The sequence below is a fragment of the Pleurodeles waltl genome, chromosome 8, assembly GCF_031143425.1.
Source record: "Pleurodeles waltl isolate 20211129_DDA chromosome 8, aPleWal1.hap1.20221129, whole genome shotgun sequence".
Classification (NCBI taxonomy): domain Eukaryota; kingdom Metazoa; phylum Chordata; class Amphibia; order Caudata; family Salamandridae; genus Pleurodeles; species Pleurodeles waltl.
The window spans coordinates 102,069,904-102,358,261 of NC_090447.1; the positions used below are offsets into that span (position 1 = coordinate 102,069,904).

Consider the following 288,358-nt stretch of genomic DNA (forward strand, 5'->3'; position numbering starts at 1 on the left):
ACTGAACCCGAAGTTGAGTCACGAGCCAGCAGCACGACCTAAGACCAAACCGCAAGCCCAACCAAAGACTAAAGGATTTTGTGTGCATGACTGTGATCAGCCACCACAGTGACTGAACCGATGAAGAAGACTAAAGTTGGGGGAGATATAGTGAGCCATCTGGCCCCAAGCAGAGAATTCTCACCCCTGCAGGACACCGCACCCAACCCTCACAGCCACGCATGGCCCGGAAGTATAAATAAAGAGGCGCAAGACCGCTCAAGGGCTTCACCAGTAATCACAAGTGAAGTGTGTGTCCCTTTATTGATTACCTCTCAATAGGCTCTACAAGGCCTGCACAACAGCACTGACCAATGACTGCAAATTACTCCACTGGGGCTGTTCAGATTTACTTTAGTTCTGAAGACAGTTTGTGCTCCTTTACCTGTCCAAGTCACATTTGTTGTCAAGGAGGTGCTGAAAGAAAGAGCTGAGTTTCTGCATAACTTATGTTTTTACACTATCCATTAAAAGCAATGCAGATTTAGTTGACTTTAATTGTATTAGAAACATACATGAACATGCTAGGCACTTGGAATATAGAGGGACAAAATATCAAAAGGTAAGTACATATATAGAAGTACAGATTTACGATTGCTAACTCCACATCTAGTAACTTCAAGATATACATATATGGCCAAGATGCATATACGTGGAGTTAGGTATAGACAATCTGTACTTAATTGTTGATATTTCAGTTTTGCTATTTGGTTCTCGATATTCTGAGCCATTGATATTCTGCATTCGGTACTCAGGGTGCACATCATGAACATGATAGCTCGGGGAAACATAGATAATAGCCTTTAGATTAAAAATAAATTGACAGAGAAATAGAAAGAAATGCAGGGAATGCATATGTCCAAATGAGTGAAAGGAACAAAACAATGAATGTTTGGTGACCAGAATTAATACACCTGGCTGCCCCTGTGAGGCATATACCCAAAAGCAAGTTCAAACTCCTGGCAATCAAAGATGGCGCCCCTCAGATCCTAGGACGAGAAAACACAAGATTGGACAATTGGAATGGGCAACATAGCAAATGGACAAGAAGCTTCAAAAGAGAAGTAATGGCAGGACGTCTTCCTTTCAGCTGAAACAGCAAGCAATCACACTAATGCAATCTGAATTTATATAAAAAGCAATGCAAGATGAAAGGGCAGGTTTACTATGGCCAATGAGGACAAAACAGATCCCTTTCCAAAACCACTAAAAGTGATATTCCTGGTGCTGACACACTAAGATGGCTCTGTAATAAATGCCAAGCTATATTAGAATATACAAGGCAGAACTGACCTGAGCTCCACATAAATCTTAATGTAAATAAAGACTTTATTCTATTGCAAAAACTCAGGCCCAGATTTAGAAACACTTTGGTCCAGATTTATACTATTTTTATGCCACATTTGCATCACTTTTTGACGCAAAAGCCGCGCAAACTTACAAAATACAATTGTATTTTGTAAGTTTGCGCAACGTTTACGTAAAAAACGATGCAAATGTGGCGCAACAAAAGTATAAATACGGGACTTTGTGCGGTATTCCCATTTCTTGTGTAACACAACCCCAGAGCAGTGTTGTGGTGGTATTTAGTTTCCAATGCAAATCAGGATTTGTGTTGGAAAGTTGACCAAAGAAACTCAAAGTATCCTTAAGTAATACTTTGCACTACTCTGCATCAAATTGACATTCCATTTGTGGTACATGGGCCTTCCCACGCAAACACAAATCCCTATTTACTAACATTGGTAGGCTGGGATTTGTGGCAAAAACGTACATATCCGCAAAGCAGGCGCAACTGTGGAGCAAGTTTTAACACTGCACATTTTTCCATCTTTGCATGCGTACTGCACTTTACACATACAAACAGGGTAAAAGTTTTAAAGCGTAGTTTTTGTACTGAAAGGAGTGCCCTCCAGTACAGAACCCCTCCCTTATAGAATGCGCACTCTTGCAGTATAGTGTGCTTTGGCACCTGGCAGCCTAAAGTATTCCAACGCAGGGAGAAAGTAAAAAGTGCCATCTTAGGAGATAATGCACTGTCCTGCTACCTTTTCACTCAACCGGAGCAGCAACATTGGTTCCTGCGCAAAAAGTTAGTAAAACTACACCTCAGTCCAGACCTTAAGTATTAGAGCGTGTCTATTACCTATGCCAATAAGAGAGCTGAAAAAACATAGCTTTTAGCACAAAGTACTTGGTTTAAAAGCAAGGGACACATTTATATTTCGGTTGATGGCCCCTTGTTCCATCCCCCTGGTGGAGGAACTACCCACTAAGTTTATGAATGACCAGCGAGTTGGTAATCATTTATAAAGCATTGGAAGGAACTGCAGTCACAGGGTTTCCTGTCAGTGCATAACACAACCCTCGATCAAACAGGTTTAATTATTTATTTTTGAAGAGACACTCCCAAAATGTGATTTTCTTTTTTTAAATAAAAAAAAAAATAAAGCTCCCCTCGCCATCAGAATCATCACCCATAGCGGGGGAGCATTATTTACATTTTGCTGTCCCTCTCCTCCAGGGTTTGCCTGGCGATGACAGACAGTAAAAAAACATGGATGCATGTGCGTCCATCTAAATCAGGAGAGGGGAGGACATGTTGCCATTTTTCGGATAGCCCTTACTCCACGGGATATGATGGAATGTGTCCATCCTACATCCCCGTCAACATAATAATGTGTCTGCCCTGCCCATCCTATGTAGGAGTGTCTGTGAATAATATGCCCTATGTCAGTGGTTCCCAACCTTTTGATTTCTGTGGACCCCCACTTTAACATTAATGGAACCCAGGGACCCCCACTGAATCATCATTGGAATCCGGGGACCCCCGCCTGAGCCATTACTGGAAGCTGGGGACCTAATTTATCCATATTTGTTAATATTTTTTTATTTTCTAGGCTCTCGTGGACCCCCTGAGAAGGCATCGCGGACCCCCAGGGGTCCTCGGACCACAGGTTGGGAACCACTGTCCTATGTAATAGCTTGAGCTGCACCAGACGAAATCACACCTGATCGCAATTTTACCGGGGGCTTCGTAGGGCTTCCTCCCAGTCTTCATTCTCGAGGTCACTGAGATCCCCTTCCCGGGCTGCCCATAAGGGCCCAAGAGATCAGGGGGGTTGTTAATGAGCTTTCTGTAAATCATGAATATACCTTTATTAGGTAACTCTTCTGTCAGAGCTCGGTCCTCCAAGAGGGAGGAGTCAGGCAGCGCCTCTCCCTCACGCATATGCCATTTAAGGGCATGTCCGAACTGTAAGTAGTGGACGCCCTTCGACTCCGCCATATTGTATTCTAGGTGAAGATCTTCAAATCAGACAAAAGCCTGGTTCTTCGAGGCAGCTCCCAAATATTCCAGGACTATTAATGCCCACCGTGAAAACCCAGCAAGTCCTTTTGGTTCTGCAAGCAAAGCTCTGAGTTTTCTATTTCTTGACTGCTCCTACATGTATGGTTCCCATTTATCTCCATGAACCAGTTATCATGGCCTACATATGTCTGCTCTTTGTGCCATTGCATGATAGGCATCTCAATATTGAGCCTCTCTCAGCCATCTGGGGTACCAGTATACACCTCTGGAGCCACATTGTGTACTCCATATATGAATATATAGGTGACTAACTTATTTGCATCACGCAGTTGCTCCAACTATGAGCCATTTATAAGTGCCCCATTTAGATCCGGTATTAGGTGCCCTCCTTTTACTGGCTTAACATATGTGATAATGTTTTTTCTTACTAACATGAATTAAATCACAATTATTTCGACCTACAGACATGTAGGCGATATACCTCAATGCCCGCAGCCAAACATGGGCAGAATATACGCAGTTCTTTAACATGACCCTTCAAATGAATACATCCTGTTCTTGCCCTGCCTCATGGTGGTAATGGGTTGTTTTTCCTTACACTACCTCCCCAAGATGGTGGCCACAATTGGTCCAGTATCCCTAGGGATGGGTGCCACACCCACCCCCTGTGACGTCTGTGCCTCGCATTGATCCCGGCCAATCCCTTTGCTGATCTTCTAGGTTTAGATACCTCTGGATCCCACTTTGATCAGCCCAAAGATGTTGGCGCAATTGACATGACTTTGATGCTGGGTTACCATCCAGCGTATCGCGGGTGATTAAACACGCATGTACAGTGTAGCTACACCTGCAAGTTATAATCACCATTTTGTCCTGTATTTAAACCGTCTCCTGTGCCCCCTCATTACCTCCTGGGTGGCAGAGAGGGGTGGGTCGTGCTTTCCTAGCATGCTAGGCGTTGCGGTTATCTTGGAGAAACCCTTATTTTGCTTACTTGGTTCTACCTTTCTATTGCTGATTGATTCCTTTTTCATTAATTTTACTCCGCAACTAGCGTGGTCTCTGTCATCATCTAAGGGACCATTTACGTACTCAAAAATGTACCCCTTTTGCGGTTTCCTAATGCATTTTTACCTTTACCTGCTAAAATAGCGGTTGCCCACACTCATCTATGTGTGTATGATGGGGCCTGTGTTTGTAAACGTCACATCCGTATCACCTACCTGTTTGTTTTTTATTTTTGTTTCGCACATTCACTGACAGGCGTGCTTCCACCAACAGCATGGATTTCTTTACAATTACCTAATGCATTTTCATTTTACTGTTGGGCATGACTGCTAAGTACCCACCCCTATATTACCTTTCATCCTCTGTGTTTCTCTTTCTCCCTGCAGGTCGGAGTTTAGATATTTTAAGGTATACCCTCCAGTTTAAGGGTGACTTTTTGTGATTGGATCATTTGTTACTCATCACCCCTACAACCCCAGTCATTTGTAGACTAGGGTCAAACAATCCTGATGAATTGCCCAGATCCACAGTGAGTACCTACGGGAAGAAACATGTTGACCCACTTTTTCACTGCTCTGTGATCTGTACTGGATCGTTGTTTCCAATGCAGCCACCCTTTGTTTTCACTTATAACAAGAAGATCCAGGCATTAAAACCCACTAGGGTCTTTCTTAGTTATTTTATACCACACTTACATCAATCTACACACATTGTACCTCCACTCACACTTCTTATTTTCAAAAGATCTCTGACAAAGAGCCCCGTGGGTGAGCCAGCTGGGCATTGCAGTGCCAGCCCAACGAGAAGCTGCTCAATGATGAAGCATGACATCCATCTGGGTGCGTGAGGGCACTTGATCCCCCTGATCTGCTTGCTCAGTCCTCTTCCGAATCACTCCTTTCCCCCTTCTTTTCCTTGTGACTTAGAGGAACTGCATACTCTCAGTGAATACATCCTTAATGCTTACTGTCATGACCCCGAAGCCTCTAAAATAATAAAGGCAACAGTTGAACTCCCTCAACAACATCTGGCACTCAGATTAGGAGCAAAGAAAACAATGCATTTAACTAATAATCTCACTGATGAATTTGTAAAATAATAAATGCCGCTGCCAAAGGTTTAAAGGTTTTTCTCAGATTCTGACTAACTGATGCTGACAAATGTCAGAGTTTCCGAGTACCAATGCTGCAGTCTAGGTTGCTCGTCACACCTCTTTCTTCCACCTCCCTACTCCCTCTGGCCCTTTGCCTCACTCTTGCAGGTTCTTTTTCATCCCTGCTGTCCCCTTTGCTGTCTCCCTTTGTCACTGTCTGTCCATCTTTCTCTTCCTCTTCTTGTGTTTGTCTCTCTCTTGCTCTGGATCTACGTCTGTTGAGTAAAAAGAACAGCTGTTCCCCAGAAATGAGTGCCGGTGAGCCCCACCTGCAAACACCGGCTCAAATTAAGTACTGATTAATATTAGCATTTGCTAGTTCAGAAAGTAAACAAACATTAAGAAAGACAATAGTTGTTGTCTTATTAAGCTCTTCCCTCAGCCATTGATTTTACTGATACTGCGTAGCTTCGCGAAAAGTAAAAAAAAGATTAAAACAGCATGCTGATAGGGGTGCGTCTAACCACGCATGCACTCCTGATAAAACGGTGGTCATTTTATTTATATTTTTATTTACTGGTCCAAGGTGGCAGACGTTATGTGGCTCAGTAAATAAAAAAAAAATCCAGTGTCACTAAGGCGCTTTTCTCTAAGCACTGTGACACATCAGCAAAGGGGAGTTGCGGGGCGCTCCGCATAAAGTTTTAAAAAAATTACGTTTATGAAGGATCGCAAGGCGTAGAAGAGCAACATAGGAGTGAGTGGGGTGATGCAATAGGGAGTGGGTGGGTGGACAAGGGGAAAAGCAGAACACAAGTAAAGGAGAAACACAGGCGGCGAAACAAGTGAAAGAACAGTATGGGGTGAGGTGGGGAAATGCAACAGAAAGCACAGGGAAGAAGCAAAGGGGAGAGCAAGAGCAATTTGGCGAGTGGTAAAAGCATGCAAGGGAAGCTACATGCGGGCTCATGGAATGCAAAATTAATAAGAAAAAAGTAGTTTCCTTAGCGTGAGCAGTGAAAGGATGGAAGCCAGCCAATCAGAGAAATGGTAACCAGGCGATATTGAAAGGCTGAGATATGGAATACTATTGAATAAAAGCAAACAATATAAACTAACAATAAAGCCAACCAATGGTAAACCAGTTCTTGGTAAGCCCAGAATAGGCCTTTTGCAACCAGACAGATTTTTGCTGTCTGCTAGGCTCCACCTACTGAGTCATCCCTGCTTAGACCAGTCATTCTTCCAATAATTATACATGATAATACTGCCATACCTCAAGTAACCCAATTATAACTGCTGCTCTTTAAAAATGAGGAACATGGGGCTGGTAGGGGTGCAGTATGCAAGAAATGTGCATTTTGTTATGAACGAGCTGCTCCATTCTACATCATTTGTGATGCTTCAATATTTAACAATGGAGCAAACACACTTTGCTCCTGATGTTGTTGAAGGACTGTCACATGACGTTTTAGCAAAGTTAAAAGGTATTGTTTTCTGAGACAATAATTTGAGTGATGCATATGCAATAGCAAATGGAGCAAAGAGATTTTGCTCCACTTTTCAAATTTGAAAGACCAGACCTTGGCCCAGATTTATTAATTTTTCATTCAATTGCTCAGAAACCAAATTTGCTGTGCTAGGTTCTGCAATGGGGAACCAGCACAGTGCCAAATCTACTAAGATTGGCCTACTGATGCTGTCATCCTCTGCACACGTGCTCTAATAAGGCTGCTTTGGGCACCACAAAGGCTTGCACCGTGGCGCAGAAGTGAGCATGCGCTGTCTAGCAAAGGATTTGTGCTAGAAACATACCCTTCCAGTACAAATTCCTATGCCTAGACAAACTCAGAAGGATCCCGCACAATTGGATGTGTGCTATGACAACCACTCGAAGACCAATATTGGCCGACAGGCAGCTGCACAGGTGTTAGTGCTTAGAGTGTAAGGCTATAGCACTGTATAATCCAACGTCCAGCTGCCAGAACGCATATACCCAATACTAAATCCATACATAAAAAGGGAGTGCTAAGGTAGTCCAAATAAATTTCCTTGAGTGTTCTTCTTCTATAGCACGTCATATAGCCAGTGTCACTCGGGGAGGCTCTGCAGAGATGAGATATCACGTCCTTCTTTGCAACACAGATCTCACTGCGGAAAAGGAAACATGAACGTTGTTTGACATGTGCTATAGAAGAATAATCATCGGAGAAATAGTAAAAAAGCTAATAAAGAACCCTGATTAAGTCCCGTCTAGGGGATGAAATGCATTGGCTGGGCTGATGCTGAATTATCATTAAAGGAGTAAAGAAACAATTTTGAATACAAACAAAATATCATGGCTCCCTCTTCATTGGATTTTTAAGAAAGACTATATTTTTATACCATACGACTTATAAGAAAAGTTCTAGTATAACTGGATTTTTTTAACAATCAGGGAAATGTCTTTGAACTACCTTAGCACTCTCTTTTTAAGTCGAGCATAGCAGAGTGCAAGCGCTGCTTTCCCGACCGGTTGATATCTATGTGGGCTTTTAACTACGCCCACGGCACGCCCATCACTATCACTCGTTCTTGGGCTTGCCTTTTAAAAATCCTTTCTTATCATTGATAAATGTTATACATTTGTCCTTCCTTGGGACAGTTTTGTTATTCGCCTTGGACATCGATGTCCAAAATGGATAATTGCACGCTTGCCGATCTGTTTGACTGCGAGCGAACTTCTTGTTTTTTGTGTCTCTCCTTTGCGCTCACGCTCATGGCAGCCATGGCGATTTGAATCGACTCACTTATGTCAACTGTTTTACTTTTCATTTTCAATTAATGTTGCAAGAAAGATCCAGTTAGGAATTTACAACGCTAATAGCTCTAACTCAAGCAAACGCGAGAACCATTGCATTGCAAATGCTTGTTACGTATATATTTTGGATGTGTGCTATGTAATGCAGCACAAAAGCACTGCATTGTTGTTTGTTTAAATTAATACATTTCCCCTTGTTTACGACTCCTTCAAGTAAATGTGAGTGTTTGATGCAAGACTCAGTCTGGCTATCCTACTAGTTCAGACTTTGCATCGAAACCTATAGGTGTTTCCACTGATAAGCCCCAATAACACCTACATGATCTAAAGTGATTCAAAGCAGTACATAGTGGTTTTTACACTGAGAAAAAGCCACCTTTCCACTGGAAAATGCCTTTGCAAAGTACCTGTGTAGTAAATACCATGTACCACTTTGCTGCGCATTTTAATGACACAAAGCTATATATAAATCTAGAACTAAGTGCCAGATGTTAAATGCATTTTTGTGGTCACAAATGGCTCAATTGGGCCGTTTGCAACCGCAAAAATGCATTTTGGTATGTATGAATTTCAATTTGCGATTCGGTAACTTGTTACTGAATCGCAAATAGAAATTGTGACTACATACCGATTCGGTATTAGGAAGGGGCGTGTCAAGGGCGTCCCTTCCTAATACCAAATTGCAGCGGTACGCAAGAATGTTTTGTGACTGAAATGCGGTCGCAAAACTTTCGCATTTTACCACTTACTTCAAGTAGGTGGTAACCCATTCGCAAACATGCGAAAACATTTTTTAAGAGCAGGCAGTGGTCCCACGAACCACCTACTCTTAAAAAATTAAAATAAAACTTTTCACTTTTCTTTTTTAAACGCATCCCGTTTTCCTTTAAGGGCTGCATTTAAAAAAAAAGAAATTGCTTTATTTAAACAATCACAGACATGGTGGCCTACTGAGCCCAGCAGGCCACCATCCCTGTGATTTTAGCTTTTCCTAATGGGTCGCAAATTGCGACCAACCTCATGCATATTAATGAGGTACGTTGCTAAGGGCCAGATGTAGGTAGTTATGATTTTGCGACTCGCAATTTGCGACTCGCAAAATCATATGCAGAATGGTGTCCATGACACCATCTGCGAATCGCAAGGGGGGTCGCAAAGACCCAACTCATTAATATTAATGAGGTGGGCCACAATTTGCGACCCTCTTGCGATTCCCTGCACTCACAGGGATGGTGGCCTGCTGGAGACAGCAGACCTCCATGTCTGTGACTGCTTTTTTAATAAAGGAAAACGAGTTGCAATACAAAAGAAACAAATGAAACCATTTGGTTTAATTTTTTCAGAGTAGGCAGTGGTCCATTGGACCACTGCCTGCTCTGAAAAAATAGTTTTGGCGACATTCACAAAGGGGAAGGTGTCCCATGGGGACCCCTTCCCTTTTGCGAATGAGTTAGTACCCACTTGACATTGGTGCTAACTGCGAATTGCTTTGCGGTCGCAAAGCACTTCTGCATCGTGGTGTGAATCGCAAATAGGAAGGGGACACCCCTTCCTATTTGCGAGTCGCATTCCCATTTTGCGAGTCGGTACCGACTCGCAAAATGGGAATGTGCATCGTGATGCCCATTTTGCATGACGCAAACTGCGAATTTCGCAGTTTGCGCCATGCAAAACGGTTGCTACATCTGGCCCTTAGTGACCTATTAGGAAACGCAAAATGAAACTCCATGAGTTTCATACATTAGAATAGTGATTACCTAATAGCGATTCACAGGAAATCGCAATTTAATAAAATGCTACATCTGATCCTTAGTTTCAGGATAAAAACCAAAAAACAAAACCATCTTGCTCCTTTTCCTTCCTGTTAGGTAAGCAGCAATCACAGCAGAACACCATGTTCCCCGTTTGTGGCTCATCTTTAGGTAATGTGGCCATCAGCGAAATCTGATGTTTGCTCCATTCAATATAACGCATGTTGCAAAAATGGTGTCAGAAAGACGTGCTCGAGTTTGCGCAGAGCTAATTATGCTGTGTAAGGCCACTAGTCCCCATGCCCTGGACCACACCAAGCAACACAAAACCAAGAGAAGAGGAATTTTAGAAGAGCAGAGAGTACTTACGATTGTGGAAATTCTGCTAGTGGCCAGTGAACACAATGTACGGCACACTCAGAAACTCATAAGTTTGTTGGGAATCACAATTGTTTCCACCCTGTAAACAATAGTAAAGTTGCTTCCAACAAGACTGGAATAACTGCTTCTAGGGTAGGTATGACTCTCTGATTTCCTAAAGGGTGAAGGGAGGAAAAAAGTGGTACTCTTAGAAGCTACAAGTACCATAGATACTTGACTTTTTTGAGCAGAGGTTTGTGAACAAGGCCTTTAAAGAGTAAAAAAATACCTGAATTCCAACACTCCGCCTAAGACCCTGCCAACAGGCCTCTACATTTGAAGAGGTCATACTCGCTGCAGAGCTACACTATATATATGTACGTGCTGTTTTTTATTTGACACAAAGATTGATGGCGAGAAACAGAGCACTCTTCATCAGTGGAGGTTTGTTAGATTAATCTAATTCATCAAGTGGGCATTTGCATGTGTGCATTACACATTTTGCATCATACATGTGTGTGTAATGTAGGATACAGGGGTTTGCTCAAAATCACATGATCGCTGGTCTAGTGATGAAACAGGAATCAGAACACAGGCCTGTAGGTTTCCAAGCTCAACAACTTAACTACTAAGTCACTTCTCTGGTGAGGACCTTGGAAGAACTCTTTCCATATGCTATGTAGGGCGCTTCTTGCTGGATTCCAAGATCACAGGCTTAAGTGGGGACTATTGTCCCCTAAGGGATGCTTCATCTATCTTACAGAAGCTTTTCTTCCATGTTGGCTCTCTTGTGCCAGGCTGTTCTTTCACCTATGTGTTACATATAGATGTTCCAAAAGATGGGTTAGGAGCATTCTATACCAGGCTATAATATTCTTCTGGATGTGACATTGTACTACAAAGGACATAGGTGGTTATTACAACTTTGGAGGAGGTGTTAATCCGTCCCAAAAGTGACGGTAAAGTGACGGATATACCACCAGCCGTATTACGAGTTCCATAGGATATAATGGACTCGTAATACGGCTGGTGGTATATCCGTCACTTTACCGTCACTTTTGGGACAGATTAACACCTCCTCCAAAGTTGTAATAACCCCCATAGTCTCCTGCGATTGAGAACAAACAGTGTGATGGAGATGCTCGACTGATGCTTGTAAATCGCTGAGGATATCGCAGGAACTGCACATTCCATCATTTCGTCGCTAGTGTGTGCCACCACAGAATGGTGCCAGCCATAGGCAGATCAGTCCCAACTTGAATCACTATCCCTCCTTCTTCCAGTACCAGACAACAAACAACCCAGATCTATTTCAGCCTCATTGGGCCTCGTCAGCAAAGTCATCTTACTTCTCTAACTTCAGCGAGCAGGCGATCCACATCTGGACATGCGCGCTCCATTGAAGGATATTAGAGAGATAACCAAAATGTGATCAAAATGCTTGGGTTACAACTTCTAAATCACTGGAAATACTTCAGTATGTTTATTGGTGCTTGTCTTGTATTTCCTATTACTGAAGAGGACTGACATGATGCCAATGAGACCAACACTGACCTGATTGGAGCACTCTGGATCAAACATGGGGACTAAGGCCCATATTTACACTTTTTTAGCGCTGCATTTGCGCCACTTTCTGACGCAAAAATGGCGCAAACTTACAAAATACAATTTTTTTTTGCAAGTTTGCATCGCTTTTGCGTAAAAAAATTACGCAAATGCGGCGCTAAAAAAGTATAAATATGGGCACAATTGTATTTTGTAAGTTTGCACTGCTTTTGCGTAAAAAAATGATGCAAAAGCGGTGCTAAAAATGTATAAATATGGGCCTAAATCTTCTTTTTCGAGACAAAATATGAGTGTAGTGCCCATTGTGTATCAGCTTTAATCCACAAACGCCAAGAGGGTTAAACTCAGCTCTAATGCCACTCGGCCTGTTTCCATGTTTGTGGACCACCCATGGATGCATTCAACCCTCCATGGTTTATCGTTGGCCAATCATGGTTGACCAAGGCTTGGCCGTATTTTTAACCGGATATTTGCTTGACATGCACCTGAATTGTTACTCTTCTGTTTCAGTGACACCTGGTAGTCTTTCATCCACATCCTTCACGGTGGAGAGAATATCCTCCGTCTTAAAGTTCAGCTTCACCTTACACACCTTTCAACCCCCCTTAGGTTTCAGTGTCCCATCACCTCCCTCCATGGACTGCCCATGCTGCACTAGGCTTGTTATTCTCATTAACAGCGCACTCTAAGCACTTGGCAGAAATCTCCGGGGGAAATTAGAGCTTGTTATCCTCGCAACTGCAAACTCTGATTTCCCTTATCTTTGTGTTCCGCCTCAGGGGAGATTTATTTGCTTTTCTCTGAAATTGTATGTCATTTTAATAGGATGCTCAGTCTGCCTGGACTCCAGGTGAGCTCCAAGGTGCGTAGCTATATTTTTAATTTCCTCTCAGTTGTTGGCCAGCATTGGATGGCGGGAGCCATTTCATCGGGGAGAGGATGTGGCGTAACGGCCAGAGCTGCCGACTATAGAGCCGGGGAATCAGACTCGGGTCTTGGTGTCGACTCAACATCCTTTGATTCTGGGCAGATCACATCACCTCCCCATGCTTACAAAAAACGAATGTGTCCTTGTGTAAGGTAACTGGCGCTCATGTAAAGTGCTACAATACTTTAGGGTGGAGTGTGCTTATATAAAACTGCAAGAAAGTCTTTGGGGCTTATTCCAACTTTGGAGGAGGTGGTAATCCGTCCCAAATGTGACGGATTTACCACCAGCCGTATTACGAGTTCCATAGGATATAATGGACTCGTAATACGGCTGGTGGTATATCCGTCACTTTACCGTCACTTTTTGGACAGATTACCACTTCCTCCAAAGTTGGAATAACCCCCTATGTCTGGAGTAGAGACATTGGCAGGTTATGGAGGCGACCAAACACTCTCGGAGGATCAGAGAGTGTCTCATGGTGGATCATTGCGATGGGATTCACTGGCTGTGCCACCCAACCTCGCCCGCCTTCTCTCCTGCCCTTGTGGCACCCCTGGAGGCGGGCAACTCTTCGCCTTTAAGTTGAATTGAATGTATTGTAAATTAAAGGTTATATTTGTGTTTTGTATTCTCGATTCAGAATGAGAGCCCCCTAATCACCCAGAGTAGGACGTTTGTGCAGCTTAATCACAGTATGCAGGACTTTGCTTGCCCCCCACCCCCCCCCCCCCGTCCCCCAGACCCATCTGTTCCATGCAAAGCCCCAACGAGGCATTGAGTATCTATTTATGCAGTATGTAGTATTTTATGGTTAATACTCTGTGCATATATTGCAGTTTCTTTATTTGTACGTCACGGGCCTCAGTAGCAGCGTCCTAGGTTTTCCTCAGGGTGTCACTCCTTCCTGGGAGTTCCAGACACCCGGGGTAGAGGTTCTCAAACCTATTGATATCAGGGGTGTCAGTAGTGAGCAGGAGAGTTCCAAGGGGTTTTGAGGGGTACTCTGATGGAATGTTAAAAAATGAGGACTTACTAGGGAATCAGTAACGCAGCACTCAATTGCCTCTGTAATTCCTCATTTTCGCACAGTTTCACCTGGGGGTTTTGCCTGCCTGGAGCAGCCGCAGAGCTCGCAGATGGAATATGCTGGTTCTGGCAGATCTGAGGCTCTCATAATCTGGATGGTGCTCGTAAATGCTCTCACTGTCCCATCTGATCACAGGCCACCAGCAAAGAGGCCAACACAGCAGAGGGGAGAATATCTCCTTCACCTCATTGGCAGGAAGGAGAGATGTAATGGGAGAAACATATTTCCCTTGATGAATGATTTAATATAGGAGGATGTTCTATCTTATCCCCTATGAGGTTTCTCTCTTCTAATATTTGGGAAATACCCTGAGTCCAGATACGAGAGAGTATCTGTGCATGTTCTTTGATTGGATTTTTTTTTTTTTTTTGATGCGCCTCAAAATACACCACTATGTGAGGCACACAGGGATTGCTATGCAGTGCTGATGGGAGCCTCTTGCCCTTTATTGCCACATAGGAAGTCTGAAACTTGCGGACTTATCGAAGGATGGTGGAATACTAAGGGGCATATTTACAAGACAGTGGCACATCAGTCCGGATGCGCCACTTTCCTTTCGTTGCCCCTTCCCCACCTAACGACACTATGGTCGCACCGTATTCACAATACGGCGCACTATGGCAGTCATTAGGACAATAGCGTAATTTTTTTTATGCTATTATGGCGCTTTGCTGCACTAGCGTCAAATATTTTGCACCAAAGCACAGGGAGGCCCATTGATTAACCACTTCGCTGCCAGGCCTTTTCCCCCTCCTGTGCCAGGCCTTTTTTTGCCTATTTGGGGCAGTTCGCGCTTAGGCCCTCATAACTTTTTGTCCACATAAGCTAACCAAGCCAAATTTGCGTCCTTTTTTTCCAACATCCTAGCGATTCTAAAGGTACCCAGACTTTGTGGGTTCCCCTGAAGGAGGCCAAGAAATTGGCCAAAATACAGTGAAAATTTCGTTTTTTTCAAAAAAATTGGAAAAAGGGGCTGCAGAAGAAGGCTTGTGGTTTTTCCCCTGAAAATGGCATCAACAAAGGGTTTGTGGTGCTAAACTCAGCAGCTTCCCAGCTTTCAGGAACAGGCAGACTTGAATCCGAAAACCCAATTTTTCAACACAATTTTGGCATTTTACTGGGGCATACCCCATTTGTGCAATTTTTTGTGCTTTCAGCCTCCTTCCAGTCAGTGACCGGAATGGTCATGAAACCAATGCTGGATCCCAGAAACCTAAACATTTCTGAAAAGTAGACAAAATTCTGAATTCAGCAAGGGGTCATTTGTGTAGATCCTACAAGGGTTTCCTACAGAAAATAACAGCTGAAAAAGAAAAATATTGAAATTGAGGTGAAAAAAACATCAATTTTTCTCTACTTTTTACTCTGTAACTTTTCCCTGCAATGTCAGATTATCGAAAGCAATATACCGTTACGTCTGCTGGACTCCTCTGGTTGCGGGGATATATATGGTTTGTAGGTTCATCAAGAACCCGAGGAACCCAGAGCCAATAAATGAGCTGCACCCTGCAGTGCGTTTTCATTCTATACCGGGTATACAGTAATTCATTTGCTGAAATATAAGGAGTAAAAAATAGCTATCAAGAAAACCTTTGCATTTCCAAAAAGGGCACAAGATAAGGTGTTGAGGAGCAGTGGTTATTTGCACATCTCTGAATTCCGGGGTGACCATAGTAGCACGTGAATTACATGGAATTTCTCAAATAGATGTCTTTTTTACACACACCCCTATATTTGGAAGGAATAAATGTAGAGAAAGACAAGGGGCAATAACACTTGTTTTGCTATTCTATGTTCCCCCAAGTCTCCCGATAAAAATGATACCTCACTTGTTTGGGTAGGCCTAGCGCCCGCGACAGGATATGCCCCAAAACACAACGTGGACACATCACAGAAAACAGAGCTGTTTTTAGCAAAGTGACTACCTGTAGATTTTGGCCTCTAGCTCAGCCGGCACCTAGGGAAACCTACCAAACCTGTGCATTTCTGAAAACTAGAGACCTAGGGGAATCCAAGGAGGGGTGACTTGTGTGGCTCGGACCAGGTTCTGTTACCCAGAATCCTTTGCAAACCTCAAAATTTGGCTAAAAAAACACATGTTCCTCACATTTCTGTGGCAGAAAGTTCTGGAATCTGAGAGGAGCGACAAATTTCCTTCCACCCAGCATTCCCCCACGTCTCCCGATAAAAATGATACCTCACTTGTGTGGGTAGGCCTAGCGCCCGCGACAGGATATGCCCCAAAACACAACCTGGACACATCACAGAAAACAGAGCTGTTTTTAGCATAGTGACTACCTGTAGATTTTGGCCTCTAGCTCAGCCGCCACCTAGGGAAACCTACCAAACCTGTGCATTTCTGAAAACTAGAGACCTAGGGGAATCCAAGGAGGGGTGACTTGTGTGGCTCGGACCAGGTTCGGTTACCCAGAATCCTTTGCAAACCTCAAAATTTGGCTAAAAAAACACATGTTCCTCACATTTCTGTGGCAGAAAGTTCTGGAATCTGACAGGAGCCACAAATTTCCTTCCACCTAGCATTCCCCCACGTATCCCGATAAAAATGATACCTCACTTGTGTGGGTAGGCCTAGCGCCCGCGACAGGATATGCCCCAAAACACAACGTGGACATATCACAGAAAACAGAGCTGTTTTTAGCAAAGTGACTACCTGTAGATTTTGGCCTCTAGCTCAGCCGCCACCTAGGGAAACCTACCAAACCTGTGCATTTCTGAAAACTAGAGACCTAGGGGGATCCAAGGAGGGGTGACTTGCGGGGCTCGGACCAGGTTCTGTTACCCAGAATCCTTTGCAAACCTCAAAATTTGGCTAAAAAAACACATGTTCCTCACATTTCTGTGGCAGAAAGTTCTGGAATCTGAGAGGAGCCACAAATTTCCTTCCACCCAGCGTTCCCCCACGTCTCCCGATAAAAATGATACCTCACTTGTGTGGGTAGGCCTAGCGCCCGCGACAGGATATGCCCCAAAACACAACGTGGACATATCACAGAAAACAGAGCTGTTTTTAGCAAAGTGACTACCTGTAGATTTTGGCCTCTAGCTCAGCCGCCACCTAGGGAAACCTACCAAACCTATGCATTTCTGAAAACTAGAGACCTAGGGGAATCCAAGGAGGGGTGACTTGTGTGGCTCGGACGAGGTTCTGTTACCCAGAATCCTTTGCAAACCTCAAAATTTGGCTAAAAAAACACATGTTCCTCACATTTCTGTGGCAGAAAGTTCTGGAATCTGAGAGGAGCTACAAATTTCCTTCCACCCAGTGTTCCCCCAAGTCTCCCGATAAAAATGATACCTCACTTGCGTGGGTAGGCCTAGCGCCGGCGACAGGAAACACCCCAAAGCGCAACGTGGACACATCCTAAATTTTGGAAAAAAACAGAGGTGTTTTTTGCGAAGTGCCTACCTGTAGATTTTGGCCTCTAGCTCAGCCGGCACCTAGGGAAACCTACCAAACCTGTGCATTTCTGAAAACTAGAGACCTAGGGGAATCCAAGGAGGGGTGACTTGCGGGGCTCGGACCAGGTTCTGTTACCCAGAATCCTTTGCAAACCTCAAAATTTGGCTAAAAAAACACATGTTCCTCACATTTCTGTGGCAGAAAGTTCTGGAATCTGAGAGGAGCTACAAATTTCCTTCCACCCAGCGTTCCCCCACGTCTCCCGATAAAAATGATACCTCACTTGTGTGGGTAGGCCTAGCGCCCGCGACAGGATATGCCCCAAAACACAACGTGGACATATCACAGAAAACAGAGCTGTTTTTAGCAAAGTGACTACCTGTAGATTTTGGCCTCTAGCTCAGCCGCCACCTAGGGAAACCTACCAAACCTGTGCATTTCTGAAAACTAGAGACCTAGGGGGATCCAAGGAGGGGTGACTTGCGGGGCTCGGACCAGGTTCTGTTACCCAGAATCCTTTGCAAACCTCAAAATTTGGCTAAAAAAACACATGTTCCTCACATTTCTGTGGCAGAAAGTTCTGGAATCTGAGAGGAGCCACAAATTTCCTTCCACCCAGCGTTCCCCCACGTCTCCCGATAAAAATGATACCTCACTTGTGTGGGTAGGCCTAGCGCCCGCGACAGGATATGCCCCAAAACACAACGTGGACATATCACAGAAAACAGAGCTGTTTTTAGCAAAGTGACTACCTGTAGATTTTGGCCTCTAGCTCAGCCGCCACCTAGGGAAACCTACCAAACCTGTGCATTTCTGAAAACTAGAGACCTAGGGGGATCCAAGGAGGGGTGACTTGCGGGGCTCGGACCAGGTTCTGTTACCCAGAATCCTTTGCAAACCTCAAAATTTGGCTAAAAAAACACATGTTCCTCACATTTCTGTGGCAGAAAGTTCTGGAATCTGAGAGGAGCCACAAATTTCCTTCCACCCAGCGTTCCCCCACGTCTCCCGATAAAAATGATACCTCACTTGTGTGGGTAGGCCTAGCGCCCGCGACAGGATATGCCCCAAAACACAACGTGGACATATCACAGAAAACAGAGCTGTTTTTAGCAAAGTGACTACCTGTAGATTTTGGCCTCTAGCTCAGCCGCCACCTAGGGAAACCTACCAAACCTGTGCATTTCTGAAAACTAGAGACCTAGGGGGATCCAAGGAGGGGTGACTTGCGGGGCTCGGACCAGGTTCTGTTACCCAGAATCCTTTGCAAACCTCAAAATTTGGCTAAAAAAACACATGTTCCTCACATTTCTGTGGCAGAAAGTTCTGGAATCTGAGAGGAGCTACAAATTTCCTTCCACCCAGCGTTCCCCCACGTCTCCCGATAAAAATGATACCTCACTTGTGTGGGTAGGCCTAGCGCCCGCAACAGGATATGCCCCAAAACACAACGTGGACATATCACAGAAAACAGAGCTGTTTTTAGCAAAGTGACTACCTGTAGATTTTGGCCTCTAGCTCAGCCGCCACCTAGGGAAACCTACCAAACCTGTGCATTTCTGAAAACTAGAGACCTAGGGGGATCCAAGGAGGGGTGACTTGCGGGGCTCGGACCAGGTTCTGTTACCCAGAATCCTTTGCAAACCTCAAAATTTGGCTAAAAAAACACATGTTCCTCACATTTCTGTGGCAGAAAGTTCTGGAATCTGAGAGGAGCCACAAATTTCCTTCCACCCAGCGTTCCCCCACGTCTCCCGATAAAAATGATACCTCACTTGTGTGGGTAGGCCTAGCGCCCGCGACAGGATATGCCCCAAAACACAACGTGGACATATCACAGAAAACAGAGCTGTTTTTAGCAAAGTGACTACCTGTAGATTTTGGCCTCTAGCTCAGCCGCCACCTAGGGAAACCTACCAAACCTGTGCATTTCTGAAAACTAGAGACCTAGGGGGATCCAAGGAGGGGTGACTTGCGGGGCTCGGACCAGGTTCTGTTACCCAGAATCCTTTGCAAACCTCAAAATTTGGCTAAAAAAACACATGTTCCTCACATTTCTGTGGCAGAAAGTTCTGGAATCTGAGAGGAGCCACAAATTTCCTTCCACCCAGCGTTCCCCCACGTCTCCCGATAAAAATGATACCTCACTTGTGTGGGTAGGCCTAGCGCCCGCGACAGGATATGCCCCAAAACACAACGTGGACATATCACAGAAAACAGAGCTGTTTTTAGCAAAGTGACTACCTGTAGATTTTGGCCTCTAGCTCAGCCGCCACCTAGGGAAACCTACCAAACCTATGCATTTCTGAAAACTAGAGACCTAGGGGAATCCAAGGAGGGGTGACTTGTGTGGCTCGGACGAGGTTCTGTTACCCAGAATCCTTTGCAAACCTCAAAATTTGGCTAAAAAAACACATGTTCCTCACATTTCTGTGGCAGAAAGTTCTGGAATCTGAGAGGAGCTACAAATTTCCTTCCACCCAGTGTTCCCCCAAGTCTCCTGATAAAAATGATACCTCACTTGCGTGGGTAGGCCTAGCGCCGGCGACAGGAAACACCCCAAAGCGCAACGTGGACACATCCTAAATTTTGGAAAAAAACAGAGGTGTTTTTTGCGAAGTGCCTACCTGTAGATTTTGGCCTCTAGCTCAGCCGGCACCTAGGGAAACCTACCAAACCTGTGCATTTCTGAAAACTAGAGACCTAGGGGAATCCAAGGAGGGGTGACTTGCGGGGCTCGGACCAGGTTCTGTTACCCAGAATCCTTTGCAAACCTCAAAATTTGGCTAAAAAAACACATGTTCCTCACATTTCTGTGGCAGAAAGTTCTGGAATCTGAGAGGAGCTACAAATTTCCTTCCACCCAGCGTTCCCCCACGTCTCCCGATAAAAATGATACCTCACTTGTGTGGGTAGGCCTAGCGCCCGCGACAGGATATGCCCCAAAACACAACGTGGACATATCACAGAAAACAGAGCTGTTTTTAGCAAAGTGACTACCTGTAGATTTTGGCCTCTAGCTCAGCCGCCACCTAGGGAAACCTACCAAACCTGTGCATTTCTGAAAACTAGAGACCTAGGGGGATCCAAGGAGGGGTGACTTGCGGGGCTCGGACCAGGTTCTGTTACCCAGAATCCTTTGCAAACCTCAAAATTTGGCTAAAAAAACACATGTTCCTCACATTTCTGTGGCAGAAAGTTCTGGAATCTGAGAGGAGCCACAAATTTCCTTCCACCCAGCGTTCCCCCACGTCTCCCGATAAAAATGATACCTCACTTGTGTGGGTAGGCCTAGCGCCCGCGACAGGATATGCCCCAAAACACAACGTGGACATATCACAGAAAACAGAGCTGTTTTTAGCAAAGTGACTACCTGTAGATTTTGGCCTCTAGCTCAGCCGCCACCTAGGGAAACCTACCAAACCTGTGCATTTCTGAAAACTAGAGACCTAGGGGGATCCAAGGAGGGGTGACTTGCGGGGCTCGGACCAGGTTCTGTTACCCAGAATCCTTTGCAAACCTCAAAATTTGGCTAAAAAAACACATGTTCCTCACATTTCTGTGGCAGAAAGTTCTGGAATCTGAGAGGAGCCACAAATTTCCTTCCACCCAGCGTTCCCCCACGTCTCCCGATAAAAATGATACCTCACTTGTGTGGGTAGGCCTAGCGCCCGCGACAGGATATGCCCCAAAACACAACGTGGACATATCACAGAAAACAGAGCTGTTTTTAGCAAAGTGACTACCTGTAGATTTTGGCCTCTAGCTCAGCCGCCACCTAGGGAAACCTACCAAACCTGTGCATTTCTGAAAACTAGAGACCTAGGGGGATCCAAGGAGGGGTGACTTGCGGGGCTCGGACCAGGTTCTGTTACCCAGAATCCTTTGCAAACCTCAAAATTTGGCTAAAAAAACACATGTTCCTCACATTTCTGTGGCAGAAAGTTCTGGAATCTGAGAGGAGCTACAAATTTCCTTCCACCCAGCGTTCCCCCACGTCTCCCGATAAAAATGATACCTCACTTGTGTGGGTAGGCCTAGCGCCCGCAACAGGATATGCCCCAAAACACAACGTGGACATATCACAGAAAACAGAGCTGTTTTTAGCAAAGTGACTACCTGTAGATTTTGGCCTCTAGCTCAGCCGCCACCTAGGGAAACCTACCAAACCTGTGCATTTCTGAAAACTAGAGACCTAGGGGGATCCAAGGAGGGGTGACTTGCGGGGCTCGGACCAGGTTCTGTTACCCAGAATCCTTTGCAAACCTCAAAATTTGGCTAAAAAAACACATGTTCCTCACATTTCTGTGGCAGAAAGTTCTGGAATCTGAGAGGAGCCACAAATTTCCTTCCACCCAGCGTTCCCCCACGTCTCCCGATAAAAATGATACCTCACTTGTGTGGGTAGGCCTAGCGCCCGCGACAGGATATGCCCCAAAACACAACGTGGACATATCACAGAAAACAGAGCTGTTTTTAGCAAAGTGACTACCTGTAGATTTTGGCCTCTAGCTCAGCCGCCACCTAGGGAAACCTACCAAACCTGTGCATTTCTGAAAACTAGAGACCTAGGGGGATCCAAGGAGGGGTGACTTGCGGGGCTCGGACCAGGTTCTGTTACCCAGAATCCTTTGCAAACCTCAAAATTTGGCTAAAAAAACACATGTCCCTCACATTTCTGTGGCAGAAAGTTCTGGAATCTGAGAGGAGCTACAAATTTCCTTCCACCCAGCGTTCCCCCACGTCTCCCGATAAAAATGATACCTCACTTGTGTGGGTAGGCCTAGCGCCGGCGACAGGAAACACCCCAAAGCGCAACGTGGACACATCCTAAATTTTGGAAAAAAACAGAGGTGTTTTTTGCGAAGTGCCTACCTGTAGATTTTGGCCTCTAGCTCACCCGGCGCCTAGGGAAACCTACCAAACCAGTGCATTTCTGAAAACTAGAGACCTAGGGGAATCCAAGGAGGGGTGACTTGCGGGGCTCGGACCAGGTTCTGTTATCCAGAATCCTTTGCAAACCTCAAAATTTGGCTAAAAAAACACATGTTCCTCACATTTCTGTGGCAGAAAGTTCTGGAATCTGATAGGAGCCACAAATTTCCTTCCACCCAGCGTTCCCCCAAGTCTCCCGATAAAAATGATACCTCACTTGTGTGGGTGGCCCAGGTGCCTGCAACATAATAAGGCCCAAAACCTGAAGGGATAGAAGGGATAGCACAGCAAGTTTATAAGGGCATATTCTTTTATACATCTTTAGACGGACTCTGCTTTGGGGACCCACATAAGTGAGGTGTCATTTTACTTGGGAGACTGAGGGGAAAACTGGGGAGTAGGAATTTTGTGCTGGAGCGGTGATCCTACTAAGAAAAATCAGGAAAATATGCTTTTTTATGCAAATTGTGAGGTTTACAGAGGAGTCTGGGTAAGAAAATGTTGGGGGAGCCACACAAGCCACACCTCCCTAGACTCCTTGGGGTGCCTAGTTTTAAAAAGTTTCTGGGTTTTGTAGGTTTCCCTACATGACGGCCGCACCCAGGACCAAAAACATAGGTGGGCCCTCCCCCCCAAACACAGGTATTTTTGGAATATATCACTTTGATGTGTGCACATACGTCCGTGATGTGCCAAACACTAAAATTGTGAAAAGAAACACACTTAGGTTATGTGAAGAAGACCCCTCACCCACCAACCAAGGTGGTGGCATGCTTCATCATCGGGGTCCCACCTGAGGCACCTAGCGTGTCTCAAGTGTGCTGCGACGCCTGATTACAGCGGAGCAGGTTTTGTCATTTGTACCACACATACTGGTTGGATTTGGCACGAGGGTGAGTGATGGTTCAGTAGATCAAATTTTATTAACAAGAGATTTCACAAAAGTGAAATGCACTGGTAATAACTGAAAGGCCAAAAAACTGAACCAATGACTCACAGCTCGTGAGCTGTAAAGCCACGACAAGGCACCAACCGCTTTACAGTCCATTCACACACCTTTCATACATGACATGCACTAGACCATTCACGCCGCCAGCCACGGGCCCAGCACATTACAAGACTCGCATCCACAGACAGCGCCAGTCAAGGGCCCATCACTTTCATACGCCCACATGCCTGATACAGCAATCACACCAGCTGATGAGTGTGTGGACTGGCATTTGGCCGGCACTGCCAGCCAAGCGCCACCCCACCCACACCACCAGCCAAGCGCCACCCCACACACACCGCCAGCCCAGCGCCACCCCACACACACCGCCAGCCAAGCGCCACCCCACACACACCGCCAGCCAAGCGCCACCCCACACACACCGCCAGCCAAGCGCCACCACACCCACGCCGCCAGCCAAGCGCCACTCTACACATGCCATCCCCTTTTTTTTGTTTTTAAACAACAAAGAAACCACTAATCATAAATTAGTACAAAACTACAAACACAAAAGCTCTAACTGAATACATGACTAATGCCAACCGTGAAACCGAACATATAAAAATATAAAACACCAGTTTACGCTCACGGAATTTCCCAATAATTCTTCTGTGTGTGGTAGCTCCTGAAACAGCCACCCACACACAGCCCAGGCTTTGAAGCACAATCAGGGCAGTACATCCTAGTCTCCTTCCTGTTACCTCTTCGAGCACAGACTCTACATCTCTTAGCAGGAAAGTTTTTTTTGGCCGTGGGAGGAATGTGCTCAGCAAAGTGACGATCTTTCAATCTAGCCACATCCTCCACCACTGCTTCTCTAGGAACTCTTGCCTGTTCCAGCACAACAAGGCTAGCTATGATAGACTCCTGAAATTTCACAAATGTCATCCTTGACTCTGGAGAACTATCCTTAAACACAACAAAAGCATTAAAAGTTGCCAAGTGGAACAAGTGAAGCGCTAATTTCTTATACCACACATAAGACTTACGAGCAGCAGTGTAAGGTTCTAACCTCTGATCTACTCTATCAACACCACCCATGTGCTTATTATAGTCTAAGATGCACACAGGTTTGCGCACTTCGGCAACCTGACCCCAAACAGCCACAGGTGAAGTACTCTCATCATGGATGGTGCTTAGCATGTATACATCCCTCTTGTCTACAAATTTCAGAGCTAGCAGCTCATCATTCCGCAAGGCACTGCACTGTCCCTTCTCAAGTTTTTTACAGACAAGCTCTTTTGGATAGCCTTTCCGATTAGAGCGGATTGTGCCACAAGCAACAGTGTCCACTCTGAACAACTCCTTGAACAACCGAACTCCAGTGTAGAAGTTATCTACATATAAATGGTGACCTTTGTTAAACAGTCGTCTACCAAGTTCCCACACAATTTTCTCACTAACTCCAAAAGTGGGAGGACAACCAGGGGGGTCAATATTGGAATCCCTACCAGTGTAGACCCGGAAATTATAAACATATCCTGTACTACTTTCTGACAGCATATACAATTTAATTCCATACCGTGCCCTCTTGCTAGGAATGTACTGCCTAAAAACCAAACGACCCTTGAACAGGACCAAAGACTCATCTACAGATATTTCTTTCCCTGGAACATAGATCTCTGAAAACCGATCTACCAAATGATCAAGGACAGGTCTAATCTTAAAAAGACGGTCAGAATCAGGATGATCTCGTGGCAAGGCTAAAGCATTATCTACAAAATGCAACATCCGAAGAAGAAGCTCATACCGGTTACGACTCATGATGGCAGGAAATATAGCAGTTGCCATCAAGGGACTAGTAGACCAATATGAAGACAGCGACGGCTTCCTTATCAGCCCCATCAAAAAAGTTAAACCCAAGAACTTTTTCAACTCTTCCAGATTTGTGGGAATCCACCGGCTAGCTCTAGAGTGTGGCCTAAGTCTGGCAGCGTTGTCCCTCAAAAACTGCTCTGCATACAAATTAGTCTGCTCAACAATCTCTTCCAAAAATATATCGTCCATAAACAACTCAAAAAAGTTGACGGGCAAAAAGTTTTCCGTATTAACTCGACACCCTGGAAAACCAGTAAACGCAGGCAACTGTGGCTGCTCCATGTTTGGTGCAACCCATGCGTCAGGTCTTCCAATGGGAAGCCTTTCAGCCGCTGGCTCCTGCACCATTGGCACATCACTGTCCTCCTCTAAAACAGGCCCTTCATCAGCACTGAGAGTGGCTTCATCATCAGATGATTCATCTCTGACAGAAAATTCACTTCCAGAATCCTGCACTTCCTCCTCTGCCTCAGATGCAGAGTCAGTCTCATATTCATGGTCAGAAGATGACTCAAAAAGCACACTAACAACCTGCTGAGCGGTCATCCTACGGCTGGCCATGATCCTTCCTACTAAAATTAACTGGACAAATACACCACCAACAACCAGCACTGTGTAAGATAAGTAACAAAGTATAGGTTTATCACTAAGAATTATAAACTCAAAAACTATACTGCTCACTTGCCTGAAAAAGCTTGACTCACCAGCAACTACTCTGCACAGCCACAGCAATCACCAACGATATCCCACTAAAAAGAGAAAAAAAAAAAAAAATTAGACATAAGACAACACAATAATCATTGTGCATAACTCTAAGGACAATTTCACACACAATCCTGCATTCAGTACACCACCTACAAACATGTCATTCATGCCTTGCAACAATACTCACTTGGAGTAAATTTATTTACTTACCTAAAACATGCAACTACGCAAACCGCAGGACAACTACTGCCAAAACTGCAACAAGCCACAGCAAAGTCAGCAAAAGCTTTGAACTAAAACAAAAAGGAGAAAAACTGTTATTATCATAAAAGTAAATACTTCGCCAGTTGACAAACACTCCGCCACTAACCATTTTTTCATTTTCCCGTGTCTAGTCTTCTCTGCTTGGGGGAAGATGGGCCTAAAAAAAAAATAGGCCAATCTACCCCCAAGGGGAGGGGGCAGAAATCACCCAGATTACATTGCACCCTTTGGGGGGGGGCGACCCTTGCCCAAGGTGCATCACCCCCACACAAAGCACACACACACATACATAGTATCCCTGGCGCTATGGGGATTCTGCCCCCCTTGGGGACAGAAAGGCCTAAAAAATAGGCATATCTGCCCACTAGGGGGGCAGAACTGCCCAAAAATACATGTGGGCCCCTGGGGGCGACCCTTGCCCAAGGGGCCACCCCCCAACACAAAAAATAAAAATCAACAATAAAATCCCTGGTGTCTAGTGGCTTTCTGCCCCCCTTGGGGGCAGATCGGCCTAAAAATAGGGCCAATCTGCCCCCAAGGGGGGCAGAAACGACAATAAATACATTGCGCCCCTGGGGGGAGCGACCCTTGCCCAAGGGGCCACCCCCCAACACAAAGCACACATACATACATACTATTTCTGGCGCTATTTGGATTCTGCCCCCCTTGGGGGCAGAAAGGCCTAAAAAAAATAGGCCTCTCTGCCCCCAAGGGGGGCAGAACTGCCCAAAAATACATGAGGGCCCCTGGGGGCGACCCTTGCCCAAGGGGCCGCCCCCCAACACAAAAAATACACATCAACAATAAAATCCCTGGTGTCTAGTGGCTTTCTGCCCCCCTTGGGGGCAGATCGGCCTAAAAATAGGGCCAATCTGCCCCCAGGGGGGGCAGAAACGACGTAAAATACATTTGCCCCCAAAGGGGAGCGACCCTTGCCCAAGGGGCCGCCCCCCAACACAAAAAATACAAATCAACAATAAAATCCCTGGTGTCTAGTGGCTTTCTGCCCCCCTTGGGGGCAGATCGGCCTAAAAATAGGGCCAATCTGCCCCCAGGGGGGGCAGAAACGACGTAAAATACATGTGCCCCCAAAGGGGAGCGACCCTTGCCCAAGGGGCCGCCCCCCAACACAAAAAATACACAGCAACAATAAAATCCCTGGTGTCTAGTGGCTTTCTGCCCCCCTTGGGGGCAGATCGGCCTAAAAATAGGGCCAATCTGCCCCCAGGGGGGGCAGAAACGACGTAAAATGCATGTGCCCCCAAAGGGGAGCGACCCTTGCCCAAGGGGTCGCTCCCCTACACTAATATTCACTCACACACACACACATACAGAAATCCCTGGTGTCTAGTGGGCATTCCTGCTGCCCGATCGCATCGCGATCGGGCAGCAGGAATGCTCAAAGAGACATCGAGGGAAAGGAAAACCCTTTCCTTTCCCTCGATGCCTCTCTGAGAGCACCCCCACCCCGCAGGAAGGTGAAATACTCACCTTCTCCCTTGACGCGCTGGAAGCAAATGGCTTCCAGCGCGTCATTCCCCCTTTCCATGAAATCAGCGCGCGATCGCGCGCTGACGTCATGGGGGGGGGGGGGGGCGTGAAAGGGAAGGGATTCCCCTTTCAGCCCTGGCCTGGGGGTGTTGGGGGGCGGCCCTCGGGGGAAGCGCTAGCGCTTCCCCCGACTGCCAGTCCCTGGACGTAATGGTTACGTCCATGGCGCCACACGGGCGCTGCCATGGACGTAACCATTACGTCCGTGGCGGGGAAGGGGTTAAAATAGGTGCTTCATTTTAACGCCTGCTCGGAGCAGGTGTTAAAAATGACGAAAACAAATGGCGCAATAAAATGTTGTAAATTTCACTGCGCCATTTTTTTTTGGCCTCTCTGCATTGGAACACCCCCCCGGCATACATTAGGCCTGGCGCCAGCATAATGTGGCGCAAGGGTTTATAGAGTGACGCAATGCCTGCATTGTGCTGCTTTGTAGATACGGCGCAGGAGAAAGGCCTCTTAACGCCGCCTTAGCGTAAAAAAATATAATGCTGAAGCGCCGCAAGGTGACGCTAGGGCAGAGGTCTTCAGACTGTGGGTCGCGACCCCCAGGGGGGTCGTGGAGTCATCGGAAGGGGGAGCGCACATTCCTCAGCCACTTCTGCCTCGAATCCAAAACGTCCTCGTTTAGGAAAAGGACACTCGTCCTGGGACGGTTAATTTAGATAGTTTAGAAAGCTTCCGCTGAATTTTCATTCAGTGAGTCTCCTGTTAAGTGAATCCGAGGGAGGGGCAGACTTCTAAAGAAGCGTTCTTACCAGGGTGTCTGCTCGCCTGAAAGAAATGCAAATATCCGCTACCAGTTAATCTGCAAACGTAAACTGTAATCTGCAAATGTAAGGGATGCTTGGGAGCAGATACTGATCGAATCACTGGAAGTTTTGTGATGACAAAGATTTGTTCTTTTTGACTGGTAGTGCAAAGAGTTAACAACTGAACTGTGAAGTGCATGCTTTTAATTGTAATTGTATTTACATGGGGTTGAAGGGATAGTTATGTAAAAAAAATTGTATTACATAAGATCTGTATTTGACAAAAATCTATATTTTGGAAGCACTATTTTATGGTAAAACCTTTTGCACATTTTGTTGTAGCCTATTTTATACTGTGTGTATTGCAAATATGAAATAATGACTTACATAGTCACAGTGTTTTCTGTCCTCTTTACACACAGACCTCTGCAGTGCATTAACTAATAGAGGTTTCTTAATGTACTACAGTGTATTTCCCACTGAGTAACAACTTTCTTTTATTTATTTTTCATTTAAGCTGGCTGTTAATTTATTTGTAGCTACCTGACGGTGAAATACCTAAAAAAACTTACAGAATATTTTGAAGCTTATTTATGAGAGGCTTACGTCAGCGAAGCATTACTTTTTTTGACGCTCCGGCAACACAAGCCTGTCAATCATACTAATGAGGCATCGCAGAGCCACCTTACGTGGCTTTGCATGCCCTCACAGATATGGAGTAAGGCAAAGCAACGCAAGCCACTGCGTTGCCTTACTCCGCGCCAACGAGGCGTCCCAGGGGCGTTGCAGTGGCTGTTCCCACGCAACACCCAGGGATTTTGACACTGCCTGAGATTTTCAAAATCACGTAAACAGGAGCAGTGCCAAAACCTTACGCCTCCCCAGAGCAGACGTAATGAGGAGAAATGCTTTCATTTCTCCTCGTTTTTCCTCTTTCCATGTGTGTTGCATTCTGCAGCACACACAGAAAGAGGAAGACCCTCTCAGGATTATTTTTGTGCAGGAAGGTGCCCCTACCTACCTACAATGGCGCTAGGCAGCTGTTTGTTAGCCAGCGCAGGGAGAAAGGACAGGAATGCACTGTATTTCATAAATACGGTCCATTCCTGCCCTTTTAAATTGGCGTAGGGTCGTGTAGCAAGAAGACGTCTGGCACTGCTCTGCGCCAATTCCTCATAAATGAGGACCTTTGTTTTTAGCCACACCTTTGGCCACCCCCCCACACTCACTGACCTTTGGTTTGCTAAACACTGTTTAATATTATTTCTTTACCGTTGAAATGATTTTCCTTGGGAATTGGGGCCATTTATGATTGTCGATGATGAGTACCAGGTTCTAGGAGGTTTTTCGGGACAGGGTCCTTACACCTAAAAATGTTTGAGAGGGGATCCCGGCATCAAAAAGTTTGGAGACCTCTGCGCTAGTGGGCTTGTAAATACACCACTAATTTCCTCATTCCATCCACTTATCATGCTTAAATCTATGAAACACCTACTGATAGTTGTTTCAAGACATGTCTGATCTACTCTTGTGTAGGAACATCTACTACATGGATAGCTTCACCTCCAGCACAGCACAGACCAAAGGCGAGGCAACTTGATACAATGGTAAAGACAAGAGATAAGCGCAGCCAAGACAATAAGGTGCAGGCAGGTTGACAGTATCATTTCAGCATCACACACTTATCAGAGTCATTTCAAACAATACGTTACAAAGGTGTTAGTTATGCGGGTCTATGAGGGGATGGTCCACTCGAGACCCAGCAGTCGCAGGAGGCTGCAATAAAAAATAGGTGCTCAGTGGTTCCCAAATATCCTGTGGACATGACTGGATTGGTTGCCGCATGATGTTCAGCACGCTTATAAGCAAGAGTGGCGTCCACCATCCAATCTCCAGTCTTAGATGTAGGGCACCTCATTCAACAGCTGGCTTGGCGTTTTTTTGCCATTAGGAGTAATACGCCAGTCAACCTTCTAGCCGACTGTGGGAAATGTTTAGTGTATCCTAATAGTGCAAGTAACCGAGTACCCTCCACAGGGGTTTTGACTATCTCCTCGATGGGGCATAGGACCTCCCCCCAGTATGTTCTGACAGCCAGGCATTCCCATGCTAGGCAGAAGAAACCTGAAGGGTCACATCAGCATCTGGCACATGTCACAGTTTTCCCTGGACCTAGTCTGTGTAAATAATGCGGGGAGCAATACAGTCTATGAAGGAATTTGAAATGGAGCAGTTTGTGACTATAATTGATGAAGATCAATTTAATCTGACCACAGCAATATTTCCATATATTCAGGGTGATTTCAATGTTCATATCTAGACACCATTTGTCTAGGGCTCTGTGGTCCATGTATGGTGATATCTCCGTGTATAATTTGTATATCCTAGAGATCCAGCCCCGCTGTGTCAGTTTTTGGATCAGTTGGGTAAGTGGGGGAAACTCTTAGGGTTGTCAGGGTATTCTAGCCAGGTCGACTGGGCCGTGTGGCATAAGCGCATGTAGTCAAATGTATCTACGGGTGTAAGAGTCCGTCATTCCCCGAAACAGTCAAGGGTGAAAAACTTTCTGTCTACAAACAACTGACCCACCTTTGTCAGACTGGCATTTTTGCAGTCTAAGGATCACACTCTTATCCAAGTTAGGGGGTATTGGGAGTACAGGAAGAAGGGTGAGTATGGTTGTATGAGGCCTGCACAATTAGTCCCTCACCATAGCGTTCAGAGCAAGCGTACTTTTTGTATTCTGTGTACCGGTTTTGAGGGTTTAGTGGTTACGGCAGTGCAGAGTTCCCCTGTCAGTACTTATGGGCACATTTATACTATGTTTGCGCTGAATTTGCGTCATTTTTTTTAACCAAATTCAGCGCAAACTTAACTCCATATTTATATTTTGACTCTAGACACGTCTAGCGTCAAAATATTGGAGTTAGCACTATGTTTTGGATGCGTGCACCTACCTTGCGGCAATGAGATGCAAGGTAGGCGTTCCCATCTAAAAAATAGTGCTAACCCCATAGCCCCATATTTATCCCCCATGCTCAAATAACGCACGGGTGGGAGGAGGGGCTCAATAATGGTGAAAGCTTGCTTTGCACCATTATTTAACGCCTGGGTCAGACCAGGCGTTAGGTGACCTGTGGACCCATTTCCATGGTGAAACACCATGGAATGGGCCCACAGGTGCTCACCCCAAGCCCCAGGAACACCCTCAACCACATCTGAGGGACACCAGAGGATGGGGACCCCATCCCAGGTAAGTATAGGTAAGTATTAAAAAAAAAATGTTTAAGTGCCATTGGGGTCCCTGACATGGACACCCCTGCATGGCACTGGGTTCAATGGCCATGCCCAGGGAACCCTGGTCCCATGTGCTCGTTATTGGTGTGGTGGGCATGACTCCTGTCTTTTCTAAGACAGGAGTCATGTGGAATGGATAGTTTTGTGTCAAGAAATTACACTAGGCTGGTTAGAGGCATTTTTGTTTGCCTCTAACCAGCCTAGCGTAATTTTTTTAGGCAAACCCCCCTTTGCCCATACCGCTACACCCACCTGGCTAATGTAATTTTTTCTGACACCTGCCCACCCTGAGTGCTGGCTTGCAGGATTCCATAAATTTGGTGTCCGGCTGACGCTTTGTAATGACACAAGCCAGCACTATACTTTTTGCTGCAAAACTGCATTTGTGCAGTGTTGCGGCAAAACATATAAATATGCCCCCTAGTCTTTTTCTATAGGAACATGTGGTGCAACGCCAATGGGAGGCATACCAAAAGGCAATGTATCTCTACTGTGCAGCGTGAAACTTTAGTTCCTTTTTAGGGGCCACTAAGCCTCCCCAATCAAAGGTTAATATTTGTGTCTCCCATTTTATGCTTGGGTTGTACCCTGACCAGATTAGTCTAATTAGTGGGGATTTGAGGTGGCAAAAAAGTCTGGGTTGGAAGAATTGGAATATTATGAAAAAAGTATAAGAATTTGGGCATGACTATAATTCTTATTAGGGCGATAAGACCCACCATTCTTGATCAGGGGTGTAACTTGGTCAGTAAGATTGGGGAGGGGGTGAGCTTCAGATTTCCCGACACTCAAGCTTGCATATAATGTTAAAATAAAGTATATGACCCTTCCTGCACAAAACAATCTCCCCAGCAACGCGCCATCCTTGTACCATGGCACAAGGGTGGCTGCGTTGGTGCTCGGCACCACATGTAGGGCAGGCGCAGGGGGAAACACGGGTGAACCGTATTCTTGTTAATATAGCGCATCCCCGCATTTCTAGAGTGACGCAGCTCAGCACTGCCAATTTTGGCGCAGAGCTGCGCTACCTTATTGTAAATCTGGACCTTACTCTAAAAATGGAGAGATGAGCATCTGGGTCTTTAACGTACAGCGTGATATCATCAACATAGTGTGACTGCGGTACTCCCTTATTGGTGATCCCGGAGTCGGGTTGTCACAGGCTATACGGCCAATGCAAACAAAATGGGAGAGCGGGGTCATCTCTGCCGCGTTCCCCTACCTATGTGGATTGGTTCAGATAAGCACCGTTGATGTGGGTTCGGGCAGTCAAGCTAGTATATCAGAAATTAATAAGGTTCATTAATTGGAAAGGGAGGCCAATGTTATGGAGAACGTCAAACAAGAACGGCTATTCACAAGAATCGAATGCCTTCTTGGCACCTAGAACGATTGCTACAGCATTTAGTTCAGTCTAATTTGTGGCATAATCGCAAAGAATGTGTGAAGATTGTATGACATATGTATCTCCGTCAACAAACAGTTACATAACAAATACATCTCCAAAACTCCCTCCCTGCACCCACACTGAACTCCCCAACTATCAGTGTTATACCACCTTATAGCAAACCGTTCCATAAACAAAACGACAGGCTTGTTGCTAAGGGCGGTCCCAGTGCCGACCATTCCCCGCTCCTTATCTGTTACAGTATACCCCGAGATAATGAATTGCAATGAAAGCATTGCTGGGGTTGCCAAATATTTGGGAGGCGGAGGAAGCCACTCCTAGAAGATGACATTGGGCGCAGTTTGGACAATACGAGGGCAGCCCATGGTATTCGCAATGAAGGAGCTTTGCCAAAATGCAGCATTAACAAGCATTTGCAATGAAATGGGTCCCACGTTTGCTCGAGTTAGAGCTATTAGTGTTGTAAATTTCCAACTGAACTTTCCTTGCCACATAAATGGAAAATGAAAAGTAAAGCAGTTGACATAAGCGAGCTGATTCAAAGCGCCACGGCTGCCATGAGCATAAGTGCGAAGAAGAGACACAAAAGGAAAAAGAAGTTCACTCGCAGTCACACATATTGGCAAAAGTGCAATTATCCATGCAACAGGGTCGATCCTCAAGCAGGTAACCAAAACACCCCCAGTAGGGACAAACATAAAGCATTTACCAATGATAACAAAGGATTTTCGAAAGGTAAGCCCACGAACAAGTGAAAGTGATGGGCGTGAGGTGGGCGTGGTTAAAAGCCCACATAGATATCAACACATCGGAAAAGTAGCAGTTGTGTGCTGCTATGCTTGACTTAAAAAGGATGTAGTTGGGATCAAATGGTCCAATCAAGTTAAGTCATCTGAAGTGGGATTGTGGCTGGGACTCCATCTTGCATTACCAAGGTAATCTTGATCCATCCTCCAGGGATCTCCTGTGTCATTTGGTTGAAAGTTGGCAGCCTTTCTGATGAACTTAAGCGCATCTTTGGAAATGGTGCAAGGGGACAAGCTGGGTATAGCATATTTTATACTTTTGGCTCTAAGGAGGTTGTTTGTGTCCGCAAATGCTCTTTGAGCCTCTTGCACTGTTGACATGACGTCCTGGTAAATGGAAATATTAGAGTCGGGGGCCTTTCTCCTATGCCAATCGCAGCACAGCTTCGCAGTCGCAGTCATTCAACAACCTGGCAATGATTGGCCTGGTGTGGCACCCACTGAAGGGTGGGGTCCCAGAGACCTGTGCCCCCTTTTCACAATCAAGAGTTCAAACAGTTCAAAAAAACTTTCTCTGCCCAGGAGCAAAGCTAGTAAAGATTTGATAAAAGGCTCAGGCTTTCCCATGGCAGTGGTTTCCAGAAGGCCTACGATGTGTACGTTGTTTCTGTGTGATCTGGATTCCAGATCTACTCTTTTTGCCATGACCTTCATGAGGCCTCGCTCAAATCGCTGCACCATATCTTTAATGATGGGGTTCTCATCCTCTAGAGTCAAGATCCAAGATTCAGCCACTCCCCCTGCTTATCCAGCCTGTATTTCATGAGGTCCATCCTTGCACTGAGTTGGTCTATTTTAGTATCAATTCCCTTAAGGTTGGATTTTGTCTCTAAAAGGTTTGCCTTTATATCTCCATCTCTGCTGTCGCAAGCGTCAGGTAGCACAGCAGAGGCCTTGACTGGACCATGCCTAAGCCTGTCGTCTCTGCTTAAAAGGCAGCTTATTCTATTTGAGGTCCAACTTTCCCGAACCAGTGGTGAGGCGGAGTGCTACATGTGTAGTGAGTGGCAGGGGCGTATTGATATTGACCCCCGGATGTACTCGCCAGATGAGGACTCGAGCTCCGTCCGGATGAGGCGGAACCAAAAGGTGGGCATCCAGTACACTGCCCAGCACTCCCAGGATCTGAGGATTTGGTCCAGCGTCTCCCCAAGCGGCTCACTGATGCTATGGCTCCGCTATCAGGTCCCTGCATCGCAGCATTGCATCTCTCTGTTATCACAGGCCAGACCAGAGTGTCCTGCTGCGAGCACCAGCATAGGGAGCAAGCAGCTAGAATCTAAGCAGCAGAGGCTCAGATATGAACCTCCTGTCGTCGCCTCCTCGTGGCAAAGAGCTCAGTTGCGTTTGGTATGTTTTGGGCTATGCCTGTGCTCACAATTTCAGATGGTTCACCTGTCCCTTAAAATTCTGCATGAAATGTAAGTATGCCGGGCCAGGGGGTGTTGCTAAGAGCCCCGGCATAGACAGCCAGCTCCCTGCAGCTAGAACATGGGCAGCAGGCAGCACAGCACAGGCTGTGGCACGAGCCCCTCACCTCCCCGTCCTCTTTTGGTAGGTTTTGGGCTATGCCTCTGCCAACGATCTCAGATGATGTCTGTGGCCTTCAAGATTCTGCACAGAGTTTGGGTGGCCATGGGAGGAGCCCTTCACTTCGTCCGCCATCCTCAACGGTAGCATGGCCCTGTTATCAACGTCATGGCCTCAGTTGGATGACCAGTAGGCCAGCAGAATAGCTGTAGACCAAGCTCATTTATGCAACACAGCCGGATTTTAGCAGATGTAGAGGTTAATGGCAAACTTTGGACCACACAGTAATCGGTTCAATGAGGGGTGCCCTGATCGGGGTCACCCCAAGAGAGTGTCTTGGGCACTGTATGCAGGGTTTTATTGCATTTTATTTGAGCGGGTTAGCAAGAGCTTCACTCTATGCAGCCATCTTGGCCAGCACCCAGCCTAACCCCCCCCGGATTGTGTTTGAGAAGTGTATTCAACGTACATCCTTTGTGATGGTTTAAGACAGATAGCTATTGTGCTCTATCAAGTGTAAACCTAAGCCATGTTCTGAAGTTATTTGACTGGTGGGAGATTTTGATGATCTCTCTACACAACTGACCATAAAGTTGTTTCTTGCGTTCTGTTTCATGTTTTCACAGTGGGCTCAAAAGGGGAGTAAGAGAGAATGATTTACCAGTGCCAGTAGTTGTCTTGATGGTGACTCTCTTACATGAATCAAAACACCAAAATACGTGTCGATCCAATGCTATCTTCAGACTATCTTTTTAGACGTTCATGTGAAATCAGGGTAACTCTTGTTTCCCTTTTCAACAATGTGGTCTAGGCTGGGTTCACCCTGCAGCACACAGAGAAAGAGGAGTATGCCTCCCAGGATTGTTTTTGTGCAGTAAGGTGCACCTTCCTGCACAAAAGCAATCCTGCATGCTGTACAGGCACCCTTGCACAATGGTGCAAGGGTGTCTGCGTTGGCACTAAGCTGCCAAAACGGTGCCAGCACATGGGAAATTACAGGACTGCACCGTATTCTTTTCAATACGGCGCATTCCTGCCCTTTCTCTGTCACGCAGCGCTGCAAGGTGACGCTGCACTACGTGACTTGGCCATAAATATGGCCGTATGTGTATGCCTGGTGCACGCACCTCAACCAGTTCTGCAGGAATTAAGTGAACCTGTAAGAGTTCAGAGTTGCACTCAAGCAGGGAACATTCAGTCCTTCCCTGGATTGGACATCAGCCAAAAGGAAAAAGAATGCCCTATTTATGATTTTAAGCCTAAGGTGAGGTTTTGCAAGATGCCTTCTTCAGTGTGTTTCAGCGATTTCATAAACCCTTCTTTCTTTCCAATGTCAGCACCGGTTGTTTTGATAAATACATGAAGAACATTAAACTGCTGTAGGGTCTGTGTGGACAGGTGCACCACCTCTGCTGTAGGGGCTGTGAGAGTAGGTGTATCACTTCTGTCATAGGTGCTGTGTGGGCAGATGTACCACCTATGCTGTATGTGCTGTGTGGGCAGGTGTACCACCTCTGTCGTGGAGATTTGTGGACAAGTGTACCACCTCTGCGTGTATGTGTTGTGTGGACAGGTGTACCACCTCTGCTGTATGTGCTGTGTGGACAAGTGTACCACCTCTGCTATAGGGGATGTGCAGGTGGATGTGTCACTTCTGTCATAGGCGCTGTGTGGACAGGTGTACCACCTCTGCCGCAGGGGATGTGTACCACCTCTGTATGTATGTGCTGTGTGGGCAGGTGTAACAGCTTTGCTGGTGGGGATGTATGAGCATATGTACAACTTCTGCTGTAGGGGATATGTGGGCACATGGACCACCTTTACTGTAAGGACTGTATAAGCAAACGTACCTCTTGTGTACTATGTGCTGTGTGGACACCTTTGTCATAGATGATGTGTGGACAAGTGTAGCACCTCCGTTGTAGGGGATGTGTGGACAAGTGTCCAACCTCTACTGTAAGGTGTGGACAAGTATACCACCTCTGCTGTAGGGGATGTGTTGACAGGTGTACCACCTCTGCTGTATGTGCTGTGTGGGCAGGTGTACCACCTCTGCAGTACGGGTTTTCTGGACAGGTGTACCACCTCTGCTGTATGTGCTGTGTGGGCAGGTGTGCCAGCTCTGCCGCAGGGGATGTGTGGACAGGTGTACCACCTCTACTGTATGTGCTGTGTGGCCAGGTGTACCACTTGTGCCAGAGGGGATGTGTGAACAGGTGAACCACCTCTGCTGTATGTGCTTTGTGGGCAGATGAACTAGCTCTGCTGCAAGGGATGTGTGGACAGGTGTACCACCTATGCTGTATGTGGTGTGTGGGTAGGTGTACCAGCTCTGCCGACAGACAGATCAACAGGTGTACAACGTCTGCTGTAGGGGTTGTGTGGGCAGATGAGCCAGCTTTTCTGTAAGGACTGTATAAGCAAATGTACCACCTATGTAGTAGGTGCTGTGTGGACATCTCTGTCACAGATAATGTGTGGACAAGTGTAGAACCTCCGCTCTAGTGGGTGTGTGGACGAAGGGTACCATCTCCACTGTAGGGGCTGTGTGGACAGGTGCACCACCTCTGCTGTGGGGGCTGTGTGAGTGGGTGTGTCACTTCTGTTGAAGGTGCTGTGTGGACAGGTGTACCAGCTCTGCTGTATGTGCTGTGTTGGCATGTGTATCAGCTCTGCCGCAGGGGATGTGTGGGCAGGAGCACCACCTCTGCTGTTTGTGCTGTGTGGACAGGTGAACCACCTAAGCAGCAGGGGATGTGTGGACAGGTGTACCACCTCTGCTGTATGTGCTGTGTGGGCAGGTGTGCCAGCTCTGCTGCAGGGGGATGTGTGGACAGGTGTACCACCTTTGCTCTATGGGCTGTGTGGGCAGGTGTACCACCTCTGCCGCAGGGGATGTATGGACAGGTGAACGTGAACGTGACTAGGTTAAACAGAAATGTCAGCATATTTTTCAGATGCAGTTTTCTTTAACATTTTGTCTGGTATATATCTCCAATCTTCCTCTCTTTTCAGTTGTTCTTGAAAAGAAAGGCAAAATTATTTATTTGAAATAATCTGACTGTGGAACTAAGGCCCATATTTATACTTTTTTGCGCCGCATTTGCGTCATTTTTTGACGCAAAAGCGGCGAAAACTTACAAAATATAATTGTTTTTTATAAGTTTGCGCTACTTTCGCGTCTAAAAATTACGCATATGCGGCGGAAAAAAGTATAAATATGGGCCTAAAAGCAGACAACTCGTAGACTCATTAACTCTGGCCCACTTTTATCAATGTTTGACACAGCACAACGCAGCAAGACAACTTGCTGTTCTGCAATGCATCAAATGCAAAGGGCAGCAATGCACCATATTTACAAACATATGGAGCATTTCTGCTTTCTCTCTGCACTGGCTCAATTTGTGGTGACTGGCACCAACTCGATGCCCATGCGCCATAGTGTAAGGGTGCCTTAGTTGCAGGCAGGATCGTTTTCAAGCAGGAAGTGACACTTTCCTGCACAAAAACAGTCCTTAGTGGCGCTTCCCTCTTTCTAAGGGTGCTTTAGAACTCAGCACCCTTAGAAAGAGGATAAAAAATGGAGGAAATCAAGATATTGCTCCTCTTATGACTCTTTCAGGAAGGCATACAATTTTGATGCATTCCCACGTTTACTTGTCTTGGTAAATCTGGGAATGCGGCAAAATACATGGGTGGATGTGTGGGTACACCCATGCTCCACCCATGTAATGCCTTCCTGGTGCAGAGTAACGCAAGGCGGAGACTTGCGCTGCTTTGTATTACTCCAGATCTACCAAGCCATGTAGGGCGAAGCAATGTGGCTTGCATGGCTTGGTAAATCTGACTTAAGGACTGCATTGCCCGAGTCACCTCGTGTGACACAAGGGCAATATAATCCTTTGATCGGTCTCTCTGTTGTTTAGTTCATAGAATTAATGTTGCATGTGATGTTATTTCTCAATTAGTGAAACAAACAGTAGTGTTATTGTCCACAAATGATTCCCTAACTGTAACTTTGCTGCTTGTGCTCTTCTGAAAGTGGTGTTTGGATGGTGTACCAGAGGGGTGCATTCATGGTCCCTCTATTTGCTTTGAGAATTCTGAAGAGGCTGGGTCTTTCACGGTAGAGCCTGAGTTTCTTTTACCAGGCAGGGAAATTATAAGAAATACATTTCTTTTGCCCTCCTCCCCTTCTAAGGTCAGAAGCACAGGCTGTATCACCACATTTTCTGTCCATTTATTATTGTGATATTTAGGGGCATATTTATACTCTGTTTGCACCGGATATGCGTCATTTTTTTTTACGCAAATCCGACACAAAGCTAACTCCATATTTATACTTTGACGCTAGACCCGTCTAGCGTAAAAAACCATGGAGTTTGCGTCATTTTATAGCGTGGACACCTACCTTGTGTTAATGAGATGCAGGGTAGGCGTTTCCACGCATAAAATTACTCTAAGGCATTTGCGCCTTATTTAAACTCCCGTGCAAAAATGACGCACGGGAGGGGGCGGACCTGAAAAAATGACACGCAGCCGCATTTGCATCATTGTTTAACGCCTGGTCAGGGCAGGCGTTAAGGGTTCTGTGGTCTCGGAAGGAGCCCAGAGGTGCCCTCCCCTGCCCCCAGGGACACCCCCTGCCACCATCGCCCACCCCTGGAGGACACTGATGGATGGGGGGACCTATCCCAGGTAAGTACAGGTAAGTAGAGGTAAGTATTTTTTATAATATTTTAGGTGGCATAGGGGGGCCTAACTTCGGCCCCCCTACATGCCACTGTACCCAATGGCCATGCCCAGGGGACAGAAGTCCACTGGGCATGGCCATTGGGCAGTGGGGCATGACTCCTGTCTTTGCTAAGACAGGAGTCATTTCCATGGTGGTTGTGTGTCCTAAAATGACGCGAGTCAGGTTAGCGTCAATATTTTGACTCTAACCTGACTTGCACCATTTTTTGACGCACAACCCCCATTATTCCCTACGCCAGCGCTGCCCGGTTCGCGTCATTTTTTTTACGCTAACCAGGCAGCAGCACTGGCTAGCGTCATTCCATAAATATGACGCAAGGCTGGCGCGTTGGAATGGGGTTAGCCCGCATTAAATTTTTTTACGCAAAACTGCGTTAGTGCAGTTTTGCATCAAAAAGTATAAATATGGCCCTTACTGTTGCAATCAGTGCCATAGACCGAGTGGAGAAGTTGCAGGCACCGTCGAAGGATGAATCATGCATGATCATCCATAAATGTCTAACTGCTGTCACATCCACCTCAATTATTCTTTTCATAGGCTTCTTTTGCCTTTGACATTAACCAAACCATTGGACCCCTAGTGTTCTTTTCTGTACAATTATAAGAAGTCTGAGGCTATCCTGCCAACATAAGTATGTCCCTGGGTTTGGTGGAAGAATGCTTAAGGTCATCCGGAGCAGTGCGTGTGTCAGAAATTATTTTTCATATATGGGAGCTCTGATGGTAGTAGTAGTGGGCACACATTTCCTGGCTTAAAAACATGAACACAGTTACTCATAAACACTTGGGTTGTGAGGGGTTGGGGTTCCATCTCTCTCCTTCAGGGCAGTGGAAACCCTGGTGGAGAATGGGGACCTGATGCAGAGCACATAGGGTGGGCAGCATGCCTGCTCTTCATGATAAACGTTGACATGGTAGCCTCACTTCGGATCTGGGGGAGACCTGGAGCACAGTGGCGTAGCAAAACGTGAGGGCCCCCGTGCAAAGTACATGGAGGTTCCCCCTCCAGATTCACTCCGGAGCTCTCAGGCCAGGGGGCTGTGCTGAGGGGTCCCCTGGAGCTCGGGGGCCCCCTCGCACCACAGGGCCTGCGGGGGCCTTTGTTACGCCACTGCTGGAGAACAGTGACTGCCCCAAGCCATTCTCAAAGCCTCTGGTTAGTGCTTGGAAAGCCACGGGGAGGACTGCAAGGCCGGAGCTGCTGCAACATACTGATATGACTCAACGACTATGTAAACATGGCGGGCACCATTTAATGAAGTAGATCAAAGAAGATGGCCCTGAACTCAGAGGAGGGGCTGGTCAATTTGGAAGGCAGCGATGGGGTATGCCCCTCCTCCATCATTAACACTTATCCCTAATAATTTTTTCTTAGGAGCCTGCCTGCTGTGCTGCTAAATGCTGTGGATGCCAAATCCCAAGACTTACCAGTCTAATGACTCTACTACACCAACAGGCCTCTTTATCTCACCGCTGCAGATTGTTTTTCATCCATGCTTTGTCTCCTTGTCACTGTTTTCCTCTGTGTAAAACATTGCTCTGGTGTTGGTCATTTAAATGAACACCATGCTACTGACAAAAGTGCTCTTGGCTCGAGGTTAAAAACAGAAGGCAGCCCGCCTCCTTTCTTTCCTTGTTGGCTGTGTCTGATGGGTTGATGTACAGATGGGAAAACTTTATCAAGCTTTGGAGCCCTATCTTTACCCTCACGGGGTTCTGTGATGGATAGCATGTCTGGTTCTGTATTTCTCAGTAGATCAAAGATGTTGTGTTCATTTTTGCTCACTGAGTGTTGCTCATCAGCAGACAATTTAAATGGAGTAACTTTCTTTTGTGGAGCTTGGGCTTTGGTTCTGAGTTACTTTTGGTGCTTAGCTGTGGACCATATAAACTCAGTTAACCCTGCTAGACGAGGCACTGTCAGAAATGCTTACCTCAAGGCTCCCAATAAACAAGCCACCCCTCACTAGGTGAGGTTGTTGCCCACAAGTGGGTAAGCAATATTATGTGGTTGGTAGGACTCTGTATGTCGTAGGTTGCTCTCCCTTGGGACCTGTTACACCCATTCCATACCAGGCCTTCCAAACCACACAAACCGCTGTCGGTGACAGACCAAACACCCCTCCTCATTTTGCAAAGTGAGCTCTCCCCGGGGCCTTTTCAACAAATGACTACCCGACAACACAGGCAATGGGTAGCTACTGCATTGACTGACCCGTTGAAAGAAGAGAAGATAGGAGGGTTAAAGAGGCAGCACGGCTCCCCAATACCTGGCTATCAGGCCACGTGTCTGAGGTAGGACTTACATAGTCTGGACTCCCACTTACCAACTCTCCTAAAAGCCTCTTCTTTGGCCCAAACACGCACACAAAGAGCAACTGGAAATCCCAATAATATTGGAGAAAGTCTAAGAAGCTATTAAATAACTAAATATGAGCAAGCCTCATGGCCAGATGTTCTACCAGAGGTGTGGTTTCAGGCCTATAATGACAAACCAGCTGGAAAATTACTACAAGTATATCAGGAGGCCATGGAGAAAGGTGCACTACCACGCTCTAATGGAGAAGCAGTGCTGAAAATCATGTAAAATCCAGGAAAAGACCCAGCAGATTATAGCTTACCAAATAACTTTCATTATTAAACACTGAATAATTGATAAGATACTAGCACTAAGATTTAAAAAGGTGGTGCAACACTTAACGCATGAAGACCAATGTGACTTTTGTGGGAACTGGGCAAACTTTTTTTCATTTGTCTAAACCTCAGGGCCATATTTATGAAAAGGTTGCGTAGCTTTTCACCACGCAAAGGCCCATATTTATACTTTTTTAGTGGCACATTTGTGTCATTTTTTTACGCAAAGTCGGCGCAAACTTACAAAATACAATTATATTTTGTTCGTTTGCGCCGCTTTTGCCTAAAAAAATGACGCAAATGTGGCGCTAAAAAAGTATAAATATGGGCCAAAGTGTGCAAAAGCAACACAACCCTCAAAATACTATTTATCAAGCCACACAAGGCCAGCTTGCGAGGTTCTAAGGGTCATATTTATAATTGTTTTGCGTTTTGCGTCATTTTTTTAATGCAAATTCACTCCATATTTATACTTTGGCGCTAGACCTGTCTAGCACCAAATTTATGGAGTTAAAGTCATTTTTTGGACGTGGAAACCTATTTTGCGTCAATGACTCTATAGCCTTAGCACCATATTTATCCCCTCATGCTAAAATCTCACACAGGACGGAGGAGGGGTCAAATAATGGTGTAAAGCTTGCTTTGCACCATTATTTAACACCTGGGTCAGGGCAGACGTTAGGGGATCTGTGGGCCTATTTCCATGGTGGAACACCAGGGAATAAGCCCACAGGTGCCCTCCCCTATCCCCAGGGACACCCCCACCCACAGCAGAGGGAGAGCGGAGGATAGGGGACCTTATCCCAGGTAAGTATAGGTAAGTACAGGTAAGTATATATATATATATATTTTTTTTAAGTGCCATTAGGGGCCCTGAAGTGGGCCCCCCTACATGGCACTGGGTGCCATGGCCATGCCCAGGGCACCCTGGTCCCCTGTGCTGGCCATTGGGTTGGTTGGCATGACTCCTGTCTTTCCTAAGACAGGAGTCATGTGGTATGTATGGTTTTGCGCCAGAAAATTACGCTATGCTGGTTAGAGTCACTTTTTTTTACTCTAACCTGCATAACGTCATTTTTTGGTGCAAAACCCCCTTCTACCATACTTCCAGCCCCACCCAGCTAACGTCATTTTTTTTTACGCTAGCCCAACCTGAGTGCCGGCTTGCGGGGTTCCATAAATTTGGCGCCTGGCTGGCGCTTTGGAATGACGGAAGCTGGTGCTATTTTTTTTGCAGAAAACTGCGTTTGCGCAGTTTTGTGGCAAAAAGTATAAATATGGCCCCTACTGCGCTGCCTTGTGCCACGACGTCTTGTAAATAAGCCCTCGGGTTTCTCTGTGCATGAGGAGCTATCCCCTGTGACCAGATTTCAATCCAGGCAGCTATGTAGATGGCCTTAGGTGGGCTGGGGCTGCAGCGGCAGAATTTTGGATCACAACTTTCTTTATCTAGGCAGCACCCACAGCGTTGGAAGAAGACATATTTAAACATATTATTGAGTTTTACATTGCAACTTGTAAAACATCATCACCACATACAGACTTGTGGTATAGATCAATTAGCTGGGAATGCCTACCTTGCATCTCATTGACGCAAGGTAGATGCACGCATCCAAAAAGTGGTGCTAACTCCGATATTTTGACGTTAAATATAAAATATAAATATGGAGTTAAGTTTGTGCCGAATTTGCATTAAAAAAATGATGCAAATGCAGCACAAACATACTCTAAATATGCACCCAAGTGTCTTGCTGCGCCGCCCTACGCCACCGGAAAAGGGCAGAATTAATGGCGCGTTTCTGTCCTCTTCCCCTGCGCTGGCACACAAATTGCTGCCTAGCGCCAACACAGGCACCCTTGCGTCATAGTGCAAGGGTTCCTGCATTGCAGAGAATGATTGTTTATGTGCAGTAAGGTGTCCCTTCCTAAATATAAACAATCAATAATGGTGATTTGTTACTTCTGTGTGTACTGCATAATGCAGCACACAGAGAAGTAACAAATCATCATTATTTAATGATTGTTTGTGTGCAGGAATGGACACCTTCCTGCACATAAACAATCATTAATAGCGTTTTGCTCTTTCAACAGGGCATATTTACAAGCCCCTTGCGCCGCCCTAGTGTCATTTTTTTTTTTACGCTAAGGAGGCTCCCACTGTGCGCCATATTTACAAAGTTGTGCAATGCATGCATTATGCCGCTTTGTAACCCCTTGCGCCACATTATACCTGAGCCACGATTCATGTATGCAAGGGGGCGTTCCCACACAGAGAGGCCCAAAAAAATGGTGCAATGAAATTTACAAGATTTCACCATGCCATTTTTTCTGTCATGTCTAACGCCTGCTCAGGGCAGGCGTTAAAGTGTCGCTCCCATAATAACCTATGGGCCTCCCTGTGCTTTGCTGGACTAGCACCACAATAGCATTGTAAATTATGACACAATTATGCTAACGTGCACCACGGTGCACTGTGTAGTAAAGACAGCGCTACCTTCGTGACAAATGCAGCACACATAGAAAAAGCAAAAACAAGGATAAATAAAGGTTTTTCTCCGTGTTGTGCCACTCTAAGGCCACCCCAGAGGGTGGAGTTAGTTTTTGGCACGTTCTCAGGTATACAATTTCTCGTAAATCTGAGGCAGTATCAAAAGCAATGCATGTTGCGTGGAAACGCCCACAGCAACACCCATTGTACGCCCCTCTGCCGCAAAAAAGTTCATCAGGGGGCCCTTATTTGCAAGACGGCAATAAGCCTTGCAAAGTGGCTTAGTGCTGCCTTGTAAATGTGGAAAAGGGCACAGCGCCACCCGAGCGTTGCTGAAAGTGACATTCCGGTGGTGCTAGGGGCTTGTAATTAAGCCCCCCACCAAGTTTAGAATCACTATATTGCAACACCTGCAGACTACATGTGTGTTGAGTTGTTAAGTAGAGTGAACAGCAGTATTTTTAAAGGCCAACCCACCTTGTGTCAATGAGATGCAAGGTAGGCGTTCCCTTCCTAAAAGTTACGCTAGCCCCCCAGCGCCATATTTAACACCCAATGCCGAAACAAAGCGCAACTAGGAGGCGTGCCTAAATAATGGCACTGAGCCCGATTAGCGTCATTATTTAACACCTGGTCAGACAAGCGTTAATGTGCAGGTAGGCCTATTTCCATGGGAAAACACCATCGAATGGGCACATAGATGCCCACCCCAACCCCCAGCATCACCACAGTGAGACTACAGGAGGAGTGAAGCCCATCCTAGGTAAGTGTCAGGTAAGTGTACAGGGGTAAGTGTGGTGTGCCACTGGGGGCCCCTAACATGGGCCCACCTAGCTGGCACTGAATATGTTGGGCTTGTCCTGGGGACACTGGTCCCCTGTGGTGGGCACTGAGGTAGTGGTAATGACTCCAGTCTATGCATAGACAGGAGTTATTTTTTGGCTGCTTGTGCATCAAAAAATGACGCTAGGCTGACTAGCGGCATATTTTTTGCCGCTAATCAGCCTACTGTCATTTTTGACCCACTAGCGTAATTTCCCCTAACGCCATCTGTCATCCGCTAGCGTCTTTTTTTGAGATGCTAGCCATTCCTTAGTGCCATTGTGTGTCATTCCTTAAATATGGTGCACAGATGTCGCTAGGGAATGGCGTTAACTTGCGTTAAAAAGAAAGACGCACAACTTCGCTAGTGCAGTTGTGCGCCATTTTTCATAAATATGGGCCTAAGTGTCAGCTCGCTGAATACTAAAGCTGTGTAGTCTGCAATATACCTCATGCCTCTTTAATCCACAACCAGACACTCCCTTATCTCACTCTTCCAGGTTCCTGCTTTCTCCCTTTGTGATCTTTTTTCTGTCTTTCCCTTGCTCTGTCTTTAAGGGCCTCATTTACAAGGCCTTTGCACCCCTGTTGCGTCATTTTTTTTTTTTTTTTTTTACGCAACGGTGGCGCAAGCAGTGTTCTACACTGCTACACATTTACAAACTGATGCATTGGGCCCGATGCATCAGTTTGTAAAGCCTTGCGTCACATTATACCTGCACCAGGTGCAATATATGCAAGGTAGGTGTTCCCACGGGTAAAGCCACGCAGAACTGACGCAATGAAATTTACAACATTTCACTGTGTCATTCTGTGACTCTGTGTCAGAATTTTACCGCCTGCTTAGGGCAATGGGGGCCTCCTGGCATTGCTGGAGTTCTTTTGACACTAGTCCAGCAATGCATGAGTTTATCGCCACAGATGCCTCAGAATTTATGACTCATCAATTGTGAAAACGAACGCAATGGAGCTCTGTTTTGTAAATACAGCCATCCATGGCGTCTTTAGGGGGTCATAAGGCAGTGCAAGAAATCTGACGCATCGGAGCCGATGCGTCAGATTCTTGTAAATGAGGCCCTAAGTGTTTTTGCCTATCTTGCTATAGGTAAATATGTCATGTGGAAAAATAAGTGCTAATCCAAAAAACATAAGTGCCGGTGGCCGCTACCGACTCAAATTAAGAAGTGTGTTGAGCATATGTGGAGTTAGGTATACAAAATCTAGAATTATTTATCTGTTGATATCTTATTTTTGATAGTCTGTCCTTGATATTCTATCCTGTTGATATAATTGATCTGATATTGAGTGGACACACCGTTTGACAGTAGTATTTACCTGCTAGCTCGAGTAGAGCTATCGGCAATATTGTAAACAATGGTTTACGTTTTCTCAGAAGCAGATAAAATAAAACATGTTTTTATTGCTAGACTGCATAAATGGCTGCCTTTTCCATTACACAACTGCATGTTCTTTCTTTTTGTAAAAAGCAGTATTTGAGGTGCGATCAAATCTGATGCTGTCTCTTGAAAGGCTGCAGTGACAGCACAATGTGACCAGGTGCTAAGCACAATCCAACTGGGGCAGATTTGTCAACGTTTCACACAACAACAGCCAGCAAGCCACCTTTGCAGGAATGTGCCGTATTTAACATTATACAGCACATTCCTGTTCTTTCCTAGCACTGGCATACTTTTGGCTGCCTACCGTCAATGCAGGCACCCTTGCATCATGTTGCATGGGGGCCTGCTTTGTAGGCAGGATTATTTTTGTGCAGGAAGGGACACCTTCCTGCACAGAGCAACCCAGAGAGGCATTTTCCTCTTTCTATGTGTGCTGCAGAAAGAAAAGTAAACAGGGGAAACAAAGATATTTCTCCTTGTTATGCCTCACCTGGGAGGCTTAGCATTTTGACGCATTTCCAGGTCTACCACTAATGGTAAATCTGGGAATGCGTCAAAATCCACGGGTGGATGCGTGGGAACACCCACATTCCACCCATGGAGCACCTCCCTGCCGCAGAGTAATGCAAGGCAGCGATTTGCCCTTCCTTGCGTTACTCTAGATTTACAAGCCATGCACGGACTTAGGTATTGTGTCTTACTTGCATCCTCTTGCGTGGTGCAAGGGTGAGGCAAAACATAGATAAATCTAGGCACCAGTAGTGGCAGCTTTGTTTTCTTGCTGTGCTACAGGCAGCTTCCCTTGGAAGGTGATGGTTTCTTATTTTATTGGCACATTTCCTAATTCTGGAGTACCTTTGACGTATAATACAAATAACAAAAACCCATATGTGCCCTTTTGTTGTGTTTACTCAATAATAAAGATAGCGCTATACTGAAAGTTGGCGCTGTTTTTAAAAGGTGTATGATCGCATCTTGTAAGAGGCCATTTTGAATATCCTGATTAAAGTTTTTAATGCCTATTGAACCTAGTCCAACATCAGCAGCATGTTTGTGCCTTCTTTTACTGATAATAAATCTAGCGCAATACTAAAAGCTGATGCTTTTTTTTAAAGGCTCATTGTGCATAATATTTTCTTCATAATAAAAGTGATTTTTGTGCTATCTTAATAGAGCACTTATTTACAGACATGAACAAGGGATCATCAATTAAAGTACTATTGTATTTGTGCTGCCTGTCTAATCAACACTGCGCACTCCCGCTTAGAAAAGTAAACGTGCTGTTTGTTTTTGCCTTTATTGCATATATAATTATCAAGCATATAACATTCATGCCACAGCACGTGCATGTACTCCTATAAATATTAGTGTGTGCACATATTATAAACCCACACATGATCAGGATATTCAATAAAAAAATGAAAAAAAGAGATTGTATTCGTTCACACTTTCCGAATATGAGAAAAGCAATGTAATCACACCACCTGCTTGTTTTTAGTAAATAATGAAAGCAACGTTCTTTTGCGGTCTGTTGCTAAAGATTTTCCTTGTTATAAATACACACACATATATGTGCGTGTGTGTGTATATATATATATATATATTAGGTCATCTGTTCCATAGGATAAGCTTTTTTGGGGTTGGTAATAACTTTGGCACCGTTTGACGAATCTCCATGAAACTTTCCAAAAAAAGGTGATACTTCTTGAGTAGTTTGTGCATGGAATGTTTCAGGGTGATTCATCAAAGGAGGGCAAAGAAAAAAGGGGGGTCCTAAAATGCAAAATCCGCACACATTTTCCACAGACTTCTTTAGACAAGGATGCAGCAAAACCTGCAGAATAGAAATACACCAAATTTGTCAAGAAGCTAGTTCTTGGTATAAATCCATTCACCAGTTTTTGAGAAACTAAGGGACAAAGATAACTGTATATTTGGACAGTTGGATAGCAGGAGCACAAATTTAAAAACAGAGCATTCTCATTGGCCGAGGGAGCTCTATTTCCCTTGGGCCATCTCGCTCCCACTGGAGTCAGACTCCTGCAGGAGCAAGTGCTCTGACTGTCTACCAGCAACATGAGAAAAATGTTTCTAGCAGCCATTATAGGACTCGGGGACTTTGTCCCCTGTCCTGAAGGTAAAATATAATATAAACGGGCAGGGTAGGGATACCCTGAGCCCCTAGGCCCCCTGGGGAGGCGGGGGACCCAGAGGCCGTATTCATAAAGGGGACAGGGCTGCGTAGCCCCGCTCCCTGAGGCTTCAGAAGCCTCAGAAAACCCACACCCAGGGCAAAAATTTGTTTATATAGGGAGAGGAGCCACACGCCCCCCTCCCCATGCCTCCAGAGGACCCACGGAGCCCACCCCTGGGGACGAAATTAGTTTATATGGGTAAGACGGACCACATGGCTCCCCTCCCCGAGCCTCCAAGGGCTCCGGGAAGCCAACCCCTGGGGCCAGAATTTAACAAAATGGGGACGGGGCCACGCAATCCTCCCCCGAGTCATGAAAGGCCCTGTGGACCGCACCCCCCACGGCTGGCTCAGCAGCTATGTCACGGGAAGCTCACCCCTGGGACATAGTGGCTTCCCTTGCCACAGCGGAGCAGGCAGGGAAACCTGTGTTTGCCCTGGCTTGGCTGGAGCATTTTTGAATTTCCCACCAAGCGGGAACAAACACTATGTCCACTTGTAGCAGATGAGAGCTTTGAAAATGGTTCCACCCGCTGGAAGTGGACTTTTGATCTGTTTCCCTTCTCGCACTGATGGCAGGTAAACGGATCAAAATATTGCTCCCGCTGCCCCCAGTGGGAGTATGGTGAGTGCTCTGGGTGGGCACTTGGGCACCCAACCTTTTACAAATGTGGGCCCTGGGGAATGGGGTTTCCCCTTTTAAGATAAGCCCTTAAGATGAGGTCACGAGAACCTAAAGAGGCTCGGAAAGAGGGGCCGCGCGGACCCCTCCCCTTTATTTTAAGGAATGGCCCAGTGGGATGGGGACCTCAGGGTCTAACAAGACTCTGGGAAAGGGGCCATGCGACCCCACTCGCTTTATTAAAAATAACCAGCCCTGGGGTATGGGGTGCCCAGGGCCTAATAAGGCTGGGGGAAGCACTGTTGGCCCCCCTTCAATGAAAATAAACGGCCCTGGTGGGTGAGGTCTAAAACGCTTCAAGGAGGGAGCCACGGGCCTCTAATAAGGCTCAGGGAGGGGTTCCACGGAGCTCCCCTCCCCCTTAATAAAAAAGTTCCTGGAAGCCCAGGGCCTAATAAGGCTTTGGGGGATGAGGACCCCAAGGTTAAATGAGGCTTGTGGAGGGGGGGCATGCTGCACGCTCCCCTTTAAAAAAAAAAGGCCCTGTGGATGGGGTCCTTAGGGCCCAGCCCTTTTGCCAAACCCCGCCTGTAAGACCGAGGGCCCTGCGCAGTTGGCTGCCTTTAGGGTGGTTTGATGCATGCAGGGGGTTGGGCACAGGGCCTTTGGTCGTGTGCTGCTGGGGGTTGGATTTACGTATGGTAAATAAATATTAATTTATGTTTTAAAAAAACTAGAAATTCACTAAAAACCAAAGGTTAAAATAACATAATAGTTAGGTGTGATAAAAATATCTGTTTTTGTTTTAAAAAGTACCTTAGAAATTTACTCAAAAAACAAAGGTTAAAGTAACGTTAAAGTTAGGTGAAATTATCAGTAACAACATTAACGTTTTGAACTAAAACAAACACAGAAATTCACCAGTTATAGTTAGCTAAACTAAATATAACTTGAACCCCCGCCATGCGCTGCTTATGACCTCATATGTTACATCATTCATGACATGTTCTATGACATCATTTATAACATCGCTGATGGCATCTCAAATGATATTATTGGTGACATCACTGATAAATCTGGAGTTACAAAGGCAGCGCAAATTGCTGCCTTGTGCTACTCTGCCCCAGGGAGGCGGTCCATGGATGGAGCCTGGGTGGTCCCATGCATCCACCCAGGGAGTTTGGCAAATTCCCAGATTTACCTACACTGGTAGACCTGGGAATGTGTCAAATGCTACGCCTTCGCGGAGGAGGCGTAGCAAGGAGAAATATCTTATTTTCTCCTCATTGTTTCCTCTTTGCATTCTGCAGTACACTTAGAAAGAGAAAAATACCTCTGAGGATTGTTTTTGTGCAGGCAGGCGTGCCTGCTTTGGCGCAAGGCAGCACATTGTATGCTGGCTCAAGGGAAGGACAGGAATGCGTCGTATCTTGTTAAATATGACGCATTCCTGCCCTTTCACGCAGCAAGGTGGCTTGCTGCATTGCGTGAAATAACGATAAATCTGACCCTCGTTGAATGTTTCATATTATTTGGACACATCTGGATAGCAATAACATGGAAGATGCTCGATCCTTTCTTAGAATGGTTTAGTGCTTATGAACTTTAGAAGTGATGACTACTCTGATTTGCTGAATAATATTTTAACTGTAGCCCCGTGATTTTGGGGATGAGCCAGAGCTTTTCCTGAACTTCTTTCAGCTAGGGATACTGTCTGATTTATTTATATTTTTCTGCTTATGTCGGACTTAAAATATTTCTGATTCTCGACTACTCTGTATATATATAACTTTGTATTTGAGCCTTCATGGCATTTATTCTTGTACCGCTGGATTGTGAAATTTTTGTAATAAAACCCTTTAACTATTCCTCCCATCTGGAACTCAGTTACTGAGTGGTCACAGTACTTATGATTATTACTCTGCTAAATTGATGTCAGGGAGGGTGCCTTTTTAGGCAAACTTGGGCAGAACTAACTGCGGTACATTTTGGGGTGATTTTGCACTTGGGGCTGTTGTGAATATTTGGGTATGGGCTTTTGCTCTCACATTGAAACCATCTATTTTCTACCCTGAACACTAAAGCTCTGAAAGTGTAAAATCTCTCCCTCTACCATCCCTAAAATCTGTCTGGGCGCCCTTTCGTACGCATCTGGGAAAGCCATCAATCGAACCAGGGGACCGATCGTCTGATATCAGCCTTTTTTTTGTGTGATTAGTGAGTTTGCACAATGTTAAGTTTCGAAATGCTTTGTGTGACTTTGGTGGAATAGTAAAATATGTTCACTCTCGGTGGATCTTTGTGGTGCCTTGTGTGTATAGGTAGGTACGTCAAAGCACTGGTCGTTCTTCTCTCGATTGAGAAGTGGTCCATTCCTTAGGCAGTATATTGAGCTTTCTTACAAGCATCACAACCCAGGTCGGAATCATATGACACAATGTTGGGCAGATAAGGATGTCTTATGTTTATCCTAGTGTTAACTGTGTCTGTTAGAGTGTATGTTACTGTGATATATGGCAAGGCAGTTGTTTTGGTATCACTGCATCATATGACTGTGAGGTTGTTGTACATGTGATGGTGCAGACGATCACTGTTCCATGTGCTGTTTGAGTGCGCCCAACTGTGGGTGAGAATGGAAGGATGTGTGGAGTTTCTGTTGGGTGTGGAGTATTGTTGCGTGTAATAATACATGTGCACAGTCTTATTAAGTTTCACCTGTTAACACAAATCAATCCGTGTTCCATGAACACTGATGATTTGATTAGGCTTGTAATTTGTGTGTTTCTGTGTGTGTTCACTCACCCAAGCATCTACCACGGTGACCAGGCTAAGAAAGGTCCCTCCACTATTAAAGCTTGGCCTTTATAGAGAACAACCTCATATGCAGTGTCTATTGAGGATGAAATATTCAGTGCTCTTTTTATAAAACACATGTTATTGACATCTGGAGGCTGAGCATCTGAGCCAGACCGTCTGGGGGGGACACATGGGGGTATATTTACTAAAAGTTCATGCAACGCAGGGCAGCAAGCAAAGTTGCTCACACACACAGATCCGCACACAAGGCACTCAACCCGCCCCCTTCAAGAGCACCCCCATCCACAACAGAGAGCATCAGCCGGCATACTCCGCTTTCTTCCACTTGAGGGGAAATAAATGAGAAATAACTTGCCAAACAGTCATTTGAATACCTTTATTTCTCAAGTTGTAGAAACAATTCGGTCTACAACTGCTACAATAAATAAAACCAACCAACAGCTCCAACTCATAAAAAGTTTTGTCTAAAAGCAGTTCGTTCCCTTGTGATTCAAACGTATAAATAACAGAAATCCGGTTGTTAAATATTATAAACAATGGTTGACGGCGGGCAGCAGAACAAGTCAAGTGTAAACGTACGGCAGCCTCAGTGAAGCCACTCGAAGGGTATATTTGGCGCCGTACAAGTCTCAATAACATAACGTAACAAAACGTACTGTAAACATGGATTTACAAAATCAATAATTTAAGTAGCATTTTCTTTAAAAAAAAAAAAAGAAAGCAGTTTGGTGACCACTGTAGGAGATGAGGCAATTAATCTCTCTTAATTGTGAATATTTTGTGGTGCCTATTTCATGGTGTATCCATCGAAAGCAGGAAAAGATGTTGTTGAACATTGTTTAACTACTAGTGGAATTACAACAAGGCACAGGACAGGCGTTGCGACCAGGAAAATATGATATTGGGGCTTCACTTCCTGGCGAATCGAACTTCAGCCCGCCAGTCTGCGACTTCCTGGTCTTCAAAAAAAGAAAATGGCCGCCACAGAGGCTGGTGTCACCAGACCACGTGCTCCTGAGTGTCTTATGTGCAGTGACACACAGAACAGATGGGAAGTTCATAGGCACAAGCAAACCAAGATAGGGGAAAGCAATGAGCGGCGGAAAGGTGACCGTCCTCGTCTTGAAGCAGAGGTAGGTAGTGGCAGTAGTAACATGCTTTCTAAACACCAACCAACACTAAACATGTGTGCGAGGCAGCTTTAAAAACACAAATGTACTAAATTAATGAAGCAAGCACAATGTCACTTTCATCCCCTCTCCCTTTGTAGCTTCTGCTATCAACATGCAACATGTTTTTCCTGAACCAACCAGCAAATGGTGGAATAATGTGCAGCATGTGAATCTAGAATAGGTCCATGTTGCAAAAAAATACACTGGAGGGATATTTCTCCCAGGATACACCTGGCTACGCACAGATGTAGCTTAAGGGTCTGCAATACATCTGTGGAAGGGTAACTCAGTTCTTAAATTAGCAGAACAGGGTTGCCCTCGTCCTCCGTAGGTACTGCCCCATTCAGAACCTGGTTACATCCAAAATTGAAGTACTATGCTTGAGAGACCCGCTTAGGAACCTCTTCATTGGTTCACAGATGAAATTCCAACAGAGCACCCAGTGAGAAACCCTCAGCAGACTGAACAACCAGATCAGTGGTTCCCAACCTTTTGGTATCTGTGGACCCCCACTTTAACATTAATGGAACCCAGGGACCCCCACTGAATCATCATGGGAATCCAGGGACCCCCGCCTGCGTCATTACTGGAAGCTGGGGACCTAATTTGTCAATATTTGTTAATATTTTGTCATTTTCTAGGCTCTCGCGGACCCCTTGAGAAGGCTTCGCGGACCCCCAGGGGTCCCCGGACCACAGTTTGGGAACCACTGAACCAGATTACAGTGGAGAAATGCCTCCAGGATGAGGAAGGCCTAAGCATCATCACACTGAGCCTAATGACCGCCATCTTGTATGCAGTTAAAATCACATTCACTGGACGTGCAGTTGGATGAATAATTTTGAGAGAAGTTCAGCTTGGGATAATGTCTCTTCTGGCTACTTTATAAATTTAATGTTGTTGAACACATATCGACATTTATGTATGATATGTAGGCAAATGAGGATAACTTACTACAGGTTAAAAAAAAATCAGCATAAAGGTCTTTGATCATGTTGCTGCCCTCTCTGATACCACTGTCATATCTCAGGCAGCACCCATACTATAGAACACTTTCCAAAAAGAGACATTAGTATAATTTGGGGCACAGCTTTGTAAAATGTGTTTGTATTATAGGATATTATCCCCTAAGACTTACTCAGGAATCGATGCTCCTAAAATTAACTTTTCTAATAACATAATCTCAGTCGGTTCATCGTCCATCCGAATTATTCTCAAAATGCACAATATAGAAATTGGCCCTATATTGCAATGGCAGCATGAACAATGAACCAAGGGCCTGATTTATGAAAATTAGCGCTGCCGTGTAAACTTACAAAATATAATATTTTTGTAGGTTTGCACCCCTTTTGCGTCAAAAAATGACGCAAAGGTGGCAGTAACTTTTCATAAATCAGGCCCTAATTGCTTTAGTGTACTCAATCTTGCAGGAAGGTGAGAAGAGCCTGCATAGTGATATCCACCAATATAATCAATATTTCACAAACTGCGATACGCAAACTGCCAGGTAGTTTGTGAGTGGGCGCGGCCCCGCGGCAAATTCTATCTGTAAAATGTATTCGGCAGCCAACATGGTGCTGCTTTCAATAAATAAGGAAAATATTCTTCTCTTCAAACGTTGTCCATTCAACTCCTGAACGTTGAGGAAATCCTTTGCAGTGGATTACGTAAATTTCCTAAAAATGAATTTGTTATATTTTTGGAGTTCAATGGGCACGTAAACCAGTGCCATTTATACTGACTAATTACAATTTTTACCAAGATCGAATCATACCTCATTATTTTTGACAGCATTTATGCTGCCATGCTCAATTTCCTGGTTCAAAGTCAAAAAAAACTTTTACAAAATATATCTCTTAAAACATATACCTTAATATGCAAATCTATATGTAGTTGCTTTTCTGAGTAGGTTGGAATTAACATCTTGTTTGCAATGTATTATTCTTTGGCTTTATACATTCAGTAGATCTTAAATTTGCATTTACTGTTCGAACGTTTGCTGAAAGTGTTAAGGTGGTTGGTGCTTGCATCTGGGGGGCTTGTAGATTTTACTTGTTTCAAAGGACAGTGTTACCTGGTTGCCTTTCACTCTGGCTGTCAGCAGAGTGCCCAAACCTCCCCTGTGCCAAGCTTCCACTGGATGTGAATGTCACCTTGATGGACTCTGGCGTAATATGTCCTGTTTGGCCACTGTACACCTTTGGAAATGAGAGGCACAAGGGAAACTCTCCATCGTAGGGGGTTTACCTGCATGGGATACTTGTTAACACTTACAGCATTAATTTATGCTGCTCTTGGGACAACTGCACTCCCAGTACAAGAATATCATTTTGCAAGTACTAGTTTTAAGCTTCTCGTTGGAGTCATGACAACGTCACGATGCTGTATCGAGTTGATGGTAGCGTGGCCAGCATCTGTTGTACTTAATCGCTAGTGCGCAGCACCTCATGTGCAAACTCGGACCAGCTTTCAACCTATACCCGCCCACCCCAAACTGACCCAATCCAAAAATACTTTTCTTGTCTCTCCCAAGAACACTGTCTTTGTGGAAAAAAAAAAATACTTGGGTCATTGCCATAGAAGCTATTGGCATGTAGTGGTTTTTACGCGTGGTAACTAACTAGAAATATACATCCCCTCCTGAGTCTTCATAAAAATAAGCTACGAAATGGAAGGCGCGTTCTTGGAGAATTTGTCCCTGGAACCACAAAACGTCGCAGTTTCTGCCATCCAGATCTCCTCAAGGAATGTGCCTCGTTTTCAACTTCTGGAGTCACCCAGTTGTCTTGTGCATTCTCAAGAGAACTCTTGGCCCAGAAGCTTCGAAGGGACACCTTTTGTCAGGTCTTGTGGTGGGTGAGGGAGTCAATCGACATCCTGGAGAAGACATAGGAGGAGAGCAGAAGAGTTGCGTAAGGCAAAAGTGCACTTTTTAAACAAGGTAACAATAACACAACAATCTGGTCCTCCATGACAGTGAGATGCCAAATCTAGGCAGTAAGTTTGACAAAAAATAATTGGAAAACTTTAAGTGAAAACCATTAAATGTGGAAATATATACTTTTTGTACAAAATGCAAACAGTTTGAAAACATTTAGAGGCAGATTTACCACATATTGCGCTGGTGCAAAGAAAGAAAAGTGGTGCAAACTTCTGCAAAGTGTTGGTTTGTTATTTACTTTCCATCGCACACATTTTTTTGTCATGGAAAGTTACAAAAAGTAACTCAAAGTAGTCCGCTGCGCTGCTTTGCACTATGTTTTGTCAAGGGGTGGTCCATGGGTGGTACATGGGCGTTCCTACACTACCACCCATGGCCCGCGCTACACCCATGGTTTTCAACACAAAGCCCTGTATACTAACATTTGTAAACATGATTTTGCACCAAAACAATATGCCTCCTCAAGGCAAGTGTTAACTTGGAGAAATGCTTCTATTCCTCCAAACTTTGAATGTATACTGCACTGTACAGCACACATATGTTTTCAAAGTTTTAAAATATTTCTGTGGATAGTGCTTGCTACTGGAATGGTCCTTCCAGTATAAAACCTATGCTAAATCTCACACACACACAACAATGTGCAAAGGTGTATTTGTGGCGCGGAACAGCCTGTTTGAGGGCCCCCGCGTGCGGTGACAACAGCAGCAGCTCATTATCTTTGTGCCTTTGGCTCTCCGCTGTATATTCCCCTTTGGCAACAGAGTGCAGCAACTTTGGGTGCTGTGCAACTTTTTAATAAATCTGCCCTTTAGTGAGATATTCTTCCACATTTAAACAAGCCTAGGTTTCTGATCCATACAATGCAAGGCCTACCTTTTAATTCTAGATGGCTTTCCCTTAGAGCTAAACCTGGCCCTTACCTGTGCCACCCTAGACGTACGCCTACAGGTGGCACGCACAGCACCCGCAGCATGTGCTGCACTTTTACAACACCACTGTGAAGAGCCCTGCTTTAACGAGCGCCACGTAAATCCCGCCACGTTCTAGACCTAGGATGTGTTCATTCCTTTTCCTTTCTGAGTTCTGGTAAATGCACCTTTTGCAGGTTTTCTAGTGAGTGTTAATGTTAGCAGTTCATTAGCAGTGAAATGTTTGCAACTGCATCTGAAAGGCAACCTCTGCCCTATCACTCACTGGGCTGTTTACCAGATGATTCTCTACAAGTAAAAGGGACGAAAGCCAGGAGCTATATTTCAGTTTGCAGTTCACAATGCTGTTCTCTGGCACTATGACATAGGATACCATCATCTATTTTTTTCTTTTTTTTCAAGCAGTGGCAAGTCGTATTGGGGGACTCGGAGATTTGCATTTACAAGTTTCACCATTGAATGGGTGACAAACATGGAACTGAATAAACTAATGTTTACTGCAATGTGTCTATATTAATTGCCTTGTTATATTTTTAAGTTGGTGGGGTGTTTACATAGCAATTTTACAATAAATATTGTTTATGGAGCATATAATTTGCACAAACTCTAACAATACTTTAAATTATAGAATTAAATATGGTGTTGTGGGTATAAAAAAAAGAGGTTCTTTGTTACAGTGTGTTTCCTTTTTTACTGTGAGAAATATCTTTGAAACTGTTTCTTTCAAGAGGTTTACATCCACAATTTGCACGCAACAATTCTCAACCTGTTATGACCCTTAAAATCCTGCATGAAAAAATGGCCTTCCATCGCTTATGTTTTCTAAAATCACCCTCTGCTTCTTTCTGCCTTCTGTCTCCCTCTTCTGTATACAAGTGACTCTAAAAATCTGTCTGACTGCCTTAGAGCTCTTTGGAAACTATAACAATATCTATTAACTCCAGCTGGGACTTGTGTCTGACCTAGCCCCCCTCTATTGATCACATCTATGTCGACAATTACCACAAAGAAACTGGCATGAATGCATGGAATGAGCATGCAAAACTAACCCCAATAACCAGTTGACTGACCACTAATTAGGCTACCACTCATCAGGGGTAGTAAGTGCTATCCAAGTGCTATATTGGTTAAAATGCCAGATTCAGTTCTACAATTTTCCAAAGTCATCTTATCAGCTATGTTTTAAAATGTTGACTACTCTATTTAAAAAAAATGCTTGTTTCACGCGTAAATCCAAAAATGAACTCAGTTCATATATTTTTTAGTGCATGTTCACTCTTCACTCACATCATACAATAAAACAAGCATTGGCAATGTTAATCATTTTTCTTATGTACAGTGAAATGATTTACACCGAGCTTCACAACACAATAAAGGTACAGCATGGATAGCTTCAGCACAACCTTCCCAAGCAGAAGGAACATATCACGATTCTCTGACAAGTGCAAGACAGGTCCAAACCGGTAGCTAACACACTAAAGAGTGAGTGGGAGGTGCTAAAAGACTGTTGTATCATTTCTAGAAACATATAAGAGGTAGGAATGTCCTGGAAGAAGCAGGCAAACTTCTTATGGATGTAACATACATTTATTTACTCATATGGACGCTCACCTGCCTAGTGTGGCAGGCGTCACCAGTGGGTTCAGTATCTTGCACTGGGAGGCATTCAAGGGTAGTAATGTTCACTGGTTGTACATTCTCCTAGTTGTGGGTACTCTGGTTTGGGTGCAGTTATTACACTTATGTCAACATGTCTGTTCTCCTTCTGTTAACCTGTCGGGCCTATATTAAAATTATATGTGGGTGAGCTAAAAACGTTGTTTACTGGTGTCTCTTTGCCGCAACTTTAAAAAAAAACAGGAGGGCTGAGCAATGGACCCCACTTCTCTTTTCAATCGGCAACTTCTGATGCTTGAATATTGCCCTTGGGGTCAAGCGCCTTCCCCTACAGTATAGGTATTTCAAATCAAATATTATCAAACAGTCCCTGCTTCCTAGTGAATGTTGAGCATCCTCAGAAGGGAGGCGAGGGGACAATGGGCCAAATTTCCTCAGACTCCACTCCTTGAAGAGGCCTTGCAATTGCTACTGGCGAGGCATCCGCACGTGCACCGTGTTTCAGAAGGCGAGTCACTGTACTTGCAGCCTGTCCTATGAAACAAGCCATGTTCATACGCCAAGTCAATCTCGCAGCTGACTTGGTGTGGGAAACGGGAGTGCGTAGGCCTCGAGACTGTGAACCACACACACAATACCAAAGCATGTTCTGTTTTGCTACCAGTGCCAATAGGTCAGTGGTAGTAAGCTGGTGACTGCCAGGTCCCATAATTCACCACAGCCTTATCTGTATTGCATCCTGCCTGGAAATGCAACATTGTGGACACTGAGGAGAACAGAACTTAGCTCATCCTGGACTTCACGCCCTGCTGCAAGTGTTGCTAACCTCCACTTTACTTAAAGCAGAGGTACACACGTTTACTCAAAAAGGTGTGGTTTGGATTGTTTTACATTAGCACCTTGGATTATATCACTGCACTGAGTTGCCTTTAATAGAATTGGTAAATCTCACCCCTTTTGCTGTGACGGTTTTGTTAATGACTCAAGAGGGAAGTTAGTTGTCTTATTTCTCCTACATAAGCCTTTATTTTTTATAGATAGAACAATGTTGTGGTCTTCTAACCTATACACAAGAGACTGAACAAAAGTGAGTTATTTGAAGGTGCTCGGAGATGTGATGATCATGAAAAAGAAGACACAGCGAAGAAAATGGATAGCCCAGGGTCAGACTGTTTGGTCAATCTTGGAAGCCAGGATTGAAACTAAAGGGCATATTTACAAGCTCCTAGCACCACAGGAGCGTCACTTTTTGTGATGCTCTGGTGGTGCTCTGCACTGCGCTATATTTACAAAGCAGCACAGAGCCACTTTTTGTGGCTTAACGGCGCCTTATAAATATGGGCCCCCTCGACGCAGTTTTCTGCGGCAGAGGGACGTGCAATGGGTGTTGCTGTGGGCGTACCCACGCAACATCCATTGCTTCTGACGCTGCCCCAGATTTACAAGGAAACGTAAATCAGAGGCAGCTCCAAAAACGAACGCCACTCCAGGGGTGGTGCGTCGCATTAGCATGGCGCAATGAGGAGAAATACTTTTATTTGTCCTCGTTTGTGCTTTTTCTATGTGTGCTGCATTTTGCAGCACACATAGATAGAGCAAAAAGCAATTATTGATTGCCTATGTGCAGAAATGTGTCCCTTCCTGCACATAAACAATCATTAAATAATGATGATTTGCTACTTCTATGTGTATTGCATTCTTCAGCAAACATAGGCGTAACAATTCGCCATTATTGGTTGTTTATGTGCAGGAAGGGACATCTTCCTGCACATAGACACTTATCCCTGCAATGCAGGCACACTTGCACTATGGTGAAAGGGTGCATTGCGCAGCTAAATATACCTCTAGGTTTCCTGATTAGACATTGTACAATTCGGTTTCTGGATGGGTATCAACTTATTTCCCGCTTCTGCCCTGATGACCATTTTTAATGACCCAAGAGGTAGGTCAGTTGTCTTGTGTCACCCATACAAGGCCTTTTATGTTGATATAGATGAAGCAACATTGTGGTCTAGTAAACCATATAAGGGAGAGGTTTATGTACAGTGCACTTCCTGAACTGAAGTATTTCAAGGAGTTCTCAAATATAATGATCACAGAAAAGGAAGGAAGAAATGTGTCTGCCCAAAGTCACACTGTTTGGTAAACCTGTGAAGCTGGCACTGAAACCAGGATCTCTGGGCCAGGAACCCACAACTAAGTTTTGCTCTGAGGCCAACAAAAGCTTCTGACTGGCCTGGGCATGTCAGGCAAGTACATCCAAAATATCCTTTGTATTTTTATAAGCTGGGCAACAGTACGGGAAGCACCCATCTTTATAGAACAGGCATGCCTTGACCAGAATCAGTGCAAGCTTCCTAAAATCAGACGACAGGTACAGCTAGGGGAGCATTAGTACAATCATATCCAATCACAGAATCGTATTGAATTGGGCAGCAGCCGGGCAAACTTTACTTCCTCACAGAAAAGAGACTGCATGGCAGTAGCAAAGCAAGCTTCCCTCTCTCACAGATGGCACTATGTGCAAGCTTCCCTCTCTCACAGAAGGCAATACATGCAAGCTTCCCTCTCTCACAGAAGGCACTATGTGCAAGCTTCCCTCTCTCACAGAAGGCAAAACATGCAAGCATCCCTCTCTCACAGAAGGCAATATATGCAAGATTCTCTCACAGAAGGCAATACACGCAAGCTTCCTTCTCTCACAGAAGGCACTATGTGCAAGCTTCCCTCTCTCACAGAAGGCAAAATGTGCAAGCATCCCTCTCTCACAGAAGGCAATACACGCAAGCTTCCTTCTCTCACAGAAGGCAATATGTGCAGGCTCCCCTCTCTCACAGACGGCAGTACATGCAAGCTTCCATTTCTAACAGAAAAGAGATGTCCTCTCACAAAACAGGTACAGTTAAGGCATGAGTTACAAAAAGGTTACAGACAGATCTCTGGAGTGGGTACTTAAGTCATTGAGATGAATGTATAGATGGATGAGTGTGTGATTCTTTGAGTTTGACAACATTCTTGCTTAGATGATATTCCAGTGAAACATCCTGAATGTCCCGGTACTGTCAGGTGGAGACCTGCAGTTTGCGTTGATTATTTGTTTTTCCATGTATTGGGAAGTAGATGTAATTCGTCACTGGAGCAGCTGCACAACACAACAGACATGTGCCAACCTGTTTCAGAAGGATTTGAATGCATTAAGCCCTGTGCAATCCCGGGCTCAGTGCTGCACCTGGTCAAAAAGTGGAGGGCCCCAGTGCGTACCCCTATCAGTAACCCTAACTCCCAAGCCTTACCACATTGTATATTTGGCATGTTAACTCCCTCCTCGCCCTCTAAGTGCAACTTGTAACCCTCATACTAGCTCCATCAGTAACTCATTACTGCAGCCCTATTAGAAACTGTAAATCATATGCCTTTCTTTACCTGCACACTCTCTGTGTCCAGCCGTAACCGTTCCCACGCCCTATGAAATATCCCTTACCATATCCCCTTGTAAAGGCGTTCTTTAGCCTCATCTCTCACCCACTGCATTTACTTGTTTTTTCAGCTTTTTTCAACTTTTTTCCGAACTAAATGATTGACTTTTAGTTTTTCAAATCTTTAGTTTACAATTTTTTCTTTCTCTCTATATTATAGAATTGTATATAAATAGAATATTATAGAATTACGCGACTGTGCAACTGCGGCAATTTTCACATAATTATACATTTGCCCCACAATCCATCGTCTGCTGCATAATCTGCAGATTTTAACAAAAAAATTAGCTTTTAGCTCAAAAGGTTCAAAAGTTACTGAAAACGCAGCGACACTTGTTGCTGCGCAGTGGAATTCCCCTTTCAAAACTGGACTGATCACCCTTCTGTTGCTTACTGCTATAGTTGGGTGTTAAACTGGCACTAATGAGATGCAACCAATACCCATACACTGTTCCCAACTAAAGACATCATGAAATAATTAAATTATGCCGCATAATTTGCCTTTTCTTGCAGCATATTGTACTCAACCATGCTGCATAATTAGGCCCTCTCCAGACGCATAATTCCAGAGGCCTGACTATATTTTTCGACCGTCTGACCTAAAAGGGAGTGGTCGGGTGAGCCAGGCCTGGATTTTCACGATCAACATGTTTCAGGGCTCAGACATGGGTTAGCAGCTCTCCAGCGAATGGACATCTTTTCTGATCACACATAATCATTTACTAATCCCTGATCAGCTTTTGTTTTGGACATCTGGCTGCTCGTGATCGAGCCCTTATTCAGGGATATGATGTCAACATTCTGGCATTCCATGGATGGCTATGACTAAGGTGCCCATGGCAACCAGACAGGCACTTCCTCTTCCCGGCTGTCTCGAGCTCACCTGCTGCATGCTGAATGTGTCACCTGAACCAAGGTTTCCGCTCACCTGAGCCTGATAACGGTGCTTAATTTGTAAAATAGTAAGTGCCAGTGCTCTCATCAGGGGGCCATGCTGCTTGCACCACACACATTGCCCCTGCCATGCTATTAACTATCACACTCCTAAAATGTGACAATTCGGACTATTCCAGGCCCCCAAAGCTTTAAGAATGGCTCGGGCGGCAGGTACTAGTCATTTTTAACGCATACTGAATTAATAATTAAATGTTGTTGTGGTCATCTCTAAATTAGCCAGACACCTCCACCCTATGGCAGACTGTCACATGCGCTGCTGTTGACAATTAAGTGCTGGTGCCGAGCACCGGAAACTACCGGCTCAAATTAAGCACTGCCTGTTAATCCAACTGGTTGGGTGCAGTCGGTGATGGAACAACCAGAGCACAAAAGTATGAATGTGGATCCCCGGAATTTAAAGTGAGTGTATTTCAGAAGCCTGGCTGGGGAGGAATCTTAGGGTCTGATATATTCTCAGACGATTTGGCATTTTAGCCTTGGCCTCTGCAGCTGCCTTTCAGACTGCGGCTAAAAGTTAGTTAAGGGCCATTTGGTGAATGACGTCACAATAGGTCTCAAAACCCAAGCAGAAGTCATCAAACAAATGAATGTTCCGGAATGCCTGTTGTTGATGGTTTATTAGGGCTGGGTAATGAGAACTGCTTTTTCTCTAGACTGAATGCCCCTTTCACATTAACATAAAGAGCACATTGGGCCTGCCAACGTGCAGCGTGCAAACACATAGCAAATAAATAATTTATGAAAACACAGAAACAAAAATTATAAAAACTTTTGATCTTTCTTGAATAGCTCATTAAAAATGTAGGACCTGAAAAAAATCCCACAACCAAGCACTAGTCTTCACGTATGGAGGCTCTGACGTTAGACTAGCAAGTTAACCCAGTCCTGGCGTATGTGCAAGGGAGCTTGGCTGTACATGGGCTATAGGCTGAACATTCTGGGCAAAGATTGGGGCAGTGCGTGTTTATACGTTCCACCAAGCCATCAATGCATTATACTCCAGGACATCTCTTTAGAGAGACAGTACAGTACAGGGGTGCTACTACCAAAACAGATCATGCCCACATTAAAAACAAGTATTTGCAATGCAATGGGTCTCGCGTTTGCTCGAGTTAGAGTTATTAGCATTGTAAATTCCTAACTGGACTTTTCTTGCCATATAAATTGAAAATGAAAAGTAAAACAGTTGACATAAGCGAGCTGATTCAAAGCACCATGGCCGCCATGAGCATGAGCGCGACGGAGAGACACAAAAGGAAAAAGAAGTGCGCTTACAGTCAAACATATCAGACATCGTACAATTATCCATGTAACAGGGTCGATGGCCAAGGCGGTAACAAAACTGCCCCTAACAGGGTTGAACGTGAAGCATTTACCAATAACAAAGGATTTTTGAAAGGCAAGCCCACGAACGAGTGATAGTGATGGTCGTGCGGTGGGCGTGCTTAAAGCCCACAGCTCGATTACAACAAGTCAGAGCGCTAGGGCGCTTGACCTAACAAGTGACATTGTGGTTATGGAGAACTCTGTGCTGCCTGTGATCTGCGACAACCACCTTGCCCCAGATATCAGAGGACTGGAGTTAGAATAGCAATGTTTCTGTTCGTGTCTGGCTAGAATCCAAAACATTTTCTAAACACCTTAAAAAAAATGCATCATTTGCGCAGGAAAACTCCCATTTCTAAATCAGGAATGGAGGGGAAGTGCTCTAAAACTGGATTTACTCCCACTGAAATTCTCCCAGTATGGTGGTATTTATCTGTGAATAAATCCACTATTACTGGCACGTTTAGCAGTGTTTCAGGATGGGTCCATCTGTAAAAGGTGGTGAACACTCAAAATCTTACAAGTTTCTGAGAATTTACCAATAATTTGCGTGTTGTTTTCCCACACAAAAAGCTTGTACATTACACTTATTCACAGGAGTAAGTGCATGTTCATGGTAGCAACTGGAAGGAAACCCCCCAAAATGGATTGTGATGCAAGGGTGGGGGGGAGGGGGGGTTCTCGACACGAAAAGTATTTCCCCTTCAGTTAGCCTGGACCTCTCACTCAAGAGGACTCAAGTGCAAGGGGGTTCCTGGCCCTGCCTGTAGATATCCCAGGATACTTTGCGCTCGTCCACTACTTATGTTGGCGCTACAGTTAGCGCTTACATCAATTCTCCCCAAGGTATTGTAAGTCTTACTGCAAGGAAAAAGCATTGGCATGCACAAGGATGCTGCATATTTAACTTGAATAGTGCACAAGAATTGGAGCTATTTAAGTTTCTCAAAAGTTGTTGTCTCTGCCATACCCCCTCCTCTAACTCTCTCTCGAAGCCCCTCTGTTTCTGCTGCAGTGAACCTCGGGTACCTGTGAAAAGTGACAGAGGTACCAGGGGCGGCCCTGGGCTTTCAAACCCGGCCTCCAAGGGGTCCAGCCCACTGGGGAAATGCCCGGTGGAGTAAAAGGGCCCTCCAGGACACATCACCAGGCAACACGAGGCCTACAATTCAATACTTTTAAAAAAGCCAGACCTCCTTGGGCTCCAATAATCTGACGCAAAAAGAACAAGTGATGGATGGAATGCTGAACAATGTCAAACATTCACCCCCAGTACAGAGATCTGGGCCTAAATCCATCGTTTTGTTGCCACCCATGCCAGTCCAGTTTGGACCCAGCCATATGCAAATCAGTCTTGACCCTGTTCCTCATGGGAACAGTCCAGCCCGAACTGCCAAGCCAGGTCCTCCCTGGACCGGAAACAAGCATCCTGGGACCGGTTTCGGGGTCTGACTCCAGACTCTTGTCAGGTGTGATGGGCAGTTGTTACCTTCCCTGACCACTGAGCCTACGACCTCCCCGACTCCGCCAAGAGACCGGTCACACCGTCACTTACCCCTGTTCTACCAACAACTCTGATTTTCTATTAAAAGATTCTCCTTCCCAGAAATGCAGGAGTAAAACAAACCTTGGCAAGGAATAAGATACAGCTGCTCCTAGAAAACAATGTCCAAGTGAGAGGCAGCGAGAGCGGCGAGGTCAGGGCCGGAAGAAATGCTTCTCATTAAAAAGAATTCAGATGCTGCTAACCCGGCCTGGCTTATTACCTCCGACTTTATAAAAACCCACGGTATCCAACAGGAGCTGTCCATTCCTGTAGCTCACCCCAAAAATATATAAGTGCTTTGGGATGATTTCTACTATTTTACCAACGTAATTAGTATTCATTTGATCCACTTCAGAAGCACCGGTCTGTCCTCAAATCTGCTTCTGCGTCTTAAAGGCAGATCTGTGCAGCAGGCGCGCTGCACACCGAGCTACCTTCCAACATGAGGAGGATCGTATGTTGCTACACAAAATAGTTGCTGAATAGCAGACGGGGGCTGCTGAGCCCCCTAGCAGGTCTGGAGCTCTATCATGCTTTTCCAGGGTGACCCTCAGCCCCCCTTCGAGTGGTCCTCCTCCCCCCGCCGACACTGCGCCTCTAGGAAGCCGGTTCCCAAGCGTTTCGTGGCACAGCAGTGAACCTGACCACAAGTGTGTGAAGCGAGGGGGGTGGTTGGAGGACTCACCCCCTGAATGTCACATGCATAGTATGAGTATTCCAATCACGGGCGCGCTCTGTCCATCCGCCCCCTCCCACCCCATCGGTCGGTCAGGAGGTCGCCCGCTGGCCCCCAGCTTGGGATGCTGACGGCAGGCGTGAGTCAGCCCGGCTCAGAATAGCCCAAGGCGCTATTCCTGTCCCGTGCGGTGAGAGCGTCGATTAGGGCCTTCGGGAAATATAGGACAACGTACATATACAGTGAGCCCGTGACTTGGGAAGGTGCCCTCGCTGACGTACCCTAGAGGTGCCGTAAGAGGGGGGCCTGCTGCAGGGAGGCACCTCTGCTGAGCTGCAGTCCATGAGGACCTCTGCTCCTCAGGCCCCGCGGGTGTAAGGGTGCATGCTGTGGGACTGCTGCAGGGAGGCGCCTCTGCAGAGCTGCTGTCCATGAGAGCCTCTGCAGAGCTGCTGTCCATGAGAGCCTCTGCAGAGCTGCTGTCCATGAGAGCCTCTGCAGAGCTGCAGTCCATGAGGGCCTCTACAGAGCTGCAGTCCATGAGAGCCTCTGCAGAGCTGCAGTCCATGAGAGCCTCTGCAGAGCTGCTGTCCATGAGAGCCTCTGCAGAGCTGCTGTCCATGAGAGCCTCTGCCTCTGCAGAGCTGCAGTCCATGAGGACCTCTGCTCCTCAGGCCCCGCGGGTGTAAGGGTGCATGCTGTGGGACTGCTGCAGGGAGGCGCCTCTGCTGAGCTGCAGTCCATGAGGGCCTCGGCTCCTCAGGCCCCGCAGGTGTAAGGATGCATGCTGTGGGACTGCTGCAGGGAGGCGTCCCTGCAGAGCTGCAGCCATGAGAGCCTCAGTACAGCTGCAGCCATGAGACCCTCTGCAGAGCTGCAGCCACGAGAGCCTCAGTACAGCTGCAGTCCATGAGGGCCTCGGCTCCTCAGGCCCCGCAGGTGTAAGGGTGCATGCTGTGGGACTGCTGCAGGGAGGCGCCTCTGCTGAGCTGCAGTCCATGAGGACCTCTGCTCCTCAGGCCCCGCGGGTGTAAGGGTGCATGCTGTGGGACTGCTGCAGGGAGGCACCTCTACAGAGCTGCAGTCCATGAGGGCCTCGGCTCCTCAGGCCCCGCGGGTGTAAGGGTGCATGCTGTGGGGCTGCTGCAGGGAGGCGCCTCTGCAGAGCTGCAGTCCATGAGGGCCTCAGTACAGCTGCAGTCCATGAGAGCCTCTGCTCCTCAGGCCCCGCGGGTGTAAGGGTGCATGCTGTGGGGCTGCTGCAGGGAGGCGCCCCTGCAGAGCTGCAGCCATGAGAGCCTCAGTACAGCTGCAGCCATGAGGGCCTCTGCAGAGCTGCAGTCCATGAGAGCCTCTGCAGAGCTGCAGTCCACGAGAGCCTCTGCAGAGCTGCAGCCATGAGAGCCTCTGCAGAGCTGCAGTCCACGAGGGCCTCTGCAGAGCTGCAGTCCATGAGAGCCTCTGCAGAGCTGCAGTCCATGAGAGCCTCTGCAGAGCTGCAGTCCATGAGAGCCTCTGCAGAGCTGCTGTCCATGAGAGCCTCTGCAGAGCTGCAGTCCATGAGGGCCTCTGCAGAGCTGCAGTCCACGAGAGCCTCTGCAGAGCTGCAGTCCACGAGAGCCTCTGCAGAGCTGCAGCCATGAGAGCCTCTGCAGAGCTGCAGTCCACGAGGGCCTCTGCAGAGCTGCAGTCAAAGAGAGCCTCTGCAGAGCTGCAGTCCATGAGAGCCTCTGCAGAGCTGCAGTCCATGAGAGCCTCTGCAGAGCTGCTGTCCATGAGAGCCCCTGCAGAGCTGCAGTCCATGAGAGCCTCTGCAGAGCTGCAGCCATGAAAACCATCGGCTCCTCAGGCCCCGCGGGTGTAAGGGTGCATGCTGTGGGGCTGCTGCAGGGAGGCGCCCCTGTGGAGCTGCAGCCATGAGAGCCTCTGCAGAGCTGCAGTCCATGAGAGCCTCTGCAGAGCTGCAGTCCATGAGAGCCTCTGCAGAGCTGCAGTCCATGAGAGCCTCTGCAGAGCTGCAGTCCATGAGAGCCTCTGCAGAGCTGCTGTCCATGAGAGCCTCTGCAGAGCTGCAGCCACGAGGGCCTCTGCAGAGCTGCAGTTAAAGAGAGCCTCTGCAGAGCTGCAGTCCATGAGAGCCTCTGCAGAGCTGCTGTCCATGAGAGCCTCTGCAGAGCTGCAGTCCATGAGAGCCTCTGCAGAGCTGCAGTCCATGAGAGCCTCTGCAGAGCTGCAGCCATGAGAGCCTCTGCAGAGCTGCAGCCATGAGAGCCTCTGCAGAGCTGCTGTCCATGAGAGCCCCTGCAGAGCTGCAGTCCACGAGAGCCTCGGCTCCTCCCCCTCCCCCTGCAGAGACTTCGTTGCTCCCCCACCCTCCCGTTCTGGCGCACCGCTGGAAACCCTTTGATCATCCCGTTCACCAGCAGACACGACAGCGTGACAGTGAAATATGGCGCAGGGTTCAGGGCGGGCAGCTGGAGCGTGCACGAGGGAAGCTCTGGGGCTGGGCCGCCTCCTGGCTCTAGTGCCTTGGCAGAGGCGCTCTCCTCCCATTGATATGCCCCACCCCCTTACACCCAATCAGTCTCTTCTCTGGTATTCCCCCACCCATGACACCCAGCCCCTTCCAGGGCAGTGACCTATTTTTATCAAACCGAGTAATTCTCCTTCCATTTCAAAGTAATCACCTTTCATGTTAGTCTCCTCCCACTGCAGTGCCTTGTCTCCATCACATGCAGTCAGTCTCCTTCGACTGCAGTGCCTTGTCCCCATGACATGCAGTCTATCTCTTTCCATGGCAGCGCCATGTCTCCAACACATGGAGTCAGTCTCCTTCCATGGCAGTGCCTTGTCTACATCACTTGCAGTCAGTCTCCTTCCACTGCAGTGCCTTGTCTCCATCACATGCAGTCAGTCTCCTTCCACTGCAGTGCCTTGTCCCCATGACATGGTGTCTATCTCTTTCCATGGCAGTGCCTTGTTTCCATCACTTGTAGTCAGTCTCTTTCCATGGCAGTGCCTTGTTTCCATCACTTGTAGTCAGTCTCCTTCCACTGCAGTGCCTTGTCTCCAACACATGGAGTCAGTCTCCTTCCATGGCTGTGCCTTGTCTCCAACACATGGAGTCAGTCTCCTTCCACTGCAGTGCCTTGTCTCCAACACATGCAGTCAGTCTCCTTCCACTGCAGTGCCTTGTCCCCATGACATGGTGTCTATCTCTTTCCATGGCAGCGCCTTGTCTCCATCACATGCAGTCTATCTCTTTTCATGGCAGCGCCTTGTCTCCATCACTTGGAGTCAGTCTCTTTCCAATACTTTGCTTTGTCTCCATCACATGGAGTCCGACTCCTCCTATGGCAGTGCTGTGTCTCCATCACACAGAGTCAGTCTTCTTCCATGACTGCGCCTTGTCCTCATCACATTTAGTAAGCCTCATATGGCAATGCCTTGTCTCCGTCACACCGAGTCAGTCTCTTTCCATGGAAGTGCCCTGGCCCCGCCACGCTCAGTCACACCTCTTCCGTTGCAATGTGCTGTCTCAACAACAGCAAGTCAGACTCTTTCCTTGTCATTCCCTTCCTCCAGTACACATTTTCTTTCTATGGCTCTGACGTCTCGATCACACCCAGTCAGTCTCCTTTCCTAGTAATTCCTGGCATCCATCACACAACCCCTTTAAATGGCTGTGCCCTGCCTCTTCCATAGCCAAGTCAGTCTCCTCCTCTGGAAAAGTCCCCGCTTTCAGCACCTCAAGCCATTCTCCTTCCATGGCAGTGCCCTCTCATGGCAGTGCTCCACCTCCATCACCCAAGCCAGTCTCCTTCTCTGGCAGCCCCATTACACTGAGTCAGTTTCCTTCAATGGCAGTGCCCTGTCTCCATCACACCAAATCACTCTCCTTCTGGATAATCTCCTGGTAACATAACGTAGAGTCTGTCTCTTTCCAGGTAAATCCCATGACTGTCACACTGAGCCAGTCCCCTTCATCGGTAAACCTCCTAAGCCCCTTCGCCCTCGAACTCTATCAGAATAAGTCAGTCTCCTTCCCTAGTAATCCCACACCCCATCACAAGAAAGTCACTCTCCTCTCAAGGCGGCGCCAGTCCCCATCACCAAGACAGTCTCGGCCCATGGTAGTGTCCTATCTCCGTACAAACAAGTCAGTCTCCTCCCCTAGCAGCAAGCTACTTCCATCATACCCAACCAGGCTGTTTCCAAGGCAAGCCCATGTCTCCATTACACCGAGTCAGTCTCCTTTCCATGGTAGGTCCCCCATCTCCATCACACCGAGTAGATAATAGAGTAGATTACCACCAAAAAGAATTCACCAGCAGCCTCCACCCTTACCAGCAGAGTAAACAATAAACCCACCCGTCCACCCACGATAAAGTGTGGTGACTTGTTAGGCAGTGAGGCAGGGATGCTGAAAACACACAGGCTCTCTTTCCCTCTACCGGGGCACTGAGAAAAGACAACTCTGGCAGGACTTCCGCCTGCCTCTGTTCTCATCTGGGTCAGGCGGAAGTGACATCACTTCCTGCTGAAATGTTTAGGCGTGGAGTTAACTGTGCAATAGGTTATGGTGGCTGCACCCACCGATCTGAAGTGGCAGACCTGCTGCCACATCTGGCAGAGTTAACCATGGGACAAATTGCCATGGGAATGTTATTAGACTTTCCCGGAAAGGTAATTCTGGTGGTCCTAACATGCGGGGGACACCCATAAGGCGTTTTAGGGAGACTAAGCGTCATATTTACAAGCCCCGTGGTGCAGAGCAACAACTGACCTAGCCGCGCTGCCCTCCGCCACAGAAAAAGCAGAAATGCACCGTATTTACAAGATATGGTCCTTTCCCCCTGCGCTGGTACACAAATTGCTGCCTAGCACCAATGCACGCCACGGTGCAAGGGTGTCTAGATTGTCAGCAGGAGTGTTTTTGTGCAGGAAGGGACACCTTCAGTCATTTTCCTCTTCCTAAGTGAGCTTCAGAATGCCGCACACATGGAAAAAGGAAACGATAAGTAGATATTACACCAAACACCAGAAGAGAAATGCAGTTTCAACATCAACCACATTAAGAGACACTAAGCATTTCCAACAGTTTTGTTCATTGTTTACGTTATCAGAAAGGCCCTTTGAAAGATATCAGTGTTTTAATGCACACAGGGGCAGGACTGTCGACAGGCGAGTCAGGTGACAGTGCCGTGTTATGTAAGATCTTTCAATCCCTCAACGACTGCACCTGCTGTCCCCTGCTGAAGAAAGGTGACCCAATGTCAGCTCTGGACCGCACCAACGAGGAGGACAAAGGGGGAGTCCTGTGCAGTCATCTTGTTTTCTGTCAAGATTTTGAGGCCTTCAGGAGTTGAGGGATTGTACGCATTGTCTTACTCGAGCGACCATCAAAGGCACTCTCGCGTTAATGCTTTGGTGCCAAAACAGTGGGTGTTTGACTGACAGCACAGAAGCAGCAGCACGAGGCAGGGCTAGGTTTCTCAGAATAGATCAGTCCTGCCCACAGCCCCGTACCCTTACTCAGGATGGTGACAAGGGGTGGTAGGAGTGGGGGAGGGGTGGGTGATAAGCACGCCCCACAGACGCAAGAGCACCAGATAACTCTCAAAACACAATGACTGAAGAGATGGCCTTCAACACAAACTGCTGATGTGAAGTTTCAATGTCTACTGTCAGCTTTTGAAAAAGTCCATCAAGCTCGGGATGGTCGGAGTATAACTGAGTTCAGGGGTCATAACTGTGCTTCTGATGTCACTACAAGGAGTAACAAATCCTCCTCTGTCAGCCATCTCCTGATTGGCTACTCAAGCATCAGTCAGTCCTCTGTGCAATTATGGGCCTCACAAATGACAATGCTCACTTCTGACCAAATGGCTGTGTTAATGGCGCAAGAGTGTTGCCTGTTGGCAAATGGCACGAGAGTGAGTTCTAGGGAACTGACCAATGGCATAAGTACAGGGTTCTATGACATCTGACAGTGGCACAAGAGTGTAGTCTTTTAGCAAATGAAATGAGAGTAGGATCAATGGAACTGGCCAATGGTTTGAGAGTGAGTGTCTATGACATGGGTCAAAGGGTACTATGTTGGCCAGTGGCACAAAAGTAAGTCTTTGGGATTGACGGATCGCAGAAGAGCGTGCTCTATGGCATTGGACAATGGCAGGACGGAATAGCCTGTGGCATCTAAGCTGCTCTGGAGATGATCACTGAAAGTGCATCTGAGAGTGATTAGGATGAAAGGGGAGAAGAAAGGGGTGGTTGCGCTATGCCTGTAACGGACCCCAAATTTATGTGCAACTGAGGCAAAGCAAACCACAAGTCCTGGGACCTCAGTGAGCAGCTCGCAGGAGGGACATCTGTGGGCCAAAGCTCAAACTATGGTCAGCAGAAGAGCCGGAGATCGGGGTTCAGGCGTCTGCCCAACATCTTGTGATTCTGGACAGATCACTCAATCTCCCTCTGGCCATGGACAGTGCCTTGAGACCCTCACGGGTGAAAAGCCGTGCTATATAACTATTCATTTCATTTGCCCAGTTATCCATTTAATTACAGTAAGTGGTATATACTTCAAACGAAAGCACCTTGGAAGCAGGTCTCACAACAAAACACAGTGACACAACTGTGAGGCTGGTCTCTTTCACTGGTTCTCTTTTACCATTCCACCTTTTGCGCCCTCACCGTTCTTATTCACAGATCTCTATCCTTCTTATTCTTTTACCCACTGTTCTCTCTCTTCGCCATCCCTATTATTTTTCTTTACTCACTTATCCTTCCTGCTTAAGTCCCCCCACGCTCTCCTCTCTATTGAGGCAGTTTCCAAATAATCGCCTTTTAATCACGGTTCACCCTCAGGTCTTTCTTGCCCCTGCATGTCACTTTGCCTATGTCTCCCTCTTGTATCTCTGAACTACATGGCTTCCACTCTCACATCTCTTCCTATAAGGGTCTCTTCCCTCATCACTCTGCTATGATCACCTTCACACGTTTCTGCATAATGTGTTTTTCACATATCTCATGGACCCCTTGCAGTGTCTCTTTTATCTAAACATGGCTTTTCTTATTTATATTTCTTCCTCTACTGTCTCTCACCAATGCCTCTGCCCTCTCCTTCTGGCTCCTCTGTGTTCCACATGTCTCTTCCCACTCATATTTCTTCCCCACCTGGTGCTTCTTGAGATTCTTGACGCTTCCTCAAGTCAGTTGCCTCTTCCTGTTTCTCTTCTAGCCTTTTCCCCTTTTGCAGTGCTTAATTTGTAAATAAAAAGGTGCCGGTGCTCAAAGCCCTCCTGTTAAACACGCGGCTGCTGCAATTAAATGTGTGAACACGGAATAATGAGGCAGTGTAATCCTGAAGCCATCTCGGGCCTCTTCAATCCATTTACAGCCACTCCCTGCCCCTTCAGCTCACTCTTGCAGCTTTCTGTTTTCTCCCATTGTGACGCTTTTTCGTTTTTCCCTTCCTCTATCTTTCAAATATGTGTCTTTTGCTTGTAGCAAATGCTTGAGGCAGAAGAATAAGCGCCGGCCCTAAAAAATAAGTGCCGGTGCTCAGCACTGGAAACAACAAGCACAAATTAAGCACTGCCCTTTTGTCTCCTTCATTTTCCAATGTCTGTTCCTCATCTCACGTGTTCCTCCTCTCTCCTCTGTTGTTCTCATTTCAGTTTCCCACACTCCTCATGCCTCGAATCTGCTTTGTCCCAATGAATTGCCATTACGTCTGCCATTTCCAGCCTGTTACTTACCGACTTCAGCATCCCCTCTCTGCAGGATCCCAGCTCCACCAACTTTCAGGTTCCTGCCTTCCTTTTCTGTAGGTCCCTGCATCGCAGCCTGTGTGATTTCCTTCTGTATAGACTTCTGCCTTAACCCCTGCAGGTTCACCTTCATGTGCAGTAGGATCCCACCTCCATTCTCTGATGGACTTCCATGTGGGTTCCTGCATCAGCCACCTGTATTTTCTTACCTCCACTCATTGCAGGTTCCTGTTTGAATCCCTTATCTACATTTCATGTGGGTTACTGCTTCAACCCTCTTCAAATTTCGTCTGCTGACCTGACAGGTCCCTGGTTGTCTTCAATTTGGGTTCCAGATAGGTTTTTGCCTCATCCCCCTTGGAGGACCTACTTTTCCTTGTTGAAGTTCCCTGCCTTTATGCCCTTCCTGTTTTCTGTAAAGGTACCATACAAGTTCATGCTTCTTGCAAGACTTTTTCTTTATTCCCTTCATGCTTTCCTTGCAGATGTCTGCCTCAACCTCCACAGGTTCCCACCCCTTGGAGTAGTCTGTATTACTTGCCTATTTAGTATAAATATTTATTCTCTGTGGACCAAGCCCAAGTGGGCAACAAACCACATGGACCACAAGGACGAGGAGGCTTACTGCACCACAGTCAGCAAATGAGGGTGGTTATTCACACGAGGGATACAGGGAAAGACAAACTCCCTAGAAATAAACAAGGATCTGTAATGGAACCAAGTAGAAGATTACCTAAAAAGTTGACCATGAGTGGCTGGAGAATGTACAAACATGGTAGGTAGTCAGTGTAATGTGTAGGCGGCTCTAGAAATACTGCATAGCCATTAGAAACTTTGAGGCATATTTATGAAAGTTTCACGCAGTGCAGCGAGCCACCTTGCTGCGTTTCTTGAAAGGGAGAGGGCAGGAATGCTCCATATTTAGCATTATGTGGAGCATTCCTGAGTTTTCCTTGCACTGGTGCACAATGTGCTGTCTTGCACCAACCGTGGTGCAAGGGTACCTGCGTTGCAGACATGATTGTTTTTGTGAAGGACCTTTTAGCACAAAAAACATCCTCTGAGGCATTTTCCTCTCTCTGTGTGTGCTGCAGGACGCAGCACACATGAAAGAAGAAAAAGTGAGAAGAAATAAAGACATATCTCCTCGCTACGCCTCACCTGGGGAGGCGTAGCTTTCTGACGCATTCCCAGGTCAACCAGTATTTGTAGATCTGTAAATCAGGGACTGCACCAAAATCCATGGGTGGATGCATGGGAACACCCATGCTCCACCAAGGGAACGCCTCCTCTGGGCAGTTAACGTAATGCAATGATTTGCTTGCCTTATGTTACTCTAGATTTATCAAGCTACGGGGTGGGGGGTTCATGCAAGGTAGCCTTGTGTGGCTTGATAAATCTGACTTAGTAGTTATGTCTCCCTGGTGCCCCCTTGCGTGGCACAAGGGCAATGCAACTCGTTCATAAATCTGCCCCTCAGTGTGCAGCCATCTCTGTGACTTTGTCTCTGGTGGGCCACAACTTTCAAGATATATGGAGTTTCTCTACAAGTGCATTTATTGGACAGAAAGGGGCCTATTTACGAGATGATTTGCATCGCTCTTGCACCACACAAACGTGGTGCAGGAGCGTCACAAACCTTAAGTGAGATTTGTGAAGTCATGCAAGGCCACTGTGCGTATCCCTAAATGGCTCTATAAACCTGGAGTAAGGTAACGTAGTGCCAGTCACTGCATTACTTTACTCTATGCAAGGGAGGCGTTCCATGGACGTTACATATGTGTTCCCACGCAACTCCCATGGTTTTTGACGCACTTCCAGATTTACCAAACCTGGTAAACATGGGAACATGCCAAAAAGATACGCCTCCGGAGGTAATAACTTTCTCTTTCTATGTGTGCTGCGTTCTGCAGCAAAGGTAGTAAAAGGAATATGCCTCTCACAATTGTTTTTGTGCAAGAAGGTGTCTCAGGGTTGTTGTGTGCATTTTATGTCCCTTCCTGCACAAAACAATCCTGCATGTAACGGCGGCACCCTTGCGCCATGGTGCAAGGGTGCTTGTGTTGGCGCTAGGCTGTCAAAAGGACATCAGCACACGGGAAAAGGCAACGGTATTGTCTTAAATACGGCACATTCCTGTCCGTTCTCTGTCACGCAGCGCAACGCAGCAAGGTGAAATGCTGCGCTGCAGGTCTTTTTGGTAAATAGGCTCCAAATAGTTTAGTTCCAAAGATTTACAGCTACGAAGAGAGCAAGGACACAATGTGAGCCATAATTTGGAAAGAAACAGGTAGAAAAGGCCGGAGCTATTGAAGAAGTCAGCTGTGGCCTACAAAGACACTTTAACCTCTGACACAATAAAGTGGGCACCAACCTATTTGCGTCCAACCAATGTCCTAGAAGAGAAACTTTGGCACAGAAATTGGACAACTTTAGGGAAGAGTGCAGATAGAAGGCCGCCAAGTCTGTGGTGCTAGAATCTGTAGCACGGTGAATGTTTGGCTCTCAAAAGGCTTTTAAGCTTGTGGCAAATAAGCTGTAGGTTTTGGGGAGACATTAAAACTGAGAAATCTCAGAAGAGATGTTAATGCCGGAGATGTCCCATTAATGGACTCCAACGGACACCTTCCAAAGCTTTCAGTCAATCCCCCGTCTTTGAAGGGTCAGGTTTAAGTCAATGAGATGCTAGTTATACCTTCATCATTCTTATTCAGAACTCTGGGTCTTGCATTTTTAGAACACAAGGTATGTTTATACAGCTGGATGCTTTCCATGTTATGGAATACAATAGTGTTGACTGTTCACGATATCAGCCTCAGTCATTCCTTCCAGAGATTGAACAGCATGTGGGGTTAGATCAGTCTCTCAGAACCTCAGGAGGAGGATGAGGCGGGCAGGCTTACCTGTCTCCATCTCACACAAAGGGGCATATTTACGAGATTGTCACGCAGTGCAGGGCTACAAGTCACCTTGCCAATAAAGCCCATTCCTGCCTAGCTCCTGCGCTGGTACCCTTTTGCCAGCCTAGCTCCAATGCAGGTACCCTTGCACCATTGGTTTTGTGCAGGAGGTGGCACCTTCCTGCACAAAAACAATCCTGAGAGGAGTTTTAAGAAGAAGAAATGAGTGGAAATAAAGATAATTCTCCTCGTTATACCTCACCTGGGAAGAAACTGTTTTTAGCTCATTCCCAGGTCTACCACTTCTGGCAAATCTGGGAATGCGTCAAAATCCATGGGTGTTGTGTGGGAACCCCCAGGCAACAACCATGGAAATGCCTCCATGGCACAGAGTCATTCAAACCAGAGATTTGCGCTTTGTTGCATTACTAGAGATTTAGGGTGTCCTTGCGTGGCTTCATAAATCTCATTTTTCAGTTGTGTTGCTCGAGTGACGCAAGTGGGCTTGTAAATATGCTCCCTACTTTGAGATTCACAGAGAAGTATAGGCCCATATTTATTTATTCTTTTTTAGCACCACATTTGCGTCATTTTTTGACGCAAAAGTGGCGCAAATTTACAAAATGCAATTGTATGTTGTAATTTTGCGCCACTTTTGCGTTAAAAAATGAGGCAAATGCAGCGATAAAAAAGTATAAATATGGGACATATTTTTTTTAGCTCCTTTTTCAGGTACTCTGCCCTTTCACTGCATTGTTACAGGGAGTGCAGAATTATTAGGCAAGTTGTATTTTTGAGGATTAATTTTATTATTGAACAACAACCATGTTCTCAATGAACCCAAAAAACTCATTAATATCAAAACTGAATATTTTTGGAAGTAGTTTTTAGTTTGTTTTTAGTTTTAGCTATGTTAGGGGGATATCTGTGTGTGCAGGTGACTATCACTGTGCATAATTATTAGGCAACTTAACAAAAAAATATATATACCCATTTCAATTATTTATCATTACCAGTGAAACCAATATAACATCTCAACATTCACAAATATACATTTCTGACATTCAAAAACAAAACAAAAACAAATCAGTGACCAATATAGCCACCTTTCTTTGCAAGGACACTCAAAAGCCTGCCATCCATGGATTCTGTCAGTGTTTTGATCTGTTCACCATCAACATTGCGTGCAGCAGCAACCACAGCCTCCCAGACACTGTTCAGAGAGGTGTACTGTTTTCCCTCCTTGTAAATCTCACATTTGATGATGGACCACAGGTTCTCAATGGGGTTCAGATCAGGTGAACAAGGAGGCCATGTCATTAGATTTCCTTCTTTTATACCCTTTCTTGCCAGCCACGCTGTGGAGTACTTGGACGTGTGTGATGGAGCATTGTCCTGCATGAAAATCATGTTTTTCTTGAAGGATGCAGACTTCTTCCTGTACCACTGCTTGAAGAAGGTGTCTTCCAGGAACTGGCAGTAGGACTGGGAGTTGAGCTTGACTCCATCCTCAACCCGAAAAGGCCCCACAAGCTCATCTTTGATGATACCAGCCCAAACCAGTACTCCACCTCCACCTTGCTGGCGTCTGAGTCGGACTGGAGCTCTCTGCCCTTTACCAATCCAGCCACGGGCCCATCCATCTGGCCCATCAAGACTCACTCTCATTTCATCAGTCCATAAAACCTTAGAAAAATCAGTCTTGAGATATTTCTTGGCCCAGTCTTGACGTTTCAGCTTGTGTGTCTTGTTCAGTGGTGGTCGTCTTTCAGCCTTTCTTACCTTGGCCATGTCTCTGAGTATTGCACACCTTGTGCTTTTGGGCACTCCAGTGATGTTGCAGCTCTGAAATATGGCCAAACTGGTGGCAAGTGGCATCGTGGCAGCTGCACGCTTGACTTTTCTCAGTTCATGGGCAGTTATTTTGCGCCTTGGTTTTTCCACACGCTTCTTGCGACCCTGTTGACTATTTTGAATGAAACGCTTGATTGTTCGATGATCACGCTTCAGAAGCTTTGCAATTTTAAGAGTGCTGCATCCCTCTGCAAGATATCTCACTATTTTTGACTTTTCGGAGCCTGTCAAGTCCTTCTTTTGACCCATTTTGCCAAAGGAAAGGAAGTTGCCTAATAATTATGCACACCTGATATAGGGTGTTGATGTCATTAGACCACACCCCTTCTCATTACAGAGATGCACATCACCTAATATGCTTAATTGGTAGTAGGCTTTCGAGCCTATACAGCTTGGAGTAAGACAACATGCATAAAGAGGATGATGTGTCTGCACTCCCTGTATATTGCTTTTGTCTGAAACATAGGGTGATCAACGCATGAATGCGAGTCCCTTTCAGTATCTCTTGTAGCTCTGAAAGCTAGTTTGCGATTGATAAGAATGTTTTTGCAGGATTCTGGAACTGCTGCGTTGCTTCTCCTCCTAGGACTGAGGAAAAATAGGGTGAAAGAGGAGTGAGAGTTGGTAAAGCACTTGCTGTCAGCAGTGGGTCCCTCTAGGGTTGGAATACCAGTAGAATGTTCATGGGCCCGAGGGATGATGCTCAGTTGGTGAGACAAATTTAGCAACTGAAATTCCAGGGAAGGAGTCGAAGAACTTCATAATACTTCAAGTCAACTTTGGGTTTTCAGACCAGCTGAGACTGTCATCCTGATTGCAACCACTTCGACCCCACGCGCATCAAAAGGATAGATGTTGGAAAGATGTAAGAGAGCAGGTGCTCTGGTGCCTTGTAAGAATTTTCCTTATTTTGATTTTTAAATAATCCAGTATAATCTATAGTTCATGTTCGAGAGTACTTTTCCTTTTAGCGCCATGACAGTTTGAAAACAATCTCTCATATGAATTCTATGCTTTGTCCACACCAATGCTGGTTCAATCGATTGGAGTTCCAACTCCCGCAAGGCCTTTTCAGATCTCGCGAGCTCTAAATCGTGTCCTCTGTATACATCTATATTCTTATTTTAATTATATAGGGGCCTCCTTTCTGAGTGATCTTGGATTGTTCGGCATGGGTTGGATAGGGGAAGCGGGTCTAGGTGGGACTGGTACAGTGGTTTGGAGATACGTTATTCTCACTTCTGGGGTATGGATATTAGTTCTTGATTTGAGGATTTAATACAAACACAGGCCATGAGCGGAACTTGTTTGAAGCCTTCGGACAGAGATTCAGTCCTTCCTCTGATACCTAACAACAGTGGAAGTGGATGAGGAAGGCTGGCAAGTCAGAAGCAGATCCTTTGACTCAGTATCACGTAAAAACACATGGTAAGACAACAGGAATCACACAGTAAAACATAAAGTACTAATGTGAATATTTCAGGAAGCAAATGCAGTCAAAAATAAAAGTGGTTGTTAAGGTGGCTGCTAAGTCAAAAGTCACTCTGGGCCTGATTACGATCTTGGCGGATGGAATACTGCATTACAAACGTGATGGATATTCCGTCGCCGTATTACGATTTTCATAGGATACAATGGAATTGCAAGATGGAGGACGGGATATCTGTCATGTTTATAATGGAGTACCCCCGCCCGCCAAGATCATAATCAAGCCGTTTGTCATGAGACAAAGAAAAAGTGAGGCAAGTGGCCAGGAAAGCTGTGGCGGTCACAGGCAGAAAAAATGGTAACTGAAAAGAGAGAGTGCGTTTCACCGACCAATAGCACTACCCATGGCGTTCGGCAGCCAGTAAGCAGAAGCAGAGACTGAGGTTTAGTGAGTTGAGTAGCAGAGCACAGTTCCCCACAAGCGTTAGAAACCTGAGAAGGTGGCCATTTCTAACACTCTGCAGCCAAAGAGCTGAAGCAACTCTGCGACAGCGAGCAGCATCGAGGCTACTATTACCTTCAGAGGACCAGATCTTTCTCTCCTCGGCTAATGAGACGCATACTCTCCTGAAAGGAAGAATCGTTAGATTTAGAAGAATGCATCTTCAGACAGGATCCAAGCATCACACTGCTCCGCTGGTAGACATGTCCATTTGCTTCAAGGGGGACATATGACTTCATGATACCTCTCTACAGCTTCATCCAACTCATGCAGAGGTTAGTTTTCTCTTCTTCCACTGAGCCTCTTATAAAATGACTCACACATTTACACCAAACAAGACCTAGCAACCATAAGTGCAGAAGGAGTAGGGTGCTTATGAGGAGGCAACAGGCCCAGTGTCTTGCCTGTAGCATGAATTGCATTCTAACCCTTGCCACAGTTCTGCTGGGTGGAAGATTTTGCGAGTCACAGGGGCCACCAGATTGAGTTTCTCTAACTGAAGTGTGCAGATCTATAGGGCGCTGCATTAGAACGGTTTTCTCTGCTGATAAAGCCCTTGCAAAGTATATTGTATAGAACTAGGACACACACAGGAACTGTGACTGCCTCATGAACATATTGTTTGTTCCAAGGGTCAGGTCTCTTATCTGTTGATTTTCAAGCAGCAAAATCCCTTGCAACCACTCTCTCTATCCCCGTGAAAAATTAGATTTTTTAGGTTTAAGGATGGTCTGTTTGTGCACAAGGGACAGAGCAGTGCCACCAACATATAGCACTACAAGGAAACATTATCAGATGGCAAAACCCAAATTAAAACAAAGCACATAAAAAAAACTGTTCGCCCCCCCCGAATCCCCGTTCTATCCTGTACTCTGTCCTGAAGGTGCAGCCCACGTTCTCGTTGTTCCATTGAGGGGCTGTGAACAGAGCCGGGTTATTGCACACTGCTCTGTGACGGATGGTTTGCCCTGGTCTTCCAGTCTAAAATGTCTCTTGCCTGGACTACCTACCATCAGGAGGTTGGAAGCAGCAAGCGTCAAACCACCCCATTCTACCAGCTCTACGGAGCAGCGCACTGAGGAACACCCCTCCGGAGACGGAGAGTGCAGATACCCATCAATGTATGCTGGCACGGAATAATAGCGAAGCAGCGATTAAGTGACTTGACCAAGGTTACGCTGTGCATCAAGCAACTGAGCTTGTCTTAAACTCACATAATCCTAAACCAAAGGATGTCATGAACATTTGTTCATATGCAGGGGTTGTGCACGAGATGCATGGTATACCAGGGAATGGGTGGTGTATTTAAACAAAGACTTGTGTGTGGGCACACACCTGTCTGGGCATTATCAATTCCAGGTGTAATAAAACGGGAAGAGATCAGTGGCTTGTCTAGAAGCACACACAGTGTCCAGGAGGACCTGCAATGGCACAACTGTACTTCTGATGCCTCCCTTCCCTAGACCACATCTATGGCGCCAGTGTCTGGCAGGACTTATACGGCACGCTAAATAACTTTAGCGTCATCATTAACTATGCCAATATAAAAAGCCATAAGTACACTTGGTCACATGGCTCTGACAAGCTCCCAAGCCATCCCAGGTGAACACCCAGGTAAGAGTGATCTGCCCACTGGCCACAGGTAGGCACCTGCTCCGCGTTGCCAGCTTCCTGTCCCGGTCCAATCCTTGTAACTACTGATTTTACTCCTCTGTTGATGTTACCTTGGGGAACAGGGCCTGGGAACCTCAAGATAGGCGAACAATATGTGATGTGCACAGGTGCCACCATGTCACACTGGGACATGCTCCCAGGCTGTCTTCTAGGCATCCTGTTTTTTTTGTTGTGGTCGTAAGCCACAGATGTCAGAGGAAGAGGACGTCAGCTAAGGCAGAATAATAGTCGGATATCACGCAAACCCTGCGAAGAGAGTGGAGCTTGCATGATTATAGATAGATTATGGTCAAACCTCTGAGCCAGGTGGACCTGCCTCGAGGATACAGGAGGATAATGCAGTGTTAACTAAAATGACTTCCAGGGTATCTCTACCCTGGCTTCACAGCAAATATAACATTCTTTCTAGAAGTATCAATGCATCAAGATTAATGTGTCTGACTCCTCTCGAAATTTCATGTCACACAGAATTTCCCAGATTTTGCCATTATGCCACATGGCATAGTTTCAAATCAGTTCAGGTAAAATTCCTATTGCGAGTGCAGGAAACAACATGGATGGACAGAACGTGGGCAGCCATTGTTTGCAGCACTTGTGTTTTGTGTGCTATATTGAAGCACTAGATTTGCATTTCGTATAATTTAGCATGAGCTTCCTAAATTTGGCATAATTACACAAGAGGAAATTCTGCAATTTTTGCACACCCTTGTAATAATTCATAGGCATTAGAAATGGTGTGCCGGCAAAGCAGAGAGGAAAGGGAAACAATTTATACTGTTCTTTACAAGCTTGCTATCAATCAATCAATGAGCTGCCATTGAATAGCTGATGAGCATCAACTACAGTTCTTGGTGATCAATCACTTAGTGGCAGTTCATTGATTGACAGCAAGCTTGTCCATGGGTTTCCATTCTCCTCTAGGCAGTGCTTAATTTGTAAAGCAATGAGTGCAGGAGCCCAGAGAACCTTCTGGCTGGTGCTATTAATTGTTGGCACACTGAATGGGTAGTCTTGAATCCACCTCATGACTCTTTAATCCACTACCAGGCACACCCTGTCCCTTTATCTCACTCTTGCAGATTCCCGCTTTCTACCTTTGTTACATTTTTTTCCGTCTTTCGCCTCCTCCTCCTTCCCCATGTGTGTTTTCCCTCTCTTTTTCACTCACTCCCTGATGAGGAAAAACAAGTGCTGGTTCCCAAAAATGAAAGCAAGAGGGCCCTTCCGGCAAACACCGGCTCAAATTGAGCACTGACACTAGGGTGACAATTGTGGAACACTCAAACAAAAACAGGTCGTTTTTCACTAGCAGTCCTGGATCTAGCGAAATAAGATACCAAGCACAGAGAAAGGGTCTCTACCTTAAAGATCACAATATTGGGTAGAGAATTTTTTGGGTAAAAAAAAAATAAGTCACAGTTCTCATAAGAGAAACAAGAGGCTCTGGGGGCTGAGGAAACCCTGCCCTGGACTCAGCTTCCTCACCTCTTGTTTGTTTTCTGCTGGCTTCAGCCATTTTGTCTTCGCACCAGTTCCGAGTAGCGTCTTCTGTTCCACGGGGTGGCTGGGCGCCGCATCTGCGGTGTCGTGGCTGCTGGACTCAGAAATGGTTTTCAGTTCTGTGGGGTTCAAGCTTTGTCTCTGCTCCGGTATGCGAGCCACTCGGAACCTGGAACAAAAGTATTATGATGAAGAAGCTAGAGTACAAGTGTATCTACACCAAGAGAGAGTCAGTCATATGTTCTTTCTTAGCAAGAGCAGATCACATTTCATCACTTACGAACCTACTGGTTCGTCCTAGTTCCCCTACAGGACTTTAAATGTTGTATGGAGCACTACAGAGGACCCACATGCTAAGATAAGGTCCACCTTTTCTCTTACTCAGTTCTTGTCATCATGCTTTCAGTAGCCTTGCGCAGGCCTTGGCCCGCCACCCTACCAGGGATGAAGAGATGGCGTCTGGATGAACAATCTGCATCCTCACAATGACTTCTGCTTTGCCTTTGAACAGAATCCCCCCATCATCAACCAAAATGAGCTCAGCGTGGTCCTCTCTTGTGTGGACATTCTACGCCTATGGCTCCCTCCTCTCTTATGATCGCTCAGAGAACAGACAATTTGGCCCATATTTATACTTTTTTAGCACCGCATTTGCGTCATTTTTTTACGCAAAAACGGCGCAAACTTGCAAAATACAATTGGCCCATATTTATACTTTTTTTAGCGCCGCATTTGTGTAGTTTTTTGACGCAAAATCGGCACAAACTTGCAAAATACGATTGTATTTTGGATGTTTGCGCTGCTTTTGGGTAAAAAAATGACGCAAATGCGGCGCTAAAGAAGTATAAATATGGACCAATTGTATTTTGTAAGTTTGCACCGTTTTTGCATCAAAAAGCGGTGCAAATGCGGCGCTAAAAAGGTATAAATATGGGCCTTTGTCTTTATGGTGGTGAAGACGTTCAGTGAAGCTCCAACCTCTATGGAGAGCGTCTCCTGTGATCGTCACTTACATGGTCGCCACCAGCGCCAGACAAGTGACGCATGAGCAGTGTTGTTTAATAGCAGGACACAACAATACCACGAAACCACATGGCTGGATTGACCTTCTTCACGTGCAATCATGTATTACAGATTTGGGTGGGAGAGAAGTGTTTCTAAGTGATCCTGATAAGGCCAAGAGTAGGCTATAAGTCTATCGGCTATTTAAGACAAAATGTCTAGAAATGTTGCCTACAAAAACATCCTGAGTTCCAAATGCCTAAAGTGTATTGAAGAGACGGAGAAATTGTTCAAGGACACAAGGGGGGTTATTACAACTTTGGAGGAGGTGTTAATCCGTCCAAAAAGTGACAGTTATACCACCAGCCGTATAGGATATAATGGACTCGTAATACGTCTGGTGGTATATCCGTCACTTTACTGTCACTTTTGGGACGGATTAACACCTTCTCCAAAGTTGTAATAACCCCCAAGGTGTCTATTACTAAACTGCACATGCTTTCTGCTGAATGTGCGCTGACGTACCTGCCCACAGAGAGGATGGTGATTTCTCCTGGTCGGCCGGCCTTGGCTGCTGGCTTCGGGGGCTTCGCCGGCACGGTGGCCATGGCCGCGGCCGTCTCCGGAGACAGGAGCACCTCTGGCCATTTCTTCTGACTGCAGCGGGAGCAGCAGGAGCCGGAGTGGGAGGCCAGGCCCTGCACCGTGTGGAGGTGGTGCTGGTGCTTGCAGATATGGGGTATCTGGGGCAAGAACTGCAACCTACAGAGAGAGAAGGAGGAGGGTGGTGGTGAGAAGAGCAGACACACACTGGGTGCCAGGAAGTCAGTTACAGAGAGAAACCTTCCCCATTCTGTGAATGGATCACCCCAGAGACCGTTCTCACAAGTTCACGCTACGGAAGCTAATTGTACTAATAAAAGTATATAGCTTGTCGGGTCTAAACCTGCCTCCTACTCGCCGTCTAGTAATCCTGTCGCCGACCCAAACCTTCATACAGTGATCCAAGGCATTGTAATTCAGTTTATGCTTAATAAATCTTAAAACATACATATATAAAACGTATACCCATGCACAGCTGTATTTCTATTAGAAGCAGGTCAGTTTGTTTCACTAAAACAAATAGTAATCGTCCTGTCTAAATGCATTGCTATGTGAAGTTATGCTTCTTGTACTACTTTGTGTTATGTTTCCTAACACTTCTTTTTGTTTTCATGCTCCCCTTCTTTCTCCTCTGTCCCATGCCTGTCCAGTGTTTTGTACCATGCCACGATGGAGTACCCCTCTATAGTGCCAGTGCTATTCCAGGGTGCTTTCGTTGGTGCCATCTGTTGTATAAGCACTAAAGCCTGCCCCCTCTCTTGCTTTAAACCTTTCCAAAATGCAGCTTTTTATGAGGCATCACAGCATGTGCCTTAATTACATCTCTGAGTCCCTACAACTCTGTTTCCTTACCTTGGCCCACTTATGTCATACCAGAACTGACTCTTCGTAGAGGAAGGCTGGCCGTACATAGACTATGATACCTGAGGAGACAGCCTGCTTCAGTGGGCCTCAAATCCCCATTTGTTAACCCACTGGGATGGTTTTGCTATTGGTTTTCATGACCTACAGCTGTTTGGGATGATGGACCACTGGGCACCCTCCTGCTGCAGTGGGTACACCCTGGTGGCATCTCAGAGCTATGAATTGGTAAATTCAGAGAAACAGTTGAGCGGGTTAATGCCCAGTGAGCAGAGGCGCCACAGATCACAGCTGGCAAGTTATCTCCAGCCTCAATGGAAGTTGTTTAATTGACCCCAGAAAGATGAAGGGCAAGCAGGACCTAACAATAGTCAAACCTATTTTCTGTTATCCTTAAATGTGCTTCTGTCTGTATCCTTGTTTACTCCTTTATCCTCTTTTGAAGTTTTACACCTTCCTCTTACATTCCAGTACTATTATAGGCCAGAGAGGCGGTGCACCTGCTACACAGATATGTGTGCAACAAGCAGGTCACAGGTTTGAATACTGCAGGGACGACTCAACCTTTTATCCTTCTGAAGCAAAACACAAGTTATACAACTGTGTTGAGTATTAGCAACAACTCTCATTTACACTGAAGACCTGGCCCTTTTGTTGGTGTATTTTTCTAGTCTGTGCCTTCGTTGTGCCCTAGTGGTTCCCAGCGCCATGACACTGCTAGGTTAAAACAACGCTATACAATTATGTAAATACCTAACTACATCAGATGCAGCCCGTCATTTAGGGCAGAGGGGCCACCCCCCCCCCCTTTTGCACCTCATGAAGAGTGTCTGTCAGGCTGAACAAAGGTCAGCCTGACAGACACTCTTCATGTTTAGGTCAGGCAGCCAGGAGCAGACATGCCCGATTTGCGCAGGCTCCTGGCTGCCTGAGCTGAACTTTGCTGGGCTGAGGAGGTCACAGCTCCTGTGGGAGGGACCTCCTCGGCTCAGCAAAGGTGCCTCGAGGCCCTCCCATGGGTGACGAGAAAAGCGTCACCCATTGACTTCGACCTGGACGCTTCAGGTTTAAGCTCTGAAGCGCCCAGGGCGAGTGTCAATCAGTGACACTTCGTCACAGAGTGGGGTGGGGTCAGCAGTCTCACTGACCCCATCCCACTCTGTGACGAGGCTGGGACTGTTGCCTTCCCTCATTGGCTGTGAGGGAAGGCAGCAGCCCCAACCCCCCTGGGACCTCCGAGGCTGAAGGTATGTGTGTGTGTGTGTGATCTTTTAAAATCAATGTTTGGTGCGTGCATGCATGTTTGAATGTTATGAGTGTTGTTAATGGATGTGCGTGCGTGTGTGAAAGAATGAGTGTGTGTGTACTTCCCGCCTGCCCCCCTCCCTCCTAAAGCTGCCAGCCGCCACTGAACTACATTTACATTGCTATGAATATACAACACTACAGCCACACTTTATTAAAAGAAAATGGTATTCTACCTTGAACTAGCTACTTTGTACCCTTCTCCACTCTTGATTCTTCATATTCGCAGTCTTCCGCCTCAGATGCTTCTGTCTTTCTTGGACCTGCTCCTTCTTAGCCCTTCTCATCTGCCCCTATGTACGCCGTCTGTCTGCTGTCTCTCCTGCCCACCTCCATCCCCGTACCTCACTAGTGCCCGCTATAGGGGTAGACATGGACCCTCCTCAAGTGATGATGCCACGTCAAGGGGATAAAACGACTAGACAGAGTCTTGGCTGTAGGAAACAAACATTTGCAGAAAGGGAGTGGGGCGAATACAAATCCCTCCTGTTGCTGTTCCCTTTCATGAGAGCCACTTAGGGGATGAGTTGTTAAGGTGTCAATGCAGGAGGCCAGATCATAGAAGCACATCCCTCTCCTTCACTCTCTGTAACTCCCCCGACTTAAGGCGAGAAAACCAAGCAAACACAAATGATGGATGGAATGCGGAACCAATCAAACATTCACCCCCAGTCACAGATCTGGGTTTAATCCATCAATTCTTTTGCTCACCATGCCACCCCAATTTGGACCCAGCCATATGCAGATCAGTCTTGACCCTGACTTAATCCACCATCCTGTGTGCACCCTCCAGGTATTCAGTCACTCCTTTACAAATGGGGCGGGCTACTCTACTGCTGGGCATCTCTCTGTCCCGCGCTAACTTACACGTTGCGATCCCTCAGACCTTCACCAGGCACACAAAATCTTGTTTTGGATTCTGAAAACCAATCCGTGCAACACAGCGATAACGCGCACACCTGCAGCACGCACTTATCTGCTGCCACTCACTTGCTCGGAGGCTTGCTGCTGGTGGTCACAATCTGCTTGCTCTGATAATCCTTCAGAAGCTCTTCCAGGGCAACTGCGTTCTCTGAGGGGGAGCAAAGAGAGGGAGAGCTCAACAACAGCGATGCTGCAAGCTTTGCTTACTAGGAAGTTGTTGCAATTGGTACATGAATGATGGAGGCTTTTCAGTGGGATGAAGGTATAGAACGAAATTCTATGGCCCGGGGAACGAAGTTTAAGATGTCTAAAAAAAGGACCATTATAAGCCAAGATGGCCAGATGACACTTAAAAGGCACCAGAGAAACATTCATATTGTGTGATTTGTTTTTTAAATAGCAAAAGGATTATTTTGAGAATCTCGAAGACGGACACCTCTCCTAATACTGGAGACTGGATTTTGCTATATGTTCTAAAGCAGCAATGGAAAGCTTTCTTTACACAAGAAAATGATATATATATATATATATATATATATATATATATATATATATATATATATATATAATGTGGATTAATCTCCCCTCTCGTCCTTAACTCCTTCAGATCTTCTACTTCCCTTTCTGTAGACTATATACCTGCATTAATCACTGTACTGGGCGCATTTGCTTTTGAAAAATAAAAACAGTAGCACCAAAAATATATAAAGAAAAATAGGTTTAGCCAGTGTGACTTTGGCTTCGTAGCTTTTTAAACTGTGGGTAAAACATGCAGCATGCAAGTATGGTAATGAGGCAGAAATAAGTCTCAGAGATCACAAAAATATTAAAGGTAAGGGGCATATTTAGCAATCTTTCACGCAGTGCGTCACCTTGCTGCGCTGCGGGAAAGGACAGGAATACGCCGTATTTAGCATCATACAATGCATTCCTGTCGTTTCCTAGTGATGGCGCACTTTTGGCTGCCTAGAGACAATGCAGCCACCCTTGCGTCATGTTGCAATTATCCTTGTGTTGTAGGCAAAATAGTTTTTGAGCAGGAAGGAGAACCTTCCTGCATAAAAACAACCCTTAGAGGCATTTTCCTCTTTCTATGTGTGCTGTGGAATACATTTGTGCGAGCCTTGATGTGTGTTTCTCATGCATGTTATTAGGAGAGTATCACTGCTGGAGACAGGCACATGCTGGGACGCAGGGCACATAAGGCTCAACAGAATAAAACACCCAACAAAGTTTCAGAACTGAATTAAAAATACTAATCACACACAAAATGTAAACGTGAGGATAATATATGATGTTGTGCCAGCATATGAGCCACATAAGTTTGTTTCTGAGAAACTATTCAACTAGCTTAAAACTAAAATGTATATGTTAAAGCTCTATAAATGCGTGAGCTCAAGTGTGGTCCATCCTACGAGAATCCAGGGCGTTCGCTATCACTGGGCCTTTCCACATCAAAATGAGTGGCATCGAAGTGGCAGTAAGTGCTGGATCAATGCACCACTTGCTTTTCAGAAGCCGCCATGGTTACCACTCCAGCAGGCATGAAATTGTTGGAGAGGGCTGCTGTGACAATCCATCCCTAAATGTCATGCACGGGAAACCAGCAGCACTTCTGTGACAAAGAGCAAATTATCCATAAGTGCTCTCGCCGAGATGTGCTCAGTGCATTCTGCAGTAAAGACACCGGCAGACAACAAGCCCGGCTCCTGCCGCTCCATGCATTAAGAATCGAGGTTCAGAGACAAGGGGGCAAGTGGCCAGAAGCAGGACATGGTCGCCTCCAGGAGCTCTCATTCAACTCGGCCACCTCACTGATGTCACCTGTGTAGGATCACCCTATGACGGAAGCTTTTTGTCTCAACATGGCATCTTCTTGTGTAATGTAGTTGTGAGCTCGGGTGATGGACCACGAAGTCGCTCGGTTGAGGTGTCGCTCTGCACCCTTGACGGCCCTGTCCGACACTCACCTTTCTTTTCTGTGATGAGTCGCACCAAGACTCCGATAGTGTCCTCATTGGCGTCTTCCACACCGAACATAGGGTTGTTCGCTAGAAAGAAATAAACACCTGTTAATAAATGATGCTCAGGTCTCAGAGATCCTTCAGTGATGCCCCAAATCTTCAGCAGACCCACTAGTACAAGTACACAACAAATGAAAAATAAAACATTGTCTATCTTCTGTACCATTGGCTTCACGCCCCTCTTAAGGCCCCCACACCTCAGCATGCCCACCACTGCTTGCACTCAAAAGATGCAAGAAAAACATTTTCTATCTTGGGTACCAGTAATTTTCCACCCCTCTTGATGCCCCCACACTTCAACATGCCCACCAGTGCTTGGTTAGTAGAAACAACAAATGAAAGAAACAACATTGTCCATGTTGGGTACCAGTCGCTCCCTCTCACTTTAGGGTCACAAGTGCTTGAGTAATTTCTGCAACTGTTGAAATAAAACAAATGCCTGAAGATTCGCCGCACGGCCAATCATATGTTTTCATCACTAGCCAGCCAAACAGCAGTATCCTCTCGTTAGTGACGGGCATAAGCAGTTGGCTTGACTTTTCTTGAAACCAAATGCAAAAGAACTCTGCAAACGTTGTTCAGAAATCTTTTGGGGGTAGTTGTGATCAAATTCCCCAAGAATTAAGGGTTCACACCACAAGTCTCAACTAAAACCTGTCCTTTTTTTCAGGTTTCCCCAACTTCTCAAAGTGCGTGAACCTTTTCAGGAAAGAATCATGACTTCAAAATGGCTCCGCCCATTAAGGGTAAAGTGTTGGGGGGACAGCCAGGTCAAACCAGGGACTTGGGAAGTCCTGTGATAACTAACGCAAGGTGCAGACCATCAGCCTCTTTTTTTTGCCTTGACGATATACCCATTTCTGTAATGCTTACAGCCCAAGAGGGAACCCAACTCCCTGTGGAAAAAAGAGTGCAGAAAAACAAAGCCAACGGACGTGGGGACAGATAAAGGTGGGAAATAAAAAAACACAAAAAGAAAGAGGCGAAGATTTTAAAACTATCCACAATGCCAAAGCAGAAACGAAATTGAAGATATTGTACAACAAGCATTGGCAAAACTATTAGGCCGGCGTTGATTACTAGGGTTTGCCTTTGCCAATGCTTGGTATATTTAAAAAAAAAAAAAAAAGTTATTGTTGTGGGAGCTCCGGGGCATTTGATCGTACAAGAAAAACCATGTTGACTTAAAGTAAAATTATTTTTAGTTTCAAAAACCACATTGCCATAGTAGTCTTTGACACTGGATGAAACTCCTTTATGTGCTCCTTGTGAAAGGACAGGAAGCTGTCACTTACATTCAAGTTAGCCAATGACCGAAGTGGGCTGACCCACTTGCCCATGCTGAAGTGAGCAGAATTAAAATGTGAGTGATACAACAATAACAGACTAAAGGATGAAGAGGGCTGGCGGAAAGTCCCTATATTTAAGTACATTATGTATATAATTTTAATCAAATCAAAAGGTCTTAGCTAAAGCCAGACCTAAAAATAAACATCTGTGGGAAAAACATATACTAACATTGGCATACAAGATGGGTACCAACAAATCCACTTTTTCTAAATCTAGTACACATTCCAAAATAACTCAAGGGCTCAATGGTTCAGATACTAGTATAGTTCTGATTGTGGGAAGTATTTGTTGAATTTCATAAGTTGTTCTGCCATTTATGTAATACACAACAAAAAGGTTTTTTTTCTTTTTCCATTTAAAGAACGGGAGGTCTTTGCTAATCTACGGAATTGTACTCATTCCAGGAGGATGAAAGGACAGGGGCTCAAATCTGTCACTTGCAGCTCAAAAATATAGCAGGCACTCAGCCTACAGAGCTATCGTGTCAGCTACAAAGGCTGAAAAAATGTGTGGTACCCTTTCACGTCTGCAGTTTGGGAGGACGTTACACACCTGTGGCGCGACAACAAAAACAGTGTGAAATCACCCGTTGCGGCCCAGACAAGAAGGGGCTGACTGGCCAGCGAGCCACTTGAAAACAACAGGCGACAAAAACACAGCACACTCATCAGGCGGATTTGGAAGAGGCGAGGACATGTAAACAACCACAAAATGCGTGCCACCCAAAATGGCTGTCACAAATAGCACACTTTATTGTTCTAGGCTGTCATTTCATTTGTGTTTACAGCTAACTTGTCAGGTGAGATGACTCACAAATACCTTATTGAGTGTGAAAAGGGCTGCTTTAATGGGTCAGGGTGGTCTAACTGATACCACATCTCACAGAATACAACAAACAGCCTCAGAAATACATATCTACAAACTAACACCAACCTTAAAAACCTCCCTTTCGAAGAGTAACCACCTAATAAACCATTTCACATAGCTGCCAAGTTTCCCAGGTCCATAGACGTGGAGCCGCTCCAGTCCAGGTTTGTTTTTCTTTGAATTCTGGGACTTGTAGTCCTGGGTTTAAAATGGCGTAAACAAGACTACAAGTCCTTGCATTCAAAGAAAAAAAAACCTGGCCTGGAGCAGCTAATCACGCAGTATCTGGGACTTGGCAGCTGTGTTTGCCTTCTACCGCCCCCCCCCCCCCCCCCCCCCGGACAGCTCTATTTGCCTTCTACCCCTCCCCCACCCAAAAACTACGGTCCGACTCACCCTTTTCAAGCTTCTTCACCCCTTAAATGGGCCTCAATTCCCTATCTAATCTATCATTTTAGGGGCTTCCTCTTTGAGCATCTCACTAGCCCACGAACAGTCACAAAACCTCTTATCTGTCACAACAACTGCAAGGCAATACAGCGATAAACAAACCTTACACAACTCGGCTTACACCCTCCACCATACCTCCCCAGCCCCCTCCAGCAGCCCTCACCTCCTCCCTCATACTCTGGACTGTGAGTGAGCCTCACAACAGAAGCTTCTGGTGCGCTTTGAAGGGCAGAGGACATTTTGTTTGCAGTTTTATATAGCGCGAACCCGACCCCAAGGTATTGGAGCGCTTCACATGAGCACCCCTTACATTACACAAGGACACATTCATGTTTTGTAGGCAAGGTGACATTAAGGCCCTTATTTATACTTTTTTCTGCCCGCGTTTGCGCCGCTTTTTGACGCAAAAACGGAGCAAACTTGCAAAATACATTTGTGTTTTGCAAGTTTGCGCCGCTTTTGCGTCAAAAATTGACGCAAATGCGGCGCTAAAAAAGTATAAATACGGGCCTAAGGGCCATATGTACGAACACATTTTCCCATAGACACAGAATGGGTAAAACCCTTTGCTACATCTGGCCCTAAGTGATTTGCCTAGAATCACACGATGCTGAGCTGAAGCCGAGACTTGAACCTGGTTCCCCAGAATGTTTGCTATATTTTTGTATTTCTTTTGCTTATCAATTTAATGGCAACCTATAGCATAAAAATACTTTTTGGATTTGCAAGGGCAACACACATTCTGTTATTGTAAAGAATGCAGACATATATCAGCAGTGTTTTAAAGTCACTGTTGGCCACACACTGCTGGTCTTTCTGATGTAACTAATGCAATCCGCACCTTTTGCCTGCAAACAGTTTGTCAGCTAAAACCTGATGACATTTTGCCATGCAAACATCGCACCCTCTGAGGTGAGCGGGACTGTCTCAGATGTATCCTTCAAAAGTCCCTCGTTGAGGTTTACAACACAGGCCCATATTTATACTTGTGTTGCGCTGAATTAGCTCCATTATTTTAAGCTAAATCAGCTCAAACCTAACTCCGTATTTATACTTTGGCGCTAGACACGTCTAGGTCTAAGGAGACCTGTAGGCAGATTTCCATGGTCAGAGACCATGGAAATTGCTCACAGATGACCCTTCCTTGTCCCCAGGGGCACCCCCACCCACCCCTACCCATACCAGGAGGTCACCTAAGGATGGGTGACCCATCCAAGGTAAGTCCAGGTGAGTATTTTTATTTTTTATGCAAACACCGCTCTGGAGCCCTGACTTGGGGCCCCCTGCACAGCACTCGCCCCAATGGCCATGCCCAGGACATTTGTCCCCTGGGCATGGCCATTGGGGGAGTGGGCAAGGCTCCTGTCTTTAATAAGACAGGAGCCATGTCCATGGGGCTTGTGCGCCAGAAAATGGCGCTACTCTGCCTAGAGGCAATTTTTTTGCCTCTGAACAGTGTAGCGCCATAATTTGGTGCACAAGCCCCGTTCCCCCTACGCCTCCCTGGCCCTGTTAGCGCCCTTTACAAGGACGCTAACAGGGCCTTAATGCTGGCTAGCCCCATTCCATAAGTATGGCACCAAGCCGTCGTCATGGAATGGTGCTAGCCGGCGCTATACTTTTTGACGCCAACCTGCGCTAACACAGGTTTGCGTCAAAAAGTATAAGTTTGCCCCATAGTCTTCTCTCTTCCGCTGTAAAGGTAAGGCAGGAATTTTTCACCAGCTGGATGCATCTAACAGTAACTTCCTACAACCCACGGCTAGCAAGTAAAATCTTACCAAGACCACCTCTCAGCGTGATTTCTCATCATGAGCGGTCGCAGATGGTTGCGACCGCTCCTGTGGAGAAATCTTCAGTTCATGGTGAGGTAGCTGCTGCTCGAGTAGAAAATCAACTTGAGCGGCAGAAAAGAAGCAGCGCTCTCTTGTGCTGTGCAGGCAGCTGGTCGCACTGCTTTTCAGCGCGGCACAAACACCTGGGGCTAAAAAGCAGCGCGAATGGCGTGACCTAACGCACTCTGCCGCTTACGGAACTCTGCGTGGCACAGCAGAGTTTTTTGGGCACTTCAGGGAGCGCCGCCTAGGCCTAGTTACGTTCACTCTGTGTTAGACATGTTCACCAGTTTTCTCTTCCCATCTCCTCCATCTACCTCATCTCGTTCCTTTTCAGCACTGTGAGAAATTGGGTTGTTGGTTGGCTGGGGTGTTAACCCTGGTGAAGCAACGGCCACAATCCCTGGCAGGGTGAACCACAAAAAGTTGCTAAATTAACCTATGCTTAACCCTGGGTAGCTAGGCTCAATAAACAGCAACACAGTGAAAACACAACGCAATAAAAATCCTGAACCAATTTAGAAAATAGAGAAAAATGTAATAGATTATTTGACACCAAAACCATGAAAATCTAATTAGTAGAACCAGAGTCCTCAAATTAAAAAATTTAATGTTCATATAGCAAGTGCTCTGTTTTAAAAATGACCACCTGGGCACCTTTAGCACCACAACCAATGGTCCAGGAGTGGAGGAAGACCTCTTGGGGGTGCAAGAGTCACTTAGGCTGTGTCCAGGTGCAGGTTTAGGATGGTGGGAGCCTGTAGGTGCCTGTGGCTCAAAACAAGAGACCAGCTGAACTAGCCATTGGAGCCGCTCCTGGAGTCCGGGGTGTAGGTGGTGATGGAGGGCTCTGCAGCAGGGCTGGTCTCTGAAGGTCCCAAGCAGGCTCCAGGCAGCAAATCAGTCCTTCCAGGTACAGCAGCAGTCGGGCAGAGTGCACAGCAGGTCCCAGCAGCAGGCAGTCCTCTGAGAGTCCTTCCACAAGACCAGTAGTGAACTGAGGAGCAGGTGTGCGAGTGCTCCTTTTATACCCTGGTGCCCTGCTCCTAGAAGTTGGGAGAAGTTTCCAGGAGGGATCGGTCAAGTTCCAGGAATTTCCTGCCTCCCCTTCCCTGGCTTCTATCTGACTGCACTGACAATACAGGGTTGTTAAGCCTATTGTGTGGTGGCAGAGCCCAGCCTTTTCCGCAGCCGGTGGGGCTGTGCTTAGCTCCGCTCCCCCATCAAGTCAGTTGATGGCCCCTTTAGGCACTGCTAATACCCCTATTGTGTGACTGTCAGGGGTGAATTAACAAAGTCCCAACTGTCAGATACACAAAGTCATGACTCCTAAGGCTGGTTACTGGCACAGAGGGCTAAGGGCAGGAAAATGCCCAACTTCTTAATAGTGGCATTTTCAAACTTTTGATGATAAATCTGACTTAACCATTAAAGAGGGTTTACCATTACAAGTTCATAGGTACCAAACATGACATATCTACCCCCTCTGATTTAGGAATTACAACATATTAATTTTAATAAGGAATCCCCAACGTTACCCTATGGGAGGGGTAGGCCTTTCAGTAGTGAGGCAAATAATCTGGGAGTTTTTCACTAATAGGACATGTAAAACTGAAAAGTACATGTCCAATCTTTTAATTACACAGCGCCCTGCTCTATGGGCTACTTAGGACCTACCTTAGGGGTGACTTATATGTAATAAAAGGGGTGTATAAGGCTTGGCAAAGGGTTTTAAAAGCAAAGTCAACATAACGGTTGGACATTGCCTTGAACCTGCAATGGCAGGCCTGGGACAAGTTTTAAGGTGCCACTTAAGAGGGTGGCACAATAAGTGCTGCAGGCCCACTGGTAGCATTAAATGTACATGCCCTAGATATATGGTATACCACTGTACAAGGGGCTTATATGTAAATTAAATATGCCAATCAAACTATGTTTACGGAGGGTTGAGCACATGCACCTTAGCACTGGTTAACAGTGGTAAGGTGCAAAAAGTCCTAATGCCAACAGAGCAAAAATCCAGACAAAATGGAGTCAAGCAGGCAAAACGTTTGAGCAAAGACCACCCTAAGGATGACAGGTCTAACAAGCACTTTCTTTCATTCTCTCCTGAATGCACTTGTCCCCATCTCATCCACTTCACTGCCCCCAGACACACAATGCACAAGCACTACTTTCACCTTGTCAATATTTTGACATGTGTGTACCTCCTTCACATTTCACTTAATCACAATTGGAAATGGAATATGTGACCAGACTCGATGGCCATGTATTCAGAACACTTTTTTGCCCCACTGACGAACACTGTGAAAAACTTCAGCATCAACTCCAGAGCTCAGTCGTAAACACCTGGAGGAGGCTCAGTTTCAAGTATCCACCGTACACGAGTAGTCTGCTGCACGAAACAAACACAATACAGAAACACGACATTGTGGAAACAGCGTACACTCTTAGGGAATGCAATCGTGAAATATAAGGAGCGAATAAATCACTAACACGAATTACCTTAATGTTTTTTTACATTCAGTCTTCAGAAATCTCCCAGTGCTTTTCCAATAAAGCTGGGGAATGCAGGACCGTTTTAAGCTCTGTTTTTAATTACTACCAAGTCTAAGACCGGGGGGGACCCGGCCCACTTAAAGCCCCGATGCTCCAGGCCACTGATTTATTCACACAACTGGATCTCGTGATAAAACCCAGGGGATGCAAAAATATTGTGGCAATGACAACGGGAGAACAAAATTGCATTGTGAAAATGAGGAAAAATAGAAGCAAAGGTAAATGGTGTAATCAAGGTTAGGAACAGTACAAAATAAACTAGTCAAAGATAAAAGGGAAAAGTTTATGTTAGGGGAAGGAGCTTAGGGGGAAAACGGGGGGCTATGGATATATAAGTAAAAAAGAAAGAAAATCAAATTATTCTCCAGTTTCTGGAAAAGAAGACCAGAGATTATTTTAGGGATATTAAAAATGCATGGAAAGCCAGAGGTTAATCTCAAAGTGATTGATTATTCCAGGAAACAAACGACATAGAATAAGGTTTCATGGTTACTGCTTCAAATATAATCAAAGAACAGTTCTTATGATCTCTGCTCCACTGACCACATACAAGTCACGCCCTTGTTGGCCTGTTCGTTTGTGCCCTTAGGAGGATCCTGGTCGCCCTTGTTAGCCACAGGCCAGCCCAGCTGCCAGGATAAAAAACCCAAACAGCCTCAGAAGTTGTCACTGGTTGACTTCTTTACAGAAAATGCAGCCATCATCATAGTCAACTTTGAAACAAAAACAAGAAGCATTCACCATTGACTTTAACAAACCGAAGATTAAACAGAGATTTCGGCAACTCAAGCCAAATTAAGACAAGTCTTTTCCTTTTTAATGAATGGCACTGTGTCCCCCCATGCCCGTGACAGTTCAGGGAGTGTATGTATTTGTAAATTGAGTATGGTGACCTCTGAGTATATATTTGTAAATTAAGTATGGTGACCTCTGAGTATATATTTGTAAATTGAGTATGGTGACCTCTGAGTATATATTTGTAAATTGAGTATGGTGACCTCTGAGTATATATTTGTAAATTGAGTATGGTGACCTTAGCAGGTGTGCTGTACCTGTTTGACCAGTGCCAACTTTGGAAATTTCCAGCAAACGTCTGCTAGTCACACGTCTCCACTGCTTGTAACCACATCTATATCTGGACTGATGCACCCTGGCATGCCCTGAATGCTTCCGCTGCTAGCTCAGTTTCATTAAGTCAAGTCGTGTCCTCCAGGACCCAGCGTGTAAGGCTGAGGCCTTCCACACAGAGCCCGGCCCTGAGAGCTAGAGCCTCAGTGTCTCCTAACCTTCAAGAAAGAACCTGTGGAATAAGGTGTCCAACATATCTGTTGCAGGAAACCAGAAACCAGGGTTAGGGCCTGCTGAAGCCCCAGCGCCTGTGCATCTGTTAATGAATGAAACGTGTAACCTCTCCGCGGGCGCCTCCTGAATAGAGCCCACACGCTCTACTATAAATAGAAGCCGCTCGTACGCCACACCACAACCTCAAGGAAAAGGTAGATCTGTTGAGTAACCGCTCTATTGATATAAACAGAGGTCTGTATCCGTCAGCCTGTTTGGCTACGTATGGCTTGTACAGCGCGGTGAACCAATGTATCTCACTCTCGATCTCTGCACCGAACCAACAGGGGAAGAGTTGGCAGCCAATGGCAGCCGCAGTTCAACAAGGATCGGAAATAGTCAAACCAGTTCTAAATCCTGAAGTCACCTTTGATTGAATCCACTAGTTTGGATTCTGTGCAGATGGCGGTCTCACTTCTATTGCACAAGGGTCAGTTGCTTTATAGATGTGTTTGTCATATATTAATATCCATATACATATATGTGCATATATGTTCTGCACCAGAGCTTTAGATGCAGCACTATACCCTATCTGTGCAGAAAGAAAGGGGTTCACTGTAGGTGGCTCTTATCCCAAGAAGAATCCTGGAGATTGAAATAGTGGCAAAGCCGGAAGTTGGTTCAGAGCAGATAAGCAAGGATTGTTCCTAAAGTGTAACATCGACTACATGTTGTCGAAGAGTCGACACAGGCTCACGCTAGGAGGCTGATTAAATGTAAACTTTTGTGGAAATGAATAGAGTTGTTTACGGCTAGATGTAAGAAATACCATCTAGCCAGGCCTTGGAGGTCTGCGAATGGAAACGAGCAACCCATTGCTACAGTGGAGGGATCTAAGGCTCTTTGACTCAGGTGAGGCCTTCTCGAAGGACTCCTCCGAGAAGACCTCACCTCAGTCAAGTGTGCATCCATGGGGACCCTTTACCCACCTATCAAGTGAAGATTCCGGGTGGATGTCCCATGCCATCACTGAAACTCCTGCCCAGAAAGTGCTTAGGGAGCATTTAGCGTTGTTATAAAATGTTAAACACCACATAACCGGACAGCAGTCTTGAAGTATACACTACTCTTTGTGTTTGCTTCTGCTGAAATGCTGTCTTCCAATGGCCTGACCAACCACTTCAATTCATCAAACCACACTATTGGACAATCAGACTGTGCCCATGCTCGCGGCCTGGCAGGATGGGCATCTAAACTGTGTTTGCGTTTGCCTCTAGGCTGGTTATAGTAAGTATGATCTTCAGATAAACAGGTATTAAAATCATTTGAAAGTGTTTCATTGAGCTGCTTGTGTTTTCTTGTAGTTTTTTAATTTCTCAAGTACTCTGAGAAATACCGCATGGAGCTTCACTGGTAAAGAGAGTGCACATGCATCCTTCTGTGTGTGTCAAGAGCATCATGATTTTCTAAAATCTGCAACTTTGGCACCACCACTCACAATGGGGTGCACTTGGCTTGCAGTGATAATGAGCAGGAGGAAGGGACTGGCACAGAGGCATCTTACATTCTCCAGAAAATGTTGGTTCAGTGGGACAAGTCTTGATTCACTAAAGAGCTGCTAAACAATAATGAACTATTTGTGCAGACCAGAGATGGAAGTACCTTCCAGGATCCACCCTCCACTGGTAGATTGCATTGATTGTACTAAAGAGAGAGTACTGATGGTGGATGGTTCCCCGGCTAAAGGCATCACCTGTGATGGCATCACCTGTGAACAAAGATATCCACCGGGCCTGGGACCTAGGGCCATCTGCCTTTAGGTGTGTTGTGTAGACAGGAAACATATGCAGTGACTACCATTCCCAACCTTCACTTGACTGTGGAATGCGAATGCCCCCAGTTAATTTCACATCCTTCAATTGTATAATTTAGACAAATAAAGCCCACAAAGGCAGAGGTGCCACAAGAGTCCCGGACTGCGACATACCATGTATTCTGCACGAGGGTCACGTACGGAGGTCGCTGCCACAAGCAATGCACCATATGCTGGGCAAAACAACTTCAAATCAGTATAGATGGGTGAGGCCAGAGGCTGTGGTGCACCAGTACGCACAAGTACATTCTCACATACGTCAGGCTTAGGAGGCTCCGCCCCTGCAACGACCACCATTGACCACAGGGGGCAGGAATGCATCAAGAGCGCCACACTCAAAGTGCTTTTCCAGAGAAACAGCTCCCCAGTGTCACATGAAATGTCTCGCCACCGACCAGCCCTGTGGAGGCTCGTCACACGTAGGTACTGTGCCTCTCTAGTGACATGGTGACACTGTCTCCTAATTTGTGTAAACATTGCTTGCTTAACTGATGCCAATTAGCGAGTAAAGCTTGCAGGTACCTGTGGTCCCCGGAGAGAACACTGTTTGTTCTGGCATCTTACATCGCTTGCTCACATCCCTTGGCTCCCAATTACTAGGCTAGAGCAGAGCCTTAGCGGAAGCTCCGTGCCTCTGTGTTGTGGAGGTGAGGGGCAGGTATACGGCACACGCTCTCCATGCAGCACCAGCCCCTACAGACACCGGCTCAAGGTGGAGGACCACGGGTCACGTGGGAGTAATGGAGTCCACTATAGGGCAAGAGGCAGAGTTATTATGGCAACTGACCCCAAGGCTGCTCTCAAAACATTTCATAAGCCCAAAGGCGATATCCTGCACCCTCATCCCTCGCCTGATGGACAAGGAGCATCACTGGGAGCAAGTACTCTGTGTCTGTGATAGAGCATGAGTCAGGGAGATGCTCTCCAAACACTGTAAATATAAGATGTTCTGCTACCCACTCTGAGGAAGCTCACTCTGTCCACCTCAGAAATAGAAGAGGGACAAGTTGGCCTTTCTAGGACTCACCTGTGGCCTGCAGGTCACACCAGATGCACGCAGTGACTACTTCAACTCACTGAGCCAGCTTACCATAACCGCTAGCCTGATGTGAAGGACACTGCAGCATGTCTTGATGGGTTCAGTGAAAACACTATCACCGTTACACATATTACAATCCTACTGGCCTATACCGGGTTATCATAGTGTCATTGACCTCGGGGCCTCCAAGCACTTTACAGGAAGTACCTAGTGAACAGTTGGCAGTCAGCTGTTTAACACAGCAAGGATAACAGGCTCAAAACTTCATGGGCATGAACATTTGCGATCTGCGCTACACCAAGCGCACAAGGGGGCCTTCACAAGCAGGTAACCAAGCTGAACTCAGAGGTAAAACTTCCAGACTTTGACTTTAAAGTCACAGTAACTTATTCATCTTCATATTTTCAATCTTGGTGATGATGAATGACCGACAAAGGAACACATCACGGTGTAGCAAAAACCCTTCGTTAACCAGGACCGAAAAAATGTTGTCAGGTGAGGTTGTCCTCAAATTATCCTCAAATACCTTGATGTTACACTGCCCTCTTGCGTGCCTCTGTCCTCGCTACGCCACAGTCTTCCATCCTTTTCAACTCCCCCAAGGTACTTTCTCCAAAGTCCAGTAAAAAGAACGCATTTTGGGCCAGATGTAGCAAAGGTTTTTACCCATTCTGTGTCTATGGGAAAAAGTGTTCGTACATATGGCCCTTTGTATGGTCAGATTCACCCCACTATTTACATTTGGGCAATAGTGCTTCCAAACACATGCAAACTGTAAACACAGCAGTGTTTGTGTTTTGTACTTAATGCATAAAGGCACGCCAGTCGTAAACTCCGCACTATTTGAGCAAGTGCTTGGCGTAGTTATACAGATAGACAGGAAGAAGTGCTCTAATGGAACTTACAATCATGTAACACTGTGCCCTGACTCTGAGGTTCCCTTTTATTACCTGACCTATAGACTGCATGAAAGAAAAACTGCTCCTACTAGCCAGATCCAAAATGGCACCTCAGCCTTTTCTTTTATGCGCACGCAGCATCAGACTAGGGGCCTGGCCTAAAGTTGGGTGGTAATGTAAAGCGAGGTGCCCCCCTTTGTGTTTAGATACCACTGAGGGCCACTCGCTGTCAGCTTCACCGCTTCTCATTAACCTGCTGCGTAAAGTCACTAAAACTGACTATGTGATTCGATTCTTGAAACAACTATGGTGAGTGCGTTTCCAGTGCTGTGGGCGCGCCTCTCCCATATGTCTGCCGAAGGGACTGCTCCCCATTTTTAATGATCACTGCTTTTTAATAAATACTTTTTGCGATTCAACCCAAATAGAGGGCCCTGAAGTTTTCTTGCCAAATCTAGCATTGGAACGATCACAAGCACTGGCACAGACAAAAAGGTCTTAATTGAATTTTGTTTCCTTGCTAAAATGTTTTTAAAAAGCCTGCTCTGGTGAAAAAATAAAACAAAAAAGACTGCGTTCTGTATACAATGCATCTATGAGATAAAGAATCTAGTGTGTGATGATTCAGAGTACTTTTGAGATAAAAAATAGTTCCAAGCACTCCACATGAGGAGGAGTAATACACCACACTTCCTACAGCATGAGGTGAGAGGGTAACACTGCTCTCAGTGGAATCACATCCCTTCTATAAGTATGCTAAAGCACTGGTAACAACAGGTTTCACAGGTAGACGTGCGGTAAAGCCAGATCAAATAAAAGGATGTGGAAACGAATATTGTACCAACATTTGGTAAATGATTCTCACTTAATAAATATATATTGCAAATCGTGCCCATTGAAATGCGGCATTTAATTGTGTCTGCACGTGCAGCACGACTGCTGACTCTGCTCACTGTAGCATCTCATCCTCTTCCACCCTCAGGCCTCCAGTTCTGCTTCTACGAGTTCTAGGTAAAAAGGTGGGTGTCCTCAATATGTGCCTTCATGCAGAAGAATCCCTGGGTAAAGACCTGCTGCAGGGCGTTTTGAGGGTGCTTAATCATTATAACTGTACATTTTAATCTTGGACCTGGTTCAGTAGATGGTGCAACCTATATATGGGATCTAGTCGAAGGGCCTTATAATGGGGACGACAATGTATAAATGCCTGGATATCAGTCAGCCTCATCATACTAAGGGGCATATTTACAAGAATTGGTGCAACATAGATGATGCGTGATTTTTCTTGTGCCTCCCCCCACGGCACCTAACAACACCATGGTTGCACCATATTTACAATAGGGCGCACAATGGCGGTCGTTAGCACAATAGCGCCAACATTTTTTATGCTATTGCAGCGCTTTGCTGCACTAGCGTCAAAAATGTTGACGCTAGTGCGGCATAGCACAGTGAGGCCCATTGAATATAATGGGGCGTCTTTTTAACGCCTTTTCTAAGCAGGCGTTAAAAATGATTGAAAAAATGGTGCACTGAAATGTAAATTTCACTGCACTGTTTTTTCATGCCTCCCAGCGCCAGAACGCCCTCCCTTGCACACATTATGCCTGACGCAGGCATAATGTGGCGCAAGGCGTTTACAAAGTGGCGCTATGCAAGCATTGTGCCACTTTGTAAATATGGTGCGGCAGAAAAGCCACCTGAGCGTCAAAAACATGAAGCTATGGCAGCGCTAAGATGGCACAAGGGGCGTGTAAATATTCCCCTAACATCAAGGGGTATGGTGGGACAGACATGCCTGGAACTGCTCCTGAAAGCCTGGCCTAGAGCCGCCCACGCAGACACCATCACATCAGAACATGTATGTTTCCAAAGCTGACCACACGCTTGCGTCTGCCTGTCGCTGCCTCTTGACTGTATGATGCGTCAAGTGGGCAAGTGTGACTCCAACAGCACGGTAATTGTGGGAAGACTCAATCCATGAGTAAAGGACTATTCCATGTTACTTTATTTACAGACAAGACATCTTTTGGGGGGAGACACAAGGTCTTTGCAGTGCTGGGGTGCACAGAGCTTTCTAAACCAGAAAAATCAGACATAAAAACATGACAAGACCATTACAAAAATGTAATTTCTTACAAACATGCATTATTAAAAGGCAAAATGCAGTTTAGTTCAACTGTCTGCTATACAAATTAGACAAAGTTTGATTTTTTTTTTGCATTTCAAACATTATCCAGTCCAGGCTTCTTTGAAAGCAGAGTCTGTCCATAACCCTTTCAACAAAGAACCTCACTACAAGTAAAAGGCTAATTCCACTTTGAGTGCAAATTCCTGCTGATACCTGAAATGGGATTCCAAGTTGGATGGTGTTTGGCCGTGTGCTAATTACACGTGTGTGAAAAGTGGGGGCTTCATTTACAGTTTGGCGGACGAATTACTCTTTCACAAGTGATACGGATATCCCGTCTGTCGTGTTACGATCTCCATAGGGTATAATGGGATCATAATGTGGCAGACAGGATATCCGTCACGTTTGAGACCCCCTACGACAAACTGTAAATCAGGCCGTGAGTGTCAACAAGTTTTCAGAAGGTACAACCTGTGGCGAACCTTATGAGCAAATGGTTCAAAATTCTGGCACATTCTGTAATGCATCTCAGGTGCGCAAATCAGAATTTCATGCAATTTGCCAACAAAATCTTCTTTTGTGACTTTAAACTCGTAGGCCTATAATAGGGATAAACAATTCGCACAATAACATGTGCAAGTAGCGTATGGGCACCGGAAACAGAGTTAGCCAGGCCGAGAAATGCTTCGGCCTTAGTTTAAAGTGTGTTGAGATAATCTGCCTCCTTAACAGGACAAGAGAGCTGTTACCTCCAGTACAACACGTCAGAGACTGCCCACAAACACCTTCTTCCACACTGCACCCACCCTTCCCCTGGACCTACTCCCTCGTGTACACATGCGTCTTCAAGGCGTTTGGCGAAGCATTACTGTGGCTGTGTGATTCTGTTTCCATTGATTTCTCGGAATGATGCTCCCAGCTGCAGCTGGAGAGCGGCAGAAATGCAGATCTATCCAGAGGGAACTGCTGGACCACGGAGGTAACAATGTTTGAAGAATGACATTAGCCGCAGATGCCCCCTCTCCCCTCACTCCCATCTAGTTACAGATCCCACACCGTGGGCCTGGTGTCTGGCGAATGACGCCATCTTAGCATCACTTGAACAGAGCAAATGGCTGCTTAGGAGTGTGTCTCCTCTCAGACCACGGACACAAAGTGGTGAAGACTGGAGACAAAGATGGACCACTTGTGTTCCCAATCCTACAAAGTCCCCAACCCCAGGAGCGAGAAAGGGCTTTGAAGCTTCAATGCTCCATGAGTAAGTAGCTCATCCAGTGCAGGTATTTTACTTTGCATTCTGGGATTTTTAGTCCTGCTAATTACACTATAAAATCAAAGACTACAAGCCCCAGGATGCAGTGCAAAAATCTGGTAGGGATGATCTCATGTATGGGCTTGGGATACATGAAAGCCTTGCAGACATAGGTGCTATTACTAGGGATTCAAGAGGGTGCTGCCGCACCCCCAATATAACCATGCTTGAGTTCAGAAGGAGAATGAACAATAAAGATGCTTTTAAGTGTTATTTGTATTTGATATTCACCGTGACCACAAAAGAGGGGCATTCACACTTTCTGCTGATGAAGTGTAGCTAAGACAATCTTAGTGTCCTTCAGTTCACAGGCCACATCTAGCCATTTCCTTGAAACCAGAAGCCACCTATAGCCACCGTGTTCTTCCCTTATTCTGGCCATCCTTGCTTGGGATCGTGGTGGCTTGCTGCTCACCCCCTCTGAGTCTGACTACATATAATTTAAATATATAGTTTAAATATAAATTCCACCATGCATAGATGCTTGCCACCTTTTCTACCTTCTCACCTGATAGAGAGAATTCCACACCCAGGTTCAAGTGAGTCAATAGGTACGGCCTCTTCTAACTCCTACCCTACGTCACTGTGTACAGATGCGTGCTGGCTACCCCGCCTTCTCGCCAAACAGAGAGGCCGCCCGCCCACATTCAGGCCAGTCAACCAGGAGACCCACTTCCAACCACTATGCTTCTGGACGCAGATGTGTGCCACATAACCCACCTTCTTGCCATATAGCCCTCCTCTCCCAGGTTGAACCCAGTCAACAGGTACACACTCTTCTAACCTATATGCCCTGTGAGCAGACAAGTGCCAGTTTACCCATCTTCTCACTATATACAATTCCTCACCCAGTTCTGGTGGCCCAGCAGGTACACCTTCTACTAGTCCTTAAGCCACTGCGTGCAGGTGTGTGCCGGCTTACCTGCCTTCTCGACAGATAGAGAGGCTTCCTCGCCCACATTCAGGCCACTCAACAGGTAGACCCTCTTCTAACCGCTAGCTACTGGACGCAGTTGTGTGGTACCTTACCCGCCTTCTTGCCAGATAACCCTCCTCGCCCAGGTTGAACCCAGTCAACAGCTAGACCCTCTTCTTCCCTGGGTGTCACTGTGAGCAGACGAGTGCCGGCTTACCCACCTTCTCGCCATATACAACTCCTCACTTAGCTTTAGGTGGCCCAGAAACCCTCAAGCCACTGTGTGCCGACGAGTGCCGACTTACCCACCTTCTTGCCATATACAACTCCTCACTTAGCTTTAGGTGGCCCAGAAACCCTCAAGCCACTGTGTGCCGACGAGTGCCGACTTACCCACCTTCTTGCCATATACAATTCCTCACTTTAGGTGGCCCAGAAACCCTCAAGCCACTGTGTGCCGACGAGTGCCGACTTACCCGCTTTCTCGTCAGATAGAGAGGCCTCCTCGTCCAGCTGCTTCTCAGCCGTGCAGTGGTAGCCCTTCTTCTTCAGCAGGTTGCAGAGCAGGATGCCCAACAGGCCCATCAGGCAGAACACTGGCACAATGGCGAGCACAGCGTACTCGGTCCCGGACTCCTCCAGGCCACCAGTCTGCGTGCCGTTGATGGCCACTTTAGTCTCTCGCTTCACCAGGGAGTTTGCTGCCTTTTGAGGTCGATCCGGAGAAGCTCTAAAGCCTAAAACAGAAGAAATAAACCGGGGCATGGGATTAGCATGAAGCGGAAAGAGGGAAAACTTTATAAAAGTGCCTTAAGGCAATCTAAATCACCCTCAAGGCAAAGAAGAAACACGGGCTTCAGATTAAAAGGCTGCAAGTCAATAGAGAATGGGATCTTCCAAAATGGAATCGTGATGGCCAGAACACAGGTTTGGGCTCATAATCTCTTTTTTTCTCCTATTTGTTTGTTCCTCACTTGCATCCTTCTTCCACCAGTTATATCTTGGTTTTCCTTTACTCCCACATTTTTTGATCTTCCTGCACCTTTACCCTTCCATTCCACAGACTTCCCTTCTAATGCACCTCTTACACTCTTTTTTTCCTCTCGCTCGATTTCTGTTCTTTCTTATTCTTTTCTGAATCCTATATTCAATCCTTGTATCTTTCCCTGCGGTATTTCCTTGCATGTCTTCTTTTTATCTTCAACCTTTTTCTCCTCGCTCCCTTTTTCCAGGTTCCATTGTCCTTCCTCACATTTCCTTCGCTCTCAAAGTTCTCTATCCAGTTTTCCTTCACTCTTGGACCCTTAATCCCTTTACCCATTCACCTTTTCTCTACCCTACTCTACCTCGCCGACCTACTCTATTCTTTTCTTTCTATCCTGTATTTCGTTCTACATTTTACTGTTTGTATCTATCCTCATTTCTTTTTCCCTAAATCCCTGCTCATCCTTAAACTGTTGATTCTTTCAGTCCCTCTTTTCATATGTGTGTAATACTCTCTTCCCTTTTCTTTTTGCATCAGTAGGTTCGTCCTCTAAGGGACATATTTACATCTTCTCACAAAGTTACTCCTTCTTCTGCATCCTCTTCCTCCTTTCTGCCCTAATCTTGGATTGTAAAATACATCTTATTTTCTGCAGATGGAAGATTTGCCTACCTTATTTACAGTAAATAGAGGCTGTTCTACATGCTGGATTCAGGTTACAAAACAGAAGAATAAATGCCCTGTACTTTTCATAATGCTCAGAATTTGCCGAAGGCTTGTTTCTGAAGTCACCCAATCCTTGTGTGTAGGAAAACTAGGCGCGGGGAGGTACAGAAATGCGCCACCGTGTGGTTGAAGGGAGAGCCAGGATTCCAAACACGGACGAGGCACAGAGGCACAAATCATGCCACTGGCTGCAGCCCATTTACCCATCCTAACCTGTTGCCAAAATAAACATTGTTCAATATGACTGGACTATGTGTGACTGGCTGCATTCTTGGCCACAACCCCAGAAACCCATAGGTAACCGTGATTGGCCATTAGCAAGCGGTCCCACTCTTTGGACTAAGAAGAATAAGGAGATACAAATTTGTATAAACTGACCATACGAGTCTGCTCTTGGCCAACACCAGTTATGGTTTGGCTCCAAGGGTTGGCCAACCCAAGGTGCCTTCTGATCATTTAATACCATGTTGTACCACCAAGGTACATTCTTTTCAAAACATCAATCTTTATTACCAGGATATGTGTCTTTCTGATCCTGACTACCAAGGTCTCATTAAGGCATTTGTCTGAGAAAGGCTGGCCAATGAGAGCACCCCCTGGCTACAGCTCTCACAGTGACCAGTCTTTAAGGAGCCATCAGTGTGCAGGGAGATTGAATGCCATTAGATTGATTCCACTTGTTGCACTTTGTGCGAATAACAGGAAAGATGTGACTCAAGGTCGTTTTAATTGGGTCGATGATCCTAACGATAGCCTAAGGAGGCAAATTTTACCTACAGGTCAATCGGTACTCAAGACACACGCCCACGGCCACGGGAATTATGCAGCAGGACAGGGACAAATTATGCGAACAAGTTGAATAAATTATGCATCAAGAAAAGGCTAATGATGTGGCGTGATGTAGCTCATTTTTTAATAGTATTAATTTATTGGTTTGTACTTTTTAAACTTGTTATCACTGTCTGGGGATTGGATCCACCTCATTAGTACCAGTATTAATAACCAAATAAAGCACTAAGCAACGGAAAGGTGAACAGCCAACCTTTGCAAAAGGCCTTTCACTGCTCTCCAACATGTGTTGCTGCGTTTTTAGTAACTTTTGAACAGTTTGACCTAAACCTTTATTTTAATCTGTAGATTATGCAACAGATGGTGGATTATGCAGGGACAAATCTGTAATTATTTGAAAATTGTCACAGCCGCATAATCGCATAATTCCAGTGGCCCCACAGATGCCCAATAAATAAGACCTACAGCAATGGCAGCCTCCATTTGACAGGTTTCCTGGCTGTGGATAAATGTCCTTTCTATTTTCTGAAAATAGCTAATTAGCTCTGACTAGGACTGAACGTCTGGGCAGTGACATCTTGTGACAATTCATCTGCGAAATTTCTCCAAAATGCCTTTCCAATAACGAACCGTGGAACGAAAACTTGGACACAGAGGTAGTAATCACAGTGTCTGTGCCAATAAGAAGCTGGGGACTGAATAGGGCAATGGTTCTCAACCTGTGGTGCGGGGACCTCTGGGGGTCTGTGAAACCTCCTCAGGGGGTCCGCAACTGCTTAGAAAATTAAATAGTATTAACAGATTAGGTCCCCAGCTTTTATTAATGAGTCAGTGGGGGGTCCCCGGATTCCAATTATGATTCAGAGGGGGTCCCCAGGATGCAGAAATTATAAAGTGGGGGTCCACAGAGGTGAAAAGGTTGGGAACCACTGAAATAGGGTTTACAGTGTTGTATCGGGGGAGATTTGGAGAACAGGCAGGCATGGAGGTTTTTAGAAGATGCCTTCATCTCTGTATTTACCATCTTATGTTCAGGGTTGTGCTTGAGTAATAATCACATGCAGAGGTTTGGGGAGAACAAAAGAACCACCGCAGAATACAAAGACAGATTTTGCTCTTCCCTTTCCTCAGAGTCCAATGATCAATAAAAATGTTACAAGTTGGAAATTGGTGGCCAAACCCCCATTTCATACAACAAGATTTTCTCTGAAATGGAAAAGAATGGAAAGGATGGAAAGAAGAAAAATACAAGAAATTGAACAAAAAAGAAAAAGAAAAGGAGAAAAAGAGTGGCAAAAGAAGAGACGCTGTCCGACTCACAAGCGATGTCTTCTGTGTCACACAGACTCTGACAGCGACTGCACATAAAGGGTCTCCAGTGTGGTGCTTGTGATTATGAATCACTTGTCGTGTCATCAGGACTCGAGTGGATCGGTTTAGAGAGCTCCTATTGTTAGCAGCTGCAGGACAGAGTCCTCTCTTACCAAGGAGAGAAAGAATATCTGTGTGTCTCTTGCCAGAGCTGACAGCATGTCCAGGGTGTAAAATGAATAAATGGAGTGCACCCAGAGGAACTGCAAGTGGGAAAGATTAACTCAACATTCCATCCATCACATGTTGCTATTCCCAGTGAGTCGCCCCGAGTGCCAGGGATGAGCCCAGATGTGGGTCCCCAAACTGACTTAACTACAGGGAGTCAAGCCGCACCTCCCCAATGAGGCCCAATAAGGATGAAACACATCTGCCTTGGTTTTCCCATCCAGAAGGGATATGGGCTGGCAATTTATGAACTTTTGGGACGGGGCTAAGACTGATTTGTATATGAATGGCAGATGAATATACTGGCACCGTGAGCAAACCAATACAGGGAGAGAGGGTGCCCAGAGGTAGGACCAATTCCCTGGGCACGGAGATGCAATGGGTTGTGCTAATGTATGAGTATTAAGCGTGACTGTCACTAGCAGCATTGCCTCACTTCTTCTGAGGAATTTATTATTGGTTGCATTGCCCTTGCTGTAGAGGTGCTTGTCTCCGGCAGAGCTGCATGCTGCCAGCTAAGGGAACTGTCACTGAATACCCTTCACTGATTGTGGAAGTTGTCATTGTTAGCACCGCCTCATTCCTGCTAAAGGCGTTGTTATAGGCAACACCTCCCTCTTGCTACTGAAGGCGTTGTCAAGGGATGGACAGCCCTCCTGCTGCTGAAGGTGTTGCCACTGGTAGCGATGCCCCCTTTCTGCCAACTGAAGGGCAGCCCTCTTCCTGCTGGGGGCGCGGTCACTGGTAAGACTGCCATCTTCCTGCTCAAGGCGTGGTCATTGGAAGGACTGCCTCTTCCTGCTCAAGGCGTGGCCATTGGTAGGACTGCCCTCTTCCTGCTCAAGGCGTGGCCATTGGTAGGACTGCCCTTTTCCTGCTCAAGGCGTGGCCATTGGTAGGACTGCCCTCTTCTGCTGAGGGCGTGGTCACTGGTAAGACTTCCCTCTTCCTGTTGAGGGCGTGGTCACTGGAAGGACTGCCCTCTTCCTGCTCAAGGCGTGGTCATGAGTGGGACTCACCTCTTACTGCTCAAGACATGGTCATTGGCAGTACTGCCTTTTCCCTGCTGAAGCAGCTGTCAAGATTTTCACAGCCATCCTCCTGCTGACGCCATCGCCAGAGTGGGCAATGCTCTCCTCCTGCTGAAGGGGTCTTGGCTGCACTGCCTCCGTCTTGTTGAGTGTGACTACAGAGCTGTGATCTGCTCTTGATACACTGATACATGACAGTGAACGACCCTCACCGAACACAGCCTCCCTGCTGCCCAGGTGAAACTCTGCTCCGGCACATGCCGCAGACTTGGTGCAGAGGATGGGATGGAACAACCCTTTTGTTTCCCCCTCTTTTTTGGAAATGCCTCTTCTCAATCAGTGCCCAACTAGAAGTGCAGAAAATTGAATTAAGAAAGGTGAACTCCCAAACAAAAAGGAAATAAATATACTTTCTTCCCCACCCCTGGAGGTTCTTTCGGGGTGTGTAGGTCAGGCAGTGTAGATACCTCAGGGTACGCCATAACATGTTGATTTTAGAGCTGGAAGAGCTGCTTTGCTCAGGGAATCCCTGGCACGCGTACTGGTGGCCACAACCTTCAGTGGGCACAAAGATACTTAAGGTAGGTGAAGTGAGAGCCTGGCACTTGTGGTCACAGGTCAGTCAGTGACATAGACCAACATTCCAGCATGGCGGCTTCTTGGCGCTGTTCAGCAGTAACTTCTTAGATATTTATCTCATCCTTGGAACCGAATAATCCGGAGCAAATGCCCCGGTAGGAGTAGAAGGGCCTTTTTTGATGGGAAACCTTCTTTCTGAATAAAAGCTGAATTTAAGGGTCACATTCTACAAATGACTCTGGGTCAATGAACAGCCTTGGGGAGGATGTCACCAAGAAAAGGAAGCGTGAAGGCTTCCCATCTCATATGAGGTCTAAACCTGAGGGCAGCAACAACAGACGCCCCACTCGGCTCTTGATGCAGATTTACGTAATCGGGATATCATTTTAAAAACAGATGGATCTTCACTTGTCAGACAGCATCTGAGATACCTTGTAGCCTGAAGCACAGAACATTCTCATCACCTACGTAAGAGCGGGAATTGATAGTATGAAAGCCCAGAGTAATTGAGATATTTATAGCAATTACTAGAAAAGCCTATACTGGAGGAGGCCTCTTTTCTTGGGTGAATAAAACATTCAATCTTACAATGAAGAATGGCAGCCAACATGTCAGCTCTCATCAAATGAGCCCTCCAGTGAATGATGTCACAACAGTTCTTAAACCCCCACCAGATGTCAAACAAAGGGACCTTCTGGAATCCCTAGCACGGGTGATTGTTGGCCATGCATGGTTGGCTAAACAGAACAGGATATTTTTCTTTTCATTGGATGAGCCATCCAGCGAATGATGTCACAATAGATCTCCAAACCCAAGCAGACATCATCAAACAGAGCAACAATCTAGAATGTCTTTTGTTTTTCATTGCTAGTGATGCAGTACTGGGTAAAAATAATTATTTTTCTCTACTCTGGATGGCGTTTTAAGAGTGACGAGTCCTGAACATATTGGGACAGTTGAAGAGAGAATAGGGCATAAATATACCACTGGAATACTGGGATGGCCAATGCAGGTCCAGCAGAAATAGATCCATGCCAGATTTTCAAGATATCCACATAAAACTACTGATCATGCAAATCAACTAAATGGCATTCAGTTATTCAGAGAGTGATTATCCTGATAAAATATCCTAGGTCCAAACCCTACTTAATCTACTTTGAACATCCCAGGACGAAAGTACTTTAGTGCACTTCGTTTTCAACTAACCTTCACATCCAGAGGTGTCCGGCAAAGCCGCGGAGCACGGAAGGCATGCAGCAAGATGGCTGGCCTCTCCAGCCGGTGAGTAGAACCTGCAAGACGAGTAGATGTTCAGTGTGAACCTAGCAGCTCCGCCGATGGCGGATTCTCAGCTTATAGGATGCTTAAGTTCCTCCATACTATGAACAGAATCATCAAAACACAGACAAGCCCATGTATAAGAACACAGAGACCTATGCACCTGACACAACATGCCAGTTTCTGGCAGTAGAAGAAGTAGTAGGCCCCACTGCCAAACCACAACAAGACAAGCTGTGAACACAACAGCCTGTATCTTAGCAACTTTTCCTTTGAGTTCACAATTCCTTTTTCTTGCATTCTCCACAAAAAACACTCACAATCTCTCCATCTGCCCTTCTGTCTGCTCTGCTCATTTGCAACATGGAGGAGCAGACCAGAGAGAGTCAACGTACCCAGGAAAACAGCCTCCACACTGGCTGTTGGTGGTGGTTGTACCAGGATGCACCAGCACCCTCTTCGCCGCCTCGCACTGGGTGTGTGGCTGGCATGGTTCTGTTCCATAGATGTCCGAGAAGGTGCCAGGGGGGCAGGCACGACAGCTCATCCCAAGGCCTGCCCCAAAACCACATGTCTGTAAGAAACCATCACAACCACATTTTGTTAAAAAGTATATTTGATCACAGTATACCTGCTGTTGTGCAGATTGATCGTAGATATACCAAACAATGGAAATATAGGATTATAAAAAAGGAATAAACGAAGAGACGGAAGGGATGAAATTGTTGATAAGGTCTATCACCCAGCTACCAGGTATAACAATTACGCACAAAGGTGTAACAAAAGTGTGGCCTACCCAAAGTGAACCTGCTGGCTTTTATCTAGGGCTAAGTTGCACAATGCATGGCGGGCTGATAAGTTTATCGACCGGTGCCTTATTTTTGCATATCAGGTGCTCTCCGAACAAAGGTAATTTTGGATGACTGGATGAGCTATGCATGGCTGGCATGGGACACCTTGTGTACTCTGAGTACTCTGAGTACTCTGTGTATTCTGAGTATTGAAGAGCTACATTTATAGTTTAGCACAGCAGTGTTCAATTTTTCCACGTGCAGATAAAATAGGCTGTTCCATTAAATTGCCCCGATGTGGATATGTTTGTATCTAGCATCATCTCATCACCTCTTGTTTTCTATCTGTTGAGTTTTGAGAAGTAATCCATGTAGATTCAACAGGTTTATCCCACATATAAATAGCATCTATCAGGTCCACAAGAGCATTTGGACTTGGCAGCAAAGGGGAAGATTCCTGCGTCACGTGTGCTTGCTTGCCCGACACGGAATGTACGGCACTGTGACAATATGTTTTGGGCACAACAAGGAAACCCATACAACTAGTGCCAGTGAACAACAATAGGCCAACACAGAAGACCTGTGTCATCTGAGCCAAAGAAAATATCCCAAAGACTGTGCCAGGTAGTCATGTGGAAGCCCTTAATCTGATGGAGTGGAGGCCAGATCCATCCAGAACCCCTATCACTCACTCACTCATCACTCAAAGACCCTTTTTCTGTCTCAGTGAGGTAAATGCTTGGCTACTTGTTGATATAAATACATACAGCGACTCTGCTGCTAACGCACTGTGTTAACCCCGGAGTTGGCATACAATATACATTATGTTATGTCATGTTACTATTACCTGTATTCAGCACTTTGGCCTTATACATTCGCCGGTAGTGCTGTTGAGACCTGACGCGTCCTTCCAGACGACTGGAGTCATGCTAGGTGTCGTCACTGTATTTAGTCGGTGACAACCTATCTGCCCAATGAAGTGTTTGGGTAGGTTTCTTTTGGGCTGAATAAATCGAGTTACGATCCGCCACAGAGGTTTCTACTGAACCACTGTTTGCACAGTAGGACTTTGGTGTTTACTTCCATCCATGGGGTAATGGTTTTCCATTAGCTGCTTTTCAGTGTTGTGGCTGTTGGTGCAATACCCTTTGCCAACTATGTGGTATTGGTGTCTCGTGCGAGTGTGACCTGCCTGGTTAATTCATGTTATATTTGGTTAGTAGCGATGAGTGTTCTGTTGTTCTGTGAGCTATGTTTGTGTGAGATATAGGGTGTGTTGAGATCCTGCCAATGTGTACTTGGGGGACAACAGCAGGGGTCCAGAGTTTATCCCCACCAGCAAGTACTAGGGGCCAGATGTACGAAATACTTATTTTGCATTTCCTAAATAGCAACTCCTTAGAAATCATTATTTAGGAAATGCACAATGGTATGTACAAAAATAGGGATTCTCTAATAGCGATTCCTACTGTGTAGGAATCGCTATTAGGACATCATTATTTAGGTTATACCAAACTAGTAGTTCCTATGAGCCTAAAAGCCCATAGGAACAAATGGTTTAGCATTTCCTAATTTGAAATTCCTAATAGGAACTTGCAAATTAGGAAATGCTAAAGCAAGGGTGACGTTCAGCTTAAGGCCCCCCCCGCTGCACCCTGAAAAAAAGTGGTGCACATGTAATGCGCACACATGCCCTAGGGGCATTGTGAACTTTATTGCACTTTAAAAAAAGCTTTTTCGGGTGCTTTTTTTAAATTGCACATGGTTACCATCGACTTCAAGTCGATGGTAACTGCATTTCCTAAATGCTCATTTTACATTTAGGAAATGCTTTGTACATGTGCCAAGAAATTGCAAATAGGAAAGCCCTATTTGCGATTTCCTATTAAGGGAACCTCAAAATGTGATTTCTACAGGGTAGAAATCGCATTTTGCAATTCCTTAAAGGCCTCTGTCATAGAAAAATGCTGTTTTGCAAAAAAGGCCGAAATTGCAATTCGGCTTGTTAGGTAATGCAAAAGGCCTTTGTACATCTGGTCCTAGGTGCTGCAGACTTTGCACTACTCGTTATTCCAACGCCTGCGGAAACCTAATTCGCTCAGGGATCTCAGTTATCAGACCCACTTGTAATCAGGGACACTTTCTGGCTAATAAGAGAATCAAAGATCTCAAATGTGAGCAGTTCAGGCCGTCCTGAATACACCTGTACATTGTAGTCCATGTGGTACAGCATTCTTAATGGAAATACAAGACTGCACACCACCAAAATCCCACAGAAAAAAAACTGAACAAACTGAGATTTCTCTATTTCAGTCCCTTTAGTAGGAACCAGAATGAGGCATAACTGTGGCAGGCACTTTGAGCCTCCTCAGTCTGGCTTACCCTATCAGCTTCTTGCCCCGGTGGGCACTCCGTACAGGGTACACACTGCCCATCTTCCGCCTGGTACTCACGTTCACCACACTCCAGCAGGAACACCCCATGCCAGTTCAGAACCTAAAAAAAAACATAAATACATCAAGGGATAGACTAGTCATATAATAATAGGAAAAAGTACCACCGCTGTGAGCAACGTATGATCAGTGCGCTGAGTTATTTATTTATTTATTTTTTACAATATCTATCCTCTAAAAACATTGCCAACAAAATAAAATGGGATGGTCAAAGGGTTCTTGCTCATTTAACTAGTGGCACAAAAAACGACTGCATTTTAATCTAGCTTGGGGGAGGGAGGGTAAATTGCCTGCTGCAGAGATCTAGGTGTTTCTATAAGGGTCAAGGTATAATATTTTAAAGATAACTCTGGATGTTAACAGGTTTGCCAGAGGGATCTGTGTGCAGCTTCTAGCCTCATGTTGAAATCACAACAAAATAGCTCAGTGGGTTAATGTGCCTGCTGAAAAGCACTGAATGCTCCTGTCTGAACCACAATACTTAGGGCCATATTTATTAAAGACTTGCATCGCTCTTGTGCTCCACTGCGTGGCGCAAGGGCGACGCAACTGTTTAATAAATATGCATGAAGGGGAGTCTTCCTGCACAAAAACAATCCTGCAAGGTTTTTTCCTCTTTCTATGTGTGATGTAGAATGCAGAAATATAGATAATTCTCCTTGTTGCACCTCCCCTGGGAGGCGTAAGGTTTTGACGCATCCCCAGATTTACATGGCCTTGTACTGTAAATCCAGGGTTGCGTCAAAATCCATGGGAGTTGTGTGGAATGCTCAGTGAATCTAGCCTTTTGCAGTGGGATGCTGCTGCCTATAACCAAAACTGAAAAGCTAAAAAAAAGAATGCAAAACTTTCTCTTCTAGAATGCCCGTGCCCTGTAAGGTCATCATTACTACACTTTAGCAGTTAGTACATTTGAAAAATATAATGAAACATATTGTAAAGTACACCATTTTCGGCACCTCGCTTACATTGGTCAGGCTCGATGCTGTGCTCTCTCAGTAGGTGCAGAATCAGGGCTGATCTGATAAAATTTGATAGGGCTGTTTTTGGTTCTCAGTCCATGATTGACATTCTATGTAACAAAATCTCTCTTTGCAGGCTTTAATACAGAGTAATAGCATCCATCTTGAAATGCATATTGAATTCAACCTGTGTTTCACAATAAGTGTCATGCCTACTGCCTTTATCATAACTTTTCATAATAAACAGATCAGGCTTAACGTATTGGTCATTGGCTTGCCACTATAACCAACTGAGTTCAGCTGTACTAAGCATAAGATTATCCACAATACAAAAAGTGCAAACCCAGCACTCTTTTTCAGTGGAAGCAGACTCTTTCCATTCAAATGTTGTACTCAAGGCAACCAATAACCGGGCAGACCCTAAGCTCCTCCCACAGAACTACTTCTAAAAGCTCTTTTTCTGTTGATCACATAAGGTAGCACCAGCTGTGCTGTCAAGCCAGACCAAAGAAGGTGCAGCTGTTGTAAGTAGGCCTTGGTGCTGTGGTTGATTTGAGGTACAGAACTGGCTGTATTAGCATTATTGCATTAGTAGAGGTTTACGACATGTACTAACGTAATAATGAAAAATAGTACCCAATTATTTGCCCAGTTTCACAGCACCTCTTAGCCTTGAACACACAAATGCATATGTAACGTTGCTCGGCCGAAGCACAGCCTTCTGTTTCCATAGCAATTAATGGAACAAGGATATTGCTTTTTTGGCTGACACCTTGTGCAGAAGGACCCATCACACCAGCTGGCGATGCGCAGTCTCCATTATTGATGAGGGCGTTGGAGCGGATGGTGGGGACGGTCACGCTAGCGCGTAAATGGTGAACACATCTGTCTTTGCTCCGCGTCACATGTCCTTGGGGGATTCCGAGCCAAACCAGGCAGCACCTGTCCCAGGAACACTCTGAACGTCTGTAGCGCGGGGAATACGTGGGATTGGCTAGGATATCGGGCCTGAGGTGGCAGCTAATCCAAGTGGGGCAGGAGCAGAGAACCAGTCTCCAAAAATGTCCCACATCTTACAGGATTGATGGAAAGACTGCTGCTAAACTAGACATGTAACACATCTTACTAACCATACAAAACTAAGCAATCATCCATAACCGATCGAGGAAATTCCTAAAACATTACAAAAATGGCATCCAGAATGAGAAAGCACTAGGATGCCTTACTAATGCTAGAAGGTAATATACACGTGCTGATAACATAACATGTTCCCTCACCAAGTTCTCCTGTCAATGGCAAGAGACTGCCTTTAGGGGCATCCTGGGCCCCCAGCTGCCACCTCAGAGACGTTCTCCCATTGCCTTTCGGTAGAACCAGCCCTGGAATCCTCACACAAAAGGAACTCTGTAAAGGTGTATTCTAGCATGTAAGCCATCTCTAGTGCCCAAATCAACACCGTCACCAAGACATAATGCCACCTAATGCACCTTTGTAAAATGGCTCTCTCCACTAGCCCTAAAGCGGATAGGGCTGCTGTGTTCAGAGTTGTCATAACTGCAGACATGGTCGCGTCAACTCACTTTATGGTTATTCGGTCAGTGAGGGATCAACCACACATCACAAGGGTTAGCTAGTGGCAGAAAATTGTACTACTCATGGTTAGGGTCGCATCAGCAAAACCAAAACTGGACGTCGCTCGTTCACCGACATCGCACCCAAGACATGGAATGACCTCCCCCAACATATCAGACCGTCCTCTTCACTTTTTCAGTACAGCAAGAAGCTGAAGTACAGCAAGAAGCTGAAGAACTGGCTCTTCGTATAAGAACTTTTGGGACCACACACCTACACACCACCCCAAGTGCCTTTATGCCTTCGAGTGATTAGTCCGCTATACAAATCAAAATAACATAACATAGCTATGTTGCTGTATGTGCAGTCCCTGCAGACTGCTTTCTTAAACCTATGACCAGGGCCACTGGAAATATGCGATTTTGTGGACCTCAGGGTTTTCCGCATAGTTACCAATTTGCTATATTTGCCACATATTCCATCATCTGTTGCATAATTTGCAGACTGTAACAAAAACAATGTGTTTGTAACTCAAACAGGTCAAATGTTGCTAACATTTATGCAACTTGACTGGTCACCTTTCATTTGTTTATTGCCAGGGGCAGCTCCTCCACTATGGCAGGGGAGCGTCGTCCCCTGCCTGCAGCAGCAGCTGCAAAACTTGTAAAAAGGGCAGGGCCATGGGCTGTGACAAGCACCGAGGGGGAGTGCAGAGCACTCCCCCTCAGTGCGCATGTATGTCTGGCCAGCCGTCTTGGGCCGTCCAAACACACATACACATGCGCACTAGGCTCTCTCCAACCCAGCAACTCAGGCACTGCGTTGCCAGGTTGGAGACAGCAGACAGAGACTTTCACTCTGCCTCAGAGCACCCTGGCTGGGCGCTCCATCGACTCCTAATGCTGTGATGCTATGACTTACCGAAGCTGACAACCAATCCTGTAAAAGTAACCAGGCCTACAGTGCTTGCTCGCTTTTGTTTTTAATCCACCTACTTTCAGTTCGGTAGAGGGTCACACAGAGCTGGTTCTGCAGCAAAACCGTATTCGGGAGCCCCGCCTGGTGCTCCCGGCATGTTGCAGCAGATCGAGTCTTTGCAATGGAAGGGGTTGGCAAAATCCCCCTTTCCCAGTCCAAGGGCTTGTGCTCCCCTCTAGGCCCAGGGCAAGCAGTGTTACTAACCTAGGTAGATGGCATCAAAATATCACCAGCCTCAAGTGTCAAGAGTCCTTCAGCTGGCTTTGGCATCACCCACATGTGATTTCAGACTGAATGGTTCCTTGGAAAACCCTACGGCACTTAGTGACTCTCACAACCTTGTCCCACAGTGTCCGTCTACCCCATCACCTTCTCCGCCATCTTGAAAAACTTCTGCACTTGAAATAGTGCAAAAAACAGGAACGTTCACCAATGATGGAGGTTCGTGCCAGGACAGGCAGCGCTTCCTGCACGAAGCTGTGCCGCCTGACACCATCTGTCCCTGACACTTCCCATACTCGCTGGATCTGCACAGTCAGGCTGTGAGAGGGACATTTCTGTTACTTGTTCATTATCTGCAAAGCTCTGAGCTTTTCTGGAAGAAGATGCTGAACAGAGCATTAGTAGGTCGATACATAGCACATCTAGCAGTCTGAGTGGCTACCTAGGGAAGGGGCTGGGCTAATGAAGGATGCTGATGATGACGAAGACATAAGTTACCTAAGTGTATGAAGGTATTGTCTGCATATATAAGGAAGTAGCTATCCACCCTCCCACGCACCAAAGACAAATTTACAGCTTAGTTTCCTAAACAGTGGTGGTATTTCCTTATAGAACATTGACGTCACCCGGCTTGATTACCGTCTTCATGCTATGTAATGCGTAGCTTTTGTAGTGCGTGGACACAACCTGCAGGTTTTCTTGGCACTGCAAGATTTTGGTTTGCAAGCAAGAAAAACCTTACTGTAGCTGAGCTACACTTTTATCACTGAATGAATGGATGAATTATCAGATGTAAAACTGCTGGGAGAAACATCACTGCTTTTGAAAATGGCACTTTTCGGTGACTCCTGGAGGAACACGTGATTCTCTATATTCTGGGCTTTCCAGGTCTCGTTTTTAGCAGTCAACTAGACCAAATATGTTTTTTCATTGCACGATGTGACATTGCTCAGTATCACATTCTTCCTGACCTGTCCCCAAAGCTATCTCATGTTGACCCTTCCGATGATTAGTGAAGAGCGCTGCAAACTCATGAAGTAGCCAGGCCTGTGGATGGTGACAACTTGACCATAGGGAGGGCGCCGCCCAATAAAAACTGCAGGCCAATCAAATGGCCCTTACCACTGGGGTGTCTCCTCTGATAGGCTGGAATCACTGCTTGGCAAAGAGTCTCTTAAGGAACAAGGCACTTTCAGGAAGTACTGAATTCTGCATCCTCAACTCGAAGCATGACACTCACTGGTCAGAGTGTACAGACGTTGCTGTTGGATGAAGTAATGATTGAGCGATGTTGTCAATAATGCGCCATTTTGGAGTGGCGGTTACTGGCAGGCCAGGAGAACTTTTCATCCCAACTCAAATCATTCATCTTCACTTCCTCCGGGAGTTCAGAGGCCCGATGGGTTATTAGAGGTCTCGAACTACACTACGCAATGTCATGTACAGAAACTTTAGGCAGGAAAACATTTGCACTCGAAGGTTGATCAATGCTATTGTTCACATTGCAAGAGAGTCTACAAAAACCTTAGTAAATCTGGACCCAGATATGTGCACATATTTTATTGAGCTCCGCGATGACTGCAAAGTAGGGAGCTTTACGCTACTGCAAACTACGAGTTGTTGAGTTATAGCCTGTCATACGTGGGTTTTACTATTAGAAATCCCACCCCGTAGCTTGGTTGATATATACTGCTCGAAGGGTGTTGTCACAAGGCACAGCAGATCATTACCATAGGATACAGTGTCCCGCTGGGAATTTAGATTCCAGGGATTCTGCAAGCGCTGCAGAGGTTTAAATTTAAATATAGCAAGATTTGCAGAACTTTTATTTCAACCTTGCAGATGCTTTATTATGCATACTGCACCCTTTGCATACATGTTTGTGCACTATATGGTTTTACCAGTAAAATGTGTATGTCTATGCAAATTTAGTGGTCATTTCAATGGAAAATGTGCTGATTGCATATGAAGTGCATTACACCACCAGTGCTCCAAAATGGACAACCGGCTACATACTGCACCCTTGCGTATAGGAGGATGACATATAGACTTCAATATTAGGTATTGCCCTCAGTGGAGGACTGTCCTCAGTAAGTAGGACATGCTGCAGAGGAGCCGTTCTTAAGCTTTTGACATCTGGGACTCACAACTATTCATTACTGGAATCCGGTGACCTCCCACTGAATTATTATTGGAATCCGGGGACCTCCGCTGAGACATAACTGGATGCCGGGGTCTCCGGCCCCAGCAACTGCAATGATTTGCACCTCAAAACAGTACAAAAAAATGCAGAGACAAGCATTCATCAAACAATATACAATTCATTAAATACTTTAGTTAATTCATAAACAAATATAAAAAAAATTGCAATGGTAAAACTATTTTATTATTTCGCAAACAAATATTAAAAATATACATTTAATGGTAAGGGTGGAGTTTTTCTAAATTCGATTGAAGCCACTCCTCGGCGATGCTACATTCTGTTTGATGCACTTGCCCTGCTCCACAAAACAATCTGAGGAGGCCAAATTAATTTTTGGCATTCAGTCTTGCGTTCTTTATACAGAACGTTTTCAAATTTTCAAATATACATGTTGCTTCTTCATTTATGAAATATGTTATTAATCTATTAATATTATTTGATCTTCTAAGCAGTCGCTGACCCCTTCAGTAGCTGTCACAGACCCCTAGGGGTGCACGCACTACAGGTTAAGAACCACTGCTCTAGAAGAATGCAGTTGTTGGCACCGCTTAGCGTGCTGGAGTTTTAATATAACACGCAGCAGGCTAAGCATTGATATTTGTGTGTGGGCCAATGATATACTGGATTGCATGCAGGGGGTTTAATATCAGATCCTCCGTCAGCATAGGGCATTCCTCACTGGTACGGCACGCTGGTGAAGAATGTTGTCATTGGCAGCTTCAAGAGCGAAGGCATTCCATCACTGGCTACCACAGGCCGTTGATGGCTTTTGTTATATTACAGACTGACCTAGAGGTGTGTAGTGACTGCGCGCAACTCTGATGATCGTCCTAATGCATACGCTTGGGGGCATATTCACGGGTATTTGGTGTAGGGCAGTGCCCCACGCCAAAGTGAAAGGGCAGGACTGCAGTGTATTTATGCAATACAGCGCATTCTTGTCCTTACCTCTGCGCTGGTGCGTTTGCGGCAGCCTAGCGCCAATGTAGGCACCCTTGAACCGTGGTGCAACGGTGCCTCTGCTGCATGCAGGATTGTTTTTGTGCAGGGAGGGGCACCTTCCTGCACAAAAACAATCCAGAGAGGTGTTTTCCTCTTTCTGTGTGTGAGGCAAAAACAAGGAGAAATCTAAATATTTCTCTTCTATGCCTCACCTCAGAAGGCATAAGGTTTCGGCGCTTCCTCGGGTTTATGTACTTTTGTAAATCTGGGGCTGCGTAAAGATCCATGGGTGTTGCCTGGAAAAACCCACTGCAGCGCCCATAGAACGCCTCCCTAGTGCAGAGTAAGGCAACGCGGCGACTCGCGCTGCCTTGCCTTACTCCAGATCTATGAGGCCATTCAAAACCACGCTAAGTGGCTTTCCGTGGCCTCATAGACATGGGTGAGAGATTTGTGCCGCCGCTGCGTCACAAAACGTGACGCAATGGCAGTGTAAGCCGCTCACAAATATGCCCATAGGTCTTCACAGTTCTGGTTATTGTACATCACTTGCTTATACAGCCACGTTGCTCAGGGTATGCAAGTCATCTTGCAACTTGCATGAGGTCCATGATATGTTGGAAAAGAAAAATGCCAATAAAAAACATTTTAAAAAATTGCAAGCAAGTAGTGTTAACCGCGGGTTATTCAAGAAGAAAAAAAATGCCACCTAGTTATTTTTACTCCACATTCACACTATAGAGTCTGCAGTGAGAGCAATTAACGCAGTCGTATTTTGGCTACTGTGTTTTAATTGCAGGCAGAGGATGAATATTTTGGGGCACTGGAGGCTTTGTTCCGATGGGTATCAGCTAGGATGATGCTTGGAGTTGGGAGAGGCAGGACCACTGGAATTATGCGACAGGGAAGGACCAAATTATGCAGCTGGGTTGACTAAATTATGCAGCAAGAAAAGATAAATTATGAGGTTTAGCGTGGCATATTTTGTGACGGTCTTAGTTCATTATTTTGACTTTTCTACACAAATCAACAGTGTTTGAGCAAAGAATCCCTCTCATTAGTAAGAACCGAACTTTCAAATACAGTGATGAAAAATGAAAGATGGCCCGTCAACTTTTGTCAACGACCTTGCACAGCCTGGCAAGGTGCGTGGACTAATGTTTAGTAACTTTTGATCCGTTTGGGCTAGAAACAATGTATTTTTGTGAAATCTGCCAATTATGCGGCAGATGATTGATTATGTGGCAAACGCTGCAAATCCATAACGATGCGGAAAGCGTCAGGGCTGCAGATACAGATGACTGAAGTGGGCCTGGTGGGTCATTAATCCGTAATGAAAGAAAGTCGTGCCACATGATCAATGGTGCTGGAGTTTTTTGGGGTGGAGGGTTGAAGTGTAGTGTCTGGAAACCGGTTTGTACTTGTTTTTCAGATTTTGAAAACCTGGACAAAAGCAAAAGGCGCAGGAGTTTTGAAGTCAGGAAAGCCCAGAAGCAAATCTCAGGTCACCCCTTTGCTACACTGTCAATCTGCTAATGTGTAAAAATAAAGTTATTTCACCAGGCTGGAGAACTGTTTTCACCCAGGTTCTATGCATGATATGTTATAAAAGTGCTCTGGTAACTGGAATATAGCTGGGCTTCAACTAACAACAGAATCTCACAAAGAAAAAACATTTGCCAGAGGTCCAGTCTGTGACTGGGCACTTCCTAGAAGGAATTATATCTGGTTAAGGTGAGCTATGGAAACAGCATCACCACTGACCAGTCTGCGACGACTGGATCTATCGATATCTGTACAAATTCACAAAAAGTGTTCACTCCTTTCGTCGCGAGTCAGTGTTGCTCTGAAATAGGCACAAGTCATTGGACAGGGGACCTTCTCATCTTTGAATTTGCAAAGCAGTGAAATGACCAGCACTCTACAAGGGAGTATGAACATAGCATATTAGTTGTTGTGGTAGCTCGCGCAGGCAGAAGGTTGTTTGTCGGTCCTAGTTGAGCACACACTATCAACGGGGTGTGACATGAGACCTTATTGGAGAGCACCATGAGGGAATGGGTAAATATCTAGACCCAGATTTATTAAAAAGTCACTCAACACAATGCAGCAAGGTCAACTTGCCGTGCTCCATGACAGGGAGACAGCAGGAATGTGCCATATCTACTGAGATATGACGTATTTCTGCTCTCTCCCTGCGCTGACGCACAATGTGCTGCCTAGAACCAACGCAGGCACCCTGGCACCATGCTGCAAAGGTGCCTGTGTTACATGCAGGTTTGTTTTTGTGAAGGCAGGGGTACCTTCCTGCACAAAAACAATCCTCAGAAGCATTTTCCTATTTCTATGTGTGCTGCAGAATGCAGCACATGTAGAAAGAGGAAGTAATGAGGAGAAATCTAGATATTTCTCTTTGTTACGCCTCTTTTGGGATGGCGTACCGTTTTGATGCATGCCCAGTACTAGTCTTAGTAAATCTGGGAATCCACTGAAATCCATGGTAGAACCTGGGAACTTACACTCTACCCATGGAAAGCCTTCTCAACGCAGAGAAACGCAAGGCAGCGACTTGATCTGCTTTGCAATACTCCTGATTTACTAAGCCGCGCAGGACCATGCAAGGTGGATTGGCGTGCCTTAATAAATCTGACTTAAGGGCTTGCATTGTCTTGCGTCGCCTCCCGTGACACAACGGCGATGCAAGCCCTAAGTAAATCTGGGCCCTAATATCTCATCCTGGGAAGAAAATTAGAGATGGGGCTTGAAGTCCTGGAAGGAAAGGGGGAGAGAAACCGGAGTCTTTCTACTTCACTGTTACCACAGTCCAAATACACTGGCCTATCTGATGCTGACAGACTAGCACCGTGCAACGAATGTGCACGAGGCGTGAAATACGAGTGCAATGAGACAACAAGCGTCTAGCTGCTAGGAGTGAGTCACCACCGGTGGAGAGCTCTGAAGAACTGTCATCTTCACAAATAAATACTGGACGGTCCCATGGATGCAGGCAAGCACTTGTCCCCATCAGGACTGAGCAAACTAGGGGATTCCCAGGCAGCTGGATACTGAAAGAAGCCCAGAGGGAACCCAATATTCTTCTAGGCACATAACGTGAGTGTTTGCTGCAGACACAAAAAGCCCCTGAGTAGACTCAACTGCGAGAATACTCCATAAATTCCTCTATAAACTGCATACAAAATATATCACTTTTAGACAATATATTTGGTTAATGGTGTACTAAAATCACTTATTTGGACCCATTTTTTTTGCAAATGTTCATGTGGAGAATGTTCTCAAACACATTTTTAGGGGCGAGCGCAAAATGCTCCGTCCCCTGCAGAAATCTCCCTTTGGGCTTGCAACCACGCCCATGGCACGTCAGTCACTTTCATTGGTTCTTGGGCTTTCCTTTTAAAATCCGCTTGCTTTCATTTGTGAAAGGCATACATACGTCATGTCTTTTCCGGTGTTTAGCCCACCTACACAGCACCGGTAAACTACTACAAACATATGAGGCTCGATGTTTTCAGCATGGTGTCAGGACTACTTTATCTGTTTATTTTCCACGCAGCACGATAGCGCTGGGGTTTGCATAGAATGATCGTGCTCAGTTTTCCCGTTTTCCATTTCACCACGATCGATCGCGCTGCATTTTACATAGTGCGATCGCACTATGTATTTTTTTTTTTTATTTGTGTGGCAAGAAACGTCCGGTTAGGAGTTTACAACACTAAAAGCTCTAACTCGAGCAAATGCGAGACCCGTTGCATTGAAAATGCTTGTTTATGCCCGCTTGCAGGATGCAAAATTATCCGGGGCCTTGCAGGACTGATCGGCTCCCAGCCTAGACTAAATGAAACCCATTGCAGCGTTAAGGGAACCTCTGTGAGGCCCCTGTCCTGGGACAGAAACTGTGGGCGTGGGACAGAAACCCTCAAAGCCAGAAACCGGACAAAACATTGTCCAGCAGCTTCCACCTGAACAAGAGCCGTCCTGCTTGGCCGGTTTATTCTCAGGTCTCCGGAGCTGCAGGCCCGGCCCTTTTCCCACGTCTTTTGCAGAGTACGGCATCAGGTGTCCACAAAAGAAAGTCTCACCCAACCCTGTGTCTGGAAGGTCAAAGCGGTTGGGTTTCTTCCCAAGTCAGCAGACAACAAAGACCTGGTGCACCAGATGCCAAAATCACTTCGGGTATAAAAAGAAACATGACCTTTCCTTTCAGGGATCCAGTGGTGAAATCAGGGACACTGGGGGCCCTTTGGCACAGGAGGCAGGGGCTGGTAGAGAGGGGAAGTGCGCCTTCAAACCGACTGAGGCGCTATGTCCCAGGTGATCACCACATAGGTTGACTAGATTTTTAAATTAAAAAAAAAACGGGACATTTCACAAAAATAGAAAAGGGACTTCAACTTTACATCAACCGAAGGGCACATTGACAGCGCTCACCAACACAGAAACACCCACAACGAGGCGCTAAGCAAATACATAAAAAACAGCTTTTACAGCCAGTATCATATCTATTTAAGTTGCTTTCTGTTAACAGCTGGTAGGTGGTACTACCTTAGAACACATAATTATATACATCGATTGATCTTAGTCGATTCGCTCTAAAAACAGGGACGTGAGCCCAATTTGCAGACATCTGCCGGACGAGTTGGTGAATAACTGGGAATGTCCCTGCAAATACGGGGCGCCTGGTCACTCTACCACCACACCTCTTCCTGTGGGAGAGCGTTGCCACAGCTACCGACTTTGGAGCTGGAGAACCAGGTTCGAGTCTCTGCGTTTGCTCACCATCCTGTGATTCTGTGCAAATCCCTTAATCTCCCTGCACCTACCAAAAATAAATGCGTCCTTGTACAATGTAACTGGTGTCCATGTAAAGCGCTCCAATACTTTCAGGTCGAGTTTGCGCTATATAAAACCACCCAAAAAAAAATAGGGATGGCGTACACTCCTTTCAACAGCAGGAAGGGCCGCTTTGTGCAATCTTTGCCTGTGGTCCTGGAAATGTCTGGGTGTGTCTTTACACTCATGTTGATGATTACACAGGGGAGGAGGAAATGTTCCCGTGAATTTCGAAACATGCAACATTTCCCTGTTCCTTTCACAGTCTAAAAGAAAGCCCGGCATAGTTGCTTTTACGAGCATCGTAGGTAGGCCTGTGTGAAATCCTGTAATTTCCTCTGTGAAAATCATGCAAGATTCCTGAAAAATTATGTGAAAAGTTGATTTAGTGTTTTGCGCTATTTTTTAGCGTGAATTCATTTCACACATAAAAATGGTGCAAAATTGCACGTGAAGGTAACAGCAGCTGCGCGTGTTATGTTCGTTCACGTTGTTCCCGTTCTCCTAAAATAGGATTTTCAACCGAACAACAGCGTAATTAAGCGACTGCCTTTATGGCTTAATCTTGAGCATTTTGTGTAACAAGCATAACACAAAATTATGCAAGATAATACTGGTGTAAAATACATTTTTCCATGGTCTAATTGTTCGGAGCCCGGCAATGTATTTACCGTAATGGTAGTAGCATTACATTACACAAACACCTGACGGTGTTTCTGAAAGCGACCTTCCCGGCAGGAAAGCCTGGTTACAGCAACTGCCTATAGGGTCCTCCTGGTCAGCGCCTGTTTAAGCGTTGGTTGCGCCCGGTGCGACAATCTTTTTTGGCGTCATCCACCCCAATGACCTCCTCCTTGGATTACTGCACTCCTATGTGGCAAAAGTGCCCCTCATCTCTCCATAGCCCCTATGTGACTTACATTTCATTTGTTTTAAAGCGCTAGTAAAGGCTGACTTTACTAATCCACTCAGCTATCCACCTAAAACATTGTTCTTTTCTTTGCAGCGGGCACATTGACCCTCTGCGCTATATAGTCAAAACTGCCACTAGACAAAACTCCAATCTGTTTCTCTAGCAGGAACAGGCACAAGGAACTTTTCAGCAGGTGCTTTTAAATGGCAAGTTTCCTAAATTATTGCAAAACACAGCACCCATCTGAGGTCAGCGCCCCTCTTTCCAGGTCGGCACCCAGTGCGGCCGCACTGGTCCAACCGCCCTAAAGCTGGCCCTGCTCCTGGTGCTCTAAGAGGCGGGTTCTAAGCACAGGCCTCCCTGCTGGGAAGCTTGCTTTGCTGTACTGTTAGAAGCACCACAATGTAATTACCTTAATGCAAATACCACTAAGGTAATTACGTTGTCTGGCCCTCTGACAATGCTCAACAGTTGCACAAAATTTCCTTGAATTAGGAATTCTTGTGCTGCAGGTATCGTCTGTCTACGAAGGGTATGCAGTTCCTTATGGGTACAGAAAGGAGAATGTGTGGTAGGTCAGCAACCAGGGAATCGGGCGGGGTCGGTTTCCGTAGAAACAGGAGCCCTAACACACGCCGATGGATGTCTTGCTTCATCATAGGGCATGCTCCTCGTCGGGCCGGCGCCCAAGGATTGGACAATCCTGGATATGACCCCAGATTCCAACCACTGCGTAGATTCGAGTTTATTGGTCCTGGTGAGCTGCCAACTGATCATCAAGTAACAAACCTCAAACGGTTCAAAGCTAACATAGCAATGCTGGATTTTAACTCTATGGCAGCAGGCTCTGCATATATCTCTGCAACAGTTGCTCAACCCACTGAACTATTCTACCAGGGTTCACTCAGAGCCTAGCCTTTGAAAGCAACAACTCATACTCACAGTGACAAGCAGAGCCAGTGCCATCCGCAGGCCAGAGTCGGGATTCATCGTCATTCCGGAAAGCCTTTTCACACCAGGCAGGTTTCTGGAAAGTTGAATCTGTGAAGAAGACAAAGGATGAAAAGCCTGAGTCAACACTAAGTTTGATGCAGCGACAGCTATTTGTTCAAATAAGAGACAATGGACTACGCCAAAGGAAAACTGATTTTCAAAAACCTAAGGTGCCATCAGGACCACTGGAATTATGCGGTTCTGTGGCCACGGCTTCTTTTGCTTGATTATGGATTTGCCACATTTGTCACATAATTTATCATCTGCCACATAATCCGCAGATTTTAACAAAACATGTACTTCTAGCTCAGTAAGATCAAAAGTTACTAAAACGTGGCAATGTAGGTTCACACACAGTGGACGGCCCTTTGTAAAGGTTAACTTGGCATTGTTTGGTTGCTTTATTTCTTTATTGGGTCATAAAACTAGCACTAATGAGGTGAAATATTTCCCAGACAGTATTACCATGTGTAAAAATTACAAAATAAAGAAGTGATAGTGTCCAAAAATATGCTGATTTAAGCCGCATAATCTGCCTTTTCTTACTGCATAATTTAGTCAACTGCTGCATAAGGTGGTTCTCCCCTGCCGCATAAATCCAGTGGCTCTGAATACAGTATTAGTGAGCAGCAGCCCTTCAATTCTTCGTGTAAACATCCTGTGGGACAACCAGGACCATCCCATAGCTCTAGAAAACTCTTTCTGAGCAAGAATGGAATCACCATACAAGACAGTCGTCTGTCTGCATGGCGGTTCAGACAGCACCCTGGCCAACAAGTGCCAAATCGGAAAAGCAACAAACCACAAGTCTAGCCTACGTCAGTGGGACCACCAACAAGGCACCGCACCAAACCCAAGCACAGGCACAAAGTAGATATGGATCCTAACACAAGCATGCACAGGGGCTGCATCAAGACACAGCCACACGTCTGCCACCCCTCACAAGTCCTCAAGCAGGACACCAACAGTTCCCATAGAGGGCACACTACAGACCTGCTCTCCACCAACCACCCACACAAGCTGCAGCGTATACTCAACTCTGACAAGGCAACCACACTTGCAGACTCCCGCTTGTAGTAATGCATGCAATGCATCCATGCACACAAACTCTGACTTCCACTGTGCCTGTTGAAGCAACCACCCAGGTTAGCTCTGGCTTGCACTATACTGGACAGTGCCACCCCTCACCACAGCTCTAGTGTCCACCACAGCCGGTTGGTGCCTAGGAAGAGCTACCGAGCCACACTGCTAGCAGCAAAGTGCAATACAGATCCCAAAAGCAAAACCTAGGTCTTCAGTCCTAAGAAGGTTTTGCTTCTACTGGTCACATCTAACTGAGCCTCCAGTTTCAAGGCTAATTGAAATTATACACTCACCAGCTGGCAATGCCCACAACATACCATTGTTGCCACCACAAAACTTCAGCTGGCCCAAACAGTAGATCATGAGCATGAATGTACATGTTTATTTGTTGCTTGATTGAGCAGATGGGGCAGTCAACAAGCTGAAAATAAAAAAAAGATCCAGGGAGGACAATTTGGATATGTATCTAAACAGGGCGTGGTCAAATTACTTAACGGACTTGTGATGCAATGCCTGATGCCTTGCAAATCAGGCAGGCGGACTGCTGGAGAGGCTGCAGGAGTGGACAGACCAGGAGAGTGCCTGCTGGTCTGGTCCAGACCAGGGAGTCAGGTGAGAGAGGCAGGAATCAGTCAGACAGAGCCTGGGTACGGCAGGGTGTTGAGGGGGGGCTCGGACTCGTAGTAGCGAAACACAGGCCGGATGCAGATATGCACTGAATGGTTCCAGCTTCCGCAACAGCACATGTGTACAGGAGCACTATCGCAACAAGTGACCTGGTGTGCAACCAGAGGGGAAAGTGCATTAAAAAAGTATTGGAACTGTGATGCTGCATGCAGTGGGGGCGGGGTCAGTGAGCGTGGGGACAGGTCAAAAGTGTGGCTAAAAAAAAACAAATATTCTGTAAATTGTTTTGATCTTTCACCGTCAGGTAGCTACATATAAAATAATGCACAACTTAAATGAAAAATAAATTGTAAAAGTTGTTATTCAGCAGGAAATGCACTGTAGCACATTATGAAACCTCTCTTAGTCAATGCACTGCTGAGCTCTGTGTGTAGCCAGAGAGCCACTGAACTAATCTTGGTCGGTGCAGTGGAGAGTAGTGACTTGTGTATTTTTAGTGCTACGAAGTCACAACCTGTGACAGAAAGCACTGTGAATACGTCACTATTTCAGTTTTGCATTACACACAGTATAATATAGAGTGCTACAAAATGCACAAAAAGGTTAAGCTAAAATGGTGCTTCCAAAATATAGATTTTAGTAAGACTCAGACTGTATGTAATGGTTTTTTTTTTTACATTACTGCCCCTTCAACATTTCAAGGGGTAGCAAGCACTATATAAATACATTGACAATTAAAAGCACGAGCTCCACAGCTCAGTTGTTAACTCGCTGTGACCACTACACGTCCCCTGTCTCCGCACACGGTGGGCACTGCAGACCTGGGCAGGTGACCTGGTTCCGCACACGGTGGGCACTGCAGACCTGGGCAGGCTTCCTGGCCCCGGACAAGGTGCGCACAGCAGACCTAGACAGGCCCCCTAGCCCGCACACGGTGCGCACCGAAGCCCTGGCCAGGTGACCTGGCCGTGCAGACAGTGCGCCCCGCAGACCTGGGTAGGCGCCCTGGTCCCGCACACGGTGGGCTCTGCAGACCTGGGCAGGCTTCCTGGCCCCGGACAAGGTGCGCACCGCAGAACTAGACAGGCCACCTGGCCGGCACACGGTGCGCACCGAAGACCTGGTCAGGTGACCTGGTTCCGCACAGGGTGGGCACCAAAGACCTGGTCAGGTGACCTAGCCTGGCAGATAGTGTGCCCCGCAGACCTGGGTAGGCGCCCTAGTCACGCACACGGTGCGCACAGAAGTCATGGGCAGGCGCCCTGGTCCCGCACACGGTGCGCACCGCAGACCTGGACAGGCCCCCTGTCTTGCACACGGTGCGCACCGAAGACCTGGGGAGGCGCCCTGGCCCTACACACGGTGCGCACCGCAGACCTGGACAGGCCCCCTGTCCCGCACACGGTGCGCATCGAAGACCTGGGCAGGCCCCTGGTCTAGCACACGGTGCGCATCGCAGACCTGGACAGGCCCCCTGGCCCGCACACTGTAGGATGCTGCAGCCCATTCTGCGGCTGCTGTGGTCCCCTGTGTCCTCAGACCCTCTTGCAGCCTCGTTCAGAGCGCTGAGTATCGACCCCCGGCCCGGTGGCCGCTCCAGAAGTAGGCCATCCTCCGCAACGCGTCTATCCGGGAGGCTCGCTTGACCCCAGGCCGGCTGAGGCGCCACCGAGCGCGGTTATTGCCGGAGGGACGAGGTGGCAAAGCCTGCGTCCTGCTCTCAGGCAGAATCTAATTACGAGATGCAGGCGGGTACACGGTGTGCTGCACGGGCTGTGCGCTGGGACGTGGCAGCACAGAACATGTCTGCGCTGTGTCTTTCCTGACCCGAGAGGCAGTGCATGGTGATGGTGCAGGGGCCTGAGATCAGCAGACAGCAGGGTTTGCTCGCTGGGACCTGAGATCAGCAGAGGAGCAAGGTTTGCACTCTGGGGCCTGAGATCAGCAGACAGCAGGGTTTTCTCGCTGGGGCCTGAGATCAGCAGAGGTGCAGGGTTTGCACTCTGGGGCCTGAGATCAGCAGAGGAGCAAGGTTTGCACTCTGGGGCCTGAGATCAGCAGACAGCAGGGTTTGCCCGCTGGGACCTGAGATCAGCAGAGGAGCAGGGTTTGCCCGCTGGGGCCTGAGGGTTTGCTCTCCGCACTTTCCCAGGAGGTGATGCTACAGAGAGACCTTAGCACTGAAGCACGGTACAGCCGTGTCTCAGTACAATGTACCTGGCAGTATTTCAGATGCCCCCGCCCACTGATACCAGAATCCTCTGACAGCAACAGTCAGGGGGGTTACAGACCCCCTCTGTTGGATTACAGGCCAGCACACCAGAGCAACTCCGGCTTGAGACCTGTCAAAAGGATCAAGGGCTGTGCAAAGCCTTTCTGCAACCTCTATATAATTATTCGGTAAATTCTGCAACTTCAGGAAGAGTGCAAGTTTTACACTTTTCCACATCTGCATTAAAATCGTGACTTTTGTGACTATATTGGTAGGAAATCTCCTTACTGAGCTCCAAGGAAGAGGCTTCGCATGAAGTTTAGTTAGCAGATTTCAGTCAGGTCATAGGTACATGTTTCCTGTTATTTTGGCAGGGGAAGTCCATACCCAGTGGATACAAATACTGCCAGGTGCAGCATTACCTCACAATTCCGAGTTCTGCACCACATAATGGGTGTTACCCTGGAAAAGCAGGTCCACTGGAATTATGCGGCGAGGGAGGACCAAATTACGTGGCAGTGCTGAGTAAATTGTGTGTCAAGAAATGACAATCGATATGGCATAATGCGTCACATTTTTTGATAATGTTACCTCATTATTTTGGCATTTTTACATGTTAACCCTATGTTCACCTCTTAAGTACCTATTTGACACCCAAATACAACAATAAGGAACAGAAAGGTTACCAGTCAGCCTTTAACTGCGGGGCAACACTTTTTGCTGCTATGACGAAAGAGTAGTCAGGGAGCAAACAAACAAAACACCCCTCCTGTCTATTTATAGCCCTTACTATCATCTTACGTGGTGGAATTAAGTGTTACTACCAGCGAAAAGGGCAGTGTTCATTTTATCTGCCTTGGAAGGATGAGGCCACCATGCTGCGATTAGAGACTATGATCTGCAGGTAACGCACATATATCTCCGAAAAAAGCATTTCACTGCCTGTAAATGGCTCAAAAAGGTTTACACTATTCAAAGAACCCACTCTCTGACTCATCCCAAATCTCATTCTACTACTGTGATCTCCAAAATAACCATTTCTAGACTCTTCCCTCCCTCCTTGGCTCATCCCAAACCTCATTTTACTACTATGATCTCCCAAATAACCCTTTCTAGACTCTTCACGATTTCTAGACTGTTCATCCTTTATCCTATTCAATCCAACTAACAGACTTGCATGTCCACCACTCAAATTAGCAACTCATATTGCCCTATTCTAATCCACCACTAATCCTTTTTGGGTCCCAGAGTAGCGTGCTGCTGGCCAAAAGGCACTTTTGACACCTCGCCAAGGGTAGTAAGCGCTATATAAATAGAATTAAAATGATGCTCACTAGCCCCGAAGCCATCACGCACTGTCGCAAAGTGATGACATCACTGCGCGTTCTCTAGCGTTGGTTTTAATGTTGAAATAAAGGGCAGGCAATTACACCATCAGCACCGAGATGGAATATGAGCGAACCGAGCAAATGACTCAATATGCAAATGGTTTTCACCTTCGTAGATGAAGAGACAGTTAGTTCCCTCATTAACTCATTATAGGGCTGCATAGCCTCACGGCCATCACACCACAAAGCATTGACGTCACCTCACAATCAAGAATTGATGGGATATGGAAACTTGCAACCGAAGTCCAGATTCCCTTAAATAAATAAAAAATGTATGTGTATTTGAAGTATGCAAGATCTGGTGGAATAACTGGTTACCAGAATACATGAAAATCAAGACTACCGGGTCCAAATCCCACCTTCAAATTCTTGTTTATATTGTGTGATCTTGTGCAAATTATTTCTTCACTTTGAGGCTCACCGCCGCTTCATGCAGAGTGCCTACAGCAGGGTCATTTTCAGTGCAACTCACTACGTAGTTATATGGACATCACTGGACAAATTCACATCTACATTATATAAAATCTACACCTTTAGTGTCTCCAGACCGCACACACACACCTCCCATCATCTCCCGTGTAGAGCTAACTGCAACCAACACTGTATCAACCGGTACGAAGCGCTATACAAATCCTACAATAATACAATAAATAGTGCCTTGTTGCTCCTCCCGTCTCAATTCATTTCGAAAAGACTCTTGAGTAAGGGGGAACCAAGTTCTGCATTTCAGCTTCAACAGAGATTACAGCTGATCATACAATATAACACCCAGAGCAGACCAGGCGCTTCATTCCTTCTAACACACTATGCAAGCGCTACAGTGCGAGGCAAAGACTCGTAACATAAGACAATTTAGCAGTACATAACTGTTCAAAGCGCTATGTTTCATTGATTCACAGCAGGCTCGCGACCTCGTCCTATTCTACTCTGAGTGAGTAGTCAAGATTTCCTGAGCTTTGTTGACAGTCAGTACTTAGAAATGGGGGCTGTAATTGCACAGAAGGTACAGACCATGGGTGGGCAGCTGGGCTCTGCTCCACCCCGCTCCGTGGCTCCTTCCAGTACTTTCAGGAGGGGAGGAACAGATATTCATCTACCTCGAAGAAATCTGCCTCAGGTACCACGTATTTGTTCATCTCACCTTTGTCAGCAACACAATATTTTTCTCCTTCAGGCTTGGTGGACGTGCGCTCCCCTCCAACTCTTTAAAGTGGCCCAAGAAGTCCAAGATCACACACTGTCGTCCTGATCGTCGGGACTTCCTGACGTTAAGGGCACACAAGCGGCAGGTGAAGGTTACCTGTGCCTCCCGTTACCTGGGGGTACCTCTCCGCGGCTGTCTCTGGTCTCCCCTGTCCCTGCGGTACCTCTCCACGGCTGTCTCTGGTCTCCCCCGCCCCAGCCACTGGCAGTCGGCGGTCTAGCTGGCTCTAAGAGCAGATCACCGACCCGGCGCGGACCGACAGCTACAATTAGATCCCGTCAGCCAGCTTCCTGCAGGCGCATCACCGGGGGAAAGCGAGTCCTGGCAGCGCACTCTCATTGGTGAGTCACCCGTCACCTGGAGCAGGAGAACTCACTCTACCTGTCTCTGCTGTCTGAGGCGACCTGACAGGTGTGCGGTGCAGTCCCAGGAAACAGGGCAACTTAATCCTGTCGGGGAGGGGGCGGAGCCACCAGGGCCATCCTCTCTCATCCCCACCTCGCTGGAGCATCTCCAAGCTGGAGCCTGGGGCCTTTCCCATCTCTCCGGAAGCAGTTATCTTTAATTTATGTTCAACTTTTAGAAACCACTGCCTGTCCCCTTTTGGCTACTTCAGAGCGAGGAATGATTCTGCAGAAATACTCTACTAAGAAAACCTTTGACCCTATCCAATGCATTACTCGGGCCCTCATTACGACTTCGGTGGTCTTTTGAAAAGACCACTGAAGCCACGGGCGCCAACATACCGCCAGTGCTGGCGGTATGTTTGGCGCCCTATTATGACATTTCCGCTGGCCCAGCGGAAAAGCCTCCACAACATTGAAGCTTGCTCGTAATCGAGCCGGCAGCAATGTTGAGGTGCGATGGGTGCAGCAGCACCCGTCGCGCATTCCACTGACAGTAATTCGGGCAGTGGAATGCGTGACGGGGCTGTGCATGGGGGCCCCTGCAGTGCCCATGCCAAGTGCATGGGCACTGCAAGGGCCCCAGAGTCTCCCATACCGCCAGGGGACTCGTAATCCCAGGGCAGCGCAGCCCTGGCGGATTACAACCACCGGGGCCGCCAGGCTGCAGGCTGGCGGCAGCCTGGCGCTATCGGTGGCATTACCATTGCGGGTCAGCCACGGTCATAATGTGGCGGTAAGTACCGCCAGCCTGTTGGCGGTACTACTGCCACATTATCACCACCCGACGGGGTCATAATGACCCCCTCTATGTCTGACCCTACACCTCTCCCAATATACCCTCTGCCTCCTCCCTCTGACTCATCCCAAACCTCATTCTACTACTATATTCTCCCAAACAGCCCTTTCTAAATTCTTCTCTCATGCATCCCTCCTCTGAGTCATCCCAAAACTAATTTGACTAGTATAATCTCCATAAACAATTTCTATAATCTCTTGCCTCCCCTATCTCTCCTTTGACTCTTCCCAAACCTCATCTTACTACTATGACCCCCAAATAACACTTTCTAGACTCCTCCCTCTTCTATGCCTCCAATATCCTATTCAATCCAACTAACAAACACCACTCAAATTAACTCATATCTCCCTATACTAATCCTTTTTTTTGGGCTCCACAGTTGTGTGCTACTCACCAAAAAGCGCTTCAATGCCTCGCCAGAGGTAGTAAGCACTATTTCCAATTACAACTACTTTGAGCAAGTCTGAACTGGTGAGGTTGGTGGCCCGTCCAAATTTCTTCAGTCATGAATAAACTTCACGCCCAGATATACACAGGTGTCACGCAACGCATTACAGACACCAAAGTTGCTGCGTTGCATGAGAGGGAAAGAGCAGGAAAGTGCTGTCTCCCTGTACTGGACACAATCCAGCTTCCTAGCACCATGCACACACTCGGGGTGTCCAACACAGGTTTTGTTCTGGAAGGACACCCTTCCAGTACAGAATGTCAAACTGACACCAACTTTAAAGCGTCCCCACTTTGGATCTGTGCTGTACAGAGCGAAAAGTTAGGAGAAATAAAAGCATTTCTCCTTATTAACGCCTGCTTCAAAGAGGCATTATTTTGGGGTGCAAAACCCTGTCTACCAATATTAGCAGATATGTTTTTTGCATTTAAAAACATGGGTGGTTGAATGGGAACACCCATGTGCCACCCATGGAATGCCCCCTTGACGCAGAGAAACGCAAAGCTGCACAAAGTGTGGCTTTGCCATACTTTAAAGCAACTTGTCCTGGAAAGTAAAATCCCCCCAAAAACATTTTGAGCAGGTTTGCGGGGCGCAAAATGTTTCTAAAGCTGGTCGGTGTTAAGTTCAATGACAGGGTTTGATGTGAATCCTGAAGAGTTTAATTAGGCATTACTAATCTTAGAAGAGAGGACATTACTCCCTTTATAGGGCAAAAGAGAAAATAATCCACTCCTACACTCTATATTTATTTCTCCAAAAATATCTTTCTACTGTGTCTCGTCTTCTACTTCCCTTCGTCCTTTGGCCACCCAGGATGAAGGGAAAACTCCGGGAGACTGGAGGGCTGGGGCCTGGTTGCTTTTACGGCTGGTTGGACCGAGGGATCGTCAGCAAAATCCAGATCTGAAAGTGAGCCTAAGGGAAGGATAACCTTTTCTAATGCTCACATAGAGGTAACCCTCCTACGTACTTTGAAAGACCCCGGCTTCTTGGAATATTTCAAGTATTCCTCTTCAGAACAGTAATAAAGTCTTGGGCTTTTTAAAAAATGCATTTGGAAAATCGAGCTATTAAGTGCCCCATCTGGACTAGTTTTTCCTGAAACAACCTCCAACTTCCCAGAAGAATGTTAGACAACGCCATTCGCGCCAAGTGGGGCTGGTATCACTCTTTTAGGGTGCCAGCCCAGCCCTCATTGGCTCTATGTAGGCCATGCCTTGTGTTAGGGGTTGCATCCGGGTCAGATGTTATGGTGGCTTATGAGGGACTAATGTGGTGGAACAGAACAATTCTGGCTGTGGAATTAGACATCTGTAACTGGGGTGCCTTGCCTGCGTATTACAGGCAATGCTATCAGATGTGGCCTGTGGGTAGGCAGAGATCTCTTGTTTTCCGGGTATACCTGAAGCTGTACCAGCTGAGTGCCAAGGGGTCTGCTCAGCCTCCTGGATGGAGACCACCCCTAGCTTTGAGCAGGTGTCCAGCAGCAAAGGCTTTGAGAAGTGCAAAAATAAAGTTAGTTAAGTTGGTGGTGAAACAGTCCAGCGAGTTACAGATTTGCTGCCGAGAAGTTTCTAAATGCAAGTCATAGAAAACCGCAGGGCCGAAAAAGTGTTTCATCCTTCCGAGGTTGAATGAATACGGACGAGTGTGTTGTTCAATTTATTGTTTGGTTTACTTAAGATCATTGCAGTAAAACAGAATCAAATACAGCAGGTGAAGGATTAATGTCAGTGTATTGGCCTTAGAACAGAGTGTGGCCACAAGTCCTTCTTAATTTATATAAAATGGACACCGATTGTTTCCAACTGATAGTAAGTGATATATTAAAAAATATATATTATTATTAGTTTTCATGTGGGCCAATCCCAGTGGGAACATTCTGAGGACCTGACGGTGGAGAAGAGACTAGGGCATTACTCTTCAGAGCATCTTGCCTTTTCTATTTTCTGTGTAGTGCGGCTGGCCCGCCAGGCACCTTTATCTCTTGCTGATAAGCAGGGTCACTGGAATTATACCATTTTACAACTGCAACATTTCTGCATAACCATGGGTTTGCCACACGTGCCACATAGTCCATCATCTGCTGCATTATCTGCAGATTTTAACAAAAAAAGTTTGCTCAAATGGATCAAAAGTCACTAAAATCACGGCAACCTGTTTTGCTGTGCAGTGGAAGGGCAAAGATTGACTAGTCATCTCTCAGTTGCTTATTACTGTATTTGAATGTTAAACTGGTACTAAGGATGGGAACTTTTCCCTGTGTTAAATGTAAAAAAATTACAATTAAAATGTTATTTCACAAAATGTGCTGTAATCAGAGCTTAATTTGAGCCGGTGCTTTCTGGTGCTTGCCACTGGCACTTAATTGTCAACATCTACACTTATGACAGTCTGCCACATGGTGGCGATGTCCATCTAATTTAGAAATGAGCACAAGAACTCTTTAATAATTCAATATACATTAAAAAGGACTAATATCTGCTGTCCAAGCCATCCTTATAGTGTTGGGGGCCTGGAATTGTCACTTGTCAGAGTGTGATGGTCAGCAGTTGTGTTGGTACTGTCATTGACAGTGCTGACAGGGGCAATGGGAGGTGCAAGTTGCAGTGACCTTCTGACCAATCAATCAAGGCATTTGTAAAGCACACTACTCACCCGTGAGGGCCTCAAGGCACTGATGGGGGGGGGGGGGCTGCTACTGATCGAACAACCAAGTCTTGAGGTGTCTCATGAAGGTAAGTAGGTCGTGTGTCTGTCATAGGAGGGTGGGAAGAGTGTTCCACTTCTTGGCGGCGAGGTGGGAGAACAATCTGCTGCCGGCGGTCGTTCTGTGGCTGTGTGGGACGGTGGCGAGGGCAAGGTCAGCGGAGCGAAGCTGTCGGGTGGGTGGGTATAAGGAGAGCCGTCTGTTGAGGAATTCTGGTCCGGTGTTGTGCAGTGCCTTGTGAGCGTGGGTGAGGACTTTGAACGTGATTCTCTTGTTGATGGGGAGCCAGCGCAGGTCTCTCAGGTGGGCTGTGATGTGGTGGGGGATGTCCAGGATGAGGCGTGCTGAGGCGTTCTGTATGTGTTGCAGTCTTTTCTGGAGCTTTGTCGTGGTTCCTGCGTAGAGGGTGTTGCCGTAGTCCAGTCTGCTGCTTACGAGGGCTTGGGTTACCGTCCTTCTGGTTTCAGTGGGGATCCATTTGTAGATCTTCCGAAGCACGCGGAGGATGTTAAAGCAGGAGGAAGAAACAGCATTGACTTGCTGGGCCATTGATAGGAATGAGTCCAGGATGAATCCCAGGTTGCGTACGTGGTCGGTGGGTGTTAGTGCGGTTCCCAGTGACCTGGCTTTTATTTTTTTACAAATTAAGCACTGGCTGTATTAGGTTGTATAATTTCTCTTTTCTTGCTGCATATTGTAGTCAACCCTGCCACATAGTTTGGTCCTCTCTGCACATAATTCCAGTGGCCCTGCTAATAATTTCAGTCATTTATGCAGCATACACGATAAACTGAACTATCTCTCTGTGCTGCCCTTAAATCAGTCATCTTAGTCAAGAGCTCATTTCAACAAGTTGAGAAAAATCAAGAACTGCTGAGGCAACCATACAAGGATTTAAACCAATCATGCAAATGTTACTCTGAAATATCTGCTGTAAGTGCATTAGCCCGCTTAGTATATTAACGACTTAGACCTCAGTTACACCAATGTTGCTGATAAAAAGTTGCACCATCTAAACAAGACACACCATTAACTGAACTATCTCCACTTAACCTGATATGGTCATCTCAGCAACTTGAGAAAACACAGACCAGCCGAGTCGACCATGCTGGAATTTAATCCAGTGATGCAAAGCTTACTCTCAAACCTCTGCTACGAGTGTATTAACCCACATAACTATATTATTGTCTTATACCTCTACTACACCCATGTTCTAAATCAGTGGTTCCCAACCTTTTGACTTCTGTGGACCCCAACCTTTAGACTTCTGTGGACCCCAACTTTATCAATACGGAAATCTGGGGACCAGCACTGAATCATTATTGGAATTCGGGGAACCCCCACTAAGTCTTTACTGGAAGCCGGGCAACTTGGCCTAAACATTGTCAATGATTTGACACGCAAAACAGTACACAAAAAACACAGCGTCAAGCATTCATCCAACACATATGCAAATTATATCATATTTTATTTAATTTGCACACAAATATCAATAAAAAAATAATTATAATAGGAAGGTTGGAGCTTTTTTAAATTGAAGCTACGCATGGTCCTTCATTTATTCTGTTTGACGCACCTGCACTACTCCCAATAATCAATCTGAGGGTACTAATCTAATTTTTAGCCTCCACTTTCAAATTCCTTGACGTTTACAGTATGTTTTATAGTCTTCAATTGAAACCTTACCCACTTTATTAAACTGTTAATATTATTTAATTATCTAAGCAGCCTCGGACCCTCTGAGAAGGCTTCGCAGACCCCCACAGGGTCTCCGGACCACAGGTTGGAAACCACTTTTGTAAATAATAAACTAGACCCCATAAATAGCACACATTCCACAATTACCTATCTTTCACTGCTGTCCTTGCCCAACTTAATGTGCTTTATTTAGTGCCCTGAGAAAGCTGAGTCACCCCATCTATGATTCAGACCACTCACCTGCACGTTACTCACTAATCTCTGCAGCAAGTGTATTAACTCACTGAGCTATCCGGCCACTTATACCTCCGCCGAGCCTCTAATGCCTGCTGCCTGAAATAATACGCGCAGGCTACCCATCGGGGGATACTGTGTGCGTGTAACAGAAACCACAAAACCCTGTAAATCCCGGGCCCTCCGGCGTGATTAGGAAACACTCCTGCCAGCGGAATCAGGTTAGCCTGGATCACCAGCCCTATTCCTGGCACCCGGAAATCCACTTGAGATAGCAGCCTGACTTCCGGACAGGCCCGCTCCATCCATGTGAACCCGGCGGGGGTGGCATGGACCAATGCACCTCCGCCGCACAATGGAACAACCCGTGCAACGTGCAGCGTTGGTGTAAACGGGAAGCACTGGGTTAGGTAACGACTCGTGCTAATTACAAACGCCGCTCACTTGATTTCTCTTTGATGGTAATAATAATTATAATAATGTGGAGTGGTGTACTGCATTAAAACGATCATCATAGCAATTAATGTTATCTAACTCGGTTGTGTTTTATCAATCGTGGGAGAATGACGGGGTGGGTGAATCCACGTGCAACTGATGCTGTAATTATGGGCTGAGCAGAGGGCGCATGAGATTCTGATCTTATTGAGAGCAATTGTCTGCAAATCGAAGGTGACAGTTTGCAGTGCCTGGCAGGCAGGGCACTGCTCGGCCCCAGTGACACAACAAGGGATGTGCATCTGCAGGTCAAGCACGTGCAAATGTCAAATTATTAAATGGCACTCAATTTGCATGTATCACAGCACAAGACTGCACATTATTTCTTGATCCGTGTAGCTGTTTATTTCACACATTCTTATTAGGTCTGGAGTCATGATTTTGCAATTGTATGTATGTTACGTGGATACTGAAAATTCAGCCAACCCTCTTCAGTCTCTGGTCTATTATTTGGTCACTCACAATTTTCTTCCATCCAATCACACCTAACAGCATGGGACACTAGGTCAGCCCACTTCAGTCATTGGCCAACTTCACTGTCAGTGATGGCATTCTGCCCATTGACAAGGAGCACATCCACAAACAAGGTGAGTCCCTTCAGTGCCACGTTCTACTATGGCGATGTGTGCTTTTTGAAAACAAAAATATTTTTGCTTTTACACAACGGCTCTATTTTAAAATGATGAGGGTCCAGTAGCTTGCACAACAGTATACTATGACAAAACAAGCATTGACAAAGCCAAAAGCCTGGTAACCAAGGCCACACCTATTGGCTTTGCAAATGCTTGCTATTAAGTACTTTAACTTCAGTGCCCAGGGTTCTGACATCTAGGTGGGCCTCTTTTGTACTCTAAAACACAGAAGAGGAGAAGGGATATCTTAAGTCCCTGTGCAGGAGAGGGATATTTCATGTTCCTGGGAGTAGGAGAGGGGCATATCCAAAGTTCCCAATTGGCAGAGAGAGATGGAAAATGTTCCTAAACAAGAGGGGGAGCTGATGTTACTGAGCTGGAGAGGAAGGCAGCTAATGGTCCTTAAAAGAAGCAGAATTTATTTTGTTCTTGAGTAGGATAATTGTCATCAAATGTTCCAGAATTGGGAAGTGGAATATCTAATGTTCATGGGTGGAAGAGGGGAGATATCTAATGTTCCTGAGCAAGAGGGAAATATCGGAGTAAAACAGGGGACAACAAAGGTTCCAGAGCATGAGAGTGGAATTTTACATTTTCCTGAGTAGAAGAGGCTATATAATGTTTCTGGATAGGAAAGTTAATATTCAGTGTTCCTTAGAGGGAAAGGAAGCTATTTAACGTTCCTCAGCAGGAGAGGGAGATATATAATGTTGTTGATCAACAGGAGAATACTTAATATTGTTTATAGCTTGCTGCTGAGGGATATATTGGTTGTTAAAGGCCCTGAACCATAGTTATAGGCCTGAGCCGCAAGCGAGGACCTATAACGAGGGAGAGGGCCTTTAACAACCGGTATAGCCTGAGGCAGAAGGGCTACAAGGCTATTAGAAGATTCCACCCACTAAGAGTAGAATGTTCACAATTAAAATGGGAGAAACAAGAAGACAAACAGGTGATTGTTGCAGCTGCGGGCTTACACCAGCTATTATAATCTCGAAGCATTGTCTTCAACGGAGCTCTCAACATTCCAATGTTCTAACATTCCTGGATGGAAGAAAATATATTTTCATTTTTTCAGTGGAAGTGGTGGATAGACAATATTCTAAAGCAGGAGAGGGGGGATATCTACTGTTCCTGAGTAAGAGGGGGCTATCTACTATTCCTGAGTGGAGGAGATGATATATTATGTTCCTGATCAGGAGAGGGATAACAGATGGTCCTGAGTGGTAGGGGTATATGAATTTATTCTCAGTGTGAAAGGGAATATTTAATGTTCCTGAGTGGGAAAGTGGGATATCTAATACTTCACAGTAGGATTGGGAGATGTCTACTGTTCTTAAGCAGGAGAGTAGAGTATCAGATGTTCCTGGGTGTAAATTTATTGAGTGGAAGTAGAGTATAGCCAATATTCTACACCTGCCGGGTGTGTGTGTAATGTTCTTGAGTGGGAGAGAGGTTGCTTAATATATTTTAATGGATAAGGGGGATATCCAATGTTCTAAACCTGGAAGGGGGGGTGTATAATGTTTCTGAGTGGAATAGTGGATATTGAGAGTTCTTGAGCGAGAGAAGATACGTAATATTTCTAGGGTTAATAAGGATGCTGTTTATCAGATGACATGTTTCGTTGGAACCAGGCATCAAATATCCTATCCACGGCTTGCCCATCACCAATATCTCCTCTGCCATTTAAGTCACCCCCCCCAAAGGCTTCATTTTACAGGTGGTGAATTCTAGTTCAGAATTTCCTTCTTTGTGAGTTAGTCATCCCTGTGAGGGAATGGAAGACATTCCTCTATTACTGGGTGTCCTACACCCGTGTCAGCGGAAAGCTGCTAAACATGAATGTAATTGCGCGAAAACTAGGACTTGAGTCAACGTCACCAAAAGAGGAGTTTTCAAGGTGTTGCAAGAGAGTTCACGAGCACTGGATCGCACAGGCGTTGCACAATGACTGGCAGAGCAGGCTCAGAGCCACATCACGACTGTTCTGAGTTTTCACTCATCCTATCCTAACAAGGCCATTTCCGACATAGCACTTTCCATGTGAAACCATGATGCACTCGTGATAAATCCCGATTGGTGGTAAATCCCGACTGATAACAGGGTAAAGCATGGTCCTACCAGAATATGAAATCATACAGAATTTTGTCATGATTTATTTTTAAATAAATTATTCATAGAATGTCATGATTTATTTTTAAATAAATTATTCATAGAATTATTCATAGTCCCAGGCCTAGAGTGGGAACATTCCAGAACATTCTGTAGGAAACCCAGACAACCTTGGTTTCTTTCACTTGGCCTCTCCTTTCCACCTCACCTTTGAGATCTTTTGCCTATCTATTGCATCCGGAGAAAAGGAAAAAAAGGTAATTGTCTCCCAAAAAATGTCGGAATATGAAAACGTGGATCATTCATCACCCATATAACCCCGTTGTCTCCTGAGCACCTCAGGCATGTTTCTCTTTCGTGTTGCCAGATGCTTGGGAAAAGCCAGAAAATTAAATACCCCCCACTTTGAACTAACGCTCCCACGGCACCCAGCAAGCGAGCCAATTGAGCCCACCTTTCCCTGGAAGAGCTCCCTTGTCTTTCCACCCAAGCACTGATGCATTCATCCTTTTACCCTTCCATCCCCTCACTGATATCTATCGTTTGACCTTTCCATTCTGCCATTCATTTATGGTTTCATACATCATTCAGTCCTTCCTTAGTCCGTCTGCTGGTCCATCCATCCGTTCATTCGCCATCCATCCATCCAGCCTGCCATCCATCCATTGTACACCCATCCACTCTGCAATTCACCCATCCACTCTGCGGTTCAGTCACTCGTCAATCCACTCTGCCATCCATTCACTCATCCTTGATGCTTTTACTTTGCCCATGGCCAGAATGGCCGTAGCGGGCATCAGTTGTTTCCCCAGGGGGCTGGAAAGGTAGGGGGACGCTTTTGTTACTGGGGGCTGGTTTGTAGCAGTGCAGCATTTTCAAAAGCACTGCAGAGTTTCTTGTATATCCAACAGTTTTGAGGCAACAATAAAACTGCCAACATAACTCTGGTAATTAATAAACCTGCTGGAAAGAGATAGGAGTTTTGTCTAGTGGCAGTTTTGACTCATCTAAGGTAGTGCAGATGGTTGATATGCCTGCTGCAAAGAACGTGTACTATGCAGATGACAGAACAGTATTTTCCATGCATAGCTCAGTGTGTTACTGCTTTTGTCACAGAGCTCCTTATGTGGTTATACGTCGGAACAACGCATGCTCGAACCACGCATGCCTGAACAACGAGGTCGGAACAACGACCTTGTTGTTTCCACTAATGCCTTTACCATGAATGCCTTAACAACGATTTTTTGTTGCCTAAACCTAAACCTTAATCACCCTGAGCCCCCCACCCAAAAACTAAAAATACCCCAACTCCCTACCCTGCCCCTAAAACTAAAATTACCACGACTCCCCACCGCGCCCCCGCCCGTTGCCCCTAAACCACCCCGACCCCCACCCCCTAAAATTAAAAATACCCCAATCCCCCTGCCCTTAAAACAGCCCCAGTCCCAGCCCAACTTACCACCTCCTTGATCGCGTCATCGTCCTCAGCCGACTCCCTTCTTCTGTGCCTTAACCACACATGTACGTGGTTCAGCACATGCGTGGTTAAGGCCCTGAACAAGGAAGTCGTGGTAAACGGAAGCGTTGTTCCGCTTTCGTTTTCACGACTTTGTTGTTCAGGAGTCGTTGTTCAGGCTGCTTCCCCCTTACGTTACTGTGCAGTTCATAAGTCACAAACATGGTCTAGTGCAGTGAGCTATGAATGGCCATCCAAGAGCTGCATGAAAACTGCATGGTACGGGTTAGAAAGTTATGTTTTTGTCCTAGTGATTATCCTAATTTTGGTAAAAAGGTATGTTTGGGTAGAAATACCTTTAATTTGTATTACTAAAGTCAACCCTAACCGCTGTGTTTATGCTTCCCCAGACCAAGCGCTCTTCAAAATGGATGCTGGTGAGGATGACATGTGAATCCTACACCTTGTTGACCCCTTTGTCTTATGTAACATTTGTATGTGTGTATGATGTAAAGCGCTCCAACACCCTACGCTGGTAAGAGAGGCGCTATAAAACAAATGCAATATATGTGAAAGAGGGGCCAGGGAGAGATGGGAGGCACTGTTAGAGGGTGAAAGGTAGGGAATAATTGAAGAGCCCCACTAAAGATTGTATCCTGGTGCCCTGTAAGGTCAACTTTTACTATGCTTTAAAAATGTATACAATTGTATATATAATAATGTAAAATGTGCTGTAGAATGCACCCTTTTGCCATTTCCCCCCAAATTTTCTTGGGGGGGGGGAGGAGAACCTCCCACGCCTCATTGCAGTGGTCAGGCTCACTCGCTCTGCACCCTATGGGGCTGGTCTGACGAAATTTGCCAGGGCTGCTTTGGGTTCCCAGTCCAGACCCGACCCTGCCACCCCTTCAGTCTGTCTCCTTTACCCATGTACCCACCTATCCATCCCTGTATTCCATTCAACGTAGCCATCAGGATATTAATTTACTCATCCATCCATCCCTCGGTTATCCATTCACCAGTCCAGCCACCTAACCATTCACTCATTTATCTATCCACGTATTCGCACACCCGCTCATTGGTCCACCCATTTGTTCATCCACCCATTCATTCATCCTTCCATTCACTTTTCCTTCTATTCCATATTCATTTCCTCTCTCCCATAATCACCCCTTCCTTGCTCCCACTTGTACTGACGCTGTTGTTTATCTGCTGAGTTGCAGACAGAATAGGCCCATGAAGAACCCCACCCCCCCACCTCCAAGCCTCAATGACGCCATGGCCAGCAGGCGGCGTCACAAGGCCTCGCCAAGGCTCCTGTCGTGCCAGGGACGTCCTGACGCACAGAGGCTTGTTGTAGTTCCGTCACAGCATCCTCCGGCAGGGCTCCTTGGAGGAAGTCCTTTGTTAAACCAGTATTCGTGTTCACACCGGGATGGGCCCCTGTTTGCAGCGCGCAGACCCACAGACGCGGGATCTAGCGCTTCCCATGTTTCAATCGAGGCCAGAGGACAGCAGAATACCTTCCAAGCCTCGCCTGAATGAAAGATTCAGGCTCCCGCGCCTCTTTAATTAAAGTTACCCGATCCCTGCTCGTCACGGAAAACGGCACAGTGCATTCTGGGACTTGTAGTGCTGGTCCCCATTCGTTCACCCGCTTGAAGTGACATGCCTGAAAAGTGATTTGTGAAAGAAAAGCAGGGGGCTGAAACATGTTCTAAGTGATGACGTTGGAACCGTCTAGTAACCTTAAATGTAAATAGAATCATTTTTCAAGAATAGCAAACGAGTGAACTAAATAATAAAAGTTACATTCTGAGAACCACAATAGCGCCTTTCCTCCATGAAGAGGAGTTGTTGGGGGTATCCAACAGCCTTCCCCTTAGTTACACTTTAAGTGTACAAACAGCACTGAAACAATTGTTGCAGCTAAATGAGCGAGGAACTAATGCTTCTGAATATTTGTATGAACGTCGGGAGAGTGGTGATGCCTTTGGAGGGATTATCAGGAAACACTGTGTGATGAGCTTTCAGGGACTTTCACTTGGAGGATATAGCTCCTTCAGTTAGTCTTTAGGCCTGGTGGCGCACTTCTCACTTATGTGCCGTCATGGGACTGAAAAGCCCTCGAGACCCTCTGCCGCTAATTGGCGTCTTCCGAAGCCTGTGTGGCTTCAAACCTAAGAGTATTAATAGCTTGACACATTGAAAAAAAATGAAAATTCGTGTATTTCAAAACTTGTCTGTGGCCCTGAAGCAAGGAATTTCATAGCCCCAGAAAACATGACAGTTTACCTTCCCTCACTAACAAGGCCTTAATTAGGGAATTTCTAGCAATCTGGTACCCTCCTGTGGTGGTACTGTATGGTGTTTTTCGCATAATTATGGATTTCCTGCTCTTGCTATATAATCCATCATCTCGTGTATGATTTGCAGATTTTAACAAACAAAAAATATATGTTTTAGCTCAAACCGATCAAAAGTTGCTACCATTGCTAAAGTGTCTTGTCGCACAGTGGCAGACCTCTTGTCATGCAGAAGTAGGTCACCTTTCAGTTGCTTATTGCTGTATTTTGGTGCAATCCTTACCCATGCAGTGTGAACGTGTGAAAGTGACAAAATAGTGAACACTGCTTCAAAATGTGCTGCATTATAGCACACAATTTGCCTTTTTGCCACATAATTTAGTTAAGCTTGTCACATTATGGGCCTGATTACAATTTTGGAGGAGGTGTTAATCCGTCCCAAATGTGACGGATATACCACCAGCCGTATTACGAGTTCCATAGGATATAATGGACTCGTAATACGGCTGGTGGTATATCCGTCACTTTACCGTCACTTTTGGGACGGATTAACACCTCCTCCAAAGTTGTAATCAGGCCCTATGTGTTCTCCCTTTCTGCATAATTCCAGTGGCCCCGCCCACCACCCTCCAATGCTGGGTTTGGAGGTGGAATGCACATGCGCTTTGAGGTCAAAGTAGTGAAACATATGCTTGTGTGATGTTATGTACATGGCCCAAAGCAGTGTATTGGGGCGGAGTTATGGTTTGTTTTAAACTTCCTTACTTTTTATTTTGTTTATAGTAGGAATTTCAGATACTTCACAAGCATTTTCTATATACTGAGAAATAAAGGGCAAGTACTTCCTGTCCCTGCACACAAAGCCATGCAAGGAGCGCCTTGAGACCCTCATATGTGGGCAGTTGCGCTTTATAAAAATTGATTGTTTGATTGAGGCCAGACAGAGACATGGGACCTGATTTAAATACTGGGGGATGGGTTACTCCGTCACAGCGGTGATGGACATCCGGTCTGCTGAAATCTAAATACCATAGGATATAATGGAATCTCGATTTTGGGGGATGGGATATTCATCACCGTAGTGACGGAGGAGCCCCTCCGCCAATATCTACATCAGGCCTGTAGTCTAACACTGCCTAATATAGCGATCATTTTGCCCTTTTATAAATTTATTTCTTGCTGCCTAAGTAACTGATGTAACTACCCATATTGATGGAAAACACTCCGACCCAGCAAAGATGAACACGTGAGCCAGCCCTCAGAGAAGCTAAGCCTGTGGTCTGCAGGGTGCAGCGGGAGCCTGGCTCTGGCCGCTCAGCATCCTGTCTTGTGCTTGCACCATCAGCACTTGTGCAAAACTCTCCTTTTGTAATTAGGGTTCTCTAAATAATAGAGTAGCCTTTTTTTGCATTAAGTGACAGACTCTGGTACTTTATTGCTACGAGCATAAAAATGAGGTTGCATGACCTGCATCAGGTTAGTCACCTTTCTTTCTTGGCACCAACCGTTCCTCAGATACTGCAATGTAAGCGCTCTCAGGATGCAGAATGATACACCAAACAGCCAATAGCATGAGGTGGGAGGGTTCATAAGCAAGCAGTGGACTAAAGTCCACTCTACGTGTATATTAAATTATTGGTAACAACAGGCCTTAGATCCAGCTACGTGGCCAAGTCAGACATAACAAGGCAAAATCAACAGGATGGCCCAGACGTCAGCACAGTGTGTGGTCCCTACGGCTGCAACAAAGGCCCCAGATCTGCGTACCGCTGGAAAGGCCAGCAGCCCAGTTTTCCAAATAAAAGCCTTCGCCAGTGGGGGCCTGTGGTGCATATTTCTATTTGCAGTAACAATGCTGATCATATATTTTTATTTATTTATCTGTCATGCACTTGGATGTGCCTGTGCTCCATTAAGGGCTGTAATTAGCTGCCAGGCAGAGAGAGACGGCGATGGCGCCAGTTTCTTCAGCATTCCTGACGCCAGGTGAGTCAACGTGTTTCTGTGGAAACGGCGGTGACGCTGCAGATCCCCAAGAGGCTGGTGGGTAGGGGCTAGAAACAGTGCCTGCTGCCCTACTGTCCTACCTAATGGTGGGTACTTACAGTGCGTTGAGATAAAAGAGCGCCTTCAAGACATTTTATTCAACCCATCATCCTTCTGACCCTCCTATATATATAACTATATATACTATGTATATATATATATATATTATACGCTGATGACACCCAACTCATTCTCTCGCTATCTGAAAACTCTTCTGCCACCAGAGCCAACTTCCACAGATGTATAGTGATGTATAGTGAAAGTCGCCCACTGGATGAAGGGCAACTGCCTCAAACTAAACACAGACAAGACAGAAGCCCTCATCTTTGAGAACAACACTTTGCCATGGAACGATACATGAAGGCCTGTGGAATTCAGTCAACACCCCCCAAACCCAACAGAGCATGCCCACAGCCTTGGCACTATCTTGGACAGCAAGCTATCCATGAAGCAACAGGTAAACACAGTCTCACCCCCTTGCTCCCACACCCTACGCATGCTCCGCAAGATCTGGAGGTCACCTCCAGTCATTACCAGAAGGACCGTCACGCAGCCCCTAGCCACCAGCAGGCTGGGCTATGGGAATACACACTATGTAGGAATCACCGCATGAAGAGACTACAGACAATAAAAAATGCAGATCAAGACTCATCCTCGACCTCCCCAGACAGACCTACACCATACCCCACCTTAAGAAGCTACACTGGCTCCTGATCCAGAAGAGATGTCTGTTCAAGATGTTTGCCCACACATGCAAAGCCCTGCACAATGAAAGACCAGCATACCTCAACAAACGCATGACTTTCCACCAACGGACCAGACACCTATGATCCACCTCCCTCTTCCTTGCAGACGCCCCCAGATGCGTCAAGCCAACAGCAGAGGATGTTCCTTCTCATATCTGGTGTCCAAAGCTTGGAACAGCCTTGCCTTGCACCTAAGGACCTCCTCATGACTCCAGTAATTCAGGAGGGAACGCAGCACCTGGTTGTTCGAACAAACAGATCACCTCGCAGCAGCTAGCAACCCCAGGTCCTTGAGATCCTCACAGGTGACTTGCCACATTTTATAAGGGATTGATTGATCAATTGTTTGAGTGATTGATATAATACATAAAGCATCTTTCCTAAATGGGGTGGTTCTCCCATTGTGCAGTGGTTGACATTGGTGATATTTTAGGTCACCACATGGTACAATAATATATTCCAGCCCATCTCTTGTTTCTACAAACCAGTGTAATCTGGACTTTTTGTACAGTCGAGGTGAACCAATACTATAATTCCCAGGGTGCATTTGATAGTCTAAAAAAGCCCAGTTCTGAAAAATTACTGATGTTGCCATTTTGACCAACTTCCCCTCAGACGGTCCTGCTCCAGGCTAGATTTCACTTTTCACCTTATTTCTTAAATACCTACATGAAGAAACCCACAATGACAATGAACACTAATGTAGTAAAAAACATAAAATGTTTTTTGTGAAGATGTTGGGAAACACAGCTGCTCTAAAAGGAGGGATCTTAGAGTTGACAAAATCATTGACGCATTTTGAAATTACTTTCACCAAAACCTTCCATGGGGTGAATACATTATTGTGTCTAGTCACACATCCTGGAGTGATTGCCTGATAAATGTTTATCAAAAATATGGTGGTTACTTTCTTTCCTTCCAGTAAACGCAACAAAAACTACGTTGCAGGTTTCTCTATGCTGGCAGAACATCATGTTAGCTATCATGAATTCTCGTTGCAAATAATTATCAGGTGAGGTGTTACAATTGATGAGTGCAAAATCAACAAAAGTTACAAGGCCCAGAGTGCACTAGTTTGTTGAATAAAAGAGTCAAGCTATAAAGAGTAGTGCCTTAGCATTGCAGTTATACTATGTATAAAGTACACTCTAAATACATGTTACATCGTGTAGGCGTGAACTGTGTAAAATGCCAGTGGTGGTGTGTGGCTCAAGGCTACTTTGTATAGCAGTAAAAGTGTCTGCCTGCATGAGCTTCACAAAAGGATGATGGACGGAGTGCTGAAACTTTTTACTCACCCCCAATCACAGATCTTGGTTCATTCCATTGTTCCTTTGCTCGCCATGCCACCCAAGCTTGGACCCAGCCATATGAACAGTCCAACCCGAACTGCTAGGCTATGTCCTCTCTGAACTGGAAACAAGCATCCTGGAACTGGTTTCAGGGTATCACCCTTCATTAGCCAGGCTAGCTTGAATCCAGTGGCACAGTGAGCCCGGGACCCACGTATGGGCATACCCTTCCCAATTGCACTTCCCCAGATTCAAGCTGCCTGGCTGGTGAAGGGTGATTGTTTGAAACCGGTCCCAGAATACTTGTTTCTGGTCCAGAAAGGACATGGCCTGGCAGTTCGGGCTAGACTGTTCCCATGGGGAGCAAGTTCAAGACTGATTTGCATAAGGCTAGGTCCGAACTGGAATGGCATGGCAAACAAAAAAACTGATGGATTGACCCAGATCTGTAACTGGTGGTGAATGTTTGATTTGTTCAGCATTCAGTCCATCATCTGTTGTTTTTCAGCTCCTACAGCAGTGGCCTAACATTAGCCCCTGCAGCCCCTGCATTGAGTGGGAGGGGCTCCCGGGGCCCCCCTCTGCGAAGTACCCTGCCTGAGAGCTCCTGGAGGAGTCTGGGAGTAGGCTCCTCTATGTACTTTGCAGTGATCCTCCCTCAAGTTTGGTTACACCACTGTTCTATAGCCCTCTCCGGTATGGAAGTTACCCACTCGGACATTTGCCTACATTACCAGTCTTGGGTTGCTTATGTTCCGGTTCAGCAAGGACCTGGCCTGGCAGTTCGGGCTGGACTATTCCCATTGGACCAGGGTCTATACTGATTTGCATATGGCTGAGTGCAAACTGAGGTGACCTGGTGAGCAGAAAACACAGTGGACTGGGAAGCGTCCTGAGTGATGGTGGCTGAGATTAATACAAACATTACGTCCAGGACGTTGATGTTGATACATTATGAGTTAACCATGGCCCGCTTGCGGCCCCCTCTTTCACTGCTCCTGTGCCCCGAGATTCCGCCTGGGACATGCCCTACCCTGTGCTGCCACCACCCAGCACCTCTTAGGTGTGCAGCACTCAAGCAACACCAGAATCTCCCACTTATTTAGTTTCTCTTGAGCCCCTTTCGCCCACCACACCTGACCCATGTTGCCCTAAGACTGCTCACCTGCCAGGAGAGCCTCCCCATGCCTTTGCTCTCAGTGAGCAAAGGACACTTGCCCAGGTACTGCCATGGATGTCAAGGCACCAGAATGCTAGTGGTTGCAGGACGTGCACCCTCGGTCCCTAAAGACTTATACGTTTAACCCATCGAACCACCTACTGATGCCTAAGTAAGTGGTACCTGTTGTCCACGGCTGATTCACGTGTGGTGCATGCACTTGTGTCCTTGTGTGTGTTAGAGAGAGGGAAGTACTACTGATGCCTATGTGGCACCTCTTGCCCTTTGTGTGTGTGTGTTGTGTGTGTGAGAGAGAGAGCGACAGAGGGAGAGAGCGAGAGAGAGATAGAGTGAGATAGAGACAGAGAGAATGAGAGAGAGTTAGAGACACGGACTCTTGCACTGCTGCTGACGTGGTGCACCCGTACACGTGTTGTGGTGTGTTTGTGACAGGGATGCTTGCACTTCTGAGGCCGACATGGTGCTCCAGTGCGTGTGTTGTGGTGTGATGTGTTTGTGAGAGAGACGCTTGCACTTCTGATGCAGACATGATGTGTGCATGCACATGTTTTTTGTGGTGTGTTTGTGAGAGGGATGCTTGCACTGCTAATGCTGATGTGGTGCGCTGTGCGTGTGTGTGGTGCGTTTGTGAGATGGACACTTGCAATGCTGACACCACCATTGTGCGTGTGTGTGGTGTGTTTGTGAGAGGGACTCTTCCACTGCTGATGCCGACATGGTGCACATGTGCATCTGTGGTGGGTTTGTGAGAGGGATGCTTGCAGTGCTGATGCTGACATGGTGGGTCTGTGTGTGTGTGTGGTGTGTTTGTGAAAGGGACAGTTGCACTGCTGATGCCGACATGGTGAGTCTGTGCATGTGTGGTATTTGTGAGAAGGACGCCTGCACTGCTGATGCTGACATGGTGGGCCAGTGCACGTGTGTGGTGTGTTTGTGTGAGAGACGCTTGCACTGCTGATGCCAATGTGGTGCACCTTACTTATGTGTGTGGTGTGTTTGTGAGAGGGACTCATGCACTGCTGATGTTGACATGGTGTGCCCGTGCGTGTGTGGTGTATTTGTGAGAGGGACTCATGCACTGCTGATGCTGACGTGGTGAGTCCGTGCATGTGTGTGGTGTGTTTGTGAGAGGGACAGTTGCACTTCTGATGCGGACATGATGTGTGCATGTGTATGTGTTTTGTGGTGCGTTTGTGAGAGGGATGCTTGCACTGCTGATGCTGACGTGGTACGCCGTGAGTGTGTGGTGTGTTTGTGAGATGGACACTTGCAATGATGATGCTGACTTGGTGCGTTGTGCGTGTGTGTGTTGTGCTGTGTTTGTGAGATGGACAAGTGCACTGCTCATGCCACCATAGTGTTTCCGACATGCTGTTTCCATGCATGTACGGTGTGTATGTGAGAGGGACGCTTGCACTGCGGATGCTGACATGGTGGGTCCATGTTTGTGTGTGTGTGTGTGTGGTGTGTGTTTGTGAGAGGGACGCTTGCACTGCTGATGCTGACATGGTGGGCCCGTGCATGTGTGTTGTGTTTGTGATACGGACGCTTGCACTGCTGATGCTGACCTTGTGGGTCCATGCGTGTGGCATGTTTGTGAGAGGAACGCTTGCACTGTTGATGCTGACATGGTGGGTCCATGCGTATGTGTGTTTGTGAGAGGGGCGCTTGCATTGCTGATGCTGACGTGGTAGGCCTGTGCGTGTGTCGTGTGTTTGTGAGAGGGATGCACTGCTTATGATGAAGTGGTGGATCCATGCGTGTGCGGCGTTTGTGAGAGGGACACTTGCACTGCTGATGCTGACATGGTGGGTCCGTGTGTGTGTGTGTGTGGTGTGTTTGTGATAGGGACGATTGCACTTCTGATGCAGACATGATGCGTGCATGTGTATATGTTTTGTGGTATGTTTGTGAGAGGGATACTTGCATTGCTGATGCTGACATGGTGGGTTCGTGCGAGTGTGTGGTGTATTTGTGAGAGGGAAGATTGCACTTCTGATGCAGACATGATGCGTGCATGTGTATGTGTTTTGTGGTGTGTTTGTAAGAGGGATACTTGCACTGCTGATGCTGACGTGGTGGGCCTGTGCATGTGTGGTGTGTTTGTGAGAGGGGTGCACTGCTAATGATGAAGTGGTGGATCCATGCGTGTGTGATCTTTGTGAGAGGGACTCTTGCACTGCTGATGTCAACATGGTGCGCCAATGTGCATGTGCATGTTTTTGAGAGGAACGCTACACTGTTGATGCTGACGTGGTGGGTCCATGCATGTGTGGTGTTTGTGGAAGGGACACTTGAACTGCTGAAGATGACGTGGTGGGTCCATGCATGTGTGGTGTGTTTGTGAGAGGGGTGAATTGCTAAGGATGAAGTGGTGGATCCATGCGTGTGTGGTGTTTGTGGAAAATACGCTTGTACTGTTGATGCTGACGTGGTGGGCCTGTGCGTGTGTGGTGTGTTTGTGAGAGGGGTGCACTGCTAATGATGAAGTGGTGGATCCATGTGTGTGTGGTGTTTGTGAGAGGGACGCTTGCACTGTTGATGCTGACGTGGTGGGTCCATGCATGTGTGGTGTGTTTGTGAGAGGGGTGCACTGCTAATGATGAAGTGGTGGATCCATGCGTGTGTGGTGTTTGTGAGAGGGACGCTTGCACTGTTGATGCTGACATGGTGGGTCCATGCGTGTGTGGTGTGTTTGTGAGAGGGGTGCATTGCTAATGATGAAGTGGTGAATCCATGCGTGTGTGGTGTTTGTGAGAGGGGCGCTTGCACTGTTGATGCTGACGTGGTGGGTCCATGCATGTGTGGTGTGATTGTGAGAGGGGTGCACTGCTAATGATGAAGTGGTGGATCCATGCATGTGTGGTGTTTGTGAGAGGGACGCTTGCACTGTTGATGCTGACGTGGTGGGTCCATGCATGTGTGGTGTGTTTGTGAGAGGGGTGCACTGCTAATGATGAAGTGGTGGATCCATGCGTGTGTGGTGTTTGTGAGAGGGACGCTTGCACTGTTGATGCTGACATGGTGGGTCCATGCATGTGTGGTGTGTTTGTGAGAGGGATGCATTGCTAATGATGAAGTGGTGGATCCATGCGTGTGTGGTGTTTGTGAGAGGGACACTTGCACTGTTGATGCTGACATGGTGGGCCCATGCGTGTGTGGTGTGTTTGTGAGAGGGGTGCACTGCTAATGATGAAGTGGTGGATCCATGCGTGTGTGGTGTTTGTGAGAGGAACGCTTGCACTGCTGAAGATGAGGTGGCGGGTCAATGCGTGTCTGTGGTGTGTTTGTGTGAGCGCGCTTGCATTGCTCATGCACCAGTGTTATTTATATTTCACAGAAGGTCTAGGTAAGCTTGTATTCTCTAAGCTGGTTTCAGTCTAAGAAGGAAGCCCAGGGTCTGGTGCCAGGGCTGTGAGTATAGGCCGCACCTCGCCTGTCACACTGTACACCACCACCTGGGAGGCCTGTTGCCCTGCACACTGCCACGAGGCCGGCGAATGGATCCCCCTCAGGCAGAACAGGCCTTCTGCAGACAGTTAGGGTGTCAGTGACTTCTGTACGGACTGTCATTGGATTTGTGGAATCAACTAGGCATTTCCCGTTCCCAACACCGTGCACTGCGGGCGTAAAGATAGCTGAGTAGCCCGAGCGCCTACTGCAGAGGTCTCTGCTGACCCTTACAGTGTCACGGCAAATTCCAGAAGTTGATAAAAAGAACAATTTCGTGATCAGATTAGCCCCTCCCTATTAATTTACAAGTATGGCGTCGTTCCAGTTTATGGAGACAGTTGACCAAATGGTTACAAATGAGAGAGAACCCCCATGGCCCCACCTGTTGACCAAGCAATGTGTGACGGGGTGCGATGCCCCCCGACCCTTCGGTATTTTAAGTTCTTGTAGCAGAGGAAGCCGGAAGAAGTGCTTGCTTCACGGTTAAAAGAGTGCCGTGCATTTCCGATGAGTTTAACATATTTGTTTTTTGATTCAGGGCACATAAGAATCGCATTTCCCGTCCTTTGTTGAAAGGTGAGAGGGTGCAGGAACGTCAACACATAAATAGCTTATTACAGCATCTAACCTCCCCGTCTAACCTCTCACCTGTAGCCTGGGAGGGAAAATAACTTCAAAGGGCTTTGTTACAAGGTCTCGTAATTAAGGACGCAGCTTTAGGAAATTAAAAGGCGCGGCGTGCATGCACTGTGTAGCGCCGCTCCCAAAGTGGCAGCATCACGTGTATAAGTTCAGAGAGGAGCTATGTGGGTTCACGGAACCTCAGGCATGAAGCCAGATCGTGTATCCGCCGCGATGGAGGCATCGAGGCACAGGCACGTGCATCTTACCCAGCGGACATCTCAGGTAACAAGTTACCAATAGTTCCTGCTGGATCTAGTCTGTACTTGTTACAGTTTGAGCTCACGTGCCGGCCTCGGTGAGCTAGACTCTCGTTGTTGGCATCAACTGGGCGATAACTCCTGTTACGGTATGAAGCTTTCTATAACAAGCATTTGCAATGCAATAGGTCTTGAATTTGCTTGAGTTAAAGCTATTGGAGTTGTAAATGCATAACTGGACTTTTCTTGGCATATAAATTGCTCAACAATGCTGAATAATTTGGTCCTTTCTGCCACATAATTCCAGTGGACTTGCATATAACTAAAGCTCCAAGCAGGTGTTAAAAATGACGGAAAAAATGGCACAGTGAAATGTAAATTTCAGTGCAAATTGTTCTGTGCATCCCTGTGCTGAAACGCCCCCTTGAATACAATATGCCTGATGCAGGCATAATGTAGCGTAAGGGGTTACAAACTGGTGCAATGCAAGTTTTGTGCCACTTTGAAAATATGGCGCGGTAGAAAACCCACATTAGCGTTAAAAAATGACTCTCTTTCTCTCTCCTCTCTCTCTCGGGTCTCAGTGGCTCTGCACAGGCAGCCAGGAGAGATGCTGGTCATACAAACATCACCGCTGCACAAATAATGCGTGCAACTGTCTGAGAATCTGTAAACCACCGTGCAACACTGAAAACAGTTTTCTAAGAACACTACCCTTGTACAAACAACCTTGCTCATACTTCTGAGAGGCAGTCTCTACCTTACAGAACATTTTGGCTTTAAAAATATACACATAATTTTATCCACTGCCTGTGTGCAGTCTCTTCTCGTCAGTTGCCCTGGATACTGTCACGTGCTTAAGAAAAGTTTACAAAAGGAAAGATTCTTCCAAGAAACAAGAATTTGCAATAATAACACTGCATTGTTACACAGCGCTCAGCACCAGCTGAACTGCCTTTACCCCTTAAAAGTACGTGGAATTGTTATTGAATGTAATGCTACTGGTATTTACTGGTATTTATCAGTCTATGACGCATGAACATGTATGAAGTTCCTGCTTACATTCAAACCTGTAATCTGCAGTGGGGCATGGGAGGTGCTCAACCCACTGAGCTATGACCTGTAAACACAAATAGTCCCTGAATATATTGTTGTACCGCTGACCAGTGCGGATTCTACCTTTAAGAGTGTACATCCCTGGGAACTATTTTATAACATAGACGGCCTTTATGTAATATTCCACCCCTCTGTGGATATCAAACCCCCATTGCCTCCTTACCCTCACCCCCTTTTGTGATTAGGCCTCTCCTGCCCTTTAAATAGATCTGATGTGCACCAGGCGCACACAGTGATCCAGGCAGGAATTCCAACTCTGGTAGACTACTGTTATTCCCTCTGCCTAGGACTTCCATCTTATCCATTACAAACACTGCAACTCATGCAAAACATGCAGTGCTTAATTTGTAAATTAAGAGGTGCCGGTGCTCAAAGCCCTTCTCTTAAACATGAGGCTGCTGTAATTAAATCTGCCAGCACTGAATACTGAGGCAGTGTAATCCTGAAGCCAACTCGGGCCTCTTCAATCCATTTACGGCCACCCCTGCCCCTTCAGCTCATCCTGCAACTTTCTACTTTCTCCCTTTATGACGCTTTTTTGTTTTTCCTTCTTCCGTCTTTCACATATGTGTCTTGCTCGCAGCAAATGCTTGAGGCATAAGAATAAGCCCCGGACCTCACAAATAAGTGCCGGTGCTCAGCACCGGAAACAACAAGCACAAATTAAGCACTGAAAACATGGCTGCCAGCCTTACCTTGAGCTTACCTCCTTGTGCAACAAAGACAGCAGTTTAGCTATACGAGGGATTGCCAGCACTGCAGGTGGACGTGACTGCAATGATTGCAAACAGCGACAGCTACAGCTGCCCACCAGTAGGCATGCGCCCAGAGGACATATGGTGCAGTGAACTAATGGATGATGCTGTGGTCCTCTTGCCCTGATGAAGGAGTCACAAAACTCTTTGACAACGAAACATGTTGGCCGCTCGTAACATATAGGTCAGGGCATGTAATTCTCTGGCATTAATCATGTGCATAGGGACTGCATGAATAAAGAAGTACAATAGCCCCAGGGACACATTTTTAGCCTACTGTTCATGAGATCTAGGAGGGGACGGCAACACTTAGATAGTGGTCCCAACACACTAAGCTTCGGGGCAAGGCTCAGAATCACACTAGGCTTCCCTGCTGCATGATTCTTGACACAGGTTACCACCCCAGCATGGATTGGAGCACACCAATGATGAGAAGCCCAGGCTGCGGAAATTGTTGTCTATCCCATAGCCCAAAGGTGGTTGTTTATGGGAGGTGCCGTCTATATGTTTCTACAACACCCACCACTGTATGATTTTATATTAATCATCCCATTATGAACTAGATGGAATCTGGACATAACCTTAGAAAAGTTATTCAAAGTTGATGGGGTGTCAGAGCGTAGCATGCTGGGTGTTGGAGAATGGGGTTCACTGTTTTTTGTAGAGGGCAACACTTGTCTCCTTGTTCCCCTCCCACCTTTTCTTTGTGAGAGACTTACTCCTTGTGCGGGGGGGAGGGGATGGGTGGATGTGGCATAACAGCCACAACTACCGACTGGGTGCAGCATAGCGGCCAGAACTGCTGATTTTGAAGCTGGGAAGCCAGGTCCGAGTCTCGGCGTCAGCTCAACATCCTGTGATTCTGGGCAAATCACTTAACGTCCCCATGCCCACCAAAAATGAATGCATCCTTGTGAAATGTAACTGGTGCTCATGTAAAGCACTCCTATACCTTCGAGTCAAGTTTGCGCTACATAAAACTGCAACAACAAAAAAATAGTCTAAAAGCAAAAATAATTTTGGGTCTCAAAAAATAAACATATGAGCTAGTAATCCACTGAAGGGAACTACAAGGTGCATGGATGTCCTTGCAAAAGAAAAGAATGCTGCTGTGAGGTTAATAAAAATCTGGGGGGTGCGGAGGGGGTAGGTGTGTGTGTGTTAAAAAATCTAAAGGTCTTGTCTAACACTGGAACTAAAAATTCGCCTTTACAAAAACTCTCTCTGATTTGGTAGACCCAGGGAGGAGGTTAATTAAAACGCACTCGAGCAGACACTAGAACATTTGTAATGAGCAGCACCACTGAGCCACGCGTCAAGGTGCATCATCTCTATTCACCAGACAGTTGCCTTTTCCAAACCCCGGCGCAGTGGACTCAGCCCTTTCACTTCCGGTGCCGCTCCGCCGGGCGCTGACTTTCTCCATCTAATGATACCGTGTGACCCTGGGCAGGAGACACGGTGCGGCGAGGGCCCGGATTCGCTGCGGTCAGGCGCTAGTGTTAAGTGCACGTTAGCAGGTACACTCCTGCAACCACTACAAATTAGGGAGCAGACGTGTATTTGTGCACCCGGAGAGCCGAGGTGTGCCATTTCAGGTGTACGTGCTGTTCTGGTGAACGCTTATGGTGAACTGCACCGGAAGTTACGTATGCATCCTGTGAGGGTGTCTAAGCCGGCCTGCCTTTGTTCTTGGAGGCGACAGGCTTTCTGGTGCAGTCCTACAAACTCAGTACTTTTGCAAATACTTTCTTAGCAAAAGACGCACAGTAAACAAGCACATGCTAGTGAAAGAGGGACACACCGACTGTGATTGAGGGATGGGGTAAATCCATTCAGGTTTCTTGCCAAAGAATGGGCTGGCATATTAGGTCCCCCCGTTCCTTTCAAGTTTCCCTGTTTTCACTCTGAGGTCTGTGGCTTTCAGGGACCACCAAGGGACCACTGTGTGTTCACTAACAGAGTCACAGGTGCTGCTGGCTGGGGGTAGGACATACACGCCAACAGATCCGATTCAGACGGGAGACTCCCGATGTTTGAAGCAAAAAATATCTTTAGTTTTAGATGTCTCCCTCCTGAAATTGCCCCTTCTTTAATAGAACTCACCGAGGAAAACAAATTCCCCAGATTTTTTTCTTCAAAATATTTTAGTTGCCTGGTCTAAAAGTTTGGCATATATCCGGTAGGACTAGATGTGGGGTCATTAACAAAGGTACGGACTTTATTTGGCCTCGAGGGCGTAATCTCCCTCAACCAATTAAGGGGAGCAGCCTTCGATGGAATGGTCCTCGGTGCAAGTTTTCTGGCCACCACCTCAAGCGAATAGTGTGTGGTGAACAGCCTGTAACAAATTGATGGACCACCTTCAAGAGTGATTTGACCCCAGTACTTTATCAGCTCCTTAGAAAGGTAGCAACTTCGCGGCATCCTGCCCCTAGCCAAAGTACATTATGCCACAGGCTTCTGCTTTTACACCACCAGAAACGTGGCAGCAAGAAAGGAAGCTCATGTGGACCGTGAAAAATGTATGTGGCAGGAATGCTGTTGCACAGGAGGCATACATTATGTGGCATAATGTGGCACATTTTGTGGTAGTTTTACCTTATTATGTTATTTTTACACGTTAACACTATCTGGGCAAATGTTTCCCTTCATTAGTATAAGTTTGACAGCCAAATACAGCATCAAACAACAGAAAGGTGAGCCTTCCACTGTCCGGCAAACATGGGTTGATGGGTTTTTAGTAACTTTTGATCTATGTGAGCTAAAAACGTTTTTTTTTTTAAATCTGCAGAATGTGCAGCAGTTGATATTATGTGGAAAATGTTGATATTATGTGGAAAATGTGGCAAATTCATAATTATGCATAAAACGCAGCAGTCACGAAATCTCAGAATTACAGCGGCCCTACATACATGCAAGGGCCACGAATACCACTCAAAGACGAAGATTGGCCCATGAGATAAACTTGTAATTGTATTTATATTGAGCTTACTACCCCTGAACGGGCATCAAAGCGCTTTTTGGCGAGTAGAACGCTACTCTGGAATCCAAAAAGGATTAGTGGTGGTTAAGTATTGGGAAATTTGAGTTAATTTGAGTGGTGGACCCAAGTCTGTTGGTTGGATTGAATAGGAAAATGGAGGGACAGAGGAGGAAAGAGTCTATCAAGTGCTATTTGGGAGATTACAGTAGTAAAATAAGGTTTGGAATGAGTCAAAGGACAAATTACATGAGAGAAGCACTTAGAAAGGTTTATTTAGGAGATCATAGTAGTGAAATGAGGTCTGGGTAAGGCAAAGAGGGACAGAGGAGAGAAGAGTCTAGAAAGCGTTATTTTGGAGAACATAGCAGTAGAATGAGTTTTGGGGTGAGTCAGAGAGTGGCGGGAGAGGATATATTGAGAGAGGTATAGGATGAGACAGAGAATAGCGCCCAAAAAATAGACTATTCTTTTCTGTATGCGGGTGCTAGAATATGGGCTACTGGCAAGCACCCCATCAATGATCATGGCCCCATTCATTTGTATGGGAGCAGTAGACCCCGATAAGTTGGTGGTCCTGTTCTCTTAGCCATTTGGGCTCAAGGCTTCAGACTGTCTGTTGTTCTCTCTGTTTCTGTGTGGAGTAATATGCTGAAAAGAATGCCCCTGGCTGGACGCTGACTTTATCGGTTGTACAAACAGCTGTATTTATTTTGTGTCTGAGACTTCACTTCACCCCACCTCACTTGAATCAGGCTATGGCTGCTCCACCACAGTCACCTCTACTGAGCTTTACAGGGAGCACGCCACTTCCGCTAAAACCTTGACTTCCGGTCCCGCCCCTTCGTTTGTTTCCCGCACTTTCCTTATATTATCTTCCCCCTCCCTCTACGGTGCAGCATGCGCCCCCGGCCACTCTGTATCGTGTTCTTCTCTCCTGTACAGCGCTCCCTCGCTTTGTAGTTAGGTTTGGCGCTATATAAATCGCATCCATACATAAAAATACCCCAGGGGTTGCAGAGCCCTGCCTCACTGACGGCATCACCTGTGATGCTGCCAGTCGCCTGACACTCCCGCCCCCTCCCCTCTATAGCAGGATATTTTTAAGCTGTATCCTCAGCAGGCAAATATAAGCAGACATGATTATTTGAAAAACTCTGCGGCCGCACAACCGCATAATGCCAGTGTCCCTCAGTATGGCACAGGAACAACATTCCTAGGACCACAGTTCGAACATCAGACTAGACAAACCCCCAATCCATCACAGTTCTATAGTTTAAAGAAGTATAGCCTCACTTCTAAGGGGACATTCAGGGTCCAAGTTGCAATAGGCTGTATTTTCGCCACTTTGGGATTTTACCAATACCCCTGGTATTGGTATCTCCAGTGGTCATAGCATCAGGACCATTTTCTGTGCCACTCGTAATGAGGCAACAGTGATACCTGAGCAAACTCCGAGAAGCCACCCGTCAACCAGAAAACTAGTGGACCACAGGACAAACAAAATAAAACATATCACAGGCGTGAAAACAACAAAAGAAAAAACAAAGCTGTATGAAGCGCGGACTAGCTCTCAAATACCCTTTACACAAGCATGAATATGAGCAGGGCCACGTTTGCTGGGACACCATTAGAACAGGTGTTGTGACCTCACATAGCTCACCAACTCATCCCACATATGTCCTACTACAACCACACAGCTTCTGCAAACAAACACACATAAACACCTGCAACCGTGATGCCACAGTAGTGGCAGCTGAGCACTATACAATTTTAGATAATATGACTTAAGAAGTCATAAAATGATAGGCCCGATTAGTTAGCTTGAACCAGAGGCCTACTAAGCCAGAGTCTGTACCATACAGACTTGAGTTGCCCATCACTGATGAGGCCCATGTTCTGGGTTTCTTCTAATCCCATTCACATGGGGTATAGTAGTTCAGGCTTGACTATCTCCTGTTCTGCTGACGCCAAAGAAATACTGTTAAGCCTCTTCTGTAAATGAGCAAACCATCTAAAACTGATGGAATGGAATGCCACTCAGGAATTCTCAATGGTGAGCATTAACACAAGAATGTCCACGTACCAATCCAGTACTGTCGGACGCTGCTCAGTGAGTGGTTATTCGAAGCCATGACGGTGTTTCTGATGTCTCTGCGCAATGGGTAGGGTCTGAACAGAGCTTCAGAATGGACCCTCCAGGCCCTTGTAGCCAGGACCACACTGTCCACAAGTCAGTAGCCTTAGTGTGTCCCATGGTGGTCACAGCAAATTGCAGCCAAAGATCCGAAAATTGACACTTTTAAGATAGTATGGGGAACGCTCTAGGAGGCAAAATTCTACTTTGTCTAGAGTGCTGAAGATCCTTGTCTATCTTTTCATGATTATGGTCAAAGAAAAAGGGCTTGCACAGGCCCTATATCAGCTGACCCCAGTGACTGTCCAGAGGCGGTGGGTTTCACAAAATACTTTAAATAAACTGGTGCATCTCCATAACCTCATGGGCCATGCGGGCCACCATATGTCACTAAATACAAGAAGAAGTCACTGCCTTCTAGACAGAGTCAGGAAATGCTGGAATTTCCATAAGGGGGGCTCACATGGTGTCTCCTATGAGTCAACCACCTACATGTGCCAATGTGAGACCGCCAAAGAGAGTGTTAGTGTAGCCCAGACAGAAACTAACTACACCCTGGCTAATGCCTCAACATCATGTCATTCAATGTTGTTCATTTTCTGGATCTGAACTAACACGCCACTGCCTACTGTAGCATTGATCGCTCTGCTTGATGGGACACAACCAGGATGGCACCCATGTGGCCCTCTGCTTGGTCCACACCACTGTCTGTACCATGGGACGTGTGACGTCTGCACCAGGAACTTCCATTGGTGTACACAGATAACTACATGCTGGGAGCAGATCAAGGTCAACAGTCGCATGTAGTCATATTATGCCCAGTCTTTCTTCTATTTCTATGTTTGCTTCTGTGTTTGGCACAGGCCTTTTTTGAGCAACATTAAAAGAAGGAAAGAGACAAGCGAGGAAATAGAGAGAAAATTTAACAAAAAATAGTTACAAATAAAGAACAAAAAATGACTGATTAAAGATACGGTGTCAGAATTAAACAAGAAACCAGACACGAAACGTCAGTGAGTGTGGAGACTGCACTTGTACATGGAGTAGCTCAAGTTTCCGGTGACATGGAAGCCTTGAACCGCTGCTACATCCGCCCTTCTGAGAGCAGGAAGCGTCTGTGTCTCGCAAGGAAAAAACAAATGACGCTGCACAGTGACAGAATGGTTAGCGTGTCCGGCGGAACCTTTTCATGCGGTGTACCTTCAAACTATTACTTTTTGGGATCCCAATGGACTTCCAGCAGAGGGATGAAATGTCCAGCGGAGAACTGAGCTTGCTGTCCACCCGCATCTGATACCACCAAAAACGCAGGCCTCGCGTGGTGGCCACCACGCACTAGCAAATCACCAGCAGGAGACGATCAGGCTCAGAAATATGGGCACCAAGCACCAGCATGAAACCACCACAGAAAAAAAGAAAAAACAGACAGATGGCTGCCAAATACCATCACAGACTGACCAAATTCTTATATACACAGAGACCATCCAGCACAGCACAGGCCGCCACGAAAACAGCAGGCACTGAATGGCCCCCACCATAAGCCGGCACTCGATGAGCATAACACACCAAATACCCAGCACAAAACAATAGACTCAGATAGATGGCCACAAAGCACCAGCATAGAATCAGCAAAAAAATGACACATCAAACAAAAGATCACCAAATACCAACAGAGACTGGTCATACAAACATATACACAGAGACCACCAAACAGAGCACAGGCCACCATGAAAACTGCAGGCACCGAAAGGTGGCCACCATACGCCAGCACTGGATGAGCATAACACCACCAAATGACCAGCACAAAAAAGATCAGACTCAGAAAGATGGCCACCAAGTACCAGCATCGACTCTCCACAAAAAATAGCAAGAACTATCCAATGGCCGCCAGATACCTGCACAGACTGATCATATAACCATATACACAGAGACCATCAAGAACAGCACAGGCCACCATGAAAAAGGCAGGCACCGAATGTTGGCCGCCACACGCCAGAAATTGATGACCATATCACCAGCAAATGACCAGCACAAAAAGAACAGACTTAGAAAGGTGGGCACCAAGCACCAGCATGGAACAACATAAAAAAATCAAGCACAGACCAATGACCACAAAACATCAGCACCAGCTGGTCACATAGCCATATATTTCAGAGACTTCATACACACAGCACAGGCCACCACGAACACAGCAGGCACGAAACAATGGCCAGCAGCCCCTGCATGGGGTCTGTGCCCATTATACCCCAACAATGGACCATCACAAAAGATAACTGGCACAGAGTGGCCGCCATGAACTGCGTCGCTAAATAAGATACACATAAGAATGTATACCAGAAACCAACACTGGACTGCCACAATAGCAGAGGACAAAAATCAAAGCTCATTAAAGACCTTCAGCAGAGCATCATGACAACAGCAGACTCCATGCAATGTCCATTGACACCAGCAGCAGAAACTGAGCTCCAGCCACCAAGCATCAGCACAGGAGCACCACGACATAGCAGAGCCAGAATGATAGCCACCCAGTATAGGAATATCAAAATAAGCAGAACACCTGTGACGACCACCGCAAACTTGTCCTGGGCCACCAACAAAAGAGCCACAGGCCTTTGCCAAAGAGAACAACGTAGAAAGGCCCTGCCTGACTAGCTGATAGTAAAACAGATGGAATCAGTTTAGAGCAACTTGCAATTTTGAGGGAGCACAAAAACGTCGGCCTCCGTCCTAGTGAGTTTAATTTATGCTATGTCAAACTACATTTATAACCTGACACTCGTAAATGCTGTAGACAGATTCCCGATAGAGTTGTGTGGCACTGTATGGAGGTCTGTAATATCGACCAACAATAATATTGTATCCACTACATCGACCTCAGGACTACATCGCAGTTTAAGAATAAATTTACTATTTATAGCTCTGTATCGATTTACTCAGACCTCCCCTGTGGCATAGCAATTAGGTCGATTTGGTGCCTGCAATGTTACTGTCATGCAATGCAGCCCTGCAGTGTGTCCCTGGTAATGCAAGGCTCCTGTGCGGCATGGCTGAATGGAAAAATACAAACAAAAAAACGCCTTGTCGCGGGCAGCTCTGGCCACGTCATAGCACTTTTTTTTACTTTTCAACCACGCTATGCAGCTGCCACGCTCCTGTACAACATGGCAAAACAAGCATTTGCAATGCAATGGGTCTCACGTTTGCTCGAGTTAGAGAAATTTGCGTTGTAAATTCCTAACTGGACCTTTCCTGCCACATAAATTGAAAATGAAAAGTAAAACAGTTGGCATAAGCGAGCCGATTCAAAGTACCACGGTCGTCATGAGTGTGAGTGCGAAGGAGAGACACAAAAAGGAAAAAGTTCGCTCGCAGTCAAACATATCGGCAAAAGTGAAATTATCCATGTAACAGGGGCGATGACAAAGGCGGTAACAAAACTGCCCTAAGATGGGACAAATGTAAAGATTTACCAATGATAACAAAGGATTTTTGAAAGGCAAGTCCATGAACGAGTGATAGTGATGGGTGTGCAGTCGGCGTGGTTAAAAGCCTATAGATAGATTACGACAGGCAGAGTGCTTGCACGCTCGACCTAAAAATAACCAAGCCAATAGATCTCGTATAGACAAAACATATTGGCTTTGCCATTACTGACAGAAAAAACACTATGACACTTTAAGCACTGGCCGCACCATAGCGCTTTCTTTAACGGCAGAATGGGGCAGGGGATGGGCAAGCCACAATGGGGGAGGGGGAATGGAAGCAACAATGGGGAGGGATACGGGGCAAGTAATAATGAGGGTTAAGGTGGGGGTGCGGCTCAAACATCGGAGGAAGAGAAGGAAGGCGGGGTGGAGTAAGCAATGCGGTAGAGGGGGACCAGGCCTGTAATGACAGGGTGGAGGGGGTAATTCTTCAACCAACAACATAGCAAGGAGGGGTGGGATGGGCAACCAATGACGACAGGGCAACAGGGTGGGAGGGGCAATGACTCACAGCTGAATGGGGGAAAAAGGAAACCAGACGTCAAACAAAAGCACTCTTAAGCAGTGCGACAACTTAAATAAAAGGAAGCATACAACCAGTTGAAGGACACTGGACCCCGACAGAAAGCAGTACTTGGCCCATTCTCCACAGAAGGGGAACAACTTGCGAAGAGAAAGCGAAACTGGAATGCACTGACATAAGAGCAGCAAGGAAATGAGAGTGACGATGAAGCAAACCAATTGTAAGTAATGGGCGGGCTCTAAGCCCTTGTATGTAAACAAAATGTCTTGCAAGTGACAGCGAATTTGCTGTCTCAGACAAGACCTAAAAACAGTACTAAAAATACAGTGGGAATCTAGTAAGTGAGTGTAGTGAAGTTTGTTAAGCAGTGTCTTTGACAGAGTTTTAACTCAACGTTTCCATCCTCCTCCCATTTACATATCACTGAATGATTGCTATCCACATTTGGACCCTTACACAGCCACCACACCACCCTCATGAAGGCATACATGGCTAGTATAGCCTCAACAGACATCCTGATGGTCGTAACAGACCAATAACATTGCCTTTGCATGGGTAGGCAGGTCTGCGCACATCTCACTAGGTGCTGCACCAGTGCATTGCCCCTGCGTGAGTGGACAGGTCTGCTCACATCTCACTTGGTGTCGCACCAGTGCATTGCCCCTCCATGAGTGGACAGGTCTGCTCACATCACATAGGTGTTCCACTAGTTAATTGCCTGTGCACGAGAAGGTGGTTCTGCTCACATCTCACTAGGTGTTGCACCAGTGCATTGCCTCTGCATGAGTGGGCGGGTCTGCTCACATCTCACTTGGTGTCGCACCAGTGCATTGCCTCTGCATGATTGGGAGGATGTGCTCACATCTCACTAGATGTTGCACCAGTGCATTGCCTCTGCATTGGTGGGCTGGTCTCCTCACATCTCACTAGGTGTCACACCAGTACATTGCCTGTCCATGAGTAGGCGGGTCTGCTCACATCTCACTAGATGTTGCACCAGTGCACTGCCTCCGCATGAGTGGGCGGTTCTGTTCACATCTCACTAGGTGTTGCACCAGTGTACTGCCTATGCATAAGTGGGCAGGTCTGCTCCCATCTCACTAAGCATTGCACCCAGTGCATTGCCCCTGCATGAGTCGACGGGTCTGCTCACATCTCACTAGGTATTGCACTAGTGCATTGCCTGTCCATGAGTCGGGGGGTCTACTCACATTTCACTAGGTGTTGCACTAGTGCATTGCCCCTGCATGACTGGGCGGGCTTCTCACATCTCACTAGTTGTTACACCAGTGCATTCTCTCTGCACGAGTGGGCAGGTGTGCTCATATCTCACTAGGTTTCGCACCAGTGCATTGCCTCCGCATGAGTGGGCGGGTGTGTTCACATCTCACTATGGTGTTGCACCAGTGCATTGCCTCTGCATGAGTGGGCGGGTGTGCTCACATCTCACTAGGTGTTGCACCAGTGCATTGCCTCTGCATGAGTGGGTTGGTCTGCTCACATCTCACTAGGTATTGCACCAGTGCATTGCTGCTGCATGAGTGGGCGGGTGTCCTCACATCTCACTAGGTGTTGCACCAGTGCATTGCCTCTGCATGAGTGGGCGGATGTGCTCACATCTCACTAGGTATTGCACCAGTGCATTGCCTCTGCATGAAGACGGTGGTCTGCTCACATCTCACTAGGTGTTGCACCAGTGCATTGCCTCTGCATGAGTGGGCGGATGTGCTCACATCTCACTAGGTGTTGCACCAGTGCATTGCCTCTGCATGAGTGGGCAGATGTGCTCACATCTCACTAGGTATTGCACCAGTGCATTGGCTCTGCCCGAGTGCGCGGGTCTGCTCACATCTCACTAGGTGTTGCACCAGTGCATTGCCTCTGCATGACTGGGCGGGTGTCCTCACATCTCACTAGGTGTTGCACCAGTGCATTGCCTCTGCATGAGTGGGCGGATGTGCTCACATCTCACTAGGTATTGCACCAGTGCATTGCCTCTGCATGAAGACGGTGGTCTGCTCACATCTGACTAGGTGTTGCACCAGTGCATTGCCTCTGCATGAGTGGGCGGATGTGCTCACATCTCACTAGGTGTTGCACCAGTGCATTGCCTCTGCATGAGTGGGCAGATGTGCTCACATCTCACTAGGTATTGCACCAGTGCATTGGCTCTGCACGAGTGCGCGGGTCTGCTCACATCTCACTAGGTGTTGCACCAGTGCATTGCCTCTGCATGAGTGGGCGGATGTGCTCACATCTCACTAGGTGTTGCACCAGTGCATTGCCTCTGCACGAGTGCGCGGGTCTGCTCACATCTCACTAGGTGTTGCCCCTGCATGAGTGGGCGGGTCTTCTCGCATCTCACTAGGTCTCATACAGCACATTAGCTCTCTGAGTTAGCGCGCTGGTCTGCTCTCATCTCTAGGCGTAGGTGTCACACCAGCACATTGCCTCACTATGAGTGGGCGGGTCTTCACCCATCTCTCTAAGTGTAGCTGTCACTCCAGCACATCACATGTCTATGTAAAAGTAAAGTCTCCTCCCATCTCTCTAAATGCCACACTGATCATCAGTCTGCTGAACACCAGCCTACAAGAAGGCCTGCAATAGCCGTGTGTATCAGGTGGCTCAGTGAGTTAATTGCTCGCTGTTGACATCTGCACGTCATGAATGAACTTGGAGCCTTGGCAGAGGCAACTCAGCCCTTCAAGTCCCAAGGTTGGTAAGAATACTGTCTTTGTTAGGGAGGTTGTGGGGTGGGCTTCAAAGGTAAATGCTGTTTGCTTCGAGTTCCAAATTGAGGAGCAATTATACCCAGGCCTTTAACCTCACCCTGACCCTGAACACAAGAAGCACTGGAGAAGGCACCTCTGAAAGGCAGGGCGAAGCTGATGGCATCCTGCCCCCTAGAGTCCCGGTGAGAGAACTGTGTCCTTTTGAACCCCCAAACTGCCTCTACTCCTAGAACCCACAGCAGCCCTTGGGGTGCTATCAGACCACACCTCCCACACTCGTCCTGGCCCATGATTTGCCCAGTATGTTATGTGTCTTGTATGGGAAGAGGGAGAGGGGGTGGTATGAAGTATAGCTTGCACATGTGCAGGGTACCCCTTTACTGAATGCAGCCACCCAGTGCCAGCGGCTGAACGGGGTTTAAATCCCCTCCATATATCAGATAAATGGACGTTGGTCATGAGGGGCACATTATGGAACCCTCGTTGTTGGTAGTCAGTGGGACGCGCTGGAGCCCTCGCTGTTAGTGACTGATTGGTACATTCTAGCACCACTGCAGTCAATGATTGATGGTACATTCTAGAACCACTGCAGCCAGTGAATGGTGGTACTTTCTGGAATTATTGCAGCCACTGACCGGTTGTACATTCCACAACCCTCTCTATTAGTGACTGATTGTACGTTCTGGAACTACTGCAGTCAGTGATTGATAATACATTCTAGAATCCTTAGTCTCTGATTGATGGCACAGTCTACAGACCTTGCTGTTAGTTCATTCCAGAACCCTAGCAGTCACCGGTACACACTGGAACCACTGCAGTCAGTGATTGGCGGAATATTAAGGTGGAACTCCTTACAGTCAATGATTGAAGGTACATTCCAGAAGCTTGATGTTACTGATTGATTGTACGTTCTATAACTCCAGCAGTCACAGACTAACATTTGATATCCTTGCTATTACTGAGCCATGGGACTTTCTGGACCCTTTGTTGGAGACTGAAGGGGCATCCTACAACCTATGTTATCAAGACTGATTGCCCTTGCTGTTCTGTGCTTTCAGGCATTCGGGAACTTTTGTTGTGACTATGGAGGGTAGAGCAACGACAGCCTTCTCTTTTCTTTCCCCAGGTTGGCCCCTTTAAATAGCTCTGGGGGTTGGAGCCGCGAGGCCACCTTCGGCGTCATGACGCACGCACGCACAACACCACGCGCACTGTGGAAAATGGGGCTCGCGCTGACTCCGGTTCCGGGACTTTGCTTTTCTGCGAAAGCAGCGGAGGGGGAGTCAGTGCGGCTTTCAGGAAACGACGTCACATCAGAAGGGCAGCAGGCCTCGGTCCAGCGGGGAAGCAGTCACTGCAGGCTTCACTGAGCGCTGGCTGCTGCCCAGCTCTCTGGTTCCTGCTGCCTGTGCTGGTGCATGCATCTGGATGGGTGATACCCTGCCCTCTCCAACATACATGCAACATTTTAGAAGAGAAAAGTGGCAGATTTATAAAAAAAAAATCAGGAGAATGTATTTCCCCCATTGACTTCTATTGGGGCCTGAATCTGGTTACTGTTGTGTATGGGATTTGCAAGACTGCTGCTGCAGGATCGGGTATTAGATGCACAAATGTAAGTTTCCCCCCACCTACCTGTCAGGAGCAAGGAGAAAGTGCTATGGCAGGCAGAGAGAGAGCATGATGCAAGTGCTGTGCACCGGCCGGCAGGAACAGGTTACTGGCAGTGCATACTCAGAGTTACAGAAGGTTAGGCCCTGTCAGCTGAAGCCCCCAGAGGGATCAGGTTTTCACATATAGGAATTGGAAGGCCGTGGACTAGCCTTGAAATCGGTAGTCTCCTGCCTAAATCAGGAGGGTTGGCATGTATGCTCCATGTATGGCGCTGCCTGGGTCCAGGTTCTTCAGCCTTTATCTCTAGATGCACCCTCTCCTGCCCCTTCTGTCGTACCCCTGGAAGCCTCCATCAGTTTTACCTAATACCCCCACCTCCATACATAGGTTCCTTCTACCTGTACCTCTATGTGCATCGCTAGGCGACGACTGTCTCCATCTTGTAGCCCCATCTGCCTGTACGTCTGGAAGCTCGGCCTATATCCAGCCCACTCTCACCCACCCTAAATCCAAGGCTCTATTTGTCTGAATCTCTGGATGACCCTGCAGTATCACTGAATGCCCCCCTGAGCCCATATCTAGAGTCCCTCTGCCTGAATGGCAGGGGTTGAGGTTGGGGGGGAGGGGGTTGTTCCCTCAGTACGACTGGATTCCACCTCCTCCCCCTGCCTCTGTCTCTAAGCTCCCTATCCTCGTTTCTATGGTAGCATCCTCTTGTAGCTATGGGTGCCCCTGTCTCCGGGTCCCTTCTGCCTGCAAATGTAGAAGCTCCTTCTACGATATGGGCAGGGCCACTGGAATTATGCAGCAGGAGAGGGCCAAATTATGCAGCCGAGTTGAGTTAATTATGGTACAAAAAAAGACAAATCATGTGCCATAAGGTGGCACATATTGTAATAGTATTACTTCATTATTTCATTTAACTTTGTCAGACTCTCTGGTCATTGTTTGGACATCATTAGTACCCGTTTAACTTCCAAATATAGCAATAAGCAACACAAAGGTGACCAGTCCAGATGTGCATAGGGCCTTCCACTGCGCAGCAACACGTGTTGTTGCATTGTTAGAAACTTTTGAACTGTTTGAGTTAGAACATTTTTTGTTAAAATCTGCAGATTATGTGGCATATAATGGATTATATGGCAAATGCAGCAAATCTATAATTATGCGAAAATCGTCACAGATGCACAATCGCATAGTTTCTGTGGCCTTGGATAATGGTTCCAACTGCCTCTGTCTGGGGGTCCATCAGCCTGCACCTCTGGATGCACTGTTTGGTGTGTCATGGGCCCTTCTTCGTGGTCCTCTGAAAGTCCCCTCTTGTGTTACCTAATGCCCTCTGCACCATACTGAAGCTTCCTCTGCCCACCCTATTTGAATGCCCCCTCCTGTATCCTGGGTGTCCCTGCCTCCATCCTGGGCTACCTCTCGTGCCTCACTGCATGCCCCCACCTGTGTCTCTGCCTGTCTGGCTTTAGAGCTCTAAGCAGGCAGACATAAAACAAATGTACACCCCTCTAAAAACATTGTATTAAAACACCTGCAATTCTACATCCATTTAATCTTGATTATAAAATCTTATCACTTTAAAAAAGAAAAAAAAACTTGCTGTCATTCTGCAGAGCCATTTGTCTGTAAATCATAAATGGCAGTTCTCAGTCTCTCGAAAAGATGCTCCTATAAATTGGTACTTTAAATAGGAACAGATTGTTTTCCATCTGAGTTTATGTGAAATAATTAGTGAAAAACAGAAAACTCAGAGCCTTAAATATAAACAACGTATTGTACTGCTAATGGATTGGTGCACCTTCTGGGTGGTCGAGCAAGTAGCCACTTCGTTTGTATCAGTTATATAGCTCTTTAAACCCCTGAAGAAGATCACAAGGCGCTTTAGCTAGCATCAGGTTTCTGGGTTCCTTTAGAGTGTGTGGGTGAAAGGGTGCTGGTTATAGGTTTGCCTATAAGGGGACAGATGGGGCAGTTGATAAGGTTGAAAACGGGGTACGGAAGACAGGGAGCCTTGAATTTAATGTTTGTATGAAAGAACAAAGTGATATACTGATTAAGTCAACAAAATAATTCATTCACAACTTATAATGTTCTGGACAAAAGCCATTACTTATTGAAACTTGAAAACGAGCAGCATAAGTTTCCACAGTGAAATGTTTTATCTTCACAATGTTGCAATCCGAAGTGGCAAACATACATTTTGTGGGTCTATGTCATTTTTCTGAATTATATAACATAATGAACCTGTATGACACTTTTCTCTTGATTTTTTTATTGTCTATACCACTGTTTGTAATACCAGTAGAAAACCTGCAACATACACAATAGTCCCTACTCCCAGAAATATTGCATGTACATGTGTCATTTAGATTTGAGGACTGGATAATGTTTTTGTCCGTGAAGTGGGTTATCGTGTCAATGTACCTGCTGCAGGGATGTGCCTAACCTCTACGGTTATACGTTCAAAACCCAGTAGAGCAGTTTTAGGCCCATATTTATACTTTTCAGCGCCGCATTTGCGCTGCTTTTGCGTCATTTTTTTGCGTAAAAAAATGACACAAATGCAGTGCTAAAAAAGTATAAATATGGGCCTTATTCTGAGCGTTCAAGGTTGATAAAACAGTGTGTTTGAATGGTTCTGTGAGCTATCAACATTTGTTTAAGACTATCTGCAAGCATTCCTCCCATCACTTTTTGTGTGTTTTATGTAACACCTTAAGTGGCCAAGGATATGCCCACAGGACACCAGCTATGCACTAATAACAAGACTGAGGCATGCTTGTGACACCTACTGGGAGGGGACCTTGCTTGTCAGTTTGGGATGGGCACTTCCCATGAGGAACAGGGTCAGTACTGATTTGCATAAGGTGGCCCTCTGTCTAGAGTGCCAAAGTGAGTGAAAAAGAGTGATAAACTACTGCCACAGTGACTGGCAGTAGTTTAGACTATTTGAAAGCGTTACTCCCATCGCCTTTTGTGTGTGTCGAGTAGCACCCTATGCCTCCTAAGGTATGCCCAGACATGGATCTGTTACGCTGTGCCATAGGCTGTAAGGTGTAGATTATGGAAGGCCTAACTAGGTTGAAACTGGCCTAGGGTTGCACGTGGTCCCTTCTGGAAGGGGCATCCCCCAGCATTTCAGAGTGAACTGTGAGCATCATAACTAGGGTCAGTATGGATTTGTATAAGGGCAGGCTTCAGTCTAGAGTGGCACAGAGTGCACAAAATGATGGCTTGGAATGCTGCCCAGAACCTTTACTTGTCATTTGGACTATTTGCAGCCATTTTCCCCATCACCTTTAGTGTATTTGATGAAATGAGTGTCAAATCTGTTGGATAGTTGCAGGTGTGCTGTAACTATAAGTTGTCAAGAGTGCCACATGGGAGTATTGAGCACTGCAATATTGTAAATTCAATTACTGTTCAGTTTGGCGTTTGCAGGTGTGTGGCTGAGGTTTAAACATATCCCAGGCCAAAACACTATAGATACTTGGAAGAAGGCATCTAGGCCCTGATGTACTAACCTATTTTCCTGTTGCAAGTGCTGTGGTTGGGAAAATAGGGGTGTTTGCAACAGCAAAATATGTTTTTGCTATGTATTAATCCCATTTTAGGAGTCTGTAAAATTGTACTGACTCATGCTGCATTTAAAACAAAAACACCATTTAAAAGCAATTGCAGACATAGTGGTCTGCAGACCCAAGTAGGGCCCACCCTTGTGATTGCTCCTAGTGAGTCGCAAGTTGCACCCTGCTTAATAACTGTTTGTTTGCAACGCACTAGGATTACTTATTTTGCAAAGTGATGCACTAGTGCAAAAATCTTTGTGCAGCAGCTCACAGGTGCTGTGAATCCATGATGGAAGATTGGGCGCTATTTAAGCGTGTGTAGCACAATACAAACGAACTATCAAGCCTGTTTGACAACCTAAATTTGTTGTTGGCGCCTTTGCAGCCTTTTGCTACCAAAAGAAGTACTTTGAACACAAACGAGCAGTGAAAACCTCATTCTCTGCAGAGGAGCGAGGCCACGTGCCCTCTACCCCGTGTGCGCCGCAGCCAGAACTTCAACTTGTACACAAGACGTGCCCACCCACGTCAGAGGCCCCTGGCTTTGGGCGTCACTGGCCTTTATCTCTGGGAGCAGGCCCGAGAGGCAGTGCCCTGCCGCGGGCCCCCCACGTGTGCACGCATGTCTGTAGGCATGCATCTGTCGCCCCAAACATGCAACGTGCACCACTCCCTTCACCCACTCGGGGCTCAATTACAGGTGCCGGCGTCGGGCTCCCGGGAGGGCTCCAGACGTGACAGCATCCCTCGGCACGCTGGAGTGCATGTGCCTAGATCAGCCCTTCTGGGCGCCCGCAGGAAGCGGGCTCCCCCGACCTCTTCCGAAAGAAATTATATGCTGCCCTCGAGATGGAGGGGTGCCAAGCACAGACCAGGGCACCAGCTCTGCGGGCCGGCCGGCGGAATAGAGGGGGCCTTGGCAACAGTAACTTGTTCTAACATAGCGCTGTCTTTCTCTTTCGGCTTCGCAGCACTTAAAGTAACAATATTTGATCCATAAAGGATAAAACGAAGGATTTTTTTCTGTTGAGGTTAAAACTCGGGGAGACAACTCGAGCACACAGTTCACCCCCCTGACCAGACGAATTAACCTGTTTACAGCAAACGGTGGCGACTCGGTCTAAAATATAGTGACGTAGGCATTAAACGGCGTTGAGGCTCCACGTCATATATAGCCAGGGCACTAGAATTGGGTGGCTGGGGAGGGCTAAATTATGCGGCAGAGTATGCCCAAACGTGGGTCCCAAGGTCACTGTGCCAATAGAACCAAGCTGTACCTGGCTGAAGAGTCTTAACTAGGGCCAAACTGGCCCTGGGTTGCTTGATTTCCGGTTCAGGGAGGGCCTGGCATTTAGGGCTGGACAGCCCTATGAGGAGACGGGTCAAAACTGATTGTATATGGCTGGGTCCAGACTGAGGGGGCCTGGTGGGCAAAAAATTGAGAGATTAGGATGAGGCCCGAGCGATCGCCAGGGGCTGAGACCAAATCATGCATTAAATCCATCACCTTGTTGACTAATTTATGTGGCACGAAAAGGAAATTAGGCGGAGTAATGTGGCATATTTAGTGATGTTTAACTTCATATTTTGTCATTTTATTACACTTATTAACACTTTATGGGCATAGGTTGCACCTCATTAGCAGTTTTACACTCAAATGTAACAATCAGCAACAGAAAGGTGGGCCAGTCATCATTTGCAAAGCGCCTTCCACTGCGCAACAACACGTGTTTCTGCGTTTTTAGTAACTTTTGAACCGTTTAAGCTAGAACCCTCTACTTTTTATGTTAAAATCTGCAGATTATGCAGCACACTATAGATTATGTGGCAAATGCAGGAGCTGCACAACCGCATAATTCCAGTGGCCCTGTCTATAGCGCCCAGAAGCCATGCTTTTTTTGGTGGCCCTATTTCACTCCCCCACCCGTCAACCTGGGATGTTGTCCTGTGACTCCTGAAGTAACCCACATAGCACGATACCGTGACTGGTGGTACAGAGTGCATTACAATGGGTCCAGCTATGTCTCACCTGGAGGTATTGGGGGGGGTACTTTAAAAAAAAAAAAACTTAAAAGGGAATGTCTTCAGGATCCGCGCACTGTGGTATGAATAGCAAATCTGGCATGAACAATCATTTCATATATAATTGCTACACTGCTATGGGTTACCCCCTCCACCCCCGTGGGAAGCCACAGTCCATAGACATGAAAATACCTGTTGCCATCTTTGGCAAAATGGTAAATACACTCGTCCGTGGCCACGTGGATTCCCGCACTTTCTCCTACCTACAGCAGCAGCTAGGCACAACAACACGCTTGTGACAATACAGTCAAATCAGCAGGGCTTTACGTGGGCCGGGGCCTGCCGGTGCTCAGCACCGGCAGTTCTAAAAAGCAGGCGCGGAGACGAGTCCCTGTCGGGCTCTCCATCTTTGCCCTCACCCTCAGGGTGAAAAAGAAAATCTTAACTCGGCAGCAGCGCCACCCTTCACTGCCTGTGAGATAACTTCAAGGAGACTCCTTATAGTTCTTCCACAGTCTCATCATTGAAGCACTGAAGCATTTTCCATATATTTTATACAAGGAAGCTATTGTTGTTGCTTAATCTTATGCAACTAACAACCATTGACAAAGCCAATAGTCCTGGCTCGTTGTAGGTGTAATGTTACTTGTATTATATAGCTGGCTGCAGTGACAGACAGAAGCAGCAGAATACGAGCTAGGCACAGTATGCTAAGCACAGATGTGTAGTTTAGGTGTAAATGAGCCACCTCCTCTGAGAGCCCCCCACCCTCATACCCCCATGTTTCATCCTGTTTAAAGCAGTGTCTGTTATACATGCACGACACGAAAACACTTCCCACGTGGGCCACAACGCGCTCACACACGTCCTGTCCACCCACACACCGCCACTTCTAAGCGCTCTGTCCCTTACTCCTTCTTTCTCAGGATCGCACGCAGGCGCTGCTCCGAAACACCATGAAAGCACGACTCCGGTGCTCACGCGTGATGTCACGCGCCACCCACACAGCCCCCATACAGCGCCCTATGTGTTACATAGCGCAATGCGCTTTGGCACCTCTTCCTGGGTATGAGCGCTATATAAACACAGTTATAATACAGTCATAACGTCACTCCTTGAAGAGGTGGGAGTAGTGGGTATTTGAGGGTTTTACGCACGTTAGACATCCTTTCACCTCTCGGTGACGTGGGTCTCCGGTCCAGGTCCAGTGGGATTGGAATGCTTTCAGTATAGGGGGTTCCCTTAGTCAATGACAAGAAACCGTTATCATGTACATTGTGGAACAGGGTCCATGCAACTAAAAGTCAAAGTTGACAGTCTCAGTAGCGAGGCCAAGGGAGGAATCAATGAGTGATAATAACACAAAGGGATATATTTATCCTCTGTTTGTGCCAGATTTGCGTCATTTTTTTTCTCACACAAATCCGGCGCAAACTTAACTCCATATTTCTATTTTGGCGCTAGACACGTCTAGCGCTAAAATATTGGAGTTAACGTAATTTTTTGCCTATGGAAAACTACCTTGAGAAAAACTATCATGAGATGCAAGGTAGGCGTTCCCGGGCAAAAAAATGCCTCAAAAGCCCAGGCACCTTATTTATCCTCCAGTGCAAAAATCATGCGCGGGAGGAGGAGGGCCTTAAATAATGGTGCTAATCCTGCTTAGCGCCATTATTTAACGCCTGGGTATGGGTAGGTGTTAGGGGTCTTGCAGGCAGATTTCCATGGTCGGAGACCATGGATGTTGCCCTCAAGTGCCCTTCCCTGTCCCCAGGGACACCCCCACCCACCCCCACCCACACCAGGAGTTCACCTACGGATGGGGGACCCATCCGAAGGTAAGTCTGGGTGAGTATATATTTTTTTTTGTTCAACGCCACTCGGGGAACCCCAACTTGGGGCCCCCTGCACGGTGCTGGCCCCAATGGCCATGCCCAGGAGATATTTGTCCCCTGGGCATGGCCATTGGGGTGGTGGGCATGGTTCCTGTCTTTACTAAGACAGGAGCCATGTCCTTTGGGCTTGTACGCCAGAAAATGGTGCTACAATGCCAAGAGGCAATTTTTTGCTTCTAAACAGTGTAGCACCATAATTTGGCGCACATGCCCCAGTTCCCCCTACGCCTCCCTGGCCCTCTAACAGGGCATTAGTGCTGGCTAGCGCCATTCCATAAATATGGCGCTCGGCCGGCGTTTAGGAATGGCGCTACACTTTTTGGCACAAACCTGTGTTTGCGCAGGTTTGCACCAAAAAGTATCAATATGGGCCTACGTTCTTTTTACATTGTGGCACGTAATGCGATTTCTGCCTAGTCTACTCCTGTAATAACAGCTTTCTATTACACATGGTAATCGTTCTCAATGTATCAACTGCAGACGGATGAGAGGCTTCGCTGGCCCAGCCAGAGTTCAACCACTTGGCTTTGAAGGTGAAACCAGCAAAACATCGTTTAAGATAACACAGAGGACCTCAGCCCACTCCTAGACATGCGCAGTCTGGTAGCTGAAGCCCTGACTTTAGAGCAGCAGATATGAAAAGGGGTTAGAAAGAGACCGCCAGGGAATGAGGCAGAAAAAGAGAGTGATAGGGCATGGGCAGGCGGGCAGGATGCTAGAGAGAATATATAGAGGGAGAGATGGTGCCTACAATTCAGCGCTTTGAGATCCCCAGGGGTGGATTGCGGCACTTTAGAAATCCTGGATTTAATTTTTAATTCTGGATTTATTGCGCTGAAGAGAGCAAGGAAGAAACAATTCTCCGGTTTGGCCCATCTGTCAGGCCTTAGTTGGGGCAGAGGGGGCGCTGCGAGAGCCAGGAAGAGACGCTATCTCCCTGCCCCGTCCACCTGCCAGGGCTTGGCAGGCCTTCACAGCGCCTCGCTCCAAGAGTCTTAAATATGGTGCCAGCTGCTGTCTGAGGGTGAGGCTGGCATACCCTACGGTATTTAGCGTGCCCGAGAGCTATGCCTGTGTGTCGTGCGGGGGAGTGGAGCTGGCATTTCCTCAAATGACTCCCAGTTACCCCTCACCCTGTTAACCCCCAAGGCCAAGATTACCATGTAGCAAGAGGGGCAATACTCAGTCCCTGGCTTTCCTTTTACAGACCAATCTTTTTAGACCTGTTAGTCAACTTGGCGCCATTTAAGTGAAGCAAGACTACAGCTCCCAGAATGCATTTGCTGTTGAGAACAACCCTGAACAGGAAATCCAGGGCCATTGGCGACATGAAATAATTTTTTAATCCAGCCCAAGATCCTCTGCCTCGTCCTCAACCAACCCTCGGGAAGCTGCCCAAAATACCTTGAACACAATTATAGCACTTAGGGCCAGATGTACTACCTTTTGTTTTGTGACTCGCTATTTGTGATCCGTTTGGCAATCGCAAATTGCGAGTTGCAAAAAAACTGTACAACAGTGTTGAGCACACTTTTTGCGATTCCCAATTGGGTCACAAATGACCTACCTCATCAATATTCATGAAGTAGGTCTTTATTTGCGTCACCATTGGGAAGGGCCGCACTGACTAGGATGGTGGCCTTCTGGGGTCAGCAGACCACCATGTCTGTGACTGCTTTTTCAATAAAGCAGTTTTGTTGTGTTTTTAGGGTCGAGCCTGCGTTGCATGCGCTCCCGCATACGTATCGCAGCGAGACACTTTAGTTCTTAGAAAAGGGCTCGGAACCCTGTCGACGTCACCTCAGTGTGTTTGATTGGTTCGTGGGCTTGTCTAGTAAAATCTGCTTGCTTTCATTAGTGGAAGGCATGTACACGTCATGCCTTTTCCGGTGGTTAGCCCTCCTCGAGCGCAGCGACCAAGTACAGAAAACATGTGAGGCTCGCTGTTTTCTGTCTGATAGTGGACTAATTTTCTCTATTTTCCTAGCGCGATTTCGCTTGGCAGAAGTCGAGCACTTTACACAGTTAATTTCACTTTTTCGGGTTACGAACATAAAAGCACTTTTGCCAATAGATGAAAAGTCAGGTTAGGAGTTTACAACGCGATCAGCTCTAACATGAGCAAACGCGAGACCCGTTGCATTGCAAATGCTTGTTTTAAATGCAGCCTGTTTTCCGGAATCGGAAACGGGATGCATTTCAAAGAGAAAAATGAAAAGTTTTATTTTCATTTTTTTCAGAGCTATGGACCACTGCCTGCTCTGAAAAAACATATTCTCGCATGCATCACACCACGGTACCCCTTCCAGTTTCTGAATGGCTTACCACCAATTTGAAATTGGGTGTAATCTGTGAATGTTTTGCAACCTCATTTTGGTCGCAAAACATTCGTATATGCCTTTCAGATTCGGTATTAGGAAGGGACGCCCTGAACAAGCCCCTTCCCAATACCGAATTGCAAAACCCAAATTGCGATTCGGTAACAAGTTACTGAATCGCAGTTTGGGCTTTGTACATCCCAAAAAGCATTTTCCTAGTCACAAACGGGCCGATTCCACGACTGGGAAAATGCTTTGCACATGTGGCACTAAATCCCTAGGTTTTACCTGTAGCTATCTAAAACAAGCATTTACAATGCATCGGGTCTCGCGTTTGCTCGTGTTAGAGCCGATCGCGTTGTAAACTCCTAACCCGACTTTTCACCTATCGGGCAAAAGTGCATTTATGTACGTAACCCGAAAAAGTTAAATCAAGTAGGTAAAGCGCTCGACTTCTGCCAAGCGAGATCGGGCTTGTAAATTAGTTTTAAAAAAAGTCCACCAGCCCGATGGAAAACAGCGAGCCTCGCATGTTTTCTGAACTTGGTCGCTGCGCTCGAGGAGGGCTAGCCACCGGAAAAGGCATGACCTATGCGTGCCTTCGACTAATGAAAGCAAGCCGATTTAATTAGGGAAGCCCATGAACCAATAAAAAGCACTGACGTGAAGTTGACAGGGCTCGGAGCCCTTTTCTAAATACTAAAGAGTCTCCCTGCTATACGCATGCGCGAGCGCATGCAACGCAGGCTCGACCCTAAAAAGATGAACACACTCCTTAAGTGTCCTGGGTCCATGCATGAGAAAGTCATCCAGACCAGGGTTCTGCTTTGCAATATGGGACTTGTAGTCTTGTGTGTCCCCTTTTAAAATCAAAACTGCGAGTACCAGAATGCAAAGCAAAAAAACCTGGATTGGCTGGGCTACTCATGCATAGAACAAAGCTTGGGAAACTCGAGAGATCTGTCAGCTTTGTCTGGGATCCATGGACCTGTAGCAATGCCAAATGATCCCTGGGAACCTATACAACAATACAGACCACCTTGCTTCAGTCAATGCCTCAGAAGCCCCTCCTCCCGAACTCCACTCTGCCCCCAGCACAGCTGCAGTGTTTCCAAGGCCCAGTCCGGATTGAGGTGCTCTAGTCTAGGTTTTCGTCTTTGAATTCCGGGTTCTGTAGTCCCAGTTTTAAAATGAAATACACAAGTCTACAGTTCTCAGAAGTCAAAGAAAAACAAAATTGGACTGCAGCAGCTCACCAGGCATGGACCGGGGAAAAGCGGTAGCTGTGCACCAGAGCTCTGACGTCACCAAATCCACGCCTGAGTAGCTCACAGAGCCCATGATTTTTCTTTGCGTTCTAGAACTCTGAGTCCGGATTTAATAATACGATGAACATAACTACAAATCCCAGAATGCAACACAATAAACATGGAATGGTGGCACTAATGACACACTAGAAAACTCTACTTAAGATTTGATAACGGAGCAGAGCAAAAATCTCATCCCCACCGGTATTTCTATTTTCATTCCGGGGCTTCTAGTTCCTAAATTCATCCAACCGCATTCTTACATTTTGGTATTTTTAGGCGAAATCTTACAACATAAAAAACAAAACGACAAGTTCCAGAATGCAGTTCGTTTCTAGTTAAAACAAGAAAGGGGCTGAGAATGTCCTACATTATGGGTCAAACGGGCAGCTTTGCTGGCCTCTCGGTGTATATTTGTAATGTAAAAAAACAAACAGAGATGGGCCTATACGTTCCTGAATGATATGAGAACATTTTATTATCACCTGGGCTCCCCTGTGAGGGTCCTTTGGAACGTAAGATACAACTGCGCATGCGCTTCAGGTGATCGCGCCCGTGGGACTCCTGCCACGAATGGAATAAAGAAATGACAATGAAAACAGTACTACCACCCCCTCCCCCCCCACACCCCCCGGGTAAATGATTAGCGGGCCACCAGTGTTGATGCAACAGATGGTTCCCCGAGCAGGAATGTCCTCAGGAGGGGGAGGAGGGCCGCACGCATCACAAAAGACGAGTGTAACCCACAAAGAACACACCCTCGTGTATTCACAGGGGGTCCTCGTTAGATGGCGGGGACGAGCACAGCTGCCCAGAGCTAGCTTGGGCGTCAGTATGCAAAGAGGGGGGGGGGGGGCATTCCGAAGCGCCTCCTCCCTGGATTACAGCTGGGGGGTGTTTTTTCAACTACTCGCTTCACTTGACTAATTAAGAGCTGTTAAATTCCCAAGGCCCAGGAGCGAATAGCACAGCCAGGTGCGGTTTTTGATTTGCATTCTGGGACAGGTAGTCCTCTTTATTTCACTGTAAAATCGGGGAAAATCCCAGAATGAAAAATAAAACACTAGTCTTGAATTAAGTACTCTCGCACTGAAATGGGGAACCAGAGAGCTCTGTGAAATCTCTTTGAGACCCCCCCCCCCCCCGCCCATTTCAAGACTTTAGCCATTTTAAAACGTCTCCACAGGATACCTACTCTAAAGATTCTACATTTTAAACAGATGAAAGAAATGAGGTACGAGATAGAGCCATTTGCTCAGGATCATACCTTTTAGCTAACAGGCAGAGCCAGGATTACAGTTTAGATTAGGCACGGATGAAGTGCTTCATTTCGTTTGAGGAATCTGACAACTCTGCATTACTTTTGTAACGTGGTGTTCCACCCAAATCCCGCCAATCGCTGCTTGTGAGAATTTGTTTCCTCGTGGCTCTAGAAATGCAAGCTTGAGCGAGATTTGGCACCATTTTCTAACGCAGGTTGTGGCTCCAGAATTGCGAGCTTGAGCGAGATTTGGCATCATTTTCTGACGCAGGTTGTGGCTCCAGAATTGCGAGCTTGTGCGAGATTTGGCGCCATTTTCTGATGCAGGTTGTCACGAGTGGTCGCGGTCAGAGGGTTGCTTCTCGAGTAAATTTGCTGCCTGAGTAGTTTTTCTACTTGAGCGGGAGCAAAATCAATTCAAATGGGCGAGTGCTCCTGGGCAACGCACGGTGCCATTCGTGCTGATTTTTTAGTGCTGCTCGCGCTACTGGAACTAAATTGCAACGCGACATGCATATTTCTGCCCATTGGCGGAACTCCGCAGAATCTTGCACCGTGAGGTCTGCCCACCCCTAGTTGACATCTTTTAGCTCCACTGCCCGCTGTTTATTCTCCTGAGCACAGCATAACCATCCTAGCAGCTCACGTGCCACGATTCTGCAAATATGCTTGCCACTTCTAGTTGCTGATCCCAAAACTAGCTTGATTCTTCTGCCAAATGTTTTTTTTTTCTGGATATCTGGCTTCGTTTTCTGCTTGTTTCCTTTTTTTGCACATTGTGCACGCATGGGAAATACTTCAACGAAATAAACAAATACGACCTGCCCTAGCCTTGGTAGGTAGATTAGAGGCCCACAAGGGAAAAGCAGACGCTTTGGGAAGTGTGGTAATACTCTGTAAATGGAATTCTTTGAACTCATTTCCTTTTACCTTATAAGAGAAAAGCGCCTGCCTTGGCTGACAGGGCAGAAGCAGAAAATAGATCTCATGGACAGACAAAGGCTGCATGGCATCTTAAGCGAGTCTAAGTTTTTTAAGAAACTGTTGCATTGGGGTACTTGCAGTTTCAATCTTAACATTGTAAGCCTGGGCTCACAAGTTCTCAGTTTGCAAAGTCAACCAAAGAAGCCAATGCCAGAGTTAAGCTTGCACCTAAACCTGGTTTGTGACTTGAGAACCTGGTTTGTGACTTGAGACTTGGCGTGCCCACCTTCCATTTCAGACTACAACACCCAGAATGCATTTGCTCATGAAAGCCCAGGACTGGAAATACTGTCCATGCTGACATGTTGGTAGGCCTTCATCTGAAAGCTTGCAAGGAGAGTGCCTGGAGAATACTGAACAGGGAATCACCCCTGGCACCGGATTCTACAGCAACCTGCTTCCTGGCATTCTGTAGCAAATCTACAGCCCTGCCAAGTTTCCCAAGTTCATGAGTGATGTGCTGCCCCAGTCCATGTTTTGTCTCTGAATTCTGGGACTTGTAGTTCTGTTTATTCCATTATAAAACAAGACTAGAAGTCCCATAACGCAAAGACAAAACCTGAACTAGAGCAGCACATCACCTTGGACCTGGAAAACTTAGCAGCTATCAATCTAGCGCTCTGAAAGGGCAGCAAGGGGACAATATGGTGCTGTAAAACACCCTCAATACATACATAAGTGAACTACAAGTACCATTGCTTCCAAGCTGGCCTTTAGGAAATACTTTTAAGTCCAGAAAAGGACCAAAATCCCAGGAACTAATTAATGTTCACAAATTGCACCAAGTTTAAAGTTTGCTAAAAAGTTGAGACTGACTGAATGTGTCACGCGTGACAGAGGGCTACTTGGCAGGTATGGAGATAAGTACATTGTGCCTGCACAGGGTGGGCTTTCGGTAAATACAGGGGCTCAAGTGGCAACGTTCTATAGAAGACATTGACAGGCAACTAAGAAGAAGTTTGTGAAAAAAATCCCAAAAAGGAAAACTGGAGAAATTTGTATTTATGTTTGTTCCAAGTACAGTATTTGGTTTGAAAAAACAACCAAAAACACAGACGCACACTAGAAAAAAATGTCACCTTTTATACATAAACACTGTAAACGCCTGTCTTTAGGCAGCCATCCAGAGATTTCCAGCATGGGTTCAGCATGGTATCAGTCAATCAGATTGGGGGTGGGCAATTCTGATTGGTTGAAAGTGTGGCCAGCTGACTATGTTTTTAAGGCCATTCTAATTGGCTCCTATCACCTAATCAGAGTAGCACTGTTATTAAACTCCCAAACTTGTGCATGTGGAGTGGACCATGCATTCCTGCAGGATACCCAGTGCTTAATTTGAGCTGGCGGTTTCCGGTGCTGAGCACCGGCACTTATTCAGAACTTATGACAGCCTGCCACATGGTGGTACTGCTTGTCTAATTTTGTAATGTACACAAAAACAGAATTCAGCACACATAGAAAGAGCAAAAAACGAGGAGAAATAAAAGTATTTTTCCTCGTTGGTCCACCCAAACGCCTCCCTTGGGGAGGCGTTAGTTTTTGGTGCTGCCTCAGGATGAAGATTTCTCGTAAATCTGGGGCAGTGTCAAAAAGCAATGGGTTTTGCGTGGGTACGCCCACAGCAGCACCCATTGCACGCCTCTCTGCCGCCTCTGCCGCAGAAAACTGCATCGGGCGGCCATATCAAAAAGGCCGCGATAAGCCAGGAAAAGTGGCTTAACGCCGCCTTGTGGTTATGGTGCACTGCACAGTGCCACTGGAGCATAGCTAAAAGTGACACTGCATCAGCGCTAGGGCCTGGTAAACGAGGCCCATAAAAATTCAATAAAGAGTATTTCTTCAACATGGGGTAGTGTTCCTCGGTACATCAGATTATATCACTGCATTTACAAGTATTAATTAAGTGATAGTTTATTAATTAATAGTTTTTAACCATGAACTTCCCTGCTTCCCTCCCCCGCCACTGACAACAGCACCATTAGTAAACTAGGAGGCAAGTCAGTTGCCATGTGTGCCATGATCGTGCCCTATAACGCCCTGAAGTCAACGCCCTACTAAAGAAACCTACGGCTGACCCAAGCGACCTGAAAAACTTCCTCCCCATCTCTCTTCTACCTTTCCCAGCCAAGGTAATAGAAAAGACCGTCAACAAACAGCTGACCACCTTCCTGGAAGACAACAACCTGCTCGACCCTTCACAAACCGGATTCCGAACCAACCACAGCACGGAAACCGCCCTCATCTCAGTCACAGACGACATCAGAACCCTGATGGACAACGGTGAAACAGTCGCCCTCATTCTCCTCGACCTCTCGGCTGCCTTTGACACCGTCTGTCACCGCACCCTAATCACCCGCCTACGCTCCACCGGGATCCAAGGCCAGGCCCTGGACTGGATCGCCTCCTTCCTCGCTAACCGCTCCCAAAGAGTTTACCTCCCTCCGTTTCGCTCAGAACCCACCAAGATCATCTGCGGCGTACCTCAAGGCTCATCGCTCAGCCCGACACTCTTCAATGTCTACATGAGCCCCCTCGCCGACATCGTACGCAAGCACGACATCATCATCACCTCCTACGCCGACGACACCCAACTTGTACTCTCCCTCACCAAGGACCCCGCCAGCGCCAAGACCAACCTACAAGAGGGTATGAAGGACGTCGCAGATTGGATGAGGCTCAGCCGCCTAAAGCTGAACTCTGAAAAAACGGAAGTCCTCATCCTCGGCAACACCCCGTCCGCCTGGGACGACTCCTGGTGGCCCACGGCCCTCGGCACCGCACCGACCCCCGCAGACCACGCCCGCAACCTCGGCTTCATCTTGGACCCTCTTCTCACCATGACCAAGCAAGTCAACGCCGTGTCCTCCGCCTGCTTCCTCACTCTCCGCATGCTCCGCAAGATCTTCCGCTGGATCCCCGCCGACACCAGAAAAACCGTGACCCACGCCCTTGTCACGAGTCGCCTGGACTACGGCAACACCCTCTACGCCGGGACCACCGCCAAACTCCAAAACCGCCTGCAACGCATCCAAAACGCCTCGGCCCGCCTCATCCTCGACGTACCCCGCAACAGCCACATCTCCGCACACCTGAGACACCTGCATTGGCTCCCAGTCAGCAAAAGGATCACCTTCCGTCTTCTCACCCACGCACACAAAGCCCTCCACAACAAGGGACCGGAATACCTCAACAGACGCCTCAGCTTCTACGTCCCCACCCGCCCCCTCCGCTCCGCTGGCCTCGCACTTGCTGCCGTCCCTCGCACCCGCCGCTCCACGGCGGGTGGGAGATCTTTCTCCTTCCTGGCGGCCAAGACCTGGAACTCCCTCCCCACCAGCCTCAGGACCACCCAGGACCACTCCGCTTTCCGGAGACTCCTAAAGACTTGGCTGTTCGAGCAGCGATAACCCCCCCTTTCCCCCCTAGCGCCTTGAGACCCGCACGGGTGAGTAGCGCGCTTTATAAATGTTAATGATTTGATTTGATTTGATATATTCTTATTGTAGATGGAGCAACATTATAGTCCTATAAATTAAACATAAGACGTTTTTGTGCAGCACACAACTGGAGCTCGCATATTTCAAGGTGCTCTCATTTGCAATAATGGGAAAAGGTGGCTCGGTGACATAAAATACTTTCCTAGGATCACACAGTTTGCTCAACCAGATAAGCTGGGATTCATCGCTGGTTTTATGTTTTCACACTCCACAGTACAGCCACTTGATGTGTCTCTCCCTCCTTTTTCACAAGAAAGGTTAGTGCTTTGTCTGTAGTTCTTGGCGCATGAGTTAAGCGTGGGTTGCAAGCCTAGGCCACCTGATAGCTCGGCTCGGTCTGGGCTCAAGGGTCCAAGGAGACCACAAGCTCAGCCAGAGCCAGGCATGTGGCTCGAGTTTGCAAAGGCCTGCCCCCAGCTCTCGATCCTTTCAGGCATGTTTGGTGATTGACATCTGAGTAGTGGAGCTGTGTGCCCCGCAGAGAATGCACCCCTAAGTTTCTTGCAGAGGCTGCTGGGCTCATGAATGTTCATGAATTCTAGTGAGAACCATCTACTTCGGATGGTGTCGTTTGATCCTGAGAAAACTACTGTATTGAGAAGTCACATTTCCCCTTCGTAACAAGGCGGCCTGACAGCCAAATGCAGATATTGTAACATGTAATAACAAACGGACATTTAACAAGGAAGCCACATTTCTGCCCGCTTCCCGGCTGCAGCTTCCCCCGACTTCAACTGCTGCTGACCTCGGCCCAAACAGCCGATTTTTAGTAAGAAAACACAAGTCACATCCGGCTTCCTGCTCGAAGGACTGGCCACGACACAAAGTTCCACTTCTCACATTTGCTTCCCGGTGTGAATGAAACAGTCATCCGAGCCGGGGGCCTCACAAACCCACCGCTCCCCCTGCACGGTTCCACGAGGAGGCTTAAAATATCACATTACAAAGGCCCAGGCCCTAGCGGAGGGCTCCCTGGGGGGCGGGGGGATGAGGGGGCGTGACACCTCTGCGCTGCCTCTGATCTCTCTTCATGACGCGCTGGGCACTGGCCCCTCTGCTGCAGATGCTGGGGGGATGTGTTGAGGGCCCAGTTATTCACACTGAGTGCTCACCAGTGCTCACCACTGCGGATGGTCGCCATGTTTACCTGTAACTACACAAACCAAGGCCCAGGTTTACAAGGCTCTAGCGCAGTGGTCTTCAAACTTTTTAATGCCGCGCCCCCCCAGTTGAAAAAAAAAAAGCATTGGGCCCCCCTCAGAATTTTTCACAATTATTTTAGAAAGATGGCAATGTTTAAATAGGTCTATACCTATTTAAACATTGCAGTTAAGTACTGTTACCTTTTAAAAACTGCAATAACATGCTTCTGCTTAAAACAAAGGCATGTTATCTGTTTAATATTTCTTTTGGCCAGAGTTTGGCGCCCCCCCTGGGATCACTTGAGGCCCCCCAACGGGGGCCCGCCCCCCAGTTTGAAGACCTCTGCTCTAGCGCCTCTTAGCACTAGCGTCAATTTGTTACGCTAATGTGGCCTTAAGGAGGCCATTCTCCTCCGCCGTATTTACAAAGTGGCGCAATGCTTGCATTGCGAGACTTTGCACCTCCTTGCGCCACATTATGCCTGCACCAGGCATAATGTACGCAAGGTGGGTGTTCCCTCCCTCAGGGAGGCCTGTAAAAATCGTGCAGTTAAATTTACAACATTTCACTGTGCTATTAGCGTCATTTTAAAATGAGGTGCCCAATACTTACAATGGGCCTCCCTTTACTTGCAGGATTAGCACCGCAATTTATGGAGCTAATCCCGCAAAGTAGCACAAAAGTGTCCTAAATGTTGACGCTATTGTCCTAACATATGCCATGGTGCGCCGCATGGTAAATACAGCGCACACATGGTGTAGTTAGTGGGCGCAAGAAAAGTGGCTCATCACAACTGATGCACCACTGTCTTTTACATCTGACCCCAAGAGCGGGAAACAACAAACCTAGGGCCAGATTGACAAGGCCCTCGCATCACCTCGCACTAGCGCCACAGGAGCATTACTTTCACTGACGCTCTGGTGGCGCTTTTGATTGCACAATGTTAACAAGGAGGCGATAAGCCACTTTTTGTGGCCTGACGCCTCCTTGTAAATATATTTAACACCTATTGCTTTTGACGCTGCCCCAGATTTACAAGAAGGCATAAATCTGAGGCAGCGCCAAAAATTAATGCCACCCCAGGGGTGGCGTTAGCATGGCACAACGAGGAGGAATACTTTTATTCCTCCTCATTTCTTGCTATTTCTATGTGTCCTGCATTCTGCAGCACATATAGGAGCAAAAGGCCGTGAATTGTTGTTTATGTGCAGGAAGGTGTCCCTTCTGGCACATAAACAATCCTTCCAAAATGACGCTTTGGTACTTCTAAGGGTGCTGCATTTTGCAGCACAAATAGAAGTGCCAAATCGCCATTGTAGGTTGTTTATGTGCAGGACACCTTCCTGCACATAAACAATCTATCCCCTCAACGGAGACACCCTTGCACTATGGTGCAAAGATGCCTGCATTGGCGCAGGCAGCTTAATTCACCGCTGGTGCAGAGGGAAACACAGGGGTGCACCGGTTTCCTGTAAATACAGCGCATCCCTGCGTTTCAAACTGGTGCAGCGCTGTGCCACTATTTTTGTAGCAGCACCGGACTGCACCACTTTAGCATCAATCTGGGCCCTTGTTCCCTGTGAGCAGCGAGACACACAAGGGTGTGAATGAGTGAAGGGGACACTACAGACTCTTAGGGCCCAGGAGAGTGCGGATCGCCCAGAAAAAGAAGAGCGCCTCCTGCTGGCCAGGCACACCCCAACTAGCCTCCCAGAACAGCGCCCTCTGCTGGCCAGGCTCACCTCCACCAATGGCAACAACTGAGTGCCAACCTATGGCATCCTGTTCAATCCCTGTGCCCCCATTGGATATGTACAGCAGGTGGCGTTTCACTCTCCCCAACCCCCGTCCCTAGGGAAGCCATTCACTGCGTCAGCATATATAGCTGTGCAATTGAAGGTAGCATCAAATGCAGTATTCACCCCCTGCTCTGGGGAAGCAATTTCACTCCCGCCAAACCCCATTTTTTTTTTTTTTACACACACTACCCACCAACCCCAAACACACACAACACCCACCCCACAAGATGCCAGAAGGCACCAGCTTCATGGCCCAGAAAAGAAAGACTCAGAATTCTCAAGTTTCACAAGGATAGGGGAACCAGTCCAGGAACTTTCTTTGCCCCCACGGAATATGGTGGCCAACATTCCGTTATTGTTTCACAGGATACTCTGTGCGCATGGAGACACCCTAAAGCTAGGAAGACACCAGAAGACGTTTGCTGAGGAGCGTGGAAACGAGGGAGCGGGTTGTGTCGCTCTTGCACCACACTACGTGGTGCAAGAGCGACGCACACCTTGCATGTGATTTATGAAGCCACGGAAGGCCACTTTGCATAGCCCTGAGCGGCTCCATAAATCTGGAGTAAGGCGACGCAGCGCATATTGCTGAGTTGGCCTACTCTGCCCTGGGAAGGTGTACCATGTGCATTGGGTGGGCAACTCCCATGGTTTTTGAACCGGTAGAATGCGCCAGAACCGGTAGAATGCGCCAGAACTGGTAGAATGCGCCAGAACCGGTAGAATGCGCCAAAACTGGTAGAATGCGCCAGAACTGGTAGAATGCGCCAAAAAGATACACCTTCTGAGGTGAGGCACAACAAGGAGAAATATCAGCACGGTGCAGAGGGGCCTGCATTGGCGCTAGGCTGCCAAAAGTCAACGTCACAAGGGAAAAGGCAGGAATGCGCCATATTGTTTCGAATACAACAGATTCCTGTACTTTTCCATCACGCAGTGCAACGCAGCAAGGTAACCTGCAGCACTGCAGTGTGTGGCAAACTTGTGAATAGGCCCCTAGGAGTCATGCAGCGCATTTTTGGGGGGTTTCATTCCATAACTCCCTTTTTTAAATCAGGCCACATTAAAAGAAAAATTTTGGTCGGAAATTGAGCTTCGAGTGTGTTTACTATGTCATCCTGAGTTCCAATCCCTTTAGCACCACTTGGAGCAGGCCTTAGACAAGTTTACAAAATGGATAACTCCGTTATCCAAAGGGAATGAACACCCACGTAACACCCATGGCATTTGACACATTCACAGATTTACAACAATGTGTAGACCTGGAAATGCATCAGAAGCCTACGCCTCCCCAGGGGAGGCGTAAGGGAGGCATAACAAGGAGAAATAATATTATTTCTCCACATTTTTCCACTCTTTCTTTGTGTGCTGCGTTCTGTGTCACATTTAAAGGAGGAAAACGCCTCCATTGATTGTTTTTGTGCAGGAAGATACCTTGCTGCACAAAAACAGTCACCACTACAACGCAGACACTCTTGCACTAGGGTGCCCATTGTGCGCCAGCGCAGGGGGAAAGGACAGATACACATTGTATCTCATAGGTATGGCATATTCCTGCCCTTTTTTTTTAGGCAGGGCAGCACAGCAGGAATCCTTGCAGCACTGCCCTGCACCAAAACCTCGTAAATGAGGCCCATAGTCTTTAACCCCAGCCTCCCCATTTGCCCAAACTGTGTGTTCTTGTGCAATCACTTTTTGAACTGACTTTTTTTCACCCTTTTTGGCAAGATGAGCGGCATTTTGAATGAATGTGAACACTGCTAGTAAGTATGAAGCTGAAAACCTGGACTGGATTTCCGCGGGAGGTGGATTAAAGACACGACCTAGTCTCCTGGGGTAATACACCCACAGCGGCATGGGTAATCCGCCTCCGCTCTTGGTTGCCTCGAGAGCTCAGCAGCAGCTCGTTGTGGGCACCGGGACAGATCACTCAAAAAAGAAGAGAAGCCTGCAAGAAATGGGACAGTCCCCGTCCCCCCCCCCCCCAGCTGGGATTTGTAGTCCTAATTGCATAATGTGATTACTGGACACTGCAAGAACTTGAATGCAAAGAACAAAACTGGATTAAACGAGCTAATTACGTGTGGAATTTGGACAGTTGAGAGCTGGTACTTGTGAGTACTTCAGTGTACAATGTGACACGTGTGCAAGATTTTTTTACAATTTCTTAAAATGGCGGCCTATCTATTAAAGGAGCCATGCAGAGGTGTCACATGTGAACAGGCAGCATCCTTACTGTAATGGGCACAGTTCCCAATCCTGCTGCCCGGATGACAAAAAAAACAACACTTGGGCATTGGTTGACAAACTATTGCCTTGCAGGCTTTTTGATTCAATCATTTAACATGGAAATACTCTAAAACTGTGGTTTTCAAACATTTTAATGACGTGCCCCCCAGGTGGAAAAAGAAAATCATCGGCCCCCGCCTCAGAAATGTTCACAATTAATATAATAAATTGTTTTAAAACGTCTAGGCTTATTTTAACACTGCAGTTAAGTTCTTATGCCTTTTTACGGGCGAGCGCAAAGCGCTCAGTTCCGTGTTATCTCTCTTTGGGCTTCAAACCACACCCATGTCACGTCAGCGTCTTTCATTGGTTCGTGGGCTTGCCTTTTAAAATCTGCTTGCTTCCATTAGTGGAAGGCATGCATACGTCATGCCTTTTCCGGTGTTTAACTCTCCTTGAGCGCAGCAACCAAGTACTGGAAACCTACGAGGCTCGCTGTTTTCCGTCGGGTTTCTGGACTACTTTTTCTCTTTTTTTCGCAGCGCGATCTTGCTTGGCAGAAGTCGGGCGCTTTGCATGACATTGACCCTGTTACATAGTTAATTGCACTTTTGCCGGTTACGTAGATAATTGCACTTTTGCCGATAGGTTTCATTACCAGGGAACTGTTATTTCCGTTTGTGTCTGCGTTGCACTGATGGCGGCCTTCAGCTCGCTTATGTGAAACTTTTACTTTTCAGTTTATATGAGAAGAAAAGTCCAGTTAGTTATGTGAAACTGTTTTATTTTCATTTTCAATTTATGTGGCAAGAAAAGTCCAGTTAGGAGTTTACAATGCTAATTGCTCGAGCTCAAGTAAACGCGAGACCGTTTGCATTGCAAATGCTTGTTTAAAAAATTCAATAAATTCTTCTCTGCTTAAAACAAAGCACTGTTTTCTGCAGAATGCTTCTTTTGGCCAGAGCCTGCTAACCCCCCCGCCCTTTACCCCTCCCCCCATCACTTGAGGCCCCCCTAGGGGGACCCACCCCTCAGTTTGAAGACTCCTGCTCTAAAATAACTTTTCACACATGGTTACTGCAGCCAGGAAGCTCATGCACCCAGCTCTGGAAGGCACGGGACCCTTGGACCCTTCGTCATAGCCCTGTGGGTTCAGCGCCTGCTGTACTGCTGAGGGTAAGCATGCTATATCACAGCTGACTCAGACACTCATCTTTCTTCAGGTCGTGAGGTATGTGTTCCATATAAGCTGATACAGGTAATGCAGGGCGGTGGCTCAACGCGGGTGCAAAGAGAGGGTTGCAAGCTCCAGCGCCGGCAAAGGAAAGTGCGTCATTTCCTGTTTGACGGAAAGGTAAGATTGATGGTGATTTAAAGGTACCAGGTCAAGCCACTCTATATTTCCTCATCTAATCTTAACACCAAAGGCACTAATGGGTCTTTGTTTTACCACACATTTCATCTAATACAGATTAATGGGGCTCCTTATGTTTCTGGATCAATGATAAAGCGAAACCTGTCAGTAAAGTGCATTGGGACTGCCTCCCACAGCACATGCGGGCTGCTCATACCATGATAAAGTACAGGTGGCAAAATGCTTATAAAAAAATAAGCATTGGCAAAGCCAACAGGTCTTGCTTTTGTGAACTATTAGTTTTACCAATGGTTTTTAGCCACTCTGAACGCACTCTGCGATGCTGTGAAGCATGACTAAGGTAAAAAAAAAGAAAAACTTTTGACGCAGCTGCCCAAATCATGCACACACCACGCATGCGTGGGCCTACAAAATTACAATGGCACTTTTCTTTTTTTAGTTACCGATCTAAGTTGGATTGGGTAAATAAAAAGAAAAGAAACATGCAAAAGCATGTTTTAAGAGGATTGGTGGCAGGATAAGCAGAAGCAACTTGTGTTAGCGTGGACGGTGGAACGCTGAAGCAACATGAGGGAGGACGCAAAAGCAACACAGTGGTTGAGGGAAAGCAGCGCAGAGGCACAGGCCTTAGAAAGCAATGGGGAGAAGCACACTGGTGAGCGCAGGAGGGAGGGGTCAGGGAAAAGCAGTTGGGCGACAGAGAGCAACACCGAGTGCAGGAAGACCGCTCGAAAACACGCGCACTCAAATGGAGTGCTTCACATTAAAAAAATACTGCTTGAGAAGCATGCACTGAAAGGAATGCCAGTCAAAGAGATTGTGAAGAGGCAATGCTCCATGGGCGGGATAAATAAGATTGACAAGCTGAGGCTTGAATAAGAAACAAGCAAATGAGAGTGATAAGAAAAGCAAACCAATGAAAAGCAGTGGGCGGGCTTAAAGCTTGGAAAGCCACTAGATGCCTCGCAAAAGGCAGCAGGCTCGACCTACAGAGGGTGAGCTATTGATCAAAACATTTTAATATATGTTGTTTATGGCTCTTTCTAGGCCCCAGCGAGGGTGGCAGAGCTCTTTACAACACGGGACCAGCATGGAATAAGAACAAGGACAAAAAACACAGCATAAGAATGCGCCAAATCACTGCAATGCAGCAAGATCATGTTGCTCACTTGCCCTAATAGTGCAACGTGTGATCGGCGCTCGAGCCCACAGGGCTGCAGATTAAAGTCCAGAGACGGCCGTGCAACCAGCAGTGCAAGGCTCACGAACGGTCGTGCAACCAGTAGTGCAAGGCTCACAAATGGCCGTGCAGCCAGAAGTGCAAGGCCCTCACATGGCTGTGCAGCCAGCAGTGCAAGGCCCTCACATGGCTGTGCAGCCAGAAATACAAGGCCCTCACATGGCTGTGCAGCCAGCAGTGCAAGGCTCACGAACGGCCGTGCAACCAGTAGTGCAAGACTCACGAACGGCCGTGCAACCAGTAGTGCAAGGCTCACAAACGGCCGTGCAGCCAGAAGTGCAAGGCTCACAAGCGGCCGTGCAACCAGAAGTGCAAGACCCACAAACGGCCGAGCAACAAGCAGTGCAAAGCCCACAATGTCCGTGCAGCCAGATGTACAAACCCTACAAATGTCCGTGCAGCCAGAAGTGCAAGGCCTACAAATGTCCGTGCAGCCAGAAGTGCAAGGCCTACAAAAAAGTGGCCTACAAATGGCCGTGTAGCTAGAAGTGCGAGGGCCACACATGCCCAAGCAGCCAGGGGTGAGAGATGGGCAGTGCCACACAGAGAAACGTACATAGAAGTGAAGGGCTCCTAGAGGCATACAAGGAAGAAACATTAGACGAGGGAGGCGTACAGTGTCACACACGGCCGTGCAGTGAACGGTGACAGAGGTGCCACTAATGGTCGTGTAACTGAAGGTGACAGTAAGACAGTGAGGCGCCTGGAGGCACGCCTAGGAGTGAAAAGCACAGAGGGCCAGGTGTGGACGTGGAGTCAGGGATGAGGGTTCACAGAACCTTGCAGCTAAATGTGAAAAATGATCAGTGCCACAATGGGTCAAGCGCCTAGAAGTGAAAGATTTACAGTGCCACACAGAGCCATGCTGTGGCTCGAACTTCTTTCAGTGCCACAAAAGATGCAGATGTTTCGGTCCTTAGCCCACTTTCTTTCAGCTGCTTTTCTCGTTCAGATCACACCGAGAAACAGATATATGCTAGCAGTCGTCGGTTATATGTGGCATAAAGCGCCAAGAAGCACACAAATGCAGTTCTAGATACTGAAAATTCGTGTATAGAACTGCAACTCCGTATACATCTGAACTTGGTCCAGAGCAGCTGAGTTATGCCAGCTACTGAGATCTAGCCAGATGACACGAATATGACTTTAGAAAAGTTTAAATATAAGATGTTTATTTATTCTTGGCACCTCGAGCACAATGTCACAAAAACCTTCAGAAGTGGTAGGTACACACAGACTTCACAGCAGAAGCAATGGGTTCAGCATCACCACACAGCACGCCAGGCCCAGGGGCACGCGGCACCGAACACACAGTACACTAGAAGCCAGGACAGTGGCTGGGTAGACTGCTCATCAAGAGGTGTGTGTGTTAAACCTTCCTATATGTACACTGTACACAGGAGCTAAGATTACAGCGCCTACATTGGCAGTGCACGTTGCGCATTAAGGAGTGCAGCGTACACTTACACCCGGAGACACAACAGTAAAGGTAATCCGCGAGCACACTTCGCGAGGCGCTATAGATACAGTTCACATTACAAACAGATGGCAAGGAATGCAGGTAATAACACAAAGAAACTGCACATTACAAGCTAGAGGGGCGGTGTACACTTTACTCCCGGGGAGAGAACATTAAAGGTAATCTACGACACACAGTGCACGAGGCGCTACAGATACAGCGCATTTTACAAACACGACAAATAATCCGAGTCACTCATGGATAGAAATACTGCACATCACGAGCTAGAGAGGGACGGTATACAGTGCACTTTATACCCGGAGAGAGAACCTTAAAGGTAACCCACAAACACACAGTGCACGAGGCGCTATAGATACAGTGCTCATTACAAACAAACGGCAAGTAATGCGAGTCACTTATAGATAGAAATACTGCACATCACGAGCTAGAGGGACGGACGGTGTACATCACACTACGCCCGTAGAAAGAACATTAAAGGTAACTCACAAACACACAGTGCACGAGGCGCTATAGATACAGTGTACATTACAAACAGATGGCTAGAAATGCGAGTCACTCATTGATAGAAATACTGCACATCACGAGCTAGAGGGGCGGTGTACACTACACTTTAAATCCGGAGAGAGAATATTAAAGGTAACTCACAAACATACAGTGCACGAGACGCTATAGATACAGTGCATGTTACAAGTGCATGGGAAGGAATGCAGGTCATCATTCATAGTTTAAAAACGCTGCATGTCATGAGCTAGAGGGATTGCGTACAATACACTTTACACCTGGAGAGAGAACAGTAAAGGTAATCCGCGAGCACATAGTGTCCGAGGCGCTATAAAGTGCACATTACAAACAGATGGCAAGTAATGCGAGTCACTCATAGATAGAAAATACTACACATCAGGAGCCAGCGCTCGGAGAGAGAACAGTAAAGGTAATCCACGCCACACAGTGCACGAGGCGCTACAGATACAGCGTATTTTACAAACACGACAAATAATGCGAGTCACTCATAGGTAGAAATACTGCACATCAGGAGCTAGAGAGGGACGGCATACAGTACACTTTACACCCGCAGAGAGAACATTAAAGGTAACCCACAAACACACAGTGCACGAGGCGCTGCACATTACAAACAGATGGCAAGGAATGAGTCACTCATAGAAAATACTGCACATCAGGAGCTACAAGGACGGTGTACAGTACACTTTACACCCGGAGAGAGAACATTAAAGATGATCCACAAACACACAAAGCGCGAGGCGCTATAGATACAATGCACATTACAAACAGATGGCAAGGAATTCAGGTCATCATTCATTGATAAGAAATACCGCACATCACGAACTAGAAGGGCGGTGTGCACTTTACATCCGTAGAGAGAAAAGTAAAGATAATTCGCGTACACACAGTGCACGAGGCGCTATAGATACACCGCACATTACAAACAGATGGCAAGGAATGCGAGTCACTGATAGCAAACACTGCACATCACGAGCTAGAGGAACGGAGTACACTTTAGACCCTGAAAGAGGACATTAAAGGTAACTCACAAACACAGAGCACGAGGCGCTACAGATTCAGTGCACATTAAAAACAGATGGCAAGGAATGCGAGTCACTCATAGATAGAAATACTGCACATCACGAGCTAGAAGGACGGTGTACACTTAACACCCGGAGAGAGAACAGTAAAGGTAATCCGCGAACATAGCGCTACGAGGCGCTATAGATACAAAGCACGTTACAAATGCATGGGAAAGAATGCAGGTCATTATGCATAGATAGAAACACTGCGCATCACCAAGAGGGGGGAACAGTAAAGGTATCCCGCAAGCAGACAGTGCGCGAGGCGCTATAGATACAGCCCCCACCATAAACACTGTATCCGAAGACTGAGGTGTACTCCCAGTGTAAATGAAAGGATGCTGTGCAGTGCCAGCAGACATGGTACACTGGTAGCCAGATGTACATTACCCCCACCTGTGTACCGGTGCCTCGTGGCCGCAAGTGATAACATGCGCACATCAAGGGCGAGGATGTACACTGGCGCTATAAAGTACACGGGTTACCCACAGGAAGGAATGTACAACAACTGAAGAATACACGCGACCTTAGGGAATACACAACACACCGGGACCCAGACTTAGAGTGTCTCTATAGGATACACGGTCTCTCCATAGAATACTAGCACACACAGTATCTCTATAGACTACCCAGTGACTCTATAGAATACAGTGGCTCCATAGAATACCCGGTGTCTCTATAGAATAGTAGAATATACCGTATCTCTATAGAATACAGTGTCTCTATAGAATAATAGAATACACAGTGTCTATATAGAATACTAGAATACACAGTATCTCTATAGAATACACAATATCTCTATAGACTGCAGTGTCTCTATAGAATACTAGACTACACAGTGTCTCTACAGAATATACAGTGACCATAGATTACAGTGTCCCTAAAGAATACAGTGTCTATATAGAATACGTAGTGTCTATTGTTGAATACAGTGGTTCTGTAGAATACTAGAATACACAGTGTCCCTAAAGAATATACAGTGACTATAGATTACAGTGTCTATATAGAATACTATAATACACAGTATCTCTATAGAATACACAGTATCTATAGACTGCAGTGTCTCTATAGAATACTGGACTACACAGTGTCCCTAAAGAATATACAGTGACTATAGATTACAGTGTCCCTATAGAATACAGTGTCTATATAGAATACGCAGTGTCTATATAGAATACAGTGGCTCTCTAGAATACTAGAATACACAGTGTCCCTACAGAATACAAAGTGACTCTATAGAATACAGCGTCACAGTGTCTCTATAGAATACCGTGCCCTTATAGACGTCAGAGCGCACCCCGGCGGGTCATGCCTACGGTGCCCCTATAGAATACCCCGAACCCGGGCAGCCCGCGGCCCGCCTGCCTCAGGCAGCGCTCCCGGTGCCCGGGACTCACAGCGCCTCCTCTCACACTCCACGGACAGCCGCTTCCAGGAGCTGCGGATGCTGCTCACTGAAGGTCGCGGGCCCTGGTCCTCACCGCGCACCGGGACATCTTACCTGGGCTTCTTCCCGGGGTCTCTTCAGTCCGTGGGCACCGAGGGCAGGCGGCACCGGCGGCAGGGCGGGGAGTACAGTGTTTAAACTCTTTGCCGGCTGTAGGGTCTTTGTGAGCGGCCTCGTTTGCATAGCCCGCCCCGGGGAGTCACGGGACCGCCTCCTTCTCACCCTCACTGAGCGGGGAGGCGGGATGCTGCGGATACTGATCTGGACAATCTCTTTGAAGGATGCTTAAGCATCGGTCAGCGGGCGCCCCCTACCGAGGGACCCCGGGGGCGCAGTGCGATGCACGGACACGGACCGTTAGAAGCCCGGGGGCTCTGGGGCATCGATATCCTTGAGGAAGAGAGCATAGACGGGCACACAAGCGCGGGGCCGGATTTAGCACTGGTGGCGCCCTGTGCGACATTTTTTTGGGCGCCCCCGACCAAGACCCACTTCTCCATGATTTTCTTCACTACCACCCTCCAAAAGAGCACCACATCTCTCCATAGCTGCTCTCTGACATCCATTTTTTTTATAGTGCTACTCATAGCCAGGGCCACTGGAATTATGCGGCAGGAGAGAGCCAATTATGCGGCGAGAAAAGGCACGATGCGCATATTTTGTAATAGTAATATTGCATTATTTTGTCATTTTTAAACTCGATAACACTGTCTGGAAATTGATTGCACCTCATTAGCACCAGTATAACACCCAAAATAGCAAGAAACGTGAACAGTCCAGCTTTGCCAATGGCTTTCCACCTCACGGCAAAACATGTTGCTGTAGTTTTAGTAACTTTTGAACCTTTTGAGCTAAATCTTTTTTGTTAAAATCTGCAGATTATACGGCAGATTAATGATTATGTGACAAATGCTATAACTATGAAAAATTGCTAGGGCCGCATCACCGCATAATTCCAATGGCCCTGCTCATAGTTCACCCACACTCAGTTCTGTGACCTGCATAGTTCACATTCTTTGCAGTAGGCACATTAACCCTCCGCTACTTTATGACGAGCCAAAACTGCAACTAGACAAAATTCCGATCTCTCACCAGTAGGAACAATAATCACCAGAGTTATCTTGACATTTTTATTGTTGTCTGAAAACTTCTGGACGCACAAGGTAGTTCACAGGCTTTTTAAACCAAAATTTATTTTTAAACTGAGGGCCTCTCCCCCACCAAAGTCAGCGCCTGGCGTGGCTGCACCAGTCACACCTCCCTAAAGCCGGTCCTGTTGAAGCATACCAATACGGTGCACTGTATTATGAATTTTGGCCACCCCCCCTTATTAAACTCCATTTCTACATGTTTGCCCCTGAGAGAAATTGGGCTGTTGGTTGAGGGGGGTCTGAGCCCTTCTCATTCAACAGTCACAATCCTTGTCGGGGTGAACCACAAAAAGTCACTAAATTATCCAGAGCTTAACCCTCAGGTACCTATGTACATAAGCAGTCAGGCCTAACTTAGAGGCAATGTGTAAAGTATTAATGCATCACACAAAAAGTAATAAAGTGACAACACATCATAAGAAAAAATCCCACAACAACTTAGAAAACTAGAGTGAATTTTAATTAACTATTTGACACCAAAACAACAACAATAAGATCAGTGGTGCGAGGTCTGTCAGGCAATGGTGTAGAAACAGAAAACCCAAGCTCCTCTGCCCGATGCAGGCCCTGGGGCTAAATGTCCTTACATTTGCACCCGCAGGCTATACAGAAGCCAGAATTCCCTCCTGCAAAGTTGAGGAACTCACTTGAAATGCTGGCGGACCCAAATTAGTGAAGTTCAATGCTGAGAAGCAACTGAGTCAGCGATGCTGAGCGAGCAAGATGGCGCTCGCTTGCGTCTCAGCCTCCTCGACAGATGGAGAAAAAGGTGTGTGCAGAGCAACAGGAGCTGCGAACCACGGAGCGGAGGCAAACCGCCATTGGAGAGCCTGCACTTTGACTGCGGCCCAACTACGCCCCGATTCTAGCGAGTGAGTGAAGACCATTCCTGGGTAAGGTGAAGCTGGCCTGCGCATTTAAGTAGCGAAAGACTGGATCAACCGTAAGGTCTGCCCAGCTGCAAAATGGGTGATGACTGCAGCTCCATGAATGCACTGCGCTGAGCGAAAGAGGTGCGTAATACCAGCGCTGGGCCCAACAAACCGTTCAGCCCCTCTCATCTCCACCACCCAGAGGACTTCAAGGAACTTAGCTGTACTGTAGCCTGGCTGTTCTAGACAGCCAGCAAGGATGGAGCCAGGGAGGAGTGACTTGGTAAAGGGGAATAACGTGAGAGGGCTCACATAATCCCAAAGGGAGCACTGACCTGTAAAATGGAGTAAGAGAGTGCAGAACAGGCTGTGATGTGCAAGCTTTGTTACTGAACTGGAAACTGATTGCTGCTATGATCACTGACAATACCCAGGGAGACACTGAGTAGAGTATCTGAGTTGCTGGACTGCTTCGTTCTACCATATATTGAAGCTCCGTACCACCCCAATTTAAGCTGGGACTGAAGCGGAATCTCCTGATTGCACAAAGAATCCGCGAGTGGATTCTCTTTGGGGCTGGTGTTATTCAGGTAGGAAAGCGCACATTGTAAACGAAGATGGGCAAGTGACGCCGGTTGAAGGGAGGCCCATCCACAGTGGGTGTGGAGACTAATGAAGAAGGCCAGGCGCAGCAGAAAGAGTACATAAAATTCCGGGCCTCACATACGGTGGCCATCTTAGAGGCCATTTGAGACACAAAGACATCTCTGGAGGCACAGATCGTTGCAGTGTTGAGTGAGGTGGGATTACTGAGGGACGGCCACTAAAAACTGTCCAATTGTGTTAAGGGGACGGAGGATCAGCTGGGCACCACTCTGCCATTTGTGAATGAACTTTCATTGAAACGCTCCGCCATGGAGAAAGAAGTTAAACTACTGGCGCACAGACTGGAAGACGTGTAGGGAAGATCTTGCCATCACAATATCAGACTTGTTGGGGTACCGGAAAGGCTGGAAGGTCAGCGCACAGGATTATTTGTGGAAGAGTGGATGGAAAAAAACGTTCTCCTGCGAAACCCCTCTTAATGTTTCTACGTGGAATAATCCCACCATGTCCCGAGGTATCCACTACCGTCCATGACCCCCCACGCTCAATAATAGCGAAATTGATGAACTTTAGAGATCGAGATGTTATCCTCCAAGCGGCAAGGAAGCATGGGCCCTGGAAGATAGACGGCCAGGAAGCAAACATGTACCCAGACTGCACTAACTCGGTCCAGCAACTACTGGGAGTATACGTCCCAGTGCAGAAGGTACTACGCCAGTTAGATCTTAAATACGTGCTCCTGTTTCCGGCAAAGCTCAGGAGAGTTAATGGAGACAAAACCCACTATATGCGGTCGGCGCTGGAAATGTAGTTGGCGCTGGAAATGTGGTCATGGTTGGAGAAACAGGGCCTGTGGTCGGGTCCCTTACAAGATGAACGGAGAGAAGAGGGTGGCATTGGATACCCGCGAAGCGTTGCCACAACCAGAAAGTTGCTCACTCCATGATGGAAGTGCAAGTGAAAGCAGCCCAAGCGAAGACAGTGCAGGAGGTGAAGCAACACAGTAAGCTCCTGGGCAACTGGTGGCGATCCCTTGCATCTGATGTAAAGTGCAGCGGCGCGGACTGAACAGAGACAGAGCGACATACAGCAGAAGAGTTGCCACATGTCATACCTCTGACATCTGAACATTTGAGGAAGCTCCTGGGCCTCAAGAGGTGGAGGGTCGAAGGGGCTCGTCGCACAGATCGATACTGCGCTGCGAACAATTGCAATTTCAGAGAGAACTATATCCAGAATGCTGTCGGTTGCACCCCAGCGACAGAAGCAATTGACAGATTAGATTTGTTATGTTTTGTGATCCACACGCATCTTGAGTTGGGGGGTGGTCAGTTTTAGAATCACCACACGGTAAAGTAGGGAGCGGGCAGTTTTGGGGTTGGATTATAACACCTTGACACACTCCAATGGAAGACGAGCGACACACTCACTAACAGAAGTTTGGCCAACTCATGGCAAGGAGCATACACACCCACCATGACCAATAACCAATGAACACGCACCTAGATAGGCAAAGCGAGAGAACTGAAGGAGAATGGACCAGCGGGAAACTAGAGAGCTTTGTGCAGTAACTTGGGCTGTGTGATATTTGGCGATCCATACACGGTGAGGAAAGAGGATACTCCTTTTACTCAGGAGCACATGACATGCAATCACAACTTTATTACTTTTTCAAAGTAGGCTGTTCATTACTGAGGCTCAGTGAAGCAGAATATCTCACCTGTGGGATCAGCAACCACTGTCCATAAGCACAAAGAAACCGCGGGATGACTGGCGGATGGAAACATGGTGACTCTTGAACACCCAGGAACTGAAATACTGAATAAAGCCACTAAGCAATGCTTTGTTGAGAGCAAGGGCTCTGACACTCTGGGAAGCATACAAGGCAATGATCAGGGGGGTCGTTATGACTGGCAAAATAGGGCACAGAAGAGACCGACGGCACAGACTAGATATATTGGAAAAAGAACTTGCTCAACTGGAGAGGGACTATGCAACCTCCCCGGTCTCACAACAAAAAAAAAATGATAGGCCTAAAGCGAACAGAGTTTCAGTCAGTAGCCCACCATGAAGTCAAAACACAATAGCTGGAAAAACAAAAAAGAGTATATGAAGTGGGAACTAAGGCGAACAAACTATTGTCCTGGAAAGGAAGCAAGGAAAGAGATAGCAGGGCCATCCGGGTGTTAGTGGGCAAACATGGGAAAATGGTGACTGATGGACAGAGTATAGCGGAGGAATTTCCCACCTCCTGAGAGACATTCTATGACGGACATGCGCACACCCCAGAGGAGGAGGTGCTTGCTTTTGTAGAGGACTGCCCATGAGACGATTGCCCCCACAACACACAGAAGGGCTCGAAACTGATATGGCAGTTGAGGAGATAGTTTTAGGGATGAGACAGATGCAATCGGGCAAAACACCAAGCCCCAGTGAGTTCCCAGTCGGGCTATTTCACAGGCAGTCCAGATGGATGGCAACACCACTACCCACTTCCTTTCAGGTGGCATTTAAGGAAAATAGATTATCAGAAGTTATGCGGCTAGCTAAGATCATGCTCATACCCAACGCCGGTAAACCCAAGGATGACTGTGCCTCATATCGGCCAATTTCACTCCTTAATGTGGATATTAAGATCCCTGCCAAGACTCTTGCCAACCGACTAAGAGGGGTGGTGACTGAGCTAGTACACCCAAACCAAAAGAGGTTCATGCCTGGCTGCTCGACCATGCTGAATCTGAGGTGATTATATAATAATATGGCAACAGTTAAGGCCTCGCCTGCGGGACGGGTGATTGCCCTGTTAGACGCAAATGAAGCCTTTGACTCTTTGGCATGGCCATACCTCTTTAGAGTTTTAGCTAAAATGTGACTCGGACCAAAATACCTCAGATGGGTCAAATTGTGATACGACAGGCCGACAGCCAGAGTGAAAATGAATGGTTACAGGTCCCAGCCATTTAGCATAAAGGGGGTGGGGGCGGCACCAGGCAGGGATGCCTGCTCTTGCCAATATTATTTGCACTGGCAATGGAAGCGCTAGCAGAGTGTATACATGTGGATGCACAGGTCTGGGGTTGGCCAGGTAACAGTGGGTGGAATGAACGTACCAACATTGAACCTTACCAACATTACCCTGAGACTCACTCGACTAAAAGAGAACTTTCACATCATTGGAAGTTACTCAGGCTTCACTATTAATTGGAATAAGTCCCTACTATTCCCCTAAGGAGATTGGAATCTGGTGGATCCACCAGTGCTGCCACTGAGAATAAACACCACCCAATTTAAATATCTCTGAATCTGGATCACTGAAACACCAGACTTGCTATCTGAAGATTTTGGTAAATCTGGGATGTATGGTAGCAAAACGTGACATTCCACAAAGATGGGGATCTGGAATACATCCGGGGCTATTTGATTGGTAGATGGGCCTGGAACACTGCAGAATGATGGAAGAAGAAGTCTGTATGGATTGAGGCTGCATAAAGAAACTGAGGAAAATCTGGGTTAGCTAGGAGGCGAGTAATGATGGGGAACCTGAGTGAACCGGACATGTTCTCAGAAAGTATAGCTGGACAAATGTATGAGATACCATGAATACTCCGTATACACATGAGTTGGAACGCCAAAGGGAGGGAATGGGAAGTAGGCAGTGGGAAAATTAGTGTCACAAATGAACTGAAATTGATTTGCAAATGTGCTGTGGCCAAGGAATTAGATTTGGTGACTTCATGTTTAATATGTAAGTTGAATTATATAAAACAATATATATATATATATATATATATATAAATATATATATATATATATAAAATCAGTAGAACTGGAGTTATGAATTTTTTAAGTAGAAAAAGATCAAGGTGCCATCCGCGTATATCTAGTCACGCGAGACTTGGGCAAAGTCAAAAGTTAAGGCTACCACGAAGGAGTGCAGATCAGATACATGAAGTGGATGGGCCCGATCCCCATTTACCTTTGTGCCTAAAAGAATTTCTGAGAAAAAATGTCTGCAAAGGTAAGTTCAGTGGGGCTAGGCAGCTTACAGTGTTCAACGAGGAGATGTCATCAGCGGGGAGCCACTGGACGAAGTCGCTGGTGAAGTTTCTATGTTTGGACTTAGGCCCAGATTTACTAAGAGTTTGCGATGGCCTAGTGTCACTCAAGGTGACGCAAGGCAACGCAAGCCCTTAACTGGGCTTTACGAAGCCACACAGCCACCTTGCTTGGCTCTGCATGGTTTAGTAAATCCAGAGTAACACAAGGCAGTGCATATCGCGGCCTTGAGCTACCCTGCATTAAGGATGCGTTCCACGGGTGGAGCATGAGTGTTCCCATGCATCCACCTATGGATTTTGACACAATACCAGATATGATAAGGTCAGTAAATTTGAGATTGTGTCAAAATGGTCTGCCTCCCTGACCCGGGTGTAGCGACGAGAAATATGTTTATTTCTCCTCATTTCCTCTTTCTATGTGTGCCTTAATTTGCAGCACACATAGAAAGATGAATATGTCCTTACAGAAGATATCCCTTCTTTCACAAAAACAATCCTGCTCGTAAGGCAGGCACCTTTGCACCATGGTGAAGAGGAGACTGCGTTGGTGCTAGGCAGCACACAGTGCACTAGCGCTGGGAGACTGCAGAAATGCATCTTTGTAAATATGGCACATTTCTGCTCTCTCCCTGTCACACACGCTCCCTTGCTGCGTTGTTTTGCATGTTTTTATTTTTGGGAAGCTGAAATCTCCAGTGGAATAAAGCTGCAGGCTGTAGCTGATGACGGCTCCAGGAAGCTGGATAACCTTCTAATGATGAGCTGCTGAACAGGATTTACTGCTCTGGAGAAGAATGTAGCTGGAGCAACCTCAAAGTCAGGCTGACCAGTTGTGCACATCAAGCGGATCAATGAGCAGGTAGGTCTTGAACTCCTCTTGGTTCTTAGGGCACTTTTTGGCTGAAAAGTTTTTAAGTCCCAAGTTTTAGATTTGGTCACCTTTAGCACTACTTCCAAGGGTCCAGGACTAGAGGGGCACCACTTGAAGGGTCTGGAATCACTCAGGCTGGGTCGAGGTGCGGGTTCAAGATGGTTGGAGTACTTTCCGTCCCCAGGGGTGACAGCCTTTGCTCTCTGGAGGTCAGAAATAAAGCCTGCTCTGGCAGAGGTGTTAGACACCCCTCCCAACAGGATGACCTGCAAAGCTGCATTCCAATGCTGGAGGCTTCAAAGAAGCCTACTGCCTTTGGTATGCAGATCTGGCCTTCCTCAGAGGAAGATGCCAACCCCCCTCCCCCAGGGCCCATATGGCACCTGGACAGGCGGGAAAATTTGCTATGTAGGAGGTGTGTTGCCTTTCCAGGCTGGGCACAACCCTAGGGCAACCTGCCTGAAATGAACACAGCCTTAGGAGCTCCACCATCTTGTGTGTGGTGGAAGTAGGAGTTCTGGGACAAGGTGATGCCCACTCCAGAAAGGGAGTGGCCATCTAGGGGGCGTAGTGACCCCAAGGGTAAGTAGCCCATTGGCTACTACCCTTCACTCCCCTTAACGTCCCCTAAATTGAGTATTTAGTGGATCCCCTGATACCAGGGAAACAGATCTTCACTGGACACAAAAGAAGGAGTGGACAAGAAGCCTGCTGGACCCCAGAACCGAGGAACATGACAGACTTGGCGCCAACCCAGCTAGCCGGCCCTCTGCACCCGACCCTCAAGGAGCAACTGACCTGTCCTGCTGCTGCAGCCTCCAAGAAACCTGGATAGCTGCAAGTGCTTCGCACATCACAAAGAGCACTCCCTTGGAGCAGAGGAGCTGCTTCCCTGAGTCTGAAGGCACTGCTTGTAAAGTCCGGTACTCTGCCCCATTAGCCGCCGGGCCCCCAAAGGGATCAACACACCAGGAAGAAGACTGTTTAGAGCCCTGGAGGTCAGCCCCACCACTTCAACTGAGTCGGAGACGCTAACCCCATACGGACGCTCCCTCTACTTACACCTGGAGTGCTGGACCCCTTACAGCAACCAAGGCTTGTTGGAGGTCCAATCCGGACATCAACAGCACCAAAGCAGACTTACCATCGAGGGACTTCAGGATCCACGAGGCCATTCAGGAAAGCGCCCCCTACCTTGTTCCCCTCTTCACTAGGCCACAAAGACTCAGAGTAATTGCCTGATCACTGCAACCAGATGCCTCAGAGCACCTCTGCACCTGAGTCCCACACCCCGAGGGAGTCAACAGTGCCCACGGGGTCCTGAGACCCTCTGGAGCTGAGCCCATTCCTGGGATTGGCCAGGCTGGACTTCCAGTCGCTGCCTGCAGCCTCTCTCTGCAGGCTCCCCTGCAACCGCAAGTAACTCCAGCACCAGACCTGATGCCAGAGGACACCACTGCACCTGAACGCCACAGCCCGAGGAGAAGTGTACCAGTGGTGTCCCCACGTGCCTGAGGACCTTAAGGGTCGAGCCTCCCTCTGGGTCCCCCCAGACTGACCTTCCAGTCCCAGCTTGCAGCAGCTTCCCGACCAAACCGCTTCCCATTCAAGGGAATGGGACACAAGGCGCCATAAAACACCTCTGCACCCGGACACCCCAGATCCTCTCGAGGTGACCTGTTGGTGTGGCCTTGGACCATGCACCACACTCACCTTAAGTCTTGGAGACCAGTCCCGTAAGTCGCTGTTAAGTGTTCAAATGCAGTACATGTTTCCCCCCCATAGGATAACATTACCACACTCAAAAACTGCACTGTGCAAACTTTTGAAAACTGTAAAAATCTATCGCAAAAAGTACTCACCTGATTTCGGCGATCTTGGTATCTAAATTTATATAAAAGTACTCATTATTTTTATAAATTGGTGTCAGATTTCTTTATTGGTGTTTCACTTACTGCATGTGTGTGTGCTTAACATGCTAAGCACCACCCTCTGATATGCCTAACTGCTTGCCCACACTACCACAAAAGAGAGCATTTTGGATACCTTCGAGGTTCCCCTGGACTCTTTTTGGTCCTCTATATAAAGAGCCGGCTGCCTCCATTGGTGGCACAGTGGTGGGATAGAAGACTTTACGTGTACTGTACCACTCTGTTAGTATTGTGATTCCACTAAAGAATCCACAATTGACTTTAGTTACCAAAAACATTTTCCGATTTTTCAATTTTTCCAAATTTCTAATCCGGTCTGTTGGGGCCTTGGGTAAGTCCTCCAGTCCTTGTTATTAGAAATGTAAAAAAATACAAGATAGTTAGGCCTTAAAAACGGCTTAGGATGTTTTGGGTAAAATTCCCAAAAAGGTCCCAAATATTTTAAAAACCATGTCTGAGGCAGCAGGTCCCTCCCAGGAGCTCAACCTGGGCCCCTTAAGTGTGCCCAACCTAAGGCCATCCCGTCTGCAGCAGTTGCTAGCAGAAAATAATAGGGCCATGCAGTGCCGGACTGGGACCGCAAAGCAGCACAGGCAATTTTGTTTTTGTCAGACCAGCCCCATGGTGGGGGCGGGTTTAGAGTATTGTGATGGGGGTTGAGAGGCACTGCTGATTTTGTTACTGGGGTCTGATATTGCAGCACTGTTGCAAAACCAGCCCCCAGTAACAAAACCGGCCCCCACCCTTCCAGCCTACCGGGAAAATGCCCGATGCTAAGTACGGCCAGTTTGGCCCCGGGCCATGGCAGAAAAAGAACCCTCCATTGTGGAAGAGGAGGTGGAGGAGTATGTTGATTCCCTCTGCACTCCCTCTGATAGTAACACCACTGGAAGTACTTCTGATAGTACCTCGTGGGATGGAGACAGTAAAGATGCTGGTCTCCAGAAACTAGTTAGGAGGATAGAGTTGGAGGCTAAACTCTTAGATGTAGAAAAAGAAAGGATTAGGATGTGCCTAGAACCTATCTCTGGTGGCAGCAACAACTTAAATAGGGATAAAGAAGTAGCCTTTGACCCTAAAATCCCCAGAGGGATTTTCCCCAAATATAAGGAAGGTGATGATATCGCCAAGTGGTTCTCAGCCTTTGAGAGGGCTTATAGGATGAGGAAACTCAACAAAAAGTATTGGGGCTCTCTACTCTAGGCACTGTTTTCAGGCAAGTGCAGGGATAGACTCCTTTCACTTGATGACACAGATGCTGAGGCCTTTGACCACATGAAGGGGAACCTGATAGAGGGCTTTGGACTCACCACCGAGGAATATAGAATCAGTTTCAGGGAGACTCCGAAAATCCAGAGTCAGCCCTGGGTTGATTTTGTAGACTTTTTAGTGAAAGCACTAGGTGGTTGATTAAAGGGTAGTCAGGTGCACAATTATGATGGGCTTTAACATTTGATTATTAAGGAACATCTGTTAAGTAACTGCACTTCAGAAAAGTTGCATCAATACCTGGTAAACCTGGGTCCAGTCTCTCCCCAGGAGTTGGGGGAAGAAGGCTGATATTGGTTAACAACTAGAGCGTCCAATAAAAGCCATGGTGGGGTGACCAAAGGGAAGGGTTAGAGAAATCACCCCAAGAAAAAAAGGTGGGCAACTCAAAATATAAAGAAAAGGAGTCCTCTGTAGACCCCTAAAAATCATCTGTTCAGGAAGGTGGGCCCCAAGACACCCCCCAAAACAAAAGTGTGAACCAGGGAAAAAACTAGGATGCCACAAAAGCTTGATGCTTTGGCTGTAAGTAGACAGGGTCCTGAACCAAGGACACTTCCTGTCCTAAAAACAAACCTACTAGTGTGCCCCCAGGGAATGCCAGTGTAGCCTTAGAGGATGACTTCTCCAATAAGGAGGTCCTCATAGTGTTTAACTGGAAAGTGGCGTCTGAAGGCGAGTTGGTGATTTCAGAGGGAAGCAAACACTCCCACCACCTACTGGTGAATGGAATCCCAACCACTGCCAGGAGAGATACCTGTGCCAGTCACAACCTTGTGCGTGACAGGCTAGTACTCTCAAACTAGTACATCTCAGGTATGAGTAACAGAGTAAGGGTTGTCCCAGGGGAAGTTACTGATAGGCCAGTGGCTTTAGTACCCCCAGTGATAGCTGGGATCCTTAGTTGGAGAAGGGCGGTAGTCAGTACAGTCCTCCCCCTTGATTGTCTACTTGGAAATGACCTCCTAGAGGTTGGTCAGAGTCCAAAAGAGGAGCTGGTCAAGTGCCAGTCCTTTTCCAAGGATCTGGAAGGTTCTCCCCCTGTAGTTAGTGCAAGTAGGCCATTTTAGGCTCTTTTCATGAAAAGAGCATCACCCCAAGGTACAACACAACAGTCTCCTACCCATCTCCACCAGTGCAAAAAAACACAACATCTTTAGACCCCTTCAAATTCATTGAATTTTCTTGCATCCATGAGCCAGGAATAAGTAATATAATCAATTTTCTCTAGGTGGCTCACATATTTCCTTCAAAGAGCATTATTCTTCCCCTCCATATCCTTTAGAGCTACCTATGTCTTCAATTTCTTATATGCGCTAGATTCTCATTGTAAATTCCAGTGCTAATGCTTCCCAGACTTCCTGAAAGCCTTTTTTTCCCTCTGATTGGAAATCAAATTGAGTCTAACATTCTGAAACCTGCCCTCTCATCCTGCGATGACAAAATCTTCAATGATCAGTGAAATTTTCTCAAAGTAGACTTTTGGCCTGAATCAATATTATTGATTTTAGAAAATGGAATAGATTATGCTCTCATTCAACAGAAGATATTCCTAAAATACTACTACACTCACATCAAAGTTCATAAACAGAGCCTCAAAGAGAACTCACCTAGATCAATATCATCAAATATATGCTGATCATGTTCGTGTTTACTCTGTTCTTTTGCTCAAAGATGACTGAGCAAACATTAAATTAAGATTGGAAATGATCTTGAAGATCTTTTTCATGTTATTATAGGTGACCATCATTTCCAACTATCTATTTCAGAGGTCATTAACCTGGGGTCGTACATGGGTTATGGGTAATCATATGGGGTCAATGCCTGTTCATCTTGGCCTCCTTATTGTGCGCCATCACGCGGCTGTTGGATGCTGCCCCGTCTCAGGTGGCGTCAGAGAAAACCAGACACTGCGTTTCATAACACTTTGTTATGTCAAAGTACATCTCATTGCACGAGGCAATCCACAAGCCGGAATATTTACTTAAGACGTTTAAATATGGCTTTGCATATATGTGTGTATATACATATGTACATATCTACATATGTGTATATCTATATCACAGAGTGACAATAGCGACTCTGTAGTTACGGTTCAGCTGCAGTTTCCATTGAAATTACATTTTTGGATTGCTAATAACCATTAGTATCTTTGGGGGGGGTGGAGAGTCTGTCACCCACAGCTACATTTGTCCTGGTACTTACTCTACAGCTATTGAGTTCCACCCTATGCTGGGCAGTGACACAGAAAAAACGCAGATTGCAACTTACCACATATGGTAATACACCTAAGTACATTTCAATGTAAAACAGCGATTGTTTGAGGCAATATATTTGCCTACATGTTTTTTCAAACTTTCCAATTATGCCCTCACTTGATGAGTGTATGCATATATATGTGTGGTGTTTTACATATACTCACTGAAAAACCCAAAGGTTACAGAGACATCATAGTTAGGTTCACGTTTTACCCACACATAGCCATAGAAATTCAGCAGTTATAGTTATACTTATGTTAAGAAACTATAACTCATGGCCTAAAGTTACTTTCTGGCATGAGTTATAGTTTCTTCAGGTAACTATAACTATAACTGCTGAATTGTTATGGTTTTTATATGGGTAAAACATCAACCTAACTATAATGTCCCTGTAGCCTTTGTTTTTTTCAGTGAATGTCTTTGTTTTTTTTTAACGTAAAGTAATATATAATTACATTACAGTCTGTTAATACAACCCCGCCTTGCACAGCCTTTGGCCGTGGGTGGCAGGAGTTGGCTGCAGAGCCTGCCACCCCCACATGCACCCGACCCTAACCAGTAAGTGTCGGCAGCCACCTTGGGACTCAGCTTCAGCCAAGTCCCAGAAAAAAGATAAAAAAACAAGACAGGGGGTCTTTTCAGCACCGGATCTCCCCAAACAAATCATGGAAAGGAAGGACCTTTTGAGAGCCTGGGGTATCGAGGTGGTCATTTATCAAGGTGAGAGATATCCCTCCCCGCTGTTATACTTTCAACATTCCAAAATACCCAAGGGGGCATGGTGAGTCCTGTGTGGAGCACACCCTGTCATCAACCGCAGTATAGCCACTGAAGAACTGACTAGCGAAAGGAGAGCAGACCAGTCCCCTTTGAGAGTTCAAATATGGAAGGAAGAAGGGAGGAAGAGACCAGTATCAAGTCAGAAATCTCTGCCTCATTGGAAATGGTTACCGCTGGCATTAACCACAGGATCGGCTGGCAGAAGCTGAATAGCTAAGGAACAACCCTCACAAGGGGTATTAAACATCTGCTCGTGGAATATAGGTTGCCTATGGACAAAGCTGGAGGACCCAGCAATAATCCAATTCTTTAACTCATTCGTCATCGTACACCTATAGGAATCCTGGGTGAAGGAATGAAAACCATCAATAGGATTTACAGAATATTTCAGACCAGCTAAGAAAACTAGCAGATCCGGCAGGGCGAAGGGAGGCCTAGCAAATTATGTTGGCACAAGCATTCTCACCAATATTACAGAGTTTTAGGAGGAAGACCTACCATTTCAACTAGTCAGGCTTGACAGCTGGGGAAAGAATATACAGGAACCATTGATCTTAGTCAATATATATATATATTAATCCAAAAAAGAAATCAGATGAAGTTACCAATTTACTAAAGCATCTGGTAAGTACAAAAAGTACAGTACACCCGACATATTGGCTAATTTCAGGTGATTTTAATCCTTATCTATTCCATAACCCTGGTGAAGATCATATTCAAACAGTAGCAACGGTGCCCGGCCAAACTCCCCCAGTAAAAAGTAGGAAAGATAAGTTAGGGGAGAAGTTCATACGCACCTGTGAGTCTGTAGGCCTCTTCGTGCTAAATGGTCGGACTAAATGGTATGGACAAGATCCTCTGGGAAAACGGTTTCTTACCTAAACTACACACTGGTAAATCCTGCACTGTACACACTAGTGAGTGACTTTAGAATCATGGACCGTGTGGAAAGTGACCATAAGCCGCAGACAATCAGGATCCGATTTTCACCACATAAGCCAGAGGAAGCAGTTTTCCTGAAAGGGGTGATCGGCACTGAAAACCTAAAATGACTGAAATGGTCATTCAATACCTTCAAAACCAAGCAGAAGAAGCTCTGTCGAGGATAGAATCTATGGATATGGACCCGGCAAATTTGACAACAGTCCTGGAGAACTTCGTCATTGGCCTTACAAACCAAGGGCGGGAAATGTAAGAAAGGGAGCACAATTGAATTATCAAAATCGTTCACACATACCGCAGCCAGTTCGTAGGAGGAAAGCAGAAGTAGGCAGACTGCTAAGGCAATTGCGCAAATTCCCAGAAAATGGATCACTACTGTCCGCCCTGCGAGAGCAAAGGAAACTGCTTTAAAGGGAATTATGGTCCCTTAAAAAATATCAGAAGGAGATGCTCTGGGCCAAGTTACACTATGCGTCTAAATCATCTGACTCAAAAAGATTCTGGAAACGTATTAATTCCATTGACAAGGGTCCAAAGGCAGCTAACAAAGCCAACATAACAGAGAAAACTTGGGTGTGCCACTGAAAGTCACATCTAAGGGAGCTGCCCACCAGAGAAGGGGTTCTAACACAGTGGGTCCCCAATACTTGGGAATCTGATGTCTTGAATACCCTGACAATCACGGCATCAGAATTAACAAAAATTATCGGAAAGTCGCGAACTGAATGCACACCTGGCCCCAACGGTTTACCGCAAGCGCTGTTTAAACAAGCAACAGAAAGATGGGCTGACGTCCTGGCTGCAATGTTTAATTATGTGCTTATAAAAGGAATTGTCCCGGCAACCTGGAGGGGTTCAATAATCCACCCCTTATACAAGGGAGGGAATGCTGCTTCACCAAGCAATTACAGACTAATTGCCCTCTTAGACGTTGAGCTCAAGTATTTTTCTGCTTGCCTGCTACAACATTTTAGAGACATGAATTGCAGACAACAACATACTGCCCTTAAATCAAAGCGGTTTCACCAAGTACCGGGGGACATTAACAAACCTTATGGCACTGGGCTGATTATCAACAGAGCAAAAGCAACAGGGACTCCCACCTACCTGTGCTTTGTTGATTTCAAAATTGCGTTTGATTGTGTCCACCGTTGCAAATTATGGGACAAATTACAGAAATGGGGGCTACCAGCAACCATTTTAAATGCCGTTAAATTAATTTACTCTGACACATGGGTGAAGGTTAAACTGGGGGGAGGCTCACACCTATATAGGGCAGTTAAAACAACAGTTGGTGTAAAACAAGGCTGTGTACTGGCGCCAAATCTTTTTAATTTGTACATAGCAGACCTTGCCACCAAGCTAAAAGATCAGTCAGCCCACTCCCCCTCTCTTGGTGGCCAACAACTATCTAACATGCTATATGCATATGACCTATTATTGCTTAGCAACACCAGAATAGCCATGCAAAAACTGCTAAAAAGCCTAGGAGAGTATGCAAGAACAAACTAATTAGAAATTAATCATAGCAAATCTAAAATGATTGCTCTCAATCGTAGACCCACCAGCCAACGTAAATGGTATCTGAATGGGAAGACCTTAGAGGAAGTAACCTCATACAGACACCTAGAAGTCATGATAGATGCTAGAGGCAATTATGTGCCTCAAAAAGAAGCGATCAAAAATAAGACGCATTAACTTTTTCACGCTTTTGGCACGCTTGCAAATACTATTCGTAGCATGCTCTGAAACCATTGACAGCCATAATGAGAGCAAAATTACTTCCAACTCTCGCCTATGGGATAGAAATAATGAGGGGGATGGAGGAAGCTTCCTTTGATAAACTCCTGGTAAAGGCATATAAGCGTGTCTTTCGGTTACCAGGAGATGCTTCCCCGGCCCAGGTCAGACTGGAATTTATGTTGGTCAAGCAGAGACTGGCTCGACCCGCGGCACATATCAAATGTTGCTACAAATTGTGCTGTGCCCCAAAAGGGATGCTGGCTAATTTCGTTTGGCAGGAAATTAATCTAGAAAGAGGTAATAGCAACTACAAAAGCATCTGCAAAAAAGCCTAACCCATCTGAACCTATGCAATGTATGGGATCAGTCAATTCCTGCCCTGGCTTTAGACCAAGCATTGAATAAATCAAGTAAATTATACAGCTGGCTAGAAGACAGGGAAGTTCTGGCTTAAAGGTCTCAACGGCTGGTTGATTCTCAATTCATATAAAGCTCCCAAAGAATCACCACTTTTGGCTGCCCCCTATTCACTGAAAATAAAACAACGCTTTGTAAAGCTGAGGCTGGGTGAAGTGCCAACGTTAAACCTCATGCCAAAATGAAAGAAGGGGCCACTAGTAAACATCCATGAGTGCCGCCTATGTCACCTGGCGGTAGAAAACCTAGTGCACGTGGTCTGCATTTGTCCAGCTTTGGCCACTGAAAGAAGACAAATATTGAAAAAAGAACTAAAACAAATTAGGGGTCAGCTCAAGCTTTACTTGAAGCATTTAATCCAAGAAACACCATACTGAATGTTAAGCTCGTCCAATTTCTGGAAATTTTTATCTCCAAAATTTCCCGTGCCAAAACAAGCTACTAGATAGGAATTACCCCAGTGGTAATAGAAGCACTCCACCCCGGAGCATGAAACCCACCTACTATGAACAAACAGGTCGAAAGGAGGAAGGGCTCTTAGGTAATGTAGTTGCGCATCCAGCCAACCCTGTAATTAAGTCCTGTACTAGAATTTTCATTTCACAGTTTTATTGCACTGCTAATGTTTTATCGCACCAATATGGTTGTGCTTAATTTTATGTAGAAGGAATATTTTTATGGTTTTAATTAACTAATAAAATAAACATTCAAGACAAGGGGTCAGGGTAGAATCCCCCTGATCCCTTGGCTCTGGTGCTGGGGTCCCAGAGGGACCCCCTCAGGACTTAAAAAAACACTTTTGAAAAAGAAATTGCAGTGATTTCGCGACGAACAAGAGTGGGCGGACGCGCTTGTTTTAAAGAAGCACCCGGGTGGGCCAGGACTATGGGGCATTGACATTGTGAATGTGGGGGCAGGGCATTCGGCCCCCCTCAGCTGTGGGGACCACCACCTCCCTGGGGCTTTAAAGAAATATAATTTGGGGTGTGTGCGGCCCCCCAGAGCTCCTGGGACCACCATCTCAATAAATCTAATGCGGGGGGCACCCACCTCCCCAGGGTGAAATAGAAAATGGATGCGAGGGGGCCACCCGCCCGTCTCCCCCCCTCGCAGCCCCAGGGACCATCACCTCCCTGGGGCACAAGTTTAAATCCAATGCAGGGGGTACCACCCGGCTCTCCCCGCATCCCTGGCAACCACCACCTCCCTAGGATAAAAATGTAGATGTGTGCGGGGCTACTCGGCCCCCCCAGCCCAAGGGACCACCACCTCCCTGGAGCTTTAGAGTAATATGCTGCAGCCCCAGGGACCACCACCACCTCTCTGGGTCTTTACACAAATATTATGCGGGGGCCCGTGCCCCATGGCAACCCTGAGGAGCACCACCTCCTCCCGGGGGCTATTAAAAAAAAAGAATGAAGGGTGACCGTTTCGGCCCCCAATCCCCGGGGACCACCTCCTCTCTGGTGCTAAATGTAGAGTTGGAGAGGGTGGCGTGGTCCCCCTAGAAGAGCCAATGGAAGCCCTCGGGACCACCACCCATCAGGGCCGGCTCCTGCTATGCCCCGGGTGCCCGTCCCGGGTGCCCACCCCGGGACATAGCTGTTTGCTTTTGCTTGGTAGGAGCTGACAGCCCCCACCAAACGAAAGCAAACAAAGTCTGCTTTCCGACAGCTGTCAAACAGCTCCAGCTTTCAGAAAGCAGAGTTTTCATCTGTCTTCCCTGCATTCAAATTTCCTTTTAAAAGCATTTCTCTGCTTGTGGGAGCAATGCTGGCTCCTGCAGGACATGGGGAGTCAGCTAGGACCGCTGGGGCCTTGAGGCTCCCCGCTCAGTTCTGTCAATCTCTTGCTCTCTTTCTTCCATCCTGTAACTGAATGAGAGAGAGAGACAGAGAGAGAGAGAGAGAGAGAGAGAGAGAGAGAGAGATAAAGATTGTCATTGCATTGTCTCTCCATGCAATGACTTGAAAGAGTTAGACTAGCAAGTTGTGTGGTTCGAATGTTATAGTTATGTTTTGATACAAAGCAGGAAAGAGTCTCTTCTGATCTACTTGTAAATCTCTTGAACTGTCACTCAGTAGGTTCTTGGTTCAAAGCCTAGTATCTCCAGGCAGTGGGTTCATTTATTTACGAGTGTTTAGACTGCTAAACCTTCCTAGTAATGGAACATTCATGTCCCTTTCCTCTCGAAGTGTGCAGGCTGAATGTCATAGTTTTGTCTGGACAAAGTACAATAAGGAGTCACCTATGGCTAATAGTTAAGTTCTCAGACCCTCACACTGACAGTTTAGGGTTCTATTCCAGGTGACCGTGATCATTTCACTCCTTTGATTTACTTTAAACTTCTTAAAAGTTTAGGGCTCATACTGAAAGGTGATCTTACTCTTTTTAATTCACAAATACATTATTCGTTTCAATTTGTCCAGAAATATCTCATTCTAAGTATGTCATCCATCAAAGCCTAAACAACTCTGTATTTCTCTCTCTCTCTTTCTCTCTCTTTCAGTCTTTCTCCCACTCACACACACACTCAGACCCTAACGCACCCACTCACATACCCTCTCAGACACTCACCCATCCACTCACAGACCCATTCAGACCCTCATGCACACACTCACAGCCCCACTCAGACACTCATGCACCCACTCACAGACTCACTCAGACACTCACGCACCCACTCACAGACCCACTCACTCTCACACACGCACTCACAGACCCACTGACACCCTCATACACCTACTCACAGACCTGGGCACACACTGACGCACCCACTAAGACACTGATGCACGCACTTTCACACCCAGACAGAGACTCTCACAGCTACTCTCATCCCCAGATACACCCTCTCACACCTATTCTCACACCCAGAGAGACAGGCTGCGGCCAACTCCCACCGCGCATGGCCAAAGGCCGTTTGCACTGTAGGTTTGGGTGGTTAGGGGTGTTGGTCTAAGGGTCTGACTGCAGGCCAGGCCTTGCGGGCAACCCCTGCAGCGCACGGGAAAAGGCAGGGTACGGTGCAAGGTTGGGTTCTTGTAGGGGGTTTGGCCTGCGGCTCACATTTTAAACGTACAAAACCAAATAAATTCCCCTGTTATAGTTATCTTAAGTAACTATAACTCGTGCCCTTTCCATGCACTGCTAATTACCCCACAAATTACAGCACTCATGACATCTTTGATAACATCACTGATAATATCAATGTAATACTTGCAGTAAAGGTTTTTACAAAAAAACTGCATGGTGGGGCGTGAGTTATAGTTACCTTAGGGCACACGTTATAGTTACTTGAGATAACTCTAACCATAACAGGTGAATTTCTATGGTTTTGTACATTCAAAATGTGAGCCTAACTATAACGTCCCTGTAGCCTTTGTTTTTTTCAGTGAATATATATATATATATATATATAGGTAAATATATATATATATATATATATATATATATATATATATATATATATATATATATATATATATATATATATATATAGGTTCAGTCATCTATTTGCTTCTTGATAATTTGATTCGTTACAAAGAGACGACAGCGACATCTGGTGGCTAAAAGTGTGTAGTTACGGACTGAAAGTAGTGGTTTAATAGAGTTTTTTTTGACTCCCCAATCCTATTAAATAATGCATGATTGATATTTCTTGGAACACACATCAAGTTACTGCACATTTCCAAGAATTGAACAGACTAGAAGTAAGGCTTCCTATTTTGGCCGCATTATGTCAAAAATCTTTAAAGATCTTATGTCACAAATCTTTAAAGGTCCCAGGAAAAAACCCAGGCGATCATCGCAAAGAGAGAAATAAATAGCCCTGGGAATCAAACTGCCGCAGTGAATGCACTGAGAGCACACACCTGACAAACTTCTCCATCTAGTAGACGCCTTCAGCATCAGAACAGTGCACCCCTGGGTCTGACGTGCCAATATTCCCATTGGAAGTCGGAGTCTTAAAGTCAAACATGCCAGGTGTTTCTAGTTAAAATCCTGACATTGACTAAAAGTATCACAAACAAATTGCAAACTTGTATTCATGCTATAACGTTGAGTGGAGGCAACGAGGGATAGTCCTCGGGTCTGATTCGAATACCAGCTGAAACATATTGACACAATTAGACCTCAATCATCAGTTACAAGACGCACCTGGAATCAGTTGAATTGTTTTATCCGTTGAATTATTGTATCTTTCTGTTCGATGGGAGGTCCAAAACCCCTGAACTGGGTCCAGTGCGATCCATTTCCAATGGGTGAAGCTGGACTTACCACAGGAAAGGATGCTCGAGCAGTTGCTAGGCATGTGCTTGTTCAGTATGGTATAATTAGGGCTTACGGTTTTATGGTATTTATTTTTTCACATTTCCATCTGTATTTAGCCATTTTTAATTTTTGGCTATTTTATTGGCTTTTTATTCATACCTATTTTATGTTTTGAGAATAAATGGAGTTGTGCAATGGTATATTTTCACATTTATTTAACTGATAAATCTGCATTCATACTTTGATGCCGGTCGCGTTTTAGCTAATTAAGCAGCCACATCAGTGCTTAATTTGTGCTTGTTGTTTCCGGTGCTGAGCACCGGCACTTAATGTGGGGGGCTGGTGCTTATTGTTCTGCCCCAAGCATTTGCTGCGAGCAAAAGACACATATGGGAAAGACGGAGGAAGAGAAAAACGAAAAAGCGTCACACGAAAGCAGAAATCTGTAGGAGTTAGCTGCAGGGACAAGGAGTAGCTTTAAATGGATTGAAGAGGCCCGAGATGGGTTTAGGATTACGCTGCCTCAGTATTCCGTGCTCCCACATTTAATCGCAGCAGCCGTGCGTTTAAGAGAAGGGCTTAGAGCACCGGCACGTTTTAATTTACAAATTAAACACTGAGCCAAATATTACAAAACACTACCCGACAGATATCTATTTGCATGATATACAAATATATGTTAACATATGCCTGTGTTGGGGGGAATCTCATCCTCTTTTTAAATCCCTATGGTGTCTATCTGCTTAGCAGTTCATCAGGAATTCATGAAGGGCAATAAGGAGTGTCACCCATAAGAAGCACAATTTTCTGTATTTTTCCCCTTTTAAATATAAATACAGAGTGGAAATAGATTGTTTTCTGTCTATCTGTAAAAATCAGTAAAAATGGAAAACTGAAAGCCTTAGGTATAATGTTTTTAACATCCGTCGTCCTAATGACAGCTGCAGAAACTCCCAAGCCAACGCAAACACATTCACTTGAACTCAATTACAGAAGCAGGAAGTTACTTTCAATTCACAGCAAAGGTGGGCAAGCCATCAGGTGCACTGGGAGAGATGGCACAAAGCCAGGCCAGGGGTCAGATTTGACTGTAAACAAAGGCATGAGCCCAGCCAGCTAAAGAGGCATCATGCAAATATCATGTAAAAATGTCACATCAATCAGTCAATCAATCAGGAGGTTCTTGTAGAGTGGGGACCTGTCTCCCCGGGGGGTTCCAGGTGCTGCAATTCTGGCCTGGCAGGAGGTGGCGGTCGAACAGCCAGGACTTGAGCTGCTTTCTGAACGTCTCCAGTGAGGGGGATGTGCATAGGTCGAGGGCGAGGTCGTTCCAGAATTTAGTGGTGAGGTATGAGAACGAGCGTGTTACGAGTCATTCGTAGCGGATGTGTGGGACATGGGCTTGGGCGATGGAGGCTGATTGGAGTTCCCTGGTCGGTTGATGGAAAGTGAGTCGGTTTTTGAGATATGTGGGCCCGGTGTTGTGGAGGGCCTTGAAGGCGTGGGTGAGGACTTTGCAGAGACATCTTTGCTATACGGGGAGCCAGTAGAGGGCCCTGAGGTGGGGGGTGATGCTGGTTCTTCTGGGGAGGTTGAGGATGAACCTTGTTGCGGTGTTCTAGATGCGGTTAGTGAGCTGCTTGGTGGTTCCGGCATAGAGTACGTTCCTGTAGTTGAGGCGGCTAGAGATGAGGGCCTGGGTGACTGTTTTCCTGGTGGAGAAGGGTATTCAATGAAAACTCTTGCTGAGCATGCGGCGGGTGTGAAAGCAGGCAGAGGAGACGGTGTTGCTCTGTTGCTTCATGGTGAGTTGGGTGTTGAGGATGATTCCGAGGTTATGCACGTGGTTGGATGGTGTGGAAGGGGCATGTGATATGCGTTTTTGCATTAAAAAATAGTTTACTTCCTGAATTATTGGTTCACTTTTGGTCATTACCACACTTTTAATTCATTTATATCTGTTAAAATAGTTTTACACATGCACATCTGCCAGTTATTCATGTACAATGTATATCAGTGCATTGTCATCATCAAAATGAGTTTATTTCCCCAAGATGTACCATAAAAACAGACAATAAAACAACTACAAATAAATAATACAGCGTAAAATGTGTCTTATCAGTCTAACACAGCAGATCTCAATTTAACACCCTTAGGAAGAAAACGTCCTGCTGCATCACAAACCCGGGTGGTGGTAACATCTTCAAATGTGCAAAAGCCACCCTGCAGCTATAAAATTACCTTCTTTCAGAATCAAGTTAAGAAACTGAGGCCCATATTTATACTTTTTTTTGCGCCGCATTTGTGTCATTTTTTTACGGAAAAGCAGCGCAAACGTACAAAATATAATTGTATTTTGTAAGTTTGCTCTGCTTTTGTGTCAAAAAATGACGTAAATGCGGTGCAAATAAAGTATAAATATGGGCCTGAGTTCCAGCCTATTTTTTAAAGTTGCAGAAATCCATGGAATGCATCATAGACTGTATTCAGTGGTTGTCAGAGAGACATAAATGAACAGAACCAGAGAAAGACCTGTCTTGCAGAAAAGTCAAACTATAAAGACCGACGCCATTTCTAAATCTGGTAAATAAATTGCGTTCATAAATATTGGCTAACCATTCCAAGTAGGATTCCAAAACTTTTATATAGATTTAACAACAACAAAGACCAACATTGCAGCTTTAGTTTGTTCTTTCTTAACCCAACATAAATGAGGGTTTTATGTAGCGCTAACTGAAATGAATTCTTTCTGGCTTCAGATTTGACAATCAAAACGAGGCACATTGAAGTAAAGCAATTTGAGTAAGAAAACACAGTTTGGTCAAGTGTGGAAGCCAGAATTAAACCCAGGTTTCCTTGTTGTGCACTTCGCCCTCTGAATAAATAACCTATTTTGTTACCAAAGGACACTGCTGTGTGTTTAATTATTTCATGCCCTACTTTGCTACACAATATTCAATAAATACAAGTATTATATTATATTATGGAGGGAAATTTAGGCCCAGATTTAAGAAAAGTGGCACTTCATTACATGCAGCGCCACTTTTTTTGCTCCCTATTGCGCCCCCCCTAATGCCACCATGTGTGTGTCGTATTAATGATACGGCGCACCTTGGTGCACGTTAGGATCAATAGCGTCATCATTTCTGACGCTATTGTGGTACTTTGCAGGATTAGTGCCAAAAATGTTTGTGCTAGTTCTGCAAAGTACATAGAGGCCCATTATAAACAATGGTGTGCCTCAATTTAACGCCTGCACTGAATAGGCGTTAAAAATTCTGAGAAACATGGCGCAGTGCAATCTGATAGTTTCCACTCTGCCATTTTTCTGGGCCTCCTAGCGGTGGAACACCCCCCCTTGCATACATTATGCCTGACGCAGGGATAATGTGGCACAGAGGTTTACAAAGTGGCGCAATGTGTGCATTTCACCACTTTGTGAATATGGCGCTGTGTTTTTGCTAACCTAACGCCACATTAGCGTAAAATAATTACGCTAATGTGTGCAAGGTCCTTCTTAAATGTAGGACTTACGGGCATGCTTATACTCTGTTTGTGCCGGATTTGCTTCATTTTTTTTTTTTAGGCAAATCCGGTACAAACTTAACTCCATATTTATATTTTGATGCTACACCAGTCTAGCGTCAAAATATTGGAATTAACGTCATTCTTTGCCTGTGGAAAACTACCTTGCATCAATGAGATGCAAGGTAGGCCTTCCCTGGCAAAAAAATGATTCTAAGGCCCTTGCGCCTTATTTATCCTCACGTGCAAAAAGCACGCACGGGAGGAGGAGGGCCTTAAATAATGGCACTAAGCTTGCTTAGTGCCATTATTTAACGCCTGGGTCATGGCAGGTGTTAGGGGACCTGTGGGCTCATTTCCATGGTCAGAGACCATGGAAACAGCCCCCAGGTGCCCTTCCCTGCCCCCAGAGACACCCCCACCCACACCTGGAGGACACCTAAGGATGGGGGGACCGATACCAGGTAAGTCCAGGCAGGTATTTTTTATTTTTCTTTCAAACGGCAATAGGGGGGCCTAACTTGGGCCCCCCTACATGGCACTGTGCCCAATGGCCATGCCCAGAGCACATAAGTCCCCTGGGCATGGCCTTTGGGCTGGGGGGCATGACTCCTGACTAAGACAGGAGTCATATCCAGGGGGGTTGTGTGTAAAAAAAAATGATGCTAGTCAGGTTAGAGTCATTTTTCTGACTCTAACCTAACTAGCACCATTCTTTGACGCTCAACCTCCTGTTTCCCTTACGACTCCCCCACCCGGTTAGCGTAATTTATTTTGAAGCTAATCGGGCCTTACCGCCAGCTAGCGTCATTCCTTAAATATGACGCCCGGCTGGCGTCCAGGAATGGCGCTAGCTGCCAGTATACTTTTTGATGCAAACCTACGCTAACGCAGGTTTGCGTCAAAATGTATAGATCAGGGCCTTAGTGTCTGGGAAGTTTGTCTCGGACCTTATTTGGTTCTCCAGGCCCCAGGATACTAGGGCCTCGCCATAACTAGTTACTTTGCCGAAGCCATGCTTCGATCTGCAGCTTTTGACAATAAAATCGCTCTTTGCCGAGAGAAAATTCGCCACCATAGTGTTTGCTTCTTGTTATATAACAGTCGACTTTTTTGTGTGAATGATGATAGTAAACACTTTAACAAATCGCCCGTCAATTCGAGCTACTCAATCTGATTGCTAAAAGTGGAATCACAGCGACACCCAGTGGTAGAAAAAAAAATGCGCGCGATGGACCGAGGTGAATTTCAAGAATGCATTTTACAGGAAATTTGCCAAGGAATAACACCTTTAAATATGGATTTAACTAGCATGCACGAATCTTGATTTGCAGCCCTATTGTGTCAGAACGTCTTGTAGTATCTGGGACGGGACAAAAACGAAAGGATTTGAGAAAATGGTTAAAGAGTCAGCAGTAGACACATAGATGTCACTTCACCAAAATGCCAGGGTAGCTGAAAGTGATATCATACGCCCTTTGACCTTCACATTTTTCTTACACACACATTCACACACACACTCTCACATGAACACATTCTCATCGACAGGGACGCATTCATTAAAAAGCATTTTTTTTTTACTTATCTCAGCTACCAGGGAAGGTCATTGTCCAGATGTTGTACCTCATTTTTTATTACACTGAAAACCAATGATGTAATATTATTCACCATCAGTGTAATACAAATTGTGAGAGAACAAGGAGAGTAGAGCCCCCAACCAAACGGTCCCTATGTTCCTAGCACTGATCTTGTCACCTCTGAGGTCAGGGGTTGCAAAGGCAGTGCCAGGGGTCACAAGGGGCAAGACAGGGGTCGCAGTAGGGACCGCTGGCGACTCCTAAATGACGCCCATGAGACACCCCATGACATAAAAGCCACCAATTTCACTGCAATTAACCCCAGTTTAAACACGGGTTAGGTAGGAAACAATGGATGTATTTGCAGATCCTAGGACTCCATAGCATCAAAATGAGATGGATTTAAAAATTTTCACCAATCTATGTGAGTCGGGTCCTGTTCGGATGGTGAGTGACAGCGCATTTCAGATTCTAAGTCCTAACACCGGGACTGTTCGCCTTTCCAAGGTTTCCCACTTGTCGTCTTGGGTGGAGAAGGTTCCTCTAAGATTGTTTATTTTGCACGGACTACAATAGCCTTTTTTTGCTGCTGGTCCCAGTAAGTTTTGAGGTCGAGCGAGCAAGCACTTTGACCTTAGACTTTTAACCACACCCATGTCACACCCATCACTTTTACTAGTTCATGGGCTTGCCTTTCAAAAATCACTTGATGTCTTTGGTAAATGCTTCACATTTCTCTTGCTTTGAGGCTGTTTTTGTCACGCCTTGCAGACTGACCCTATTACATGGATTATTGCAGAACTGCCAATATACTTCAGCGTGGGCGAACTATGGCCCATATTTATACTTTTTTAGCGCCGCATTTGCGTAGTTTTTTACGCAAAAGCAGTGCGAACTTACAAAATACAATTGTATTGTATTGTAAAATTAAAATGTCACCCAGTGCCAGAATGTGCGAAGATGGGAGCAGGGTAGTTGGATGGGGGGTGTTGGGGAGGAGAGAAACAGGATTCATTCAAACTATGCAGGTAAGCAAACAGTGAAATCACTTTTTAAGATTAGTGGCATTTTACACCTTTTATCAAATATGCACAAAACTATTTGGGAGGTGCAGTGCCATGGCTGTGTGTGGTGACTCAGTGCCTTGCCTGCAGAGGGTGATGCATGCTAGGATTTAGTACACTGGCAGAGCTGTGTGAGGGGGTTAGCAGCACTGGGTCAGTAGGGGTACTGCAGGAAATGTTTAGGTATATGTATTGACCAGCTGCCTGTAATGCTATCCCCACTGCTGGGGCATCTGCAGGTTCTCACAATGTTCCTCCCTCTTGACATGCAATGTGCAATGATTTCTCAGTAGTGAGGGAGAGCACACAGGCGGCTCAGAGCTGTCCTGTCCTGCGTGATATAGGGCCTTCCCAACACAGGGACAACCACAGACACATGTCACCATGCACGGCGAGCCTGATCTGATAGATGCACCACTGCAGGGACTCTAACAGAAACGTACCCAGCGCACCTCTATCCTGATCAGTTATATGCACCACAACACCACTGCAGAGACTCTAACAGAAACTTACCCAGCGCACCTCTTTCCTGATCAGTTATATGCACCACTACAGAAACTTTAACAGAAACTTACACAGTGCACCTCTATCTGGTCTGATATATGCACCACTGCAGAGCCTCTAACAGAAACGTACATAGTGCACCTCTGTCCTGATCAGTTATATGCACCACTGCAGAGCCTCTAACAGAAACTTACACAGTGCACCTCTGTCCTGATCAGTTATATGCACCACTGCAGAGCCTCTAACAGAAACTTACACAATGCACCTCTATCCTGATCAGTTATATGCACCACTGCAGAGACTAACAGAGACTTACCCAGCGCACCTCTATCCTGATCTGATATATGCACCGCTGCACCACTGCAGAGCCTCTAACAGAAACGTACACAATGCACCTCTATCCTGATCATTTAAATGCACCACAACACCACTGCAGAGACTCTAACAGAAACTTACACAATGCACCTCTATCCTGATCTGATATATGCACCACTGCAGAGACTAACATAGACTTACCCAGCGCACCTCTATCCTGATCTGATATATGCACTGCTGTACCACTGCAGAGCCTCTAACAGAAACTTACACAGTGCACCTCTATCCTGATCTGATATATGCACCACTGCAGAGACTAACATAGACTTACCCAGCGCACCTCTATCCTGATCTGATATATGCACTGCTGTACCACTGCAGAGCCTCTAACAGAAACTTACACAGTGCACCTCTATCCTGATCTGATATATGCACCACTGCAGAGACTAACAGAGACTTACCCAGCGCACCTCTATCCTGATCTGATATATGCACCGCTGCACCACTGCAGAGCCTCTAACAGAAACGTACACAATGCACCTCTATCCTGATCATTTATATGCACCACTGCAGAGACTCTGACAGAAACGTAGACAGTGCACCTCTGTCCTGATCATTTATATGCACCACTGCAGAGACTAACAGAGACTTACCCAGCGCACATCTATCCTGATCTGATATATGCACCACTGCACCACTGCAGAGACTCTAACAGAATCTTACACAGTGCACCTCTATCCTGATCATTTAAATGCACCACAACACCACTGCAGAGACTCTAACAGAAACGTAGACAGTGCACCTCTATCCTGATCAGTTATATGCACCACTGCAGAGACTAACAGAGACTTACCCAGTGCACCTCTATCCTGATCTCCTATGTGCACCACTGCAGAGACTCTAACAGAAGCTCACATGATGCACCTCTGTCCTCACTTACATCTTGCACCGAGACATCCACAGAGCTCTCACAGTGCACCTCTATCCTGATCTGACGGATGCCCAGGTGCTCCACTGCAGAGACTCTGACAGAAGCTCACATGATGCACCTCTGTCCTCTCTTGCAACATGCACCGAGACATCCAGAGAGCTCTCACAGTGCACCTCTATCCTGATCTGACGGATGCCCAGGTGCTCCACTGCAGAGACTCTGACAGAAGCTCACATGATGCACCTCTGTCCTCTCTTGCATCTTGCACCGAGACATCCACAGAGCTCTCACAGTGCACCTCTATCCTGATCTGACGGATGCCCAGGTGCTCCACTGCAGATACTCTGACAGAAACTCACATGATGCACCTCTGTCCTCTCTTGCAACATGCACTGAGACATCCACAGTGTTCTCATAGTGTACCTCTATCCTGATCTAACGGATGCCGAAGTGCTCCACTGCAGAGACTCTGACAGAAGCTCACATGATGCACATCTCCTCTCAGAACACAGATGAAACTCTGTGCAAACATTGATTTTAATTATTACTGTTAGTGCCTCATTATCTGTGTTTCTACATTACTGAACACTGTGAGTTAAGTCATTCTGCGTCCCTTAGTCGATACAGTCCTACCTCTTTGTTTGTGGAATGTCTCTTATTTGGTTTTCAAAATATGGTCCCCTAGTGAGGAGGATGGGGATTTGCTGCACTGCAGAGATGGTGGGGTCAGACATCAGTGGTGCAGTGTGGAAAAATGCTGTGGTACCCAGTAAAGGAAGTGGGAAGTGACATTGATGAACAGTGACATTTGTGTGCTCGAAAAAGCTCAGTGTGACAAACTAGGGTAGGAACAATGCTAGAAGAATTCAATTTTGAGGTGCAGGTTGACGTAGGGCATTCATGGTGTTGCTTCTCTTGGATGAGAGTTTGCGCCAGCGTAGTTCTGCACATATTCCCTGAGTTTGAAGTTAAATGTTCTTTCAGTGGTAATTATGTTTTGTTTTTGGTAGGCTAGGCCTTTTGGTATTGGGCAGCTGGACACTTAACATACAGATATTACTTAGTGAAATGTCTTTGGTGCAGTATGTGCGGTGCCAGGTCAGACTTGCTGCTTGTGTGTGTAAGTGCATCCCCTATGGCTCATGCGTATTAGAAGAAGCATGTAATATCCGGCCAAAGCTGGCTAGTACACACCCTGTTGCGAGGCTGGGTACATTCTAGGACAAATGTGTGACATTTCTCTCGCTTGTGCAAGAAAAAATGCATAATAGCAGGATTCGAGGATTTGGCCCAAAACCTTCGCCATCTACACGCTAGTTTTTAAAATTGAGAAGCGCCACCTGGAATGTGCTCAAGTATTTCTGCCATTGTCTCTGTGCCTGAAGGGTGGGGTTGGAAACATTTTTTTCATACATTAAATGTTTTCCATTTACACAGCGTCATAGACGTGCTAAAGTGATGCAAAGAGAAACTATGTTATTTACATTTAGATTTACTATAGCTAAAGTAGGCCTGGATTGTAAAATGGCTAAAGCCGGTTGCCTTCTTTGCTTTGTAAGATGTGAACATTGGACTTCTAATTGTTGAACATTATGTTCTTTTCCCTTCTTTCCCATGTGAAGAAATGTTTTCTTGTCTTTGTGATTGTCATGGAATGTTTTAATGAATAGCGCATTCAAGAAGATCCTTGCGGTGTGCAGACTCGTCTATGTATTGTATCTAGTTACAAACAGTGTAAGTTTGAAGGACGCATAGGGATATCCTGAGAACCTAACAAGCATATCATTGTATCATCTTTCTGTAACCTAATTGGACACTCGCATGAGAACTATGTGTAGCTGTGTTAAATGTTAGAAGTTATATGTTTTTAGTTAGCGCAGGGCAAGTTCGAGTTTAGAGTTTGATCCAGCACAGAGCAGAGAAGGAGTTTTTGGGTACTCTCTATGAAGGGGGCTCTCTTTTGTTCTTTGCTTTCGAGGCAACCCCAAGTTGGTTCGACCTCTGAGTTATAAGATTTTGATTAAAATTGAATTGCATATTAATGAAAGCATACACATTTTGATTATTAATTGATCCTAACTTGATGATTTTGCCTTATCTAAACCATTAATATTTAATAAAACTTCATGGTTCGAAACTCAAATACTCGCTGTCTTTATTGTGGAGCCTAAAGCGCTTCACATATATTGGAGGTTTTGATTCGGCGACCAGGCTCGGTTCTGGAACTCAATCCATCCAATAGCGTTTTATAGTCCCTGAATTTGCACAGAAAAAAGTGCTAATAGGGTCCGCGCAACAGTGCTGCAGGGTCTCTCATTCTAGGATAGCATGCGAAAGAGCGACCTGGGATGGCCCTGATGTGACACTTGGTATTTGACCCCTTGACCCTGCCACCCTGCCCCACTGCAATCAATGGTCACACCATGCGCCACAATGCGGTTCTTATAGCATCCCTGTGGCTCGATCTGGCCCCTGGATGATGACTCTGTGCTGCACACTTGATACGACCTGCAGTGAAGAGGTCACCACCGTGCTATGCAGAAGGGAGAAGCTCTCTGGAGGCTCTTGCTTATTTGCTTGGCATGCATTGCCTACCTGTACCCATCCGCACTCCCACCCTGCCAGATAAGGAAGCAGGCAGCAGAAAGAGACCTCTGTATCCTGGTAGTGGCTCAAGCCAAGGCCCTGCTGCAAATCTAAACTCCTGCTTGGCTACCTCATAGACCTGCGCCGCTGTTGTTTTGCTCCCTCCACAGCCCAGGCTCACCAGGCTAGTCCTTCAAAACCAGTTCTGCTGTCCGTGGCCAAGTCTAATGAGAGAAGGGAGAGGATGTGCCGCTACGGCCAGAGCTACTGATTTTGGACCTGGAGAATCAGGTTTGTATCTCAGCGTTGGCTCAAAAGCCAATGCTTCAGGGCAAATCCCTTAATATTCCTGCACCTAAAAAACTTGAATATGACTTTATGTCTAATGTAAAGCTCTTTAATACCTTTGGGTTGAAACTAGCCCTATATAAAACTGCAATTTTAAAGATTTGAGTGAATCTAGTGCTAAAAAGCACAACACGCCAACTGTGGTTATCTGGTCGCGCTGGCCTGGGATAAAGTCATAAGTTCAGGCTGACCATGATGGAGCATGGGCCGGCTACAGGGGCCCAGTTAGGCCCACTGAATAAGAGTACATTAATTCCTAGTTGTGGAGCATTGCGAGTTCCCGCATCGAAGATGCATCACACAGCCGAGGAGATGCGTCATTTCTGAGGATCTAAAAGGCTATGATATGAAGTACTGCATTGAAGATATATCGTGCACCAGCTGGTTCCAAAGAAGTTGTGGGGCTTGCGATGTGGAGACCTGCAACGCCATCAAGGATGCTATTGATGAGGGGCTTGTGATTTGAGGGCCTGTGTCGAGCATACGTCATGCACCAGCTGGTTCCAAAGAAGCTGCAGGGCTTGCGATGCAAAATCTTGTGTCGCCATTGAGAATGCCATTGATGAGGGGCTTGCGATGTGAGGGCATGCGTCAGTGATGTGTCGCGCAGCATGAGTTCTGATGAGGCCCTGGGCTGAAAAGGCAATGCAAAGTCTTGGCATTGGGAATGTCCACGCAGCAGAGGGGATGTATTGGTTTAGCTCAGGGTGTGCCGGGCAGAAGAGAAGATGTGTCAGTTCTGCTTGGTCCACAGATGGGCTGGCAGAGCACCTTCAGGGCCCATGTCCAAGGGTCCAGGACTGGAGTGACACCACTTGGTGGGGTAGGACTCACAGTTTTAGATTCCAAGTGCTGGTAACAAGACACTATCCCCTGGAGTCACTCCGGTGGTCCTGGGTACAGGTTCAGTCCTTTTCACCCAGGCAAGCAGGCGGCAGGTTAGGACAGGAGGGCAGCAATGCTTTTGGGTAGCAGTTCAGCAGAGTGGCAGTCCTTTCAGCAGCACAGCAGTCTTTTTTCCTGGCAGAGACTTCTACACGTCCGGAAATGTACTGAAGAGTTGGTGTCTCAGGTCCAATATTCATAAACGGTGCCTTCTTTGAAGTGGGAAAAACTTCTACAGGATTCCCTTTGAAGTGCTCAGGTTTCCTGCCTCCCCTGCCCTGGCTACAGGCTAACTACAAGGAGTATGCAATCCTTTGCGTGAAGGCAGGGTACAGCCTATTCAAGCGTATAGGGGGCAGTGCCTAGCTCCACCCTCATTTTGCCAGTGGTGGCATCCAGGAACCCCTAAGCTGTCTATTGTGTGCCGCTGTTTAGAAGGAATACACAGACCAACTGCCAACCACAGCTAGTCATGTGACCCAGGCACAGGCTGCAGTTACTAAATGGCTATGGCAGAAAATGCTAACTTTCTAAAAGTGGCATTTTCAAAATTGTAATTTGAAATCTGACTTTACCATAAATGAGGAAAAAGATTTTTCATTAAAATGCCAGACACCAATCATGAACTGTTCACTTGTTCCCATTTGGAAGCTATCCTTATTAAATGTAATAAGGTAACCCCAATGTTATCATATGGGATAGGTAGGGCTTGCAATAGTGAAAAACAGATTTAAGAGTTTTTCACTATCAGAGCATGTAAAACCTAAAAGTACATGTCCAACCTTTTTTAAATACACTGCACCCTGCCTTCTGGGCTGTTCAGTGTCTACCCTAGTTGTGACTGCATTGAAAAGGAAGGTGTGGGCCTGGCAAAAGGTCTATTTTGCCAGGTCATAATGACAGTTTAAAACTGCACAAATAGGCGACAATGGCAGGCCTGAAACATGTTTAAAGGGCTATTTAAGTGGCTGGCTAATCAGGGCTGAGGGCCTACTAGTAGGATTTAATTTACATTCCCTGGGTACAGGTAGTACCACTTTACTAGGGACGTATAAGTAAATTAAATAGGCCCATTGGAGATAAGCTAATGTTGCCATGTTTTAAGGAGTGAGCACATGCCCATTAGCACTGGTTAGCAGTGGTAAAGTGCACATAGTCCTAAGAACAACAAAAACTAGATCAGAAAAATATGGAAGAGGAAGGCAAAACGTTTGTGGGAGGATCACCCTAAGGTTGACAAGTCTAACAAAAACCTATTGGCTAGCCCCGCATATCATTCACTAAATAATGACTTTAAGAAAGCAGGCAGTGAGAATTTGGGGGGAGTGTCCTCCTCAAAGGTATGGATGCATAAACCAAACGGAAAAGAGTTATGGATAAAACCGGCCTGTTTTTAAAAGGCAGTTTTAAGATGTCAGTAGCATAATATTCAAATACCATGGTGAACAGTTAATAGGTTAATTAATGTCAGCTTTCTTTTTTGGTTTCTCCCACCCATAAACTCTTCTAATACTCAGAAGTGCCCTATTGTCTGCTTTTTTTCGTTCCTTGCATAGCGTAGCTTACAACAATGATGGGTTTTGCATCAACTAACTAATCTGTATCAACAGTAGAACGAACAATGAAATTCCTAAGAATATGCTATTTGAAAACCTAATTGTAACCAAATGGGTTCTACCCATTTAAACTGCCCAGATTTTTTCCTTTTTGATCACATGTTTTTTTGACCTTTTACTGTAGGTGAGACTCAACTGGTTACTCACCCACAGTGAGCACATGGTAAACGGATTGCTCGTGTTTACTGACAGTGTCCGCCTTTGAAGATATGGCCAACGCGATGAAGCAAGGGTAAGAGGCACTTGGCTGATTACACATGACCATGTGGGCACACCCATGTGCACATGCAAGGGCTGTGTGTGTGACACTGTTGTTGTGCACAGCCCTATAACTTCACATTGATCACCTGGCGCAGAGGAACTCTGCAGGGGTAGATATTGATCTGGGGTAGACCTTATATTAGTGGACACTCAATGGGAAAGCCAGTGTGGTTTCTGTTTTGCCTAGAGTGACACTTTATACATAGGGAGAAATGTGCCTTAGAGTGCAGCTTTGCTTCCCTATGCACCAAGATAAATACGCTAGTCCCAGATAGATTGAGGTACATCTAATGGGTCATCCAGAATTGTCACATTTCTCTGGTTTAGCTCAGAATCAGAGACAAGGCCTTTTGTCACCTGGCTGCGCCAGTTTACTTACACTGCTTTCCAGCAGAAGGCATAAAGGCCTCTTTGCACAAAGGGAGCGCTTTCCAGTACTAAAACCAGCTCGTGAGGAGGAAGGTTGAGGAACATAATCTGCATCTGTTAATTAACTGTCACACTGTACCAGGGTTGGACAGCCCAGACCCACTCAACAAAGGAGGGAGCACAGATCTGTGGATCTAAAACAGGAGGGTGAGTATATTTGAAGTTTTGGTAGAAAGGCCCTGGCAGTGATGTCAGAAGGGGCGGAGCTGAGGCCCCCAGAGGAGATGTGACCAGTGAATCCTGGATGGCGCCATCTTGATTTGTCCCAGCATGCTGTGCAGGAGGGTTGGGACAAGGGTGGAGAGGTGATGTGGCACCCTAGGATAGGCCAGGAGTGCCTGGCTTCTGGAATTTTAAAAACACTTGCACAAGGAGCAGAGAGTGCTTTTTGTTGGAGCTGGGCATTTTGACTAGAAGTTGGCAGCCATGGACAACTGGAAGGAGATGGCCTCCCATCTAAGGACTCTGTCTACAGTTGATAACAGGACCAGTGGGTCTCTCTCCAGGACAGGTGGTCCCGTTATACTCCCAGGGGCCAGTTGGGGAAAGAACTGGACTTCTGCACCACACAGGAGGAGAGAAGCTCCAAAGGACAAATAAAAGGAGAAAGGCTAGCGCAGGGAGCAGGTGGAACAGCTCAGTGCAAAGTGTTCCATCTTAGAGGCCAAGGTGCCTTTGGAAAAGGCTGCAGGTGGCTATGATCTCGCCACCCGGAGAAAAATGAGCCAAGGATTGCAAGAAGTGACCCATTGAGCCCGAGATGTGCAGGAAAGAAGGAGGTGACCTTTGACTCTCCAGCTGAGAATCAGAGCGACTGGAGCTCCATTTGCCGAGTCTTAAAACCACCTGGGGTGGGCCAGGGTCTGGGGGTCAACACAACAATTGTTTATAATTTATGAACCCTGAGAGGGGACGTGCGTGGGACCCCATCCTCAGAGCTCTGGAGACCTGAAGATCCCAACCCCCAGGCCAATTCATGTAGATGGGGGGCCCCAATCCAAAGGACCCCACCCCTAAAGAAAACGGGGAAGCATCGTAGTATCTCCCCAGCAAAGAAGAAAGCGGTCTGGGAGAGCACCTCGCTCTCAGGCCCCAACGCCATCAGCAGAGGGAGAGGCCGTCACACTCCCCAAGAAGAGGAGGGGTTTCCTTACACTCCTCATGTAGTTCTATGTAGGTAATCATATATTCCTGTGTTTTTAATTGGTTTGAAGCTCCTAAAAGCTTTACATATGCTTCCTAAGCTGTCCCAGAAGCCATATTATTCAAGTTTGTACATTTTCCTAAGGGATCTCCCCTGCCACATGCCTATTAGATAGGTTTTTGCAGAAATTATGTTTCTGTCACATGATTATGTTCCATAGGAAGTATTGAAAGAAACTCTATATAAACTGTACTACATTTGATGTATTTTACTGTTGTGCTCCTTTCTAGCGAGAACCCTTGTCAGCTGAAATTTCAATTGACTTAATTAATTTGCTGTCCTGCTTGTGATATTTTGCATTAAACATGAGTCAGGTCTTGGGCTTCCTGGCGCGCTGCTTCCTATTTATGACGCTATTGTGGTACCTCACAGATCTGCTACTTTACACCAAATCACCCCCCGAGCTCGCATTGAAAACAGCATCTTCTAGAGCAGGGACATGTGGAGCAGCAAACTCCAGGAGCTGCAGAGCATAAAAGGCTTCTTGTTATGAAAAAAGTGTGTGGTTTGTTCATTTAGGACACTGCTGCTGCCTAAAACACACATGGAGACAACATTTTCATGGACGTTTGTAGCAAGGCGCCAGCTATGAAAGGAAAAGTCATTTCATAACCATTTTTAGAGTAAATATTCGTTTTGCAAGCATTAAAAGGTAATGATTTTCCTCTTTGAAGGAAACGTGTATAATTGATTTTTTAATCAGTCTGCTGAAGGGTATGTTCAGTAAGCAGTGGCAGAAAAGCCCTGTAAGGAAAAGCCTCTTTTTGCCAGACAAACCCAAGGTTTTGGACTCACACCGACATTGATTCCACTCTGAGAGCGCACTGAAGCCTGCTAACCAGAACTCAGTGCAAGACTCTTAAAAGTATATGTTTAACTGGCTTACTTATAAGTCTCCAGTATATGGTACCAGGGGTAGCCCGGGCCTGTGAGTCAGTGTTCCACCAGGGCTGCAGCCCTTATTGTTCCACCCTGGATGTGACAACATGCCTTCCAGCGTGCCGCTGCAGACTAGCAGAGCGGATTTAAAACTGCTAACTCGACTTTCCCATTTAAGCCAATGTAAAAAGCCCTATCGTCCCTTAAAAAAAAAAAAAATATATATATATATATATATATATATATATATATATATATACACACCCACTGCAGGCTTACCAAGTTCTAAGGCAGTGTGCTGTATATTATTAAGATGGATATGTATTTTTATATATCCTAACAGTAACCCCCTCCCCCCCCCCATTTGTAATTTTGACTGTGAAAACGCAAGTGGTCCCATGGGCGAGTGCAGACCACTCAGCTGTCCAAACGTCTGAATGATACTACTAAAGTTGATACTTCGAGGTATCAAGTGAATCATTGCATGAATCATGTCTCAATGCCCAAGTCAGATTTAATGTAACTTTTAAGTAACTGCAACTTTTAGGAAATTGACACTTTGTTGCCCTGGTTTTCCAGTGGCCATTGGCAGATTTTGGTCATGAGACAGCCTTTTGCCTTCCTGGGAGAGATGTGAACAATTCCCAGGAGAGGGAACAATAGAAGCCTGCCATTGAAAGAGGTGTTACAGCTCCCTGGCAGGAAGCCACATAGGGGGCCCAAAGGGCAAGCTTCGAAGGGGGCTACCAAGCTCCACAAATCAAGTGGGCAGAAAAGTGCACTCTGGTATAGCTAGTCACATGTTGCAGGAAGTCATCATCAGGCAGGAAGGGACGAGTAGCCCATTAGCTACTACCAGCTTCATCCCCAAGGACATTTTCTGGGCATAGATATGGCACACAGGCTTCAGATCACATTTGGAATGGGGAGAGGACTGAAGAACTGCCCTATTGTTTCCTGGTCCTGGCAAGAGAGGCTGCAGCAACCGCTGGACAGAACCTGCTGATCCCTGGCCTAGCAAAGAGAGCACTGTGCCTGTGGTGCCTGATTCATGGAAAAAATTGCTCCCGAGGCCCAAAGAGAAGAGGTGAACTCCAAGATTGAGATGACTGACTTCTTGTTATAGTACCAGGACCAGAAAAGAGGAGGAAGACCATCCTGGTCGGTCAGTACCCACAATCTCCTGATTGCTCCTGACCTCGGACATGCAGCCGGAGTGACCAAGTCTTGATGCTCAATAGTTGCACCTGAGTCTGATGGACATGGGGGAGCTGTTGGAGTGCAGTTTGGTCACCAAAGATGGACATTAGCCTTTACCAAGGGGAAATGCTGGTTTTGCTGTGGCTGGAGACCAGTAGTCTAGTGGCAATTGGACTTTTTTTGGACCAAAGAAGACTTCAAGGGACATCGACCCCTGTGGGCAATATTGCACCACCAAGACAGTGGACCACGGAGTAGCCCCCAAGAAGCCTCCAATGTCCTGCACAGCATCCTCAGCATCCTGTAACCCTTGCATCAGGACACCTCCACTGAAGTCCATGGCAGTTCACCCACAGAACCTTGAACCGGGCTGGAGACTGCTTTGATGGCACGATTACTGTTCTACAGCTCCTTACTGGCCCGCTTGACCTCCTCCTGGCTAGAATTGGTCACTCAAAACAGGCCAGAATAGCCAAACACAACTTTATAAAAGTTTTATAAAGGTTCCAAACTTTCCACTTATCAATACACGTTAGAATTGTGTGTACAGAGCAGTGATTTGTGGTTTACTGAAAAATCTATACCTCCAGAACCCTCTGGTGGATTTTGTTTATTTTTCTGACAAAATTCATAAAAATAAGATCTATAAATTGGTGTCTGATTTCTTTTGTGCTTTGTGACTTCCTTAGTCCGTTGTTTGGCATTGCTAAATGCTGTACACTCGTTCCTTTGTTTAAGCCGTGCTGCTCGAAGCCACGGCTACCCAGGGTTGAACTAGAGGTTTTACAAACGAGCCTGACTGGACCCAAGTCAGTATTGTGAAATCATTACACAGCAGGGTGTCACAAACACACCATATAATACACGCCTTTCCTCACAAACACAATTGGAGAAAATTATTTCCTGCACTTCCTGGACAACTGTACATTTAAAGACTGGGTGCAGTAACTAAAGGAAAAGAGACGTGTAAAACAAAGTTTACAGTCTTAAGATTTCAGCAGCTAATACTTTATTCATATTGGGTTTATATTTCGTTTTTTAAGTATTCAACTGTGAAATACATACTGTGAACTTTTCACAAGGTACAAACCATGGTGCTCCTATAAATCAATGTTTCTATCTTTTGCACCTTTTCCACCCACAATCACACCCCGGGTTATGTTTCTAGATTTGCCAGCTATCATGTCCTGTAATTGCAATTTCAGATGCCTGGTTACAAATGGATATAACAATTCCAGGCATGCTTTGAGTCCTGATAAATGTCCTGGGTCCACTGTGACCTGGCTCTGTGATTTGGTGACCATGTGAATGAAAGCATTATTTGGGGGTGTCAGCATCCATATGTGGCGACACCCCTAAACAGTGGGGTAGGTGACAGGCCTGAGTGTAATATATGTGTTATATATAGATCTTTGCCATCTTTTTTCAGCAATGCTTAGAACTTGAGTTCTTTTCCATGGGGATTTTAGTTAACCTCTTAGCTGCTGGGCCATTCCCAATCTCCCCTCCACCCCCCGTGCTGAGCCCTTTTTTGGCTATTTGGGGTAGTTCGCGCTTAGGCCTTCATAATTTTTGTCCACATAAACTATCCACGCCAAATTTGTGTCCTTTTTTTCCAACATCCTAGGGATTCTAATGGTACCCAGAGTTTGTGGTTTCCCCTGGAGGAGACCAAGAAATTAGCCAAAATACAGTGAAAATTTCGTTTTTTTTTTTAAAATGGGAAAAAAGGGCTGCCGAAGAAGGCTTGTGGTTTTTTCCCTGAAAATGGCTTCAACAAAGGGTTTCTGGTGCTAAAATCACCATCTTCCCACCTTTCAGGAACGGGCAGACTTGAATCAGAAAACCACATTTTTCAACACAATTTTGGCATTTTACTGGAACATACCCCATTTTTACTATTTTTGGTGCTTTCAGCCTCCTTCTAGTTAGTGACAGGAATGGGTGTGAAACCAATGCTGGATCCCGGAAAGCTAAACATTTCTGAAAAGTAGACAAAATTCTGAATTCAGCAAGGGGTCATTTGTGTAGATCCTATAAGGTTTTCCTACAGAAAATAACAGCTGAAATAAAAAAATATTGAAAGTGAGCTGAAAAAACAGCCATTTTTCTCCAAGTTTTACTTTGTAACTTTTTCCTGCAATGTCAGATTTTTTTAAAGCAATATACCATTACATCTGCTGGACTCTTCTGGTTGCGAGGATATCTAGGGCCTGTTGGTTCATCAAGATCCCTAGGTACCCAGAGCCAATAAATGAGGTGCTCCTTGCAACGGGTTTTCATTCTATACCGGGTATACAGCAATTCATTTGCTGAAATATAAAGAGTGAAAAATAGGTATCAAGAAAACCTTTGTATTTCCAAAATGGGCATAAGAAAAGGTGTTGAGAATTAGTGGTTATTTGCACATCTCTGAATTCCGGGGTGCCCATACTAACATGTGAATTACAGGCCATTTCTCAAATAGACGTCTTTTTTACACACTGTCTTACATTTGGAAGAAACAAATGTGGTGAAAGACAAGGGGCAATAACACTTGTTTTGCTATTCTGTGTTCCCCCAAGTCTCCCGATAAAAATGGTACCTCACTTGCATGGGTAGGCCTAATGCTTGCGACAGGAAACGCAACATGGACACATCACATTTCTACATTTAAATCTGACGTGTTTGTGCAAAGTGCCTAGCTGTAGATTTTGGCCCCTAGCTCAGCCGGCACCTAGGGAAGCCTATCAAACCTGTGCATTTTTGAAAACTAGACACCTAGGGGAATCCAGGATGGGGTGACTTGTGGGGCTCTCACCAGGTTCTGTTACCCAGAATCCTTTGCAAACCTCAAAATGTGGCTAAAAAAAAAACACTGTTTCCTCACATTTCGGTGACAGAAAGTTCTGGAATCTGAGAGGAGCCACAAATTTCCTTCCACCCAGCATTCCCCCAAGTCTCCCAATAAAAATGGCACCTCACTTGTGTGGGTAGGCCTAGCGCCCGCAACAGGTTATGCCCCAAAACACAATGTGGGCACATCACATTTTCCCAAAGAAAACAGACCTGTTTTTTGCAAAATGCCTAGCTGTGGATTTTGGCCTCTAGCTCAGCCGGCACCTAGGGAAACCTATCAAACCTGTGCATTTTTGAAAACTAGACACCTAGGGGAATCCAGGATGGGGTGACTTGTGGGGCTCTCACCAGGTTCTGTTACCCAGAATCCTTTGCAAACCTCAAAATGTGGCTAAAAAAAAACCACCGTTTCCTCACATTTCGGTGAGAGAAAGTTCTGGAATCTGAGAGGAGCCACAAATTTCCTTCCACCCAGCATTCCCCCAAGTCTCCCAATAAAAATGACACCTCACTTGTGTGGGTAGGCCTAGCGCCCGCGACAGGTTATGCCCCAAAACACAATGTGGACACATCACATTTTCCCAAAGAAAACAGACCTGTTTTTTGCAAAATGCCTAGCTGTGGATTTTGGCCTCTAGCTCAGCCGGCACCTAGGGAAACCTAGCAAACCTTGGCATTTTTTAAAACTAGACACCTAGGGGAATCCAAGATGTGGTGACTTGTGGGGCTCTCACTAGGTTCTGTTACCCAGAATCCTTTGCAAACCTCAAAATGTGGCTAAAAAAACACTTTTTCCTCATATTTCGGTGACAGAAAGTTCTGGAATCTGAGAGGAGCCACAAATTTCCTTCCACCCAGCGTTCCCCCAAGTCTCCCGATAAAAATGATACCTCACTTGTGTGGGTAGGCCTGGTGCCCGCAACAGGAATAGATCATACAACGGTCAATGTTGGTCCTTACATGAGGCAGCTGTTGACCCTGGGGTGATCCATTCCTGACGCAGGCACTAGGTGTAGGCACTCAAGTGGGGTAGTGTTTTTATCAGGACAGGTGTGGAATCACTGGGTGGTAGGAATTTTGTGGATCCCAGCATATTTCTGTAGTTTGTGTGACAGAAATGCGAGAAAAATAGAGTTTTTATTCAACATTTCAGCTTTGCAGGGTATTCTGGGTAAGAAAACTTTGGGGAATTCACACAAGTGACACTGCTGTGGACTCCCCCGGATGTCTAGTTTCCAGAAATGTCTCGGTTTAGTGTGTTTCTCTATATGGCCGCAGAACCCAGGACCAAAAACACAGGCCTTACAAAACCAGTTTGTTTTGTGATAGATAATTTTGATGTCTCCACAATACGATTTGGGCGGTGGAATTTGGGGCTGAACTAAATTGGGGAGCTCCCAAGAGAGCACTCTCTCTCTCTCTCTCTCTGCTTGCAGCCGCATTCACCTGCTCTCTGGGTTGGGCTAACCCACTATTACCCAGTTGCACAGACTGTGCTTGCGAAGGGACAGCAGGACTGTCCTCATCACCTCCCTCATAATGTACTGGAAGAGGAGTTATCGAATGGGACTCCTGCGACTGAAAAATCACTCCCAGAGTCTGCGCCATTGTCCTATCCCTCAGATGCTGTCTCAGTATCTGATGTCTCAGTCTCTGATCCTATGTCAGAGCTGTCCTCTATAACCCGAGTGACGGCAGCAGTCATCCATCAAGATGCCATCTCTGCTATTGGCTAAACTGTTGCTCTAAAACACTAGCCTACGTAGACAGTCACAAAATCGATGGTGTGTGTGAGATACGTGCAACAGTAGAGGCCACGTTACCTGCGCTTCTTCCCTCAATCAGCACGTTCTTTCAAGACACTCAAAAAACCCCTTGTCACATACCATTCGTCACAGTCTTTAGCACCTCCTGCGCCCAGTCCAACAATCATTATTGGTGCTCCCACTCCCTCCTCCTCAGATTCCCTCATTTCCACCCAGCAAAAGTGCCCTTCATCTCTCCATAGCCGCCCTCCACCGCGCACATACATTTCATTTGTATTATAGCGCAGGTAATGGCTGACTTTACTAATGTACTCAGCTATTTACATAAAATACAGATTTGCTCTTTGCAGTAGGCATATAAACCTTCTGCGCTTCTTTATGGCACTAAAACTGCCACTAGACAAAAGTATGATCCTTTTGTAGCAGAAACATAATCACAATACTTACTTGACTTTTTTATTACTGCCTAAAAGCTACAGTTGAAATGCGTCAGTTGAAATATGTGCATTGCTTTGAAGACGCAAGCTGCAACTGCAAGACAACTGGTGGCAAATCTATCTATATATATCTCTCTCTCTCTCTCTCTCTATATATATATATATATATATATATATATATATATATATATATATATATATATATCTATATCTATATATATATCACTTTTATATGTGGGTCTGGTTTTCCTGGGGGCCGATCGCAGCCCCCAGGGAAACCACACATGTATTGACAAAAGTGATATATATATATATATATATATATATATATATAGATCTATCTATAGATATATCCATGTAGATAGATATATCTACATAGATATATATCTATAAATATAGATCTATATATATATATATAGATCTATATTTTTTTTAGTAGTTGTATGGTTTCCTTGGGGGCCAAAATGGCCCCCAGGAAAACCCTACAACAACTAAAAAAAAATATATTGCCCCCACAGGGGGTCGCCCTGCCCACGGGCGACCCCCTGTCCATTTCTTTTTTCTTTTTTTTTTTTAAATAAAATTTAGCCTAGGGGGGGGCGCGATCGAGAGCAATCGCGCCCCCAGGGGACACCTACCTTTTTTTTTAAAATATGCCCCCGGGCGGGGGGCGGCCCGTTTTCCGAGGGGGCCGACCCCCCCAAGTGAAATCCCTGCTGTCTAGTGGTGTTTCCTGGCCCCCGATCGCAGCTGTGCTGCGATCGGGGGCCAGGAAACACTTTCAGGAAGGCCTCGTAAGAATGGGGAGAGTCTACCCTTTCTTACGAGGCCTTCCCGAACGTGCGGAAGGCCGTTTGGGGCCGTTTTCCCCATCGGAGCAGGAAGCGGGCGGGTGGGGGGTAGGGGGGGACATGGAAAAACTTCTGGTCGCCCGGGTATTAAAAAAAAAAAAAAAAATCCTCGGGTGTGTTACTAACCCCCTCCCTGGTGTCGGCCACTGGTCGTGACCCGCACCAGGGAGGTAGTGTGGGCGTCGGCCAGTGGCCGACGCCCGCATTAAAGGGGTTAAATCAATGGAGAGAAGAGCATTCTCGGGAGGATTAGGTTATGTAGATTTGTTAAGTGCACTCTCACCTGGGAAGGTATTCCGGCCAGTGCTTAATTTGTAAATTAAAGCATGCTGGTGCCCAGAGCCCTCCTCTTAAACATGCGGCTGCTGCAATTAAATTTGCGAATACAGAATACTGAGGCAGCGTAATCCTGAAGCCATCTCAGGCCTCTTCAATCCATTTAAAGCTACTCCCTGCCCCTTCTGCTCACTCTTGCAGCTTTCTGCTTTCTCCCCTTGTGAAGCTTTTTCATTTTTCTCTTCCTCTCTCTCTTCTATATGTTTCTTTTGCTCACAGTAAATTGCTTGAGGCAGAAAAATAAGTGCTGGCTCTCAAAAATAAGTGAGTGTGCCTCGCACCGGAAACCATCGGCTCAAATTAAGCCCTGATCCTGGCACTGGTGAGGGTGATGAGGTTTACAGAGCAAGAGATGCCACTGAGGTCAGTGGTGGACATTTTGGTGCTTTGGAGGGTCAATATGAGTCCAAAGACGCTGACAGAGGCTGGTTGGTGAGGTATCGAATCATTTTTTGGTTAATTGTAGCTTTCTTCACATTAACTTTAAGTTAATGGATTCCCCGATTTATTTTTCAACGCCCCTTACCCCCTTGTTATCTGTTCCAATGTATTGGAATATGTGCCCATTTTTAGCAAGCATTGGCAAACCAAATAGGTCTGGCTTGCATATTTAGTTATGTATCAGAGCAATTGGCTTTGCCAATGCTTGTTACAAATGCGCTTAATTTGTCAAATTAAGAAAAGATACACGTGGTGTAACCAATTCACGTGTTGATTGCCAATGTACAACACGGACAATAAATAAACTTGTTGCCAATGGTATGTGTAAGGATTTGGTGTTTTCGCTCTGCGCTGTTTGCCCCCTGAACGGACTCATTACAGACTCTCCTAATAGGTACTCACCTACACAACTCACTGAAGCCCTCGCTCACGCTAACTCACCCATAACTCAGGTCATGATTTATTTTAATGTCTGCCAAGCACCTGCTCACGGTTGCTCACACAGGACTCTTACTCATGTGCTCTCAGCGACAGAAGCAGTGCACACACACTTGTGTACACTGCACCTACTCACACCTGATGTCATTCATGCACTCACACCATTCACACTCAGATTCACCAAGCACCAGAAGTAGCGCTGATAACTGGGGTCTCCAACCTTTTCTGTAGTAAGAGCTATGAAAATCTTTCTGAGCTACTAATGTTTTTAGTGTTGTAATAGTGGCCACGCCAGACAAGAGTACATTGGTGGCCACGTCATTTAAAGTTATCAGCATTGATCACCTCAATTCATCAGGCGGGGTGACCAGCAGTAATGTGAAAAAGGCTTGTGCCAATGTGCAGTGTCTGTACATGGGTATTACATAACAGCCACAGAGTAATGGCCCTGGCACCGTGGTAAAAATAAGTCTCCCCAATGCTGCAATATTTCTCACTTGAACATTAGTTTTAAGTATAACATGTGGATTTCCAAGCACATGTGCACCCTAAAGGGTATATTTTCGCAGAAATACAATTTTTATTCTTACTCAGCTCATCGGTTGGCATGGTTGATTTGGAAATTCTACTGGAAATTCAACCAACAGCTTATGAGTTCCGAAAATACTCACATTTTCAACTCAAATACATGCTTTTTAATTTTGGTATGCATATATATATATATATATATATATATATATATATATATATATATAAATTCAAACAACCAAAACTTTCTAATTTAGTAAGCTATGTTGTACACAGGAGAACTACTTATGGGTAGCTGGAGAGCTACCAGTAGCTCACAAGCCACCTGGTGGAGAAGCCTGGTGTACTATGACTGAGTAGCAAACTCTCCAGATGTTAGTTTTTCAAAAAAATATTAAATGGAAGTTTGACGTGTAGCAAAGTTCAGTCCCCAGGACAGGCCCCTACTCTCAAACGAGCACAGTCATATAAGGCAGAGTTACTTTACATATAGAGCAACTCTGTAGTGCATCACTGGTGGGTTTGGGTTTCACAGATGAAAATTGTAGCACGTGGCGGTCTGTCTGATCCTGGCATGCAGTAATGGGGAACACTAGGGAAAACTGTTAAGTCCGTTCATATACACCCAGGATCTTGCCCCCACGCTCCTCCAGTTTAGTAATGTGCTAAAGTCACATCACTTAAAAAAAACACATCATCACAATGCAGTAACAGCCCATGCTGGGACCCCATCTAACCCTCTAATAACTCCTTGACTGAATCTATGCATTTGACCCAGTACAGCCCTCTGCTGCCTTTTGGGTAGGTTCACAGGATAAAAATGGCTCATAGTTACATGCTTAAATTGTAGGCGGCTAATTTACAGTTTGACCGAGAGAGTAATCTGTTGTTGTTGGCCTGGCCCTTTTTGCAGGGTTATCCCCAAACTTTTTGCCTTTTTCCTCCTGTTTTTCTCTCCCTCTTTTTGTTGGCGGTAGAACTCAGGGCACTTTCCCACTGCTGATCAGTGCTAAAGTGCATGTGCTCTCCCCTAAACTTGGTATGATTGGCTAACACCTGTTTGTCACATTTATTTTACCTCTAAGTCCCTTGTACAGTGGTATCCCATATACCAAGGGCATGTAAATTGAATGCTACTAGTGGGCCTGCAGCACTGCTTGCGCCACCCACAGAAGTAGCCTTTCAAACCTGTCTCTGGCCTGCCACTGCAGGGCCTGTGTACGCAGTGTTACTATCACATTGACTTGGCATTTAAAGTTACTTGCCAAGCCTAGAAATCCCCTTTTACTACATAAGTTCACGCCTAAGGTAGGCCCTAGGTAGCACTATGGGCAGGGTGCTGTGTAGGTAAAAGATAGGACATGTGCCTTAGTGTGTGGCATGTCCTGGTAGTTACAGCCGATTTGGTTTCTCACTACTGGGAGTGCTGCCCCTCGCATAGGTTTGCATTGGAAATACCCTTGTATATGTCTAAGTGGTATCTTCTGATCTGTAAAGTGCAGCATGGCCATGTTTGGTACGTTTGGAATTGCAGTGAGAAATGCTGCTTATTGGTGTAAGTGGATTTTTTTATTACTATTGTAGATATGCCACTTTTAGAAAGTGGGCATTTCTCTGTGCTTATAACTCTTGTGCTTTGCAGCTGACTCCAATCCATGTCTAGGGTAGAGTGACAGCTGGGCTTTGTGCATACTTTCCAGACAGCCATCTCACAGGGGGGGTGGTGGTGTAACAGGATTACATCTGCATACTGAATGTACTTCCTGGGCTGGGTGAGAGGGAGGTGGGGCGCACTTACATTTGTATAGGTTGTGTCCTGCCCTCACGCAATGGGTTTGTTTACCCCCCTACCGATGTTTGGAGCCAGGGTTGGGGTTGAAAGGGTGTGCTGTGCATTTCTTAGGTTCTTTTGAAGTGCCCCTAGATCAAAGGCATTTTGAGTACAAGTACAGGGGCTGTAGCCCATGTTTTTAGACACTACATTGAACTTGTAAACAGACGCTGCTGGCTCTACATGCTGCACCTTACCAGGGACTGTTGTGCTGCCAGGAGGAACCGCCATCTGGATTGCTTGCCTTGTGGGACTGGTCTGCTGCATGTTGCTTGTTGGGCTGCAGAAGGGACTGACATATTGCCCTTGCTGCCTGAGGCGCTGGCCTGCTGCTGGTTTCTTTTCCCTTGGTGCCCCCCCACCCCCAGAGCTCTACAGTGGCTTGTGGGCTTACCTCTCTGCCCCGTCTTTGTGAGGGTCTCAGACGTGTTGCTTACACCAGGCTGTGGGACTTGTGAGTCCAGCCAGCGTCAGCTACCTGATTCCCTCTGCCTTTCAAAAAGTTCTCCTTCCAGCACGTGGTGTTTACTTCGTCTTCTGCAAAACCTCCTCTAGCTGTTTGTTCAGAAGTCGCCTCTCTAGAGGCAGTGGCGGCCGGCAGCTTTAGGAGGGAGGGGGGCGGGCGGGACACACACACACACACACATTCTTTCACACACAGACACGCACGCACGCACATCCATTAACACTCATACCATTCAAACATGCACGCACACACCAAACATTCATTTTAAAAGATCGCACACACATATTCTTTCACACACACGCACATCCATTAACAACACTCATAACACTCAAACATGCATGCGCGCACCAAACATTCAATTTAAAACATCACACACATACACATAGACACACACACACACTTACCTTCAGCTCCAGGTCCCAGGAGGGTTGGGACTGCTGCCTTCCAGGTCAGCCAATGAGGGAAGGCAGCAGTCCCAGCCTCGTCACAGAGTGGGATGGGAAAGTATCACTGATTGACACTCGCACTGGGCACTTCAGGGTTTAAACCTGAAGCGACCAGGGAGAGTGTCAATTGGTGACGCTTTCCTCGTCACCCAGGGGAGGGCCTCGAGGCACCTTTGCTGAGCCGAGGAGGTCACGCCCAAAGGAGCTGTGACCTCCTCAACCCAGCAAAGTTCAGCTCAGGCAGTCAGGAGTGTGCGCAAATCGCGCATGTCTGCTTCTGGCTGCCTGAGCTAAACATGGAGAGTGTCTGTCAGGCTGACCTTTGTTCAGCCTGACGGACACTCTTCATGAGGAGCAAAAGATGGGGGGGCATGGCCCCTCCGCCCTAAAGGACGGGCCACCACTGTCTAGAGGAGAGCTTCTGGGCTGCCTGAGAGTGTGAACAGGTCCCCAGGGATGTGGGAGCTGCTCTGAGTTTCCCTGGTGCTTGCAGAAAGAGCCTGCCTCCGCCAGGCATCCCGCGTTGTCCTCCTTACCCACGGGGATGGCACTGGAAGAATGAGGACTCCGGTGGCACGGATGAAATGCATGTGATCTGGTGCCCCAGGGGCACAAGCAGGCCTCCCCTTTAGGCATCAGGGTGACCACCACGCGCGGACACCAGTGTCCACTTTAGACACCGGGCAGAGTGCACAGGAGACCTCATACCCCCTGTGGGATCTAGCGGGGTATAGAGGGCGCTTGGCTAGAGGACGAAGGACAGCGCCAGAGCCCGCCTCAGACTGAGTAGTCTGCCTGAGGTGCTATGGATGAGTTCAAAGACTCCAGGATCCCTGAGGATCACTGGGCCCCGTGTGGTGATCCCTGGCTGATGTTTGCACCCCGTGGACAGGGCCCCAGCCCCGTTGGCCCTTGGGGTATTGCATCTCGTCATATTCCCTACACAGCAGGGTTGAGTGTTGGCAGCTGCACCGCATGGACGCAACAGCTATCCTTGGGGATTCAGGCCACAGGGGGTCTAGTGAGGTCCCCCTGCCATTGTAGGAGGTGTGTGTGTGTGTGTGTGCCCTCCCCCATGTTTGTGCATACTTTTGGGGGCACCCACAAACCAGCTGACAGGTCAGGAAGGTCTCCTCGACAGAGATCCCGGACTTGCTGGTTCTGATTTGTTACCATATTTACCCTAGTAGGAGGGCAATGGTGTCTCCTGCCTATATTGCGGATTTCCCTTTTACCGTATCATATGAAATAGGAGTGCAGAGGCGCTGGGTCTCATAGGGATGCTGTTGATGTCATTATGTATATGGTGATGTTATGGTGACTCATTTGCATTCTGCCTCCAACCCCTGAAGTTTATACCCTCCGTGTTCACTGCATTGTGTTGATTCATGCCTTGCCAGGACAAACATATAATATATAGAGTGATGGTATAACCTGCTCAGTGAGGGTGTTTTCATGACGTGCAACACAGAACCCTTCTTTTTATTGCACTATGATGCTATGACAATTGCCCAGTTGGCAAGGTAATCACTGATTTATGTCATTTTGGTCTACAGTTTATAGGCAATACAGTTTATTTTCATATAAGTTTGTGTGGAGTCTCTTTTGTGGTGTATTTATTGTTTCACCGGAGTGTGTGTGTTGTGCAAATGCTTTACACATTGCCTCTGGGATAAGCGAGACTGCTCTGGCCAAGGCACCTAGGTAGTGAGCAGGGGTTATCTGGGGTGTGTAGCTCCTTTACCTTGACCATAGTGGTTGTTTTGGCCAGGCTGAGGTGCATACCCTAGTCTAGCCAACTAGAAACAATTGCAATGGTGAAGGAGCGCTGTAAGGAAATGCCTCCTTGGCATGGTTACCCCCTGACTTTTTGCCTTTGCTGATGCTATGTTTTGATTTGAAAGTGTGCTGAGGCCTGCTAACCAGGCCCCAGCACCAGTGTTCTTTCCCTAACCTGTACTTTTGTTTTACACAATTGGCACACCCTGGCATCCAGGTAAGTCCCTTGTAACTGGTACCCCTGGTACCAAGGGCCCTGATGCCAGGGAAGGTCTCTAAGGGCTGCAGCATAGCTTATGCCACCCTGGGGACCCCTCACTCAGCACAGACACACTGCTTGCCAGCTTGTGTGTGCTGGTGAGAACAAAACGAGTAAGTCGACATGGCACTCCCCTCAGGGTGCCATGCCAACCTTACACTGCCTATGCAGTGTAGATAAGTCACCCCTCTAGCAGGCCTTACAGCCCTAAGGCAGGGTGCACTATACCATAGGTGAGGGCACCAGTGCATGAGCACTGTGCCCCTACAGTGTCTAAGCAAAACCTTAGACATTGTAAGTGCAGGGTAGCCATAAGAGTATATGGTCTGGGAGTCTGTCAAACACGAACTCCACAGCACCATAATGGCTACACTGAAAACTGGGAAGTTTGGTATCAAACTTCTCAGCACAATAAATGCACACTGATGCCAGTGTACATTTTATTGTAAAATACACCCCAGAGGGCACCTTAGAGGTGCCCCCTGAAACCTTAACCAACTACCTGTGTAGGCTGACTGGTTCTAGCAGCCTGCCACACTCGAGACATGTTGCTGGCCCCATGGGGAGAGTGCCTTTGTCACTCTGAGGCCAGTAACAAAGCCTGCACTGGGTGGAGATGCTAACACCTCCCCCAGGCAGGAGCTGTAACACCTGGCGGTGAGCCTCAAAGGCTCACCCCCTTTGTTCCAGCACCGCAGGGCACTCCAGCTAGTGGAGTTGCCCGCCCCCTCCGGCCACGGCCCCACTTTTGGCGGCAAGGCCGGTGGAAATAATGAGAATAACAAGGAGGAGTCACTGACCAGTCAGGACAGCCCCTAAGGTGTCCTAAGCTGAAGTAACTCTAACTTTTAGAAATCCTCCATCTTGCAGATGGAGGATTCCCCCAATAGGGATAGGATTGTGACCCCCTCCCCTTGGGAGGAGGCACAAAGAGGGTGTACCCACCCTCAGGGCTAGTAGCCATTGGCTACTAACCCCCCAGACCTAAACAAGCCCTTAAATTTAGTATTTAAGGGCTCCCCTGAACCTAAGAATTTAGATTCCTGCAACTACAAGAAGAAGAGGACTGCTGAGCTGAAAGACCCCTGCAGGAGAAGAAAAGAAGACACCAACTGCTTTGGCCCCAGTCCTACCGGCCTGTCTCCTGCCTTCTAAAGAACCCTGCTCCAGCGACGCTTTCCCCAGGACCAGCGACCTCTGAATCCTCAGAGGACTGCCCTGCTTCAAGAGAAACAAGAAACTCCCGAGGACAGCGGCCCTGTTCCAAAAAGACTGCAACTTTGTTTCAGAGGAGCAGATTTAAAGACCCCTGCAATCCCCGCAAGAAGCGTGAGACTTGCAACAATGCACCCGGCGACCCCGACTCGACTGGTGGAGAACTAACACCTCAGGGAGGACCCTCCGGCGACTCCGAGACTGTGAGTAACCAAAGTTGTCCCCCCTGAGCCCCCACAGCGACGCCTGCAGAGGGAATCCCCAGGCTCCCCCTGACCGCGACTGCCTGACTCTAAAATCCCGACGGCTGGAAAAGACCCTGCACCCGCAGCCCCCAGCACCTGAAGGATCGGAACTCCAGTGCAGGAGTGACCCCCAGGAGGCCCTCTCCCTTGCCCAGGTGGTGGCTACCCCGAGGAGCCCCCCCCTTGCCTGCCTGCACCGCTGAAGAGACCCCTTGGTCTCCCATTGACTCCCATTGGAAACCCGGCGCTTGTTTGCACACTGCACCCGGCCGCCCCCGCGCTGCTGAGGGTGTACTTTTTGTGTGGACTTGTGTCCCCCCCGGTGCCCTACAAAACCCCCCTGGTCTGCCCTCCGAAGACGCGGGTACTTACCTGCTGGCAGACTGGAACCGGGGCACCCCCTTCTCTCCATTGAAGCCTATGCGTTTTGGGCACCACTTTGAACTCTGCACCTGACCGGCCCTGAGCTGCTGGTGTGGTAACTTTGGGGTTGCTCTGAACCCCCAACGGTGGGCTACATTGGACCCCAATTTGAACCCCGTAGGTGGTTTACTTACCTGCAAGAACTAACATTACTTTACCTCCCCTAGGAACTGTGAAAATTGCACTGTGTCCACTTTTAAAACAGCTAAATGTGTTTTATGTAAAAAGTATATATGCTATTGTGATTATTCAAAGTTCCTAAAGTACTTACCTGCAATACCTTTCAAATGAGATATTACATGTAGAATTTGAAGAACCTGTGGTTCTTAAAATAAACTAAGAAAATATATTTTTCTATAACAAAAACCTATTGGCCTGGAATTGTCTCTGAGTGTGTGTTCCTCATTTATTGCCTGTGTGTATGTACAACAAATGCTTAACACTACTCCTTTGATAAGCCTACTGCTCGACCACACTACCACAAAATAGAGCATTAGTATTATCTCTTTTTGCCACTATCTTACCTCTAAGGGGAACCCTTGGACTCTGTGCATACTATTCCTTACTTTGAAATAGTGCATACAGAGCCAACTTCCTACATTGGTGGATCAGCGGTGGGGTACAAGACTTTGCATTTGCTGGACTACTCAGCCAATACCTGATCACACGACAAATTCCAAAAATTGTCATTGGAAATTGATTTTTGCAATTTGAGCTATTTTTCTAAATTCTTAAAAGACCTGCTAGGGCCTTGTGTTAGTCTCTGTTTAGCATTTCCTTTTAGAGTTTAAAGTTTTGTGAAAGTTTGAATTAGAACCTAGAACTAGTTTTAGATTCTTAAAAAGTATTCCAACTTTTAGAAGCATAATGTCTAGTACAGAGATGAATGTGGTGGAACTCGACACCACCCCTTACCTCCATCTTAAGATGAGGGAGCTAAGGTCACTCTGTAAAATAAAGAAAATAACAATGGGCCCCAGACCTTCCAAACTACAGCTCCAGGAGCTTTTGGCAGAGTTTGAAAAGGCCAACCCCTCTGAGGATGGCAACACAGAGGATGAAGATAGTGACTTGGAGGAAAATTCCCCCCTACCAGTCCTAACTAGGGAGAACAGGGCCTCCCAAGCCCTGTCTCCAAACATAATAGTCAGAGATGCTGGTTCCCTCACAGGAGGGACCAACCTCTCTGAAATCACTGAGGATACTCCAGTGAAGAGGACATCCAGCTAGCCAGGATGGCCAAAAGATTGGCTTTGGAAAGACAGATCCTAGCCATAGAAAGGGAAAGACAAGAGATGGGCCTAGCACCCATCAATGGTGGCAGCAACATAACTAGGGTCAGAGATTCCCCTGACATGTTGAAAATCCCTAAAGGGATTGTAACTAAATATGAAGATGGTGATGACATCACCAAATGGTTCACAGCTTTTGAGAGGGCTTGTGTAACCAGAAAAGTTAACAGATCTCACTGGGGTGCTCTCCTTTGGGAAATGTTCACAGGAAAGTGTAGGGATAGACTCCTCACACTCTCTGGAAAAGATGCAGAATCTTATGACCTCATGAAGGGAACCCTGATTGAGGGCTTTGGATTCTCCACTGAGGAGTATAGGATTAGATTCAGGGGGCTCAAAAATTCTCGAGCCAGATCTGGGTTGATTTTGTAGACTACTCAGTGAAAACACTGGATGGTTGGATTCAAGGCAGTGGTGTAAATAATTATGATGGGCTGTACAATTTATTTGTGAAAGAACACCTATTAAGTAATTGTTTCAATGATAAACTGCATCAGCATCTGGTAGACCTAGGACCAATTTCTCCCCAAGAATTGGGAAAGAAGGCGGACCATTGGGTCAAGACTAGGGTGACCAAGACTTCCACAGGGGGTGACCAAAAGAAAGGGGTCACAAAGCCTCCCCAGGGGAAGAGTGTTGAGACATCCAAAAACAAAAATAGTAAAGAGTCTTCTACAGGCCCCCAAAAACCTGCACAGGAGGGTGGGCCCAGAGCCTCTTCACAAACCAATTTTGGGTACAAGGGTAAAAACTTTGATCCCAAAAAGGCCTGGTGTCGTAGCTGTAATCAGCCTGGACACCAAACTGGAGACAAGGCCTGTCCCAAGAACAGTACCACTTCTAACTCCACTCCAGCTAAAACTGGAATGGCCAGTCTCCAAGTGGGATCAACAGTGTGCCCAGAGCAAATCAGGTGTCACACTGAAGCTACATTAGTCTCTGAGGGTGGGGTGGATCTAGCCACACTGGCTGCCTGGCCTCCTAACATGCAAAAATACAGACAGCAGCTCTTAATTAATGGGACAAGTGTAGAAGGCCTGAGGGATACAGGTGCCAGTGTCACCATGGTGACAGAGAAACTGGTTTCCCCTGGTCAATACCTGGCTGGACAAACTTATCCAGTCAACAACGCTGACAATCAGACTAAAGTACATCCCATGGCTATGGTAACTTTAGAGTGGGGAGGGGTCAATGGCCTGAAACAGGTGGTGGTCTCCTCAAATATCCCAGTAGACTGTTTGCTTGGAAATGACCTGGAGTCCTCAGCATGGGCTGAGGTAGAACTGAAAACCCATGCAGCCATGCTGGGTATCCCTGAACTGGTGTGTGTCAAGACAAGGGCACAGTGCAAGGCTCAGGGTGAAAAAGTAGAGCTGGAGTCTGGAAAAAGGGCCCAGCCTTCCAAGAGAAAAGGAAAGTCAGCTGGGAAACCAGCTGCAACACAACAACAAAAAGAGAACCTCTCTTCTCAGGAAGAAGTTCTGCCCTCTGAGGGAACTGAGCCTATGGAGTTAGAACCTTATCAGGTTGAGCTCTTAGGCCCAGGGGGACCCTCAAGGGAGCAGTTGTGTAAGGGGCAAGAAACCTGTCCCTCTCTTGAAGGCCTTAGGCAGCAAGCTGCTGAAGAGTCCAATGGCAAGAAAACTGGAACACATAGGGTCTATTGGGAAGATGGGCTCCTGTACACTGAGGCAAGAGATCCCAAACCTGGTGCCACTAGGAGAGTGGTAGTGCCTCAGGAGTTCAGAGAGTTCATACTGACCTTAGCCCATGATATTCCCCTTGCTGGGCATGAGGGACAAACCAAGACGTGGGAGAGACTAGTCAACCACTTCTACTGGCCCAATATGTCCCAGAAAGTTAACGAGTTTTGTGTCTCCTGTACCACCTGTCAAGCCAGTGGTAAGACAGGTGGACATCCAAAGGCCCCCCTCATTCCACTTCCAGTGGTGGGGGTCCCCTTTGAAAGAGTGGGTGTGGACATAGTGGGTCCACTTGAACCTCCCACAGCCTCAGGAAATATGTACATCCTAGTAGTAGTGGATCATGCTACTAGGTATCCTGAAGCTATTCCCCTTAGGTCGACTACTGCCCCTGCAGTAGCCAAGGCCCTCATTGGTATCTTTACCAGAGTGGGCTTCCCTAAGGAGGTGGTGTCTGACAGAGGTACCAACTTCATGTCAGCATACCTGAAACACATGTGGAATGAGTGTGGAGTGACTTATAAATTCACTACATCCTATCATCCACAAACTAATGGCCTTGTTGAGAGATTCAACAAGACATTAAAGGGCATGATCATGGGGCTCCCAGAAAAACTCAAAAGGAGATGGGATGTCCTCCTGCCATGTCTGCTCTTCGCTTACAGAGAGGTGCCTCAGAAGGGAGTAGGATTCTCACCCTTTGAACTTCTGTTTGGCCACCCTGTAAGGGGACCACTAGCTCTTGTGAAAGAAGGCTGGGAGAGACCTCTTCATGAGCCTAAACAAGACATAGTGGACTATGTACTTGGCCTTCGCTCAAGGATGGCAGAGTACATGGAAAAGGCAAGTAAAAACCTTGAGGCCAGCCAACAGCTCCAGAAGTTTTGGTATGACCAAAAGGCTGCACTGGTTGAATTTCAACCAGGGCAGAAAGTCTGGGTTCTGGAGCCTGTGGCTCCCAGGGCACTTCAGGACAAATGGAGTGGCCCTTACCCAGTGCTAGAGAGGAAGAGTCAGGTCACCTACCTGGTGGACCTGGGCACAAGCAGGAGCCCCAAGAGGGTGATCCATGTGAACCGCCTTAAGCTCTTCCATGACAGGGCTGATGTGAATCTGTTAATGGTAACAGATGAGGATCAGGAAGCTGAGAGTGAGCCTCTCCCTGATCTTCTGTCATCAGACCCTAATGATGGCTCAGTAGATGGAGTGATCTATTCAGACACCCTCTCTGGCCAACAGCAATCTGACTGTAGGAAGGTCCTGCAACAGTTTGCTGAGCTCTTTTCCCTAACCCCTGGTCAGACACACCTGTGTACCCATGATGTGGACACAGGAGACAGCATGCCTGTCAAAAACAAAATATTCAGACAGTCTGATCAAGTTAAGGAAAGCATCAAGGTGGAAGTCCACAAGATGCTGGAATTGGGAGTAATTGAGCACTCTGACAGCCCCTGGGCTAGCCCAGTGGTCTTAGTCCCCAAACCTCACACCAAAGATGGAAAGAGAGAGATGAGGTTTTGTGTGGACTACAGAGGACTTAATTCTGTCACCAAGACAGATGCCCATCCCATTCCTAGAGCTGATGAACTGATAGACAAATTAGGTGCTGCCAAATTCTTAAGTACCTTTGACTTAACAGCAGGGTACTGGCAAATCAAAATGGCACCTGGAGCAAAAGAAAAGACAGCATTCTCCACACCTGATGGGCATTATCAGTTCACTGTTATGCCCTTTGGTTTAAAGAATGCCCCTGCCACCTTCCAAAGGTTGGTGAATCAAGTCCTTGCTGGCTTGGAGTCCTTTAGACTGGAGCTTATCTTGACGATATTGCTGTCTTTAGCTCCAACTGGCAGGATCACCTGGTCCACCTGAAGAAGGTTTTGAAGGCTCTGCAATCTGCAGGCCTCTCTATCAAGGCATCCAAATGCCAGATAGGGCAGGGAACTGTGGTTTACTTGGGACACCTTGTAGGTGGAGGCCAAGTTCAGCCACTCCAGCCTAAGATCCAGACTATTGTGGACTGGGCAGCTCCAAAAACCCAGACTCAAGTCAGGGCATTCCTTGGCTTGACTGGGTACTATAGGAGGTTTGTGAAGGGATATGGATCCATTGTGACAGCCCTCACAGAACTCACCTCCAAGAAAATGCCCAAGAAGGTAAACTGGACTGTAGAATGCCAACAGGCCTTTGACACCCTGAAACAAGCAATGTGCACAGCACCAGTTCTGTAAGCTCCAGATTACTCCAAGCAGTTCATTGTGCAGACAGATGCCTCTGAACATGGGATAGGGGCAGTTTTGTCCCAAACAAATGATGATGGCCTTGACCAGCCTGTTGCTTTCATTAGCAGGAGGTTACTCCCCAGGGAGCAGCGTTGGAGTGCCATTGAGAGGGAGGCCTTTGCTGTGGTTTGGTCCCTGAAGAAGCTGAGACCATACCTCTTTGGTACTCACTTCCTAGTTCAAACTGACCACAGACCTCTCAGATGGCTGATGCAAATGAAAGGTGAAAATCCAAAACTGTTGAGGTGGTCCATCTCCCTACAGGGAATTGACTTTATAGTGGAACACAGACCTGGGACTGCCCATGCCAATGCAGATGGCCTTTCCAGGTTCTTCCACTTAGAAAATGAAGACTCTCTTGGGAAAGGTTAGTCTCATCCTCTTTCGTTTGGGGGGGGGGTTGTGTAAGGAAATGCCTCCTTGGAATGGTTACCCCCTGACATTTTGCCTTTGTTGATGCTATGTTTTGATTTGAAAGTGTGCTGAGGCCTGCTAACCAGGCCCCAGCACCAGTGTTCTTTCCCTAACCTGTACTTTTGTTTTACACAATTGGCACACCCTGGCATCCAGGTAAGTCCCTTGTAACTGGTACCCCTGGTAACAAGGGCCCTGATGCCAGGGAAGGTCTCTAAGGGCTGCAGCATAGCTTATGCCACCCTGGGGACCCCTCACTCAGCAAAGACACACTGCTTGCCAGCTTGTGTGTGCTGGTGAGAACAAAACGAGTAAGTCGACATGGCACTCCCCTCAGGGTGCCATGCCAACCTCACACTGCCTATGCAGTATAGATAAGTCACCCCTCTAGCAGGCCTTACAGCCCTAAGGCAGGGTGCACTATACCATAGGTGAGGGCACCAGTGCATGAGCACTGTGCCCCTACAGTGTCTAAGCAAAACCTTAGACATTGTAAGTGCAGGGTAGCCATAAGAGTATATGGTCTGGGAGTCTGTCAAACACGAACTCCACAGCACCATAATGGCTACACTGAAAACTGGGAAGTTTGGTATCAAACTTCTCAGCACAATAAATGCACACTGATGCCAGTGTACATTTTATTGTAAAATACACCCCAGAGGGCACCTTAGAGGTGCCCCCTGAAACCTTAACCAACTACCTGTGTAGGCTGACTGGTTCTAGCAGCCTGCCACACTCAAACCATGTTGCTGGCCCCATGGGGAGAGTGCCTTTGTCACTCTGAGGCCAGTAACAAAGCCTGCACTGGGTGGAGATGCTAACACCTCCCCCAGGCAGGAGCTGTAACACCTGGCGGTGAGCCTCAAAGGCTCACCCCCTTTGTTCCAGCACCGCAGGGCACTCCAGCTAGTGGAGTTGCCCGCCCCCTCCGGCCACGGCCCCACTTTTGGCGGCAAGGCCGGAGGAGATAATGAGAATAACAAGGAGGAGTCACTGGCCAGTCAGGACAGCCCCTAAGGTGTCCTGAGCTGAAGTAACTGTAACTTTTAGAAATCCTCCATCTTGCAGATGGAGGATTCCCCCAATAGGGATAGGATTGTGACCCCCTCCCCTTGGGAGGAGGCATAAAGAGGGTGTACCCACCCTCAGGGCTAGTAGCCATTGGCTACTAACCCCCCAGACCTAAACACGCCCTTAAATTTAGTATTTAAGGGCTCCCCTGAACCTAAGAATTTAGATTCCTGCAACTACAAGAAGAAGAGGACTGCTGAGCTGAAAGACCCCTGCAGAAGAAGAAAAGAAGACACCAACTGCTTTGGCCCCAGTCCTACCGGCCTGTCTCCTGCCTTCTAAAGAACCCTGCTCCAGCGACGCTTTCCCCAGGACCAGCGACCTCTGAATCCTCAGAGGACTGCCCTGCTTCAAGAGAAACAAGAAACTCCCGAGGACAGCGGCCCTGTTCCAAAAAGACTGCAACTTTGTTTCAGAGGAGCAGATTTAAAGACCCCTGCAATCCCCGCAAGAAGCGTGAGACTTGCAACACTGCACCCGGCGACCCCGACTCGACTGGTGGAGAACTAACACCTCAGGGAGGACCCTCCGGCGACTCCGAGACTGTGAGTAACCAAAGTTGTCCCCCCTGAGCCCCCACAGCGACGCCTGCAGAGGGAATCCCCAGGCTCCCCCTGACCGCGACTGCCTGACTCTAAAATCCCGACGGCTGGAAAAGACCCTGCACCCGCAGCCCCCAGCACCTGAAGGATCGGAACTCCAGTGCAGGAGTGACCCCCAGGAGGCCCTCTCCCTTGCCCAGGTGGTGGCTACCCCGAGGAGCCCCCCCCTTGCCTGCCTGCACCGCTGAAGAGACCCCTTGGTCTCCCATTGACTCGCATTGGAAACCCGACGCTTGTTTGCACACTGCACCCGGCCGCCCCCGCGCTGCTGAGGGTGTACTTTTTGTGTGGACTTGTGTCCCCCCCGGTGCCCTACAAAACCCCCCTGGTCTGCCCTCCGAATACGCGGGTACTTACCTGCTGGCAGACTGGAACCGGGGCACCCCCTTCTCTCCATTGAAGCCTATGCGTTTTGGGCACCACTTTGAACTCTGCACCTGACCGGCCCTGAGCTGCTGGTGTGGTAACTTTGGGGTTGCTCGGAACCCCCAACGGTGGGCTACCTTGGACCCCAATTTGAACCCCGTAGGTGGTTTACTTACCTGCAAGAACTAACATGACTTTACCTCCCCTAGGAATTGTGAAAATTGCACTGTGTCCACTTTTAAAACAGCTAAATGTGTTTTATGTAAAAAGTATATATGCTATTGTGATTATTCAAAGTTCCTAAAGTACTTACCTGCAATACCTTTCAAATGAGATATTACATGTAGAATTTGAACCTATGGTTCTTAAAATAAACTAAGAAAAGATATTTTTCTATAACAAAAACCTATTGGCCTGGAATTGTCTCTGAGTGTGTGTTCCTCATTTATTGCCTGTGTGTATGTACAACAAATGCTTAACACTACTCCTTTGATAAGCCTACTGCTCGACCACACTACCACAAAATAGAGCATTAGTATTATCTCTTTTTGCCACTATCTTACCTCTAAGGGGAACCCTTGGACTCTGTGCATACTATTCCTTACTTTGAAATAGTGCATACAGAGCCAACTTCCTACAAGCGCCCTCTCATCAAACTGAAGTTCTGCACACCTTGTTTGCAGTCGGGCACGCCTTACGTATGTCAGCAACGGAGCCCACCACATCTCTGTCACTGACACACCTAAGAGCAGGCAGTCGTATTGCCAATTTCTATTATCCCTTGCCAACATGAAAAACCTGTTGTTAGGGAGAGTAAAATCATTTAAATAGCCCGCACACCAGAGGATAAGACTGTGATGAGAAGATTATGGTGTGGGTGATTAGTTTTTTAAAACATTTTTTTAAATAAATCCTGCTTTGGGATTTTGTTTTTGATGAAACAAAAGCAAGTTAAAAGTTTGATAGGTGGCAGTCATTTAATCCTCATTTGTGCTCTCATCTGCAATTTGCTACTGATTGTCAATTATTTTACCTTCTTGCCTAATACCTGAACTAAGCCTTCTGCACCATAGCTTTCCATCCAGATGCATAATCCACACAGAGCGAATGGGGCTATACAGACCTACGAGAGCAGGACAAGGGGAGAGCAGGCTCTTTACCCCACAGCTTTTTAGGGCCCTGTACTCCTGTTGCAAAATATATTTAAGTAATAAAATAATAGGCCTGGTGTGTGCCTTCTTGATGCAGCTATCATGGAGGCATCATCACAGTGAACATATTTATCTAAATATGAAATGCACTTTCGATTACAACTCACAAAGGGGTGCTTCGGGTCGTGGTCGCGCTCGAGACACCACAGACAAACCTGATGGGGATCTGTCCCGGACAGTTCTCGCACGGCTTAAAACCAGTCTTCGGGGACCTCCTTGACACCAAATTTCTCACAAAAACTTGACAAAATGGTCGAAGTCGGTCAAAAAGAGACCAGGTAGCTCTTCTCCAGATCAGCGGGTGGTGCGGAAAGAAAATAACTGACCTCACTGCGCGAAGGCGGCGTCTATATACTACTCCCGACATCATCACAGTGACTACGACGCCAACGGCACCCGTGGAGTCGACCGACACTACCTACCGACGCGCAAGGGTATTGCGCGAAGGAAAATCTCCGGATCCAGTCTGACGCCTGGGGGAAATTCTAAGGTAAGGAATCTGCAACTAGAAGTGTTTATCAGATACAGTTTTTAATCCTGGTTCACAAAAGGATCGATCAGACAGCACCCTTCTCATATGTGGTCCAAGCACCAGCTACATAAGGAAGTTTTCTCTCTGGCACTGGGCTTGGGATCAACTGGTTAGCACTCACCCTCTACCATGACTTCGCTCTCGCTGCAAATACTGTGTTTCAAAGATGCACCATGACAAAAACCCATACTATCTAGCTTGGACACTATGGTTTACAACAGCTTTTTCCTGTCCAGGAAAAATCCCACTATTCAAGGACACAACCTTATTCATCATTTTGCACAATTGAACTTGACTGCCAGCCCCATAGCTGTGCATCTCACTCTTGCCACGGCCACGCTCGGAAAACCACTTTTGCACATCTGAACTTGTGACTGTCTGGAACAGAAGGAACCAGTGAGGCTACTGGATGCTACGGTGGCCAGAGCCAGGTCTAGCAGAACACTTTCTGAACAAATAAGCTTTCCACTTCCAGGCCCAAGAGGATTCATATTGCTTTTGGTGGTGTCAGGCCCATAAGAACATTTTTATGCAATTAAACCTGCCACTCTCAAAACCTGGTGATGGCACGCTACTCTTGCCAGTGCTAGACTCAGAAGAACACTTACCACTGTACTGCACACTGCAAGTGCAGCGTGCTACCTTTTAGTTATTTTTATTTATTCATATTATTAATGTACAGCAAATGCCAGGGGTCCAGTTTCTTGACAGAGACATTAGTTTCTTACGGTAGCAAGTTAAACATTGACAATAGTAAACAGTACAGGTATCACTGCAGCTATTGGAAGGGCCTGTCCTGAATAACTATTTTGCACAACAGAACTTGTCCAGGCCTGCCAAGTACTACGCATCGGGGGTTAGAATAACGCATTTTTGTACCGGTGTCCGCATCACCGCACTAAAATGCATTAGTCACGCAAGTTATAGTATTCCTGGACCTCATGGGGCGCGCTAGGAGCTCAGGCTGCATTAGCTATCGTGCTCTCACGTGCGCTGCTATGCTCAGACAGCAATATTGATTACTTTTGTTTTAATAACACACACCGCGACTTACAGCCCTCTGAAGGCACTCTGCTCTAGAGATGAGCAGCTCCGCTGCGGGTGAATTTATCATAAAATAAACTGGACTTGAAGGCGAGCCTGCCTGACCGTACCACGTGATGCACCAGTCACCAATAGTGTTTTGTAAACATAACTAACAATATCTGGACAGACAGACCATTCGTGCCCTAAGCAGCCACGCGTGGACCTGGCGGACTGGGCGGGGGGGCAGCACCTTGCCTTTTGTTTTTCCGGCAAGATTCCTGCCCACTGTGACAAAGCAGGGTCTGATTGGCCAGAGAGGACCTGACACAGGTGGCGGGCGGTCTCTGCCTACCAGTGGCCTCAGGCGGAACCTTTTAGTACATCCGCCCCTCGATGGGGCCCAGCTCCAGGGGGCCCCATCAGCACAGTACACTATGCACAGGCGGCATGTCCCTGACTGGGTCCAGGGGTGGAGAGGGGGCCCTAAAGGTACTTTGCAGTGGGGCCCTGTACGTCTCGTAACGCCACTGTATGCCACCACAATCCCACATAATGCCAATTTTTAGGCGGATGCTAGCACTTGTGAGCTACCACAATAAGTGTGCGGTATAATGCTCTGCAACATTTGAGTTGTTCACACTTATATACTGTAAAAGTACAGATTTTCCAGCTAGGAAGGCCTCTCAGAACCACACTCTGAAGCAGTTTTGATTTTTCCCTGAATGAAAGTTGTGGGCACAGATCTGAGGATGTGTCACGCACGTGCAGGCAGCTGTTTCAAATCCAGTCTCCTTTAAGTGTCAGTGGTAAATGCTGCCCACGTCCGGAGCATGCATATACTGTAATTTGCTCCAAACCCCAACACAGAATGCTGGAGGGGCAGTGGGGGTAGGTGACCCTCAACTGTGGAGGGTCGTCGAGCCGAGTGCCAGTCCGATGGCAGGCACTGTAATAAATCACAGTGTCTTTAGACTCAATTCCAAAGCTCTTACTCATGGCTTGTTATTAGAGTGGGCCGTGACTGAGAGCCCTAGAATTAAAGCTGAAGACAATGCGAGTTTCTGACAGTGCCTATCACTGGGACAAAAATATAAATTAAAAACATACTCACCCATGCTTTGTCTTCACTGCAGTCAGTGCGACGGCACGTCATGGAGCCTAAGCCAGCTCCCCTCTCCAAATCCCGACGCTGCTCTCATGCTGCAGATGAGCAGCATGAACGCAGCACCAGGATTGGCTGGAGTGGGCTGCCTCGACACTCCTGCTGGCCCTGGGGGCCTGTGCCTGCTCTCCACCCATCTGTCTTAGGCAGCTGGGTGGAGAGGTTTACACTGCGCATGTCAGGCTGGCTGTCGCAAGACAGCCGGGCAAACTGACATGCGCAGTGTAAACTAGTGGCGTAAGCACCACTCCCCTGCTGCCAGTCAGCAGCAATGCTCCGCCCCCAAACACTGCTCAGGCTGGGAGCAGTGAACACTAAAATGGTAATTCATTTTATTACAATTTTTTCACTTTTGCTGCACTGGCAGCGGTTGGGGTGGAGGGGGGGAACGCTATGCTCCCCGGCTCTAGAAGGGGATGTGGTAATGTTGGTGGCAGGTGGTGGGCAGGACATGCCTAACGTCTGCCTCAAGTAGTCTGCTGAGTGTCCTTCCATTTCAGGTGCTTTACAACTGTTTCAAAATCTTTTTAAACCTTCTCATTGCTCAAAGGGGTGTAATTTCTGATTTTAATATCTTTCCTTGGACTTCATGACTTGGTTTTATTTGTGAGAAAGTATCACTCTGTCACAGATTGGGTCGTTGAATGCCACTCATGAGTATCCTGAAACCATGGAAATGTCACACAATCTGAAAACCTGGCAGCTATGCGTATCACTGCATGCCCCAGAAGCAGTGGCGTAGCGTGGGTTGTCAGCACCCGGGGCAAGGCAAGTAACCCCCCCCCCCCCCCAGATGTTGCGCCCGGTGCGGCCGCCCCCCCCTGCACCCCCCACGCTACGCCACTGCCCAGAAGGACATCTTTCGACAGCAGCATGCTGCTCTTGGCAGTGTCAGGTGCAGAGCAGTTTTACATTGAAACTGACACTTCCCAGAAGGCTCCCTACTCCTGCCTGGCCCAGGTTGGAGATAGTTGTGCGTGCCACAAAAATACACTTGCACTTTATTGGGCACTTAGCCGGAGGAACTTGAAGCAGCGAGTCATGCAACCCCTATATAATGTACTGTTCTTTTCTGATGAGTAACACAAGTAAAAAAACATCATAAGATACATATGTAAAGAGATGTCCAGTACTTACCCTTGAATCAGTCAGTGAAGAATGAAGGAAAAATAACAACACAATGCTTTGGACTACATTTACTCTTACAAGGGAGGAACGAGGGGTGAGTCCTTGGTATAAACCTGACCTGAGGACTACCTTTTTGCTTTTCTACTTTCCAGTGCCAAACCCACAATATTATATTTTGACAACTTACCCCATGGTATGAGCCTTCAAGTAAGCGACAATTTTTCTGATTGTATAACTTCATTGTCCGTGTGTAAAATATAGTTTGTATATTGAATCATGTGAGTGTAATACTTTCAGATACTGAAATATAAATTAAACTTTCACATGAGCCTCGCAGATTATGCATGCATTAACAAGAGTGGCAACATTGGGCTGCTATTTGGCCGGCTTTGGGCTTGAGAGCTTTTTTTTTAGGTCGAGCACGCAAGCTCTCTGGTCTATTGTAATCTATCTGTGGACTTTTAACCACGCCGACCACACACCCATCACTATCACTCGTTCGTGGGCTTGCCTTTCTAAAATCCTTTGTTATCATTGGTAAATGCTTTATGTTTGTCACTCCTTGGGACAGTTTTGTTACCGCCTTGTCCATCAACCCTGTTACATGGATAATTGCACTTTTGCCGATACGTTTGACTGAGAGCGAACTTCTTTTTCCTTTTGTGTCTCTCCTTCGCTCTCATACTCATGGCAACCGAGGTGCTTTGAATCGGCTCGCTTATGTCAACTGTTTTACCTTTCATTTTCAATTTATGTGGCAAGAAAAGTTCAGTTAGAAATTTACAACGTTAATAGCTCTAACTAGAGCAAACGCGAGACCCATTGCATTGCAAATGCTTGTCATTATCTGGTAACACCGTGCGTGCACGCGGTATGGCCAAGGATTACTTTAAACAGAGATGTGTTCTATGTTATTACCAACGAGTTAGTTGCTGGCACACGCAGCTTAGCATGACGTTTCGGCATCTAAGGATGTGTAGGCGGAGTGTGGCTTGTTTAGCACTCGCGCTACATTTGGTTATTCTGCGGGCAGTGACGTGTGGAGAAAATGACCACGCGCATGGAGTCTGACCAGAGGCGTAGCTTCAGGGGGGTGTTTGGTAGGGTGACCAGGCTTCATGGATTTGCTGGGACAGTCCCGGTTTTTCAGGAGGCGCCCCAGTAGATTTTATCAAATTTGGCTCATGTCCCAGTTTTTAGAGGGGGTCGACTGAAAATAGTGAGGCATTTTTTGGGTGTCCCAAAGCAGGGCTAATTGGCAGTTGTTATAAGTAAGCGATTTAATTAAAATGTATGGTGTTGGTTTTAAAAAATTACATTTTTTTTTAGATCTGTCATTCTGCAAAGCTCGGTTGATATAAAAATGTAGTCCTATTTTTGCAAAATGTCTCGGTTTTTGGTGCTCAAGATCTGGTCACCCTAGTGTTTGGGGGTGTTACACCCCCCTAATAAAAGTATTTCCTGATAAATAGTTGGGTACAGGAGCTTTCAGTTGGGTATGGCGAGGTGACTGTCGTCACCGGGCATTTGTACACACAGACAAAAACACACACACACTCTTTCCCTCTTTCTGCTTGGAAAGACTTCAAAAATGTTGGTTATTCGACAAAATAATGTGTAAGGAACTCAAAGACGCTCTCTTGCCAACCATCAGGTCTTTGAGTTCATTGCACCTCGCGCTATGATTGAAGAGTAAAATGATCTAAGAGCTATAATGATGTCAACTGCTGTTGTCCAGGATTATTTTCATAGACACAGTCTGTCACTACTATGTCCTCGCATTGTCTTTCATAGTCCAGTGTTGGATGTTCCAAAGGTTATGTGGGAGAAAAGTGAGTTAATTTTGTGGAGGCAGCAGGAAGACATGCCAGGGGTAATGAGTTGTGAGTTTTTGGAGGACTAGACTGGGCAATAATTTCAACCTGCTTCTGTATTTACTCTGTTAGCCCATATATGTCTGTGTGAGGCCTGAAGATAAATCCTAACCATAATCCCACTGAATACAGGTAAGGAGAAGTCCTGGTACCAAGTTGCTTGATCACAAGAGTCAAAGACAGTAGCACAGGTCCATCTTCAAATGGCAATCTGTCACTCAAGGGCCCAAGTCAGATGATGCTCAGTGTGTGTTGTTTTTGAGTTGCAGGACAATGTAAGGAATTGCTTTCAGACATTAAAGTTCACGCAGCAAAGAGATGAGGGTTGAGTTCAGTGACGGGCAGTATAAATGCATCGGATACCCATGTGTGTCATGTCTGAGCAGAGGAGTGAGTGCAGCCGGAGTCAGTGCATACGTACGCAATAATGTTTGCATTGTCCACACATGGATTTAAAGTGGGTTTGGGACTCATCAACCACTGAGGCATGTCAAGCTTTCCCCAACTCAATGGCTATTGCCACAAATCACCACATGTTGATGTGGCTTCATCCATACTTTCGCCCAGTAGGTTCAGCCTACCATGTTGAGGTAGACAAGTGTCTCATTCAGCAAGGGGATGCTGACAATACAGAGTGACCCTCATCGTCCTGTGTCAGCAGAACCCATGAAGGTGAAATGCTAGCATGGTTTCACAGTAGCTGCTAATCTACACTCCTGGGCATCAACTGTGAAGACTCATTTGCATATGGCTGGGTCCAAACTGGGGTGGCATGGTGAGCAAAAGAACAATGGATTAAACCCAGATCTGTGACTGGGGGTGAGTGTTTGCATTGTTCAGCACTCCGTCCATCATCCTTTTGTGTTGCTAAAGTTGCCCTAAGTGGGAAGGGTACGCCCAGTAGTGGGTCCCTTGCTCACTGTACCACTGGATTCAAGCTAGCCTGGCTGATGAAGGGTGAAACCCTGAAACCGGTCCCAGGATGCTTGTTTCTGGTCCAGAGAGGACCTGGCCTGGCAGTTCAGGCTGGACTGTTCCCATGGGGGAACAGTGTGAAGACTGATTTGCATATGGCTGAGTCCAAACTGGGGTGGTGTGGTGGGCAAAACAACAATGGTTTAAACCCAGATCTGTAACTGGGGGGGGTGAGTGTTTGAAAAGTTTCAGCACTCCATCTATCATCCTTTTGTATTGTTGATATGGTACTGCCCAACATGGAGGCTAGACAGGCAGCTGGGATTCCTGCCCATGCAATTCCAGGAAACATATGCATTTTACCAGCTTAACTTGAATACCACACAGAGGAGCATAGTTGTAGTCACCAATTTGTCCCCATGATCAACTGAAATGGAGGAGCCCAACCCTAATTCAACTACTCAGAGAAAATGCAGTTGTAAACTTTTCACAGAAGTCTGCCCATGGACTACATTAAGCACCTGGCCTCCTACGCAGATCCCTTCTGGCCAGTAAATGTCTGGACATGACTCTTGTTGCTGCAGAACAAGTAGTAGCCGTCTCCGCGAGGACCTTCCATGAGCCATTGTCCCTGCACCGAGAGCAAAGTATTTGTAGTTGATGATACCGCTGCCCATAGCAAGAGTTATTGGAGAATACAAAAAAATTATGACACTCTAGAGCAGTGGTCTTCAAACGTCTTAATGATACACCTCTTCCCCCCCAGTTAAAAAAAAAGTCCCCTATATTTTTCAAAATTATTCTGTTGAAAGGCATTGTTTAAATTTGTTTCTAAACATATTTAAACATAGGTGTTAAGTTCTGATACCCCTTTTTCACATCCTCCCAGTCAGGATATAAATACCAAAAGATGTCCTTGACGGCCCGTTATGCAGAGGCCTACTGCCGCTCATGTTTTTATCGCTTAAAACAAAGAATGATGCTTCTCTTGACAGAGTCTGGTGCCACCTTGGATCACTTAAGCCCCGCCCCCAGTTTGAAGACTTCTGCTCTAGAGTGAAAACTTCTTAAATACCTCCATACCCTCTATATCTTCTTAACATCTTAGTTCTTTATTGGCAGCGTCCATCATGCCGAGCCTTCACAACCCACTTGTTCTTGCAGCCCTAGCATGGTGTGATGAAGATGGAGAGCAAGATGGATGCCAGGAGCCTCTGCAATAGGGAGGGGACCATGAGGGACCAGATGCATATTCTGATGCCAAGATAGCTTTGTCTCGGAGTTACTGTGGTGAGTGGAGCAGGGAATAGTTATTACAACCAGCCAGAATCCAACCCATCAGTAGCATTTCTCAGACTTCCACACCTCTGTAGTAGCAATCCTTTTTAGAAACTTTTCCTTGTTTCTATGCTAATTATATCATTCCATGTAGGAACATTTCAAGAGTCCACATTTTCAATGCTTTCAGATTGTAAGTGGCCCCACACCTCAAAGAGATAATATTGGCCTTTGTGTATGAAATCGGTCTCTCACGTACTCTCTTAGCCTCAATCCTCCCACTTATGTCTCATGCGGGATTTGCAATCGGACTCAATTGAATGATTTGCTTTAGCACAACTTTAAGTGGCTGACAACGTCATTGGCAGATGACAGAGACATCAAGAACAATATAAAGCGTCCTTGTGTTCTTGAATTAGCCGTCCATCATAATCACCATTCATTCATAGTCCTATTGACTCAGCCACTTATCCTTCTACAATTAGTGGCATTGTTGCCACTGAGTTGGGAGATACTGATAACTTCCTGCTAGAATCCTTGCTGATTGGCTGGAGGATGGAGAGCAGTGAAGAGAACCAAGAAAGGCAAAAGCCCCCAGTGCTGCCCCGTCTCGCGGCTTGAGGCGGCAGAAGCAAACCAAGCAGCGACTGCAATGCTGACTCCACAAGAGGCTGGTGGAGCATCAACAGGGGAGTGGGGCTCTGAGGCACCAGGGAGGAGGACATCTTTGGAGGAGTCACCTGAAAGGTGTATCCATCATAGGGAGACAGAGCACAGTGTAGGGCTGGTCAGTATGGCTAGAGGGGTGAAGTCCTCAGCTGCCTGACTAGAATAAAGTGGATAAAAACAATTTAGACCTGATGGCCGCTCGTCCTCTCATCTGGTAGCAGCCCGCTGGAATATTTTACCCCTAGATCTTCATCTTTCTGACAATCATCTTTGGTTTAGGGGAAAAAATGAAAACGTGGCTTTTCAGAGGATAAGGCTTTTTCTCCAGTTGACTATAATTCTCAGTTCAGTTCTCACAGCCAAAAGATTAAGGAGCCTTCTAGCGCGTGATATCTCCTGGGGGATGAGTGTTGTGCTCTACAAATACAGTAAATAAATACTCAGATGCTTGGCTTATGACATTTGTAGGCCCCTCACCCATATTTACTAAGAAAACTGATGTCAGTTTCCAAAAGGTTAAGGCCTGCATAGTGGTGGTTCTTGTTTGTTGCTCTAGGGCTGTGAAGGGGCAGCTCCCACAAGGTGTTGGGAATCCTGGAGCTCGTGCTCTACGGGGATCGCGTCCAGTGTTGGAGGGGTGCGCTCACATTTGTCAGACGACGATACGCGATTATTATGGGCCGGCCCTATGGACTGCGGCAGACAGGGCAGTGGTGGCTGGGGAGGCAAAGGAGGAGGTTGGAGTGACAGGGTAAAACAGGCCAGAACATTCAGGGTAAGGCATGCACGTCAAGTAACCAAAAAGCCAGAGGCAGCGGAAGTGACATCACACGCCATTTGACTTTTACTTTCACTCACGCACACTTGCTTACGCGCACACACACAAATTCACACACACACCCCCTCACAAAAACCACAAGCATTCACACATTATACATTTTAAAGAGTTTTTTTTTTTGCTTATCGCAGGTACCAGGGAGGATCATTTTCCAGCTAATTGCACTCCATTTTTTATTACACTAATGATGGATAATATACAATTATTCTCTATTAGTGTAATAAAAGAATGGCAGAAAACAAGGAAAAGGAGGCCTCAATTCACGTCTTTAAGGGGGAGCTGCTTGCTTTGTTCCTGGCACTGATTTTGCCACCTTTGAGGTCAAGGGTAGCACACACAGTGTCAGGGGTCGCAAGGGGCAAGCCGTGGGTTGCAGCTGTGACCCCAGGCTACCCCTAAATGATGTCCATGGGGTAAGATGGAGAGAGCCAGAACATTCTAGAAGAGCCAGAACATTCTGAAAAGAGACAGAAGATCTTGGATGCTTCCAGGTCAGTTACTGCTGGGAAGATTTAAGCCCCAGTCACAGCAATACACTTTGCCAGGCAACAATGGTTGATGGGTTCTCAATATTTGCATTTCCTTCTCCTTGTTTGTGGTGCTTCCTTTTAGTTCCCTCAGGTGGTCAGAACAACTCAAATGATCCCTTCCTTCCCGCTCCAACTTCAAATAATCCAACTCATTCTGGCTCCGGGCATCCCTACTATGGGAAGCTTTGTGTTCTGTTCCCTGGCTGCATTCTGGTCGTCTGTGGGCTACTCACACCCTCTCTGCTCCCATACCCTTGTAGGCTACTATATTGATACTCACAAGACATTGTATCCTATTGTACGCGGGTATATTCAGACTAATGGGCTCTTGTTTTATAGGATTCTGGGGGACTGTCAGTCAGTCCCTTGCAAACCCAAGGCTCTTGCCGCACGCCTTCCAGCAGCCTGTGCTCCAGAGTTTCTTCTCACCCCCCCATGCAGTCAGTTCATGAGAGAGTTTATTTGACTGAAAGCAGAAGGAGCAGGGTGAGTATCCCTGCCTCTGGCCTGATCTCCAGTGAAATCCTGACACATGCTTTTAAGTACAGTACCAATGAAGGATGAATGCACCATTCGGCCTGACAACTAAATACACCTTGCCTGAGGATGGCTAAGACTTGAAAAGACACACAGACTGATAATATCTATGTGCATGTTTTGGAGGGGGGAGGTGTTCAGCATACGTTTACATTTCTTGTTGTGTATTTGTGCCACAAGGTGGCTGGTCTCTAAGAGTTACTGCCTAGGGAATTATATGTTAAAGAAACTAGCACAGAGAAATCATTGATCCTAGGAGGACAGAGAGTGAGGGTCAAGGTAAGCAAAGGTCATGTGTGGTCCAGGTCAGGAAGTGCAGAGCCTGCAGTATCCAATGAGCTGTAACATGTAAATACTGGAGAGAACCAAAATGCCTGAAGGGAGCTGGGAGACAGGACATGGCCTATGTCCAATAGTAACTCGTCATGCTGGAGGAGACACAGTGGTCCACTCATTGAGGGTACTGATGTTTTGCTCCATTAATAAGATACCTGTTTGCCCTCCAGCGTCAGGTAGGAAGTGTCAATCATGTGTTCTTGAGTGACAAGGATACCTGAAAGCAGACTAAAGTGGACTAAGCAGCAAGTATGATGCACTTAAGCAAGTTTCTTCATATGGCACTTTATGCACTAACACTGACTGCAAGTACGCAACCTGGACACACTCCTGTGCAAGTCAATTCTATACAGGAACATTAACTTTACAGGAGTCGTGGCAACTGCAGGCGGAAAAATCCCTGGGTAAAACTTTGCCAATGTCTGCTTGCCCAGGCCTTGTATTTTGCATGGGCAGGAGCCTAGTTCCGATTAGTGATGTCTGGGGGGGGGAGGGGGGGAGGGTTGTTGGCCCACCAGGAAGAGAAGAGAGCGATTACAGGCCCTTCCTGGTCTTGGGATATGATTACAGTACATGGGACTATGAAACTGAACATGGAATGGAGCTTTTCCTAGGGCCACTGGAATTATGTGGCAGTGGAGGTACACATTATGAAGCAGAGTGCAGCATAACCTGCTGCAGTATTATTTCGTTGTTTTATCATTTTAACAATTAATATTGACTGGACAAAGTTGTACACCTTAGTAAGGATCACATCAAATGAAAAGGTAACTGGTTAACCTTTGTCAAGGTTCTGCCACTGCACAAAATCAGGTGTGCTTTGTTTAGCAACTCTTGTTTGCTAGAGCTAGAAACTTTATTTGGATGAAATATGCAAATTAAAGCAGTAGATGTTGAGTTATGTGGAAATGCAGCAAATCCAAAGATGTGGAAAAAACACTGCAGCATTGCATAATTCCAATGGCTCTGGCCTTACCTAAACCATACTTACCCACACCGGATGGTAGCCATACCCTGGTCATCCATCATGCGACACCCATTTACACTCTTGCAAGGAACCAAGAGACTCTGTTCTTTCAGCACCAGATCCCCTTCACCCAAGGCCATCAAGCTGCAGAGATGGCCCTGGGACATATGTGGCCTGATGGTGATTAATCAGCCTAGTGCTGGCATAGCCAACCCTTGGGTTCCCAAGTGTCCTGCTCCATGCGCCGAAGTTACCACTCATTTTATAAGGGCCTACTGAAGGGCACGCATCTCCTGTGTGCCCGCTGGCATTCTGCAGTCAGTTCACACCATCAACAGAAGATTCTCATGTCTTTTCTCCTAAGGATCCAGCAGTTCCTCATGCTCTATAAACACACCGTCCATTAGTCTGGGGAACCACTCTCTGGCACCTACCTGAAGGTCTGTCAAAACACACATTTCTTTCTCACTCACTCACCCACCTTTGCAATCCTTCCTGCAGGGAAAAGGTCCCTACAGTGATAACGAGACTAGGCGACATTTATATCATGACTTATGGGGCTCATGTACACTTTGGTGGGCGAGCTATCAAATCGCAGAGGTGCCAGAGGGTCCAATTCCACCAGCCTCACTTAATAAATTGAGTCCACCGGACATTGGCATGGAATTAATGCGGATACTCCATCCACTGACACGATGGGCGCACGATCTGAAAAACTGCAACTATTTTTTATGAGGAACAACCACCAGAATAGGCTTTGCTTCTGAAAAACTAAAAATCAAGGTTGCTGATGCACAGGGAGTTTTCTCCCTGCATGTTATGGACATTGCTCCTCGTTTCTCCCCTGGGACTTGCATTGTGGTCATAGGCAGGGCTAATCTGCAAATCAAGCATCCACGATATGTTAGGAGGGGATAGCCGAGCTGTTCCCCCCCCCTAAAATGAGGCGGGGGAACTGAAAGTGGGCAGACAGCAAAAGTTCTGTTTTTGTTTGGTGGATTATCCTTATTTTGCAATCACTGCACAAGAAGACAGGCTCAAAGGAACCCCTCACCAGTCCCAGATTATTTCCGCTAGCAAAAATGATGACCAGCAACATAACATGTAAAATATCTTGGAAAGTGCTTTACGGCACCAGGGACAGTTAATTGATGTGGGTTGTCCTCCTTCTCTAGCCACAAGATCATTACAGGAAAGCATTCCCAAGCATAGAGGGAAGACATGGATATTATTAGAGGTTGATGTACTGATTTGGATGGTCACAGGTAGTTATGGTGTGCTGGCCAGCAGAGCGATGGTGCTTTAACAGAAGATACTGTAATGATATTTGTGTTTTGACCACTGACCCGAATTGCACGTAGCCTAGCAGCACACGGACACATTAGTGACCACCAGCTTCATTATGCCTATTGACTTTATTTTAGCATTAGCCACCGCCACGTTAAAAGCTGCAAGTATTTTCCCATGATACAATGTGCTTCTTGCTCATGTTTTTATTCTGCATGTTTGCGTGTTCTTTCTCACCAAGGGCTTAGGCTGATAAGAATGTACTAGGACGGCAGGGAACTGTTTTGTTTTGATAGAGTGGGCACCTTGGGATTTTGGCCAATTCCCGACGTGTTCTTTTCAAAGCTGACCTAAAGTAATTAGCATTTTGTGAATAATAAACGTATGCAGTGGGAGGGAGTTTCTAGAATTCTCCTCTCTTGTTTGTTAAAAGTATGTAAGAGACCCAGGTTGACGGTGGAGAGATTCAGAGACCTCAATCAGGATTGAGACGTCGAATGCCTGATATATTTCCCATGAGGGTAGATCTCTCTTTCTTGTTGCAGTCGAACCGGGGTCAACAACTTGCTGGCATGAGAAGGATGAAGCACCAGATAGGCCCCATGGTGATGGATTTTTTCTAATTATTTGCTTTGCATTGTGTATGAATATATATGTCAATATAGGTATTTGTATCTTTGCATGTATATATTCGCGTTTATATAGCAGTGGAGAGTCATTTGTACATGTTTTCATTTTATTGCTGTGACCATTTTTAAATGTGTGCTTTCAGCATGCTAATCTCCTTTAGAACCTTGCGAAGTGATTTAATAAATGTCTTCTTAAGACTGATAAGCACATTCCAGAGATTTTTGTCAGTGCACGAGTGTTTCAGCTCAGTCATTAGTGGAGCAAAACAGATACCTATCTGAAGTAACAAGAGGGTCGCCAGAACCCAGTGAAGAGGTCAATCTATTCTAGGACTCATGCCGAGCTGGATGGTTGGACATTGAGCCTGCTGGTTGGTCAAGCAACAGTGAACTGGTAAACTCAGTGAAATACAGGAGGATGAGGAAGGGCTGATACAAAGCCAAGTAACATGCAGAGGAGTCTTTACAACCTTCTATGCTGGCAGGTTGAAAGGCAGCCTGGACCACTTCGGGTGTCACCAATCCCGATATATTTGCAGATTGGTACAGTTCTCAAAAACGGTCCAGGGAAATCAGAGTTTTCCAATGTGGTTTAGAAATTCAAAGTTGGTCAAGTAGGGATGTGAGACAAATAGGCTAACTGAGACGCGTGCAAGAAGATACTGATAAAAACATAATACCAACAGATGGAAAAAACACTAACCAACTGAATACCTTTTCAGAGAAGCTGCCCCCAAACACCTTCAATCACCCTGCAACGCTAGGAAATTAGTCGAGATACACCAGTGCAAAGTCTGACACCAGTGAACTTTAATTACAAAGAACCCACAGTGACAAAAACCGTAACAGGAATAATGTGATAGTCATGACAGGTCACGCGACTCGCTGTACTTCAGGATAAAAAGCTGTCCTTTCGGTTTCTTCTTTGTTTCATGTGCTGTAGTAGTTATAACTTATCTGTGGAGGCACTCCTGTCTGTGCCTGGTGACTCCTTAGCAAGTATATAAAAATAGGCCATTAAATTCATATCAACATTGAAAGACTTGAGAACGTTATGTACAGAAGAGGCACTATATACCAAATATTTACATTACATCAGGGTGGCGTATCACAAACAGGCAAAAGTTAGTGGCTTAAGAACAGTACGGATCAAACAAAAAATGAGTGATAAAAATCCAGCGGTGTCTTTTTTTGTATGGTAGCCCATGTTTCATAAGGTTGTGCATTTGCCATTTTTCTGGTCTAGGTGTTTTAATCCGCACGTTGTGTGGCACGTCCTGACATATACTTCAGAAAGGTGCACAGCCCCCTAAGACTCGAGGCAGACAGACACACACATATATACACACACACACACACACACACACAGAGACAACACTCTTCAAGGCATACATTCCAACTAGAGTGCCTGCCTTTTTCAAGCTCCTTTGAAAGCCTTTTGAATCTACATTTGCAGACTTACCTCCAGAAGACTACCAAAATGTTGAGTCTACTAAACCCTCCACTTACATCCCTGCAAGTGTGGTGCACAATGATGGCACCATTTACTTCACCAATATAACTTCCTCTGAAACAGCCAATTGAATCATCATCTGTTGGGCACACAGTCAAGGACAGCAAAATGGTTTCAAGAGATGGGTTGCAGGCCCATACACCTACAATGAAGAAAACAGTCTCAAAACCGGGTATGGGTGCGAAAACAATGTGCGCAAACCCTTAACGGCTTTGTTCCATTTTTATTCCATTTATACTGCTTTAACAAAGAGGTGATGGGATTAAACCCAGCTCTGAAGCGCCCATAAGCCTGATATTTCTCATGAATGTGCACCTAGAGGATCACCACTCTAGGCTGCAGCACGGTGCCTGTGAACATCTACTGTTCACTGCATGCCTGTCCGAGCCCACGAACAGCGGTTCACGGTGTCGGTTTAGTGAAGCGTTGTCTGGTTTAGTCCTCTTATGAGAACAGCAGCACGGCTGTGATTGAGCTTGCAAGGAACATAGGCCTGTGGAAGGACCTTGGATACACAAGCACTTGTGCATGGTCAAAGAAAGGTGATCAGGACTAACTTAAGGAACATGAACACTAAGAGGGGGTGACTGAACATTAACAAAAGTAAGGTTTCCTAACTATTTGTAATTTTCATGTTTAGTCACCTTAGGAAACTAGGTGAAAGAACCTCTTTGACTATATGGACTAACTTAATTGAGATAAGCACTTTGGTGGAATCATTTGGGGGATGGAATTGTATCGGAAGAAGGGTCCCAAATGTTTTGCCATTCTCATGTTTAGTTTCCACAGAAAACCTTCCAAAATAAACTTTTTAGACTGTCAGTTATCTACATGAACACAGGCCTTAACACAACATGAATTCCAAAGGTACGTAATGAGTTTAAGAAGAATTTGGGAAAGTTTGGAATTTATTATTGGCTGACATTTCTAAACTCATAGGTAATACCAGCAGCTCGCCTCTGGCTCTTATCAACAAGAAAGGAGTAGGTTAATAGTAAGATTAAATGTCATACTCTCCAGTATTTATCGTCTCTTGTGATGGTGAAGTTACCATACCCACATGTATGTGCATGCCCAATGTAAGCTAAATAAAACACGAGTAGCTGGAGGTCATCCAGGTACAAGATGAGGGAAAATGTATTCTCTTAAGAAGTTATACCAGGTGAAGGAGCACATCAGGATCACTACCAGAAAGATTCACTTCCTATCTTCTCCTTTCATGAGGGCACCGGGGGCAAACTTCTACCTTTCGGGTGGAAGATCGACAGCAGGAACAATCATTATGGCAATGTTACCATTCAAGGCAGACCATAGGAAAGACTACATAAAACTGGTTGCATACTACACGTGAAATGATAACTGAGATGTTTTAAGTTTTGCCGACTTTTTCAGACTTAGGCCCTCTTTACGGGTACCTTGTGGATACTGAACCAGCCAGCAATGGGATTTATGGGCTGGATTGAGATTGCAAGTTCTGCAGGAAAATCTGCACCGTTGGATTTTCCAGAACTAGATTTTCAACTGCAAAAAAGTCACAAACTTAGAATTGTGCAATAACACTGAATCCTGAAATCCTGAAATTACCACTATAGTAATATTGGGAACCCCAGGTGCAGGACTGCCACTTCTATAGTCCCGCACAATTTGTAAAGGCGGATTTTGCAGTAGATGACTGATAGTGGTTAGGAATGGCACCAGTGCAAGTTGTCTGATCTCGTTTTCTACAGTGCAGTCTACAAGTGTGCTAATGACGAGTGAATGGATGCAGCAGTCTCTGGCTCCTGAAGAGTTAGGTGACTTGGGCAGGTGGCTGTCTCATGCGTACTCACAGTGGTGACGGAGTATGAACCAAAGCACGGCTCAGCCGTTCACCTCAAGCACCTTTAACAAGTTCAACCCCTATCCAGGTTATACCCACAGGCTTTTCAGATGTCAGTCCTGAGGCAAACCTCCAGTTCACCACTCCTGCTAGGAGGCTGTACGCTTTTCACTCGGCAAGCAGACAACTTTTAAATCGACCACTCGATTGACCAGATGACAAATCATGAAATTTCCATTCTTCCCCCCTTTCCGTTAGCTTCTCGTGACAATGAAGACTTTGAGTTGAATCATTTCACATCAGTATCGTACATGGTAAATCTCATGAACTGGCCCATGACCTGTCTGTTCACACCATTTAAAAACAGAGACGTGAACAAGAGTGTGGTCTTTGAAAAACTTGCCTGGGAAGTGGCTGTAACTAGTCTCCTGGAACTCAACAAATTCTCAGTTCTTTAGACCAGACAGCTAGTTTTGCAAGTGAGTTGGCAAAGCATCTTCTATGTTAATCCATACTCCCTATTTTGACAATTTCATGCATGCTTCACTAGAACCTCTCAAGTTCACTTATTTTTGCTCGCACCATCTTCTCACCTGACGGAAGGCACTTGAAAACAGACAGACAAAGCCCCTTTTGTAATTTGTAGAGTTTTGGGGCATCTATCATCAACCCACAACATAGTTCCAGAAAACTTAAAAAGGTTTAAAATGATTCTGCCAAAATATAAATTAATTTGGAAGGTCATAAGTGTAGCTTTGTATTTTATCAACAAAGAGGTATGGCTTTGTGTGACAAGCACAGTACCAGACTCACTGCCTTCTTCCAATCAGTGAGGATACAGATTTTTGGGTCCCACTGGAAGAAGATGCATGATCCAATCCTGGTTGAGCAGACAAACAGACACCAGGCAGGCACACGCAGCATTATTCCATTGCACTGAATGGAAAACTGCATTTGAGTATTCCCGGATGTGTATTTGTTCAGTTTGCAACATAGTTTATCCCTCACCTGACTAACAATTGTAACAGGTGTCCAAGTGGTTATCCATCGACATAAAATCACTTGATTAGTCCTTTAGACCACAGTCTGGATGGAGCAAGGTGACATTTGACCACTCCTTGATTAAGGTGCACAGCACAGATTGACAACTTCTGTCAATTACACAATAGAGAAAATGCCACAACAATATTAACAAATGGAAATTTGTTCCTGGGCACGTACGGCCATGATTATAACAACAAGGGCGAATTGTAACAATTACCTAGATTTTCCTAAATTGCTGAGCACTTTCTACTGCAATTCATCTGTAGGATCACACATTTGTTTTGTGGTAGTGTGTGCAATTAAGGAGGAATCAATCTTAATAGAGGAGTCAACCATTGTGTCCCTCAATGCCGCGGTTATTTAGTATTTCAAGTGTTCATCCAAGCACATAGCACTTCTAGAGCAGATTCATCTTCGTTTGATGCAAAGATCTAGCGGCCATAACTTGCACCAAGAAAGTTAATTGATAACTCACAGACACCTCAGCCTACTAAGAGAAACTCCTGGGAGAATCTGTTTGATACAAGCAATCGCTTTAGCGGTTCAAAGGAAAGTCTGCTAAGATATGGGTAGAAGCTGAGATAGTTTGGCCACACTAGTACACTAATACTCCTCAATGGTCCCTGGGAGAGAGGGCAACTCATTCTGCATAGACTTTTTCCCTATTCTTTATGAGCAGAGTGCCAACAAGAGCATGCGTCACTGGAAAGTCTGGTCATCTAGTGCGTGCGGTGATTTTGTTGAGGGCCCTACACTACTGGAAACATTCATGTACAGACCTACTTCAGCTTGAGTTACCTCTTAAGTAAAACATCTAGTCTGCGGACCGAACCCATCCCCTCTTACCTTCAAGCTACATTACCCGTTGCGCTCTTATGCCTTCCTGCCCACCACCAAAAGACCATACCCAATTACACTGCCGGGGCGCTACAACAAGTGTATCCGAGGGGCAGGCAAGACCATTAGCTCCGGATGAGAGATTCAAATCACATGGAAGGGTGGGGCTGGTTAATACTGAACACTGCCAATGTTGCACATTTGAATCAGTGACTTACAAAGCTGCTTTGCACTTTCACATAAATACTATACAAAAAAGCCCACTGAAGTACTCCATCTAACTCATCCTTCAGACTCACAACTCACACTTTCCAAGACGTTATTTTTTTTCATCTCCAGAACACAAAGGAATGTCCTTACTACACCTCCTCCATATAACATTCAAAGTAATTCCAGCTTGAGTCTTTGAGAGACAGTTTGTTTACCTTGTTTTCTTCTTGTCTTCCATCTCTCAGGAGCCTCAAAAATATTGCACATATACTTGCCCATGGATGCCACATTCGCTTAATGACTGTTCATTCCACTGCCACTAACTAACCAAGCTCTTCACTCAGTGGGTTTGGTTAGTTCCCCCCTTGAAAGTGAGATACATGTCCTTTCGTCACTTCTGCCTTGGCTGGAGTAGCCTCCGTAAACAAGTGCCTGGCGCATCACAGGCCTCAGGCGTGACGTTGGCGCTGAGGGATGCAGAAGAATGGGAGGGACATCTGCAGGCTAAGCCTCCATCCGTAACATAAAGCACACAGACGATATACCACACGCTGCACGACAGCAAATGCCCTGCCCCTTTGAACCACTTTCTGTCACAGAATCTAAAAAAAAAAAGAATTTGTAAAAAGTTTTCCAAGGACAATAAATAATAATTAAAAAAACAAAACATTTACGAAAGGTTACAATGTCGGGAATGGATGAGCCACGACTATCTAAGCACAGTGTAGACGCAACTAGGAAGTGGAGATATTCAGTCTTTTTCACATGATATAACTGAAATAATGGAGGGTGTGTACAGGTAGCCAACCGTGAACAAATGAAAACATCTGTAAAATTCAGTCTCAATGTCTGATTTGAAGGCTTTTCTTGCTTTTCTGTGGTTCACTGGCAGCAGCCGAGGGTGAGGCAGACAAAAGATGGAGGCTGCTGCAGTTTCCCAGTGTAAAGAACATGTCTCCCTATTGTGAACTACTGTCTTCTGCCACCGGCTCTTCTAACTCCTGCTTAGTTCTTCAAAACGCAGCACAAAATATTCCATTCCTTGGCGACAATGGAGTGTCAACTGTACCGCAACAACCACATGTCAGCGCTGAGGGTCTGTCTTACTGACCCCCTTCCTC

The 288,358-nt window shown here is 46.4% G+C and overlaps 2 protein-coding genes across 4 annotated transcripts in view; both read right to left on the minus strand.

The window, feature by feature from the left end:
* Positions 1-53,516: 53,516 nt before the first annotated feature.
* RELT (RELT TNF receptor) lies at positions 53,517-206,570 on the minus strand. 3 transcript variants are annotated; one of them, XM_069203840.1, is made up of 12 exons: positions 206,430-206,570; positions 132,407-132,505; positions 118,754-118,867; positions 115,976-116,154; positions 115,509-115,594; positions 109,130-109,390; positions 92,091-92,171; positions 90,187-90,268; positions 86,953-87,189; positions 85,411-85,594; positions 82,327-82,376; positions 53,517-57,204 (listed from the first exon to the last, which is right to left on the minus strand). In XM_069203840.1, the coding sequence occupies exons 1-11, from the start codon at positions 206,556-206,558 to the stop codon at positions 82,329-82,331; spliced, it is 1,500 nt and encodes a 499-aa protein (XP_069059941.1). In that variant the 5' UTR covers positions 206,559-206,570; the 3' UTR covers positions 53,517-57,204; positions 82,327-82,328. The 3 variants fall into 3 exon arrangements, with proteins under 3 accessions (XP_069059941.1, XP_069059943.1, XP_069059942.1); XM_069203842.1 differs by lacking the exon at positions 206,430-206,570 and adding an exon at positions 138,909-139,073; XM_069203841.1 differs by lacking the exon at positions 82,327-82,376.
* A 76,032-nt stretch (positions 206,571-282,602) lies between these two features.
* ARHGEF17 (Rho guanine nucleotide exchange factor 17) overlaps positions 282,603-288,358 on the minus strand; it is a 491,524-nt gene continuing 485,768 nt past the window's right edge. The window contains exon 21 of the mRNA XM_069203843.1: positions 282,603-288,358. This exon is cut by the window's right edge and continues 591 nt beyond it. The gene's annotated coding sequence lies outside the window, so the exon portion shown is untranslated.

Coding starts and splice junctions, on each gene's coding strand:
- RELT (XM_069203840.1), bottom strand. CDS start 206,558: ATGCAAACGAGGCCGCTCACAAAGACCCTACAGCCGGCAAAGAGTTTA. Junction 109,391..115,508: donor GGACACCTCTGGATGTGAAG/GTTAGTTGAAAA, acceptor CTTCTGTTTTAG/GCTTTAGAGCTTCTCCGGAT. Junction 90,269..92,090: donor ACTCATCACAGAAAAGAAAG/GTGAGTGTCGGA, acceptor GCTCCCCCTCAG/AGAACGCAGTTGCCCTGGAA.